Here is a 265,795-nt window from a genome sequence, read left to right on the forward strand (position 1 = left end):
GCAGCCGAAGTTTCACTATGCTGTGAACGTTGGGGAGCCTGTGTATCATGTTGAGGTGACGAGCAATCAAGGCTACCTTGCGATTGGAACGCAAACACGGCTGCTGGTCTACCGCACAGCACAACTGCCTCGTGTGCCCGACACGTCGCCGTCGCCGCCATTGCCGTCCTACTCCCCTTTCACCGTCACATCCGCCAGCACTCCGTCTCGCAATGGCGGCGGCGGCAGCTTCCGTGTCATGCATGAGCACGGTGACGGACCAACACCACTAGTCGTCGTGAGTGACGCGGCACAGCCGGTGCGCTGCTTTGCATGGATGCTTTGCGACTACGAGTCTCTGATGCCGTCGCTTCATGTCAGGTCTTCGGCAGAGAAGCAGATGCTCCTCTCGGACACCGACGACGACGACCCTGACGCCTTCTCCCGCGTCCCCCTCACTAGCGATGACGAGCTCGGCATAGCAGGCGTACCGTCGAAGTTTGGTGCCCTGGGCAGCGCTTGCCGTCGCCACACGCCAACTCCGAGCCTGGTATTTGCCATTGCGTGGCAGGAGCCAACGGAGCTGGCAGAGGGTCAGGCCCTACAACCGCCGGCGCAGCGGATCAAGACGGACATACGCGTGTTTCGTGTTGTGACGCACACGACTGTAACTTCTTGCACCCTTGGCTACCCTGTGCACGTGCTGGCGGTGCTCCCCGGCACCACGCAGATTGTTGTTGGCACCGGCGGTGCAGTTGAGCTGGCGCGCCCAGTCTCGCCCGGTGCAGCCTTGCCGGTCGGACATCCTCTCCCAGCTTCTCCACAAGTGCCGGTGGATGCCTTCACAGGGTTGGCCTTAAACAGCCCCTCAACACCACCGGCGCTGCACTCCACCTCCACGACGGCGGCGACCACGGGGCCTGTCTCTCCGGTCATCGGATCTCGGTCCCCTGCCATCGTAGCGCGCCGTCCTTCGCTGGCAGTTGTAGCCGCGGAGGCGCTGTGGCACGGGCCGCATACCGTTCGGTCCGCTACCCGCGGCGCCCATTCAATGGAGACGGGTGCCGCGCATCTGCAGCAGCAACATCGGTCACGTACGGGTGACGAGAGAAACGGCTACTTGTTTCTTCTCGAGCTGTGCCCCGCGGATGGCCTCGCAGGAGTGCGTGACACCGGCGAAGACTGCTGTGTGTGCCTGCGCGTGCGAGGTGAGGTGGGCGTCGGCGAAGGAGAGAGTGCTGTTTGCGGTGCCATGAGCCCGGTGCAGGATCATGTCGCTGTGCTCATACGTCCCACAGAGGCTGACTCGCTCACCGCCGCATCGCTGCCACGCGATGCGGCGCGAGCGAAGGTCAAGGTGTGGAAGATCTCTGCAGATGTGCAGCCAGGCTGCGTCGTGTCGACCCCAGGCGGGATGCTGTTTCACTCTGCATCCCAACCGCAAATGGAGTGCCTCCGTTGACGGGCGAACACGCAGCAAGACTGCGGTCGTTCCTTTCTTTTTTTCCACGGACAATTCTTGAGGGTCCGCGCCGCTGCCCTATCGATGGAAATGCAGCGGGAGGGGGTGGGGATGAGAGAGGGAGGGAAGAGTTCACGTCGACGAGCTCCTTATCTCATACTACCATCGCCATAGAAGTACTCTGCAGAGCTCACCCCTCCCTCCCTCCCGCTTTCTCTCCCAGAACGTTTTGGGCCTCCATAGAATGTGTGGCGCGCTATGGTCTCTGTCTCTCTTCTCTACCGTCTCCTCCTCCCTCTCTCTGCGCCACTGTTGGTTGGTTTACTGCTTTCGTTGACGCATATATACCTATATATATATATTTGTAAATATGTCGCGCTTGCGGCCGTCCTGTCTGCTGTTTGGACACTGGCTTCGTGCCCATGTCATTTTTTCTGTGTCCGTTCCGCTTTCCCTCCCCTCCCCCTTCTGTGTGCCCAATGGGCGTTCTTCTCGACATTTCTTACCACTGCTTCGGCGCTGAGCGCGTTTCTCTTCAAGAAAAAGAAGCGAAGCGAAGAGACGGGCCCAGAGAACGATTGTGTGTGTGCGTGTATATATATATATATGAGGAAGACGCCTTCACACATGGGGGCGTTCATGTTTTTTTTGTTTTGCTTGCTTGTTTTACGTTGGCATTCGTTGCCATGGTGATTTTCGTTGAGAAAAGGGTAGCAAAAAGGAGAAGTGAGGATGTGGAAGGTCGCACGCCATCAAGGCTGCTTTCCGCACCCATTCTTCGCAGTTCCTCTGCCCGCTTAGTCGTGCGTGCTCTCTTCGTTGCACTCCCCTCTCAAGCCGCTTCGTTTTTTTTCTTTTATATTTTGCTCTGCCTTCACATGCCTTTACGTTGAGCACTGCACTCGATGAAAATGAAAAAATCGCGCAGCACGTATATATATATATATGCATGTTTATATGTATTAGATCAGCTTCATATAGCCTCCCCCCTCCTGTCCCCCTCTTTGCTCTTGTGATGTCGGGGGGCCTCGCTTCCCCGCCTTGATTTCAACCTCTTCGCGCCGTCTCTCTGACTCTCTCCACCCTCCTCCCTCATTCGCTCCCTCTGTACTCTCTCTGTCCTCCTCTCCCTACTGCCCACGCCCCAAAGGTATACGACGTATGCCATGCTCCTGGATCTTTCACGTATTTATATATACGTGTCTGTGTGTGTGTGCGTGCATCTTCTGTGACTCCTGTCTTCCGGTATGCGCTCTCCTCTGCCAGCGCTGACATGTACTCAGATGTTCTCTCATCCCTCTGCCTTTCGTGTTTGTGTGCTGCTCGTTCGCGTTGGCTCTCTATCCCCTTTTCTTTTACGGTCTGAACTGCTGCTACGTGTGCGGCACAACTGCCTCTTCTTCTTTCTCTTCCTTCCCGTTTCGTTTCATCTAGCTGAAATCTGGCAGGGCATGTGCACGAACTTGTGCGTGTGTGTGTGTGTGTGTGTGTTTTCCTCTTCGTAATTATTCACTTGGGTGCGAGTGCTCCTGCATGTGCACGTGCGCCTTGCTTGTGTTTCTCCTTTCTTCACTGGTAGCCGATGAGTGCTCGAAAGGAGGAGGCTGTGGTGACTGATCGTCATCGCCAAAGTGGATCGATCTGTTCGCGCCAGCACTCGCGTTGCTCGCTACTTCACTCCGAGCCGCACACCTGGCCCGCACGCATGTACTCAATATCACTGGCGCCGCTGCGCATCATAGATCTCCTCCTGCGCTGGCGTGCGCAGCCCTTTCCGCTCTCCGAAGAATCTTAGCCATCGAACACAGTTTTCTCGAGGGGAAAGGCGCGATCGCTCCGACTAAGTGAGCTGCATCTCCTCTTTCAACTTGCCACGGCAGAAGTTCGTCTTCTGCGCGCGTGCACCCTACACCGCGCTTACCGTGGCGCCGTGCCTGTTCCTTCTTTTTTTGTCCTGCTGCTGCGTGGCATCGGAGCTCGACACCGCTTTCTATGGGGGTGCACAGACGCCTGAATATGAACTTGACGGCGCCTCATCTTTCGCTGTTCTGAGAGCAGCGTCTCCCCGCACCCCTCCAACCCCGCCAAAGCGGCGGAGGAAAAGGCGGCGCGCGCGGGAATGGACAGACAAAGACGAGAGAACGAAAGGCTCATTGCAGAATTTTTCACTGGTGAGGCGATCGCCGCGCGTGGACGCCATTTATTTCAATACGCCGTGCCGTTGACTCCGCTCTTCTGTGCCTGCTGATGCCTGAGTCGCCCGTTATGCCATCCCTTTTCTTTCCTTTTTATTGTGCCTTTCAAATATGCCGAGAGAAAGCGGAACGATACAACAGCAGTCTTCGATTCTGTTGTTTTCTGCTCTCTCCCGCTCTCTGACTCTGCCTCGATTCTGCTTCCTCTGGCCACAACGCGCGTGCTCCCCCCTCCTCATTTTTTCTCTCTTCTCAATAAGGTTCTCTCGTCTCTCCTATGCATGTAGCGGGCCATGTGTCGTGCGCCCCCCGAAAAAATGAACCTGCGACCCCCGTTCGTTGCACTGCGTTCTGAAGACATGCAGAGCAAAGGCCTCCTCAACCACGGTACCCGACACGCGCGCACACTTGCACACAGACTAAAAAGGGAGTGGGAGAAAATGGTGGCGAGCACGCTCAACCCGATTGCTTTTGTAGCATGACATGAAGTATTCGCTCCTACTGCGCGTCCTTTCAGCGTCCGTTTCTGGCCGTCGTTCGTTTAACGGTGTCTCCTCTCCCCTCAAGCGTCTATACCCGCGCGATTTATTCTTTGATCACTGTCCCCCCACCCTTTGTGTGTGTCTCTGTGTGTTGGTGTGTTGCTTCTTTCTTCCCTCCCCCGCGCGCCGTACCCTAACACTCGCGGCATGAGCATTTTAGGCCCCCATGCGACTGCTCGGAGGTGCGTTGCTTATGGTGACGGCGCTGCCTGCCAACGGATGAGACAGCTGGTCCATTCACCATTTCTATTGCCGTCCTACCCCACTCTCCGATCGTTCTTGGCGAAGACGTCAGAGCCGGGGCGCCCAGGGCGGGGCGAGGTGGGGAACGTGCTTCGACTCTATTTGGTGTCTCTGAGCTGGTGAAATCTCTGCACATCTCCGTGCTTCTGCGTGTCGTTGTGTTGGGCGTGGGTACCAGTTTGTGGATGATGCGGGCAGAAGAGGGGAGAGCGGTCTGCCAAGGGTGCTACAACGCGAAGCCTTAGAGGAGGGAGGTGGGTGGGTGGGGCCGGCTGTGGCGCCGGTCTCTGTCTCGCTGTCACCACGTGCGTGTGTGCTTCAGTCACACACAGCTTCATGCGGGTGGGCAACTCCCCTTCTCACCATTCTTTTTCTTTTTCAACCCTTCCTCTTCTTGCGCTGCCCTGTTCCTCTTCTCACCGTCACTGACTCTCTCTCTCTCACATCCCGCTGCGCTCTCTCCTGTGTTGTTTCCGTTCGGCTCTCTCCGTCGTCGTTCCTTCGCTTTTTTTTCTGTGCTGTTACTGCCGTGCATGCGCGCTTATCACCTCTGTTTCATGTTCATCGATCGGCTCTTGCTCTGCTCTATGCTCACCCGCTGAATATATACATCTCCGTCTCTCACCACCTCTCGATCGGTTGCGTCTTTTTTTGTTGTTATTGGCTTGTTTCGTGTCGGTCTAGCCGTTCCACTCACTGCTGTCCGCCTCTCTCCTCTTTTCCCCCAGCGTTTGTCTCTCTTCGTTCCGCTTTTACCGTCCTCATGTGCTCTGTCTCAGCGACAGCGCCTTTTTTTCCCGTTTCAGTGCCGCTCCACCTCCCACTCCCTCTTGGGGACCGCCGACTTCTCCTTTTTCCCGTTTCTCTCCACCCTGACAATTCCGGTGGCGCCTCAAAGCGTGGCATCATCGGAAGGGGGTAGGGGAGGGGGTATTCACTCTTTCGGTGAGGTAGGAGGCCACACACAGCCGTGCGAAGTGCCCTCCCCCTTGCGTCGGAGGCGGCTGCGGACAGGTCTGGACTCGCATTGTGCCGACCGAAGCGTCGAAACAAGGGGAAAAAGTGGCCTTGCATCTCGTGCGCACGCTTACAAACTCAGGCATGCCTGCACATCCCCTACAGTCTGTACAGATGCGTTTAGCTCTTCTCTGCTCCGCATGTATTAAAGAGCATTTTTATCTCCCTCACTCTCTCTATATATCTCAGTCTTTTTCTAGCTGTGTGCGTGTGTGTGTGTGTGCAGAGGGGAGGGGTAGGCGAGCACATCGCTTTTTATCAGATATCGATTGATGTTTTTTTTTACCCCCCACCCCCTTCTAAAGCTTTCAGGACCCCTCTCCCCTTCTCCCCTTCCGGCCGATCAGCGGGAAAAAAGCTGCTGTGCTTCTTCTCCTCCACCCACACCCATCCCTCCTTTCATCTCGCTGTGCTTGCCAAACTGCCCCGCCGTTGTGCCGTCCGTCACCGTTATTCTCTCTCTCTCCCCTTGTGAGGTGTACTCGAAGCGGAACTTTTTTTTTCACCCCCTTTTTACTCTGTCCGATCGACTACTGAGGACTTTTAGCGCGGCGTCGACCACCGCTATGACTCACCACACCGCTTTTTTTTTTCAAACGAAAACGCAACACATGCAATACAAGAAATAATAAATAAAAAATGCGAGGGACGCGAGGCAGAGCAGAAGACTACAGGGCCGATACCTCTGCCCGTTCCCCGCCACTCTTCCTAAACAGATATAGGCGCAGACGCACGGATACAGATGGGAGCATCGCTCCGCTAAGATATTGCTCTCACTCTTTCTCTCTGTTGGATACTCGTGCGCGCATCTGCGCACCTGCGCTTCTCTTCGCAGATGCCGCTATTATTCCTATTGTTATCACGATTACTGTCACTGTTACTGCCTTTTCGTAGAGACGTCTTTTTTCTTTTTTTTTCCGTCTTCGCCTTTCCGTTTGCTGCTCTCTTTCCTCTCTTCAGTTGCCGTCGCGTCGTTTTCTGGGCCCGCTGTCGAATGCGGACCTCAGAGGGCGAACAAGAGGTCGTCGTAAAGGCAACGCTCACCCCACACACCTGCTCTGGCCTCCCGCTCCCCCCGCTCTTGCGAATTGCTAAGCGTGTTGTGTTGCCTGGGCTCAAATGCGCCTGGCGGGAGGCGACGAGGCCTCTGCTCGCCCAACGCCTTCCCCCCTCCCTCTCTCCTGCCACATTTTATGCTGTTCTTCTCTTTCTCTTGATGTGTTTTTCTCATAGCGCCATTACCACTATTCTCTTCCCTCCCTCTCCCCTTTTATTGCATTCGAGCCGATGAACCAAAAGAGACGATAACGCCACAATCGCACGAAGGCGACGGCGAGGCGCTGAGGGGAGGGTGCGATTTCGCGCTGAGCTCCGCCCCAGGAGCGAGAGAGAGAGTAGACCCGCTCCCGCTTCCTGATGAGGCATCCCAAGGAGAGCAAGAAAGGGTGCCTTGTACCAGGCGAGGGCGAGGGAGGGGGTGCCGTCGCGAGGTGATCTGGGCTCTTGGCATCTACTGATGCGCATTTCGAGAGAGGTAGAACGCCCTCGCTTATATTGCCTTGTTGCCATCGCTTCCCCCTCACGTTGCTGTTGATCACCTCGTGGGAGATGAGGACAGTGGTGAGCCGCCAGGCACTTCTTGCTGCTCATGTCATGCCCACCGTTACACTGGAAGCATGACAGCTGCCCAGGACTACCTTGGCGGTAGCCATCGCCCCCCTCCCTCCCCCCAATGCACCTGCGCTGCTTCTATCTGACGCTCTATTCGCGCCCCCGTAAAAGTCTCTCTTATGCCGCCCTGTCGAACCTGCACGATGCGGGGCCCTTCTCCTGCATCCCCGACTTCGCGTGCTCTACGCTTCTTTACCTCCTCCCCTCCTGCCCCCCCTTTTTTGGTCGATGCGCTCTTTCCCCGCTCCCCTTCAGCCACTTGCCGACCTCGTCGCGTACGCATTCTGCGTGTTTCAAGTTTGGAATCCGCGGGTGAAGGAATTGCTTTCCTTCTCCCGCTGCACCTCATCCACCATTACACACGGACACTCGTGGGCGACACACAAGTCGACTCCGCCTCGTAATCTATCTTGAAGGCATGCACTCGTGGTGAAACATCTCAGCAGGTCATCATGGCCACTCTATCCGCTGCCGCCTTTGCTGGTGGTGGTGGTGCTACGACTGCTGCTGCTACCGCTTCGAGGCCTCACGGGCGCCTCGCTGGTGAAAAGAGCGATGGTCACAGGCACTTTCCACACGTGGTACCATACACATGCACCACTGCATTTCTTTTCGCACCGACAACAGTGGCTTCGCTCTCCTCGTTTTCGTCGCAACGGCTAGAAATGCGGGCTGATACGCTCTCATCTCGGCGGTCAGAGCCACCTGACGGCTTCATAAACTCTGTTCCAGCGGCTCCCCCCAAGTCGATGCCCCTGCGATCGCCATCTGGGGTCTCTTCAGCAGCACTTTATTGCTCTTCCCGCCTGGCCGAGCCGCTTTTAGTGCAGACTTCAGTGGAGACTAGCGATGGCTTAGTTGCCGCCATGGAGGGGAGGCAGACACCACCAGCCGACAGAGAGCACCTCCAGAGTGCCAGCCGCGGCGCAAACACACAACCGCACGCGCGCCACTGTTTATTCATCGCTTCTCCTCCTCGCGGCTGGCGACGAGAAGAGGCGCACTTATCCCACTCAAGCGGCTCAGCCTTGTCCGGGGTGCCTGGGCACGCACCGGATACTAAAGACGCTGGTGACGCATATGCGCCACGCACGCCACTGACCCTGCCGCTCTGCCGCTCAGTCGCTGGGACGCACTCGCGCTCATATCAGCACTGTAGCGTCTCGGCTGCTGTGGCAGCGGCGACGGAAAGGCTGCCAACGAAGCTCATGAATGCTTTGGCCAGAGACATGACCACCACATCGAACCCGAAGCCGGTGCGAGGCGGTCACGCGCATGGTCGTGGGAGTAAAGGTCGACCAGACAGTACCTCTAACGCACTGTCGCCTCTCGGGCCGTCCTCCTCTGCCGACTCGAGTGATGCGCAGTGCTGCTTTTGGCAAAGAGCCCGTTGCCCCTTGGGTCCTGCCCAAGAGCCGCCTCCACCACCGCTGCCGCCGCCGCCGCAGCAGCACCAGAGGCGGCTACCACTGCCGAGGCAGCGAGCAGGAGGGGCTCTGCTTCCTAGCAGCTCTCAAGGTGAGGCGGCGGGTATGCGCACCCGCTGCCTCTCGCCATCGCCGAGCTCGCAGCACGTCTGCGGTGAGGAAGCCTTTCAGACCGACTCAGTGGGAATGAGGGCACGCGCCTCAGTTCCTGTGAAGCGGAATGATACCGCATTTTCAGCGCCACCGGCCCAGTCGCACGTCGACGCTGCGCTTCTCGCCACACCTTTCCATGGTTGCCTCGCCGCGGCGCAGCAGACAACCTCGCCGATCACGCATGCCATAGCGACATCGTGGGAAGCTCCGCAGCGAACTTTGCCACGTGAAGTTTTACTCTCCGTGAAAACTGAGGCTGCCACGCCCCTTGCGCTGCCAGGCAAAGGGTTTCGGGCAGCAGATTCTGCGCACCGCCGCCTTGAGGCTTTGCCGCTGACCATAGACAGTACCCTTGCCTGTGTTCCAGCTGGTTCTCCACACACTGCTCATGCAGTCACGTGTGCTGGCGTTGCCGCGCCCGTAGCGCAGCGCCTCCAAGGCAGTGAAAGGGCGGATGGTGAGGGATCGCCGTCTGCCTCGGTGGCATCGCCTTCATCACATGACCTACCGCGGTCTAGTCCGCTGCCCCTCCCTGATTCTGCGCTATCGCGTCAGACGACCCCGTCGTTGGTGCGTGCGCGGCCAGCGCACGGTAGCGCGCAGGATGGCTGGTGCTTGGACCGCTGCTTTTCATCGCGGTCACGCACCGTGGAAGCCCGACACACGCAGCTGTTCCACGTTGTACAGCGCTGCCGCCTTATTCAGCAAGAAGAGGCTGCTGCTCGTGAGTGGCTGGCACTAGACGCTACTGTGCAGCTGCACAACATTGCCTGCGAGGAACGCGCTGCCTACACCCTCATCGAGTCGCAGCAGTGCCATCGCCGCTTACGAGAGGCCTTCCCGTGCAGCGGTGCGCTTGCAGGCGCGGCTGATGACGATCTCACGCGTGTGCACTCAGCTGAGCTTTGCACTTCTGCATTGCCTGCGGAGGCGCGCCACCTCTCCGCTGCACCATCATCCGCGCAACGGCTGCAGCGGACGTCCTCCACGGGCTCGCGTCCCCTCTTCTGTCGGCTCACTCTGTTGTCAGCGGGGGCTCACAGGGAGGACGGCACGGGGTGCCGGCTGAGAAGCTTCTCGCTGCCGACCTCGCTTTCTCGCCCCGGATGCTCACCGTCTCGCTTCTCTGAGGGCTGCGACGCACTCATCGGAGTTCAGGAGGCACGCTGGCACGACGGGGAGGAGAGCCTTAACTCAGAAATAGAGGAAGAAGCACTTCTCGACTTAGCGGAGGGAGAGAAAGGGCAGGTGGACGTCACTGACTGCCGCTCTTATGAAGCTGCACAAGAGGATCCAATGGCTTCCGCGCTGCCCTCGAACGCACATCAGCGGACAGCCTCGCCGCGACCGATTCCGTCACCTTCGCCGCGCCATGAAAGGCACGACGGCGGGCTGTTTGCCCGAATACGCCACCTCGAGTACGCGGAAGAGGATTTGCGTTTGCTGCTCACCGGTGACTGCCCTCCGCCACACGTGTTTCAACGATGGGCGCGCCGATACTTCGAAAGCCATTGTGCGCCTCTCTCAGCAAGGGCAGATGCTTCACAGACGTCGGTGCTGCATGCTTCACTTAGCCCAGAAGCAGTGGGGCGTTGTTGTTCGCGGTCTCTCTCGCCACCGATTCAGCCGCCCGCCCGCGGGGACGTTGCGTCTCTTGTTCGCCCACCGGGCGGTAGCGTTATTGCACGCGCGCCCCCGGCAGCTTCACAGTGCTCCTCTGGAAGCCCATTCCTGCCGTTGAGGGACAAGGAGCTCCTCTGGAGCGAGAGCCCTTCGGCCTCAAGACACCGAGTTTGCAGCGAGCACCGCCGCGCGTGGGCGCTGGAGAACATTCTCAGCGATGGTGATGACGCCTCCGCGGCGTATCAAGAGATGCAGAGCGCCGTGCCGACACCATCGCGTACTCTGTCCTCACTGGGGAGGAGCGAATGCCACGCTGGCGGTCGTCGCCACGCGCCCGATCCTCAAATTTTCACCGTAGGACAGAGCGCAGCCCCTCGTGGCGCTTTTACACTGTTGCCGCCCGCAGTATCATCGTTATCTTCGGCACCGAGGCCATCCGGCGCCGACGGTGCCGCGGCACCTGCGATGCGTGACTTCTCACGAGAGCCCTCAAAGTCCGTGACGCTAAGCTCTTCTTTGTTTCACAAGATGGCATGCCCGACGGAGAAGACGTATTCGGCCCCGTCGGGGAGTGAGAGGGACGCCTGGCAGGAGCTGATGGACGAGTTTATCGACGGCCTCTTGCAGATCATAGAGCGCGCATAGCGGTGCTCCTCCGTCTCTCCCTTGGCGTCGCTGTTCCTGGCAGGCGCGCATCATTCGGGACTGTCCGTTGCCGCCTGGAAGAGCGGGGCCCAGAGGCCAGCTGTCGTCTTCCGCTCTGATTCACTCATCGCGCATCACACACACACACACATCTTAGACGCACGACGCTTACAGAGCATTTTTTGTTTTGTTTTGTATTTGTGCGCTAAGTAAGTCTCTCAACCCCGCGCTCGCGTACTGTGGCTGGACGACGCCTCTGCGCGACTTCGCAAATACGCTGCAGCCCGTGTGGGTGCTTCTCAGTCGATGTCTTGCCGGCTCGTGCCCTTGATTCCTCTTTTTCCACGTACTGTTCACTCTATGAATCATGACGGCGCTCGCTCACCGAGAAGCCGAGACAGTAAGAATGTGCCCCCCTCCCTTCCCTACCTTACCTCTCTAGAGATCTGTGCATGCTTGCTGCAATGAGGAGGCAATACGCGAAGGGGGGAAGTATGAGCACACGCCGCTGCCATGATTGGCGTGAGCTTCCGTACCAGCTGTCCGCTGGGAGTTAGCTCGCATATGTCGAGGTGGTCTGGCCACGTTTTGCCAGCGCGTAGCGTCGGCACTTCTCCAGCGCCGGTGGGATGCCCAGCACCCGCAACGTCTCCTCGCATGGTCTTCTCACGCTGCTTCTTTGAAAAAAAAAGTTCCCCTGCCCTCTCCTGAACCCATTCAGATATGCGAGAATCTGAGCAGCTTCGAGGGCGAATATCGGCAAGAGCGCCGTACTCCCTACACGCGTATGGATACACGGTGAGCTTCGCACCGGTATCGTTGCACAGCGCACCTGCAATTTTCCTCCCCTTCCCCTGTCAATCGCACGGAGAATGTCCCCTTACGCAGGATTCGCAGTCTCACTGGCACGCACCGTTACTCCTGTCTCACTACTGAGGTGCCTGCACCCACCATTACCCAAGCAGGGCACGCTCTGGCCTGGAGTGCTTCCGCACGTCTGCACGCTCAAACGTACCGGGCAGCAACTGCACACCTCTGCAGGCGCTCTCACATTTACAGTGGTGTAAACCCTGGCTGTTCCTCCGATTCCTTCAAGTGTTCCTCCGCTTTCTCCGCTCGCAGCTACTCTTCCCAGACACGACCCCAGCGCACGAATCGCGGCTCTCACAGTGTGTCCGTGTCTGCCTGTTTGTGTCCTTTACACGCTGGTCACGCATTGCCCTCGGGCACTTTTGTTTCCACTGCTAGTAGGTGTAAAGGGGTGGAGTGAGGCCTCAGGCGCAGTCATGATCTTGTCGTGCGGTGCCATGGCGCTGAATGGCGTGAAGTCTGCGCGTCACCATTGGCCGAGAACTGCGTTGCATGGAGCGTCTTTCCGGCGGCAGGGTGTCTGTCTGCGTGAGAGTCTCGTGGTAATGACCGCAGCGGTGCGGAGCGGCGCTCGTTCTGGTGCGATGGCGCATCGTTGCATGCACATTTCATGCAAACGTCTTGACGAGGCCGCCGGCCAAGGCAGGGCGAAGGCGGTGACAGATACCTTGCTTTCCCAGTGGAGTCGACGCAGCGGAGCAGCGTTGGCGCGGATGCCTCCTGTGCTGGGAGCTGATCAAGGCAGCCCCGCTTTCTCTTTCACCAATGAGGTTGCTTCGAGCCTGCCGCCTGCCGCCAACATCATCGGCGGCGACGCTGCAGAGGCGGTAGGTGAGGAACGGGCCCCTGTATTGCAGCTCCGCACCAACATGTCGGCGGCGCCGCCTTCTATCGAGGAATTGCTTGCGGAGGTGGATGAAGATGACAAGGGCACCTCCTCTGCTCCTCTGGACTTTCACAAGAAGAAGTGTGAGGTGCTGAGGGGTGGCGAGCGACTTGACGCGTCTTTGCTCTCGGGGGCGAATCCCGCCACTTTCCCGTCTGCCACATCGTCAGAAAGAGTGGAGTCCCGCAGCACCGCTAGCGCTACTCTTGCATCTGGAACGCCTGCGAGTTCGATGGCCGACGCGGCTCTTCTGGAGGCTCTGCTTCAAGAGCCCTTCTCAGAGGACACCCAACGCGACATCGATCACAGCAGTGAGGACGACGTCGTCGAGTTGGAAGATGAGGCGCCGAGGGAAGCTGGCGCCGATTTGATCTCTGGCCCATCCTGCGCGCTCGCCGACGAGCAGCAAGACCCCCACGAGCCATGGCGGGCTGTACAGACGGTGGCAGTTGAGGACGACGCCGACGGTGTGGCGGACGCTGAGATGGAGCCCATCGACGAAGCTTTGGATGAAGAAGAGTCGATGGAGTCTGTGCTGGAGGAGGAGGCGGAGCGCTTGTTTCGGGCTGCCTTGGCAAGCACTGCCATGAGTCCGGACACCGCCGCTGACAGTGGGGCGTGGCGGGCTTTGTTCGGTGACTACAAGCTCTTCTCAAAGGAAGCGGCAGCCTCCGCAGTAGAGTCTCTGTCGGCTAGTGGCAACGCTACTCCTGCCGCTGCAGCTGGAGCGCTTCCGCTCTCTGAACGCAGAGTTGGTGCTACCTTATTGCCGACTGCAGAGTTCGACGAGGAGGCGGCGCGGGAGGCGGAGATGGAGTCGGTAGGCGATGTTATGGCGACCTCAGGCTCTGCAGCGGTTGCAGCGGGGGAGGTACGGAAGGGTGGTAACAAGTAGATGGGTAATACGGGCGGTGATGGCGTTGGGGCCGCATAGGAGGGGCGATGTGGAAGCGATAGCTATGCCTTTATCCATACATTGCGAGGCGAGGCAGGAACGCGCACCATCAGCCGGCTTTCGAGCTAGTAGATAGCCATCGTCTGCTCGGTGACGTCTTTCGTGCAACGCGGTTGCTAGCACTAGCGCCCCCGATAGAGGAATAGGGCGAGGAGACTGTCTCACGTCAGCGCCGCCGCTACTTCACAGATGCGCGTGGGGCTAGCGTCACCTTCAGCGGCGCAGCTTCTCTGCTCTTGATATATACATACACACGCACACATACATATAGCGTCTTATCCACCCTCATGATACGGGAAGCACCTCCATGCCGGGCGTGGGAATCCCCTTCGCATACTCGGTGAGGAGGCCACGCAGAGACTTGCAGGCTGCTCCCCCCCTCCCTCGTGGGGTGCGATTGCGGATTCCTCGGTGGCGGCGGGCAGGCTGAGTCTGCCGCTGTGCCACGGAGGCGCCTGGTCGTCATGATGACACCCGCACTCGCTCCAGTCGACTCGCGTCGACGACTCAGCGAGAGCATAACCATTCGCCCACTGTTTTCTCTCTGCACTTGTCGCATCGCCGCGACGCCAATCGCAGAACTGCGCCTTTCCTCTGCGCCATACGCAGCAAAGTGGGAATCGGCTGAGCGATGGCACGCGACGCCGCGGTGTCACGCTCCCTTTCTCGACACAGCCGTCGTGCGGCTAAGGTGGGGAGGCTGAGGCTGCACGCTTACACGCTTGTCGACTCGCCCGAGAGAGGAGAGCACGCGGAAGCAATAAAAAAAGGGTCAGAAGAGAATCGTCTCCACCGTAAGGTCTGCTCTCTCTGTGAACACCTTTGCCGCTGAGCAGCTGATGTTGTGTCTGTGATTATGCTGCCGCGTGAAGCGCTGCTGTTCTGTTCTCGTACATCTGCTTCTGCTGGAACGCTCCCCCTCTTTACGGAGCTGGGTGCGTGGGCAGCCGATCACGTTACATCATGAGACGGGGGAACGTACCGCTACTTTGTGTGTGTATGTGTGTGTGTGTATGTGGCATACATTGGAAAAGAGGGATGGGGATTCCGGGTGGGTGGAGGGAGTGCCACCGTACCTCGTCTCTTCCCCTCCCCTCTTCCCCCCGAGTGCCCTACTCCTTTGAGGCGTTCTTCGTTCTTGCGCCCTGTCAGCATATCTCATGGCTGTGTTTCACCCCGCCAACGCCACCACTGATCAGATCCATCTCTTCCTCTTTACACACCGCTTGTCTCTGCATGGCTGCTGCGCGTTCTTTATGCGCCCGACGACTGTCTGTGCACCGTCTCTCCGGAGCTCTTTTGTCCGTGCTTTTGGGGGGCCTCATCTCTTTCGCTTTTGGGTGTGCCGCGCAGACATGCACAGTCCCTTCCTTGCCACCCCAGTGCGCAATTTCAAAGGATTCTCTCACTCCCGCTGCAGCGAGGAGCCACACCTCCCTCTTGCTCTACACGATCGGCCCCCTCTTTTCTGGGCCGCTCTTTTCCTTTACTGTTGTCGTGTTCTACTTTTTGGCGGCTGAGGTGCTGCATCCGTGCCAGTGCCTTCAAGCCTCACCTGGCGGCAGCATATACGCTGACGCTGCCTGCTCGTGCCACTAAGCATGTTGGGCTCCGCTTCCTCTTTTCCTGGTTGCGTCCTTCTCTTTGGTGGGCCTTCTCTTGACGTCTTCTCCAAGGCGTTTGCAGCGGCCCTCGAGCGTTGCAAATCCTTTCGAAGATGTCAGGCGCACTGGGGGGTGGGAGGGAGGCCCTCGCGGTAGCTCGCTGCATTCCGCGATACTCCTTTCATGAAGGCGTCCTTTCCCGAGGTTACCAGGCACTGCCTAGCTGGAGCCCAAAACTCTAGTCAGCAAGCGCACGTCTCAGCCGGGAGAGCTGTGGCGGGCACCCGAGGTAGACGAGGTGGCGCGCTGCTGATGTTGCAGCGCTACATCGCCGCATGGAGCAACTGGGCCAACTTTGCCAGCGCTATGGTTATCAACGAAGCGGATCGAGTTTGCCTGCCTCCCTGTGGTGCTTGTCCTTTTCTGTGTCACGATGGAGGAGGAGGAGGAGGGGCGCTCTCCAAGTATTGCGATCGCCGAGTTGCTGGCCAGGTGCCTCGCTTGTGATGTGGCGATCCGCCGCATGTTGCGGCAGTGTAGTGATGGAGGAGAGAGGTCGATTCGTGTGCAGCTGGCACGAGTTGCCTCGCCGCTACGAAAGCCGCCTGCCCTTCTGCTGAAGTACGGGAGTCCTCACATACTCCGAGAGCGATTCAAATATATGAGACAAGCGCAGTGGCTCTCTGACAGATGGCTTGACTGCAGCATGACATCCTTTTCTGTCTGCGCAGGCTCCGTCCAGAACGGGAGGGCGACCCGCTCCATTGAGCAGGGAGACTGCTCCTCCCACTTTTAGCACCTGGCGCACAAGACGGTAAAGCACGGGGTTACTCGCTTGGCTACACTCCACGTCGTTTCTATCGCCTGGGCTGTGTGCGCGGGAGCACTCACTGCGGTCTTCACTCACGTCTGCAGAGCGCTGCCCAATTCCTCGGTGCACGTCGCTTTGAGCCTCTCCACTCCTCTCCTGGTGGTCGCTAAACTGCGCTGCAGCCTCGCTCTGCAGTTCCTTCTCACCTCGGTGGCTCGCCGCCCCGCTTTTTCTCTGCGCGTTTCTTGCCAACGAAGGCGCGGCTGCTCTGAGACGGTCCCCCCCTCCCATCGCCACACAGCCGCCCTCTCCTCGTGCCGCCCACTACGCGTGACGCAGAGAGCATCTATCCTCGACAAGCAAAAGAGGGCCGCTCTCTCCACCCCTCACTGAGGCGGCTAACAAATCGCTTTTCTGTTCGACTTTCTCTGGGATGATTCGCCTTGGCGGTGCGCACTTGCGCGGCAGATCGGCGGCAGTGTCAGCAGCCTCGGCAAGGTGCAGCGCAGCACCACCAGCGCTTCGCTGCGGCAGGTGGAGTGCCAGTGGCTGCCAAGGGAGCCTTGACGTTAGCAGCCACAACGGCAGCAGCAGTGACGGCCAAAGCGTTGCGGCGGCCTCTCTATTCCTTGTAAACGCGAAGCGCTTCGTCCAGTTCGAGCAGACGAGCGAAACGCTGCTTGGCATCAACAAGAAGAAGCGCGCGATGCACAACCGATGGGCGACCAAGAGCACAAAGGAGTACGTGAGCGAGGGTGACTCGAAGGCCTCCAAAGGGAACAGCCTCCTCTTTAGTGCCCGCGATCGCCGCCGCGAGGGCGTGGATAGGCGGAAGGAGCACATGCGTGATATCCTGGAAGAATCAAACCGCGCCGTTGAGCTGGAGCTGGACCGAATACGGGAAGACAGGGGCCGGCGATGGAAAAAGGGCCTGAACTTCTTTAAGCGGCAGGGGAAGGCGTTCACGCTACTCTACATGGTGGCTTACGTTGTACCCCTGGCGATGTTCTACGTCGGCTTCGCCATTGGAGTGCTCCCGAAAGAGGCCGTCTTCGAGTTCCTCTTCTTCTTCTTGCAGAGATTCACCGATCGAGAGGTGTTTTTTGAGAGGGTGGAGGCGTGGGACACGTACTCAAACTTTGGCTTTGCCTTTGTGGTGAACGAAACGCTCGAGTTCGTGCGCTTCCCGCTGGTGGTGTTCTTCTTCTACCAGGCGAGGCCTTTTCTGACCGGGGTGAACCAACGTGTGAAGGCGTCCATCTTCCGCTTCAACGCGGCGGAGTCGTAAAAAAAAACTTGCTCGATCCCTGCGCGCATGTGTGTGCAAGGCGTTTCGCATGCTCACGAATGGCGGCGAGCGGCGGGCCGTGTGTAAGTCTGCGCGCGTGTGCTCGCGTCTGCAGACTCAGCAGCGTAAGGCGTGGCGAAGATGTTGAGGTAAGCATGTGTGAAGGGTAGGGGCTAATGCGTGCGAGATGGCGGTGCCTTTTTCCCTCCCTCTGCAGGTGTGCGGCCTGTTTAACAGGTGTCTCGCCATTGAAGCTTCTCCCTCTCTGGTTCGAGGATTTTTCTTGCTCGTTTGTGTCTCTGTGGCCCGCTCCGCCGTGGCTGCGGCAGTCGCGCTCTCTTGTGCCTGGCGCTCCTGGTGGATGCGGTGTTTTTCGGTATTTCCTTCACATTCCCACCCTTCGCTTTCATGGTCGACTGTGTGCCGGGAAACCCCCGTCGCTGGTTTTCTTTTTTTTTTCGTCGCATTGGCTGGGCAGATGTGACTCACTGAGGCATCCGAGCTGGTCCAGTTTCGTGTAAGAGTACCCTTCCCCAACCTCTCTCCAGCACTCAGTGCTGTGGAAGAGACGGGAGCAAAAAAAATAACGGCATGAAGACGTGGCCGTTTTCGGTTCCACCAGGCGACGGACTAAAGGTGTATGTGTATGTGTGTGTGTGTGCCCGCCCCTCTCCCTTCCTCTGCCTCTCCTCGCCTTCGCACTTTCCACGCGTGAGGTTCCCGCCTGTTTCCGTCCTCGTTTCGGCATGATAGGGGAGGGGGGCGGGTGCGTGTGGAGGCCCCTCGCGAATGCGTTTGTGTCCAGTTGGCCGCTCTCTGTCCGCACTCGCTGCTGCCCTGCACACCACCGAGATCACTAGTACAACCGAGAGGCGTCTCAAAAAGGGCGCGCTCTCGCGGGGAGAGGGGAGTGCTTGAAAAACGACCCGGGCACCTCGGGCTTGGCTCGGCGTTCGTACAACCTTCTTGTGCCCCTACCTCACCGCGTCTCCGCCCCCCTCTTCGTTCCGCTTTCCCCTTCTCTCACTCGCGCATCCACGCCGGTTTCTCTGTTTGCTTGGAGGCTCGGCGGTGGCTTGAAGCAGGTGCAACGCGTGGGAAGCGGATGCTGGCCTTGCATGAAGGGGAGTCGATTCGGTGTAGCGTGATGCACGCACCATGACAGCAGCATTGGTGGGTAAGTCGATCGAGGGCATCTTGCCGCTCCATTCATACCTGTGGAGCGTCGCCAAAGGCGCACTTGCGGCGTCTTGGTCGCGCACGCGAGGCGGGGTATGTGGTGCTCTTTGCGCGGCAAGCGAAGAGGCGGTGCAGCTTGCCGAAATTGGCATGGCAGCGATGCCGGGGCGCAGCGTCGGTCTAAAGCACATAGCGGGCATGACACTGACAGGGCGACGCGAAGCCCCACCCCCTCCCCTTGTATTGCGTGGTGGGTTCGGGCCGTCGTCTCTCCTCTGCACTTCCGTGTCTTTCCTCGGGAGAGAGAGGGAGTGGAGGATAATCTTTGTGTAGAGCCACCGCCTTCTCACAAAGCCTGCAGGAGAAGGCGGACCGCCACGCCTGCATTGTAGGATAGAGAAGCGTAGGATGAAAGCAGCCCCCGAGTGCATGCATCGTGGACGCCGCATCCCCCGTTCCTCCACACAGGTATGCCCAGTGGGGCTGTTGCTATCGAATGTGTCCTCCTCATCGAGCGCACGTGTTTCCACTGGCGCATCTCCCTCCCCCGCATGCGTCTAGGAAGCAAGCGTAAAGTAGCCGGGCCCCCACACCGCTGCACGGAATGGATAGCGGGCAGTGCCTTTGCCTTCCAGATGATTCGACATTTCTTTCGCACAACGGCAGACGCTTCTGCAGATGGCGGCGGTAGGCCTGAGGCCAACGGTTAGCGTATCATCTCAGGAAGGCGGCGATCAGGAGAGGGGCGTCGCCATTCTGTTTCGTCCTACCAGTGTGTCGCTCATGATGCAGGTGTGTGTGTGTGTGGGGGCGGGAGGAGGCGGAGGCTGCCTCCGTGTAGACCCCCAGCTTCCGCCTGGTTCCCGCTTCGTGACGCGGGCATACGGTGGCTTGGGCGGCCAACGGTCTCGTACACAGTCGTCTGCCCGATAGGTGCATTGCACGAAATGGGCGTCGTTCGGTGCGTGGATGTGAGAGAGAGCGGTGATGGCGACAGCAGCCGAGAAGCGCGTGCGTTCCGTGAAGCGTCGGCGCGATTTTTCACGGACGCCTTCGTGCCCGCACTTCCGTCGTCGCACGCATAACGCTTTGCTTAGGTGCCTGAGTGTGTGTGTGTGTATGTGTGTGCGTGTGTGTGACGTTGAGACAAGACGGCGGTGACTCGAGGCAACAGCGCTTTTGTTTTCGAGTGGGCGATGGATCTGCCGCCTTCTAGTGCTCCTTGAGGTTCCCATAATCGCCCTGAAAGGGCACAACTGATCAGAGGACTCTTCCCATCTGGTCGTCGCCACTCTCCGTGCCTTCACAGCATTCCATCCAGCACCCTTCCTCCCTCCCTCGCTCCACCCCATCTAACTCCCTTAACATCTCCGCCAGGGTGGAGTGAGGGTGCTGGATGGAATGGGTGGCGCTGTGCTCTCACCTGCGCATCAACACAGCGCATATGTCCGTATGGATCAGTGCTCTTCTGCAGCGGAAGCATTTACTTTCTGCTGCTATGGCCTTGGCGCTGACTTCAAGATCTGCACCTTTCATCCGGAAGTGGAATCCGTCGAAGCGAACGTGCCAACTCGCTCATGGCTTCTGTGAAGCGCGGGCGCACACATACACACACTCCGCTGTTTCTCATGGTATCAAGTGAGCGACATTGCTCGGATGTGTGTGTGTGTGCATATTTGTGTGGTGCCGGCGTGCTTTCGGCTGCATTCCCTCACGCTCGCATTTTACACCTCGGCTGCACCCTCTCTCCCTATCCTCTGCTCCCTCTGTTGTTTTCTGACTTGTCTAAACGTGCTCGCACGCGCAGTGCGCCTACCTGAGAACGTGGCACACCAAGGACCTTTGCGCTGTTCAGAAGAGGGAGGGGGCGCTTGACGCTACGCTGCAGTTTTCCTGCTCCAGTAACTTTTAGCCTGCCGAGGAAGTAGTCTAGACTCTCAGACGGAGGAGAGAGACGGATGGTGGAACGCGTGCATGGCGGACCTGCCTCCACCTTCCCCCTGCTGTCTTCCCCTCAACTTGACTCTCTCCCCCCTCTCTCCACGACGCGTAGCTCCCTTTGTGCAGAGAACGGCCGAAGGGCCCCAAAACCCCCGGTTTCCATTTTTTTTTCGTTGAAGGCCTCTTTGGCTTTCGAAACAAGGCTGCGCGTACCAAAACGGAGAGTCCCGCGTAAGCTTCTGCGCGGGAATCCCAGGCACGTGCCCACGAGGACACCTGCACGAGGCGTGTCTGGGCTTCACCCTGTTTTGTTCCTCTTGCACACAGGAACAAGATGTACAGGCAGCAGCGGGCGGAAAACTTGCGGGGCGGCCGCGGGTACATAACGGAAGTGGCCGGGAGAGATCGGGTGAAATTCTTCCGTCGCCCCGTCGAGCCTGACAACACCTTGCTGGAGAACACTAACAATCATGCAGGCACAGCCAGCCACGCAGACAACTTGCAGGCGCAGTTTGCCGCCAGCTGTCCATCCTTTTCGCTGCCCTCCAACGCGGTCGCTTTCGAGTCATCGCACCACAGCGGCACGGCTGGGCGCTCTGGCCGACGGCCTGTCTCTACCCACGGCTGGATGGGCGGCAGCCGCCTTGTTCGTAGAGGTGCTGCTGGTGCCCAAAGAGCAAAGCCATATCACCTTCCCAGTCTCGAGAGGGGCGATGCTGCAGACAGCGTCGATGCCGCGCAGCAGGGCGGGCGCGCTGTGGCCTCGGTGCAGACCATGTACCGCGACAACGAATCACAGACAGATCCGTACTCGCCCGATTACGTCATCATGGAGGGCGCCGCCGCACAGGAGATTCTGGGACTTCAAAGTCTTACCTACCAGAACGGCGGGCTTCCTGCTGGAAAGGAAAGCGTGGAGCTCATCGAGCGACTGCGCCGCCGCCGCGGCGTCGAGGCGTCGCTACCGACCGGCACGGATGCCGCCTCTATCGAGGCTAAGTACACTCTTCTTCACGAGCTGGAGGAAAAGGAGTGGACGGAGCGTGAAGAATATGTTGTGCAGGTACAGCAGCGGCGGTTGGATCGATTGAGGCAGTCGCTGGTAGCGCGCGAGGCGGCCCGCGAGGATGCCAACCGGGCACGCTTGGAGGAAATCAAGTCGAAGTGCCTCGCAACCTTAGGCAAAAAGCTGACCTCGCTAGAGATGCGCCGTATAGCGTCAAGCAAGCGCGGCATCGACAAGATGGCACAACTAAAGGCGCTGGGCCTCGGCAGCGCTCCGGGCTCCACTTCAGAGGCAGGAGCCACCGTCGGTATCTCTCAAGCGACTGCTTCCATGAAGAGTGCAGCCTCCACCTCGAAGAGTGGCCAATCGAAGCCCTCCATTGCAAGCTACGCGCGCTACGGCACTGATGGTGCGCCTCCACAGATCGAACAGGACGGCTTCTCTGGCGGATCTAGTATAGAAGCTAGCCTACGTGCGGCCAGGCAAGCGTTCAACTACGATGTACGACCACAACTGCTGGCGGACCCGGCTGGAATAGAGGTCGTCGACGCGGAGCGCGGATCCCGAGCCTATCAGATCGCACCGCGGACGTTTGTCGTCCCGGAAAATGAGGCGGTGCAGCGCCTTCCAACGCTGTATCAGCGCCGCGAGGCGGAGCGAGTGCTGCGCTCGCTTGAGTACGCTTACAACAAGTTGCACCCGTCCGAGGACGCTGAGGGTGGTAAGCAGCCAGAGATGAATGCGCAGCGGGTGCTGGAGCTGTACCGAGCCACACCGAAGCTGCAGCGCCCAGAGACGCCTGTGCTGAAGCTGGACGGCGATGACCAAGAAGAGGAGGAGGACGCCTGCATCCTCCTCCAGCGCCTGCTGCGTGGCCGAGCGGTGCAGAACGACTTCTTTGACGGCCGCGAGCGCTGCCGTGGGCTCATCGAAGAGCTGCAGGCAGCCTCCTCAGCGCAGGCGGCGGAGCAGGAAGCGGCGGCACAGCGGAGAGAGGAGACCCTGGCAGCGAAGCGGGAAGCTGAGGCTCAGCACGTTGTGGGCACTGCGCTCGGCGCCATCGTGCACGACACACTCGGGTTCTTCTGCCAGGAGCTGGGCCGCCAGCAGGACATGGCGGCGCTGCGGCGACTGCAGGAGGAGGCCGAGGTGGTGCGTGCCACTCGCGAGGCGGCCGAGCGTGCCCGGCGTGCGGAGATGCGCCAGCAGCGCGACCGCAACGAGGTCGCCTACGCGGCATATATGCGCGCAACAGCCACGACGCTGCAATGCTTCCTCGATGATGTTACGCGCTCAGCGGTGGAGGAGACGGCGATGGCAGTGGCAGTGGAGGAGGAGCGGGCTCGCCAAGCTGCCCGCCCCTCACCTCGGCATCCTGAAACCGAGGAGGAGGCAGAGAACACTGTCTGCGACTTGCTGGATGGGTTTGTTATTCCAGCGATTGTGGATGCCATTGAACTGCAGGGTCGCGAGTTGGAGAAGAAGGCGGTCGCAGACGCTGCAGTGGACGCTGCTCACGCCTCGAGCAAAGCAAGCGGTAGCCCATAGAGGGGATGTGCTGTACGCCCGAAGCCGCACCAGCTCTCCAGGTGACGCACAGCTTTGCGCTCTGTTCATTCTATTTTCCAGCTTATGCCGTGCCCCTGACCCGGCGTCATCCACCGTCTCCTCCTCTCTGCCGAGTGGGCGTGAGTATGAGCGAGGACTTTCCCCTTTGCCGCTGACCTGCTCTTCCTCCCGCGTTGGCTTTGTGCACGCCGCGTTCTTTGCGTGCGTGCGTGCGGGCACGCCACTTGCGTGGGATTTGCGCCGGCACCGTCTCATGAATTCGAGCCTCTCTCTCTCTCCCCCTGGGCGCTTGACAGGTCTGTACAGGAGGGAGTCCTTCGCCTCTCTTTTGAGGTTTGGTTCTCTGCACGCTTGCGAACACATCTGCGGCGCTCTCTCCCTCATTCCTCATCGCTGGCGACAACTCTGTGCATGTATGTAAACGCATTCGCCGATATATATATAGAGAGAGCGAGCGAGTGAGGGAGCAGGTGCTCAGCTTCGAGGAATGATGAGACGGGGAAAAGAGCGCGCGCTTCTCTGGTGTGTGTGTGTGTGCATGTATGTCGGAGAGGGAGCAGTCGCTGTACGGGTCGGCTATTCGCCTCGTGCGCTGACGTATTTGTCTGGTAGTCGCTGCTTTAGAAGCGCTATCTATGCGTATGTGCACGCCTGCCAACTTCTCTGTCTCTCACTACCAGTGCGAGCTTCTTTCCCCCCTCCGCCCATATGGCACCGCTCTTTTCCTTTGCCGTACGGCGGCCTCGTCCTCTTCGCCTTCTCTCCATTTTTTTCGCTTCCGTCGATGTTCTCTTCCTCTGCCTCCACTGTCTTCTTTCCATGCGGCTCTCTCTGAGTATCTGTGCCGGTGCCCCCCCCACGCCGGCGTCTTTCCGTCCCGCCTTTACCCTTTCCCTCTACGGTACCAAAGAATATATATATATATATTCCTTTCCAAGGCGCATGTCGTCTCCAGCGCACCTCTCACGTGTGCCGCGATGGCTGCACCCACCTACACTGTGCGCCCACGATGCAGGGAAGGGGGGGCTGGGGAACCTCCTCCGCGGCTGAACTTCTCGCTTGGCTGGAGATGACCCCTTTCGAAAGCGGGTGCCGTTAAGTCTCACCGAGGGTGCATGGCTAGAGAGTAGCGACGGCGGCTGACCAGCGCAGACGGCTACTGCGCAGTCTCAGCCAAAGAATCGGATGCTAGCTTCCCCGCCCCTCCCCTCCCTCAGCTCTATCCTTTGCCCTCTTTTCACATCACGAGGCGTGGGCGCCTCATCATGGTTACCCCCTTTTCTCCTTTGAACTTCCGCCGTCTTCTCGCCAATACATCTTCCTCAATCCCCCTCCCGCGCCCTTGCACATCACCGCCAACATTCCACTGCCACACCGGCACGAACCGCGCCCCTCTGTTCTCGCTCTTGCAGGCTGACGAGTGGGTCCTAGATGGCCAAGGCCGCCCAAACCTTTGTGGATCGGCACGGTTACACCAACAGACACGCAAGCGCTTACCCCTCGCTACAAACGTGTGCCCCCATTGACTTCTCTTGGTCGCGCCTGCTCTCTCCAGAGGGGAAATGGTCGACTCCTTCGTGCCCCGGTTGCAGCTGAGCACGTCGCGCAACTCCGCCGGTCGTGACGACGGGTTAGCTTCGCGTCTAAACCGCACTGCCGCCCCGTACACGGCCTCTCCGTTCCCCAACACAAGCAGACGTGCCACTGAATATGATGATGACGGTTACCGATACTCGCTCTTCAGCACTCTAAATAGCAACAACAACACATCTTTGACTAACTGCACGTCTATCAGCGACTGGCTACGGCACAGCCACGCTCGCGGACGAGATGGTGCTACTGCTGAGACGCTTTCGCCGATCCCGCGCATCAGCGAGCCGGACATGGCCTGTGGTGGTGGGCGGGTTGGTGCACGTCAGCGCTACGCGGTTCACAAGCTCGGCGGCGGCGGTGGTAGCGTCGGTGAGCACCGGGACAGCTGCGGCAGTGGCAGCCGCGGTATTCCTGCCCCCTCAGCTTCGCGCCCACTGTTCACCACCTTCAGCGCCTCGCTGCCGCGAGACAAGAATCTGATCGTGGGTAATACCGGCCGCGTGGCGTGGGCGGGCAGCAAAGGCGTGAGCGGGAGCGAGGAGGCGGCAGAACGTTATTCGACCTGCTGGCCAGGGCCCTGCAGCTCCGGAAGCACCTTTGGCCCTGTGCGCTGGGGGCAGCGCCCAAGTGTCCCATCTACGCTATCATCCGTCTGCCCTGCCCTCAGCCGCACGTATGTGGGCATCGCACCTGATGCTCAGCCTACGAGCAGGCAGGAGGACGTCCGCCGCGGTGTTGGCTTGCCGGGTACAGGTTGGCAAGGGGCAAGAGGGACGGCCGAAAGTGGCTTTGACTGGGGCGGTGACACTAGAGGGGCCGGAATAGCCGGTCTGGTGAACAGTCGCTCTCGAGCGCGTGTCGACCGCTGGACGGACGAGGGGCCGCAAGCAAAGGAGGGGAACGAGGGAGTGCCGATCGGCGATCCCTCGGAGGCGATGTCATCCGACACATCCTCGACCTCGTTCGAGGAGCGGCGACCTCGATCACGAGAGCGGCGGCGCCACCGACACGGACTTCATCATCGGCATAGCGGCCTCAGCGTACGGAAAGGGAATGGCAGCCGCCGGGATAAGCCGTACCATGATGACGATGTCGACTCCGCCAGCAAGCGGAAGCGCGCTGAGGAATGCTCTCTCTCCTTTGCGGACGCTATTGTCAGCGCGATGGATGCGCAGCCGGTCGTCCCGCCGGAACTGCTCCGCGGTGCGCAGGAGCGACCATTTGTGTGGAACCAGCACCCCAGCCACGGCGTCGTCTTATGCCTCCTGCGACAGCGTGGCATCTGCCCCTCGCGCTATCGCGAGCTGGTAGAGTACCACATGGCGGAGCTATTCCTCCATTACGTGGATCTGTGCCGCGAAGGCGCATTTTTCGTCTACTATGCACGCGGCAAGTCGCCGAAAGAGCGCTTCTTCCGCATTAGCATGCTGCCCGCGAGTCGGCGGGGGGCGGTGACGAAGCAGATGCCGCATCTTGTCATTGCCCTCCACAAAAGCAGCTCTCGCATGCTCGACGCGATTCCGCTTGATGACCTCGTAGGCGTCACGGTCACTCCGCAGTCCGCTTGCTTCCGGCGGTTTCTCGAGTCACCGCAAACACTCATCGGTTGCCGCGAGGGCCGCGGTCACCGCGCCCGCTTACCTGTAGACGGCGCCTTCAGCCTTTGGTTTTACAACACTGCGCAGCACATGCCCCGCAGTGTGGACATATTGACGTGTGATGCAAAGGTGTTCGACATATGGACAAAGACCTTCCGAGGGCTGGTGAGCGTGAACAGCTCCTCTGTTGTACAGGTGGCATTGACACCGCACGGGGAGTCGATGAGGTTGGCAGAGCTGACGCGCGCCGCCCAACAGCAGGCAGAAGCCTAGAGCGAGAGGCCTCGTGTACGTCTGTGCGTATGCCTTTCGTTGCTCCAGCAGGTGTGCCTTCCCCCCTCTCCCCCCTCTCCCCCTCTCCCCTCTCCCCCACTTTGCTCTCGAGGGGATGGCAGCGCCGGAGGTGGGCGGAGAGGGGCAGTTAGCGCGTTAGAGTAGACTAACTTTTTCCACCCAAATGCCCCGAATGGCTTGGACACAGCGGGCCACACACGCACACGCACGCCAATGCGAAGGGAAATCGGAGGAGAGGGAGATGAGAGGACGTGAAGCGAAATAGGCGTGCGAAGGCGACGTGTCATTCTCGCGCTGTTTGGAGGTGGTTTCTCCATATGCTTTCCTCCCCTTCCCCAAATCCACCTCATCCCTTCCCCTCCAGATCTCGGCGGAAAGCCTCTGCAGACGCTCATGGGATGCACACAAGCAGGCAAGTCTACCCCGCCCGCGATCAGCCGCACGCGTGCGTGCCCTGCTGGCATCTCCTCCTCCCTTCCTCTTCTCTTCTTCTCTTTGGCGCCCATTACCCGACGCGCATCACAAGTCCCCCTGTGTCTCTGACTCACTCACTCGATTGCAGTGCACAAGAAGCACTGCCACTTGCATGCCGTCCTTCTGTTAGACGCCTCCCACTGGCCAGCCTGCATTTCCTCTGGCTCCTGCAGCACAGACGAAAAAAGGGAAGGGAACACGTAGCACTGCTTGCTTGTGCTTGCCTCGCGCCCACCATGAACACACGTCGTAAGATGATGCAGGTGGAGCCTAATGTCCCGTCGACAAAGTGGCACCTGATGAATGAGGCCTTCTATCCTCTCTTCGAGGATGACAAGCGGCCGCACGTGGAGTACTGGTACAACATGGTCGCGACGGGTGTCCAGCGCGACATCTTCCGCCGCATCTGCCACGCGATTTATGAGCAGGATGCCACCACACCCGACCCCACCTTCGACGCCCATTTCACTGAGACCGTGGAGCGGGAACAGGTGTACTTGCTGCTGAAGAACTACGGCGTCGTTCTGTCGGACGCGGTTGGCAAGCCCAAGGCGCGTGTGTGGCTGCTGCACTGCGGAAAATCGAACCGAGACCGCAACGAGTTCCGCTCCGTCTTCACTGGCTGCCAGAGCACCTACGAGCAACGCAGCGTCATGCACACGGACTACCTACCTCCTGACGCCGACAGCTACCCGGACGACCGCATCTATTTTAAGCGCTCCGTCGAATGGAATAGTCTCAAGAAGCAGAAGGAGAGGCAAAGTCTGGAGGCGCAGCGCCTCACGTGCCTCGGGGTCTCGGAAAGCCAAGCGGCCACGTGCTCCGCCACTGGCAGCATCGATGAGCAGCAACGCCGCACCAACAGCGATGAGAAACCAAGATCCCGTATCACGAAGCCAAAGAATCAGTTTGACGGAGTGAACTTCCTGTCGTCTCTGGGCTTCGACGGGGTGCCCACGGACGAGGCGATAGCGCAGCTGAAGGCGAAGCAGAGCGCGTACCGTGAGGCTGAGTGGTACTACGTCGACGAGGACGGGTGCACCGTCTACAAGGCACGGTGTGCCAAGGGCTCGACCGTGCCGGCGACTGACGGCACGCCTAAGAAGAATGATGGCGGTATTCTTTCCAGCGTCACCTCAGAACCGATGACGCGGTGGGTGAACAAGACTTGCTTTTAGAGGGAGAGAGATGTACAGCTGGTTGGCTCTGCAGCCGGTGCTCTACGCGCACTACCGTACGATGTAATGCAGAATGGGTCCTCGTCACTCTCTCTTATTGATGATGTGCTCTCTCAAGAATTTCTACGGGCTGTCCGAAGGGTCACGTTTTCTTTTGTGCGTATTGTCTGAAGAGGGCGTTCGCCCTGTTCACTCGCATCGTGTGGCTGCAGCTGTCCCAATACGATTATGTCTCTATATGTCTTTGCCATGGACACCCAAATACTAACTGCACAAGAAAAAAGAGGGGGGGACTGAAGAATCCACTGGAGCTCGCGCGACGGCCATCACTCTTCTCCTGCAGTATCAGGGGAGGCACCACGTGAGGCTGAGGGCGTGGCTGCTGAAAGGCCTTCGTGAAGGCTGGCAGCACCTTCATTACAGGGAGAGAGATAGGGGCATTCTTTTTTCCTTTGTTGTTCTTGCAGCTCCCCTCCTCGTCCCCATCCCCATCCCCTCTCCACAGACACAGTCACACGCACGCACCTTACCCGTTCTTTGCGCATGTTCGAAGTCGCTCGTGTGGGCTATCACTGCTCTCACTGTCGTCACTCCCTAGCCCGAGGGCTCGGACCTTTTTTTTTGGGGATAGCATCGACCCCCCTCTCCTTCCCACATGACTCTCCCCTTCCTCTCCTCCCATACACGTACAATGATACACCGTAAAGCCACTGCACCACTTTGCTGTGGTCACGTGCTCGGATCCTCTCTTGTCCGCACTGCGGTGACTCTGTGCCTCTCACGCTCTCCCTCTCTCGCGCGCTCTCATCCGAGCGCAAACGGGTGGCGCCTTTCTTTTTCTCTCGGCGAAGACAGAGGGTAGGCGCATCCCGCACTACTTGCGACCTTGCCGAATCGTCTTGGAGCGGGCGGGCGTATTCTCCCTCTCTCCTCCCTGTTGCAGGTCGAGGGGCGAGCGCACAGGAGCTAAAGCAGTTTCTTTCCCTGCTTTCGCCTCTCGCCTACCCAAGTGATGGAGGGCATCATTCAGTACAGGCTCCTGGGTAACCACCCAGCCGCCTCGGGGCGCTATCTCACCGTCGGCTTCCCCGGTGAGACTACCACCACGGACAAGATACTGGACCAGGTCATTCAAGAGCATCGCATCAACACCAGTCGCTACAAACTGGAGGTGTGCCGGCTAGCAGCGGGACGAGATGCCCCGGCACTCGCACCGGTTTCGGTGCCACATCCCCCTGAAAACAGCAGCGGCACCTTCTCAGGTTTGGGCACGACCGCGGGGGGACAGAATACGCTCGTGCCTGTCGTCATCTATGGGCCCGAGGTGCTCCACACGTATGACCGATTGACCATCACAGTATCCAAGCGCGATCTTGCAGACGATGAGGCGTCGCAAAGGGAGAAGGAACGGCTTGAGCGCCAGCGACAGTTGAAAGAAATGGAGGAGCAGCTGCTCTCCACCACTTCGGGTCTTGGAAGCTTCGCGGATGGGGGCTCTGGCGCCCACACCGCCGCCTCACCATCCCCTCAGCCCGCTCGTTCAGTCGCTGGGGCACGGCCATCTTCATCATCGGCCGCACCGGCGAAGGACAACCTGCACCTTCAGCGCGCAGTAGCCCTGGCGAGTCAGCTGTTCCCCATCATGAAAGGTCAGCGCAGCACGCTGACGGGGATTCACGATGCTGCCAACACTCACGAGTGTGTTCTCTGCCGTCTTCCGGCGTTTGAGGAGCTGCTGACGCCGTGCTGCTGGTTTTGTGTGTGCCGCAGCTGCTACGCTTCTGCCTCGGAGATGGTGATGAAGGAGGAGCAATGTCCTGTGTGCGGCATCATAGTGTCCCCCGCGTCGTCGGCTGTAAGTGCTTTCGAGCCGGCTCTCCATAGCGGGAGCCTCACGAAGGCCGGTAAAGATTCTAAGGCCTCTGCAAAGCGTGGGCGTGATACTGAGCCCGACGACCGAAGCGGACGGAAGCGCGAAGAGGGCGAGTACAAGGTGCCGCTGCAGCGGGTCGTAAGTGTGCGAGGGGCCGAGGCCTCGAAAAGCCGCAACAGTCACGGCGATGGCCGGACCGCGACCTATGCGTTGGCATCATCCATTGATGCAGCCGCAGCTGCTCGCTTATCCATGGCGTCTTTTGGATCTGGTTGCGCGACAGTGTCAAACGTGGCCGGATCGCGCACGGGCTGCGGCGGGGACGCCAGCAATGCGGCGGCTACCGTGACGTTCTCAAAGGAGGTTCTTCGGACAGAGGAACGCCTGCGCAGCGACCTGGATCAGGCGCTCTCCATGTTGGACGCTCCCGACCCGCTTTCCGCGGTAGCGAAGGCGAAGCGCATTATCGGCCCCGAGCTTGCAGCTCTATCCGAGTAAGAGAAGCTCTTCCTGCGCACATCTTGCAGGGAGTCGGTGAGGCGAAGGACAGCCTCCGCAGCTGAGCGTGCGCGTGTGCAAGTGGTGACGATGACCAGCAGTGTTGACGCTATCGCGGTCGTCGTCGGACTGAATGCACTGCGGATGACCCGCTTGACTTTGAGGCCGTGACGGAACCTGACCCGGTGCCGTCACTCGATGACAGGCGCCAAAAGGAATCGATGAGGAAAAGCGTCTCTCGCATGTGGTGGCGCGTTCGTGCGTGGGCGCGGAGACTGCTGGTATTGCTCTCCAGCCGCCAACCTGCGACAGGACGGAAAGCCAAAGAATGAGTCCCGTGCGGGTTACCGTGCTGCTTTGTCGGGTAACACACGCATGCCGCGTCGCTTGTTGAGGCCGCTCCCCATTGTAAACTGCGGAATGCGCTGTCGGGCACGTGAGAGGTGCTTCGTGGCAAACGCCTGCGCTTCGCTCTGCTCTCCTTTACATCCCCGCTGATGGAGTGCCGGTCGGCGGCGTACGCTTGTTTTCCCCTTTGTGCACGTTTGCTTTTCTGCATCGCGTGATGACCAGCTTCGTCGACGCTTCCCTCTCCACCGCCACTGCCTGCCACTCTCCACACTTCTTCTCTTCGCTTGCATCGGCGAAGCCACCTCTCCCCCCTCCCTCTCAAATTCCATCGATCGCCTCTACACGTCGCGCTGCATGCGCGGCCCTCTCCCCCCTCCCCATCACGACACTGCACTCGCGCAGACCCAGAAAAGAAGAAGGCGCAGCACTCACACTCTATTGTGCTCCTGTGGCGAAAACGTATTGTGCGTGAAAGTGTTCTCCACGACCACTTCCGCAAGGGGGCGCGCCGCGCACCAAAGTCTTTCTAAGCTTTCGTGCACGCTGCCGTTGGCGCCAGGTGGTGGCGAGCAGGTAGAGGAATCAGCAGCAGTCGGCAGCTACTCGAAAGTGCACCTCAGACCCACGCGCTTCCATTGGAGCTTTTGGGTTACTCCGTTTCTGCTCTCTTGACAGCCGCCACCGGTCCTTCTGCATACGTCTCGCTCTTGCGCTCTCTCGCGTCCCCGGCGGTTTCAGTGAAAGCGTGTGCGCCGCTGTGCCACTTTGAACGTGGCGTGCCTGCCAATGTCGTCGTCGGCGCTCAGCGCTGTGGCGCTGTACCGCTATGACCTGACGCACGGGATGGGGCGCAGCCTCGGAGCAATGCTGACTGGGCAGGTGATCGAGGGTATTTGGCACACGTCCATCGTTGTGTATGGGAAGGAGTTTTACTTTGACGGTGGTGTCGGCATCGTCGGCGACCCCCACCCCGGCCACACGCGCTTTGGTCGGCCGGATCGCACTGAGGTGCTCGGGCAGACAACGAAGCGCGAGGAGGAGTTCCTTGCGTGGACAGAGCAGCAGCGCCACGCCGGCTTTGGTCCCAACGATTACCGCATTTTGGATAACAACTGCAACAGCTTCTCTGATGCGGCGAGCATGTACCTCCTCGGGCGCCACATCTCGGAAGACGTGCTCAGCATGATTCCCACGCTGCTCTCTACTCCCTTTGGGCAAATCCTTCGACCAATGCTGGAGCGGGCCATATCTCGTGATGCAGGCGTCGGTGACACGGGTGTGGCCGCTCCTTTCAACTCTTCCCTTCCTGCGCCTCCGCCGCCAGCGTCCGCCGGCAATGGCGACGTGTGTGCTGGCTTGCTGAGCACCCGCAGCAGCGTAACAGAAGCAGAGGAGGAGGACTTGATGGTGGCGAAGGCAATGCTCGAGAGCAACGAGACCATCGCGGATGGGCACAGGAGCCCTGCCGAAGCGTTCGAACAGACGATCAGCGGCCTCACGCTGCTGCGCACCGCCATGATGGACATTTGCGAGCACCCCAGCAACGCCAAGTACCGGGCACTGTCTACGCAGAGCACCACTTACCAGACGAAGCTGAAGCCACTCGAGGCGTACGGGGTGACGGAGATACTACGTGTTGCAGGGTTTCGTCGCCGCCCGCACAGCAGTGGCACCGGCGGTGAGCAGTGGTTTTTGTCGGACAGCGACGGCAGCGAAGCGGTGCTGCGTCGCGTGGCGGAGATTCTCGAGTTGACGATTGCAAACATTCAGACCGCTGCCGACGTGGCGGACAAGAAGCGAAGGAAGGAGTTGGAAATCGACTCCTTGGAGCCTTCGCCTCGCCTTCCTCGGCCGCCTGCTCCCGCATGTGATGCGGCGTCGGCATCGAAGGACAGTGGTCACGCGCACAGGAGCAGCGCTATTCGATTTTGTTCCCCGCCGTTTCCGGAGGGCTGGTCCCCCCTCTCAGTGGGCAGGGAATCGGGGGCGCCTTTATTTTCAATCCGTTGCCCCTCTGCGAGTGGAGCGGACGCTCCGTGGTGCTTCGGCAAATGCCGGCTCACCGAAAATCAGAAGCACCTGCAGGCGTACTACTGCAGCGGTAGCGGGAAGGAAGTTGAGGTATATGGCGACTACGAGGTGCTCTGCGTACGGCGTGGGGAGGAAAAGACACTGACGTGGGTGCCAGCGCCATTGGCGTCCACTGCGCAAACGCAGCACAGCGCACAGTTCATCTTCTGGGGCTACGGCCGCTTTGGCGTTGCTCGGGCCGAGCAGGGAGGCGGCCTCCACCCTGGCGTCATGGAGCCGTCTGGCCGCTGCGTAGTGCCCTACGGCGGACGGGCGGTCGTCGTCACAAATGAGGCGGAGGTGCTGTGCGAGACAGCCACGCTGCCGCCGGCGGTGACGCAGGAGCTACAGAACCGTCAGCACGGCTCGTATTTGGCGGAGCTCTTACGCGCCGCCAGCGGCCAGCCAATCGATTCCTTCCACGAGCTTTTGAACACATGGAAGCGGCCAGTGCTGTACATGAAGCCGCGTACCCTGCGCCCGCGCACTGTTCTCGGGCAAGCACCCACGGAATGGGGCGGAGCCGGGGACGCCAACAGGTGGAGCGCGGACCACACCGCGGGCGGAGGATCTTCTTCGGCCGGCACTCAGTCAGCGCCGCCCAGCTCGTTGCCGCTGAAGTCGCGTCTCCTCGTCTGCCACGACATGGCCGGCGGCTACACACGCGCTGACCGTCGTCTCTTTCTGTGCGAAGGCGGACCTGTATCCGCCACTGCATCTGCGGGGGCCGTCGAAGGCAGTTGCAAGGCTGCTGCTCGCTCGCGCCTGCAGGCGGTAGAGGATGCGTACACGGTGAGCTACTGGAGTCGCGTCGACTACTTCGTGTACTTTTCGCATCGGCGAATTACGGTGCCACCGCGCGAGTGGATCGACAGCGGCCACAGCCACGGTGTACCTGTCCTCGGCACCGTCATCACCGAAGGAATCGGCCCTCTTTCAGAGTTGGCACTCCTCTTGACGGATCCAAAGCACATGGCGGCCATCATCGCTCGCCTCGTGGAGGTTTGCGACGTCTACGGCTTTGACGGCTACCTCATCAACATTGAAACCTCTCTCCCTGAGACCCTGGCGAAGCGCCTTGCCGTCTTCTGCACGCAGCTCCGCAAGCAGCTTAACCGCTCGTCTTCGGCGGCGCGCGGCGCCTCACCTGCTACTCTCGCCACCGAGCGCGCTGTCATTTGGTACGACGCGGTCACCATAGAGGGGCCTATGCGGTATCAGAACGCACTCACTCCTCAGAACAAACCGTTCTTTGACGCCAGCGATGGCATTTTCATCAATTACTTCTGGAAGCCAGAGAATCTGCCGCTGACCGCGAGGGAGGGCGGCGACCGAGGCGCCGATATTTACGTTGGTGTGGACGTGTTTGGCAGACGCATGTTTGGAGGAGGCGGCTACCACACGCATGTCGCTGTTGCCGAAGTCACTCACGCGCGCTTGTCCGTGGCGCTCTTTGCCCCTGCATGGACGATGGAGTGCGAGAGTGAGGGGAAGCGCGATGGCTTTCAGCAGGCGGAAAGCCGACTGTGGTTCCCTTTCCAGGAGGAGTTGTTCTACCATGCCCTCCTCATCTCATCCCCGGCGGCGGCCACCGAAGGTGCCGCGCAACAGCCCAAGACGAATGAGGTCGAAGTTGCACGCCACGAGCCGTCTCTCTGCGTGTGGACTTCATTTCAGTCTGGTGTGGGCTACGATTTTTACGTGAATGGCCGCCGTGTCACCGGAGACGGTGCCGCGGCTTCTGTGGCGGCCACTAGCGGTTGGTGCGAGCTTTCTGGCTCGCACAACCTCCCTCCGTTTCTTTTCCAAGCGCCTCCGCCGCCTCTTTGGAGTAAAGCGCTGCCGCCAGCCGCGCGAGGAGCGGCGCCGAGTCGCCAAAGCCCCTTCGCTCCCGTTCCGATTCGGTTGCCGGTAACAGCGTTCAAGGGCAGCATCTTCGGTGACTCCGCGCGTGCGGAGTGGCGCTACGACAAGGCGTGGTTTGGGGACTGCTATCTCATGTGTTTCGTGCCACCGATGGAGGCAGTTGAGCTGCTGCGCTGGTATGTGTGCGATGCGCTGCCGGCGACGCCCCTCACGGAACTTCATATTGAAGTGATCTTTGACGAGACGGACGCGACGGAGGAGCGGGCGGAGGTGCACCGCGGTCTGCGCCTGGGGCTTTATTCCCCTACGCGTGGCCCTTTGCAAGCAACCATATGGGAGAGGACTGCGGCGGCGGTGGAGGGCGTGAGTGACCTCGCCGTTCGTGTGCTGCGAGAGAGGGAGAGCGAGAATGTGGACGAGACTGGCGCGACAGGAGCTGCCTCGGGGTGGGAGCGGGTGACCTATCAGCTTCGGAACACTTCATCGGAACCGCTCCACTTGACATCTCTCTCTGTGGCAAACGGTGATCCTCGCCGAACGCTCGACTGCGGCGTGGGTGCTATCGCTATCGTTCACCGGCGTGCCGAGACGCCCACCGCGGCCACTGGCGCGGATGCACATTCGGCCTCAACAAAGCGACACGCTGTGCTGCGCCTTCACGGGCCTCATTCGTGGGAGTCCCACCACACTTTGCGCACCCAGAAGGCCTCCGAACAGGTGCTTTCTCTCGAAGGAGCAGACGACGTCTTTGCGCGCCTTCGCGCCCAGCACGGACACCACGCGTCCATTGTTGTGTTCGCCAGCGTCGTCAGCGCACCGGCGGGGCTCGCAGCGCATGGCTGCAGCAGCGCAGAGGAGGATAAGCAGGATGCGGTCGCGGTGCCATCATGCGCACGACGCTGCGAGGACTGCCACACGATGTATGTGGGCCGTTACCCTATCCATCCAAATGCGGGCGCGACGTACGAGGGCTGCGTGCTCATTGCTGTGTCACTGCCGCCAGGCGTTGCGATCGCACAAGTGCAGTACTACATTGCCCAGAACGGCTGCTGAAAGGGGCAGTTGCGCGCAGGGGCAACGCGGCTCGTTATACCGAGGCCGTGTGGGCTTCTATCGCCTACACCAGCGATCACGTGCGCGCCGAGTCGAATTCCTGAGCTTGTGCCGTCCCTCAGCAGAACACTCTTGCCCATCGCGGCATGCGCCATTGATGGTCCAGCGTGCTTCACCCTCGCTTTTTCGATGTGTGCATGTGCGCAGGCGCTTACCAGCACGCAAGCACACCTTCGGGGGACGCTCACTTATTTGCTGTCTTTATATGCTCTTACTTCAGCTGTGGTGCTTCCTCGCTCTCTCGTTTTTGGCCTCTGAGGTCTTTGCGTCTGCATTCCGGAGTCCCCACTCCCCTCTCTCTCCCATTGTCCTGACCCTCGCCAGGCTTGATCAGGCGAAAGCGCCCGGGCACGCAGGTGGCACAGCTGCTGAGAGCAGCTTCTTCCATGCTCGGTGTCAGGGCGGAGGTGAAACACCCTAATAAGGCGGTGTGGAGGGGGCGCGAGGGAAAAAGGAGATGGGGAAGGCGGTAGGCTCCTCTCCTATGGGTAGACGCCTCTCAGCTGCCTGCAGCTTTTTGTTGCTGTTGTCGTGGTCGTGGTGGGCATTCCGCCTGTCATAGCCGCTGCATCTGTGCGTTTCTTTTCTTTTTCGTTTCTTTGATGAATGATGTGCTACTTCCCCCCTCTCCCTCTCCCTCACCTCCTGCCATGCGCATGCCGTACTGCATGAGCCGCCAACGTGGACGCTTTCCATGGCCGCAAACGACCGTTCGGCCTTTTTACATTGTTGGATATTCTTTTCCTTTTATCTGGAATCTTCAACCCATCACCATATACTCAAAAGACATTCCTCGGGCGCACGCGTCGGTGGGCGAAGACGGCAGGCGCATACACACACGCTCGCTGATATGCCTGTGCGACACGCATCAGCACATCCTTATTTGTTGGACAAATCCCTTCATACGCGCCGCGGCACGCCGCCACACGAGCAGAGGTTTACCGTGCGACAGCACATATCGCAGAGAAATCGCAAAGAGGGCGAACACACACACACACATACACGAGAAAAAGGGACCGCATACGCTTATTCCCCTCGCCCCTCACCAGGAGTGGCAGAACGGCGTCAGAGCAGCCGCAAGGCCCACAGAGGGACACTGAAGAAAGCCCCCTGCCTTTTTTTGTTGCTCTGAAACCCAGGCAAACACACCCGCACACTCACCGACAGACATCGCTGCTCTCGTCCTCACCCTCCCCCCTGCTCTCCATAGTGCAGGGATAAAACATCGATAGCCGCTGTCTTCGTAGACTCTGTCCGGGGATGGCCCGTTCTCTTTGTGGCCTTTCGTCCCTCCCTTTCTCACGCCCTCTTCCCTTTTTTCCCTTTTAGACTGCAGATCGGCCGTTTACCGGTCCGCTTCTTCGCTTTGCGGGAGCGCGTCTCCCGGATCTCCCTCAGCCGGTGCGCACCCACGCACGTCCGCCCAGCTGACTTTCGAAGATCTTTTAGGGGTGCTCATTGCGATTGATTTTTTCTTTTTCTTTTTCTTTGGTGTGCTGTATACACTCCTAATCAACTCGTCAGCAGCTCTCGACCACGGACAGCCCCAAAAGGAAGAGATACAGGCACACTACAGGATAGAAGAGTGCGACAGCTCCACCACACGCCTCTTCGTCCGCTGCGCCTCATAGAGTCTCCTCTTACTATCCCCTTTCAACACCTCGGTTGCGCAACAAGGGGGTGGAGTAGCGCTTCCATCTTGCCCGAGGGAACCCCGCGGCTTCTGCAGCACACCTTTTGTTTTCTTTGCTTCCTGAGAGCCCGAGCAGTAGCCGTGCAGCCTTTCGCCAACAGAGACCACACCAATGAGTACCCTTCTCGGCTTCCGCGAAGGGTCGCCGACAGCAGACGCCCCAGTCCAAGATGACACTTCCTTCGACGATTCGGCCTCCCAAGCCTCCTACACGACCAGCAACTCCCGCAGCTCCAGCGGCAGCATCTACAGCAACTTCACCTCGGCCACAGAAAACGAGGCGTATCAAAACATCAAACTTGAGTTGGACGTCGCCCAGGAGAACCTCGCAGAACTTCACCAACGGTACGAAGACCTCCAGCGCACCTCAAACTACACGAAAGGGAAACTGGAGACCGAGCTCCATCTCCTCCGCATAGAGCTACAGCGATACTGTGACACAGATTTGACAAGCACACATCAGGAAAACACACACGCTCCGCAGAACGAGTCCCAGACAGAAAGCGCCGAGCAGGCGAGCAAGCAGGCTGACGAGCACGCCGCGCACGCCGCCGCGCTGGAGGCTGCAAAGGCCGCTGCGGAGGCGAAGGTGCAGGAGCTGGAGGCCGCTGCGGCGATGAGCGCCGAGCAGGCGAGCAAGCAGGCTGCCGAGCACGCCGCGCACGCCGCCGCGCTGGAGGCTGCAAAGGCCGCTGCGGAGGCGAAGGTGCAGGAGCTAGAGGAGGAGGTGAAGTCTGTGATGAAGGTGGTTACTAAGGACAAGTTCGAGTGGGATGTTGTGGAGTTTGATGAAAATAAGCTGCAGCGAATCAATGCGGATCGGTTTATGCTGGCAAAGAGAGTGGAGGACAGTGTGAGGGTGTTGTTAAAGGATCATAGGGCCTTGATTGATCGACTTTCGGATGAGGTGGTACAGCTGCATTCGCAAGTGGCAGCGGTGGAAGCAGAGAAGTCGGAGTTGCTGCGGAAGGGAAGAATTGAGGAGGAGGTGCGCCGGCGCGCTGTGGCGACCGAGCGGAGCGGGCTGCTTAGCGGAGAGGGCAGCGGCGGCGCGCGGAGAAGAGGGGAGGGGCGAAGTTGGTGGCAATGGTGTGCGGTGATGTGAAGGGGGGGTTGTTTTATGGTGGTTGGCCGTCTTTGGCTTTGCTTAGAGAACGGAGAAGGTGCCCCATCATTGCTGCTTTAGTTTTTTTTTGCTGTTGTGGTAGCGTGGGGCACCCTATTAGTGTTCGTGGCTCGAGCAACTGCCTGTTTTCACGAAGGGCCGCTCATGGCAATAATGTTTTCTTTTGCACCTTTTTTTTCTTCTTGTGCGGTGTGATCTCAGAATGGTGGCGCCATGACTTCGGCCTTCCGTGCTTCCTTGTGGTGCCTCTGTCTCGAGCCGTGGTGGCGTTGTGTGAGGTAGCTGTGAACGTTAGTACATGCTGCTTCATGGCTGTATTCGGGCGGTGCACTGCGCACTTTGGTGCGATGGTTGCGCGACACAGGCGCGGCATGGCTCTGCACGTCTATGCGAGACTGTGCTGTCCTACTTTGGCCTCGGAGTAATACACACCCATATGTATATATATATATGTGTTTGTGTGTGGATGGGCTCGCGTACCACCAAGCATGAGGCTCTCTCGGTGTGTGGGTGGGTGGCAATGGTAGAGAATACGAACGACCGTTTTTTTTCGTGAGCTGTTTTTCAAGTTTAAGCCCTCTGTCTATAGTGCCAGCAAGCGCGTGCGGGAGGAACCGTGCGCGTGCGTGTTCGTCGTTTCGATGGCTTCCCTTCTCGGGTGTGTGCTGCGCGCACGCTCCTCTCCCTCCTCTCCATTATTCCTCTCGTGCTCTCTTTTATGTGTGCTTCAGTGTGCCGATGTGGGCCCGCCATTACTTCACTTCTTTCTCGGCCTCTCGCCTGCTCAGGTGCGGATGAGCGTCGTACGCACACGCAATCACAGAGAGGCACAACGAAAGCTGCCTACGGTGGCTTACTAGAAAAAAGGGGGTGGGGTGGGAGACTACCAAAGAGCGTACGGGTGCACACACACACACGCACAAGAAGCAAAGCCAGCAGACAGCAGCAGTTAACGATGTCCTTACCTCACCTTTCCGCCCCTTCCTGTTTTCTTCTTCGAACACTGTGTGCTTTCAGGGCACCTGTATTAGTGATGGAACCTCCAATGGCATCAGGTGTTTTTCTGTAGTGTGGCACACAGATTCCATGGGGGTGAGATAAAGAACGTTAATCATGACCAATGACAACAGATTAGCAGCCCGCTTGCAGCTGCACACGTGCATGATACTTGCCATGCTTCATTTCCAACGACGTAGAGTGACTTGGCTCGGCTTTCCTGTGCTGCTGCAGCGCTTGTGCCTGATAAGCGTCAATTTTATGATGTCTTCTGTTGCGTCTTCCTCCTCTCTATCGTCCCCCTTCCCTTTGCGTATCGTTTGCCTTGAACTGCTTTCGTTGAATTAGCTACTTCGAGTCGGCGTGCGCACGCTCTCGCCTCTCACAGCACACTGCCAAGTGCGCCGGTGCCGTATTGGCCAGTCCGCAGGGGTGCGGTGGCCGCAAAGCTGAATGTGAAGAAAAAAACAAGCGCCGCCACCGTCTTCAGGGCCATTTCTGTGGGGCGGCCCATCATGTCGCTTCTGGAGACGTTTCTCCGCGGCGGTACTCCGTGCGCGACACTGTCAGAGCTGACGGAGGTTCTGAGCAGCGCACGGCCACCCTACGCCCACTGGAGGTGTGTCGCGTACTACCCACGCCGCTGGCACCACGATGCCGTTGATAACAGAATCACCGCCCCCGTCTTCTTTCTCTTGTTTGGACACCAGGAGGGGCGCGAGGGCAGCGACTCGGATCGTGCGAATACCCATAAGGGCGAGAATGCTGCCGTGCCCGAGGCGACGTGGCATCTTCTCTACCACACCGTCCTACCTGAGGGGGCGATTCCCCTGGAAACCTTCACCCACCACCGCAAGGCAGCGCTAGAGGCTGAGGGTCGCAGTGATGCTCAAGGCGCAGGCGGGGAAGGGGCTCTTGTCAGTAGCGGTGGAGGCGGTGTCGGCGCCTTGCGCGTTCTTTTGCGCGCCGTTCCCGCTTCCCTGATGCCTAGCGGGTCGCTCGAGTGGTACAGCGTAGCGGATGGCATTGCCTACGAGCGGATGGGCCTCTTGACATCTTCCCTATTCCTTACGAAACTTGCGCCTGCTGTTGGTGAGGTACTCAGCAAGCATTGGCGGCCAGTAACGTGCAGTCTCCCGGAGGCAGGCACGGGCGAGCCCCCTCGTGTAGTGCCTAGATCACCACAAAGTGTAGGACATTACGTGCTGGACGGTGCGGCAAGGGAGGTGGTAGACTTCATTTGTGGCGATGCCGGATCGTCGGCGGCGTTGGCCGCACGTAGGCGAGGCAGCGGCGAGGACGTGTCTGTTATCGGCCGTGTCTCCTCATCTTCGCTGCTTCCCTCTTCAGCCTCCAAGATGCACTTTATCACGGTCACCGTCCACGAGGCTGTTCAGTGGATGTGCGCGCAGAGAGGCCTGGCAGCACTGGTCGCTGATGCCTCCGCGCCATCTATCACAGAGGCTGGCTGGCGCAGCCTCTACCCTCTCATGACAGTGTTGCAGCCATGCATGTACACCTCTTTTTTCGAAGAGGCTGGCCATGTCGGCCAATCAAAAGATGCGCCTCTCGGTGCTGATGTGGAGTCGCTTACAGGCCTCGCACGGCTTCGCGCAGAGCGAGATGCCGGCATCGCGCAATGGAAGAAGCAGATAGGCGATTACACCAGTTTCACCGTGCCAGAAGAGTACAGCACCGTCACTGCTGACGTTGCATCTGCTGTTCCTTCCGCTGAGGGTGCTGGCACCGCGGCAAGCTTGGCACCTTCGGCCGTAACGCCTGTCACCGCCGCTACGGCGACGTCAGCGGAGAGATCGTATCAGCACGTGCTCCTGCTGCAGCGGCCTATTGTTACCAAAAAGTCAATTGATGTCAACAACCGCGATGCTGGGCCCCTCTCTCCACAGCCGGTGGGCGCCGAGCTGCACCTCATGCAAGATCGCGGTGACGTCGGCTACGCTCTGGAGCAGCTGGCCGACCGTGCCAACATGCAATTCGTCTATGAGGACACCATGCATGACGACGGAGAGGTGCTGGTGCAGCTAACGCCGGTGGAAGGCGTCCCATTCTGTGACCTCGAAGAGTACTTCAGCACCGCGCCTGCCACGTCAGCGGCACTCCACGCAGGGGCTGCGGCGCAGTACTCCGGCTCCTGCTGCCCTGCGGTATTGCCGCGCGTTGTGTACCGCCGGCCGACCGGCAAAGCGCAGAAGGCGAACCCTATTGCACACGCAGTGGCTGAGGTGGAGGTGGCTTCACCGACGCCGGCGATGGTGAAAGCCGCCGCCGCCGCCCTTGTGTATGTATCGTCTCAGCTAGTCGAGGTAGGGGGGCCGGCGACATCGTTGTCCGCTGCCTCTTGCACCGCGGGCAGCTCGCCAGAGCCGGGATACACACTTAACGTGCCCTCTGTTGACTTCAGCGCTGTTTCGAGGAAGAAGTGCGGCTGGTGCGGCCGCCGGCGCGAAGTTCTTCTGCGCTGTGGCGTGTGCAAGGCCGTTTCGTACTGCTGCAAGCGTCACCAGGCATTGGACTGGAAGGAGGGCACCCACAAGCTGGAGTGTAAGCTGTGGCGTCGCGCGCGCGAGCTGCAGGAGCGCACTGTCGCGCCGTGGATGATGCAGTCGCCAAAAACGTGGACGGTCATAGCGGCTGACGGGAAACTGAGCTCCTTCCCCAAGAATCAGGGCTGGTCTTGCGCTGCCACACTGGCGACGTTTTTGAGTGATATCGACGAGGCCGCCCGAGGTGCTCGGCTGAAGTCGCCATCGACAGACAACGCGGCCCAGTACATTCATGTTGTCGGGCTGGACACTGAGTGCGTGAGTGACTTCGTGCGATCTCTCGCAGAGGACTGCCATGTGCGGGAGGTATTGGCATCCCTCACCTCCGGTGCGGCCGGCGGTGTGCGGCAGTACCGCGTGCTGGCCTGCTCAGACACCTTCACGGATACCCAGAAGAATAGTGTGTGGGCTATCCGTCGTACCAACACGGGCTCGATGTGGCTGACGCCTGCTACAGGAGTCCTGGGCGACGCATGGCACTGCAAGGGTAGCAATGAAGCAGCGACGCAACCCACATCTGTCATGGTCCTGATTCGTCTGTCCGGCGTCAAGTACCACAACGTGGAGAGGCACCTCGACGTGAGCAGGGAGGGGTGCCCACGTGCTGTGCTGTCCTTCGGGCCCGCTAGCGGCGAGGGTTGCTCATACCTAACGGCCGCACTTGAGGTGTTTGCCGAGCACGACGTTGGTGTTGTGCCAGTGCGACTCGTGGACAGCTCGTACGTCGGCGCTACCCGTACGCGCAGCGCGATCGCCGCGCGTGTTGCCAGCAGCGATCGGTGCACGGCCGCTACCAAAAGCCGCGTCGCTGTGCTGGTGAACAAAGCAAAGGAGGCTGAAGCGGCCGGGGTGCTAGGCGGCACCGACGGCTCGCTGGATACTTCAAGCAGCCCCTTCTCGATCCGTTTCAATACGGAGGGTGCGGTGAGCCTGGGAGAATTGGAGGAGTCGGTCGCCGGTGCCGGATGCACGCCTGCAGGTCCGCCTTCAGCTCCTGCCATGACACCATGCCTAAACTGCTTCCTGTGGGATGTCTCACCCGCTGACTTCCGCTGCGCGCCAGTGATGGCGCACGCAATCGACTGACACCTGACGTAGATCTTTTTTTTTCTCAACCATTTTCTGTAGAGTGCCATGCGTTGTTACAGCGGCGGCGGCTGTGCTTGCGTGCTTTGGGAGACACGCGCATTTCGTGCTGTTGCGGCGACGGGTCCAGGCGGGTGAGAACCGCGAAATCGAGCCCCTCGGTGAAACCTCTTGACTCGAGCACAGCGTGCAGTCGCCCGCCAATCTCCCTTTGCCCATCGATCCTTCGGCGACTTCCATTCTGTCCCCCTCCCCCTCCCCCTCCCCCTCGCAACGGGGCCGCCCAGCCAACGCGCCTCCGTTGCTGCCTCAACGAAGAAGTCGAAGGAGCAGAAGAAGAGGCGCCTTCTTCGCCCTCGTACTATCCATTTTATGGACGCAGACAGACATATACATATATATATATGTGCTCGTGCCTGCGCGTATTCGCTCCTTCATGCCTATGCCCAGAGACACACATACCCATAGAGAGTCTCAGCCCCCTTTTTCTCTCTCTGCCCTTCGTGAAGGCCCGCACCGAATGGAAGAGGCGCCCGGTAGCGGAGGACAAGGGCATATACAACGATCTTTTCGTTTGATTGTAATACACCGCGCGAGAACACCCCATTCTGCAAGTAAAGTTTTTTTTTTTCGTGTTAGGCGCGGGGGCGGTCGACATGGCGGGGACCCCTTCTCTCGTCACGCAAAGTCCCACTTGGGCGAAGGGCTATCCGTTGTCCTCTCTTTTTTTCGTGCTTCGATGCGTTCAAATCAGCCCCCCTCCTCCCTTTTTGTTTCTCAACTTCGAAGCATATCTCAAGGAGCTGAAAGCTGAATGTATGTGTGTGTCTGCGTTCGGGCAAGTGGGGGCGATTTAGCATCCTGGCGCGTACCCAACAAGAGTATACCGAGAGTGTGTCTCTGCAAGGTTTCATTAGAAAGCCCTGAGTAAGCTGCACGACCGCGTAACGCTTTCTATGAGGTTCGTGGAGCATATATATATATATATTTATGTAGAAAAAAAATATATATATATGTCACGACTGAGAGGGCCTGCTCTCTCTCCCTCCCTCCTTCCTTTCTGTTTCCCCACTCGCGTTATTCCTCTCTTTTCCTGTGGAAGGAGCGGCCGCACTCACTGCACTCGAAGGGGTCTTTTTTTTTCTCTGCTCTCGCTCACTTCCCACACTTCAACGTGCGCGGCAACAGGGCGCCCTCTTCGATCCTTCCTCCAGTGCTCCGTATGTCCTGCGGGCTGGCGTGATTGGTGCCCATGAGAGGTCCATGTGGCATTTGGTCATGCGCCTCACAAGAAACGTACCCCAAAGAAGGAGGCACGCAGCCGCGCTCACAAGGGCGGTGGCGCATTCATGAGCGACACCATATCGGCGACAGTCGAGTCGGAGTGCTTCCTACCCTGCAGACGGAAACTGCGCAGCCTTAAGGTAACATCCCCATTGAGGTGTTTTCGCGAGTACTGTCCATGAAGAGTCACTGAGGTGCACGCAAAGGGAACAGGAAGCGCAGCTGACACCAACAAGAAACAAAAAAGACATTAAGAAGGGAAAAATAACGAAGAGGCAATGCAGGTGGTCTGCAGACACTCATCTCTAGTTTCTCTGCGGCTAGCCCACATGCTGGAACGATCGCGTGACCGCACATTGCGCTTCATCTCTTTTCTAGCTGTCTTCTACCTCTACTTATTCTCTTCCGCATCCCTCTTCTTTCTCCTTCACCAACTTCTCGCCCCTCCCCCTGCCGCATCGCTATCCCCATCACCACCGATGAATGCACAAACCTATTGCCGCCCTAGACGGTTCCAGCCGGTTACAGAGATCCGCCTTTTTTTTCGTGGGCTCGCCTCACACCTCTGCGCCTAAGGTGAAATTCCATTTTTTATATCTTTCTGTTCATCTATCTATTCGTTCGAGTCCTCTTTGTCGCTGTACCTCTGCTGCTGCATCCTACGCCCCATCGCTCCGGTTGCTCCCTCATACACGCATACACACACACACACACCCAGACATACATACATACGCACATACGCGGGCATCAGCACCGGAGCGGCGCCACTTTTTCTCCTCTCTTCCCTCAATTTACCCGTCTTAGACGTAAACCGCCACACAGGTACACCGCCTTTGTTGTATTCCCCCACCCTCCCCCCTTTTTCTCTCTCCGTTCCTTTTGTGGTTTAGTTTCTGCTGTGGGGCGCAGTGGAAAAGAGAGCGTCGCCACAAACTCCCTTTTCTTGTTTCCCCTCGCCTCCCCCTCTCTCTGTCTGTCTGTCTTCTGCTTGCCGCCTCTCTTTATGCCACGCTCTTTTTTTTTAATTCTTCGTTTCTTCGTTTTCGCGCTCCTCAGATATTCATCACGCCTCTAACGCCACCGCCGGTATCGTATCTCGTGTATTTCCCCTCGTATGCTTGGGTGCTGCTCATGTATAGCTCGTCGAAGGTCGTATGGACCCCTCCCTCTCCCCACCTTTATCTTTTGGCCTCCCTCTTCCTTCTACCCCCCTATCCCTCCCTCTTTCGGCCTACTGGCACGCGCTGGTTTCGTTTCAGCTTGCTGCGGTGAAACTGCTCTTCTTCTCGAGTCCCTGTTCCTTTGCCCGTTTCCTTCCCTCTCTCATGGGCTTTGATGCTCAGCGCCTTCGTTACCACTGTAATTGATACCCTTCCCCTCCCTCCTATACGTCTTGCGCTGCGGCATCGGCACTCGCACTGTTTCCGTTCCTCTCTTTTTCTTGGACGTGTTTCCTGGGCTCGCGCTTCTCGACCTGTCTCTCCGCTGTTTTTTTTTTATCAAGTCTCTCACTCCGCGCCTTCTCCTTTCGCTTCCTCTCTCCCCTCGCACCGACGCCCCCCCCCGACACACACACACACACACCAAAGTTTCCAGAGAGCATCGCCTCAACTTTCCGTCGGTCAGCGCTCTCTTGTTGTCTTGCTGTGCCTATCAGTCTTTTCCACCTCACATATCACATCCAGATTAGCTACGGGGGGGGGAGGGTTGACGGCAATCACTGTTCCAACAACAGGCTCACCTCTTTGTGCTGGCGGTTGAGACCGGTGCAACAGTAATGCGCGCGCAGCAGCTCCTTGCCGCGAGGCCTGATGCAGGTGACGCTGCCCCGTGTGGCAACACCGACTCCCTCGATATGGTGTTTTCTACGAGCGGCTCGCTGTCGGCCACGTTTACATTTCCTTCCATCGCAGGGGGAGCAGCGCAGCCTATCCAGGATAGGCGGCCATCGAAGGGCGCGACATCTCTTACCATGGAGGTGGTGGTCATGGACTATCCCGCCACGATGGAGGCAGCAGCCGTTTCCTCGGAAGTAACCAGCTGCCCAGGTGCCGCTGAAGAAATGCAGGACCTTAAGCCGCCTTGGGGCACCACCTCGACTGAAGCTGCCGCCATCAGTGCCAGCGGCGGCGGAGCCGCGGCGAGCATGCGATTTCCCGCGGAGAGAGTGAAGGAGCAGAACTTCGAAGGTGGCCGCTTGCGGCACAATCCATGCAAGTCGGAGAGCTCATTTGCAGGTGCAGACTCGACACCTCTGCGAGCCACAGCGACTTCATCTCTTGGCCCGCACGGCATGAGCCACAGCGTTTCGGGTGGCGGGTGCCAGTTGCGCATCCCCAGTGCTCGCTTCGGAAAGGCGAGCCGCGGGGAATCAGTGACCTCCTTCCCGGCTGTCGGCGGCAGCAACCTTCCTGCCGAGGCGATGGGAAGCGTTCCGACCAGTCAGATCGCTGCTGGTCATCGCTACCGCGAAAACAGAAGGGCGAGCGACAACAGCCCTTCCTACCGTGATGGGTCAGAGGCCACCACCCTCGGGGGCGGTGCACCTTTTTTGCCTCCCACTCAAAGAGCCTTCCACGGCGACAGCTCTTTGTCGCCAGGACCTGGCTGCAGCAAGGCGCAACCGCTGATCCGTCAGTCTTCAACGCTGGGCACTGCCCCCCACAGCCCGAAGCAGCCTTACCCCTCCGCTGGACCATCGCCCATTGAAATGCGGACGCCCTCGTCGGGCGGGCCTGCTGCAAGTGCGACCCGGCTGAAGTTGCGCCCTTTCCGAGTGCCGCTCTCTATAGCTGCCGTCCTGAGCACCTTTTTCACCGTTATCCTTGTCGCTGCTCTCACCACAGTGCCTCTCAGCGCTGTTTCGATTCAGTCCGCCAGTTACGTCATGTCAACGCTCAGCGTCTCGCTCGCCGCTTCCTACACGCGTTCCGTGGAGGCGAGTATGCTGTTCCTGCCGAACGCGATCAGAGCCTACGCGTTCGCTTACATGGGCTCTGCGGAGATGCAGGCCTGGAACTGGACTGCGGCCGACATGCCGCAAGCGATGCGGCAGATGTGTCACACAGTCGCTGGCACCAGTCGAAACCCGACCCCTTCTCTGCTCTACATGTCCTTGAGCAGCCCGTACACAGGGTACAGCGCATTCTGCTCACAGCAGTACAGCAAAGACAACCTCATCGGCAACTATATAACAGACAACTCGTCTCAGCCGCGATACTACGTGAATGGCACCACATACAGCTACATCGAGCCCCACGTCGTGTACCCAGCCGTGAAGACAATGACGCCGTGGGAGTACACAGTGGACTTTGGGGGGACGGAGAACATTTGGCATAGCGTTGTGGTGCCGTGGTACAAGCAGTACAAGGCTAACGAAATACCGGGGACGACTGGAGGCTCTGCCGCTGCGTCCAAAGGGGCGTCGAACTCTACCGCGACCGTCGGCGAGCTGCCCATGACCTCAATTTTCAATCCTCTGAAGTACATGAGCGGGTACTGGCACGTCGTTACCCACAATAACGTGAGCATCATCACGTACACGTTCCCTTTCCTCGACTACGCCAAGAACCTGGCCGTCATCTCTGGTGCCCTGCATGTGGACGGCTTCGAGGCCCTGCACCCCGATGGGCTTATCGCTGCCAGCAGAACCGCCCGTGCCATGGTTGTTGATGCAACAAGTGGCCTTGTCTTTATCACCTCCTGGGGCCAGGACACGACGGTGCGGATGGACAACTGGAACACCTCGTGCAACTGCTCCCCTGGCGGCAACGGTATGCGAAGCGTATACGTGGAGGACATCACAGACCCACTCATGATCGCTGCTGTGAAGAACGTGGGCGGTCGGAAAGGCATCGCTGACGCTCCGATTGAGGTGGATCGGTGGGCGGGCCACTTCACTGTGAACAAAACGGGAAATTTTATGGTTCTTAGCCCTGTCTCTATTACCTCCAACTACTCCAACTTGAAGCTCGTCGTCATCTATGCGATGCGCGAGTGTGAGTTCATCGATTTCGTCAATCATGTGCAGCAAACCGCCGTCATCGCAGTCGTGACGGTGATGACTATTATTGTGCTGGTCGAGGTTTCTCTCATCTACCTGCTCGTGCAGCCGTTGCGTGGGGTGGCAGCGGGACTGCGCGCAGCCGCGGAGCTGCGCGACGGCAGCGAGTGCGTCGACTACGTCCCATCCCTCATCAAGGAGGTTGCGGAGATGCAGAACGACTTCCGTATTATGAACGCAAAGCTCATGCAGATGAAGACGTTTCTCCCCCAGGGAATGCTCGGCGCTCACATCATCGACGCCGACCCGCACGGCGCCAGTGACGCGGACTTGTTTGTCCGCCACACTTCGGCGACCCACATATGGGAAAGAGGCGGCATGTGTAGGCGGGTGTGCGAGGATGGTGGGTGCGGTAAACCAAGCGACAAGCTTGGCGTCTACAACAACGGCGACACCGGTGCGGCCCGACGCTGTAGCGAAAGGGGCGATGGCGAGTCGGGTAACGTGCTCCTGGTGACGGGTGCTGGCGATCGACCGCGGCAGAGCTGTCACCAGTCCGTGGCGATGGTGGCGAACCTGGGCTTGAATGACCGCGTGCTTCTGGAGGAGGTGAACCACTTTCGTCGGTGCTACTGCAGTACGATCGTTTTCTGCATGCACTTGATGGAGTCGGAGATCAGTGTAAAGTTCTTGAACCACCACTGCGTCTACTTCACAGAGGGCGTGCTGCCGTGCGTGCTGCGCTACGGTGGCATAGTGGAGCTGCAGCGGCCGGACTACATCGTTGTCAGCTTTGGCGCGCACAACAAGGTCGCGATGCATCAGAACCGCGCTGCGAAGTGCGCGCTGGAGGTGATGTACGTGCTGAACGCTACCACCCCTATCGGACCACGTGTTGGGTGCCTGATCGACGCCAGTGAGTACTACGTTGGCACCTGCGGCGCGGCGGACCGTAACGCGCTCGTAGCCTTCAGTCACAGTCTGGCGCCGAAGGGCGACCTTATTCGCGTGCTCAAGTCTGTGCAGACGCAGATCCTCCTCACACAGCGGCTCGCATCCACCCTGGATAGCTCGATGCTCGTCATGCCGGTAGACTGCATGATTCTGAACCCGATCGGTAAGAAGGAGGTTATCCTATACGAGCTACGTGGGCACGTTGACATGCTGCCGTGGAATGTGCCTGTGGGGATGGTGCGCCAGGTCATCCGTGCCGTGCGCATGGGCTTTACTCATATGCTCAAGGGGAACTATGGCAAAGCACTTGAGGTACTGCAGCCGTACGAGACGACGGAGCTACAAGCGGCACGGCTTGCCTTCATGTGCCATATTTTTATAGCGCGCAATATTCACCGCCCGTTTGTGCGGTCCGTCACGCGCCTTACTTTTTCTGAGGTGCGCTTCGCCGGCTACACCGAGAGCGGGCCCATGGTGCAGGCTGAGTCGCAAGCGAGCGGCGCCTCCCTCAGCGCTCAAGGGCACCACAGTCTCAGCGATGGTTCGATGGAGGCCATAAATCCACTCGGCACCGGCTGTGGCATCGGCGGCGGCGCCTCATCCTTAGCGTTTTCGCCCTTCAGCAAAGACGTTGACCCAATGAAGCTTCTGACGCCGTCGCCGACGCTGCGGTTGGTTGTGGGGGCCCCGTTGAGCTCTTACTTGCCGAGCAAGGGAGGCTCGGAGGGGGCGCGTGAGGTGAGCATGACGGCCGGCGCCGTGCGGAGCTTCGCCCATGCCAGCAAAGGCCCTCTGACCCTGCAGAAGAGTGGCACCCCCGCCGAAGAGGCGCTTCGACAGGGAGAATCGAGAGGGGTAACTGCCTTCGCGGCCGCCATGGATGAAGGCGAGACGGCACTATTCGAGTTGTTTGTGGAAGATCAGCCCGACGACGACGATGCAGATGATGGGGAGATTGGTGCGGAAGGGATGGATAGCGAGTCGGGCAAGGTGGATCATTACGGCTGTCGCGGGAAGGCGAAGAGCGGCAGCGGCAGCGGCGGTGGAGAGCTGCGAATGGAGAGTGCGACCGCGGCAACGATGGCCACGAGTGGCGCGATGCGTCTTCCCCGAAAAGGCGAGCTACCCCTATTCTTCAACGACTATGAAGGCAACGCGTGGCGCCGCTCCTGCGACGTACTCGGCACTGGTGCTTTTTCTACCGTGTACCGCGGTTTGTCCATGTCCGGCAACCTGGTCGCCCTCAAATGTTTCCAGCTCGGCGCACGAAACATTGAAGTGCACGCGATTGTGGACGAGGTGCGGCTGTTTGCGAACCTGCACCACGAGAACGTGGTGCAGTACCTCAGCTTATACGTCTCGGAGTCGTACGTGATCGAGATCATGGAGTTGGTACCGGGCGGCTCCCTCGACACACTCCTCAAGAGCTTTGGCTCGCTCCGCCCAGAGTCGGTGCGACGCTACCTGCGAGACATTGTGCGTGGCTTGAACTATCTGCATACGGCGAACATCGTGCACTGCGACATCAAGCCGCACAACGTACTCCTCGCCATGGACGGGCAGTGCAAGCTGAGTGACTTCGGCTCTGCCATTGCCAGGGCGACATCATCCATCTGCAAGATCGACGACGTCCTGGAGATGCGGGGTACGCCAGGCTACATGGCACCTGAGGTGGCCCGCGGCGATGTGCCGACCATGAAGAGCGACGTGTACTCACTCGGAATTACCATTTTAGACCTGCTCACCGGTAAGTTGCCATGGGACTACGTCGATGCTGTCACCCCGAGACTGTCACGGAAGCTAAAGCGAACCAAGAGTGCTGCGGAGTACCACGCATCGCAGCAGCTGACGAGCCTCCCCTTTGCGCTGAGTGGTGCACCGGTCGCGGACGGCGTCGCCACACAGGCGGGTACCATGATGTCGGAAAGAGAGCTGAACTCGGGGCTTGCTGCCATTCAGATGACTTTGGGTGGGCGCGTCACGGATAGCCGTCTTTCGGTGAGCACGCTGCTGAACATGAGCAACACACAACCGTTAGCTTCCGTGGGCGTGGGGGTGTGTGGGCTTGGTGGTGGTCCGCTCTCCGCAGAAAAATACAGCGGTGAGGCGAAGCCCGACTTCAGATGTTCGACACTTGGCCACAGTGGCGGAGCTCTCGAAGAACGGAATTCCAACTCGCCTTTCAGGGCGCTAGCAGGCACGCGGGAGGAGGGAGCTTCGGCGGCTGCCGCCTGCCTGAGCGCCACCACCGCGCTGGACCTTGCACGTTTTCCTTCGAGCGCCACGGCTGCGGAGGATGTGGTAGCCGAAGGAAGCGACGCAGACGGCCTCGGTGCGCCGTTCGGTAGTCTCCAGCAGTGGCCCCTTTGCATGAATCCGAGCCGGTGGCAGCACCAAGGCAGCGCAGCTTCCCCATCGTCTGCCTCGCGGTCCCCCTCTGAGCTCATGACTCCCTCGCTTCTCCAGAACCGACGCTATGCCACGTCGCGTCACCGCGAGCCCATCGAACAGGTCCTCCGAAACGCCACGCAACTTGTTGTGCTCATTGGTCGTGGGCTGGTTGTGCCGCACATCCCTGATGCCCTGGAGGAGGACGTGAAAGATTTCCTGGAGATGTGTTTGAAGCCCGACCCGGCAGAGCGTGCTTCCATGTCAGAGCTGATGCTTCACCCATGGCTGATGTAGAAAAATGAACCGCGGAGAACACCGAGTGCGCTGAAGGGTATGAAGCTACGGCATGCTAGGAGGGCGAGGTGCAGGCTGCTGTGCGCGCGCCACTCGCTCATCTTCAATGACAGAGTCGCTTGTGTAACTTTCCCTATATAATGATGTAGGCCCCTTCCCGCCTCCTCCCGCCTCTCCACCTACTTACCGACGAGGCTCCCCCCCTCAAAAAGGAAAAAGAACCTTGCACGCAGGCGTATGTGCGCATGTTCATCGCTAGAGACTGCGTGGGAGCCGGTGCTCAGATGACCGCGTTGGCGGTGCCACAGCGCGTGCCTGGCGCTGCGTCACCCCCGCACTGCCACCACGCGTGCTGCGGTGCGTGGCAGTGCCGGGGGCGGTGTGATAGCTAAGGAGCTTTTAATGAAAGAAGCGACGTCTCGATGAAGAAAAAAAAGAGGATAATATCAGAACGTATCTCCGATCGCCAGTGGATGGCACTCCTTCCTCAGCGCCGAGGGCTCGCGTTTTCTTCCGGACAAACGCGCTGTCTCTTTTCCGTTTCTGTGCGGCCCTACCCCTCCCAATAGCGGACCATGTTGGGCAAGATGCATCGAGGGAAGACGTGCCCTCATCACATCATGCCTGTCGACCCCTTTTCGCTGCCCCCTCGCATCTCGCGTTTTCCGTCTCGTCGTGCCTCGCTCCCGCGCGCTTTCTCTGCATAGAGTGTGAGTGAGTGAGAGGCGCAAACATCGAGGCTAAAGCTGCGACAGAGAGAGAACGGGAACAAAAAAAATCACAGTGAACGACGACTGCCGCCCACTCAACAGCTAATGAGGGTACTCGTCTGCGGTGGTGTGGGGTACATTGGGACGCACTTTGTGCGTGAGCTGTTGCGTCACAGCGCCCACGATGTCATTATTGCCGACAGTCTCGAGGCTACTCAGGGCTCCGATGTCCACGTGGACACGGAGAAGAACTATGCTGCGCGCCACCCCGGCATAAACTTGGAGGAGGTGAAGAAGAGCGGCCACCGCTTTGCGAAGCTGGAGGTGGGCGATGTGCGGGACGCCGGCTTTCTCGATCGCGTCTTCACCACGCATGCCCCCATCGATGCCGTAGTGCATATGTGTGCGTACATTGTGGTGCCAGAGAGCGTGCACGACCCGCTGCGGTACTACGACAACAACGTCGTTGGCATGCTGCGCATCTTACAGGCCATGCGTAAGCACAAGTGCGACAAGCTCATTCTTTCCAGCACGGCCGCCCTCTTCGGCAACCCTTATGCTCATGTGAAGGGTGGCTCGACTGACGAGCCGGACCCTATGGAACCTATCCGCCCCGATGCTAAGCGCCTTCCAGAGAGCCCCTATGGAACGACGAAGATGGTGGACGAGCTCATGCTGCAGGACTGCGCTGCGGCTTACGGCATTAAGAGTGTGTGCCTGCGCTACTTCAACGCCTGCGGCGCTGACGCCGAGGGTGACATTGGTGAGACCCACGAGCCTGAGACGCATCTTATCCCCCTCATCCTACGCGTCCCGCTGGCGGACAAGATCAACGCGTACAACGCGGTGCACCATCCGGACCGCAAGAAAGTGAACGACTACATCTCTGTCTTTGGCACTGACTACCCGACGCCAGACGGCACGTGCATTCGTGACTACGTGCACGTGAAGGATTTGTCCTCGGCCCACGTGCGGGCGCTGGACTACCTCGCAAGGCTGACTCCAGCCGACAAGGACAAGTTCTTCTCGGCGTTCAACCTTGGAACGTCAAAGGGGTACTCAGTGCGCGAAGTCATCGAGGCGGCTCGACGGGTGACGGGGCACCCGATTCCGGAGAAGGAGGAGAAGCGCCGCGACGGCGATCCGCCGGTGCTCGTGGCGTCCGGCGAGGAGGCTGCGCAGGCTCTCGGGTGGACGCTGGAGTATGACTCAATCGACAAGATCATCGCGTCTGCGTGGAATTTCCACAGCCACCACCCTGTCGGCTACGAGTCTCCCTGAGAGGGGCCGATACACCTGCACCGGCGTAAGGAGCTGCGAAGGCACCTTGAGAGCAACAAGGAGCCCCTGCTACACGTACATGAAGGCTCTTATGTACCCACCGGCTCGTTTGCTCTCCTTGAGCAGCGTTGCCCTTTAGCATAAATACGGACTCTCTTGACGATGGACAATCCCGTGTGCTTGTCCGGGGCGGATGGGGTCTCGCCTTCTCTGTATGATTCGCGCACCATTGTCTCTCTGGGGTCACCCCTCTACCACGGCGTCCTCTTTTTTCTTATTCATCGATGGGGGTGCGCGCATTGCTGCATTGCATGTCGACATACGTCCGCGGACCTTCCAGGCTCAGAGTTAGAGGACATTCCTCGTCGCTTTCGCGTCTGCTCTTATGCCGGGCCTCTTTTGTCATCGAGTCCTCGCACTGCCTGCCACCCGCCTCCAACGCTGTCACGCGCCTCCGTGCGCGTGGTGGCAGTGCGGGGGCGACGCAGCGCCAGGCACGCGCTGTGGCACGGCCAACACAGTCATCTGAGCACCCACTCTCACGCAGTCTCTAGTGACGCATGTGCACACATACCGCCTCGCAGGCGGCCTCACAGCCCGCCCACCAGCCTCCCAGGGCGTCACGCCCTGCGTCCACCTCGGCGCGGCTCCGGCTGCACACCACCACGAGGCAGTGGGTGGGCCGAGTGGGATGCGCTCGAGTCCTGCTGACGCTCTGCCCACCATTCGGATGGCGCAGACGTGCCCACGGTCGCATGTGGCCCGGGGGGCAGCGCCATCCAGGCCTCGGCCGCCGACATGCGCAGCGGGGGCGTCGCTCTGATCTCCGCACGTCGCACATGGTCGGCCCTGCCACCACGAGAGGGGGCGGCTCGGCGCCCGCAGGGGTAGAGGGAAAGAGCGGCTGCCTGGCCTCCGTCCGCAGAGAGTGGGGCGCCGCACCACCGCAAGGGCACGGCGCGCTGAGGTGTCGCACTTCTGTGACTGTGAGGAGAGATGGCTAGACGGAAGGAAGCGGCATGGAATCGAATCTATTCCATGGCGCACATATATGCATAGGGAACTCAGCTCATCGAAAGAGAATGCGGCCATCCGTATCTCTGTTTGCCTCTGCGGGAGCGCGAAAGGCGCCGCACTTGTTTTTTTTTCAGCGCTCAATTTCACTTTTTTTACTCATTGACAATGACAGAGGAGGCGGTGTGAGGAGAGGCGAAGAGAGGTAGTAGTAGAGGGCGGTGGTGGGGTCAAGGTGCGAGTGGAATCTCGCGTGTGGGTCGCTGAGAGGCTTGTCACGCGAGGGCGGCTATAGGTGCATCGCCATCTCTTGCCGGTCGCTGCCTCTCCCTCTAGTCGAGCTCCCACGGGCTGCGCATTTTTCCTTCCCTTTCTCTTTCCCTCCCACGTCTCCTTTCGTCTGGAGGACGTTTTGCCGGTAGCGATCCGTTTGCTGTGGCAGTCCTCCGTTGTGTACCGATTTTGTGTCACGCATCGTCTGCGTATGTGTGCTCGCATGTGTCTTTGTGTGTACAAGCGCGAATCTGCCTAGGCGTTTGTTTCGGGCGGAAGCATGTGAGCTTCGCATGACCGTCGTTCGGGCTCTCCATTTCTTTTCTCGGTGGGCGGTGTAGGATGCCACTGGACCATTCGGTGTGCAGACGTGTCTTCAAGGCTCCTTCCTTCAACATCATCTCTTGACTCTCTCTTTTCTTCTGCGACAGTTTGTGAGGGACTTTGGAGACCGCCGCCGCTGCAGGAGGTGATGTGGTCTCCTCCCCTCTCTCCCCCTCTCCCTCAAGCCGTTCTTTGCTTCTCTTCGGCGCATGTACTTATATACGGATGCTGTGCTGCCGACTTCCAGGGGCACGTTCAGGCGAGCGAGAGTGCCATTTCGAGCACAGGGCGGCGTTGCGTGAACGAGGAGACGCAGAAGGCGCCGTTGTTGGAGGAGAAAACTTGTTGAACACAAAGGTCGCAAGCGAGCACGTATGGGGTGGGGTAGTGAGATGACGTGCAGCGCGCTTGTGGCGACGCTGACCACCGTACACATTACCTATAGCGTCGTTAGCTGCTGGCGTGGCATCCCCTCCACCTCCTCATCTCTCTATCGTTTGTGCCGCTGGATTTTGTATAGGAAACCGGCCTTATCGAGTGAAGCGCCGGCACCGCACCCCACTTATGTTCTCATACCGTCTTCTGTAAGGCTGTCTCCTTCTCAATTTTCGTAGCGTGCTCAGGCGCAGATGCACACCTGCCCACCCACAGGCGGCAGCACGAACACTCCATGTCGCCGATGGTCTCCGTTACAGGATGGCTGCCTTGATTCAGGTGACTTGGCATCTGCGCAGCCGTGCGTAATGCTGAGCAGGGAAAGCCGCGCATCACCAAGTGTGGAACCGGAGACGAGCGCACATGCACGAATGGGGCTCTCTTGAGCGGTGACCTTTTTTTCCCCTCTCCTTCTGATTGCCTCTCTCTTTCTCTCTCTTTTCCTCGCGGCTTCCACTTCGATCCCCTTGCCATACTGGAGGGGGAGCGGCCATCCCCTTCCACCTCCTCCCCTTCGACGCACACAATCGCATTCCCCTCCCCCCTAACACGCCCCTATTGGTGTTGGTGTGGCCAAGCAACATGCGGCTTGCAAAGATGCCCTTGCTGCCTCTCTTCTTCTCCCCGCAAGCGCCTCATGTTCTCTTGGCCATAAAATGCGCAAGGTCACGTTGCTGCGAGTGGCATCAGAGGCATGAGCGGAGGCAGCGCGTGCTTGCGGAAAGGATGGCATCAACGGACATTTCCAGCCCCATGATGAGGCGAGGAGCGACTTGCCGCTCTTTTTCGGGACGGCGCCATCGCGCGCTGTGTGTAAAACGCCGCTCTGAGGAGGAAAGCCCGCACTTGTGCGCGCTGCGATGCAGCCGCGCCTTCGTCAAGTCTCGCTCGCTGTCTCCAGATGACCCCTTCGGTGAGCGCAGCAGCTGGGAGGACCCGAGCGATGGCATCTATGCTGCGTGGAAAGACGTCGACCAGGAGGCTTTTGTAAATGCCGCGGGGAGCCAGGAAGTTCGCCAGGCGCATTTCGGGCCTGAGTGGGCTCGATTAAGCACGGTTGGCCGTATGTCTGTAAAGAAGATGCGAGAAGATCAAAAAGTGCGGCACGCGCCGCCGCCGGGAGTGGCTGATGAAGAGGCCGAAGGCGCTGAGGTAACTGTCGCGGCGTCCGCGTCTTTGACCCAGCGCTACCCCACAGCAGAGGAGCTGCACGAGTCAGATTTGAGGCAGCGCCGCCGGCTGCTGAAGCGTAGTTACAGCAGCTACGAGGCCTTTGTAGAGCACGAGCTCGGCGGCGGCGAAGGTTCTCTAGAAGCGGAGGATGGCCTTGCCTCTGCTGAAGAGATGGGACTTCACCGAGATTTCAAGGCAGAGCTGCACTCGGCCGCGTCTATGGAGGATGCGTTCTCGGCTGTGGTAGGCCTTGACGGACGCGACCGCATGGCTCAGCGCAGCGTCGAGCGCGCGGCGCTGGAGGCACTGGAGGCGGCCGAGGTAGCAGAAAGAGTGCCGCTGCCGCCTTTCATGCTTGCGCCGGACACCGGTAACACTGCTGTGGCACCGACACTCGCGTTAGCGAGTCTGACCCTCGCCCCCACCACATCAGGGCCCATGACACCAGAGATGAGCGCCTCGAAGGCGGCGATCTATACGCGCTTCGGGACTTCGTGCTCGACGACTGGCGATGCCTCGGAGTCAGCTTTGACTTATGCGTCTGCAACTGCCAGCGGCATCCCTGCCCAGGTTGTGCGGCAGGTTCTGGGCTCCCTCGGCGCTCCACATGGTGATCTTCGCCTCCCCCTCAGCGATCCCATGCGTTGGGGCACAGAGGACATCGTACTGTTTCTTACAATTATGGAGCGACCGCCCCTCTGTGCCAGGGTCGGCAACGTGCCGGAGTCATCAGCGTGTTCGACAATGGACGACACCATGTGCGACGCATTCCGCATGGCACGTGTAACGGGTGAGACGCTGCTAAATGTGGTGGTACCGCCTCGGCTGTTTCGGCTCATGCGCCAATGGCACCTCCGTCGACAGGATGTCGTGCTCAAAGCTTGGAAGCTGCGGGGAGACATGATGGGGGCGCCAGCGAGGGCGACGGACAGCCGTCTTCCAGATGATGTAGTGCAAAGGGCTGTGGCGGAGGGCTGCGAGGGGCTGGCAGAGGCGGTGGAGCAGCTGGACAGTACCCTCATTCAAGAGACCATTCTTCTCTGTTTTCGGTATGGCCACTGACAGTTCATGTGTGCCGCGCTCTGTGTGGCTCCCGACCTGCTGCGCCTGTGTACCAGGGCACGTGCGCTTCACGCCTACTCTACAGGCTTCTCTTTGCCCCTCCTTGCCCCGTCGTGTGAGTGAGGGGCTACGACGGTGGTGGTGGTGGCTGCTGGAACTTGGGCGCTACACATCCGTAGAGAGGGCATTGGCGTGCCTTCGCTGCGTGCTGCTTGGGTGTGTGTGTGTGTGTGCGTGTGTGTGTGTGTCTGGTACGCCCCTACGGGGGCAGGACGAACCGAAGGAGTGGAAAGGGTGACCAAAAACGCATCAGAAGAGGAGATCGTTCGGCACAGGTGCTGCCGCCCTGCGCGGGAGCAAAGAGGCAACGCCGCGCCTCACTATACTCGGGTGCGGTGGCGGTGCTCTCCGCCCCTTGCTGTGTATGCGAGGTATGAGGCCAGAAAACAGAGAGGAATCCTGCGATGGGGGGCCGGCAGCAAACGCGCCAATACTGCCCCCCTCCTCCCCTCTCTCTCCCCTCCCCCTCCCCCCATCGTCGTTTTGTGCCTTAGTCAGGACGATGCGCTGCCTCGTCCTCGCAGGAGAGGGGGACAGGGGGTAAGAAGGAGCCGACCCTCGCTTTTGTGCTCTATCGCGCATATCCGGTGCTTTCAGCGTTGCCCTGCACGGCTGCTCGGCCTCCGCCGCGTCTTCGAGGAGAGCGCATGGGCATGGCCCTTGTGCGATCAATGAACCCCCTCACTGGTAACAGCGCCGCCCGCGTTTGCTGGTGCGCAGTCGTAAAACCTGTTGCCGACTGCTCTCTGCGCTTTCTTCTTTATGCTCTCTGGCTGAGCGAGAGGTCGACAGACGCAAGCGCTTTCTGCAAGGTATGCGCGGTGATTCTTGTGCCATCACAGAAGCTGCATGCGTCGTACAGACCCACGCCCCTTGCCACTCACATACAGCCGGGCACGGTAGAGACCGATAGAGCCGGCAACGCCTGAGACACTACCCTTCCGTAGCCAGGTGTGACCCACCTCGTGCAGGGACGTCCGATCCGCACCTACCGTTAACACAGCTAGTCGGCTACACGCGCTTCTACTCCATTCGGCACCAGCATAGAAGAAAAAAATCAAAGATCAATCCTATGGCGGCTACTTCCGGGGTACCGGAGCCGTGGGCTCGCATCTCCAGCTACTACGCATCCACTCGCAAGAGCATCAATATCCTCGTCGCACCGACGGCAGACGCGGCTGCCGCTTCGCTCAGCCTGACGTACCTCATGAAGGTGTTCCTATTCCCCTTCAAGTTGCATCCGACAGGCTCCTACGATGAGTTGCGATGGTTCATAGAGCAGACGAACTTTGCACAGGACAGCGAACGTGACGATGACAGAAGCCCCCGCATCGGCGACCTCTATGTTCTTGTGGGTCTTGGTGCCCCCGTTCTGCTGGAGGACTACTTTGACTTCACGCGGCACATCGTCATTGTCTTGGACGCCTACCGCCCTTTTCACCTTGGCAATTTGCGCCGCGAAGACGGCGACCGCTGCATCATCTGGGGCAGCGACTGCATACAGGCGGAGGTGGATGCCTTCTTTCGCAAGCAGCGCGCTAAGGAGGCGCGGCGGCGGCGGCGGAACCGCCGCCGCCAGGACATGAAGCGCCATCGCCGTCACACGCGCTCCTCTCACGCACGAGTGCGGCACCACCGCACTGAGGACGGTGGCATGCAGGACGACATGCGAAAGAGCGGTGAGCACTCTCTCGATGGCGCACCCGACGACGATGATGTCTACAGCGATGGGAGCATCATTAGCACCAGTACTGTCAGCGACGAGGACGAGACTTCAGACTCCGATGGTGACGCCGATATCGACCTCTTCGATGGCGAGGACGACGACGCCACCCCGTCGCAGAGCCAGGATCGTGTGGACTGGCGCAGCGCCCATGGAGAGGTGCCGGAGTACTTGGAGGCCCTCTATTACGCCTGCTCCTGTGCCGGTCGAAGCAGCGCGTTGGAGGTGTACGATCTGTCGGTCCTTTTGCACCGCTTCAACGACGCGATCCTCTGGCACGCCGCTGTTGGCGTCTGTGATTTGTATCTGCGCCGTCTGGTCGACTACAGCGCGTACCTGGTGGAAATGGCACCGCTGCAAGAGGCTGTCTCTCTTCAGCAGAGCGTGCGGCGCGGTATTCTACGTGACCGTACGGAGGAGGCGGCCAACGGCTATGACCAGGCTTCCACAAATAGCATGCAGCTGAGCAACCGAGAGGAGGAACAGCTCCACCTGTTGCGTCACTCCACCCTTTGGGACGCCATCTGGTACGAACCGCAAGTGGCAAGCGCGCTCGACCTCCATCACATAGAGGACGGCCGCCCGCGGCTGAGTCAGCTCCTCGCAAGTCGCTGTGGTGTGTCTATCGCAATGGCGCAGCGACCTTGGCGCGAGGTGCCTGCCGACGTGGCCAGCGAAGCTTTGTGTCGCGTACTGGCCGAGTTGCAGAGCTGGGTTAATGCTCAGGGTAACGCCACTGCTTACAGGAGTCGTATACGGTGTATCTCTCGCAAGATAGGCTACAGCACTGCAGTCTCCACGTTCGACGTGTGCAAGCTCTTCACGGCTGAGATGGCAGCAATACCGCCGGCGTCGGTGCACGTCGTTGACGGGCCCACAGAGCTGGCGAGCCGGGCACCTGAGGAGGTGGCGGTGTTGGTGCAGCGAAAGCTGGCCGAGTTTCAACGACGCCAATTCTGGCGCGCAAGTGCGGTGCTGGACGTGGACCCGAACGAGAAGCTGTTCAACGAAGCTCTAGCGGGGTCGCTGTCGCTGCAGCAGGCCGTGGCTGACGCTACGAGCTCCATGATGCAGCCCGGCAACGTGCAGAGCAGCACTGGGATTCACTACGCGCTGCCGCTGGACCCGTCCAAGATCTCGCCGACGCTGGAAACCTTCTGCACCGTGCGGCGACTGTCTGTGTTGGCGGAGCGACTCTTCTTCACACTTTCGATCAGCCGACGGCGTGACCGGCGCGGCGTGACGGTGCTGCGGCCTCTCATCCTCTCCTGCGCGCTGCCGCAGGCACGCCTCACGACCCCGTCTACAGCGAGCAGCGGCAGCGGAAGCGGCTTACCGTCTGGACTCGGCATGGATGCCTTGGCACCTGCTGCAGCCTTGAGCGAAACACAGGGTCTTGTGACTTCAGCGTCAACGGTGGCAGTCGCCGGTGGTGCTTCCATAGGTGGCGGTGCGCAGGTTGAGGACACGGCTGAGTACGTCGTCGTGCTCACCCACGGCGGCAACACTGGTGCTGGCATGCTCCCACTCCTTCCCATGTATCGCTTTGCCCAGTGCATCGAAGACGAGCACTTCAGCACGCCACCGCGCCACCTCTTTGTGGAGCGGAATGCGGTGCAGCTGCGTGGTCGTGAGGGAACGACCTACCTTGTTGAGCGTATGCTGCTGTCGTCGGTGAAAACGACAATACCGCGGCACGAGTTTAGCAAGCGACGCGCGCTCGCAGCGGACGAGTACGATGCCGAGGGTACTGAGGGCGAAGTTGTGGAAGTGGTAGACTAGCGAGCCACGGGGAGAGGCGGCGGAGGATTCGGCTGTTTGCCGCGCCTCCCCACCCCATCCTCCCGCCGGCATCTACGAAGTTTTGCGCGCTCCATGTCGGCGCCATGAAGGGTGATGTTGTGTGCGTGCGCGCTCCTGCGGCCTTTTCATTGCTAGTTGGTGGCACTCTGATTTACCCTTTCGGCTTTGCCATAGATGCTGCCACTCCTTTCTCCCCTCTCTCGGTGTGCACGCTGCCGCCTCTTTGGCTTCACAGTCTCTATTCACGTACATAAACGTGCAGAGCCGGCTTCCCCCTTCTGCGTGTGCATGTGTGTGCTTGGGGGGGGCGGCGGGAGGGGGGTTATCAGCGGAGGGCTCTCTGCGTGCGCCTCTGTGTGCACGCATGCAGCCATGCGAAAGGCAGCGTAGCCCTAAGAAGTACATGGGCAACTTTACATGGAGGAACATGGAGGGACGGCGGCAACGGCAGCGCAGAAGATATTCTTAATGACATATATATATATATACATATATATATATGGAGCTGTGACCCCGAGAACGATTTCTTCCCGTTGAATATCGAACCACAGGCACCTATGTAACGTCGTACAAGATGGTCTTTGCTGCCTTACGGTTGCGTTGCGGATATATCGCTCTCACTTCTTGCGTCTGTCGCCTGCCATGGACGCGCTTCCGCTCACTGCGGAGCACTGGCCCATGCGGCAGCCTCCTCTGCCCACCTCCCGAAGAGGCTGCTCAGGCGCGCATACGTAGGCGAGCACAGATGCACTACACCCAGCCAGCTCGAGGAAGGCGATACCAAGCTGGAAAACAATCGGCGCTCCCGTTGCCATTAGAGGGAGCTCGGCCTCTCCTCTTACTGTCTCTTCGGCTCGACTGGGCGCCGAATGAGATGCCGTGCTAGGCTTCGCTAGTGCTTTGGAGCCAGGAACATGGGGCTTGAGCGGTGCTATCGAGGAGGAGGGGGGGTCTGGCCTCTTCCTGTGCTCTGATGCTGTCCTTTGTGCAGGGGCATCGATTGCACTGTGCGCCACAACGCCATTCCTATGCCGAGCCCATCTCAGAGTCGAACCGCTCTCCTCCTCTCCTCCCCTGCTTTACGCGCGGCTTGGTTTCAAGTGTACACACATAAACGTACCAGAAAAAGGTGACGCGAGCCCCCCCTCCCTCTCGCCATCGCGCGCGTGCATGTCTACGCCGCACATCCATAGCTGTTCCTGGCGACACCCACATCCTCACCTCATTTGTTGCTGTTCCGTCAGCTTGGCTCGCCTTCGAAGTCGACTCCTTTCGTGAAAGGAGCGGCGAGAAGATAAGCGCTGCGCGGGCGTTTGTGGATGGCTGCGGATGTGAGTTTTTCGTGTATGTGCGCCAGCGCGCTGTCCTCTCGCATGTGTTCGCTGAACAAGGGCTCGCCTCTGCGCTCTCTGCTTCGTGCGAATCAGCCTCACCTGCTGCTCGCCAGTGCACTGGGATAGACACACCAGGCAGACCGTTTGCCGTCACACATAGAAGATAGGTTTCTCCCTTCCCCCTCCCTCACACACACACACACACACATTAACACAGACGCTCCCTAGGAGAGGCGTATTGTGAGCTCACTCAGTCATAGAAGAAGAAATCACGTGCGCACGTGCGTCTCAGCTTCCGCCCTGTTGCTGGCGCGTTTGGCTCCGTGCTCGCTGTGTGCGGCATCCCCCGCTTCCGACACGTCGACGAACGTGCCTCGTTGTGTCCTTCGCGGCCGCTTCTTTTTCCCCCTTTTAGCTATTGCTGTTCTTCCTTTGCTGCTGCAGGCAGCGGTGTCGCGCGGGTCTGGCGCGCACTTTTGCCCCAGCTATCATAGTTCTCCTCGTTCTGGGGGCATTGCCGCGACGACATAGGCTTCTAGCCCAGGCCGCTGTGCCAGTGGAGGGCGACATGGAGGACGCGCCCTCGACACCGTTGTCACTGGCGCTTACGGCGACGGCCAGTGCTGTGGTCTCGTCAGTGAAGCGACCGTATCGGTTCACAGACGACACGCTGCCATCTCCGCCACAACCGCCCTTTTCTTCCTATCAATCTCGAGTGCTGTTCCGCTCCGCGCTCTCCGAGACACCGCTGTCTCCGCGGTGGATGTTGTCAGAGAGCACGGCCGAGGATGAAGTAGACGGGCATGATGGCGGACCGAAAAGGCGTGAGACGGAAGGTTCATCGATGCTTAACGTTGGGGATGCTGAAGGCCGCTGTGGACGTGGCCAAACGGCAATCCTTCTCTCGCCGGCGCCAGCGGACGCCCCTACTGATGCTACGCCATCCTCTACGATGGCAGCTGCCGAGATTAAGGATAACCCACAGGTGCGGTCAAGTGCCTACCAGCCCCAGCAGGATGGTGTGCCGCACATTTCTGCAGCCGCTCCCATCAAAAGCGGTGGCGAGGATTCCATATCGTCATTCCCGCCGCAGTCGCTCATCACGAATGCGGCGACCTTTCCGAAAGCCACCGTGCGCCCGCTTCCTGAATTTTCGCCGAGCTCCCCGGCCACGGCGCTCTCTCCCTCATCTCAGCCTGCGCGGAGCCTGACGCCAGGTAGTTCATCACCCACGGCGAGAGTTGGCAACGGCAGCGCTGATGGGGCCTCCTCCACGGCAACGCCGAATGCTACGAGCGACTTTCTCCCACTGCAGGTGCAGCAGGCTGAAAGGGCGATCGATGCGCAGCTTGTTTTCGACAAGGAAACTCGGAGAGAAAATGAGGAACTGCGGCGGCAGATGGAGGCGCTTTTGCGAATCCAAGAGGAGCTGGAGCGCCGATGTCAGCGGTGGGAGGCAGTGACGGCAGGGGCTGCTGAGGGTCCCGCACCGCAGCGGGCGCTTGCGCTAGAGAGGGAGCAGGCTCTAGCGCAGCTCCGCGAGGTGTACGAGGGGCAGCTGCAGAAGTCGCGGAAGGCTGAGATCGCAGCGCAGTCGGATGCGGACGCCTTGGCTAAAGAGGTTGTCATGCTGCGAAGCGAGTTGGCCGGGGTCCACGATGAGCTTCGCGCATCCATGGAGCAGCAATTGAAGTGCCAACGCCAGTCAGATGAGGCGAGAAATGTGCAGGTAAGAATGGCGGCCGAATGCGCGACGCTGCGATCAGCGGCAGACGACGTCACTTCACAGCTGAAGGAGTTACACAAAAAGCTGTGGGCTGCTGAGGAGCGTGCCGCTGCCGCCGAGCTGGCGCTCCAAGCGCTTTGCCATCAGCTAGCTGCTGCCACGGAGGCTGCAATGGCGACTGAAGGCCATCGTGAGGAGGTGGAGCATACGCCTCCCTTACACACGTCTGCAGACGCGAAGCCCATCAACGGCTCACCTACCTCGGAATTCCTCAGCAGTGGCTCTCATGCGCCAGCGACAGCGCTTCTTTTCGACGAGGCCGCTGTGTTGACGGCGGTGGTCTCAGCAATGGAGAGACACAGCATGAGCGGCCTGCTGTCCTCCCCATTAAATTCATCGCCTCCACGAGACGACGAAGGAGCCACAGCGCTGTCACCTTCCGACCCGAGCACCGTTGCGACAACGATGGCGCCGCCCCTTTCACAGTACCCGCGAAGCGAATCGGTGTTACGGTCATCTGCTGGCGTGTCTACCGCTCTCATGCAGAGTCACTTATCGAACGCCGGTCTGTTGCGCTGTCGGCAGCATCGGAGGTCGATGCAAATCGCCATGGCGCGCGTGTCGGATGGATACCAGCGAGTAGCACAGGAGGCTGCTGCTGCAGCCAGCTCTCGCGCCGCCAAGCTGGAGCAGACTCTTTCCGACGAAGTCGAGGAGCTGCGGGCGCGACTCCGGCAGCCTCAGCAGGTACTGCTGCCACACAAGAACAGTCGGCAGGAGAAGGAGTCACACACGTCTGAACGGGAGGAGGCAGAATGTCAGACAACGCTATCGAGCCTGCAGCACCGCCCTTGTGTCGGTGTAGTTACCGATGCCATGGCCGCGGCAAGCAGCGATGCCCCCAGAGTTGCCGCCACGGCCTCAGCCTGCGCTGTATCAGCCACGACGATCGCCTATGAAGAGTCCCTTGCTGAGATGCAGCGGCAACTGCGCCATGAGCGCAGCTACATCCGTCAGCTACAAAAGGAGGTGCAGTCCCTGCGCACCTCCAACGACGCTGTTTCAGCACTCAAGGGCCTCTCCCAGACAATCCAGGACATGCGCGTGGCTGTATGCCGGCTGCTACGAGACACCGTCGCCGACGTGCAGAGCATTGCCACGCAGGCGCGACAGCAGCCTCAGTTAGTCGCGACTGACAACGGTGACGAGAGCAGCGAGCTAGTATGGCAAGGGGACACGGGGCAGGTACTGCACGGAGAACGGCACACCGTGCGTGAGGATCCTAAGCATCCCATGAAAAGTACGTCGCCTCGCCGACGACCAGACAGCGTGCGCCGCGCGTCTGCGGCACTGCCTTCTTTACCCTCTCTACTGGATTTCGCCTTTGTGCGGGCTGTTCACAAATGCATCTTACGCGCGGAGGCCCACGTTCAGCAGGTCAGTGCGGCCCTCTTGAGCAGCTACCAGCAAGCTGCCGCCGTGGCACGCACCTCATCAGGCATCTACGAGGCTGACCATGATGTAGTCTACGCGACTGGCGCTCTCTACCACCCCTATCGAATGCCGGCTCCTGCGACAGACGTCGCAGATGACCCTCAGCGCGGAGCTAATGGGATTTATCAGGAGCCCCCCTCGCGGTGGCCACCAGACGATGGTCACCCTTCTGGTGGCGCCTTGCCAGCACCATCGCTATCGGCTCCCTCCACTGCAGACTCCAGTAAACGAACCGCACAGCAGGAGAAAGTGTACGCGGAGCTGCGTGGCCTTCTCCAGCGATTATCCACTGCAAAGGAGGGCATTACGGCGTGTACGCCTGTGCCCTTGTGCACCGTGCCTGAGGAATGTCGGCGGTGGTCGGGAACCCAACCACCGCGAACTCGGGCATTGGGCTCGAGTGACTCCCTTACTGCTCAGCCGTCTCCCTACGTCGCTGCCTGTCTGGCCGAGTCCGCAGGGCTCCGACGAGCAGCCTTATCCTCCCTGGCCCGTGACTCTGCTGGAGGGCCCGCGGCGATTACTGCTGATGGGCGATTAGGCTTCTCGCTTCTGACAGATGCAATTCAAGAGCTGCGCAACGTCGGGCGGCTGCTTGACACTATCCGAGACGCCGAGGAGACACGTGAGGCGCGGTGGCAGCAGTGCATGCAGGAGTGGCAAGACGCCATTGTGGCAGCTGTGGACCGCGTGTGGGAGCGAATAAACGATGCTTTGGCACTTGCGCGGCGCCCCGAGGTGGGAGAGGGAGGCCTCCCTTGCGACACCTGGGAGCCTGCGATGGGTGCGGGCGTCGCTCCCTCATTTGGGGCCACCTCTCTTGGTGATCGCGCTGGTCCTGTAGAATGCGAACGAGGGCAAGCATGGCAGAGGCAGAATACGCAGCAAGCTTGCGACCATGACATGCAGAACGCAGCCATGCCACCACACCAGCCATCACGCCTCGCCAAGGTGCTGTCCGGTATGATGCGATGAAAGACGGGCAGTGGCACCATTCTCCACACCTGAGCGTGTGGCTGCAGGGCACGTAACTTTACACACGCACACACACATATATATATATATGCAGCTCTATCCGTGCTGCGTGAATCTGGCACAAGCGCGTGCGGCTAGGGATGCACTGTTCTCGCGTAGTGGAGGGTGGAGGGGTGGGTGGGGCTGACTCTGCCTGACGCCAGCTCCCCTCTTCCCCCTTCCCTCCATTCACCTTTTACCTCGTCAAGAAAGCACGGCCAAAACCCTCTGGCGGCTCTGTGGTGCGTACTGTGATCGCCCAGCACAACATGAGTGCCTTTACTGCTCCGCATTTTTCCCACACCATTGTGAGACCCTTGCCAAAGACGCAAGTTGGCCTGGCCCCGTTTGCTCGGCACTCAGTCTTCACGTACGATGGCACCACTTGACGGACTTCCGTTTGCTTCGCTTTCATTTGTTCTCCTTCATGCAAAACGGGTTGACAACCGCAACAACTCACCTGCGCCTTCACCCTTTTCCTTTTTGCCGCTCCTTCCTACCGCCCAATGCGGATCTCTCTCTGTCTCTCTCTCTGTCTTTCCCTTTCTTCTATTATCCCTCGTCACCATCATTCCGATCATCGTTGGCGCGGCTCTCGCCATCTTCACCTGCTCGTTGTCTCTCCTCACGTGCCCTATTCGGGGGGAGGATGCGCCACATCGTTCAGCGGCTTCTTGCTTTCGCTTCGCGAACACCTAACCCAGCCTAACACCGCCTCTTTCTTTTTTTTGTGTGTGCGCGCTCTTTCTTTCCTTACGTACTGCGCCACAGTGGACACCCACAGACATACACACCCACACACATACACGCGCAGGCGTCTTCCTTCTTCAAAAGTTTTTCCACACCTCTTCCACCGTTTTCCTCTTCTGTTGTGAGTCTGCGCGCCCCTCCTAAGCTTGCTTGTATGTTAAACAAACAGAAATAGCGAAAGTAACCTGCCTGATCACCCATCTCGCCCCACGTCCATCATGCTTCGCCGTAGCTTCTTTCGCCTCGCTGGCCTCAACAAGGTTCAGTCCTTGGAGCAGGCGGTGGCGGACATGACGGACGGCGTCTCCGTCGCTGTCGGTGGATTTGGCTGCGCTGGAGTGCCAGACGCGGTGATCAGCGCCATGTGCAAGAGGGGTGTAAAGGACTTGACTCTATACACTGACTCGGCGGGTATCGACGGCTTCGGCCTCGCACGTCTCATCGAAGCGAAGCAAGTGCGCCGCATGTGCTGCTCTTTTGTCGGCATGAATAAAATCTTCAAAAAGCGGTATCTCGAGGGCGATATCGAGCTGGAATTTGTGCCGCAGGGCACGCTGGCGGAGCGCATGCGTGCCGGCGGCGCGGGCATTCCTGCCTTCTACACGGCGACAGCGTACGGCACGCAGCGCCAGACGGGAGGGCAGATCATCCGCTACGACAGGAACGGCGTTCCGTGCGTCCTCTCGGAGCCGAAGGAGACGAGGCAGTTTGGGAACCACTGGTACGTCCTCGAGCCGACAATTCGGCCGGAATACGCGATTGTGAAGGCGCTGAAGGCGGACAAGAGCGGCAACCTCGTGTTCCGCGGCACTGCGCGCAACTTCAACATTCCCGCTGCGCAGTGCGGGCAGCGTGTCATTGCGGAGGTGGAGGAGGTGGTGGAGAACGGCGATATTCACCCGGACGACGTGCACCTGCCTGGCGTGTACGTGCACCGCGTTGTGCAGGCTTCGTACGAGGTGCCGATCGAGAAGTGCACTGTCTTGGGCTGCGGGACTGAGGCGGGCATGGTAAACCCGAACGACGACCGCCAGAGGATTGCTCGGCGCGCGGCTCTGGAGTTCGCGGATGGCATGTACGTGAACCTCGGCATCGGCATCCCAACCGAGGCGGCAAACTACATCCCCGCCGGCGTGAAGGTGACGCTGCATTCCGAGAACGGACTGCTGGGCATGGGCCCGTTCCCGTCGGCGGACAAGGTGAGTGCCGACTGGATCAACGCTGGCAAGCAGACGATTTCGTACCTGCCAGGAGCATCGTGCTTCGACAGCGCCACGTCATTCGCTATGATTCGCGGTGGCCATATTAACCTTACGATGCTGGGAGCGCTTGAGGTCTCGTCACGCGGCGACCTCGCGAACTGGGGCATCCCCGGCAAACTCGTCAATGGCCCCGGCGGTGCGATGGACCTTGTCGCCAGCGGCTCTCGCGTCGTGGTGGCGATGCTGCACTGCAACAAGAGCGGTAACTCGAAGATTGTGGACCGGTGCAAGCTTCCAGTGACGGGCTTGCACTGCGTGAATCGCATCATCACAGAAAAAGCTGTGTTCGACGTGATTGGCAAGACACTGGTCCTGAAAGAGATCGCAGAGGGCCTAACACTGGACGACATTAAGAGATGCACGTCTGCCCACTTCGAAGTCGATGCCGTGAAGCCCATCGCCTATGCGGCCCCTCTGTCCAGCTAATCGATTGGCCGCGGTATATTTCTCGCTTAACGCACGCTCTCGTCGCACCAGACGGCACTGGAGACATAATACGCGCTCACATGTGTAGCCATGTGCGCCAGGGGCTGCGCTCGCCGCATTTATAAGCATAGTTAGGCGCAGGTGTTTTTCCGCGTCATGAGGCGAGTTTCGCAGCTTCTGTTCGTGAGCGCTGCAAAGGTCTGGTGAAGGTGCCGCTGCCTGGTGTCGACTGCGTGACGCATGTCTGACCCCTCACTTAAAGAGGACCTTAGGATGCAGCATCCTTCGTCTATTGCGATGGAGGCAAACGTTTTTTTTTTGTTTCTTCCCTCCTGTGTGTGGGCGGAGATGAGTAAGCGCATTCGCGTCTGCTCCACACTCGCTCTTTCCCCACGCCGCTTACTCACTGATGGACGCCGGCGCTCACCATAACACCAGTCCTGCCAACTACCTTTTTCTATTGCTGCACCCATCGTCATGACACCGGAGAGTTGAGGGTACCTCAGTGCGCCGTGCCGTTGCATTGGTGCGGCGCCCCACTCTCTGCGGACGGAGGCCAGGCAGCCGCTCTTTCCCTCTACCCCTGCGGGCGCCGAGCCGCCCCCTCTCGTGGTGGCAGGGCCGACCATGTGCGACGTGCGGAGATCAGAGCGACGCCCCCGCTGCGCATGTCGGCGGCCGAGGCCTGGATGGCGCTGCCCCCCGGGCCACATGCGACCGTGGGCACGTCTGCGCCATCCGAATGGTGGGCAGAGCGTCAGCAGGACTCGAGCGCATCCCACTCGGCCCACCCACTGCCTCGTGGTGGTGTGCAGCCGGAGCCGCGCCGAGGTGGACGCAGGGCGTGACGCCCTGGGAGGCTGGTGGGCGGGCTGTGAGGCAGCCTGCGAGGCGGTATGTGTGCACATGCGTCACTAGAGACTGCGTGAGAGTGGGTGCTCAGATGACTGTGTTGGCCGTGCCACAGCGCGTGCCTGGCGCTGCGTCGCCCCCGCACTGCCACCACGCGCACGGAGGCGCGTGACAGTGTTGGAGGCGGGTCGAAAGCAGGCTCGGCTTAGGTACCGCATGCATGAGGAATGGGTGCGATGGAGCGCTAAACCTATTGTTGGCGGGCTTTTAGTTCTCATATTTCGTTTTCTTCCCTCAGTCTTCGTTAGGTTTGCTGGTGTGCTCTCTCGCTGGATGTGGAGGGCAACGATCCGCATCAGCTGCCGTAAAGCAAGGCGCGCACGAGAAGCGGGGATGCCGATTGATGAAGGGGGGTATGCAAGTGCTTCGAATGGTCGCTGTTCAGTCGATGTGGCCGCGGAGCTGCCCGACTGGTGACTCTGTGGGCGTGGCTAGCGCTACTGCAGCAAGGGTGTGCATACGCCGGCGAGGCCCCTCTGAGGTTGCAGCGCAGAGGCGGCTAGGCGAATCCAACAGCCGCAGGAGGTCTGCTTGAGAAACTGCCCTTGGCTGGCCTCGTGCGCATTACCACTTCTCCTCCGCCCCCCACCGCCGCGCCCCTTCTCTCTGTCCTCTTGACTCCATCCTTTGTGTGGCGCCCCCCTTTTTCCCCAACCGCTCACTCCCTTCTCCGTGGAATACGCCTATGCGTGCACACGCCGCAGTACTGCCCGGAAATAGCGAACTCTTCCTTGGCGTTCCCTTCTCACAGCGACCATCTCCATAGCTTTTCTAGTCCGTTTCCCCAGTGCGGTTATCCCGGCGATGAGCAGCAGCGAGACCACAAAGGACGCGGCCGCGCACGCGCCAGAGGTGGAGGCCGCCCCAACCTTCGCGCCGCCTTCGCTAACGGCCGAGCTGGCGGAAGGCGTGGCGGTTGCTGAGGGTGCACCAGATGAGAAGATGGGGGATGCGGAATCGGCTGCGGCGACAGCGGCAGAGGCAACGTCTTCTCCCCAATCACCAGGAGAGTCCAAGATTCAGAGTGCGCTGGCGGCACTGGTGCAGCTGCTCGACAGTGACAGCGGCAATGCGGAGACGGCGAGGCGCCGTGGTGCCTCTTTACCTCATGTGCAGAGGATGTGCATGCGCGTTCCGCAGCTCTCCAATGTGCTTACTCGCTCGCAGCGGTTTCAGCTGTACTGTCTGCTTCTCCTCGACGACACTGACGGCGCGGAGATGCAGAGTGAGGTAGGCGAGCACGAGGACTGGGCGGTGTATACACAGCGGGCACTCGAGGAACATGTGCAATTAGCGGAGCAAGCGGTCGCACTCTTCCCCGCCACCCTCCACGTCACAGCCGACGAACTCGCTGGCCTGTTCTGTCGGCTGGACACAGTCACGGCCTTCAACTTCAATGCTGAGACGAGCGAGGTCGTCCTGTGCGTAACGTACGTGGTTGCCGGTAGCTGTTCCACTGAGAAGGACGTGCTTCTGCGTACCCTCTATCGACTTCTCTGCGTGCTGCAGAAAGACTTTCTCGTGCCAGCGGCCTCTCGCCTGTACGAGCCGGCGGCGGCGTCGCTGCTACGATTGATGCTCCAGTTTTTCGACCCACGGCTCGCCACCCACATGGACCAGCAGCAGGTGGACGCGGGGAGGTACATGTTGGAGTGGTCGCGGCGCCTGCTGGTCCTGCAGTCCGACTACGATGCAGCACTGAAGGTGCTGGATTGGGTGTTCATCCTGGGCGACCCCGCCATGATCCCCTACGTGGCACACGCCTACCTCATTACCCACCGTCGGTCGCTCATGGCCTTGAGCACGAAGCAGGAGCTGACACAGCACCTCGACAAGATGAGGTTCACCCTGCCTGCGTGCAAGGCAGACGCGATCGACCCCGGCTTGGTAGACGGCCGCGCCACCGCCCCGACGTGTGTGTGGAGCGGGAAGTCGCTGCTGCAGAATGCGGATCTACTCTACCGTATCACACCGCTCTCCGCGCAGCGCATGCTGGACTTCTGCCTATACCCGGATGTCGGCCTGCTGAACAAGACGCCGGAGGAGCTGCAGCAGTACTACGCTCAGACACCAAGCCTACCGCTGGAGCGGTTCGACATCGCCTCCGCCTTCGCGAAGCGCAGCGCGGCGGCAGACGGCGGGAAAGATCTGCTTCCCTCGCGCGAGTACATCATCGTTGACTGCCGCTCGCAGGAGAGCTTCGAATATGTGCGGCTGCCCACGGCCATCCTCGTGGGGGACGTCCTCGGCTACGAGCAGGAGGGCCTCGCGGAGGCGATGCGGCGACTCGAGTCCTGCCGTGGGCACCCGCTGGCACTCTTCGCCACCGGACGGCCGATCGTGGAGGAGGTGAACCTGCTGAAGGTCTTCGCCCTTTATCTCGTCAACCGTGAGGCGTTCCCGTTCGTGTGCATCGTACCGGGCGGCTTCAAGACGACGATTCCGCTGCTCCGCAATCACGTCATTGACGTCATCATGAGCCCCGCGGCTACGGCGGCCCTCCAGAGTGCAACGGGCAAGCGGGGCCTATCGAGCATCGACTGGGCCCAGCAGGCGTCCGACACGGCGCACGCGATCTCCGCCGCTTTCAGCGGCGTGTCGGACTATCTCGCGAAAATAGAGGGGATGGAGGTACGGCAGAAGGCCCTGGAGCTGCGCACAAAGGCGCAGACAGGCGTGGCGGCGGCCGGCTCGTGGGGCTGGGGAGTGATGCAGCGCTTCCGTGACAGCCTCGGCGAGACCCGAGCGCACGCATCGGCAGTGCTTTCAGCTGCCGGCGACAAGCTTGCGTCCACTCAGACGACCGCGAGCGCCAGCAGCAGTGCAGCGCCCTCCTTTACAGACGACACAGGGCCCTTCTCAGTTAGCGCTCCGTCAGCGACGTCGCAGCGCCTCACGAGGGTCAAAGCTGCTGCTCCAGCGGCACTAGCTCACGCCGCTGCCTCGCAGCCATCACAGCAGCCACAGCAGGCGTTCTCACTGGGCGAGTATAGTGAAGAAGAGGATCTGGACCTCATCACGTCGATCCCGACTAGGCCGCTGCGCGGCGTAGTGGTGACTGCGTCGGCACTGCCTGCAAGCGAGACGGCGCTTTCAGCGCCTGCAGCGGCGCCCTCATCGATCACCGTCTCGACTCCCGAACGCCAGTACCCGCCAGCACCCGCACCATCACTGGCGGCGACGACAATGGCAGGGTCTCGGGAGCAAGCGTCGCCTCCAGCGGCCTCTGCTCCCTCACCTGCAGCCAAAGCGGCGCGCACCGAGTCTGCGTCGCGCATCGCTGCGAGCATTGACGCCGAGTTCGACGAGCTCTTTAGTGACCTAGCTTTGAACCCTGAGACAGCTTCTCCGCCGTCGAAGCCGACCACCTCGGCTGACGCAGATGGCCTCTTCGGCCCTTGACGTGTGGTGGCGTGCGGGGGTGATGCGCGAGGGTGAATCGAAGCCTCCTTGCTCCCACATTCACTGCGCCGGCTCTCTCTGTCTCTGTTGCACGGCACCCGAGTCGAAACTCTGCCCGGCACTGTTGCGGGCCTCCACGCGCGTTCGTGGTGCAAGGCAGCGGTGGACGCGCGCGACAGCAACCCCGCCGACTCAGCCGCCCACCAGCCTCCCAGGGCGTCACGCCCTGCGTCCACCTCGGCGCGGCTCCGGCTGCACACCACCACGAGGCAGTGGGTGGGCCGAGTGGGATGCGCTCGAGTCCTGCTGACGCTCTGCCCACCATTCGGATGGCGCAGACGTGCCCACGGTCGCATGTGGCCCGGGGGGCAGCGCCATCCAGGCCTCGGCCGCCGACATGCGCAGCGGGGGCGTCGCTCTGATCTCCGCACGTCGCACATGGTCGGCCCTGCCACCACGAGAGGGGGCGGCTCGGCGCCCGCAGGGGTAGAGGGAAAGAGCGGCTGCCTGGCCTCCGTCCGCAGAGAGTGGGGCGCCGCACCAATGCAACGGCACGGCGCGCTGAGGTTTGTGCTGCATCAGCAGACGGTGTACCTGTTCCACAGCTAATTGGCCAACGGCGCTCAAACCTTTAGCGCCATGCGGCACCCACCATATTCCGTCGCCCTCCTCCTCCTACACAAGGAACTGTACTCGAATGGGGCGCACCTTATGTGGCTGTACAGCGTAAGACGCGAACAAGGCTGCGCTTCTGTTGAGCTGATCTCACAGGAAGCACCTGCCCATGGGTGCGAAATGCGCGATCATGCCTCTTGTGGCAGTGGGATTGCACAGGCCGCTAACATTATCGCAAGCGACCGGTCGCAGCTCATAGGCCTCTAGAACTGGTGAGAGGCCGACGACCCACGCGCGTGGCGTCTCTCATGGCGTATGATCGATTCAGCGTACTGCTGATAGGGGGTGGGGGCAGGTGTCGAAGGCGCGCATGCATCGCCTCCTTTCTCTCCAGAGAGACGGTAGCCGCCTTACATGTGCTATCTGCCGAACCAGGTGTGCCGGTAACGCCAGCTTTCGTACGAAGCAGCGGACGCCGACGTGACAGGTGCTTTGGCGGGTCTGGGAGACAGGTACCTTTGGTTTCCTCCACGAACGCACTATGCATCCACACGCTGGCAAGAGGTTTCCGAAATGCTCTTGTGTATCCCTTTTTTTTCGAAGCTCAGTAGGCTGATTCCAGGGAAGGTCTGACAGCCTGTGCCGGCTCATCCTCCGGCTGGTATCGAGGCTCATGCGAATTCACGGACGTCAGGCCGCTGTGCGAAGCACTTCACGAAACCTCGATTCGGGGAAGAGGGAACGTAAGGTGACGAGGGACAGCGCTGGAAGCACACGCACGCACACCTTGCGGGCGTGAACAAAGGACGGGGCAGGGCCAAGAGCGGAAATTAGTCGACTTCGTCTCACAGCGGATGATGGTGGTGCAGCTCCAGCAGTGGCAATGATTTGCGGAGGAGACGATTAGCCCATGAGGGGAAGACGGGAAGAGCCGTGTTGGCTCGAGGGTACGCCGGTGTCAGGTCTCCATCTCCGGCGATTCCCAACTCCTCGAGCCAACACTGTATATATTCTTCCTTGTTAGCTTTCGCTATTGCTTCTCTTCTGTGAGAGGCGCAGAGGTGTATATATATATGTGTGTGTGTCTGGGAAGTGTGCCACGTCGGCGACGCCTTCCCCCTTTATTTTTGTTCCCGATGTTACGCTGCTACGCCTTGCGCAGGGTTTGCGCGTGACACAAGGGTGCAGCGAGTCTGCCGCTGGCTCTTGGTTGTCGTGCAACGCGGTCGCCTCCTCTATCTCTAGCTGTGCACACCGCTCCCCGCATCGTTGATGTGGTGCGTGCACGCCTACCCCTTCCCTTCAAGGGAAGCCGCGGCCTCTCCTTCTTCCTCGCCTCTTTTGGCTCGCTACCCCTCCCCGTTTCCCCTCTCTTTTCTGCCTGTGCCCCCCGGGCGCTCATTATGTTCTCAGCCTTCCCGCGTGAAGGGGAAAAAGGGAAATCGAAGGTGCATTCTGAAAGCTCAAAGGCGGGTACGAATACGTCGAGCTCGCGCTGTGTTGTGCAGGCGCCTCCCTCTCACCCTCCCTCTCTCTCTCTGCCCGCACCGGAGATGTGAGCCGATCGTCTTTTCTTTTTCGGTTTCGTTGGCACGGCTTGGGAAAGGAAGCGCGTGCGTGGTGTGTGCTTTCGATTGCGGCACGACACGATCATCCACACATACCCCCCTTCACACACACACACACAGAAGCTCACATAGAGGTCTCCCTATAACTCATCTCATCTGTCAACCTCACAGCGACAGATACGCATGTGCCCACGCACAAGGTTGTGACTATGCCCCTTTTGGCTTCTCTTGTGAGGCCATTCCATTCCCCCCCGTCGTCTCTCTCTCTCTTCCTTTCTTTCAACCACACTGCAAGCGTAAGCCGACCGCCACAAGAGGCTCCTCCTCCTCCGTTTCTCCTTCCGCCCTTCTCCCTACCACACACACACATCTTGGAGCTTTTTGGACGGCGTGGCCCACACAGCTGAAGGGAGCGTCTCACTCGAAGAGTCTTGGACACATTTTCCTATCCGCTTTCTCACCTATCACGTACACGGGTTGCTCATTGCCCATTGCTCGGCGCCTCTCGCCTCTCCTCGCCCCCTCCTCTCCTCCTCCGATCGCCCTGCGTCCTCCACAGAGAGAGCGCTGTCGACTTGTACACGCGCACCTGCTCCGCTTCGTTTCTTTATTTTTTTTCATTCTAACACAGACACCTCGGCCGTTTCCACTTCACCGTTGCGCCCCCCTCCTCCTCTCTACCCCTTTTTTTTGCAGATTTTGCTACACGAAGGTGCGTATGCGTGTGCCTGCGCGCACACGCGTATCACCCACTTCGCTCCCTCTCTTTTCTCTCTTTCTCTGTCTGCTTTCTTTTCTATTTCAAGGCATCCGACACGGACTCGCACGCGGACATCGCGATCTCCCCCATACCCACCCAAGTAAATACGCGCAGATAGGCGCCCTTACGTGAGGGTGTACAGCGTACCACTCCGCGCGCGCGTGTGTGTGTATGCGTTTTTTTGCCTGCTCTCTTTCTCTCGTCAGCGTTTCTCGTTCACTGTTCGCCCGCTTCGCCATTGAGGGAGGGGTGTCTACCGGGTTCGCGACGAGAGCAGCCGTGCTCTGGTCGTGTGCTGGGGCATACCTGCACGAGGGCTGCACCACCAAAGAAGGAAGACGCTTTTGTTGTCTTCCGTTGGCGACAAGAGGGGAAAGGGAGAGGAGTACGTGAGTACTGGTGAAGGTTCAGCGTGCACCTCTTGAGAGGACACCATGAACACACACGGCGTCGACGTGCGCACCCCGATCTTCTACCGTCACAGCTTTGCGAATGCGCTGGAGTCGCAGTCCAGCAAGGCTTACGCTCGCCTAACCAACACTCCGCTTATCGCCGAGTGCCTGCCGCGCGGGGCGGCGAGCGGCGCGCTGATTGAACAGTACGCTGCCACCCACGTCCATTCTCTCGAGGATCTGGAGAAGTTGCTGCGCGCCGTGCTGGATGAAGCCTTCGGCGCTAATGCGAGCCTGCATCACGCTGCCGTGCCGATGTCCGAAGGCGGCGGCGGTGAGCCGAACACCACCGACCCCTCCCCGCCATGCGTCCCCCTGCCCAGAGGCGCCGTAGCATCCGAGGACGGTGTGGGTGAAGAAGTTGCTGCGGTAAGCTCCGCCCCAATCGGCGGAGACGCTGATGGGGGAGGAGCGCAACCGTCGCACCTGCGTGGTGGCGGCGAGGCTGCAGAGGAGAAGGAGGCTCGAAGGCTGCCGCGGTCTGTTTCATTCCTTGTCAGGGCGAATCGAGCGGTGGACTCGGCGGCGGCAGCGGGCCCCGTCAGGCAAGAGGGCTCCTTGGCGACCGCAGCCTCTCTTACGAGAGCGGCGTCGCCACTCGGCAAGTGGCTGCCTGGATGTATAGGACGCCTCTGGAAGAAAGGACCTCTTCCCCTTCTCACGAAGGGGGAGCCACTGCCGGCGGGCGCGCGGCCACGGTGTGAGGATTCCGACAGGGCCACTTCTTTGCCACGCTCGACTTCGAATGCCTCTTTTGTTACTACGGCGAGCTCGACGGTGGCCAGGGTCGGACGGGCGCGTGTGCCGCAGTGGGTGCGTGTTCCCTTCGCGCCTGTGCCGACACTCTCTCCAGCCCCTGTCTCGATAAATGCCAGTGCCGCGCAGTCGATGCGCTGGCCGCGTCTCCCGGTACCCGTGTCCTCCAGCCCTCTGTGTGAGGCGGCCGCTGCTTCACAGCGAAGCGAGATTCGCCAAAACATATCGACGGAACCGGCGGCTATTATTCACACATCTCAGCGGCTGAGCGTCGCAGACAGGTGTGACAATGATGATGCGCACTGTGACCGGGTTCGTCAAGAGGATGAGGACTATTCCGTCTCTTCGCACCTGACGCAGAGGCCGCGCCACCACTCTCACGGCTCCCTCCTGGCGGAAGGCGATGTGGCGGGTGTGCCAGTGGCGAAACAGTCGACGCCTGCGCGACTTTCATGCTTTACAGCACCCACAAATGTCTGTGAAACAGAGGGTGCAATGACGGCAAAGGAGCAGCAGGCACATCCGCCATTTCTACCCGACAAGGTGGCGCCTCTGCCTGCCGCGACAACGGGAGAGTCAGCTGGCGACGCCGCCCGCCTCGCTACGACTCCCTCACCGGTGGCTTCTCACCACATTCGCGATCACAAGAGCTGGAAAGAGTCGTCTCTTACCTGCGGGGAGCAGGATCAGGCAGCCTCACCGCTGCCGCTACCTCAAGGCGACGGTGGCAGCAGCAGCCGCACTAGCGGAGGAGCGAGGGGCGCTTTCGCAGACCTCAGCAAAGCAAGACTATCGTTCTCCTTTAGCCATGTGTGGAGCCCTAGAGACGCCCACGTGCCCTCCATATCGCCAACGGCTAAAGTTGCGCCGAAGATAATGGCATGTGCTGGGGGCGACTGCGACAAGCACGCCTGCGCAGCAGAGCTGGCGGGGTGGCTGCACTTGCTGGTGTGGGTGCGGTGGCAGGTGATTTACTTCCTCCGCGACCTCTCAGGGGTGCAGGGCTTTGTGGCGTGGAGTGCATGGTACTGGTCATGGGCTCAAGAACACGAACGCCAAGCCGCCTTTCACCAGGCGCTTTCCTCCGCGTCTTTTTGGCGGGGTGTGTGGTCGCACGGGCTGCACGTGCAGCTGAGCCAAGTGCAGTATGAAATGCGGAGACACATGCTCACGCTGAAGAGCGTCTTTCAGCTTATTGTCAGCTACATCGGGGCGGCATACACGGCGCTGGAGCAGCTGAACACGCTGTTGATGCAGGTGCAGCGCAATTGGGAGGTCATCATGTCGCCCGTGGCCGCCGCCGCTGCAGCCGCGGCGGCTGGCAGTAGTCCGACGGCGGTGCCGGTGTCGGCAAGCTACGCCTATGCGTGCCGTGGCGGAAGCAGTGGCGGCAATGACGTGAGCTCACGCCAAAACAGCATGTTTTGGAGTCCAATCGTGGCGGGCACCATGGGCGGAGACGCGTCCCCGCTTGCGCCGTGGCTTGGCGACCGCGCCGGCTCTCCGCACGAAGTATGCCAGAGCGCTTTTGCCAGTGGCACTGCACAGGCGGCGCCGAGTGAGCACTTTGGCGGGCACGACGAGGTCGAGCGCGTGAGCGTCAACAGCGGCGCAGGCGAAGATGTTGCGGCCGCTTTGTATTGGCACTCGATGGATGAGCTGAGCCGTGCTGTATGGTCGATGCTGCAGGAGCTGAAGGAGCTGTTTTGCACCGACGGACTGCCGCTGGATGAGCTAGAGGCAAGTGGCCTGCCGCACTTTCCTTGGAGTGGCAGCAGTGGCGACGGACTCACTGCTGCTGGAGTGGCCACCGCCTCCATAGCGAGACCGGACACCGAAGCCCGTCTGCACCAGCCAGGCGCAAACGCCCTCTTCGGCAAATCTGCTCTTGGCGAAGTGGCGCCAGCGGCCCAGCCAAGCGGTCCACGGGCCCGTTTCACTGAGGCCAGCGCCCTTGGAACCCGTGACGGTAGCAAAGCGAGCGAGGGTCAACATAAGAGCGCGCGGGAAGGAGCGCGGGTGCTGCTGCAGTGCGTGCACTGCTCCCAGCTGCTACTGCGGCGCCTGACGCTGCTAGTGCAGCGTTCTCATAGCCCCCCAACGGGGCGACACTGGCGACGGATCCTTGTGGCGGCTGTCGCGGTTGCGCCGCCGTTCATGTGGATGTACGCCAAGTCACCGGTGGAGCTGACTACGATTGCTCAACGGGCGGTGATGCTTGGGCGGCAGCTGCTTCGGTCTTACGTGATTAATCCCGTGACGCAGCTGCGCGAGTCTCTCTTCTATGTCCGGCCAGGTGTCGAGGACCGCCGCGGGGCCGTCGAGAGAGATGCTGCGTCGCTGGCAAATATTATTCGTGACTTCCATGAAGACATGTACCCGAATATGCCCACAGTGAGGCTGGAGGAGCTGCGCAAGCGCACGCTCGAGCGACTGCGAGCCGGCGTCGAGGACCCAGAAGGCCTGGGCTTAATTGACGAGCACTACCGCCAGTCTGTGCGGCACCCGATTCGCAGTATCCTATTTGGTCACCTGCCGCGAATCATGCTGATCCAGCTGTCGTATCAGGCTCTGGAGGTGAGCCGAGTGGCCAACGGCATTGATGAGGTGCTCGAGGGCAATGACCTCAACTTCAAGATCATGGCCATGATGCCCGTCTTTTTAGCTGGGGGTCTGCTGGCGACGTGGGCTCTCTTTCGCTACCGCTTCAAGCACAAGCCCGTGCGCCTCCGCATGAAGCTCCTCTGGCGATCCCTTTTTCGCGTCATCAGCTTTGCTGGCAGCGGCCAGGGGCTCGCCACGCCGTTTTTGCGAATCTCTGAGCCCCTGTACAGAACCTTTCGGCATACCGAGGCCGCCACACACGTCATGAACGTTCCCTGGTCGCATACAACAGTCGCTGGAGCGGGGGGTTGGCCGCGTGGAAAGAAAGGTCAGCGCCATCAGCATTCAGGTGCAGTGGCGGCAGATGCCATCTGGGGCTCTTCGCTGCCGCCGCGAAACATGGAGCAGGATGATAGTGGGGGCAGGGAGGATGCCGACACGGCCGCCTTCCGCGAGTCTTGGGGAGATGCGGCGAGCTCATCGGACGAGTCACACATCGCTGCTGGCGGCGCCGCAGCGGCCCGTCAGCTGAGCAACTACGAGCAAGGCATGGTGCTCCTCTTGTCGCATGTGATACGCTCTACGGCAGCTGAGTATCTCCGCTCGTACGCCTTCTTTCACGAGCTCATGGAGGACTTGAACGACTTGGAAAGCGTGCACAGCACACGACATCAGCGACTGGCGACTCTAACGCGCATGCGGGCCACCCACACGTACCTCTTCTGAGCGTTTCACCTGTGCCGGCGCATGTCGCATGCAATCGATGAGGTAGACGCGGATAGCGCTTCTCTTTTTTTTTAAGTTCTGCTCTGTCTCTCTCTTCGCCTGTTGCGCTTCTCTTGGGAGTGGGCGCTGCTAGCATGGCGCCTCTGTGTGTCTCGGATGGCCCCTCTCCGGAGTTGGTGTGCAAAGACGTTTGGCGGGGTGACCAAAAGGGAGGCGCTTCTACCCCCATCCTGTGCCCTCCCCTCCCTTTTTTGTCCTGCCGGCCACCCACGCACACGGCAGCACTCGCGATTCCCCCCCTTTGCTTCGGCCCCCCTCGATGCGGAGGCATGCTGCGGAAGGGGCCGCGCGACATTTTCCCCAGATCCTTCTCCACTCGTCTCTTCATCACTCGCCCGTCCTTCTGTGCTGCGATCGCGCCTCCTCGAAGAGGAAAGTTCCGTCACTGAAAGGGAGGCCTGCTGGCAGGAAGGCAACGCACGAAAGAGAAAAAAACAGCGAGAGGGAGCGTGCCGGTTGGTCCCTCCCCTTTTTTCCTTCGCCTTTTTGCCGTTCGCTTCATTATTATTATCATTTAGCGTTCCGAACGTCCCGCGAGCACTTCCTTCTCCTCGTCTTCGCCGCGCCTAAAGGATATCTCGCCCTAGCAGGCACTGAACACCACACCCCTTAGCGCACAGATCTTTCCAAATGGGACCGAAGAGGCCATCGGCGGCGAAAAAGTCCTCGACAGCGACCAGCGCTGCGGTGCGCCGGCAGGATGCGCAGCAGAAGCGGGCGCTGAAGGAGAAGGCAGACCAGGAGGCACTTGCGCAGTGGATTGACGCTCATGATTCGCTGCTCGACATCGCTGCTGAGAACCCTATTTGGATGGAGGAGCTCTTTTCGGAAAAGCTTGTGCACCGTACGTTTGTTCTACCTGGTACCGGGGAGCAGCCATACGATTGGAGCGAGTTCCGCAAGGTGCTTGAGAGCCGCACGGCTAGTAGCCCGCGCTGGTTCATGCAGCTGCGTGAAGAAGACCTGCTCGCCGGTGAGGACGGTATGGAGGGTGTCACGGTGGACTGTTACGTCATTGCAGAGGCCACTCGACCGACCCTGGCGCCAGGGCAGTACATCGTAAAGGTGCACTGGCCATACAGCGACGCTGAGGACAACGCCCCAGAACGAATTCTGCCGCTGGAGGGCCAGGGGATGTGCTGGCGGCGCGTCGTGAAGGCGGACGGCAGTGACATGAATGTGTTTCTTCTGCAGAAGCGCAGCACGACGATCGGCAAGGGGGGCGTTGTTGCTACCCTTGCCGCGACTGCTGCGCCGGCCGCCTCTGCCTTTGGCTTTCCTGAGCGCGGTATGGCAGCCTCCCCGCAAGAGGCTCCTTCAGCCACCAAAGTGGCCAACTTCGGCTTTGGAAACACCTCTTCTGCCACACCGACACCGGCATTCGGGTTTGGCTTTGGCGCTGTCCCTCAGCTGGCGGGTGTGACACCGACAAGCGGTTCCTCTGGCTCCTCCAACGGTTTCTCCTTCAGCTTCGGCTCTGCGCAGTCGGCGACGAAGCCGTCCTCGACAGGCGCCTTTGGCTTTGGATTTTCGGCGGCGCCGCCGGCTCCTGCCAGCGCGGCCGCCGCCCCTGCAGTGCCGGGCTTCTCTGTCGCAGCGCCGACGACGGAGGAGAGTGGCGAAGTGAAGGTGCATCCCCTGAAGACATCGGAGGTTCTTTTCGCGCTCTGGTCGCGCAAGCGGCTGAGAGACCTGGCGAAGGAGATCCGCTCTGGCAGCCGCATCGTGCGCGAGGACTTCCCGCTGGATGCCGCCACGAAGATCAAGCTGGTCATGCAGAATGATCGCAAGGACGGCGTCGAGGCGACAGTGCGCAGGCTGCTGCTGAATCGGGTCTTCGCTAAGCAAGACAACAGCGTCAAAGCGATGGACATATGGATCAGTGACTGCCCTGTTTTCGACGAGGCTCTAGCGTCGGCGCTGCAGGCGTTCCGTGAGCGACAGCTGAGCGAGCTAGCGAAGAGGTCCGAGCTCTTTCAAAGCCTCCGCGACCGGCACTACGCAAAGATAGAAGCAGAACTGCGTCGCATTGTCAAAGTACGCAGCGCGGCGGCGGAGCTGGAGCTGGAGCGCATCGACGCGATCATGGCGCAGATTACCGAGCGCAAGTTAGCGGAGAAGAGCAGTTTCCGCCTTCTCAAGTTCTATGCCAAGAACGACGTACTGAAGTTTCGTCCCTTTGGCAAAATCAGCGGCATCTCCGAAATGGGCGAATCCGTAGATGTGTGCGTCCCTCCTGCACACGTGAACGTGAATCCTTTCACTGGCAAGCCCATCTAACCACACCGGGGCTTTGTGGCAGTACGGACGCTATAAGAACAGTGACGGCAAGGGGGAGGGGGAGGTCCTCGAGCCAACACATAAGGAAATGAATTAACGCATCGTGCCCATGTAGGGGCGTTGGCGTTTTACTTCGCGTGCCGGTTACTAAGCACACTCTTTCAATGACTGCGAAAAAGGGGGGCTATTAATGGGGAGGGGGAGGGGGGTCGAGGACGGGGGCGCGCGTATTTGTTGCGGCGCTCTCAGCACCGTTCCCCTCGTCTGGGCACTTCCCGAGGTTTGCGTTGGAGGGGAAAGGAACGCGTGCGGCCTGACGGACGGCAAGAACGCGGCTCCAGTATCTTTCGGTTGCTCCTCTCTTCGCTTGACTTCCCTCATCTGGGTTGAGCCCCCCACCCCTCGGCATCCTGCGTGTCAGCCACATCGGCCTTTCTCCTTCATCTCTGTGTCTCTGATCCCTATGCCTCGCTTCTCTTGCTTATATTCCGCTCTCCATACCGCGCTGGCTGTTGCTCTCTTTCGCGTCTGCGAGCACCTTGCGCCACCGCTGAGCCAGCTTGAGCCCCGCTCGCGTCGGGCGCGTCTTCCATTTCTGCAGCCACGAGCGGCTTGCCCATGCGCGACTTTATTCCTCCTACACGACTTCCTGCTAGCGGCACGAACGAAGGCGCGGGCCGCGTATCATATGCGGCGCTCTCCTCCTGGTTTCGTCAGCGGCTGCTACCCACGCTGTTCCCTTCGCCTGCCAGCGCGGCTATGCCGTCACTCGAGCTAGTCTCTCTCTCCCCTGATGCTCAAAGGAGCGCTGAGGTGACAGCTGCCGCCATGGCTTCTCTGTCATCAGCACCCACTCGCGCAGCACTTTCGGGTACCGAAAAAGGGCGAGACCTAACCGAACCGACGCCTGTGTCGCCACTGCCGCTTCCGGTGCCGCTCGCCATGGTAGCAAGCTCTACGGAGAGCGCTGCTGACGCTGCTGTTATGCACGCACAGCAACTACCCTCTGTCCTACCCTTGCGTGGTGGCGGTGTCCTGCCTTCCACGACCGCTGCGGTTGCCACAGAGTCGGCTGTATTCGCTGATACTCCACCCACGCCAGGATCTGCGTCACTCTGCACAGCAACACCGCGGCTGCTCCCCTCTTCTTCACTCCTCGGCACGAGCGTAAAGCTGGCTGAGAGCTCAAACGCAGCATTGGACAAGTCAGCAACGGCACCGTCCAGCGGGAATGACCAACTGGGTTTACTATCCTCGACGCCTTCACCGTTTCTCCGTCCTGCCTCGCTATCTTCTTCGTTTGCCGATTCGCGTACCCCACCCACGTGCGTGGAGTTGCCAGGCCCACAGTCGCTCTTCATTCGCGGCTCCGACGCGCTCGGGTGCAGTGGCCGCTCGCCCCGGCTGCTGCCAGCCGACTCGCGTAGAGGGGAGGGCAGCGCGCCTCCAATGAAGCTGTAGGGGGACCGCTCTTCTCTTCTTTCTTCCTGTTTTCTCAATAGCATGTTCGCGTGGCTTCATGTACCTGTTTGTGTGCGTGTGCGTGACTGTCAACGATCGAGGTTCGTTTGATGCCAGCTAATAGCTTGCGTTGCATTGCACGATGATGCTGCGCGGCATGCGCCTCGATCTTCTTCTTGTGCGAGCGGGGCTTTGCGGCTGCTTATGGTTGCTTTCATCGGTGCATCCCCGGTGCTGCTCACTTTGACTCTCTTTTTTCCATTCTGTCCCTGTCGCCGCCACAGAAGCGTTCACAGGAGTCGCTCTGGATCCTTGAGCGCTGCCACCAGAGGACGACAGGCCCCACCCATATGATCATCGCATCCTCTCCCCTCCCCCCTCCGATGTGGCCATCGTCTGATGGCGGACGTACTCCCCTCGCCGTTTCGCTCCGTTTTTTTCTTTCGCCTTGGGTCGCTTCTGTTCGTCTTACCCCGAATCTGCCGTTTCACATACGCTGTCACGTCCGCAGCCCACCTGCGAGCCGGCGTGTTTCTCTTCTCGGACGCCCTTCCCCATCATCATCGCTCACTTTCGTACGGTGTTGCAGCAGTTGCTGCCTTCTTTTTGTTCGTTTTTTTTCTCGTGCCACATGAGATGCGGTTATGCACACATGTTGTACTGCGTCGGGCTTTCATTGCCGGTCGGCTTCTCGCTGGCTGTCTTCGACACACTCCCCATCGCCTCTGAAGAAGAGGCGCTGCTGCAGGGAGGGGGTGGGGTGAGGAAGGAGAGGAGGTGTCCTACAGCAGGTGAGGTGGAGCATTTATTCCGTGATCGCATGAACGCCTCCTTTATGTATTTATTTCGCTGTGAAAGATTTTCACTCACCTCTTTCACTTTGTTGTGCAACAATTGGACGCTTCTCTGTTCGGCCTTGCCTCCATACACACACACACATACACACACATATATATATGTGTGTGTGTTCGATTGCCTGCGCAAAGGACGACTGCTTCGCGTACTGCGGGGACGTCGTGCTGAAAGCACGCGGCAAGTCTCATCTGCATGAGAGCCGCCCCAAGAAAGAGCTGCAGTGTGAGCAAAGAAAAAACAAAAATAGTGAAAGAACAGGCCAATGCTACAAAGTAGCTTAAAACGTGCTCTCTTGTCAGTGCTGTGCGACGGCTCCGCTTCTCCCCCCCTCTCCTTCCCTTCCCTCTCACAATTCCTTTACGCGGCCGTCGTCTATTATTGTCGCCTCTTTTTTTGATTGTCGTGCAGGTGACTCGCATGTCAGTGACACACTCTTCAGCCACGTGCGCACTTACACCGACAGACAAAGAGGCGGAGGCGAGCGAGTCTCCGCCCTCCCCCTCCGCTGTATCGCGTGAGTGCGATGGTTTCAAGAGCAAAAAAAGGGTAAGGGCATAGGGAAGTGATGCCGACGAGGACAGCATAGGCGGCGCGGGCGGTGAGGTGCTCAGCTTTTTCGGTCCTCCTCTCTTCGATTTCATCATATGCACGTGGACGACTGCTGCTGCTCCCTCTCCCTCTCGCTTTCTTTTCTTTTCGTTGTCTATGTGCTGCCATGTTCTCCCCTCTTCTTCCGCCACCCACTCGCCCTCTCTCAGGCGCGAGAACGGGTCTGTTGCTCGGTGCAGTTTGCTTTTACGAGCGCCCCTCGCCGCTCTCTCGATTCGCTGCACGGGAGCAGCGTCGTGGGGAATGGCACCCCCGTTTCAACAGCTGCAGCAACGAAGAGGGAGAATTGAAGCGAGACGCATCGCGTGTCATGAAGAGTATAGCGTGGTGAACGAGATGGGGGCGACCTACACATGCACACACACACACACGCACGGCAGAGGCGCGTCCTCGACGCTACCTGCCGCTTCCTCACAGACAAGGTGAGGTCGCACTTATTGATGTGTAAGGCGATGCATTGCTCTGCTTCTGTTCGATGAAAGATGTAGCTCGTGAACGGCGACCTTTTTCTCCACGCTTAGCCGGTATCAAAGGCTTTACAGATGAATCTGCTCTTTACAGCGCCTCCCTGTCTCTCTCGTTGCGGCTGCTGTTTTTGACGAAGCTGTCCCTTTCCGGTGCTCCCCACTTTCTCCTGCCCCCCTCTCCTCTCTCTTCTCCCCATTGGCGTCATGCACATGGGCCACGTCGGCGGGCTGTCCCCCCCCGCTGCGTCGACGATCGGACGTATTCACATGCACGCCAACACGAGCACACTCTTGTGCGCTTTCCTACCGGAACCCGCGCACGAAAAACAGATCGCACGTACACAATTACACACACGCACACACTCCTCCATCGTCGACCGTTCGAACTTGAACGAGTGCCCACCGTCCAACCTCCTGAGGAATATCTTTCTCAAAGGAGGCGGCCTTTACAGAGTCAGCGCACAGCAAGAACTGCAGAGCCGTATCGGGACATCCAACGTGCACCAACACACCAATCTTCGGTGCGCATCACGAAGCCTGCCTCCGTGTCACCGCCACTAGCTGGGCTTGCGTCTTGCTCCTCTTCAACTCACATCTACATGAGAGGCTAGCTACCAACATAATAGGGCCCGACCGCATCACCTGTTTTGCGCGAACAAGGAGGCTCACCAGCCCACGAGGAGGCCGAAGCGGTGCACGTCTGCGGTGCCACAGATTTGCTCGTGCGGTCTATGTGGACGTGTGCGGCGGTGTGCCTTTGCTGCTACTGCGTCTTGGACTACCTCTGCTGAGTGGTTGTCCACGCTCGGGGCATTCGCCTCCTCTGATCCTTGTGTGCTTCGCCGTCCCGCTTTTTCCGCCGTGTTCGTTTGTTTTTGAACGTCTCTGTTGTCGCTGCAGCGCTGTCGACTCTGTGTGGCTGACGTGACTGTATTGTTCTCTATCCCCTCCCCTTCCCTATTGCAGGAGCTGAGGAGAAGCGAAAGGACGTCGAGGCCGCCGAGGTTCGCTGGGAGTGCTCGAAGGCGTATTGGCTTGGAAGGTTCGGACCGTCACGCGCCACTCCCATTTCCGCTGTAGAAGTGCAACCCCGCTTTGCTGCGTTCCCCTTCACCTAATTTTTATTTCCGCTTTTCTGCCGCGCCACGCGTACCGCTGCTGTTGCTGCGGCCAGAGCCGCCTCATCATCTCATTTTCGCCGGCCTGTGTTGGCTCCGTGCCTTGCGTCTCGCTTCTGCCGCCTTCTCCGCTCGCTCTTCTTTTGATCTTCACCCAGCTCCTCCTTTCCTCCTCACTATCGAGTGCTTCGCGTCAACGTTTCTTGTGGCGCTGTGCGCAGCTGGGTGCGTCTTGCCTGGCGGGCTCTGGCAACAGATCTCAGCGACGCTGCGGGTTGCCTTTCTATCCTCCTCGCGACTAGAGCAGCTCCATCGCTTCCTCGCACTTCTTTCCTTCCCTCCTCTCAAAGTTGACTAGCCTTTGTGCTTGTGTCGTGTATCGGTTACGCGCAGGCCGGTGGTCGTGCAGTCTTCCCTCTTCCCTCTGTTCCCCTTCACTCTTGCAATGGGTCAGGGTAATGGCCGGGAGGAAGGGGAGCAGTCTGTCCAGACTGCCACTGGCGGCGCAGATCGTGGTCTGTCAGCTAGCTTTCCCCCGGCAGCGGAGCACACGGCCTGTCTACCACTTGCTGGCATCGAGGGCTTCCAGATAGTGCGGCTGCTGCCGTGCAGCCCTGCCCACAAGGGCGGCCTCGTTCCCTTTTTTGACATCATCACGGCCGTTGACCATGTTCGTCTCAACTCCAAAGAGGTGCAGGCGCTGCAGTTCTTCAAGAGCTACGTGGCAAATCACTGCAACCAGCCTGTCTGCTTCACCACCTTCAACCTTTACACCCGCGCGTACCGCGACGTCTGCTGCGTTCCGTCGGGCGATTGGGGCGGTGGCGGCCTGCTAGGGTGCAGCATCGAGTGGACACGCGCGGATGCGTGCCCGGAGCGCTGTGTGCACGTTGTCGACGTGTTGGAGGGCAGCCCTGCCGCTTACTCGACCGCGCTTCAGGCGAATCGCGACTACATCATTGGCATGCAGACTGCTCAGGACCCTCTCATCACACTCATTAAGAGCCAGAAGGATTTTTACTGCCGACTGGAGGCGTGGCACGACGAGCAGCGCTGGGCGTTGGAGCGGAAGCAGCGTTTCCCGTATGAGGCGGTGGTGGTGCCTCATGCGCTGCTCTTGCTGGTGTACAATAGCGAGAACAACACGGTTGGGGAGGTGGAGGTGGAGATGGGCACGAACCCTGAGGCTGCTCTGGGGATTAGCGTCGCCACCGGTCTGTTGCACATCATTCCTTCCATCTCCAGCGCCGCCGACCCCGCCTCGAAGGCTTTGCCGCCGGTCATGCACACGTTCATCTCAGATGAGCCCGCCTTGGCAATGCCGGCAAGCGTGCAGCAGCACCAGCAGCAGGCGCTGCAAGACTTCGATTCCTCTCCACCTAATCGAGGCCTTGCGCCGTGCCCCCAAGAGCGGCCAGAGGAGCCTTGCGCCTCATCTGGGAAACCGCCGGCCTCGCTTTCCTCGGAAGGTGCGCTTGGGCGCGGCGTCGCCGCTGTCTCGTCGACCGCGCATGTGACGCGCCCGCCCGAGTCACTGGTAGATTCCTATCAACACCCGTACCCACAATGGCTGCCGCTGCCACACCCATCAATGGATGGGGTCCCCTACCCGATGCCACCGCCGCTCTCCCACAACATCGTCCCGCCTCCACGTGACTGCGAGGCTGGTGAAACTGCCGCCACCGCCGCTACGGAGCAGAAGCTGTTCAACCCTTTTTCAAGGGATGCCTTGCAGGAACGCAGCGGGCTGGAGGGGGCACCGCTGCCTTGCACGCCTGCAGCGGTGGCCGTACACAGCATCGGGCCAACTGCCGGCGTGGTGGAGCAGCCGCACTCATTGCTGCATCCTCCACAGTTGCCCCCGCCCCCAACCGGCTCAACGATAGCTCACGCTCACGCGAACGGCTTTCATAGCGAGGCTGCTACTCCAGCACTGAATCCGCTGCCGTCACCGCCTCAGCAACAGCGGCAGACAGCTATGCCTGTGTTCTCGAGAGAGCGAATGCCCCCTCCACTGAACTTCCCTGTGTTTCCTGGCGCGGCCGCAGCAAAAAGCAAGCCGACGTAGCTGCGGCGCTTCCGGTAAAGAATGCGGTAACCTTTGCGCTCGCGGTGTCAGGCGTGGGCCTGCGCACGCTAGCGCATCAGTCCTCCAGGCCTGCATCGCTGTTCGTGGCGGCTCCGCTGGCCGTTGTGGAGGGTCGACAGAGTGCAAACGAAGCCCTTCTGCGAGACGAGGAGAGGGGGGTGGAGGGGCGTGGGACGAGACGGCACGGCGAAGCAGCTAGCGCCAGAGCAGCCACGAGTGCGGCCGCGAGCGCAATCGGAGAGACAGATCGCACCCGACGTCAGAGAGGCGAAAGGAAAAGGGGAACGAGCGAGTGAGGGGTCACTCGCATCTTTTGCTCTCCGACTCCTGTGGACGGCGATACGTTAAAGAGTTGTTCTCGAGCGCCTTCGAGCACCTTTCGCAGGTCGCGCGCCAGCATGCTGGCGTGCCGCTCCCCCCTTCCGAAAACACTTTGCTCTCTCTCTCCCTCTTGCTGTCCGTCGCGTTCATGCTTGCTGCGTTTGCGTTGCTCTTTCACATTTCAACCCGGGACTGGTGGCAAAGGTGAGCCTCTTTTTTTTTAGCCGCTCGTTCTTCTGCCTTGTCCTCTCATCCTTGTTGCTTACGAACATGAGCACCGCTGCAGTGAGGCGAAGTTTTTGTGCTGGCGTGTAGGCAAGGTAGAAAAGCGGGAGAAGACGGAAAGGGGGGGGCATGGTGAGGGTGTGCTGGAGAGGTTGGGCTGCGAAGCCCTCTTCTTTTTCCTTTGTTGTGGTGCTGGTCCTATGCATCCTAATGCACACACACACGCACACGAAGGACACCACGCGAGCGACTGTGCGATATGCCGATGGGTGCTGACTTCCTCTGCCGCATGATTGGATGTGCATAATGTGCCGTATGTATGTGCTCTCTGCCGGGCCTTTTTTTCCTATGTGTGCGCGCTTGTGCGACGCTGCGCTCATATTTTTCGGTTTCGCTATCCTTCTTGAGAGTGCTTGTTGTTTGGTAGTCACTTCACCGGAAGTGAGAGGGAGTCTGTCGGCCGCGTTGACAGAGAGAGGAGAATGGCGATGAAGCGTTGCTGGCGCTAACGTGCCATCGCACGGCGCCGAGAGGCACCTGCGCACACCAAAAAAACACACAGGAAGAAATGGAGCGCTATGCAAGGCGCTCCCGTGCAGCGACTCTGGAGGGCGCCGCGGTGGATCGAGCGAAGGAATGGCGAGGCAGTGGGCAGCCTTTGGAGTGTGGAGTTGTTGGCAGAATGGAGGCCCTGAAGCGCTGCGAGGCTGCTGCGCACTCAGGGGTGCCCCTGCCTACACGCGGCAACCTGCCCACCTCTCCCACACGCGCCTGTGGTGAGCAGGACGCGATTTTCAAAAGGGCAGCAGTTCCGTGCAGCTGCCGAGAGCGTCCTGAAGGGAGGGCACCAAAGGATAGTTTCGGCCTCTGTCACTGGTGTGTCATGACTTGCACGCATCCGCCCTGGTGGCAGCAGCGGTGGAATGGACGTGATTTTATCGGCCTTTCTCCGAGATCATTTCCTTCGCTACTTTCTGTTTCGCATGGCGTGTCTCCTGTCGCCCTCTCTTTTTCTTGTCGTGTGTTGTTCGAGCCCTTTTAGAACGGGCGGGGCTAGTCTGCGTATGTGTGTGAGTGTGTCTTGGCCTGTCTTGAAAGCGATGCAGCACCCCTCTTAATGCGTGCACGTGCGTCAAGACGGCTGGCTGTGTCTCCTCCCTTCCTCTATTTGCTGCCCACCTCAAAGAAAGGAGAAGGCAAGAAACTTATGCACATGAGCGACTTTGGTGCAGAAAATCTGCGCGGCGTCAGCGTCAGCGACAGCTGTGAGCACTGCGTGGAACGGCGTCTTCGCCACTCTTCACCCTTTCTTCGTCCCCCTCTCCCTTCCCCCCAGCTCTCTCTCGTGTCTTCCTCCGTCTATCTGACAGCACTGCAATCGCCAGAAAACACGCCCAGCCAAAAAGGAAATCAGAAAAGACATTCTCTGTGATCGTCGTCTTCGACATTCTCTCCGACCAACCAAGAGCGCAGGCGAGAAGAGGTGACGTCTCTGTCCCTCTTTTTCTGTGCGTGAGTGGGCCATCCGTAATTTTACAGACTGCGCAGAGTCCATATAAAACTGAGAAGAAAAAAGAAACAGAGACACGTTGATCCCCATACACGCTGAACTAGTTCTTATTTTTTGTTCAGAGAGAATGCGTCGCGCGGTGCACAAGGCGACGGTGGCCTCCGCAATGGCTGCCGTGTCGGCGTCTGGCCTCGTGCGGTCCACGTCTTTGCGAGACGTCTCTCCGGCGTTGAAATGCGTCACCGGTGGTCGCGCTATGGCAGCGGCTGCCCCGCTCACGTGCGCCTATCGCTTCTCTTCTACCGAACAGCCTGCCTCCGCTTCTGCTACGAAGGCTGCGCAGGAGGAGCCGAAGACGGGGGCTGTGAAGGAGAAGCTGAAGGCTGAGACCGTGGAGGCGTTCGACGAGGACGTCATTGTGGAGCCTGCACCAGAAAGTACGAATGCTAAGGTATATGAGGCGGACAGCACGACCAGCGAGTCGGCAGCTGGCTCAGGCGCTACCATTGAGAAGCCTGTCGGTGAGTCGGAGGAGATGGGCTTCAAGACGGAAACCCGGCAGCTGCTGGACATCGTCGCGTGCAGCCTGTACAGCGACAAGGAGGTGTTCATTCGTGAGTTGGTTTCCAACGCCAGCGACGCGCTCGAGAAGCGCCACCTGCTGGAGCTCAGCAACCCCGAGTACGCCCGCGACCCGGACGATGAGGCCCCGTGCATTTCCCTTTCGTGCAACCAGAGCAAGAGCCGCTTCATCATCCGCGATACCGGCATTGGCATGACGCGGGAGGAGCTGACAACGAATCTGGGCACGATCGCTGGCTCCGGCTCGAAGGCGTTCGTGCGCGAGCTCCAGAGCAGTGGCCAGTCCGCCGCCGAAAAGATCATCGGCCAGTTCGGCGTCGGCTTCTACGCGTGCTTCATGGTCGCGAAGAATGTCAAGGTCTACAGCCGCAGCGCCAAGAAGGGCTCGAAGGGCTACCTGTGGGAGTCAGAGGGCACAGGCACCTTCAAGGTGACGGAGTGCGAAGGGGTTGAGAAGGGTACCAAGATTGTGCTGGACGTGAAGGACACGGAGCTATCTTTCTGCACACCGCAGGTCGTTGAGCGGGTGCTGAAGAAATACAGCAACTTCGTCTCCTACGAGATTACCCTCAACGGCGGCAAGGTAAACACGGTTGAGGCGCTTTGGATGAAGGACAAGAACGACGTGACAAACGAGGAGCACGTCGATTTCTACAAGTTCATTTCAGGCTCTTACGACAGTCCCATGTTCCGCCTCCACTACTCCATCGATGCTCCGATGAGCGTGCGTGCGCTGCTGTACGTGCCACAGTCGCACACAGAGAAGTACGGCGGGGGCCGTATGGAGGCGGGTGTGAACCTGTACTCTCGCCGCGTGCTGATCCAGTCAAAGGCGAAGGGTCTGCTGCCGGACTGGCTGCGCTTCGTCAAGGGAGCGGTGGACAGTGAGTCGATCCCGCTGAACGTGTCACGTGAGCATACGCAGGACGGCGGCATGATGCGCCGGCTGAGCACGATCCTGACGAAGCGAATTATTCGCTGGTTCGAGGAAGAGAGCAAGCGCGACCGCAGCAAGTACGAGCGTTTCATTCAGGAGTATGGCCCCTTCCTGAAGGAGGGCGTGTGCACAGACCAGATACATAAAATGGAGCTTGCGAAGCTGCTTCGCTTCGAGACGACCAAGTCTGACATCGACTACCCTTACGTCTCCCTGGATAACTACCGCGATCGTATGCAGCCGAACCAAACGCACATATACTACCTTAACTCGCCGAGCAAGGAGATGGCGCTGCAGTCGCCCTACTACGAGCAGTACAAGGAACACGATCTGGAAGTGCTCATCTGCACTGAGCCGATCGATGACTTTGTCATGCAGCACCTCGACACCTACGCTAAGCACAAGTTGCAGAACATTGAGATGTTCGACGCTAACCTTGACGGCTACGTGCAGCACAAGAAGAAGCTCGACGGGGACAAGAAGGATGACGTGGCAGTCAAGAAGCAGCTGAACGATGTCCAGACCAAGGCGCTCGCTGACTTCATCTCGAAGCGCCTCGTCGGCCGCGTCGGGGTCGTGAAGTCGACGGAACGCCTACGCGACAGCCCAGCCGTCCTGGCGGACCATGAGGCGGCACAGATGCGCAAGATCTACCGCCTGACGGGCCAGGCCGCTGGCCCACAGCCGAAGTACAACCTCCACTTTAACCCCCAGCACCCTCTCATCCGCAAGCTGTACACTTTGTCGCAATCCGAGTCAACCGAGGAGGTGGAGACGGCCGGCCTGTTGACAGAGCAGATCTTCGACAACGCCATCATCGCCGCCGGCCTTCTCGAAGACCCGCGCAGCATTGTGACGCGCCTCAACGCGATCATGTCACGCATGGTGGAGAAGGTACCGGAGCCCTCTGCGGACAAGTAACGGAATCAGCTGAGTAGAGGAATATGTATCGGGATGTTTCTGTGGAAGGGTGGAGAAGCTTCTCTGTACCAGTTTGTCCTCACCCCACCCCCACCCCCACCCCTTTCACCTCCCTTCCCCCGTTCTCGTTCCCCTACCCCTCCCCCTTCGACGTACACACACACACACACAGGCTGGCATTATTTCTACACTGATGGCATAGAGCATGCGCGTTCTTTACAACACAGTTTAAGTGTACCAAAAAAAAGTAAGAGAGTGACGTTGGGGGGAGAGGGAGGGAGGCGCGCCGCAGGGAAAGTGAAGGACTTGATGGAGCGGACGAAGAGACATGAAGAAAACAAAACGACTCACAGATATAGTGGGGACGGAGGTGGGTGGGTTGAGAGAGAGAGGGAGGGAGGGAGAGGGGGGTGGGGTGATGGATTCGAAAAAAGAGGGCAGAAGGAGGAGGAGAAGCGGAGGTGAGGGCAAGAGGACCGTCAATCGAGCGGGATTGGAAAGGGTACGTGGGACATTCAGGCACGAAGAGCGAGAGAGTGGAGGAGTAAATCGGACCGGGCTCTCTGGCGCAAGTGCCAGTTTTGAAGGACTGGGCTGGCTACTGAATCTTTTGCAGGGAAAGAGAGGAACGTGGTGGAGATGCGCGCAAACGCGCAGGCTTGACATGCACTGCACCAGTGACAACTTCCTTCATCACTTGTATGCTTGCACTTCCTCGCTTCTTCGATGCTCCCCCCTTCCCCCCCAGGCTCCTCGCCTTGACACAGACACACAAATGGAAAAATACCGCTTGATCCCTTCCTGCACATATTTGTATCGCTCCCCCTCACCTCCTCCTCTTCCCGGTGTTTTACTTTCTCTTCTCTCATTTGTTTCTCTTGCGCAGCCGCCGCGCGTTAACGTTTGTCTCCACCACTAACACAGATATGCTCACAGAAGGCGTCCGATTGGCTCTCCCTCATTTTATTTCCTCCTTCGTTTTGCCTTCTGTTTTGTCCCCTTCTGCGTCCTCTCGCTCAGGTGCTCCCATGTAGAGAGGGGTGAGGATGCCGCATCCACGACACCGCCGTCTCTTCCTCCCTCCCTCCCTCTCTTTCTCTACCACCACCGCCCACCCCTATGCATCTACCCATCCCCCGCCTGCGTGCGCGTGAATGGGGAGGGGGAGAGAGGGGGCATCTCGAGAGCGATGCCGTAACAAGACACGCGTTTCTCCTATTTATTTTGTTTGTCTTCACCGGAATAAGCGGAAAGGGCGCAAAAAAAAAGAGGAAACAGCGCGGACAACAGAGGCGAGACAACATCAAAAAATGCGCCGCCAAAAGGGGAGCGATGGATATGGGCGGAACGGAAAAAGAGCGTTCCGGCCGTGGCATGCGGCAGGGAACCCTGCAAGGCACGCATCCAAACGCGTGGCAGGCTCCTCTCCATCGCACACTCGAAAGCGCAGAGGGGGTAGGCTGAAGGCGAGCATTTGCGCCGGGAAACATGCAGCGTCCAACATCTCTGATGTGTGTGTGTGTGGGTGTGGGGTGTCCCATCTGGTGTGCGCCTCTCCCTCTGTCGGCTGATTCCGCACAGCGCGACCGCTATTGTTCTTCTGAACGCGACAGTGCTCACCCTTTCACTCCCCCTCGCCTTAACTGGCCGAGGTCGACATGTCTTCTCTGCTCTTCGGGCAGTTTCTCTGCGTCTCCCTTCCTCCCCACTCCTCACTCTCTTTCTCCCCTCACTCGGAGTCGGGCCCTGGTACGTATTTGGTGCCCTCTCACCACCGCGCGTGGGGTGCGTGCATCATTTTCTCTTTTTTTGTGGTTGGTCTTTCCGGCAGCGTCACTGGGTGCTTTGCCCGCCTACACAGCTCGTCTCTCTCACACACACACCCTTTCGCTTTCACCACCTGGCAACGTTAGGATGGGCGGCCACTCCAAAAAGAGCGGTAAGGGTGGGGGCGGCGCGCATGCGCAGAGGGCTCGTCAGCAGCAGCGACAGGGCCAGGGAAAAGCGCTCAAGAAGGACCTTGGCGTGCCTAACCTAAAGAGTGTGGCACAGCGCCTGAGGCAAACAGCGCAGCGGCGCACGCATAGCGTCTTGAGCATTCCTCACACTCCCAAGGCCGAGGACCTCAGCGCCTCTCGGCTAAGCAGTAGCGGGGGGAACTGTGCAGATTTTGGCTTAGCCGACCGCACGCGCGGGCGCGGCGCTCTCGGGGGAGGCAGCGTCGGCTCTCACATTCGTCGCAAAGCATTGCAGCAAGCGGCTCAGGGCGAAGATACCGCTGGCCATGCTGAGTCCACATTAGCGAACCGCCGTCGCGAGCTACTGACGCTGGCGCTGCGTACATCAGAGAAACTGCGCAACTACGAGGCTCCGATGCAGCTGCACCGCCAGGAAGGGGCCAGCAAGAGCGGCGCTGAGGAGGACGACGTGTGGCAGGAGGATACGACGCGCCGCGGCCAGGATCGCTCGCTGCGGCGTTTCTTCAAGGAGTTTCATCGCGTCGTCGAAAACTGCGATGTGCTGCTGCAGGTGCTAGACGCCCGAGACCCGCTCGGCTGCCGGCTCACTCAGCTCGAGAAGAACATCCGCTCCACGTATGGCGAGGAGCGGAAGAAGATAGTGATTGTGCTCAACAAGGCGGACATGCTGCCCTCAAAGGAGGTGCTCGATGCGTGGATCGACTACTTTGAGCAGCAGGAGCAACTCATGTGCATTCCGTTTGCAGCCACCGCCAAGGGCTCTTTGATGCAGACGTACGTTGCGAACCTGTTTCGACGCCTGCGCTCACTGGCTCGCAGCAGCGCGACAGGCGAGCGCAAGGCTATCGTTGTCGGTGTCATTGGCTACCCCAACGTAGGGAAGAGCTCTATCATTAATGCGCTGAAGCGTAAGCACGTCGTCGGCGTTGGTAACGTGCCCGGGTTCACGACAGGCAACACGGAAGTGGAGCTTCGCTCTGACATTCGCGTGATGGACTGCCCCGGCGTGGTCACCCCCGGTGAGGACAACGGCGACGTGGTCCTGCGCAATGCGATCCGGGTGAGCGAGCTGACGAACCCGTTTCTGCCAGTGCAGCGACTCCTGCAGCGATGCACGGCCGTGCAGCAGGCCGATGACCACGATAACGCCGATGTCGCCGCGCATCAGGCACTACGCAACCGTGGGCTGCACCCGCTGGCTTTGTTCTATGGCATCAGCCCGTTTTCTGAGAATGACGTGATGGACTTCATTCACCAGGTTGGCTTGCGCCGCGGCCGCCTTACGCGCGGTGGCGAGGTGGACGAGGAAGCTACAGCGCGCATGATCCTCACCGACTGGAACGATGGCCGCATTCCGTATTACACGTATCCGCCTGCTGTGGACGAGCTCTTCCTGCGGAGTAGCGACGCCTACCGCGCCGTGAACAGCAGCAGCCTCGGTGGTATCGCCGAGGAGGACGGCTTGGAGCCGGAGCTAGTAGCGGCAAAGGCGCGCGGTGTCACGCTTGATGGGCTGCCCACGTTTCACCTTCACATGGCTATGATCGATCAGCAGAATTCAAAGAAGCGGTGGAAGCAGAGCGACGTGCGGTGTGACGACCCTGAGGATGACGATGGGGACGAAGTGCTTTAGTGCGGTCTCGCTGGCGCAGGTATGGAAGGACGCCGGGAGGAAGGAAGGTGTGGCCGATGCCGATGCCTTATGCGTATGTGCATGTATGCACACGTGTGGGTGTGTCGCTTTATCTTTGCTAGTCTGAGCGGCAACGCACCCACTAAGAGAGGTGTGGGGCTGGCGAAGGAGCTCGAGCGGCGTGCGTGTTGGTCTTGGGAGAACGCAGAGGAGAGGTACAGAGGTAGAAGATGCATAAGCCCTAGTGTTTTCGTGTTGCCTCTTGTCCTGTACTCTTCACCCCCTCCCCCATCCAAATACACTCACACACACACACATACAGACTGGTCTGCTCTCTCTCTTTCCCGTTAGTCTTTTTCTGCATACCCAAGGCGAGGAAAGAAAGGTACTTCTGCCAACGCCTGCAGAGCGCATGCACACACGTAGGCGTGCCTTGCATGATCACGCCTGACTCAACGTTAAATTTATAATGCACGTACGCAACCAACAAGAGTACACTGGAACTGAGGCTGTCGTAGACGTTCGGCAGCATGTGCACGGATTACGGCAGATAGTGGGGATCTCATCTGTCTACGCGCGTGTGCGTGCCGAACGGGTACGCCTCTGTGGGGCAGGCGTGGCACACAGCATAAAGCCTGGCGATGTCTTCGATCCTTTTTGCTGCTCGTCATCTTCTTGGCTCTTTCGCCGTAGGCTAGCGGGCTATCGCGCTGCGGGCGGGCTGTGGTGCGTCATCTATTTCCACTCCGTCATCTAACCCACTGTCCACATGCGCGCCAAGGTGGAGGTGAGGTGGTTCGGATGCGGGGGTGAGGAGGGAGGGGTGGGGTGCACCACAGCGCGATTTTCCTGCCGTTTTGCTATCACCTTTTCTTTTCATTCGGGGGATGGGTGCCACTGCTGCTGCTGCTGTTGGTGGCGGCGGTGGTGGTGGTGACGGCGTGACATGGGATCTTCTGCCACAGGTGCGCGTATCCTGCGGCCCATCTCGCATGATATCTATTTCAAATTTACCAGGCTCTTCGCTTCTCACCGCAACCCGCACACACGCATATACACATCTACATACATTATATATATATATACATATACGCACACATCCGCGAAAAGCAGCTGTGCGACTCGCAGACGGGCCGGTGACGAGTGGTGCCGTGCGCTCTCGTCTCCTTACGATTCCTTCACATAAATATTTGCGCATCTCCTCCCCTCCGACGCACGCTGGCCAGGCGCGGCTCTCGCGCATCGACAACGCATACGGTATCCCCGCTTCGAAGCACCTTCATAGGTGACTCCCCCAGAGTCGAGCGGCATTGCACGGCCGACTTATCAGTGGCGGCGTCCTCTTCTATTTCTGGGGCGGAGGCCCCTGGAACCTGAGACGGAGTGGCTTCGCCGAGACGCCGTGCCACGTAAGCGTGTGTACGATGTTTCACGACGCGCCGGTTGAAGCGGTTGTGGGGGTTCATCGTCACCGTCAGCGATTCACCGGCGCAGCATTCGGAGACGTCGCTGAAGACAAGGCTGCTCAGCTCATCATCGATGGCTACCAGCTCCACCATGTCACAGACTTTGTACTGACCGGGACAACTGATAACAATGCGGAAGCCATGGTGCCTCAGCCAGCAGATCCCGTGACCGAGTCCTGTGGGGGGGCTACGCCATCGTGTGGCCGGTGCTGCGTTAACACCGCCGCTGTGCCCTCTGGACGAGGTTACCCTTACATGCGTGTCGCCTTGCAGTTTCCAGACGAGTTGCTGGGTGATGCAGTGGCTGTGGTGCATTGCCTCCATAGCCTCATCACCAGGGATGGGCGTTACGCTGACGCGATACGCCTCAAAGAGGCAGAGGGCGACGCCAAGGGCGAGCTGCACGGCCTCAACGCCGGCGCACTCTATCCTCTTCGGCCACAAGGACCTGCAGCGCCTGGCGCAGCCGCACAGCTTCGCCCTGCTACGATGGACAACCCCCACTGCTCCACGAGCGCGATACGCTTGTTTGTTCTGGCCGACAACACCTTCGGAAGCTGTTGCCCTGACGAGATCACCGCTCAGCACTATTCGGCCGACTGCATTGTGCACTTTGGTGACGCGTGCATGAGTCGCTCCACACGCCTGCCGGTCTTATATGTTCACCCAGTGTTTCATTTCCATGCACTGGCCACTAACGCTGTGAGCGGCGGCGACGGTGCACGGGCGCTGCTGGATGCTGAGGCGACCGTAGTGCTGGAGGTGGTGCAACGCGTTGCATCGGCCATTCACCATCGGCTTACTGACTGGTGGGCCACGAAGGCGGAAGCAACCAGAGCCTCTGCCGGAGCGCCTTCCCCATTATGTCCCCGAATCGCCATTGTGGGCGCCTACTCTGCGAAGGCCATCGTGCAGGCAGCTGAGCGTCGCTGGAGCGCCACGGGCGATCCAAGTCTTCTAGTCGAGTGGCCCGTCTTCGAAGAGCGCAGTCTCTTGGCCGCGGCTGAGCTGGAAAAGTCGCACAGCCCGAGGTCCACTGAGAAGGCTCATGCCGCCGGCGATTTCCAGGGCGAGGGCTTCTGGGTCGTGAGCGGTGTCCGCTTCCCGCGCCTGTCCGCATCGCCGTCGCCAACGCCATCCAACGAGGTGCAGTACCTGCTGTTTATTGGCGGGGCGGACTCTTCGGCGCTAGTGCACGTGCTGGCTGCCGAGCGCTACAACCAGTTCCATTACAGCGAACTATGCCGCGAGTACCTAGAGTGGGACGACGGTAATACGATGAACAACGTGCCTGTCGTCTGCGTATTGGATGATAACTTCGGCGACATGCCAGCGACGAAGGAGTACCTGCACAGCGCCGTCAGGTGCCTTGCGGAGGACGGCTCTGCTTCCTCTGTGTACCTCGAGCTGACAGATGCGGTGCAACAGTGGGTGTCTGCCACGTTCGCTGACGGCGTCGCTGCGGCTCTCGCCACCAAAGAGTGTGTGCGAGCTCAGCAAAAGTTGCAGCGCCGCAGTAGACAGCGTGCATTTAACATCGAGTCCGTGCGGGCCAGCTCCGCCATTGGCATCCTTGTTGCATCACTCGCAATCGAGGGCTACTATGAGGTGACGCAGCAGCTCCACCAACTGATTCGGGCTTACGGGAAGCGCAGCTACGTCATCTATGTTGGCCACCTGAACGAGTTCAAACTGGCGAACTTTGCCGACACACTCGACTGCTTTGTAGCAGTGGCCTGCCCGTACAGTCAGCAGAGCCATTTTCCTGAGAAGGAGGATGGCTTCATGAAGCCCATCGTGTCGCCGGCCGAGGTGCTTGTTGCGTTGACGAGTGCTGACGACGACGCAAGGGTAGAAGACCAGTACGGCATGGCGGCCGTCTACACAGCCTCCTTCCCAACTGTGCTGCAGGCTCTCAAAGACGCTGTGCAGGCGCGGCGAAGTAAACTGGAATCTCGTGCAAGTGGCACAGAAGCTTTCACGGCGCAAGGGCAGAATGGTGAGGATGAACGGTGGGCGTCCAGCGGTGCGCTGGTGCGCACCGGCACCGGACGCAGTGGCGGCGCCTTGGTTGAGCAGTCGTGCTCTCAGGGCGCGCTTGCCCGCCTGTATGACCGCGAGTACGTCGGCCTCGACCCTCGCGTGGGGCAGACGCCGGTTCAGCCGGAGGTGCTGGAGGGTAAGCACGGCATCGCGCGTGGCTATGCAAAAGAACGGCAAGGGCAGGAAGGTCAGCCACCAGGGTCGCTGTGATGTATGCCGCTCATCTTCGGTTCTTGGCATGGGACGCGTTGCACTGTGCAGTACTTGTGATTGCCGTTCTTTACACACAGACATATATATATGTATTTGTCTGCTAAGCTATAACAAACACAGAGTGAATGAGAAAGCTGAAGGGGGGCGCTGGCGACTACTGGGAACCTGCCAGCCAGGCAAGAAAGCGGTGTGCATCAAGGCGCGGTGAGTGATCAGACAAGTGAGCGCATGGTAAAGCTGAGGTGCTCGTTGATGCACACATGCGCGAGACCCCTGATGAGGACCCCAAGTCGGTGATTTACATACAAGGTGGAAGAAAAAAAAGGAATAGGCAAGAGAGAGAACCGCCTGAGGTTTTCCTCGCTTGACGCACTGCCATTGTGGCGGCGCCGCTAACGCACACAGCCTTTCTCTATCGTGCACGATGCGTTTCCTGATGTGAGGACTCTCGCATCAACCGCACGCAGACAGGTGGGCGCCGGTTTGTGCACCCGAGCCCTGTCCCTACCCACCATCGCTGGCTTCTGCTCGTTTCCTGTTCTTTTTTATTCTCTCTCCCCCTCCGATCACGACGCGCCTTTCGTTTCCCTAAGCGGCTGCCGAGGATCGTTCGTTTCCGCCTTGCCGATGGACTTTGGGGAATTGGAGGATCCGCCTCTGGACACCGCGGAGTCGCAGAGACTCGCGAGCGGCGGAGCATGGTGTATGTGACGATGCGGCGCCCCAGGCTCAGGCATCGATGAGCGGCCCACTGCAAGGCTCTCCGCGCGCACTGCTACACCTCCCCGCATCAGCGTCGAGAGGCAGCGCTGGAAAGGGTGTTTCTTCATGGAATCATCAGCAGCAGCCTCACCTCTCGTGAATCCAACAAGGGGGCTCTGCCTGTTTGTGCGCGCGACAACTAGGCAGCCGCTCGGTGCAGTCTGAACGGCCTAGTGAGACGGCCGTTCGCAGCGCTCGCAGCGAAATCCACGCAGTCTCGGCAAAACAGGAGGCAGGGCCGCGATTGCTATCGCAGTGCAGGCCGCGAGCCCGATCATGGAGCACGGCGAGAGCGAGCGCCGCTCGGTCACCTTATCCGAACAGCGCTCATGACAGCAGTGCTCGATGCTGCCCCTCGCACCGTGCTGCCACACCGAAAGCGACGCTGATGATGCCCGCTAGCGGAGCCGCTGCGCCAAGCCGGCACCGGCTCAGTGACCTTCTATTTGAGGCGAGGAAGAGGTGCTGGCGCTGCCTCTGCTCTCCCTAACCGTGGGCCTAGCGGCTTCCCTGTCGCCCGCGCAAGCGGTGGGGGTGTCGGCGACGCCCTCTTCCAACCCCCTGACAAAGCGGTAGGCAGCGCTAGTGGTGCAAACGAGAAGTGCTGCTCTCACTGCAGGGGGGCAGAAGAGGTGCTTTCTCGCTGTCCCTGCAGGCTTGCCCGATACTCCTGCACGCGCGCAATGGCCCTTTCACAAAACGATCTGCGGCCATGCCGTTCGCGCCATTCGGCCACCGATGCGGCGTTGTGACTGGTGCTTCCTCTCCGGTAGCGACGGGGGGAGGGCAGCGATTTATCCGCTTCCTCCTCTGGGGCATCGCTCGCAGTCTCAGCGGACGCCTCAGTGAGGCGGCACATGTCTTCTCATAACTGCCCCCGTGTCTGCGCCTGGCCAGAGAAGCCGCATGCAGGTGTGAGTAGCGACTCTGATGCTTCCACGACTCTCGACCAGAACCGCCAGGTTACATTGGCAAGCGTCGAGCTGCACCGCTCCAACGCCTCGCACAGCGACCTCTACCCCACGCCGTCGCTTCCGGTGCCGACATGAATGCCGCCAATTACGGCGTGGGGTCGGCGCGGCTGAGCGCGTGCGGCACCCGACACCACGATCGCGCTGCCAACTCACTCTACCGCAGCCTGTACACCTGCACCACGGCGACGCTGCAGCACGCGCCTAACCCCTTATTGGACGCCGCTAGTCTTAGGCGTTTGCGGCCGCTGCGACACAACCAGGCGGAAGGCCCCCATAGCGGAGTTGCTGACATTGTCTTTCGACGCCAGCATTACGGGCCCTCCTTGCACACCGTCCAGAATGTATATTTGAGTCGCGCAGGCGAATCGGAGCACGGCGTCCGCAGCACCTCTACTGTGGGTGGCGCAGCTGCCCGAGATCGGCGGGGGGTGGTTGCGTTTCTGCTTGCATCACGCCAGGCGGCCGAGCAAAGAAGAAGTGGAGGCTCGGGTGACGCACCTTGAGGCGTTTCGTCTGGGCTGCGATGAGCTTCGCATGCGCCTCCTTCACAAGAGTGAAGAGGAGGAGCGTATGTCCATCTTGGAGGAGGAGGTGCTTTGGTGCGTCCTGACAGGCAATCCTGTCTGGGAGAGGTGGACGCTTGAGCTGCAGAACTTTTGCGAAGCGAGAGAAGGAGCGTTGCGTGTTGTCTGAGGCAAACGCAGCCGGCGGCGGAGCGCTTCTTACCGTCTCTATGTAGGCTTCTTGGCCACTTAGTCTGGGGGTGCCTGTTGTAGGCGCTACGTGGTAAACCGCCAGCGGCTCGCGCTTCTGTTTGGCACAATCGCTGCGGCTGTGCTCTCCTCGCACCTGCCGCAGCCTCTCAAAAGCGAAACACATGGAAAAAGGGTCGTGACTTCATGACAGGTGAAAGGCACCTCTCCCCCTCTTGGCCACTTGCCCGTGGGCCCTCCCACGGCGCGCACGATATATTCCCATACTGGAGGGCATCCACAATTGTACACAGCGTCTGATCTGTGACGCCCCCTCCCTTCCTTCGCCCTTCCCACCCGCTACTTCTTCAGCGTTCTATGCGGGCAAGGCGCATGCCTCTTTTCTTCGACTGTCGGCAGCTCTGTCCCCGCCTCTCTTCCCACCTGACTTTCCTTGTCCGACGAACCCTCTCTCTTCCTGCCGTGGCCGCTCCCTTCTTTCCATGCCATCAGTCGTTGCGCAGCGTCCGTCCATGAAGGATCACACATACACACACATACACCGACAACCTCGCCCTCTCTCCCCACCGCCTTGAAGCGTCGCCGCATTCCCTGCAGGAAGCATCTATATCTATATATATATAGATGTAGCCCCGCTACAGTCTATACCCGCACCTTTCTTGGCTTCGTTTTCTGTCTCTCCCTTCCCTCTTCATTTTCTCCTCCTCCTCCTCTCATCTCAGTCGCTTCTTCTCATTATCTCTCTCCCTCGTTGTCGCGCTCACGTTCCCTGTGACTACTGTCATTGGCATCACTCTAGTCTGCAGTGCATTTTGCTCGTGTCGCTGCACCTTTTTTTTCTGCTTCCCCGCTCTTCTGCAGCGGGTGCAGTCGTTCCCTTCCGACCAACGCGCATGTCCATACCGCCGTTCAAGTCTCCGCTCTCCCCTCCTCTGCCTCTTACCCCCTCTCCGCTTGCGTCTCTCTACTCCGCAGAGGCGAGGGGCTGAGACAAAGATGAATGCGCTGGCAAACAAAAGCATTCTTACCGACTATTGGCTTCTCACGGATCTGGATGGGACGCTCATTGCAACCCCGCACAAGGCCAACGGTCGTTATCTGCCCATCACACACAGCCCCTGCTTTGCGCCTGTGAAGCAGTGGTTGAGCGACGGCGGCAACGTGTGCATCGTCACGACGGCGGACCTGCGGGTAATCGACCAGGTGTACCACCCACTGAGGTCGCTTCTCAAGACGTATCAGGAATATGTAGATGAGACTGCTGCTGCGGGAACGCCCCTCCAGGCAGATGAAGCCACAGCGGCGCAGCCGCCGCGCCGTGGCTGTCTGCTCTTGTCCATTTATACCGGTGCCGTTCTGTATTGGTGCACGTCCGACTGCATTATCATGCTCTCGGAGTATGTCAGAGCTGCCCATTGCGCCACGCGCGAGTCCGTCGAGCTGGCGAAATCTTACCAGGTGCGCATGCCGCATGCTACTTTGTTTGTGGACGGAAGTAATAAGCAGTTGCGTTCGCAGCCAGAGGTGTGTGTGCAGGGCACTTGCATCGACGCCGCGACCGCTTGTCGCCTGCAGGCCCGCATCGAGTCCATCTACCTAGATTACGTTCGGGATGTGCTCTCTGGCAAGGACCCGACCGTACGCGAGTCGATGAAGTGGCTATCCCAGCGCTACCAGCGCATGTGGGGCAGCCTGCTGCAGTACCTTGATCTCATCTACAACGCTGTGGTGCACAGGCACACCACATCGCCGTTGCTGCTCGGCGAGACAGCCACGCAGGCACTCATGGCACTGGCGCACCATTCTGCAGCGGACCCGGCAGCAGTGGAGTGGAAGGTGGGGTACTTGCGCTCCCGGCACAGCTTCTTGACGACCTTCGGCATTCTCCGCATCGAGCACGTCGATTCACATGTGTGCTACGCCGAAGCCGATACAGGCATGCCGCAGCCTATGCGACCCCGCGATATCAAGAGGCAGACAAAGGCGGCAGAACGTGAGCAGCTCGTCTCCTACGCGGCGCAGGTATTGCTGGCTGATGTGCCGCCTACCATTGCGTCAAAGCTGGCGGCTGCCACATCGAAGATGGCGGCGTTTTTGGTCGATCTCCTTGAGCCCAAAATGCAAAACGTTCCGTGGCAGATGCGCGAGGCAATACTATCTGTGACGGAGGTAAATGCTCCATTCCACTCTCACAGCGTGCCCGCGTGGCCGGATGACGTGGCCAATATTGCGCAGGTCATTCTGCTTGGCCTGCCTCTGCGTCTCTTCTCCAAGTACTTCCGCTCTCACGCAGCGGCGTTGGTGCGGTGTGGTGTGAACGCCATGCCGCAGCCAAATAGCGTCGTCTTCTCCAAGATCGGTGTGAGCAAGTCCACCGCACTGCGATATCTGCTCGGCAGAGATCGTGTCGCTTCTGTAGCGGAAGACTGGAAGCCATATTTTCCCAAAGTCACCGCAAGCCCCACCGCGGGTCCGGCGAGTCGAGCAGCCAACTTTGCGGGGTGTGTCCGTAGCTATCACGGCATCGCCATAGGTGACAACCCGCAATCCACCGACTACGAGCTGACGGTGTTTCGAGATCTCCCGTTTCTGTCGGTGGAGCGGGAGTCACAGCGGGTTGAGCGGCACCGGCGCATTCTGCGGCGCCTGCGGCGCACGCAGCTTATCGAGAGCCGCGGTGGTCAGCCGTTGATGCCGGATGGCAGCCAGGCACCGTCCTATGCGGAGCTCGTCTGCAGCCTGCGCCGCAGTGGGCCCATGATGGATGATCGCCTATTCCGAAACATCAACTACGTTGGTGGCGAGGAAGAGGGCACGGCGCTTTTTCTTACCGCTCTCCTGCACTACGCCACAGCAGGCTCGAAGGGCAAAGAAGTGCAGATGACCACGGCTGCGTTCTGTGATGCTATCCACAAGGCACAGGGGACAAGCCGTGATCAGGTGATGCTGCGTACCGTTCCTGCGAAGCTGTAAGCGAGTTCGGCGGCAGAGAACACGCGCTTGAGCACGCAGCTGTCGCGATCCTTCGCCAAACCCTTTCTCGGAGGTGGGGGGAAGGTTGCAGGCGAGGCAGAGGGTGCGACACCCTTGGTGCACGTCTCGCTGCTGGGCATGTCTGAGATGGGTGCTCCTCTTTTCCCTCCTGCCCCCTCTTCGACGTCTTTGACGGCCGCTCTCCGCTGTCTCGTTCACCGCATCGCTTTGGCGCGGGCGAGGCGGCGCTTTTGCTCTGCAAACTGTGATTGCTCTTTTTCCTTCGATGCGCGTGAGCGCCTCCATTGTAACGCTGCCTGTGCTTCTCGCGCTCTCTGTGTGTCTCTCGTGCTCATGCCCCTCCTCCCTTCCTCTCCGCTACACGCGTCCCTGCGGCCTTGGGCGTCGGTTCGGAGGCCTCGACAGGCAAAGGCGAGGTCTGGGCGGGCGGCATCGGGGAAGCGGCTAACGAAGAAGGGTAAAACGGCAGATCGCCAAAGTAGCCATGAGGCCGCACCCAGAAAAAAGTGAAGAGCGTTCAAGAGAGGCAGCGGCGCAGCGTGTCTGCTCACGATTCGTACTCAAATCTGGACGGAGGAGCGCTGCGGCGCCACTCCTGGGGCCGCACTTCGAGGTCATGGTGTGGGGTAGCGCGACGACGCGCCTCGTGAAGAGTGACGCACCACTTTCCCACCGCTGTGCCTGGTGCCTTCTCTCTCTCTCGCACGTGGAGCTCCCCCACGGGGATCGTCTCAACGTCGCCTGTCTTGCCCAGCATGTGCTACACACCGCTGCATTTCGCCCCATCTTTTATCCTCCCTCTCAAACGTTTTGGGGCGCACATCGTCCGCTGTCAAAAAACACCATGAGTCGCGCCGAGAGCATCACATACACTCGTACGCTTACCAACGCACTCCACGTGGTCCATACCTCTGCGCTACCCCCTCCCCTCCCTTCCCTTCCCGTTACCACTCCCTCTCTTTGTCACTGTTCAGTCATCTGCGCTTGCTCCCTCACTGAGTACCCCGTAGACTGTGCACTGGCCGCCTTCAAAGGCTTACAGCAGCTTTCTTCATCGATCTCGTTTGGTAGTCGCCCTCGTCCCCTGTCACGAGCGACCGTGCGGCTTCCATAGCTTTCCTCGACGTCGCAGAGCCGTCTTCACCATTTCACGGCGCGCCGCATCGAGCCGCTTCGTTCGCGCCCTGATGTTCACGGAAACCTCAGAAAAGTACTCGGCGGCGGACGGGACGATGAATCAGCCCCTCGAAAAGAACGAGAAGAATGTAGCGGATGAGTATACTGCCGTGGAGGAATTTGCGCCTTCCACGACGACGGTCGCCTCAGGTGCCGCTGGTGACGCTCGCGTTGGCGCTAGCTATGCCGAATACATGGAGGCGAAGGCGCAATTGGAGGAGGCACGTGCCTCACACGAGCGGCGCGTGCAGGAAATCGCCCAAGACTCGCTGGGGTGCGACATCAACTCCATCCCCTCTCTGGAGGAGCTGCGGCGCGAGCGTACGCGTCTGACAGAGGAAGTGCGCCATCACAAGGACGAGCAGGACTCCCTCGCCCTCGACATTGAGGGGCTGGAGGGCGCAGCGGATGTATATCAGCTGGCGGCCCGCGTGCAACGGCTGGAGCACTTTGTCAAGCGCGCAATGCAGTACGTTGAAGAGACGCTGCCGCTCGAAGTTGAGAAGACGGTCGAGGAGGACCGCTATCAGTCCAACCTGGAGCTGTGCGCCTATATCCAGGGGCTTCAGAAGAGGCGCACAAACACGCTCCAGAAGATCGCCGCCGTGCAGGAAATGATGAACAAGAGGAGTCGGCTCCAAAGCGCCTTCGACGAAGCTGTCGATAAGCCCGAGAATGAGGACCCGATGGAGGCCAAGGCGGCGAAGCATACACAGGAGAACAAAGACGAATGCGCCGTGCTGCATCAAAAGATCCGTAAGTTCCGCTCCATGGTGACGAAACTGCAGATCGATATCGCAAAGGAGAGCAAGGAAAGCAAGAAAATGGAGGACAGGATGTGCGCTTGCATCCGGAACGTTGAACTCGCCAACGCGCGTGATGCGCGGCTGTGCAAGGAGCTGAACAGCCGCAACTCTGCGGTGACGACGAACTCGCAGCTGCTGATGGATCAGCTCAACGTCGAACACTACGGCTTCGACAGTACGTTAAAAACAAGGCAGCTCTTGGAGGACATCAAGGACCGCCAGACCGCCGGGGATGGAACGCTAGGAGACCAGTCGCAACACATGCGTGACGCCTCCTTTGCCTCGCTCGGCACACCTCAGTCGCGCACCAACTCGATGACCGCATCCCAGCGAGCTGTCAAGCTGCCGATGGTTGCAATGAAGAGAACAGAGTCGCAGCGAGCTCGTGATAACGCCGTGCGTGAAGCGCGGGAGGAGTTATCACAGTCGCTGCGCCGTACGAACAGCACTGGCAACAACCAGCTTTCTCGCGCCGCGTCGTTCTCTAAGCCGCCGCTGGTGGCCATGAAGCCGACGGCGTCGCAGCGCAGCCGCGACAGTGCTCTTCGCGAGGAACGCGAGGGGGCCTTGGCTCTCCGCTCTCGACAGCGCAGCAACTCCCTCGGCTCTGAAGTCCGCACGCCATCCGTGTCGGCAAGGCTCGGCGCTTAGCCGCTTAGCGCTGAGGGAAAGGTGGACGGGAAGAGAGAGACCGATGGAGGGGAAGGCAAATGTGCTCGTAGCAGGTGTGACACAAGGCAGTGGCCTTCGCCCGTGTTCAACCAAGAGAAGAGAGATGCAGCGTATGTGGCGTAGCAGCGCTGAGGACGCTGGACGCATCACCGGTCGTCTAATTCCGTAGAAATGGTCACCTTCGTATCCTCTCCTCGTCCTCTCTTTTCGTTCCCCCCTCTCCCCCTCTCCTTCTTGCTCGTCCATCTATTGTTGCGCGTGCTTGAAGACCGGAGTCTTACGGCGCAGCTATTCTCTATGACGACCTCACGCCCCGCTTTGGCTTTGTTTCACTCTCCTCTGTTCGAATCTGTCTGTTCATCTTTTTTTTCATGTAGTTGATGTTGGCTTTCAACCCCTTACCCCCCTCCCCCAACTCAGATAGCCTGTACCGTGAATGGAATGCAGGTGGTGACCAAGAGAGGAACTTGGATGAGGGTGAGAGGGACGAAGGTGGGTGGAAGCGGAGGGCTTGCCCTCTGCGGATTCCTCTGTGCCGTTGTGTGGGAGTGCGTCTTTTCGCCCGTGGCAGTAGTGAGCGAGCTGGAGCGACAAAAGCAAACGATCCTTGACACCCTTCCCACCCCTTCTGCATGCGCGCGCGCGCGCTCTCGCTCTCGCTCTCTCTCCTCACTGTGCTCGCCCACCTCCTTCCATTCCTCTTTTTCTCCCCTCTTACTTGTTTTTCGATGTCTTTTTTGGCTGTTGTGTGTTTCGTTGATGCCTTTCCCTTTCCTGTTTTCTGTCCGTACACACCCCTGTGCTACACACACACAGACTGTCTCTCTCTCTCTTTCTGTGTGTGTTTGTCGGCCACGTCCACCGGAGCGATTCAGTCATAGTTTTTTTGTGTGTGTTGGTCTTCATCGGTTCCTTCTCTTTTCCACGTATTTCTTTTTTTTTGTTGTGAAGGACTTCTGTTTGGTGTTCGCCATAACACCTCTCTCCCCCCACACAATTTTTTTTCTTCCGTTGTCGCCTCTCCGTGGAAAACAAACAGCCAACAAACGAACAGCAAAAAAACACACAGGCGGGGGAGAGAGAGACAGTGTGTGTGTGTGTCTGTGTGTGTGTGTGCTTGAGAGAGTGAGAGGGAGAGCGGGAGGCTGACGCGGTGAGCAAAACGAGAATAGAAAAGAGAAAAAAGAAGCCAGCCGGCGCAAGCGGCGAGTGCCGTTGGAATGAGCAGCGAAGGAAAAAAGTCGCAGCGGCTACATGGCACTCACCTCCCCTGCGTGGATGGCCTGGATGCGCGCGCGTGTGTGTGTCTATCTGTCTGTGTGCGCGCATGGAGGTCTTGGGGGAAGAGGGTAGCGGGGCAAGTAATGCGATCACACCCTTGGGGAGTGGGACGGGAGCGATAGCGAATAGTTTGCCTGTAAGGAGAGCTTTATGTCCACTGCTTACGCCGCATCGCGGCCCTCTTCCTCCTACTCCTCCTTCTTCCTTCCCCTCCCCCCTGATGCTTGTGTTTGTGCGCGTTTGTGGATTTGTGTGTTGCCGCGCTCTATTGTAATTCATACCTCAACGAACCTTCGCAAAAAGGGGAAAAAGATCTCACGTTTGCTGGACTGAATCGTTCTAGCTGGGCTCCAGTGAGTCGTTACTGCGCCGACGGTGCATCGCCGTTTCTTTGTCTGCCATGCACACCCACAAAGAATCGCCCATGAGCTCTTCACTCCGCAATTCCGATAAAGTGTCGACCAGCCTACAACGCAAGTGTGGTTTCTCTGAACTGCTTGCTTTACAAGGAACGCGTGTGGGGTGGTGTGAAAAGTGGCGCTCTTTTTTTTTTGTGTGTGTGTGGGGAGGGGTGACTCATACCATGAGCGGAGCAACTCCCTCTTTCCTTACCTCCCTCGTGGAGTCTCTCTCTCGAGAAGCAGCCGCCTCCTCTGCTTCTGCAGAGACACTCACCTGCCCAGCCTTCGTCGTGATCGATGGCGGCACCGATCCCCATGGGGGCTCCTATGCTTTCGTTTGCCCCCCCTCTCTCTCTCGTCGCTTCTTTCCAATAGGTAAACGCGCACATCTATTACTCCACAGGCGGCACATTGAAAGACTGGCCACGCATCGTGGACGTACGTGTGTGCGCAGTGCCTTGACCTGACCACCGTCCGCAGCTCTCATTGCGTGCGCTGCGCGTCATCACACTGACATTGCCTTTTGGTTGACAGCTGCTTCTTCTCCGTCTTTATCTTCTTGGCCATCATGACTTCTCTGGACGTCGACACTCATGAGGCAGAGCCTCTCATGGAGGAATTGGCCCCCTCTGAGGCAGCAACGTGGTCGACGGAGACGTTTCTGCGCTTCTCGTCATTCAGAGATGCGTACAGGGCGTGGCACGAGACCGCCGGCTTCTTTCAATGGCTGGAATCAAGCGACTACGCTGTGACGCTGCTCGCCGCTTCGAATCTGCGTCCTCTCCGCTTTATCACAAGGGAGCGAGGCCCAATGCCGAGAGCGTCCTCGTCGCACGATGTCGGAACACGCGCTGTGCATCTGATGCTGTGTGCGCCGTGTTGCAACATTACAGTCGTCCTCTCCGAAGAGGAGCGGCGAGCACTGACGAAGTTAGCACGGGTCTTCCCATTCCACGTGCGCCTGAATGGTGTAGCTACACGAAAGGAGGGCTCCAATACTGCAGTGGTGCACACTACGGAGCTGGAGTGGCAGCATGGGATTATAGCTGGCTTGCTGGCGCGCGCTCACCGAGAGGACTGCGCTTGGCGCGACCGACATGCTGCGGACGCGAAGGGCAGCGAAACAGAGGATACCGCGGTGCCATGTGCGCGCCAAATCCTGCTAGGCAGTGCATCGTTGTGTGTCACGGAGTCGACCACAGTTCGTTGCTTCTGCGCCGCATTGAAACTTCGCTCGACAGGCGCTGAGACATCCACCAACGCCGCAGCTCGGGTGCGTTGCCTGCTTCCACGAGGCACCCCGCCGAGCGTGGTTCGGCAATGGATGGAGGAGACGCTAGCCGTCCTCGAACCCGCGCCGTCTGCGGTAGGCAGCGAGGCTACATCTGTCGCGCCACGGCTGCGTTACTCGGGGAGCAATGCGAATGAGCGCATTCTGCAGCTCTTTTTCACCCCAAAGAAGCGTCCTAGGCCAGAGACGATCAGCGGAGGCGCTGTCTCTGAAGCCGGCGTAACAGGGGAAGCGGTGCTGCAGTACATGGCGTTGCTGATGTCCCTCTACGGGTACATCGCGGTTTCAGCCAATGACACGCGGCCGGTGGAGGCAGGGACCTCAGATGCTGAGGATGCCGCATCAGGGCACGAGGCAGTTGCCGCTCGTGCGAGAAGTCGCCGGTCTCCCCCCCTGGACGGACCGCAGTGCGACTGCCCATCGACGATACGACGGCCGACGGACGAGGGGGGGGGGAGCCGGCGAACGCACCGGGAAACGGTGACACAGTCGGAGATTATGTCTGACGCCGACACGATGAGGCTTCTCGGATGGCGCCTCCGGTGTCAGTTCTGCGCCTGCGGCCCTCCCATCATGGCTGTGCGTGAGGGCGTCACGACCATCACGACTGCTGCCGTCACGGTGACAAGGACTATGGAGTCTGTGTGCACACCCACTGGCACTACTGCTCCCCCAAGTGCCCACGCGTTCTGCGAGGAAGCGCGGGTGGCTCTAGAGGAAGAGGCCCATGCGCTGCCGCTTGACAGAGGAATGGGAGGTGCAGTAAAATGCGGTAGGGGTGCTAGCAGTAGCGGGGGCAGCGAAGATGTTCTGGGGACCCTTGCAGAGGTGGAGGCGGCTCTGAGGAGCGCTGACCGCAGCCAGCGTAGCGACCAGCTTGAGTCGGAGGTTGAAGCACGAGAGGAAGGCGACGAAGATGCCGTTCCGAATACTACGCAGCTGCCACCGCCCGCTCGAAGCAGCGTAGACGAAGAAAACGACGACCACGAGGCCGAAAGCGTGTACACAGGCAGTGAGGTGGACAGGAGCGTCGGCAGAGAGGAAGGAGTACCCGCAAAGGCGGGATCAGGGGATGCCTTCGGCAGCGGTGCGGCACCCCTCGATGAGCAACGCACACAAATGAGCATGGATGTTGCTCTCTCACAGGCGGAAGCGACTGCGCCTCCTGTGGCCGCTGCTGCTGATTATACTGCTGTGACCTCTCCCCCCGCCCTCAACACGGCCACCACCAAGACGGTAATGAGGAGAGCAACGCGGTCGGTCACCACTATTACGATAACCTTCTCAAAACGGCCAACATTGCAGGAGGGCAGCCAGCAGCCACGCGTCGACGTTGCGACCGTCGGCCACCACGACAGCTGCCCATGGTCTCGACTGTTCCTCACCGACGCCATCGACGCAACAGCGCTTGCGGCACCGCAGCGCTTTATGGACTTCACATGGTCGGTGGGCACGGACAGTGATGCAGTGGGTGAAGAGAGCGTGACAAATGGCAGTAACGATGCGTCGTCATCCGTACCGACGCCTGGGGAGCAGGCCGCATGTGACGCACACGATGCAGCGGGCAGGGCGAGTGCCGATGGCGAAGGGCTACTCGTGGAACCTCGTGACCCCCCGCCACTCGCGGGAAAGCGCTCGCATCGGACGATTCTCATCTTGCGCTTTCTTCTGCCGGAGGTGGAGCGCCTCATCACGGCATGGAGACTCAGCGAGGAATGGGAGCGCACGCAACCGAGCGGGTATCTGCGACATCCTTTATGGCGCACATGGCTCACGTCCCAGACGCTGCACCCTGTGCACACGGAGAGCGCTGACGGCGTCATGGAGCAGTACTTGCGCACCCTTGAGCGACACCTGATGCCACCACCGTGCACCGCAGAGGAGGTGGAGATGTGCGAAGCACATCCTATTGCCGCGGCTAATGACCGAAGCCGTGACCGCAGCGTGCGCCGCCAGCCAGGAGCAGGGACGATGGTAAATGCGGAGCGGGAGGCGCTGGGCTCGTTGGGGAGGCTTTGCGTGACGATTGGCGCTCCTCTCTACAGCAGCAACTTCACCTCCTCCAGCCAGACTCTAGGGGCTGCCTGGGATGTGGCTACTCGCTCGCTGCACGAATGCTTCGCCAGCGGCAAAAGGGCGACGGGGTCGGGCACAGCAGCGCGATCTGGTGAAGCGCGTAGGTTACTGAGCGAGGGGCTGCGATCGCTGCTGCAGGTTTCAGGCGCCTCAGCAGCCCAAGGTGCCACTGTCGGCAGCGAAGCTGGGCTGAAAGGTGCCATTACTTCGGCAGCCAACGAAGAGTCGCGAGAAAGGGAGGAAGGCGCCGCGGTGTGCGCCTTCCTCAGGACTGTGGAGGCGCGCTACGCAGACAGCATCTCTCACGAGGGCGGCTCCAACGCTTCACGGTTTGGACTCGCGCTGCAGCGCGAAGCTGTTCCGCGCGCGTTGCACGAGCTGGCCTCCTTCCTCTACCCAACAATGGAAACTCGAGCTGCAGACGGCACCAGCCCTACTGAAGCTCCTGTTTATGTTGTGAAGGTCGCCCCTGGGAGCGCGAATGCGTCACCATCCCTCGGCCTTAGCGATGCAGATCGCTCATGTGTGATGCAGTACCTGCAAGGCATGCATCGCATTGCTCAGGAGGAGCACCTGCAGCTGCAACGGATGCGAGAGAAAAGGCAGGAAGTGCCGCGGCTCGCCGATGCAAAGGCGACCGCAGCGGTTCGCATCCCTGCCCCCTCTGCCGCCGCTGCCGCTGCCTCAACGCCTTCTGCACCAGCGGGGCGCGCACCACCCGCCCATTCAAATTCTGGAAAAGGACGCGGGGGTCAGCAGCAGCGCTCGAAGGGCAACAAGGCTCCCAATTCATCGCCACACCAGCCGCAACTGCCGAATGAGAAGCAGCGCCCACCAGTGCTCCAGCCGCCACCGAGCCATGGCAATTCCACGGTGCCATCGTCTTACCCGTCATGCCCATCCAGCGTTTCGTCCGTCTTTCCAGCGGAATTGCGCCACAGCAGGGGCCCTGCGCTGCCCTCTCTCGGCTACGACAACCTGCCCTGGGCATCTTCTCAACTCTTCCTCCAGGGTAGCACTGAGGTGTCACCACCGCCGCAGCTGTCGCCGGCGCTGCATCAGCCGCACAGCATGATGGTGAACAACGCTCTGCATCCTATGCGTGCCTCTCCGAAAGGTCAGGCGGGCGGCACTGGGCCATTCGACCCTCCAAGCAACATCAGCCTCTTCCCTGCACCGAATGTGACTCCGGGCACTGGTCAGGATCCCATTTTTCCCGGTAGCAGTCGTGGCGGGCGAGAGCTTGCTCGGGCTGGCTTTGCTGACGATGATGGGACCTTCTTCTCGGCTATGCACCCCTTCGGGTGGTCGCCTTTTCCACCAGGTCCATCGGAAGGGGATAGCGCCACCTCTATGACAGCAGCCCTATATGCTCGGCAGCCTGGCGCCGCCCCTCCATCCGTTCGTGTCGGCGGCCCTCCTCCTCGCGGCAGCGACTCCGTTTTGGGCAGTGTTAACGCGAGCAATCTCAGCAGCGACAGTGGCAGTGCTGCTGAGGATGTGCGTCTCTCCAATTGGAGCAACAGCTCGACGTCGCAGATACCAGCGCACGGTGGTGGTGGCAGTCGCGGGGTCAGTTGCCAAAGTGCATCCCCTGTGCTTCGTCGAGACGGCGCTGGAGGTGGGAATCGTAGAGCTGGCGGTGCCGCAGCGCCTAGTGTCCTTGGCGCTGCGGCGCCGTTGTCCGCCGCTTCGCAGAAGGCGTCGATGCCGGCTACCAGCCGCGCCCGAGGAAGCAAGCAGAATCTACAGCCACCGGCGCCCAACAGCCAGCCGTCACCGAAAGTAAGAGGTGGCTCTCCTGCACTCGGCGGTGGAGGCTCGAATGTGCATGCACCACCGGCTCGCATTGGTGGTGGCGGTCGCAGTGGGCAAGGCCGAGGTCGTGGTGGCGGCCAGCGGCGCGGAGGTGGAGGCCGCGGTGGTGTTGCCGGTGCCGGTAGCGGCTTTCGACGAGGCGGCTGAAGAGGGTGATGTCTTTCTTTGGGTTCTTGCCAAATGTGCGCGCCACCCGAGCAGTGTCTCGCTGTTACCTCTCGCACCTCCTTTCCCTGCAGACGCGTACTCGAATGAAGCCCATAAGCTTTCCCCTAAATTCGTGTAGGCTGAGGCACTGACGCACGCGTGGCAGTATGGGTGCAGCGGAGGGCGCTAACAAATTGGTGGACCCCCGTCTCTCCATAGACGGCGGCATGATCACCTACAAGTAGCCTAGGAATTCAAACGTCATTTACGGCGACCCTTGCCAGATCTACATACGCTCCCCGTACCTTCTTGGGGCCGTTGCATGTGCTCTCTTTTCTCCTCGCCGCAGACGCGCTCGCCTCTTCAGACCTTTCGCCTGACGCTGCTCCTCTTACAACTCATCTCTTAGTCGACACCGTGTAGGATTTCGTCGGCCTCTGCGTGGGCTTCCTGTAAGCGTCCACTGCTACTACTCATTCCTCCCCTCTACCCCGCCTTCCTCGTTCTGTGATTGCGCTTGCTGCCTCCAACTCCACGTGCACGCCTGTATGCCGGTGCACTTTGCCTCATCACTATAGAGTCAACGCCAACACACCTCTTTATCCACTGCCTCCCTCATTTCGCCCTATCTTGCCCCCTTACCGACGTAGGTTGGGTGGAACTGGAACACACGAAGGAAGCGAGCAGCCAAAGAGAATGGCTCTTGTTCCACATACACAGGAGGTGCAGCGGGAAGTAGAGTCGTTGCAGCAGCTCCGCCGTGCGCTGCATGAGGCCTACCTTGTGGAAGCCAAGGCAGGCCTGCGCGTCGGGAAAGATGCGAGCAAGCCGCCTTCCGTCACGGATGCACGCCGCACTGTGGACGCCCCTACGTTGAGCGTGCTGAAGTCGCCCAACTACCCCTTCACCCTTTGCGAGGAGGCTCCGCCGTCGTACGTGCCGCCGCCGGTGCCGTACGACGTTGAGGGCAAGATTGAGTCGCTCAAGAAGCGCGTGCTGCAGGTGCAGGAGGACTTCCAAAACTATCAGAAGCGCCACAGCCGTGACGGTGCGCCACTGCCGGCGTCTCAGGTGATTGACTTCTTTAGTAGCAACACGACCTACGCTGAGGTGGCGTGGGAGGTGTCGTCGCTGCAGTGGTTCTACCGCTGGGTCCTCTCGCACTCGATCAGCCACTTGTGGAACTGCAAGGAGCAGCTTGAGTACGTGCTCACCGACGACAGCAATGACCTGCCGCAGATGGTGGAGGAGATGGACGCGTGCCTGCGAGCATACCCCTTTTCGGCTGCCGTCTCCATTCTCGACAGTGATCGACAGGCAGTCGTGGCGCAAGAGCGTCGCCGTCTTCGATCTGTTAGCCGCATTTACCGTGAAAACGTGCCGGCGACTGCCGTCACAGCCGCGACGAGCTCTTACCTCAGTCCGGAGGAGAAGTGTATGTACCAAGAGTTCTTCAATCAGTCGGAGCACATGGTTCTCCTGCTTAACCACACCTTGATGCTGAACAAGGCCAATAGCGCATACACGGCCGGACTCAAGCCCGGCGTTGACACCATGGGTCAAGGGCTGCTCCTCAAGTCGCAGAGCTCAGTCCGTGGCTACTCGCAGGATAGTGGCACCCTGCTGCTGCCGAACGAATCAGCCATTGGCGTGATGGACGTTGACAATCTCGCCAAAGAGACCCTTAACGCCGTCTCCGCCGAGCAGGAGGTGATCGCAACTCTTATGAAGGTGATCAGCGAGCGCCAGGAGCGCGGTGAGTGCTTTGAGATGTCAGCTGCCGAGCAGGAACGTACTCGTGCCGCGCAAATTGCCGTATACAGTTGTGTGCTGAGCGACATGAGCCTCATGGCGTGCCAGATGAACCTCACTGTCGAGTTCATGGAGCACTACGAGGCGTGGCTAAAGCTTCGCGGGTACGACTCTCACGAGCAGCTGATGACGGAGCTATCAAAACACAGTGGTGGCACGCCGTGGCCAACGCTCACCGCGTACGAGCTAAACAGCACTGACGGCGGACATAGCCATTTTGTGCCACCACCAGAGGATATCATTCGTTTTTACCACCCCTCAGAGAAGATGCCGAGTGAGAGTGCGGATGTGAAGAGCATCACTTCGCTCCGAGAGGACTACAAGCGTCTTGGTCGCAACGTCACTTCGACAGCAGGTGCCTCCACCAACAGTGCCGCTTCCTTCCCATCGGCACCGCCATCGGCAGCGCCTCCGAAGGCGGCGGCGGCTGGTGATGATCACATGGTTGTTTCACCGGCATCTGTGAGAGCTGCCATGTTGCACGAGGCAGACAGCGATGTAGCGAACGCCTTTTACGCACTTCTCGTGCACACGGACAAGGCACTGCGCAGAAATGGTGCCGCCGCCGCCACGAAGGGCGACTCCGTCGAACGCACCTGGCTGATTGCAGGCGTGCGCTACGCTGTCATCAAGATGCTTCGACGAGATTGGAGAGCCGCTGAAATAGCGAGAGATATGCTTGCCGTGGAGGAGGCCCTTCTTGCCGTGCTGAATGGAAAGAGAAACTTCTCTCGCATGACGCCCGCAGCTGCGGCGCTCTGCGCTATGGTGCAGGAGTTGGTGCGGCTCACTGTTGCGCGCAGCACGCTGCGCTCCCTCATTACGGAGGTGTCGATCACGGTGCACATGCCCGAGGACGCGGACAACTACGCGAAGGCGGTAGCGGACGTGACGAACCCACTGGGGCACGAGCGATGGGGTTCTCTCGTGGACGCTCTGTGGTTTCAGGTAGACCCTTCGACTGCCTCGAGTGGCGGGCTCATATTCCAGCCCACAACAGCGGACGGCGCGGCGGTGGGACCGGTGCCGTGTAACAAGCAGGGCGCTCTTCATTTTCTCTACATGGAGACCATTGACATGCCACCTCATGCAATGACCAGTGGTGCAGTGACGATCGCGATGTGCTACCGACTGCCTCGCATGTCGCCCGGCGCGGAGGCGAGTCGGCGCGTGGCACCCACGCTGGCCGCCGTTGCTGAAGCGCAGCCGTCAGGGCGAGGTGGCCTCTCTCGCTACTACCTTGCGCATCGTACGCTGGCGGCACTCTCTGAAGTAGAGACGAATGGCCTTCTTCCCTGTTTTGCGTGCCGCGTTTCAGAGGTGGGCGCCGTACCCCTTGCCGAGATGATCCACGTCGCCTTTGACGACGGTAATACGAGCTCTCTTGTGGACACGAATCATGTGCCGCACCTGTGCATGCTGCCGCCTGCGGCAATGGCGCTGAAGAGGATGGAGGCGCGAGTGGGGGTGGCCCCGGTACCAACAAGCTCGACGGATGAAATGTACGTCGCGTACATGGAGCCCGTCAGCTTTCACTCGATCGGACTTCTTGTGGGCGGCCTACTGGAAGACATGGCGGCTCGCGCACCGATTCTGGGCGATCTTTACATGGCTGCTGCCACCGTTCGGGAGCAGGCGCTGTCTGATATGAAGAGTGGAGCCGTGCCAAAGGGGTTCGCCAACACGAGCGCGCATCCGACTTCGATGGAATGTGCACCCTCGAAAGCGCGCGTCATGAGTATCCAGCGTGAGTCGGTTGCCAACCGAAATTCCAAAGTGGCATCGCGCCTCATCTCGCCGCTGCTGCGCCACATCGAGGACAAGATCTCTTCTTTGCAGCTTGGCGAGGGCAGAGGCCACCCCGTCGGCGGATCGAACACGACTGGCACTACCACGCAGGCGTCGGTGTTGTTGCCCCGCGGGACGTCAGCACGAGAGCCGTCGTCTGTGACTAGTCGCCCGACCCAAATGGTCAACTGCGGCGACACCACGTCGCCGTCCCCCTCGGCGGTGCGACCGAACCGGCTCTAAGCACAGGCCATGTGCTTGCGAGCTCACCTACTTTCATGTGCGCTGCATGACACCCTCTCTCTGTTTTCGTACATGTTGTCTCTTGTCTTCGTCTCAGGGAGGCGGAGGTGGCGTGTACGGACATGTCTGTCCGTGTGTGTGTGTGCGTGTCGGCGAGGGGCGTGGGAAAGGCCTCCGTAGATGATGGAGTGCACTGCTGCAGGCACAGAGGGATCAGGCCAGAAGGTACTATGATGAGATTCAACTGGAAGGAGAGTCTGCCGGGGAGGGGCATGCTGTTGGAAGTGCCCGACGGTCAAGGGGGGTGCACGAGGCTGGGAGGAGGTGAGGTTTACAATGGCGGCGTTGCCTCTTGGCTTTCTCTCTCACCGGTATACGCCGTGTCATCTGACCCCTCCTCGTGTCTGCCACCTCTGATGTGCGGTGCCTTTTTTTTTCGCTGTGGCTGACGGTTTTCTTTGCTCTCATTCACTCATGCGCTCTGCTCCGTACATCCTCCCCACTGGCGGCCTCGTTCGGCGCTTCTGACCCACTGTCGCTGTGGGTTTGAAGGCGTCAGATCAGTGCTTTTCTTTGCTTTACATTGTTATGTCCAGTATCACTTTCCGGCACTTTTTTTGTGCCCCCCCTCTCCTCCTCTTCGGTTGGAGGCCGTGCCACGTGTATTCCTCGTCCATGTATGCACATGCATCTCCGTGTGTGTGTGTGCTTCCCGATGGGAAGGGGGTGAGACGGCGACTCCTTTCGAAATCGCTCGACCTTTTTCGTTTCCACCTCTGTTTCTCTTTGACTGTACGCTTTCGTCTCTCTCTGTGTGTATGTGTTGTGATTTGTTTTCGTCTCTCTCTACCGCGACGCATCGCATCTTCTCTCGTTGCGTACATTGTGTGTGCATGCGTGTGCATGTGTGTGCGTGTGTGGGTGAATGTACCGTAGTCGCTGCGTCTGTACGTGTATCGCTTGACTTACCTCCGTTTTTCTTTTGCCGCCATGACTCTCTCTCTCCCGCCATGCCATTATTTTCTTTTTTCTGCAACGAGCTGTCTCACCTGCCTCGTTGGCCGATCGCTCCTTGTAGCATTTCTGTCACACCTCCCTCTCATTGTGGCAGTTGAACGCAGCAGTCGAGAGTGAAGAGGGAGGAGCGCGCGCCCTTTCCTTCGTCTTTGCTGATACCGCAGAACGATGAAAGCACTGCCAGTAAGCAATAGCGCTTGTGTGCGCATGTGCCATCTTCCCAAGAATCAAGGGCAACCGAGCCATCGAAAGACGCGCCTCATAATCTCGCTAGGAAAAAAAAGCAGTCTCCGACACCGCGCCCGATTTTTCTATTGCGGCGTGAAGACGGCGCATGCATGGGTGGTGCAGGCTCCCTTTGTACACGCGTACTGTAGCCTTTTGTAGATTGTTCAGGGGACTGCACTCGACATGTGTACAGCGTGACATTGACCAAAGGTGGGCGCCGATTCGGCGAGGGCCAGAGAAGGGCCTTTGCTCTTCGCCGTCAGAGAAGTGCTTGCCGCCATCCTGTACAAAGGCTGCACGTGGGAGGAGAGAGGCGGGCAACATTCGACACGGAAAGGCCCACCAATTTCCTCTTCGCTGTGTAGGCTATGCGCGTCTCAGCCTTCCAGACACGCCGCGCGCTCGACTCTCTCCCGTTCCCTTTCTCTTGTCATGTCGTACACCCCTTCCCGCGACCAAATCTCGTGGCGAAGCATTTGGATCGCCGCTTCCATTTCATTCGTGGAGAAATTTTTTTTTTACACCTCTCGCTGGCTCTCGGTGAGGTTCGTTTTTTTTTTGTTCTTTTGTTTTCGCACAAGCCTTTCGGAAAAACCGCCACAGTGCCTCCACCATCTGTCTCTTCCTCGTGAGTGACTTTCCACATCATCAGAGGCAGCGCGCATGGGGTCGCTTTTCTATCGATTGCTCTGAGCATTGTTTCCCCTTCTTAATCTGCGGTTGGCTACTCGAAGGTGGCCGCTGTCCTCTTTGGAAGCGCAGTCATTCGAATCGACGCCAAGGGCTTGTGGCACGCAGCCTCTATACGCTGCCGCCTCGTCCCTGACATCTCTGCAGAAACGCGGCCCTTCGCGGGCCGCCGTCTAGTGGCCTCATACTCTAAGTCAGCAGCAACTGGGGAGCTGCACCGAAGTCTTCACATTGCATCTCCCTTTTTGCCGCTGAAGGCTATCGTCGACTCTTTCGCGGACGAAACCGCAACACCCTCCTCCTCCAGCCGCTATAATGGGAACGGGCAGAGAGGCAGTCTCCACCGCTGGAGACATCGCCGCGCCGGCGCCGGCGGTGGAGCGCAATATCCGGATGCTGCGCTTTGGCTCCCTTGCCATCTTGGGCGCCTACGCCCTAGCCACCTTTTACAAGGTGGGCCTCATTGGTCGAATCTTGCCGGCCTCCATCCGCCATCGCCTCGAGTCGGTTGTGGAGGCCGTCAAGAGCCGTACCCAGCCGATGGGTGATGCCAAGCGGTTCGCCGTGGCCCGGTCTCATTTGACGGCGACGTACACCCTCGCCGCGTCAGGGATGGCGGTGCTAGCGACTGGTGTCGCTGTCTTCCGCCACGCACCACGAGTTTCCATTGCGATTCCGGTCGCGACCACTGTCGTGCCGGCAGCGCTGCTGCTCGGGATCCCAAAGCGGCGGATACTGTCTGGTGGTCGTCTACTGTGCTTCTATACGTCGATGATCTCTGCCGGGTATGCCCTAGGGCCGATCGGGTGGGTGGCGCAGGACAGTCTCATTGTTTTGGTGCTGCTTACTGGATGCACCATGACCGGCATATGTGTTCCGCTTTACCTCACACGCGGCATGATCAGCTATGTAGTGAGCGCGCAGGTGCTCTCCTCCGCCCTGTCCGTTGCCCTCGTCACTGCTCCAAAGCAGTCCAAAGGCAACTCACCGCTGAAGGCGTTCAGGGAGCAGGCTGGAATGGAGATTGTCCTCAATGGCGACATCAACGTGCTGTTCACGATGCAGCTCATGTCCAATGTGGCAGTCTGCATGTGGCATACAGTTCCGAGCATCGTCCACTGCGTAGCGTGGCAGGGGAGGGAAGCGGAGCTCCGCGATTCGATGGACCCCGTGAGGGAGGCGTTCGGAATTTGTGCGGGCACGACGTACGTTGTCTACCGCTGCGTCCGGTGGGCTTGCCGACTCCTTATACGGCGCGTCATGACGGACAGCACCAGCGACCCGCAAGGCGGGCAGGGCCAGAACACCTGGCTGGCGCTATCAAGCCACTCTCTGGACGTCAACGGCGCGAGCGGTGTGGTGTCAAGTGTGGTCATGTGCCTCTGGTATGTGCGGGCCGTGTCGCTGCTGCAGAAGGGTGACATGGAAACAACCTTAAATCAGCTGCGCTCTGTCTGTGCGCGCGTCTCTCCGATGAGGCTGCTGCTCGGAAGCGCCGCCGTACACTAAGAGACCGCTGTCTCTCGCTCGGCTGTCCTGCACGACCTTGCCGTAGACGACCGCGCGGGTGGCAGGAAAGGGAGGATCTGTTCCCCCTCCAAAAAAGAATAAAGCGGGCGAGCTGCATGCATCTTGAGCTGTGTCGCGTAGACGTCGCAGGCGCCATCTCATAAATTCGCTCCGATGCACGTAGAAAAGGACAGTGGGTCACTTCAAGAGACGCAACCGAAGGCAGCAACTGAAACGAGAAGCAGACACGCTGCCCTGTGCTGTGGCTGACTGTCACCGGCGGGCCCCGTTCTCGTCCAAAAAGGAGCGGAGGGACATTCTGCCACGGCGCAGGCCTGTGCACTTTGGATTTCGCGAAGCGGCGACAGGTCGCTATCGCCACCGCTGCGACGGGCCCTCTCCTCTTTTACGTTTCTGTGCGCTCAAGGGGCGGTGCGCCGTGGAGCTCGCATGCTCGGGCTGATGGCTGCGAACACCCCTTTTCGAACCTTTACATCTCATTTGGCTTCGTTGCTCCTTCTCCTGCGTCCCGGTGCGGTGCTTGGCATCTCGCGCTCTCGGTAGTGGCGCCTCTCTTGTCGACCCGCTGAGGGCGGCTCTGCTGCGATGGAGGGGAAGGCGCGAACGCACACGCGCGGGGGTGACATGTTCGCCAGGAAGGTCAGCACCCATTCAACCAACGTTTTGCCGTCTGCACCACAGAACTTCCGTCTCGCACGCAAACCTCCCTTCACGTGCCGCGTGCGGGCGGTGAAACCTATCTGTTGCCACACGATGGGCTCCGCCTGTAAAGCCATCCGTTCATCTCACCCCTGCCGACGAGGGCCTGGGGTCATCGAATGCACCACGCCGCTCCGCGCTACAGCAGTGCTCCCCTTCGTCTCTCTTCATAGAAGCGGTGAGAGAGGCTGTTGGCCAGGCCGGGTTCCCTGGTGTAATGGCGGCCCCGGCCTCGCTTTGTGCCGCGCGCGTTGGAGGAGGTTGGGAGACAGAAGCGGCGCCGCTTTCATGACTGTGTGGTAGAGAACGAGATGTCGTCCCCGTAGGCGGATGCGCGTTGGTGCCTTCTCGGACGCTCTGCGTTGCCTCGACCATAGATGCCCTAGCCCACGAAAAGGTGATGAGGTCTTGTAACGCCGTGCAGACTTCAGTGGGCCATGCCGTGTTCGCGGCAGCCCGTGCGGCGAGCATGATACGCCGAGATTATCTGCAAGCGCATACCTGGCGCCGCAGTAGACCGGTATGCGCTTTACCATCAGGATACACGGAAAGCGAGCACTTTTCATCGGCCCAAGGACGCGTTTCAGATTGTTTTTTGTGGGAGGATTCGGGCGCGGCAAGCATCACCTCTTGCGTGCACGCTGCCGAGGAGCTTAGGGGCTTTGAGCATATTCAGGGATTGCGTGCCAGCCTCGCTACAAAGGCGGCGGCCAAGAAATGCCGCAGCGGAGTGGGGCCCTAGTGAGAGACGTCAAACGCCCCGCCGCTTCATGCGCTCGGTGCGCACCCCGTGAGGGCGGCTTACCAAAGGCGGAGTCGCCGCGTGCGTGCAGAGTTTTGTTTGTGCTTCACGGCGGCCAGGAAACGATATGATCGAGGGCCGCCATCGCTGCAGAAGGACTGCCGCGCAGCTTGGCTGTTGGAAAATTTGAGGTGCTTCTAGGTTTCTGGACCACTACCATACAACTGTCACGGGCATGAGAGGCTGCTGCGGGGGCCGGCGTTGTAGTGCGAGTGCGAGCAGACACAAAGTAGACGCACGGACGGGATGGTGACGGCTCTAGTACATCTCTGACACGACCACTGCAGATGCTGACAAGCGATGCGCAGAGGAACTAAAGGACTCCTCGATTCTGCGCTTCATGCCCCCCTCCCCACCATCGCACGGGGGCCGCTGTTCGAGAGTGGGAACATCCACACCCGTGGCAGCATTGGAGAGCCGTGCCGTCGCAGAACACACAGCCAGCCTGTGGGGCTTTCGACGTGGCCGCTGCGACGGGGCACTTGGCGCTGTGGATCCTTGGGATCTCCATGTAGCGGCTACCGCGGGCGCCTTCCCGGTCAAAGACAAAGCAGCCTCTCGCCTCGCTGTAGGATAGCCAGCGCCAACCTCCGACCGAGAGGGAATTGTCCGAGCCCCTGTGCCGCCTGCGTCGTCAAGCGCATCTGGGTGTGGCTCACTTCCTGAGAGGGCCGCCATGATGGCTGTAGGCGCATGCACCCTCGCCCTGTGTGTCAGCTGTTTTGCCTCACCGGTTATTCTATAACCGGGCTTTGTGCGTCGCCTTTTCCTCCTTCAACTCGACGCGGTACAGCGCCTTTGACAGTACGCCGACAGCGACGGAGGAGGAGAAGGCGCACAGGGCAAAATATTCAACGGCGACAGTGTGAGCGGAGTTCGCGTTGAGGGAAGGTGGTGAAAAGTTGCAGATTGAGCCCTCTGTGTGTGTGTGTGGGGGAGTGTTGTGTGTGACGGCATCAGCGCGGGACGAGACCGCTGCGGCGCTTTGACAGCTGGTGGAAGAGCAGATGAAGTCGCGTAGCTGCAACCGCGAGTGTCTCGGTATGTGCCTGCTTGACTGCACACTTCATTTCTGCGCATACCATGCGGCAGTTAGGGCAGCCTCGGACAAGCGCCTCCAGTGGGTCATGATCTGCTTCCTGTTCGACTAAGGCATCCATGCGTATTCATGACGTGTGCCACGGAGCCCTTCTGCACATGTGAGAGAAGGAAATGGTTTGTGCGTATTCGCTTCGTGGGGACACGAGCATGCCCCGCACAGAATGCTGCTGTCTGCGTGAGCGAGCGACGGCAAAGCTGTACGCGCTCCTCCTCTCCTTTGCCCTCTCTTTCCCGCAAAGAGCGGTGCGCACCACAGCACATGTTAGGCGTGCACTTTATCTCTGGTCAACACACTCGTGAGCGCCTCTGCACGCGATCACTGCATGCTTCCCTTTCTTCTGCTTGTCGCTGCGCTTCTCCTTCTGCTCTCTCTCTCTCTCTAGACGTTAGCGGATAAGCGCGAGGGTGGCGTAGTGGCAAGACAGCAAAGCGAAGGGCGCAGTATTTTCAATAGCCGCTCCGTGATCTGCCCCTTTTCTGATGTCTCTCGCGTTTTCTGCTGCCTTCTTGTCCAACGCTTGACATGCGCACTCAAAGATGCCGGCTGGCGAATGCCCATGTGGCACAAACAAATCCGTGATGGCTGGGGCGGCGGCCACTCTCAAGTGGTTATTCTTTTTGCTCGCTTTCTGTGTGTCAGCTAACGCTTATGTGGCCTCGATTCCTTTTTTTTTGGAGGCCGCTTACTTTGTGGTGGCACTTGTTGCTGCTCTGCTTATGTGGGTGTGTCTGTGTGTGTGTGGGGTCTTTCTCTTTTTCACGGACGATGTGAGTGTGCTGGCTGACGTTTCTTATTTTTTCCTCTCTCAGAGTAAGCATGGGTGCACTTCTTTACCTCTGCTTCATCATACATTGGCACGTCTCTTTACTAAGGGTGCCGTATGCGTTTCCGGCAAGCGTCAAGGATGATTCGTAAGGCGTGCGGCGGTATACATATATATATATATATTTATATATAATGCAGATGCTTCGAAATGATCCTCTCTCTTTTTCGCTGAGTGCGTCCGTGGCAGTTCTGTGGCGCACTCACTTGCAGGCTGCCGGCGTGCGGCGAATCGTGTTGATGCCTGCAAATGACTCGCTCGGCCTCCCAGCTACATACAAGCGACGTTCCCATTTTCAAGCCAAGCGCCTCTCCTCTCCCTGGCATCTCTCTCTGTATGTGCCCTTCACGCTGCTCTCGGCTGAATGCGAACACGTCTTTCTTCTCTTGACCTTTTTCACTTCTGTTTGTTCCCTCCCCCCTCCATTTTGTACCGGGCCTCGTCATCGTTGCGCCCTCTGACTGCTGCGCTCAGATGGGTCAGTCTTGGAGGTGGATGGAGCGCACGGCAGTCCTCTCCTCATCCTCCTGGCAGGAATGACTGAGGCAGAAAAATGCACGCAAGCGATGAAGCGAAGACAAAGTCTGGGGCACGCTTCGGTGCCCAGAATCAAGGTGGGGACATGCCGAGCTGGCTGCGCCGATCCTACACGCGAACCATATCCAGTGAGATTCGCACGACAGAGCAGCTTCAGTGCTCTTTCGAGGATGTTCGAAAGCAATGGTGGGGCCTGTGCCTGACATACACGCAGAGAAGGGAGGAATCGTCTTGTCACGGGAAGGTGGCCACGGAGGAAATCCTTCCACGCGGTACTCGTGATGCAGTCGATCGCCTGGTGAGCCAGCTGAAGTCGGTGAAACAGGAGTTGCTGGCGCATTTGTCGAGGCTATCTGGCGCACTTGCCGTTCCGACTATACCGCCACCGAGCGAAGCAGCGAGCTCCCCTCTGCCGGCATGGGTGAGCGACTTGATGGGCGACAGCATCCCGTGCAACGCGCGTGCGTCTCGCGTGGAGCAGAACTCGGAGGCAATACAAAGCTATCTGCAGGCGATTTGGCTGGCGCGGCGAGTGTGGGCGTGGTCTCTGTGCTTCGCCACTGTCACGATGGACTTGGAGCTGTTGTCGAGCAGTGTCAGTGTCGCAGCGGAGCTCTTTTTTGGCAACCTGTGTCGCGCCGCCACGGCGACTGAAGGAAGCAAGGGCGTCCGTGATTGGGGCGATGACGCTGCCCTCCACAGTGCCTACAATTTAAATGGTGTGCTTTCAGAAGCTCTCCTTCATGCGACTGTTGCCGCTGTAGCGGCTCGGGTGTCGTTGGAGCGACGAGCGGAGAACGGGGTGGCCTGCTGGCATGACGCCCACGTTCCTATGCAGATCTTGGCGAAGGTGGAGGAAGAAGGGCGTGAGATAGCTGCCTTCTTTGGCTGTAGCGTCGCGTCTGCGATGTACACTGCCGGTTCTGTAGGTGGGGCGTCCTCCATGCCTGTAGACCCGCACGCGGCGACGCCGGAGGGGGATGTTCCTGTCCCTATGCCGGAGACGAGTGCTGCACCGGCGATACGCGATATGTTTTGGGTGAACGCTGTCGCGCTGTGCTACGGCGTCGTGGTGCGCGACGACGCGAACGCTGCACGGCTTCTGTCTGTGTTCGAGGCGGCAAAGCGCTCTTTCTCGGCCGAGGCAACGGAGGGGGCGTTGGAAGAGGAATCGGCTTCATCCTCGCCATCGATAGGAGCACCCGAGCAGCCTCGCGCATCAGAGACACCTTCAGTGATACAGTCAGCGACGGTATTTGTCCTACTCGTGGCAAAGCTGCTTATCGATGAGGACTACGGCGCTCTTCCGGAGCTCCTGCGTCGCGCTGGATTCGTCGACGAGGGCGATGACTGTGCTGCGGATGGGGAGGTACTCTGTCCAAGCTTGTTGCTGGCCGCAGGGTGTCCAGAGGGTGCTGTTCTGCGCTTCCTCATTCGCCTTCTGGCAGAGCACGTCGTGCGTCGGCGATGGATAGAGCATGGGCTGGGGCAGGCCTTTCGACCGATAGAACCTCATCATGCCGGTGCAGACGCTGCCACGGTGGAGCCAGACAGGCTGGAGGATGCTGAGCGCCATCAAGGGGCATACGCGCTGGCGAATCGTATGCCCCTTGATGAAGCCGCACGGCGTGCTCGGCTTAACAGACAAGCGGCTGCATGGAAGCTCTTTCCAGGCACGCGAGACCTCTGCCATGCGTTGCAGATGGCCGCGCTGCGCAGCATACGCGGTGAGTGGCCGCTGCCGCCGGCGCTGCTTAGGAGCGCTTTTTCGTAGGGTGGCACTGAAGAGGTGAGCCGATCGTTTGTAGCGCACATGAGCTCCCTGTGCGCACCTTTACACTAGTCTTCCGGGGTGACTGAGAGTTGACTGTTCCGATCGAAGCAAGTTTTAGGTATGGGTCTGGGAGGAGGCTGCCCTTCAGATGGCCGAGACGTCACGGTGCGATATGTGGATAGGCGCATTGCGTCACTTGAGCGCTGGCCAACCCACGCTCAAGTGACGCAAACACTCCCCCCTCCCCCAACACACACACGCACTATCCGTCTCGAATGCATGGCTCTGCGTACTTTCATGATTTCCTGGTGAGAGTCACCTGTTCCCGTGCGCGATGTCGCTCATGTCGCCTGACCAGAAAAAAAACGCTCTTTCGGATGGGCAGGAAGGACTGCCGAACACCTTCTGCGACACTCCTCGGCTCGTGGACGAGGCATTCGGCGTTGCGGACGAAGGCGACAGCGTACCTGCCCCTCACCGAAGCCATAAGGGCGCATCATATGCACCCCTCTCTCTCGATGTGCCGACCTCTTCTTGCAGGGTGAGAAGGGAATGGGAGGGCCATCATGCCACCCCTTCATGCCACTCTCCATCGCGAGACTATTATTTTCAACACTTCAGCGCTACGGTGGTGCCACAGCGCCGAACACAGGGTCAACCAATAAACACGGGGAGAAAAAAAACGACCGGCATATCATCTGAGGCTGCGCGGACCAGCCAGCCGAGCTTCTCTCGATCGTCTGTCGCGATTCACAGAGCTCTTTCTTTGCCCCTCCCTCCCTCCCTCCCTGCCCACCCTTCCGCACCGATCTCCTCTTCAGCCAAAAGCACGCCCTCTGTGTCGCAGCGACTCTTCCGCGGAGCCCCTTCACTCGCCCCCATGGCCCTGATCGAGTGCTCTGAGTTGCTGTCCTCCTCCACGAAGGCGAAGCTGCAGGACGCTGGCATCCTGTACGTCTCGGATGCCGTCGCTCTGTTCTCCTCTAATGCATGCCGCACCGGTGGCAGCAGTGACAGTCAACTGTTATCGGCCGTACGGCATTTCTGCACGACATCGAGACATGACACGTTACAGAATGACGCACGACCACGGCGCCGTCAGAAGCCAGGTGCCGCTGGAGATGGTGTTGACTTCTCCGATGCCCCGAGCGGTTCGGCGAGTGCCGAGACGGCGATGCGATCGACCCTCTCAAACACGGCCAGTCTGTCAAGATTGCTGAAGCTCACAGAGGACGAGGTGCATGAGATTGCGGAGATGGCTGCACGCACCGCGATGGTGGCCCAGGGGGAGGTTGAGCGGCGAAACGGTAGAACTTTGGGCGCGCAGGGAAGCGAGCTCTTTGAGGGCGTTGCGCCATCTTCGCCGCTTGAGCCGCCGGCTTCTCCCCCTCGGCCTGCCGAGACTGCACAGAACACGTGCGAAGATGCTCATGCGTTTGACGGTCGCTCTTGTACGATTCCAGGTTGCCGAACGCTGCTTGAGTTGTACGCCGAAGCTCGGGCCCGACAAGCGCAGGGCTTTCCAACCCATGTAACGACCTTCTCTCGTGAGCTCGACCGCATACTGGGCGGTGGCGTACCCGTTGGTGGCGTCACCGAGATCAGTGGCCCTCCTGGGGTTGGCAAGACACAGCTGCTGATGCAGCTGGCTGTTAGCTGTACCATGCCAGTAGAGTTTGGAGGCATGGGAGGTGCGTGCCTCTTCGTAGATACAGAGGGCAGCTTTGTCGTCGAGCGCTTAGAGCAGATGGCGACAGCGGCGGTCTCGCTCGTGCGCGCCATACTTTTGCGCCAGCGCCAGCTGCCGCGAAGCGAGACGGCTGCCGCGCCGTCCCTCACTCTGAGGCAGCCAGCAGAGTCGAGTAAGAAGCGAAATCGATCCCCACCGCTGGATCTGCACACGGCTCTGCCTCAACGTGACGATTGCGAAGAGAGAGGCGGTGCGCCAGCCATCGAGGGCGACTTCTCTGTAGAGTCTGTGCTGCAGCGCGTGCACTATGTCCGGGTAACAGACCTGGCAGGGCTGCTGGCGCTCTTGCACAGTCTGACACCATGGCTTGAAGAGGATCGGAAGGGTGAAGCGAGCGCTGTGGTATCGACGGGATCAGGTGGCATGACGGCGGAATCTTCCAGGAATCTCAGCAAGTCAGCCGGCGGTGCGCGCACGCCGGTGCGAATGGTTCTCGTGGACTCGATTGCGTTGCCGTTCCGCTCCTTTGAGGGCTTTCACAGAGGAGGTCTCAGTGGGAGCAGTGGTGGTGACGGGGACGGTGCCATGAACCTACTCGGCTACGCAGAGGGGACTGCTGCGCATAAGGGCCTGTCTATGCAGTCTTCCAAGGGCCTTTGGTCGAGGCAGGGGCTTTGGCGGCGTTCTCGTCTCCTGTTCCAGTGTAGTACGTTACTGGAGCAACTAGCAGGCGCATATCAGCTGGCCATTGTGGTGACGAATCACATGACTACCAAGACGCTACGCAGCCCTGCCTCCCAAGACGCCACCTGCGTCAGCGCAGCACAGAGGACCGGCTGCTCTGCCGCTGACGGCGAGGCCAACGGTGGGCACCACCGGCTGAGCATTCTGGTTCCTGCTCTCGGTGATGCGTGGGGACAGGGGCTCTCTACGCGGCTTCTGCTTTCTTTCCACCACTACGACCTTCCTCCGTGCTGCTTTGTCGCTCAAACCACCGCACCGACGGCTGCTAACGAGTGCATGGAGGACGTGGTCTACTCCCTCACAGCAGCACCACACCAGCCGCCGACAGCTCTGCGCAGCGTGGCGCAGCACCGGGTGGTGCGGGTGCTCAAGTGCAGCGGCCAGCCGAGGCGGGAAGCCTGCTTCCTAATCACATCGAAGGGCATTCGCGACGCTCCCAAGGAACTGGCGTCGCGATTGGCTGAAACGAGTGCCGGTGCAGGGCAGGGACATCCATAGGACTAACGGAGCCCTTCCACACTGTTGAGCAAGAGGGGGAGTAGGCTTAGCGGCCCTTCAGCATGGCGCCCATCTCCCGCACATTCCTGCACGCTCTCCCCCTGTAGCACAGTTTTTACCTAGGGAGACGCCTGCACATCGTAGACGGATGCAGACAGAGAGCGCAGCACAGAAGAACATACGACCGCCGAGTGCGCCTCCGCTGTGGTGGGTGGCCTCGGAATAGTTTGGTCACGGCGTGCCTTTAAAGAAAGAGGCACTGGTGCACGTAGCCCCCCCCCCCACACACCATGGGTTCGGCGTGAGCGTGCGCCACTAAACTGCCATCACGCGTGTTGCCACATGACCGACAGTGCTGCACGCCGCATGCCGCCCTTTCTTCACAAAAGAGATGCCACGCGCGCTCTCTTTCGCCCTCTTCCGCTTCCTACATTACTTCGTGCACGCACTGCTACCGTATCCTATTCACAGCTGGGCTCTTTGCCACCCCTCTCCTGTCTCCCTTCATCTCACACCTCCGCCATCGCCCTCGGCCCTTGCCCCCCTCCCCCAGACACACACACAGAGCGAGAGAGAGTGGGGGGGGGCCGGAGCTGAGTTGTCGCGCAGGAGAGCGGTGCCGCTCTCCTGTCATCGGGGGCAGAGGGGCGCTTCTCCTGATGCTCCACGTGTCATGCTGCAACGGTACGCGGGCGAGGTGTGTGTGAAGGATCCGCAGGAAGCGCACATCGACGGCTCTGCGCGCGCACACACGCACTCTCACGCATGCGCAAACATGCACAGATATGTATCGTCACGTGTATGAATGCCTTATGCGCCCATGCATGGTAGAGGTGCCATATGCGCAGTCTGCTGATGGGAACGTAGGCCTGCTGTTTCACGGCTCGTTGCGATGGCGACACTTTTCTTCTCGCTTCTTCGTTGTGACATGCGCCTCCTCCTTGCTCCTGTCTCCTCTCCACTTGACGCAGCGATCACGCCGGGATCTGACTGTGCCAGTGCTCGCGCACGCTCTCTTGTCGGCGCGTGTGCTGATCGTGTGCCTTCTGCATGGCGCGCGATGCAAATAGGACCGCGCTTTGTGCAGAAACGGCGCTGCGCCCGCCGCCTCAAAGGGCACAGTTTTCTTTTCCGTTTTCTGTCTTGTCGTGCCTCTTGTCGCGCTGGCGCTCTTGCGCCCCCTATCGCGAACCGCAGCCATTGCAGAGAACTTTACTGCGCGAAGGTCTCTGCCCGCCTCTGTCTTCTTCGGTTCTGAACCGATTTGCCTGTGCGCGAAAAAGAAAAGCATTGGCTGCCGGATCGACAGGAAGACGAGAGGCGATCGCGGGTGAAGCAGAGACTGCAACGTACGCCATGCCACCAAAGAGAAGAGGGAGTGAGGCACACAGATGGAGCGGGGCGAACGAGCAAAGGAAATCGTGACACTATTCTCCAGGACATTCGGGTCTGGCGCCTTCCAACCTTGCTGTCTGCCCCTCCTCTTCCGTTGCATCAGTGGCTCTGTGGCTGTGTGTGTGTATATGTGAGTGTGTGTGCGGGGGTGGGGGGCGTCCTGCAAGCATCGCCGCGTGTTAAAGCCTTCATGTAAAGCTCCATTAGAGACTTCAGCAACGCCATCAGTTGAGGCAGGTGATCTGCTGTTGTCTCCTTGCGGTCCTTCGCCTCATCCACCGCTCCTCCATGCAGCTCTCCCTCTCGCCGCCTTTCGCGAAGTGACACCGCTTGCGTCAGTCCCCGAGAGGGGAAGGGGGTGGGTGGTAGGTGCGGCAAGTTCAGGTGGCGGCGCACCACAGCGTCTTTCATCGTCGCCTCGGTGTGTACTTCGCGTGACACACGAGCCGCTCTTCAGGAGGCCCTCGCCCCTCTCCTCTTCTCTCGTTGGACTCGTCGCCTCCTTCGCCATTGAGCCGTCTGCGCTGCTTTCACTCCCGCTTTTCTTCTCCTCCCTGTGCTAGCTACCCCGCCTCCTCTCCTCCGCTCGTATCACCCTGCCACCCGTGGCCTCTCGGTCCTGGTTGCGCCGCTCGCGACGCTCTCGCGCTTCTTGAACGAATCCGCAAAGAAGATTGTAGTTACGCGCGCTCACGTCCGGCACGCATAGACCCACAGCCACACGTACCTGTGATACGTGCGCAACACACAGAGAGCAGACAGGAAAGAAGAAACGGCGTCTCCACTCCCCGTCGGCTTTCCCTCTCTTTTTCTCTCGCGTCAGCCTCTCTCTTTTTTTACTGGCGCGCCGATGACGTCTCACCACCCTTTTGAGTATGCCTTCATGGCGGGCGCGTCCTTCTCACCCAAGGAGCGCGTCCAACTCTCCAGCTCCCTTCCTCTTCTTAGCGTGCAAACGAAGCGTAAGGAGCTGGTGCTCTGGGGCAAAATATTCGGATACAAGGCGGACTACATTATCGTGGAGGCCTTTGACGACGACGCAGTGGTGGAGCCTGAGCTGTACTACACCCTCGATGAGGGGCATACCTTCAGCCTTCTCGGTACCCCCTCCTCGGTCTTTGCCATGTGCCCAGGCTACAGCAACTGCAAGGGTCTGGAGCAGGCGGAGTGGAAGCAGATCATGCTACTCGGCATGCGTGGCCCCTTCATCGGTGACCCTGCGTACGAGTACCGTGTCAGCAACCATAGCGCAGCTCACGGTGCACCGGAGACGCAGAGTGTGAAGGAGTCGGTGCGCCTGGCCCTCTTTATTGAGGAGCTTGACCACGAGTGCCGGGTGGTACCTCGTGGGGCATACGTCATGGCCGAGCGTCAGTCGACGGCGACGATTGCGATGACCACTGGGGCTGACATTGACGCGGGCTCGCGGACTGAGGCTCGGCGCAACAGTGCGTTTACAGGACTTCCGCGCACGGTCGAAGGGGCCCTGACACTCCGCAATTATTACCACCTGCGTGCTGTGAACCCGTACCGCCGCCTTTTGGCGCGCAGCAAGAACTCCTTCTTCAGCAAGTCAGCGCTGGAACAGGTCAGCGAGCACCCCCTCCTCGACGCAACCTTCGAGTCCTTGTCGGGGGATGTGCCATCGGGAATGTGGCAGCTGCGCTACGACCCATTTCACAACGTCGTGATAGGCCGCAACATCCGCTTCCCTGGTTCCCTTTTCTACCACGTGCCAGAGACCTCCGTCTACGGCAGTGTGTACATGGGTGATGGCAACATGAACATCAATGTTGCCTTCGAGATGTAAAGCCGACGAGCACAACCGTGTCAACGCCCGCAAGCACGCGTTTTTTGTGTTTCTTTCTTATGTGAGTGTGCGTATGCGTGTGTCTCTGGCCGTGGCCGCTGAGTGATGGGTGGCGTAGCCCTCCGATCCCTCGGCCTCTTCTCCTCACGGCCACCCCAGGCACGGATGTAGTCGTAGTGAGCTCGTCATGCACATATGTGGCCGGGCTGGTGCCCGCGCATCGAACAGTCTGTCTGGCGCTTTTCCCCACACGTTATTTTTGGCTGCCACGAGAGACGTCGGTGGCCGCAGCGGCGACTCTTTCTCTCTCTCTCGCTACGCTGTGCGGGCTGCCTGCTCGGCCACCGTACGCGCCGTCATAGCAGGTCGTGGGGTTCTGGCGTACACAGCAGGCGCTTCTCCGTCTCTGCCGCCCCTTTTCCTTTGCGGTTCAGTTAGCGTAGATGTTCTTGGATGCAGAGAGGGCACCGCCTGGCGTTCTGATGTTTTGTAAGAGCCCTCCTTTCCTGGCGTGCATGCCATCCCTCTGACCTTCTCCCACCCCGCGCCTCCCCTGCGCGAGAGGGAGAGGCGCTGCCATCACAATAGGCCTGCTGTTCTCTCTCTAGACCGGCAGGTCGGGGTCTTGCGACTGCTGTGCAGTAGTTCTTGCATGCCACGTCTCGCTCGTGACGATGGCGTGCGCCATGGGACAGTCCTGTTGCTGTCCCATCCCTTTCGCAGTAACGATGGAGAATGACACATGCGGAAGTGGATGGGTTCGCCGCTCTTGATGCGCCGTTCGCGGCTCCCTCTGTCTATGCCACCGCTTCTCGCACTGGGCGCCACTCTTTCGCTGTGCTTGTTCGCTTCCCCCCCTCCTCCCTCCACCAAGACGCGCCCCTTCTTAGTGCTCAGAGGCACAGCCGCTCTCCCTCTGCAGCGTGGCATGTGATGAGCTCTGTGTAGTAAAACGGACGAGTGCAAGGAAGAAAGACTAGGTTGGGCAGATTCGTAGACGTAGGCGGCAATGCTGCGCCGACGCTTTGTGCCAGTGACAGCTGCTACTGTCGTGCTGAGTAGCAACACGACCGTGTCTGCGTTCACGCTAGCCTGCGCATCGCGCTCGGTAACGTCTCGCGGCCAGTTCAACCCTATTCACGCCTTCACGGAACAGAGTACCAGCCCAGCAAAGAGGGCCACAAACGAGAAGGAGTTTGAGTTGATGATCACCAATCCAGGTCCACTGCGCGTCGCCTACTCGCCGGACTACCTCGACTGGCTGTATCGTGCTTACCGGTCAAAGCTTAAGTACGCTGACGAGCGCAAGAAAGCAGAAGAGGTGTTTAACGGACTTCTGCTAACAAGCCAGAGGGATGAGCATGGGCCCCATGCCGCTCCGGCGCTGCCTGGCGCCCTACCCCCAGGACAGATACTGCGTCCGCGCCACTCTGTGCGGCGGCAGGTAGGAGAGGCTCAGCGAGCGGCTGCCCAGGAAAAGCTCGATGCGCTCGCGCAGCGGCAAGGCATGCTGGACCTTTTCGAGCGGCAGCCACAGTTCCCTGCGATCCACATCGACAAGGCCACTCGCTACCACGTTGCGGAGCTTTTCAAGGAAATGGTGCTCGACCGTGCCTGGACGTCGGAGGAGGTGTGGGACAAGGCACTCCTGTACCGCGCGATTCTAACCGAGCGGCAGGCGTCATATCCCGCTTCTTACCGTTACATCCTAGATACAGCGCAGGAGGTGAACCTAGCACCACGGCAGAGCAGCAGCAGCAGCGCCCCTCAACGCCCCTCCAGTGAATTCGTTAGTAGCACCGATGCCGATTATGCCGCGGTCATCCCGAGTGAGGACGACTACATGTACTTTGTGTACCTGGTCCGGAGATACTACATTGATAACGTGGTGGAGGGGCACGTCGTGCTGCGCTGCCACCGCCACCCGAACGCGTCGGAACTGCTCTTCTCCCATCCGCCACCGAAAGATGAGCAGGAGGTGCTGCGGGGCCTCTACGGAAGCCAGGACGCTGCCAGAGCAACGCAGGGCGGAGCCCCGTCGACCGCGGCGGAAGGTGATGCCGCCGCCGTGCCAAAGCAGAGGCTCTCTGCATCTGCCGCCATCGCCCGTCCACGTCCTCCGTGCTCCTACCCGCCCACTGAGGCGCTGTGGCGCTGCGAGGAAAACGAAGCGCTGCTGCGCGTGCTTGTGTTCGGCGAGCTGAACCTGCTGGTGTCAGAGAACCCTTTTGTTCGTTTCCCGAACGCACAGGCGTATCTGACGCGGCCATCAGCAAGTGCTCCCGCCGTTGGCGCCGCAGGAGCCTCCGTGGAGGGGGCTGATGGCTCTGGTGGGCCGCCGCCGCCGTATCGTCGCGGGGGTGGTCACCGCGGCGTCAGCAGCGACAGCGGTGTTACGTTGTCCAGCGTGATTGCGGAGAAGCGCGGCCATCTTCTTGCACCGCTTTCTCGCAACGTGGCAATGATGATTGACAACCGCGCCAACGATGTTCGCCGCCTTCAGCAGCGCTACGAGCGCGAAGACGCTGCGTTGTTCCAGACGATGCTGCGCGGCGGCACACATGCAGAGGAGAACCCCGGTCTCTACTCCTCCTACTCTGACTGGAGCTACTTCAATCCACGCGCCGTGCGAGCTGAAGAGCGCGATGCGTTATCGCGCCAAACTGTGGCTGCCCTCAAGAGGTATGACGAAGCCTCCAAGAACCTTTATCGTATAGGATTCGAGGAGGCGGAGGCTAAAGCCACTACCCGCGCTGTGGAGGGGGTGAACGACGCGCCGTCGTACCTGCCGACGCTGCCGCACTTCGTAGCGCTTGTGAAGAAAAACCCGCAGGTGTCCTTCCTGAGTCATGTGGCGCTGCCGGAGGCATATAGCTCTGCCTCTCCGTCTCCCACGAGGCTATCGGAGAAGCAGCAGCTGGAGAAGCTTATTGTGCAACTCGCTCGAGCCCTATATCGGACAGCGCTCGAGTTCCACAAGCAACCGTTGCGCCGTGTGAACCGGCAAAAAGCACAGGTGGCTGCTTCCCTGTTGGACCGCTTTGTGGCGGAGAGCTGGCGAGCACACTGTGTACTGCACCCATCGTCAGAGGGTGTGCGCGAGATGGCGCGGCGCTTCAGTCCGTACGTTCCCTTTGAGGGTCGTATTCTCGACGAAAGCGGCTTCCCGACGGACGCGCGTGTTGAGGACTACGAGCGGTGGATGGCAGCACCGACCGCGTAGGTCCTCACCTCACCTCCATCTTGGTGTCGGACGCGATGGGCTCGATGGTGCGGCATCTCTGTTGCCATGCGCAGCAGAAGGGCTGGAAAGCAGAAAGAGAGGGGGGGGTAAAGCCGATGGTGCCGGCGTCTGCAACCTCCTACGCTACCCTCCTATCTTATGTGTAGCGCTCGACGCCCTGGCTTTTATTTGCGTGAGCACGCAGAGAGCGGTGGCAGTGAATCGATGGTGTGGAGGGAGGGCCACATGTTAGGCAATGCGCCCGTGCCTGTCTGAGGGCGTCGGCGTTGTCGCTGGGAGCTGAAATGCGATCGCTTTCGTTACCGGGCGCTAGCGTTGCGGCTACAGAGCCGACCCCGCATTGTTGTCATCTCCGTCTCGACTTGTATGTCTCTCTCTTTCTGTCTGTGTGGAAATGTGCCTCATGACGCCATCACGAGTGTGTCGGGTAGAGAAGCGGAGCATAAAAGAAAGGCAAAAAAGCGCTTCCAATGCAGGGGTGCGGGATGGCCGAGGCAGCACAGAGTGGGCGAGAGTGGTTGGGTGGTCGGGCAAGAAGAGGGCGAAGGTAAGGAAGTGTGAGTACGTCGACTCAACTGCCCTCCTCTGCTGTCTCCTCTCCCCCCTCTCTCTCACCAGCGCCGCATCGTCGGCGGGTTCAGTCCCCCTCCGTCACATAAACGTCAGAGGCAAGCAAAGCAAACGGTAGCCGAGAGCACAGGCGTAAGGGTTGGCGTGCGTATCGAGGCGTACACGTCGTGCGCTGCATTCGCCACGGGGCGTCTTGCTCTCTGGACGCAGCGTCGCCGAAGGGGAAGGCCCTTGCGCGAGTACGCAGCGACCGCTGTCGGATGGCGGATGTTCTCGAGCGCGAGGAGGGACATGGAAGCGACTCTCACGAGACTGCTGCCCCTTTGAAGCCCCCCAGCACCAGGCGCTCATGCACATTATCTGTGGGGATGCGCCAGGGCTTCCCGCCTCACCCTTCCTCTCTGCTTCTCCTCTGTGACGAATCTCTCTTCATCCACACCCTTGCCATCGCTTCTTTTTTGTTTTTCTTTGCTTCCCAACCGCCCCTTGGTTCCGCCAACTCGCACGACACGCCGTACGGCATCCACGTCCCCGAGCGCTGCGCCACAGTCTTTTTCTTCACGCACATATCGACAAAGCCGCGTCTGCTACTCCACTCAGGCAATACATGCATTCCTGCCTACGCTCCCTCGCTCTTGGTGCACTCTCCATCAAGCCACACTCGGGCGCTCATCAGCGCAGGCCTCTCTCAAACAAGCGCGCATCATTTTCTCACTACCTCTTTTTCTCTGGCACCCGCTCCCGTTTTGCTTTTTTCTTTTTTTTTCGCAGGCGACAGCCATCCTTCATATAGTCGCCCGCTCCTCTCCACTCCCCTCCTCCCCCCTCGCGTTCTGCTCTGCTTCCTGTGGCACACGCGCCTGTAACTAATGGGAGCTCCTTCCTCTAAATTTTCTCGGAAGGTCGTTTTTTTTGCCAAGCCCTTCCCCATCACTGTCTTCCCTGCTCAGATCCGTTTTTTTTCTTAGGCATCCGTAAGGCTTTTTGTGGGCGCATTGTGTACGCTAACACGGAGACCGTACTCCAATCCACGTGGCAACGGATCACGAAAACTAGGAAGCGGTGTAGCAGATCGCTAACAACGTATGTGCTCTGGCGCCGGCTACTGTGTGTGTGTTGCTTATCACGGCTTGCAGCACAGCACCAAAGGAGTGGCTCGAAAATGACCTGCAAGGACGTACTACTATCTCTCTTGGAGGGAAGTGGGCAGGAGCATCTCGTGGATGCGTACGACACGCTGCCGCCATCGGAGCAGGAGACGCTGGCTGCTCAGATACAGTCGTACACTAATGCTCAGTGGCGGCACATGAGCGCCATTCTGCGAGACTGCCTTCACCGCCTCGAGCTGAGCAACGCATCCGCCGCCGCGCTAGGGGACGGCTCTGCAGCAGATGCCCCACGCATTGTGCCTCCGCCTGCAGACACCATTATCGACGTTGCGGCCCTCCTTGCTGAGAGGCCCAGTGAGCTGGAAGCGTTCCGGAGCGCTGGGATGCGCATCATTGCGAGTGGCGCAGGAGCAGTCCTGCTGATGGCGGGGGGAAGTGGCACCCGCCTTGGTGTGACCATCCCTAAAGGCATGTTCGAGTGCGATGCGCTCGTCAGCGGGCGCTCGCTCTTCGCGTACCACTGCGAGCGCATCCGCAAGATGGAGCAGATGGCTGCGATAGAGCTATCACCTCCCTCTGGCCCAGCACGTGCCGGTCGTGGGACGCTGCCATTGTTCGTTATGACTTCAGAGCAGAACGACGCCGCAACGCAACAGTTTTTTCGTGAGCATCATTTCTTTGGGCTGCAGCCCGATCAGGTATTCTTTTCTCGGCAAACCTCCCTCCCCTGCTACGATGAGACGACTGGGCGAGTGCTGATGGAGACGCGAGGAAAGATATGTCTCGCACCCGGCGGCAACGCGGGGGTCTACGAGTGTTTTGCCAGGGTCTCCTCCACGCTGTCCGGCGGCCAGAGTATCCTGGCGCAATTCGAAGCGAGGGGCGTGCGCTACGTTCAAATCGTGAGTGTGGACAACATACTCGCCCGGCTTGGCGATCCGTACTTTTTCGGCGTCGCCGTTGCGCGCCAAGCTGAGGTGGTCCTCAAGACAGTGCCCAAAATTTCAGCCACCGAGCGGGTTGGTGTGGTGGCGCAGGTCAACGGGGAGTGGAGTGTGGTCGAGTACACGGAGATCGGGGCTGAGCGGTCTGCCGCGATGGATAGGAGGACGGGGAAGCTTTTGCTAGATTGCGGCAACATCGCCTCTCATTGCTGTTCCATAGAGTTCATGGCGCTGATGGCGAAACACATGGAGACGAGCGCTTTCTATCACGCAGCCCGTAAGACCATTCCGACCATCAATGGTCCTGCACCAGCGATAAAGCTGGAGGCGTTCATCTTCGATGTGTTCCGCTACGCGAAGGATGTCCCAAGCCGAGGCGAGCGATCCAAGCGGTCCACGCTGCCGGATGCGTTGCAGATTATGCAGGTAGACCGCAGCTTGGAGTTTGCGCCGATTAAAAATGCCGACGGCGCTGCAGCGGACACGCCCACCACAGCCGCCCAAATGCTCTTGCAGCTGCACACCAAGTGGGTCACGCAGGCCATTTCAGCGTCTCCGGAGACGCCAGCGGAGGCTGCAATGCACGCCTCAGGGGTTTACACGGCGCAGGAGCGCGCGAGGGCGCTGCAGCGACTCCGCGACGGGGAGTGCCGCTGGGAAATCTCTCCGCTTGTCTCATACGAGGGTGAGGGGCTCGAGGCGTACATGGAGCAGTTAATTTGTCGATCCGCCACTGGCAGCGGTGTCTTGAGCCTGGATGAGGCAACTATGAGTATGGCGAACATGTGACAGCGAGACTGGGGGGGGGCGGGTAAGAACGAGGTGTACTGTATCTCTCTGAGCATCATCAGCTGCGCGCCCCTTCCCCCACCGTTCCCGCTTTGCCTCCTTCTCTGCAGAGATCCTCGTTTGCGTTTCGCTGACTTTTCTACAGTGCCTTTCACATTTACTGTTCCCGCTCTTCTTGTACTTCAGCGGCAGTCATTAGCCTTGTCGCGGAACACACGGTCGGTTGCATCTGTGTCGCTGGTTGGCGCTGCCTTGGCGGCCGTTTCTTGCCAACACCAGTGAAGGCGCTGAAGGCTGGGCTCGTTGGCGCAACGCCTCCCTTCTTGACGTTTTGTGTATGTCTCTCTCTCCTCGCTTTCTATTGCGCGGCTCTGTTCTCCGCCCCCACTTTTTTTGCTGTTTTCACTGTGGCCTCTGTGTGGTGCGCCATGTCTGATTGCCCGGGTGAGATTCCCTAAGCGAAGCACACTTTTGGTGCACGTTGCAGCTCTCAGCCCATGATTGTGTGTGTGTGTGCACATCTCACTTGCGCCCTCTGGGCCTCCACCTCGATCGGTAATTGTCGCTCTCCTGTGCGCAGGCACCTGCCTATCCAGAACCCTTCTCCTCCAGACACGCCCACCCCCCTATCCCCAGGCAGCCGCGCTGTCCGGCGGCAGGCCCCCAGTATCGGAGAGGGTGGGCTCTGCCGGCTACCGCCGGCGTGGTGTAACACATGCAGAAAAACGCATCCAGAGAGCAGAAGGGCGCCGAGTGGCGGAGGGGAAGGGTTGCGGGGAGAGATGCATGGCGGTCGGCCGCGCGGTGCGTGCGCGCAGGATGTGCGAGGGGCGCTGCCGAGCTCGTTGTTGGAGAGCCCGACTTCCGCCAAGGTGCGCCAGAGGCGGGTGACGTGTAGTAGTACCTATACGCAGGGAGCAGGTCGGGCAAAACCTGCGCCTAAACACAAATTGTGGTTGCGTGCGACTGTAAAGTGTTTGAAGTTCGTCACGAAATCAGCGGTGACAGTTACATGGCGCCCGCGCACACTGACAGCGTTGCTGTTACAAGAGGGAGAGCGCATTCTGTGACTCTTCCAAGGCCACTCGTGCCCGATGCATGACGCACCGCAGTGCGTCTGTGGCCTTTTCACCTTAACGCTGGCCAACGAAATCGCTCACTGAAGCCTCCCTCTCTTCCACCACCCGAATCGTCTCTTTTTTTTCCTCTCCAAAACGCGGCATCATCGCACCCGTTCGTGGTGGCCGGGAGGCAATCTGCTCGGCTTCGCTTTTTCTCCTGTCCTTCACGCATCAGACTCGTTCTTGTGCGTGCCCCTCTCAGTCTTGTCAGCTCCTCTCTCCCCTCCCTTTCACAAGCTACGTTTTGCTGAATATGGTTGACCGACTGAAGCCCTCAGCGGGTGCGCTCGCCAGTCGCGACCGCGGTGGTGTGCGCCGCACTAGGAAAGGGGCCAACCTCAGTCGTAAGCAGGTGCTGGAGGCGCGGCGGAAGATATGGACGCAGAGGGAGTGCGCCATGAAGGAGGAGGCGAGGGCCGAAAAGAAGAAGCGGATGGCACAAATTCAAAAGCGGAAGAACAAGAAGAGCCATCATGTCTTTTACAGGAGGACACTGCACGCTGTTCAAGAGGGCCTGACAAGTGCCATCGAGACCCTCGGACAGAAGGTCAGTCCGCTTTCCCTCTTTATCAGCGCCTCCACTGCCCTGTCCAAGACACCAGAGCAGCGCCATGTGCCGTATATGCTGTCTATCATGGCGGCCTGCGTCCCGCAGCTGAAGCAAGGTGTCCTGTTGCATCAGCTGCAAGCGTGCTTCAGTCTTTGCGACCAGTTGATGGCAGAATACGGCACGAATAACACCCTCATTGCAGCGAAAGCGTTGAAGCTCGCTGTCGCGCTGCTTCTGTCCATCGAATCCCCGACCGCGGAGCAGCTGCGCCTGCTGGAGAAGCTGGGGCCCAGTAAGCTGCAGACGGAGACCATGAAGCTGTACCTTTCCAGCTTCCGCAAAGTGCTGGAGGCGAGCGCCCTCTGCACGAGCGACGGCGGAGGACCAGTACCACGCAAGGACCCAGTCTCGGCCCTCTACAGCCTCAATACTCGGCAGCGCTTCTTCTGCGCTGGCCTACCCATTTTCGTGCGGGTGTGTCTGCGCAACCTTTCCGAGGCCTCCGCCGCCGTCATGTCTGCTGTCCTGGCGGAGTTGAATCTTCTCTTTGACCGTGCGCTCTCTCCTTACATTGTCGAGTCCCAAGAGGGCCAGCGGTGCCTCGACGGGCTCTTGTCAGAGGAGCTCCTCTCGCTTCTGAAGCCGCTGTATCAGCAGTGCTGGGGAATGGCCGTGGAGCTGCTCGCGACCGTCTTCAAACGCATGAGCTACTTGAAGCGGGTGCAACCACCACCAGAGGAAGTCGGCAAAGCACGGGCTGAGTACGCGGCGAGTGTCGGCAACAGCAGCAGCGCAACGCAGAATGCCCTCGATCGCACGCGGACGTATATTGCCTTCACCGATCGCCTTCCATCTGTCCGGTTCCTTGTGAGAGTACTGAATAAGCTTCGCGTCATGGACGACTCCTCTCTCAATGCCAAGGTGGAACGCGCGCTCGTGGCATTGGGGTGCTGCATGTACATGCGCGAGTTCATCGAGCTGCTCGACTTCGACCCGCGCGGCGCGTACGAAGCGGAGATGAGTGTGGACAAGGATGCGGCGGAGCAGGCAGCTGCTCTCTGGTCACCGAGCTACCTGCTAAACGTGTGGCGCCGCACCTCCTCCCACGACTCGCTGCCATTTTTCATTGAGCACTTCTTCCCGAAGATTCAGTTTTGCAGCAAAATGGCGGTGATGGCCGAGAAGGAGCAGCGTGTCGAGGAGTTTACCCGGTGGTCGGCGCTGCAGGTCCAGTACTGGCGCGTCGCCGCTGGCTTCTGCCATTACCCGGTGGAGGTCACGCTCGAGTCATTCCGGGACCTGGCCAAGCAGCTTGTCGGGCTGCTATCGAGTGCCACCTTTGTGAGCACGAGTGCGTCTGCGATTCACGTGCTGTGCAGCGGCTACGATGCTCTCAGGCGTACCGAGCAGGATGACGATGACGACGACCTCGACGGCACGGAAGTCCTCCCTGACGACCTGCGAGGCGAAGTTCCCACGAGCAATGCGATGCAACGACAGCAGCGCCGACTTCGCAAAAACGCACTCGACGAGGATTTCTACGTCCTTTCTGTCACAGATCCCGGGTGGAACCCGCACCGTTACCACAACATCACCCAAGCGTATGCCCAGCGTGTGTGCGACACGATTTTCGCCAAGTTCAGCGCGAACATTATGCCGAAGCTGTGCAATACATTCGAAGCACACGATTCCACGGCCGTCCTGCTGGCGATCCAGAGCTTTTCAACAGTGTGCAGCAAGTCCGTCATGACAACCATTCTCGAGGGCATTCTCAACGTCAGCTCGAACATTGCAGCGCAGGCATCGAGCAGTGGTAGCAGCAGCAAGGGCGGAAACGCCCCGCTCACCTCCAAGCGCCGTGTAATTCTAGATATCGCGTGCGCCGTGGTGCCGCAACTGTCGTCGGAGCACGTCATGACCCTCTTTCAAGACATCATCGAGCCCGTCCTGATGGACCCAGCCCCGGAATCCCGACTGCTGCAGAAGAAAGCGTACAAGCTTCTCTACGCCATTTTTGAGCATCGCATCAAAGATATTTTTCCAGTGCTGCAGCGCATTCTGGGGCTTCTCTCCCTCAGCCGTCAGCACGTCACCATCTCAGGCTTAAAGATGCGCATACGCTGCCTATCCTGGGCTCTTGATGCATGCAAGATGTACTGCCCCGACGAGATGCTGCCCACCATCCGCTCGCTCGTAGGTGAGGTTGTTCTCTTCTCGCGAGAGCGCTCGCGCGAGACGCGGGCCATGGCAATGGAGGTTCTCGAGAAGATGCAGCGCTACATGACCGCCGCTGGTGCGCCGGTAAACTCACTGCTGCTTATGGTAATCGCCGGGCTCTCAGGGAAGACGCCGATGATGGTGTCCAGCGCAGTGGTGTGCATGGCGAAGGTGGTGTATTTGACGCACAACGACTTGCCCGAGTCGGACCTGGAGGCCGCCATGGCGGTCGGGTTCCGACTTATGGAGTCAAAGGAGGTCGAGGTGCGTACGGCCGCAGCCATCTTTGCTCGCATGGCCCTCAAACTGGCAAAGCGAAGCGCCGCCGTGAAGGCGGCTGTGGCGAAGGCGCTGCCGAAGCTGCTGTACGCCATTGCCCTCGTCACGTCCCAGTCGAGTGTGTCGAGCAACACGCGTATGCAGCTTCGCGTGCTTTTGGAAAAGTGCTTGAAGCGCTTCCCCATTGAGCAGATCGACCCTATCTTCCCACTTGGCAGCAAAAACTTCCTTCGCTACACGCAGAAGATGATGAAGCGCGAGGAGAAAAAGAGTGAGAGGGAGCTGAAGAAGCGCAAGGAGAAGCAGCAGAGCGAGTTCGACAAGCTGTTCCTGGGCGCCGCAATGAATGCAGGGCGCGAACAGGCTGCGGAGGAGGACTTGCTGGAGACGGGTGCACTGAGCAGCTTCGTGGCGAAGCACGCGGCGCCCGTTTTCCAGGGCTTCGGCGGCGCAGCGATGGCTGTCGGCGGTGATATGGACGACGAGGATGATGAGTACGACCAGATGGTGCTCGATTTCCAAAGCGACGGAAAGCTGCGCATCATTAGCAAAGAAGAGAAGCGAGCGGAGGAGGCGCACAAGGCCCGCCAGGCGATGGCTGAGCAGCTGCTGCGGCGCAGCAGCTGCCTCGTTACTGCGTCTGCACTGAACAGTGAAGCGAACGCGCGCCCAGGAAAGCGCTCGCGTGCAGAGGACGAGGACTTCGAGAATGAGGAGCTGACGCTGCGTTATGGTAGCCGCGTCACCGATGATGCAACCGAAAAGGCCACGGAAGCCTACAAAAAGGGCCGTAGACTCGTGGGCCCGAGTGCGCTGCAGGTGGCGCGCCTGCGTGACCAAAAAGCGGCAAAGCGCGAGATGAAGCGGCAGCGTGTAGAGGAAGACATTCACAAAGGTGACGAATTCTGTGGCACAGGGGACGGCGATGTGAAGCGCGGAAGCCTCGATCCTTTCGCCTATGTGCCGCTTAACCGTCGTTACATGAACCGCCGCAACGCGCGCCACGCGGTCCACCGATTCGAGGCTGTGGCCAACAAGCACTTGAAGGGTAACAAGGCAAAAGCAGCGAGGGAAGCAAAGGACAGGTGAGGCGATGGCCTGCCGTTCTTGTCACGCCGGTGTGCGCAGCGCTATGCGGGAAGGGGCGCCCTTTAGGGCTCTTTCTCTTGTTCCTCACCGCCCCTGCAGCTTCCTGCCCCTTCATCGGCTGAGTCGCGCTGCCACTGGACAACATTCATGCCTAAGAGAACGTGGCGTGCTCCGGCTCGTTTGCTCCACTGTGTTTCTGTGCCCGTTTAACAACAAACTGACCTAAGTATATTTGTAGCCCTCGCCCCTCTCTCTTTCTCTGCGCATGTGTATGTGGGGAGGGCGGGAAGTGGGGGAGGAGGGCGAGGCTGATCGCTTGTTTTTGGATTCTGGCGTCCGTTATGGCAGAAGAGCTCACCCAACTTTGGCGAAGTAATTGAAGAAATAACAACGTGGCATCTTCAAACGCGGAGGGCGCAAGGGCCGCCGCTCTCTTTCTCTCTCTCCCTCGCACACAACTCGCCCCTTTTTTTGTGCTGTACAGGGCGGCAGCTTGGCCCGCGCAGTAGTGAAAGTAGGGTGGTGGTGGATGGCGGGTGGGATGACACGCGCCTTGCAGGATCTCGGTACTTGCGCGACTGCACTTGGCATCACCATACACATGCGCCTCACGATTCCTCCCAAGATTGAAAGAGGGGTTGAAGGAGGTGAGGGGGTGAGGAGTGTGTGTGTGTGCGGGTGTATGTGAGGAGGAAGGGGATGATAAGGAGGGAGGTGGGGGGCGACGGTGACGGGCGGAGAGGAGCATTTAGCGAGGGAAGCGGCTGCCATAGGGCGGAGGAGAGGGGGCTGTGGCGGCACATGGGGGAAATAGGCGCGGCCCCTCTTCTCTCTTCGTTTGCAGAATCGTCTCAATCTCAGCACAGGTCAGCGCCCTATGCTGCTTGAGAGAGAAAAAGGGGCAGGGCATACGGCCGTGAATGAAGCGAAGCATCGATCTCTGTGCGACTGGCCACCTCCGAGTCCTTCCCGGTTCCTCTCCTCTTGAGCTCTGTCTCCGCCCCCGGCCACCTCCTCCCCCCATTGTGCTCAAAACATATTGGACCCCGTTGACGTCACCCCTGCGCACTCACCTCACGCCCGCTCGCTGTCGTTCGACGCCTCATCAGCACCACCGCCCGCACATATGCAAGCCGATGAGGGCGAAGATCTTCTCCTCTTTGCGTCCCCCGAGGGGGAGGGGGACATGCGGCGGTTACGGAAGCTCTTTCTCCCCCTCCCTGCGTCGCAAATAAACGCGCGTGCTCCCTCCTCTTCTCTACCTCCAACTGTGCTTCTCGGCGAATCTGCCCTTTCATGGGCCTCTCACTTCCTCCCCTCTCCCTTCGCCCCTCCCTCTCCGTCATCACGCCTCCCCTGTCCAGAAACCCAACGCAAAGAAAACGTTCCTCAAGGCGACAGCGCGTCTGCTTGTGCCTCGATTACTTCTGAGCAGGCACCAGCACTCTTCCATTCCCAACATGGAGGCATACAAGAAGCTCGAGGGGGTCTTCACGAAGGTCTATCGCCTGGACCACTTCCTCAGTCTTGGTGACTGGGACCTGAACACAAACATGCCCCCCAAGGGTGGGGACGCTCGCGGTGAGGCTATGGCGGTGCTGTCGGAGATTCGCTTCGGCTTCATCAGGGCACCAGAGATGAAGGATCTGATTGAGAGTGCCGCCAAGGGCAGTGAAGAACTGAGTGCGGTGCAGCGCGCGAACTTGCACGAGATGACGCGAGCGTGGAAGAGCGCCACTGCCTTGCCGGAAGAGTTTGTGGGCCGCAAGATGCGCCTCACAACACGTGCGCACGGCGTGTGGCGCGACAGTCGCGCAGCCAACGACTTCAGCAAATTTTTGCCAGTGCTGAAGGAGCTGGTGGCGCTCGCCCGGGAGGAGGGCACCTACCTTGCCGCCGGTACTTCCCTTTCTCCTTACGAGGCGCTCATGAATCAGTACGAGCCGGGTATCACGACGCAGAAGCTGGATGAGGTATACGCGAATGTGAAGTCGTGGCTGCCACAGCTGCTGAAAGACATTCTGCAGAAGCAGTCCGGCGACTCGGTGATGGAGTACTCGCGAACGTTTCCACGCGACAAGCAGGAGGCGATGTGCAGAGAGTTCATGAAGCTGTGGCACTTCGACACCGACGCTGGCCGCCTCGATGTGAGCGCCCACCCTTTCACGGGAATGACGAAGGAGGATTGCCGACTTACCACCAACTACGCTGAAGAGACGTTTGTGCAAAGCCTTTACGGCGTCATTCATGAGGGCGGTCATGGCATGTACGAGCAGAACTGCGGACCGCGCGAGCTCATCACACAGCCCGTGTGCAACGCGCGCTCGCTTGGCGTGCATGAGAGCCAAAGCCTTTTTGCGGAGTTTCAGATAGGCCATGCGACGGCCTTCATTGACTACCTCGCGACTCGCCTGCCCGATTTCTTCGAGGCGCAGCCGGCCTTTTCGAAGGAGAACATGCGCAAGGCGCTGCAGCGGGTGCAGCCTGGCTACATTCGCGTCGATGCGGATGAGGTGTGCTACCCGCTGCATGTGATCCTGCGCTACGAGATTGAGCGAGACCTGATGGAGGGAAAGATCGAGGCGGAAGATGTGCCACGCATATGGAACGAAAAGATGCAAGCATACTTGGGTCTCTCGACGGAGGGCCGCGACAATGTTGGGTGCCTGCAGGACGTGCACTGGTCCATGGGTTCCCTCGGCTACTTCCCCACATACTCGCTCGGTGCCATGTATGCAGCGCAGCTCATGGCAAGCATTCGAAAGGAGATGGGCGACGACCAGGTGGATCAGTGCCTCCGCACAGGTGAGCTCCGCCCTATCCTGGAGAAGCAGAAGAAAAAGATATGGGGCCACGGGTGTCTGTACGAGACAGACGACCTCATGACGCGGGCGACGGGCGAGACACTGAATCCAGAACACCTGCGCCGCCACTTGGAGGCGCGCTACCTGAAAGCTTGAGCTGAGCATGACTGCGTGAATCGTCGGCAGCCCACGCCGCCTCGGCATGTCTTGCGTCCCTGCTGTGCAATATCAGGATGCCCTCTTTTATTTTTTCTTCCAATACCCACCTCCTCCTCTTTCTCTTCCCTTTTGGCATTACTGGGCGCTGCATCCAAGGTGGTCGTGCACACCCACCAGTTGCCGCCTTGCGGTTCCCCAGCTAATGATAGTCTGAATCAGTGAACTAGTGTACGCGGATGCGCTCGAGCCATTGCCCACGGGAAGGCTTTAGGGCTGAGGTTGGGACTTGGTCACATGAGGAACAGACTGGAGCATCTCAGTGCGGCGCAACTCCTTCCATGAGGTTTACGAAGATGGAGAAGACTTGAAGTCATGCGAGCAACGCAACCATCATTCTAACTCGCTTTTTTTAAATTTTTATTTCTTCATGCTTGCTTGTGTCGTCAGCAGTCGTGATGGAAATTGTACGCTGCCCATCTTTGTCATTCGTGACGACGGAAAACGTCGCCGTGCGCGGCAACTCAGCTCCGGCCCGTCTCCGCCACTCTCTCTCTCTCGCTCGCTCTGTGTGTGTGTCTGGGGGGGGCCGAGGGCCGACCGCCCCCGCGCCCTGTCAAGTCCCCAGTCACCGCTGGTGGGGGGAGGGGGATAGCACAGGCTCGACATGGTGCACCGGAGGGGGCGACCACAGCGCTGCATCGCTGCGGCTGTCGGCGATCAGGGCCGCGATGGCGTGACTCCGAGCTCGCTTTGCCCACTGGTGCGGGGAGCGTGAGCGGCCCGAGGGGGGCGCGAGTGGGCGGGCGGCGTGGTAAGGAGCGGCCGCGAGGCGGACTGCGTGTGCAGAGGCTGAGGCCGTGGCTGTGCTCCGGCGGCTGCGCCTGTGTGGTGGTGTAAGGTGTGTCTACGCGGCTGCTTGGCGCCGCGCGGCGGGGCCTGCGAGGAGCTGGGGGAGGAGGGGGAGGTGTGATGGGGTGAGGGGGGGCTGCACGGCGGAGTTCAGTATCTATGGAAAGAGAGAGACCGAATATGTGAAGAGCCCATGGCTTCCTTTACGCCGCTCGTCTATCCACTTTGCTCTTTTTGTGAACGTTTTTCATGCCGCATGCATACGTATACATATGGCGTACACGTGCGTCATGGGAATTCTGTTCACCGCAATCACCGAAGGTGGAAGCAATAGAGTTGCTCGTGTCTCCGTCGGCCATCCGCGTCACACACACACACACACACGCAGACGTACAGTCATACACTCTTCGCTCGTCTTTTTCCTTCATTTTTTTCTCGGTTCTCTTCGTCCACTTGTTTCTGAAAGAGTTACGAGACGCTTGGCGTTTTTTTTTTGTTGGAAGACTTCGGGCCGTCGCTCGCTCTCTCTCGCTTTACGCTCGTGGGAGTCGAGCGAGTGGGTCTTAGCCGTCCTCTGCTTGGCCGCGTATCCACGGCATTTTCCTGGCCGCACGAATAGCAGTCTTGCTGACACTGCAAACGAAAAGAAAAAGTGTGCCACAATGGGAGAGTCCATCACTTTCGAAAAGGGGATGCTCGTGACGCCAAGCCATCCGATTATTCCATACATTGAAGGAGACGGCATCGGCAAGGAGATCACGGAGGTGGCCCATCGTGTTTTCGACGCTGCGGTCACGAAGGAGTATGGCGCCTCGCGGCAGATCTCGTGGTTAGAGGTGCTCGCTGGGGAGAAGGCGTTCGAGCAGAAAGGCACCTGGCTGCCGGCGGAGACGATCGAGGCATTCGATAAATACCGCATCGGTATGAAGGGTCCCCTCGCTACTCCGGTCGGTGAGGGGATCCGCTCGCTTAACGTGGTGCTGCGCCGCCAGCTGGATCTGTTCGTGTGCCAGCGTCCTGTTCGGTGGTTCACTGGCGTAGGTTCGCCTATCCGTCACCCAGAGTGGGTGGACATGGTTGTGTTCCGCGAAAATACAGAGGACATTTATTCAGGCATCGAGTGGGCCCAGGGCACCCCTGAGGCGGCGAAGTTTGCCGACTTCCTTCAGAAGGAGATGGGAGTGACAACGGTGCGTTTTCCAGAGACGAGCGCGTACGGTGTGAAGCCGGTTTCGCTTGAGGGAAGCGAGCGACTCGTACGTGCGGCCGTGCAGTACGCTATTGACCATCACCTTCCGTCCGTCACACTGGTGCACAAAGGTAACATCATGAAGTACACGGAAGGCGGCTTCAAGAAGTGGGGCTACAGCTTGGCGGAGCGTGAGTTCCCCGGGGCCGTCTTTACAATGATGCAGTACGATGCCATTCGGGCGAAAAGCGGCAAGGAGGCTGCCGAGGCGGCGCTGCGCGAGGCCACAGAGAGCGGCAAAGTTGTGGTAAAGGACTGCATCTGCGACGCCTTTCTGCAAAACACGATTCTACGGCCATTAGACTACAGCGTGATTGCGACATTGAACCTGAACGGCGACTACGTGTCGGACCAGCTGGCGGCGCTGGTCGGTGGCATTGGCATCGCCCCAGGAGCGAACATCAACTATGCGACGGGTCACGCCATTTTTGAGGCGACGCACGGAACCGCGCCGGACATTGCCGGGCAATGCAAAGCAAACCCCTCCTCGCTCATCTTGTCGGGGGCCATGATGTTTGACTACATGGGCTGGTCCGAGGTGTCGGCGCGCATCATCAACTCCCTTGAAATGGTCTTCCAAGCCAACATGGCAACAGGCGACCTCGCGCGGCAGATGACGGGTGCGAAGACGCTCTCGACCGCAGAATTTGGAGAGGAGCTCATCAAGAAGATCAAGGGCGATGGGGCGTAGGCAGAAGCGGCGCTGCCGTGCTCGCCACTCGAGTGGCACGCGAAGGAGGAATACGCTACCTTTTGGTTCAAGCCCAACCCCCCCTCCTAGCGATCCACTTCCCTCCCCCCTTCCCTTCACGCTGCACACCCTCGTGTGTCGCTGTTTCGCCTCTTGTTCTCCCGTTTCTCGCTGGGCCCCAATCTTCCCCCTCTCCATTGTCGGCCTTATAGCACCTTTAAATGAATCATCGAAGCCGTCTCCCGCCTCCTGTGTTTCGACACCGTGTTCGATCACGGCTGGTGTGCGCTGTGGGTCTTTGCTGCTGGGCTCTGCAGCGGGAAGCGACCTCTTACGCACCTAGCGCTTGTCTCCTGCACAGATGCCCAGCGCGCTTTTCATACGGTAAGCGTGTGCACGTGGATATTGGATGGTGCGTCGCTCTTTCCCTCTGTTCCTCCGTTTTCCCCTTCCTTGGTCGACCGGCATCAAAAAGGAATGCAGCGAGGGAAGGGCCGCACACGCGTACTTCAGCGTGAGTACACTTGCTTGTTCACAGCTTTCCTCCACCTCTCTCCCCTAACGATTGTAGCCCCTTACGTGAAGCGGGGGGGCTAGAGGCGCACACTTCTCCGCGTGCGTGGCTTCTCAGGGGTCCCGCGATGTCAATCGGTGGGGGTGAGCCACGAAGCCCCCTCCCCATTCCTCCTCCCACATGCTGAACCACCTTTGGTGGTGTAGCACACAGGGTTGATTGCGTACCTCAGGGAGAGCTCACATCGATGCATGCCGGCGGATGCCGCCTGCGATGGTGAGAACCGTCGCACAATCAATAGGCAGCGCGAAGTGTCGGCTCGACTGAAGGATAACGCAGGTCGCTCTCGCTGTGCTTACTAGTGTGTGGCTTCTGCGCCGCCCGAGGGAGATGCACGAGGGGTAGCCACCGTTATCACACAAACGGCTACACGGCGACCTGTAGAGGGGTGGATTGGCTGTGCAGCCATAAAGGCAGTGGCCTAGCTCAGGTTGACCGAGTCTGTATCTCGATTGAACACACCGCCCAAACGACTGCTACGCACAAGGTGGTGCATTTTGGGACCTTTGTGTAGGGCGGTGCGGACCTTGGCTTGGTCGTGTGTGCAGATTGCGTCCGTATTTGTGCGTGGTTGGGTGTGTGTGAATAGAGAGAAGGTATGACAGGAGAGTGGTAGAGTGGCGGTGATGTTCGATGACCGAATAAATGCGTTGATGTTTTTTTACAGGAAAGAAAAAGGTGCGAACGGAAACGCAAAGCCGTTTTCTAACGCCCTTTTTGTTGTTGACTGCGTATGGACGGGGTCTGCTGTACTGGCGGCTCCTTACACGTTTCTTTTGTGCCGCTCAAGTACCCCTCATGTTCTCTTGGGCGGACTCGTGCACGGCGTACGTAAAAGGTGCGTCGTCTGTGTACCCTCGCTGTGTGCATGCCTCCTCTTTCCCTCTGCGACGGCCTGCATCAGCGCTCGATTTTTTTTCCTGTGAGCTCGCCCAGCTTCACAGGGCAGAGCACGCACGCACATGTGCATCTGCACGTATTTCTTCGCCTCTACAACGCCCCTCCTGTGGAATGCGTTGGATCAGCGCGCGAAACGGGGTTGTATGAAACGCGTGCCCCCCACCCCCACCTCCACCCACTTCTCCGCGGTGTTTGAAGGGGACTTCAGACCTCCTTTCCTTGTTTGCTCTATCGTGGGCGCTGGCATCTCCATCCTGCCGTCGTCAGTGAGGGCGGGCCCATGTGAAGCTGATACGTAGATGATGGACGGAGAAGCTGCAGGTAGATTCGCGGGTGTGTGGAGAACAAGAAAGAGGTAGCGAGCCCGCGTGCGCGTCTCTGCCGCTGTTGCCGCGCACATTTGTGTTTGCGTGTGTGTGTGTCCGTCTTGGAATTGTATTGGCGCCGCTCATGGGCTAAAAATGTAAAAAAAGACTCTCTCCCAATTTCTTCATTTCCCCTTCTCTCTTTCTGCCTCTCTCTCTGTAGGCCCCTCATCGAGAGGGAGAGAAAGGGACGAGGACTGCAAAGGTGCCGAGACAGAGGCCGGGAGGGGTAAGATGGGCTACGATGCGCATAAAAAGGTCGGTTTCTCTTTCACAAAGCGCGCAGGCTTCGATGACTCGAGAGAAAAAAGGGTGCGCCTGCTTGTGGCTTCACAGGTGCACCTGAATCGGCTGAGGTACAGTCGCGGGCGCAGGGAGGAGAGGGGAGGAGTCACACATCGAAGATTCTTTAAGCTGCACGCCACAACACAACAAAATTCTTCCCTTTGTTGTGACATTTGCGTACTGGTCATTTCCTCTCCCTTTCTATCGTAGCGTTAGCGAGCACAGGAACAGGCCGCCTCCCTCCCACCCTGGTAGACCCCACGACCTGTTATCTCGTTGACAGACGCTCCAACTCGCCATGGTACAAGCTCCCACACATTCCCGCCACCGCCCCTCTGCCCCTCCCTCACCGGCGCATGTTTGCAAATTTGCACCGCTGATAGCGTAGTAAGTTGCATCTTTTTCCTCGTTGCCCCCGTCTCCTCTTCTTTTCCGCATGCACGAGCCAAACCGTCCGCCTACACTGACCCGCATCCCCCTCTGCTCTCCCTCCATGACGGTGCCGCCGCCTTCCGCGCCACACTCTCCTCATTTGGTTTGCCTGGCGCCCTTCCAATCGCCACGACCACTTGTTGCCCTGTATTCAGGTTTGACGCACGCCTGCGCACCTACAGGAAGACACTCCCGCGCATGCACCTCCGCCACTTCTCTCTCATTGTCACCATCTGCGGCTGCTTGTCAGATGAACATGCAGAGATGTTTGAGGCGCGGGTGAGCGACCAGCGAGCATAATCATGTGGAACGCGCTCACATTGAGCCGCAGCTGAGCTTTCTCGTCTGCAGATCTTGCGCGTCCGCGTATTCTGCACCCCCTTTTCGCCACCGAGCCTTTCCATCGACCGTCGCTGGCAAGCAAAGGTGTACATGAGGACAGCACTGATGCGTTGCACCGCGCATGCTCGACTGAAGAGCGATCTTTTTATCACACCCAGCCTCTACGCTTCTTTCCTGCGCATGTTGTGTGCTTGGAAGGCCTTGTCTGCTTTAAACTGCTGACAATGTCAGTTTGCTTGCGAACATGTGGGTGTGGGGGTCACAGCTTTGCAACGACTCTCATGGGAGAGCGCGCTCACAGTATGTCGATGATATGAGCCGCCCCAGCTCCTTTGTGTTGGGTACTGTTGAGGCTTGTACGCTGTGCACGCTTTCTTGTGACCTATACCGACACGCGGTGCTGTTGCGCTGACGTTGTTTTCCAAGATGGCTGCGCGCTGCACATCCGCTTTCTCCACGTCAGTTGGATTTATGGCCCTTGAGCTGTGAAGGCAACGCAGATTCTTGGACTGGAGGCAATGCATTGCTTCTTTGAATACACGGATGGCGTCTGCGTACCTTTGCCGCTGCGCATCCCCTCATAGAGCGGTGTCTGCGGTACTCAGCTCTCTCGTCTCCGAGGACTCACCACCGAGCTCCTTCTCGGCGGCCGAGAGGGCGTTATGTGGCTCTTCCCTGCGCTTCTACGGTCATCTGTCGGTAGATACCGGTGAGAAACTGAAGCGCCGCTAATTTGTCGCGGACTATGTCGGCCCTGCCCACTGCATGTCTTCATGAGACCCCGCACAATGCGTATGCCTCTGCTTCCATTGCGTTTGCGTTGCAGGAAAGTGGCGGCGGCGGGGGGAGGCCCTCTTTCCACCCCCGCGCGGACAAGGATGGACATGACACGAGGAAGCAACAGGAGGGAGAGGGGCTGATGTGGTGTGCGAGCCACCTTTTAGCCAAAGAGTCTCAGTTACAGAAGAAAAAACAGCGAAATAACCGAAAGAGGAGAACGAAGAGAAAGGGGGTGGTGGTGATGATGGTGGTGGGGGTGAAGAGCAGTCCATTTCAGGCGCAGACGTCGAGGTGCTCTTTTTCTCGGAACAGGCGGACAGGGCAACGGAGTCTGCCCTTCCCCATCTCTCCCCCTGCCCCTGAACCGTATCCTTCTCTGCACAGCGGCCAAAGGCGAAAGAAGATGAATCGCAGTACAGAAGAGATGAGAAAGGCGCTGTCGTCGTCTTCTGGAAGGTCGATCTGCGCTCTCTGATGTTCTCGTCGCTCTTCTTCCATCGCGAATGCGGTGCCGCGGCCACGTTTTGTGACTGGTGTGCGTGAAATTGTCGGGGCGAGTAACCGATATGCTCACGGCGCAGTGCACGGCGGCTCTTGCTCGACCTGATGTGAGGTGATGCTGCGAGGCTGAGCTTCTGCTGCTCTTTCAAGCGCAACATATGTCCCCTCTCCACTTCGCATATTATCCTCGTGGGCGCCTCCCCCCAACGCTTTCATTGCCTCTCTCCTCCTCCTTCAATTCTTCCGCGCCGCGCGCACACCACTCGCGCCTCCTCCGCCCCTCCCCTCTCCCCTTCCTCCATGGGATTACATCTCCTGTGCCCTCGTAGCACGTCACCTCCCCTGCATATAGCCTGTAAGGCGGTAGAGAGCCATTCATCGCACGGCACATCTCGTTCGATGCGCTTTGCGTCACCTCGCTCGCCTTCCTCTTGTGCTGTTTCCATTTCCTCTCGCTCTCGGCTGCCTCGCGGCGGCGAGTCAACTGCTCGCGCCTGTGTTGCGCTTCCCCCCTTCTTTGCGCCCCCCTCCGTCCGCCTCCTTCCTCCTCTCTCTTCACCAGGGTACAATCGGCTGCTCCCATTTGTTGTAGAGTGTGGTACTCCCTAGGCGGTAGGTGGCTTCAGCGTACCTCTACTGCCTTCGTCTGGTGAGAAAAGGGTGTCTGAGCATCAAAGGGCCTCTTGCTGCTGCTTCTCGTGTCGGCGATCCGGCTTTGGTAAGCAGAGTTGGTGTGGCGCAAGCCGCTGAAGCTCCCTTTCCCTCACCGACCGTGTGTTGCCCCCCTCCCCCCTCATCCCCCACAAGACTTATCGGGGGGGTGCTCGGCTCTCTTTGTGTTCTTCTTCATGCGCCGGCAAACGCTCATCTCCTTTTGCTGTTTTCCACGAGTCGCGCTTCTCAGCTGTACGCAAAGGCCTCCGTGGCGCATCGGTGACGCGTAGCGGCGTGCACGGGAGGCTGCTTCGTCGTTGGTATTCCTTTCCCTTGTCTGTCGGCCGCTCACTGCTTGGCGCACCCGGCCTGAGAAACTTTTGTTTTTGTTTTACCTCCTCATTACACACCCACCCACACACTTCCCTCTCTTTTTCTCTCCCCCTTCCTCCCCACCCCCAAGGCGGTCACGAACTCGACACCGTCTCCACATCGTCTCTCTCCCCCGCCCTCTGCCACGTGAGGAGCCTCTGTCACACGCGCTCCTCCACTCAGTCGAACGCGACAGCCGCTTTTGACGTCGTCGTCTTCGCTGGTGCTCACGGGCCCCACCTTTCGCGTTCGTCATCCCCTCCTCCCCCTCGACTGCTCTCACGGTCGAAACAGACACGGCCAAGCCGATGAACGACAGCGCAGTGAGTGCCTCTCACAAGGCAGCGTCGAGCCGAGCCGAGTCCGAGGCACAGTCGAGAGAGAATAGCGCCGAGCGAAACACAAACTACGAGGAGGGGCGCATCACGGTGAGTGTACGCTTACGGCCACTCAACTCACGCGAGCTGAAGCTGAGCGCCGGGAGCTGCATCGCCGCACTCGAAGAGTACAACACTCTATACATCCTCCCGCCAGGGGAGTCGGAGCGGGACGTGCACGCGCTTCTTGCCAATGACCCGCATCTGCGTGGTATCCGTCACCACCGCTTCACCTTTGACAATGTCTACGACGCGAACTCCACCCAGGAACAGGTGTATGAGCGGATCGGGAGGCCGGTTCTACAGTCCAGCTTCTGTGGCTACCACACATGTATTTTTGCCTATGGCCAGACAGGCAGCGGAAAGAGTTACTGCATGATGGGCGCCGATGGCGGCTGCTCCATCGATGATGCACCGGGTATCGTACCGCGCTTGTGTCGCGAGCTCTTTCTGGAGATGGGGAAGAGAAAGCAAGCCGCCTTGGAGAAGGAAGAAGAGGTGGACTTCAGTGTCTACGTCAGCTACCTCGAAATCTATCGCGAGCGTGTCCGCTCCCTCTTGCACGAGGTGCACGATGCCAAGGTTGTGGCGGGCGGGAGTGAGGGGTGCGGGCCCGCCTCGCCACGTCTTGTGAGCGGGTCTGTGCGTCGCTCCAGCTTGCTTCATGCGGCGGACTCGGCCGACGCTGCGCTTCGGGTGCGCGAGCACCCGACTCTCGGCGTGTACGTTGAAGGCCTCGCTGAAATCGCTGTGACGAGTGAGGAGCAGGTGCTTCGACTCATGCTGCGAGGAAATCAGCGCCGGCACATGGCGTCGACGCGCATGAACGAAACGTCGAGCCGGTCACACGCCATCTTCACACTGCAGCTGCTGCAGAAGCGTACGCGCGCCGTCCCCTCTGGCAAAGGGAGTCCTGGTGCTGTGACCACAGGGGCATCCTCGTCGGCGGCAGCGACGATGACGACCCAGTTGGGTGCCAAGATCAACTTGGTAGACCTCGCGGGCAGCGAGCGCGCCAAGGCGACCGGGGCTGAGGGAGATACCCTCAAGGAAGGTGCGCAGATCAATAAGTCGCTCACGACACTCGGCATCGTCATCAATGCCCTCGCTGCTCAGTCCACACCGACCGCCAACAGCCCTTCAGGGGCGTCGATGGTGCGGTCCGCTGCTGCGCCGAAGAGGCACATTCCTTACCGCGACTCGACACTCACCTTTCTTCTGAAGGAGTCCCTCGGCGGCAACAGCAAAACCTTCATGATTGCCACTGTGAGCCCCAGCGGAGACAGCTACGACGAGTCATTGAGCACGCTGAGGTACGCAGATCGGGCCAAGGCAATCGTGACAAAGGCGTTCGTCAATGAAACGGCCGGTGACAAGAGAATACGAGAGCTGGAAGAGGAGGTGACGCGACTGCGGGAGCAAATTCGCTCGTTGCTCAGTGCAGAGGCGCAGCGCTCCTCTACTTCAACGACAATGGCAATGGGGCCTGGCGAACCCGCCGTCAGCGAGTCGCCTCCCTTACCGTCAGTCATGAAAGGTAGCCACCTCTACGCCACTCACGAGAACTGGGCGGACGAGGGCGAGTGTGAAAGCTGCGAGAGGAGCGGGGCGCACTCATCAGCAACGGATATGGACGCGACGCACATGCACGAAACCGACGAGGGGCTGCAAGCGCAGAGCGCGGGCTTAGAAAACTCTCTGGAGGGGAGTGAGGGGACGCCAGCGCCAAATTCACCGATAGTGAAGAGTCCTGTGGAGTCCCGCGCCGAATTCGTTGCAACGTTGGAGTCTGAGCTGCGCCGTGCGGAGGAGATGATTCGACAGATGTCGGAGTCGGAGGCAGAGCGCAAGGAGCATGTAGCGCAGCTTGTGAAGCGACACGAGGAGGAACAAGCGGCGATGCTGGCGACGGCGGCGGCAGCAACCAAGGGCACCTATAATAGTACCGCTGGGGTGAGGGGTGCGACGATACGTCTGTGCCGCGAGGAGCCGTATTTGTTGAACATGGACGGGGCGGGTGACTGGGTCGTTGCCCATCTTGTGCCTGGAGAGACACGTGTTGGGGTCTTTTTGTCACACCTCAGCGCCGCGTCGGACGCAAAGGCGGCGGCATCCCCGACGGAGCGTGAAAGTGACGGTGAGGTCAGCAGTCAGGCAACGTCGTTCGACTCATCCCTCGTGCTCTCCTCGCACCTTGTGGGCTCCGACGGCGATGCTAATGCGGTGGTACATGATGACGACGCCGGCGCACGATACTTACGACTGCCGAAAGAGTTCAGCGATGGCGTAGGCGGGCCGCATTGCATCCTTGAACGCCTGGAGGCGGCGGGGACTGCCGTAACGGCTACCTCGACGACGGTTCTAAGGGCATGCACGGGGTACGAGACGTTTGTCATGCGCCCCATGTGCCGAAGACCGTTCGTCGTCAGGGGCAGCGATTCACTCGTCCTGCAGAGCGGAGACGTGCTGGACATTGGCGACGATCACATTCACCTCAAGTACATGGACCCTGCGGCGCCCCCAGTGACGTCGCGCGGACTACAAACAGCTCGCATGGAAACCGAAATGTACGGCGGCGATGGCGACCAGAGTGCCGATGGGGCTAAGAGCGATCGCGGCACGGGCTCAGCGACTGGTTCGGGCGCGTCGTCTGCAAACACGCAGGAGCAGGCGCTGAAGTCGCTGCAACGGTTGACGCCCACCTTTGACAGGCGCTCGGATGGGGTGGGTGTGGACGCGAAAGCGCGGGCGCGAGGCGGTACGCCCGGCGACGGCGATGAGCGTGAAGACAGTCGCGCGGATGCGGCGTCGTCGTTCGAAGTCGACTCCTCTCAGTGGACCTACAATCAGGGCGATGAGCCCGTGAGCTTCTCCGCAGAGCAGGGGTACCCTGAAGAGGGCACTCATGAGCGACGAGGAGCTGGTGGTGTTGGTACGGGCGCTGCCTTGGCGGCACCGCAGTCGCTATCCAGACCGCTCATTCCCACTCTTGCCCTGGGCAAGGCGCTTCCAGGAAGCCGACTGTCAACGCCTCCCCTACAGCAGTACCATTCAGTGCTCGGAGACCCGCTCGATACGGTAAGCGCCGACGCTGCCGAAACGGAATCCTCTACGACCTTCTCGGACTCGGCTGGCCTCTCCGCTGCGAGCCCTCTACTGAAAGAGATTGCTAACGCACCTAGCCTTTCGCTTCCCATTGAACGCCTGCAGTCAGCGGCAGGTACGCCGATTGCACAGACGAGAGCATCGAGCAAGCGCGCTCCGCAAACGACGCACCTGAACCCCGATACGGCGTTGCCCCTCTCCTATTTGCAGTCGATGCGCACGTACCCGTCGAAAAGCACCTACCGAAGCGAAACCGCGCCACGCTTTGTGGGCCGCTACAATTTTGTCTTTGTGGGGCCGTCTGGCAGCGGGAAGACGAGTCTTGTGCGGAACTTGCAGACGCGCGACACACCCTGGCTGCACTCTGCCTTTTCGGCGTTCATGAGCAACAGTCGCGTCCCCACTGGCGTCGATGCCGGCAGTAATTCATGGCCGTCAGGGGCGGTGCATCCGACGATTGGTATCCAAACCACCACACTAATCGCCGCCGGCGCGACGCCGATGCGCCTCCATGTGCACGAGCTTGGCGGGATGCCTTACTTCAGCCCGCTGCTAGACCAACTTCCTGCTCATCGAGTAACGTATCTGTTGTGCTTTCCGCTGCACGGCGGACCGTCGTTCATGTCCCTGCGGGGGATTGTGGAGGATATTTTGTGCCGCACAGACAGTCATACGGTGTCGCTGGTGCTGGTTGCCACACACGCCCACCACCGCAGCGCCGCGGATGGCAAAGACGGAAGCGGCGGCCTCTTCTCTCGCCGCCTTACAGCCGCGCAGCAGGCGATGCTGCAAGCTCAAATGGAAGAGTTAGAGCTGCAGGTGGTCAGCCTCATTCAGATGCTGCAGCCCTACCCACAGCTGCGACCTACAGTGGTGGGCCGCTTCGCTGTCGACAACGTGCATCGGCAGGTGTACTCCACCGGATATCGGGCGGTGGAGGGGTTTCCCGAGTGGCTGGAATGGCTCGGAGACCTGGCGCGTGATCGGTGCCGGGCCGATACGGATTTTGCCAGTGGACTTGTGCCTGTGCGGTGCCTGGAGCTTGGCCGCCAGGTGGGTCTACTGCGGGAAAGAGGAAAGTGGTGCCTGTCTCTGCGCGATTTCAAGGCGCTGGCAACGGCAGTCAGCGCGCAGTACGACGCAGCCGAAGCCGCAGACCCCTCTCTTGCCAGGGACACCCTCCGCCATCACGTACAGCTGCTCGCAGACTGGGGTGTGCTGGCGCATCGCTTTCGGAGCACACCGCTACGGCAACATGTCATTCTCGATGTGCGGTGGCTCTGCCGTGCGCTGACAACGCTGGCGTGCTGCGCGCTGGTCGCCGAAGCGGAGTCTGATGGGCTAGACAGCGAGAATGATGCCCAGGCGGAGGCCACAGCCGGGAAGCAAAGGCCGGAAATCACGACTCGAAAAGAGCTAGTACTACGCATCTTGCTCACACCGGAGGCCGAGGGAGTCATCGACGTGGTGAAGGTTGCGGCGATGGACACGGCCCACCTGCTTCGCTACGGAGTCTTGACGCTGCCTGTTCTCGCGACTATGCTGGAGCCTCATTTTAGAGCATTCGACAGTGCAGGTGTCACCGGAAGCGGCAGCAGCGACACTGGCGTCGACGTCGGTAGAGGCAAGGCTGGCGTGCGGAAGGCAGACAGCATCGGCGTTGCTGGCTTTGACTCGCCTGCAACCAATGCGCGCTACACTGTGCCACTGGCTGGCATCATTGAACTCTTTGTGCTTTGCGACCTCCTCATAGTGGGGCACAAGCTCTTCTTTAGTCCATCCCCGGACGCGTCACCAACTGCTGCGGCGCCCGCACAAGGCGTGGAGGTGGAGGCAGGCGCTCTTCCCGTTTCTGCTGCACCGCAGCGGCAAAGAGGCCGTGTGCATGAAGGTGATGGGCACAACCCGGACGACATTGAACCGGAGGAGGAAAGCTTTGTTTTGTACCCGCTGAGCTGCCGCACCCCCGCATCTGCCGGTGTCACGTGGCTTTTCCCGTGTTTCCTCTCCGGCCCCTTTTACATCTTCAAGCTCGACATGGTACCACGCAACTTTTTTCCGAAGCTCATGTGCCGCCTGGCCACGGTTTCGAGCAAGGTCTACCTCGGGCCAGTGCAACCACAGAGGTGGGGTAGACCGACGCAGCAGTGGGCAGCGGAGGCGACGCGTGGACGAGTCACTGCTGCAGGGTGCTCGTCGGCAGCGGCGGCGCGGGGCCCGTTCGACTCTTACTTTGCGGATTGCGTTGGAAAGTCGTTTGTGCTGCCTCGATTCTCTACGTACTTGACTCGCACCTCTGCCGAAGGCTCACCGCGCCGGTGGGATGGGCTGTGGTTCGACACAGCGTGGCTACTCTACAAGGACCGGGAGGAGAGCGATGACTGCGAAGACGATAACTGCCGCGTGCTTGTGCGGCTAGTTCACCACAGCGTCTTCCTGTCCTTCCACTGCGACCAGGCGGCCTCGTCATCGGGCATGAGCGGTAGCGGTGCTAGTCCTGGCGTGCAGGATTTTTACGAAGCTGTTCTCGAGGCTGTCCGGCACGTTGTAGAGGAGTTCCCCGGCAGCAAGTGCAGCGAGTCGATGCAGTGCTCTGTTGACCCTGTGACGCTACTTGAGATGGAGCTGAAGCACCCCGCCATTCAGTCCGACCAGGAGGCGTCCGCATTGAACCGCTACGTGCGGTACATGAGAATCAACGACAACCTGAACAGTCTCGAGCGTGTCCTCGCCAAGAATGGGACGGCGCTGCGAACCGCCCGGACCGCCCGGAGGTCTCACGCACCAGGCTCGCAAGATGTTGGGGATGAAAGTGCCTACGTGCCGCTGCTGCGGAATTTCAGTGCTACGCGCCCACTGGACATCGCCGAGTGCCTCCGGATTTGGAAGACGAAGCACCGCTTCTTCATCTCTGCTGAGACGGAGGCACAGCTGATGGATGCACTGCAAGAGCTTGATGCATGCTACCGTGTGTCACCCCCGCTCACTGCCAAAAGCTGTTTCGCGCTGGATCGACTCCTGGACGTGCTGGCGCGCATTGACACTGCTTGAGGTGCTGGTGGAAGTAGCGGAGAGGTACGCGCGCGTGTCTGCTCGCTGTGGCGGGCTTTCTTTTCCCTTGCCTCTTCTGTCTTCCCTCTGCCGCCTCCTTCTCCGCATACTTCTGTGTGCAGGCAGAGACGTCTGCGCCGGTAAGGTTCTTCGCGTCTCTCGACATCTTTCGATGCCTCTCGGCCTCGCTTTCGAAATTGACCGGGGAAGAGGGGGGCGAAGGGGAAAGACAGCATGCGCAAGCGGAGTGCACACAAGCTGATGTGTCACAGCGACTCTCTGAGACGCTACCGTGGTTCTTCGCTTCTATCGCTACCCCCTCTCCCCTCCCTCCTTACTCACACAAACGTCATTGACAGAGGTGTCCCGTCTTGGCACCGCTGCGCTCGCCTCGGGAAAGAAGTATGTTTGCTTATCTAGCCCATGCAAAACTGCTAACTGTGCTGATGGCATTCATGAGAAGCTTACCCATGTTTCGGCAAAGACTGTGCGAATAAGAGGAACCTCTCTCAGCGCGCGTCTGTCTGAGTCTGCTCTCTTCATCTATGTGGCCGAGGCCCGCGATGGTGCTTGACGTGTTCGGGCTCGCACCCTGCATGACTTGGAGCTGAAAGCGCCCTTGATCTTCTCTACCTTTTTACTGGTAGCGATCAAACTGCTCTGCTGCTCTTGCTCTCGTGCCTCCTTCCTCACATTTCGGATGGGCGTACATGCCCCATGCTGGATGCTGCCGTGCGCGTCATGCCACCATCACCCACCGCCCCACCCCCACACCGCCACCCACCCACCGACCCTTCACTACAGAAAGCCCACAGCCATAACAACTATACGCGAGGCTCTGCGCGCGTTGTCGCATCACCTTATGATACGCGCCTGACTTCTCGTTATCGTCGGACTACCCCTCTCGCGCCAGTGCAACACCGCGTCGCACACGCTTCCACCGTATCGGATTTCCTTTTTTGGCGTCGTTTTTTTTTTGTACCGGCCTCCTTTGACGCCTTCTCGTGAAAGTACCAGCGCTTTTCGCTGATTTATCGGGCTCAGGTGAATGGTGGCTGGAGCGATGAACAGCACCAAGCGCGTCCGCTCCCAGTCAGCGTACGAAGAGGCGAATGTGTCCGCCTTCGTGGACAGCTGCGTGGATTTTACCAGCAATGTGACCTTCCACACGGTGGAGGAGGGCCGAGCGCTCGCAGCGAAGACGGGAAGGTTACAGACAGTGCTCGTCCTGGGCACGGAGGCGCAATTGCAGGAGACTGCTGCGAAAGCACTATGCCCGCACTACGACGCGGCGATGTGCGCTGTCGCCGCTACGGCACCGGAGTCGCGCGCTCACGTGGCGAGGGTGACACCGACGCTGCGACTACTGATTGGCAAGGTGCCGTCTGTTGCGTCGCGTCACAACTGTCCGTCAAGGCCGGATAAGATGAGTGAGATCGTGAAGCAGGCGATGGCGGAATGTCCCGCGGCAGACGCCGAGGCTGGGCTGGACATCTACTTCCTGGGCCGCGGTTATGAGGCGAGCGTGGCGGTCGCGATAGCGCGGTCATGCAACCAGTCATTTACTGCGAAGCGCGGACGCGCGGAGCAGAACTACATGAACCCGGGACGCCCGGTTCGGGTGGTGCTGCCAGCTGGCAAGAAAGCTTCACTCGCTGTGGTGGCGCAGTGCGTGCAGCTATGCCAGCGACTGGTGAATGCGCCGACGAACTTGCTGGATACGGTGACGTTCACAGAGATTGCGGTACGATGGGCGGCGAAGCTGAAGGCCGATGGCATCGCCGCGTCTGCCACGGTGATTGCGGGAGAGGATCTCCGCGAACTTGGGTATGGCGGTCTGTATGGTACAGGGAAGGCCGCTGAGTACCCGCCGCACCTCGTTACACTGTCGTACAAGCCGAAGGCGGGCATATCCCCCAAAGATCGAATCGCCTTTGTGGGCAAGGGCATTGTGTACGACACAGGCGGTCTTGCGATCAAATCCCGTGACGGTATGTGCTCCATGAAACATGACATGGGCGGCGCAGCCGCGGTGTTCTGCGGTCTGCTGTGCCTGGCAATGCTGCATGCGCCGATCGAGGTTTCAAGCATCCTGTGCCTCGCTGATAACGCTGTGGGCCCTCGCTCGCAGCGCAATGATGACATATTGCGCATGAAATCAGGCGTCACTGTAGAGATTAACAACACAGATGCCGAGGGCCGACTTGTGCTCGCGGATGGCGTCTACCACGCCTGCAAGGAGCTGAGCTACACGCCCAGCATCATTGTGGACATGGCGACGCTGACGGGCGCGCAAATGATTGCGACTGGGCAGCACCACGCTGCTATTTACACCAACACAGACGCAGCTGAGAGCCGCTTTGTCGCCTCCGGCAAGGCGTGCGGCGACTTGTGCTTTCCGGTTGTTTACTGCCCTGAATTCTTCAACTCCGAGTTCTCCAGTGCCGTGGCTGATTACAAGAACAGCGTGAAGAATCGAAGCAACGCGCAGGTGAGCTGTGCCGGGCAGTTTATTGGCAACCACCTGGCGAGGGACTATGAGGGCGAGTGGGTACACGTTGATTTGGCCGGGCCGGCGGCCCGCGATGAGGCCACGGGCTTTGGTGTTGCTTTGCTTGCACAGACGTTTGCCGGGGAACTGCTGTAGAGAGGAAGCCGCGGTCACGGTGCGCACCTACCAAACGGCATGTGCTCGCGAGTGAGATGGAGGCGCACATGGGACCTCTTCTTCCTGGCCCCGTGTGATTCTCTTTGATCCGTTACCGTCATTGGTTTTGCGTGTTCCAAGTCATTGCGAGAGTCTAGCCCTTGCTCACTCTTCCCATCAACTGCCCTCTGGCGCGACCATGCGGTGACACACTGCAGTCGTGGTGGTGGACTGACGGTGTCCGGCGGCGACGGCTGCAGCTCTCTCCTATCGCAGGGAAGAGGAGAGGGTGGTGGTGGTAGTAGTGGTGGTATTGGTACCTTTTTATTGTCGTTTTTTTGTAAGGTGTATCGCGAGCATCTCTCCTCGTGCCTGCCGGTATGCGTCTCGGTGCGCCTGCACGCGTGCACTTGCGAAGAGTCCTCGGCTCCGCTGTCCGTCCTCACGTTTTCTCTGTCTCCCTCTTTTATTTCATGTTTGTGTGTCCCCTTTTGCTTCCCTTTCGCAACGGTCGACGACGTCTCAGTGGAGTGTTTTGTTTCCATACAAACAGACACACACACACAGACAGACAGACGCAGACGCAGACGCGATCACTCGCCTTTTTTTTAAGTGATACATATATATACATATATATATATATATCGGGCGCTTATGTGTTTATGGATTGTTGCTTCATGGAGAAGCTGTGTGTGTAAGTGTGTGTGTGTGTGTGGATGAGAGAGGGGGAGGGTGAATGGCTCAGGCGAAGAGCATCGAGAGGAAAGCCGCGAACATCGAGTAGGCGTACTCTGCGCAGGGAACTTCTTTGCTTGTGTCCTTTGTTTCTCTGCGTGAAATTCCTCTTTGGGAGTGTGCCGCCGCTTCATCCTTTCCCTTCTTCCCCCCTCTCCGCTCTCTCTTTCTCTCTCTGTGTTGGTGTGTGATGTGCTCCGGGCTTTTTCTCTTCGTTTGTGTGCCGGTTTCTTCTTTTTGTTGCTGCATATCTGCCCAAGCTGCCGTTTGCATCCACGGGCCACACCGCACGCAGCCACTGCGAGGGACTTCGCTGGAAGCAAAAAAGGCACCCGTTCGCTCCTCCAGCAGCATGGGTGGACGGATGAGTACATGGGCTCACCTACTGGTGATATTTCCTGTTGGTGTCAGCGGCTCCAAGTGAAGCATCGACGCGTGCACGCAAGCGGCAATAAAAAAAGATCTAAGGCAGGTGTAGAACATTTCTTCACCTGCGAGTGATCTTTTTCTGACGAGCTGGAGCGCTCTACGAGCTTCAGTGGAAAGGCGTTGAGAACTTCCCTCTGCGTCCTGCCCCGCCCCCAACACACACACACATACACACACATACACATGCACACCGAAACGGGGGGCGGATCGAAATCCTTCTGCCTGTGAATCCGATGTCCCTGTGGGACACGCAGCAGATGTGCCGCCTGTTCACCTGTTGGCCCAGGCGACTGCGAGGTTTGCCGCAGCACGCTTGGTAGATATGGGTAAGCGGAGGGGGAGAGGGAACTTCCCCACCTCCCTCTTATTCCCCTTACCAGCATGACTCTTTGGCCCTTGCTTGTGTGGTCGAGAGGCGCACCTCTGCGCGGAATGTGCTGAAGAGTCATCATCTGCTCCTGCGCGTCTGATCCTTTCTGATTTGCATGTTGGTGCCGCCCTTTAGACTCGCGCGGCGTGACGGACCAGTACGTAAAGCGGTCAGGTTCATGACTTGGCATGTGAGCAGGTAGCCGCGTCACCAGAGAGGAGACCATTTCATTCTCAGTGTATCGCGTTCTAGTGGACCGATCCTGCCATTTTTCGACCCTGACCCAAGTGCCGCAGAGCATACACAATCACAGAACCCACTTCTCACGCAGGAGGACACTGTGGCTCGCTTATTGGCCTCTTCTCGCGCCTGTCGCGCACTTCCTGTTTCTCCGAGCAGATTCAGGCTGCTAGCTCTTTCCTGCCCTCTCCAAAGACATATAAATATATGCATATATTCATTGCGTCTTGTCGTTGTATAATCCTCCTGCATATCTGCATCAAGCGCCTGCAGCTTCTATTGGTCTTCATCCTTCGACGCCCCCCTTCCTGATACGTAACTCATGGGGCTCCCGGGTTGGATGCGGCGGTGCGAGATCTACGCAATCTGCATGGTATGGCCGATCGCGACCGTCGTGGGGCTGGTGGGCACCTATCGCATCTTTATGTGGAGTTACGGCGGCCGCGAGTGCTTCCGATACGTCGCTATTCAGGAACCGTTCAAGGAGGAGTGGTACCAGGCCAACCCCAAGTCGGCGCTGGGCATGGACACGCCACTCTCGCACGTGCCAAAGTACCTGGAGACGCCCGGCTACACCGTCGACGGGGCCGTGGACGAGCACCCCCACCACCGCAACTTTTAAACAGCCCTCAAAGGAGGGGTCTGGGGCTCCCCCTTGATGCGCTGGACTTTTGTTTTCGCCGCGCACGTGTTTACTGCAGTCTTCCGGCAACTGCCCTTTCCTCAGACGTCCCATGAATTTTCACTTTCCTGAGAGTGCGGCGGGCCTGTTCTCATGCTACAGCGAGCTGCGCTACGGAGGAAGCTTTCCATGGCATTTTCTGGAGTACTGTTATGTGACGTTCTGTGTAGAAAGAAGCGGTGCTGCTGGAAGGATCTCTTGTGTTGCGGAAAGTACTGTCTGGGATGGCGCTTTCTGCGTGCCCCCCTCCCGCTCCCCCACAGTGGTGCTGTAAGGCTTTCATGAAAATAGTCTGCACGAACGCACACGCACGCACAAAAGAGGATCGTCAATCGTCGACGCACGCGCATTCATCGTGAGGAAACGCGTTGCTGGTGGAAGCATGCATTAGCGTCGCCAAAGCGCGCCTGAAGTGCTGCGCAGAAGTGCCTGGGTAAGTGCAGGGCTTTGCACTGTGAGTGGCATGCTTTTGTGAGGATTTGGAGGAGGGTTGTCTGCCTTGACGATTTCTGTCGGACTCGGTAAGACTCTCCGCCGTTCTGTGCTTCGCGGCATCCGTTGTTTATGCTATGCTCTTCAGTGTCGGGCCGTAGTGGAAGCGTCTGCCATAGCGCCTTTTTGCTGCTCCTTGCGTCATCCTTTGCCGGCGGTTTCGCTGGCATGCCGAAGTGGGCGTGACGGCGGATGCAGAAGAGACGATGCAGAGCGCCGATACAAGCGTTGGAGCTAATCAAGAGGTAAAGGCAGCGAGAGGCAAAGAGGAGCTCATTCATTCCTTGCTTCTTCCTGTGTGTGTGTGGTGGTGGTGGTGGGGCGCTGGTAGCTGAGGGGGGAGGGGAGAAAAGGTGCAGGATGGCCAGGCGAGCAGTGGTGGTGGGTGAAAAGGACGGAGGTGGCTTTGCTTTTAGTGTTGTCATCGTGTGTGTGTGTGGGGGGAGGCGCCCCATGTACACGAGGGAGTACCTGCGAAGTCACCCTACGTACGCATGCGCGTACACACACACACACAGGAAGAAAAAGCGGAAATAGTGAACGAAACGGTCAAAGCGATGCGCCTTCATTCTGATGCTCACTCTATCGACTCGTCGTGAGAAGCATCTCGCTCGCCATCACTCGACCCCGCATCCCGTCCTCTCCTCTCTCTGTTCCCTTCCCTCTTTGCTCTTGTCGTTGCATGCGCCTCGCCGCTGCTGCCGCCTTTCTGGTAAGCCGTAGTTCCTCTTTTGGTGATGCGGCGGTGCACATGCGCGGCAAGGGGGACTGCGCAGTCGAGCAAAGGCTCACGTCAGTGAGCCCCCCTCTCAGCTCTAGCTTGCCGAGTAGAGAGGGCGACTTCCTCTCTTGGCTTGATGAGATACGCTGCGTCGCTGCAGCGACGAATGGCGGGCGCCATCTCCTCGCTGCTGCATGCGAGCTCGATCGCCGTGGATCGGTCCTGTACCTCTGTCGCACACGCAGCCAAGCATCACTTTCATTACGGACTCCACCTTCCTCCATCGTCCCTTCTCCCTCTATCTGTCGCTTTCCCCTTTTAAGCAGCGCGGCACATTTTTCGTGCCGCCGGGCGGTTAAAGGCGCTCCCCACTGCCGCCGTCGCTTCCACATGAGGTGCTCCGCAGCTTTTCTTTTTTCCGGGACTCCTCCCGGCGCTGCTGGCAACGCCACCGCTCCGCCCCAGCGCTCATCGGTTCTTCCTTTGGCGGTGGCCCGCCAAGAACATGAACTCCACAAGGGCAGTGGGAACCGAGGAATGCGTTGGGTGACAGATTGTTCAAACATCGTCGGCAGCAGCGGCCTCAGTCGTGCCCCTCGCCCTGTCACAGCTCGCCAGCTCTGCCGCGCTATTCTTGGCATGAATCAGCTTAGCGGCGGCGCCTCACTGATCGAAGAGCGCTGCGGCTGCCACGCCACGCAGGGGACGTCCACCTCTACATTCTCGTCAGCGCCGCCTTCCATGGCGGCTTCGTGTGGAGTAGGCTGCGAAGTGTGTGGTGATGGATATAACTTGCGCGATGCTGTCAGCGCTGCCCGCGTTGGCGAGAGCACGATCCGTGTGGATGCGGTTGCCTGTCACCGTTTCGTCGTGTGTGGCCGTATTGTGCGCTGCATCGATGCCTTCTCTAACGGGAGCGTTGCCGCTGCAGCAGGGGCAGCCGTATCTTCCGCTCCATTGACTATGGTGCCGTATGACCTTTTCTGGCTTTCAGACACCACCGGTGTGGTGTGCGTGCTGCGCCTTCGTCCTGGTCTAGCGCACATCTCCACTTCGCTGTCAGCCTCTAGTTGTCGTTGTGATGGATGGCCTATCGTGCCGGTGTGCGACTGGCGCACCTCACACACCGCTTCTGCAATGGCGGTATCGCACGCCTTTGCCGCTGCTGACGCCGGAGGGCCTGCGCCTCCTTCCCCGCGCGCCCCAAGGTGCGCGTTCCTGGCGAATCGAAGCTCATGCTCGCCTACGCCTGAGGGACGACTGTGCTGCACTGGTGTGTGTAATCGAGATGAGGCGCACAAAGGCATTGAATACGGCGCGAGCGTGGCAGAAGCCATGACAAACATCGGTCTTGCGTGTGAGGACGACTATGCCCTCTGTGTGAACGACTACGCAGTGTGCATAGGTACCCTTGCTTTCGCTGACGTCGATGCCCACGTGCGGCATGCTCTACAGCCATACGCCAGTGACATACGCCAAGCTACTTGGGCCGCAGCTACGTCGTCGTGGTCGTCTGCTCATCTCCTCTCAGCTGGTGCAGGTTCTTGCAGCGGCGTTGATGCGGAGTCAGGCGGCGTGGGCTGTGGTGCATGCGGGGCTAGTAGAGACACTCCCGTCATCGATGAGGGAGGTGCGGGGGCCAGCGAGCAGCCTAGGTCGGCGCCAGTGCCGCCATCGAGGGAGCAGTTTGTGTTACTTCCTGGCAGTGAGGTGCCTCTCACGTTAGACGCGGCACGCGGGAAGCTGGGCGTGGTAGGGTCGCTGCCATCGAGCACTCGCTACCTCACTGCTGCTGAAGTGACGGAATGGGGAGGCACACCTGCCTGTGCAGCCTCCACTGCAACGCTGTTGAGGTCTTCGGCATCGACACGCCACGGCCACGGCGGCGAAGCGAACTCCGCCGCCGTCATAGATCGCCGATCCTCGACACACGCTTGCGCCGCGACTGACATGAATGAGATACCGCTCGTAAGCATCAAGGGAGGTCTACGCCTTGTCTCAGACACGAACGAGTGCATGTTTTGGTGGCTTTCGGCGGTCGAGGCGCACGTGCGATGGAGCAGGCGCGTGCCTGCTCCATGACACAGTGCTTGAGCCCCTCCCTTCCCCCTTCACACACACGCACACACCCTCTCTCCGACACTCCCCCTCCTCCTCTTCGTGCCTTGGCGTGTGACGGACTCCTTGCTGAGGAAGTTGGTGGTTATCTTGCCGTAAACTTCTTTCTTCCATCAGTTTCAAAGCTCCTTTGGATTTTGCTCTGCTACTGCTCTGCCTTTTTTTTTTCAAAGTGTAACGTGTCCAACGGTGATGGCGGCGCCCCTTTCCCCTTACACCGGCAGCGATTGAGTCAAGCTGAGGCCAAGTCATCAGAGCCAGCACGCACAGCGACGGACGTTTGCGGTCTTGATGGGTGCACGCGGCCTGGTCGTCATGGCCTAACACGCCCACCCACAGAGGCGGACGTACGCGTGTGTCTTTTGGTTTGGTGTAGCTCGGGTGCCTCCACATGCTTGTCTCGTGTGTCTCTGTGACACCGTACATATGCCCTGCGCTTGGCCCCTCGCCCTCCTCCTTCGTATGCCGCTCCCCCTCTCTGTCCCTCCTCTCTTTTGGGCATCGCACCAGGTGTATTGGGCCTCTCGCTGTTTTCTTTGTCCTGCACTCCAGACCCATCGGCCACCGTGCGCTCCCCAGAGGCAAGCACACCCGCACTCACACGTACTCGCAGACGAGCCGTTTCCCTCTCAGAGGGCAGAAGATCGCATTTGTGCGCATCTGCGGGCAACGCGCCGGCGCATGTGTTTTTCTGTTTCCTCTACAATAATAGAGTAAAAAGGTCCTTTACTCTCCTCTTTTTTCATGGGGGGGCGTGGGGTACGCGATTGTGGCTACAAACGTGTCAGCAGAACGGAACGGAACAGACCCGTTACGTTCAGCGCTGCTGCGTCGCACACTAACCGACCTCGCGCACCACTCCTCCGGGCCTGCCATCCCTGCCCAACGCTGTCCACCTCTACGCATAGTTGCGCGAACCCTTAGTCGAACGAAATGCAGCCAGGGGGACGCAAGCGTGGCCGTAGCGGCTCCTCTTCTCCACCGCTTGCACCACTTTCTGCCGCGTGCGGCGGTGGTGCGCCCGGTGCTGTCGCCTGCGCGCTGAATAACGGCGGCTCTCTTTTCGCATCTTGTGGGCTTCTTCGAAATCGACAGAGCCACATCGGTGAGAGAAGTGCGGCCGGTCTTGGTGGTGGTGTGGCAGCCGTGACTGACACCACTGTCGCTCGGCAAAACCTGCTGCACTTGCCGGCACTGCAGGAGGTGCTGCGGCGCACCTCACTGGCTGAGATGCGCGACCGCGAAGTGGTGGAGTTTCTACACGGGGCGGAGCAGTGGCTGCGCGAGCTCAGCCGCCCGCTCCAGTCGTTAGGCGCAAGCGGCAGCTCACGTGGCGGCTTATCGTCCTCCGCGTTCAGGGGCTCTCTGCCGAGCATGGAAGTAGACGCGCTACTCAGTGCGTACCGAAGCGCCCTATCGGAGCTACGCCTACTCGTGCTTGGCGTCTTGCACACAATGCCGTGGTGGCGTGTTGTAGAAACGGTGGCGTGCAACCCGGTCACGGCGCAGGTGCGCAGGGCTCGCGTAGCTGGTACCTGTGGTAGAGGGGATCACAGCAACACCGGTGGCGGCGGTCGCATTGGTAGTGGATCCGGTCCATCGAGGGTGGCAGCGAGCTACCGTGGCAGCTCAGATCGCTCAGTGGCGGCAGTGCACGCCATTACGCGCTGGCATGTGCGTCTGCAAATCGCGTTTGAGCGTGTGTGCTTGACATTGATCGATCAGTCGCAACAGACGGTGCGTGGGGTCCTCGAGGTGTTACTGAAACCCTGTCAGCTTCGTCCGCCTGTGCGCGATGGAGCGCGGCGCTCCATCCCAAGTGACAGCTTCATTCGTGTCCTAAATGCTGTGGCGACCAAGTACGGCGCCAGCTACGTTGTGGAGCTGCTGGAGGGCTGCATTGCCGACTTCATGCCGCGGCGTAGGTGGGTGGAACGGCGCCATCACGTGGCCTGTACAGCTGTCTTGCTGTACCTTGCACTAGAGGGGCACACTCCAGCGTACCATTCGCGCCTTGGCAACAGCCAAAGCCTGCAGCGCGCGGTGGAGCTTCTCAAGTCCCTGCGCTCGCCTCACGCGGATGGCAGAGGTGGCGCCGGCGACTTCTCATGTCTGCTTCCATCCGCCATGCGCTCCTATTCTGTGCCCCTACCTGGAGGTACATCAGAGGAGAGCGGCACCGACATGGGCGGATGGTCGTCTCCCGCCTCGGTGCATCAGCAGGGTGACCGCGCCTCGCTATCGTCGATGCTGCCAACGACCGGCGTTCTGCCGGCAGGCTACGTGAGCGCAACGCTTTTGGAGGGGGCACGGGCTGGCGAGGCGGCGCTGCGGCAACAAACTCTGCCCCGCCCATCCCTGTTTGGAGGAAGCTCGTCCTTGGTGGAGGCGACCACGACCGCGAGCGAAACGGAAATCAGCGACAGTGACGCGCACGGCAGGGGCTCTGCGAGACCGGTGGTAAAAGGCGGCCACGCTGGCGGCCTGGCTGGATGCAAGGTCACAGCCGCATTTTCTGCCGGTGGCAGTGATAGCTCTGGTGCGGCAATAACCCGCAGGAAGGCCAGGTTTGCTGGGGAGGTAGCTGACCAGCTCAGCAGCGAGGGTGCTAGCGGCGCAGCGGCAGTTCCCGGTTCAGCAGTAGCGGCTAGCGCGCCAAGCTTCCTTGATGTGACGGCCGAGCACAACAATAAGCTCTTGTCGCACCGCAACGAAATCGTGCGCGTGCTGCTCAACCGGCTGCTGGATGTGGAGTTGACCCTAGAGCCCAAAGATGCAGAGGAGCACGAGAGTGGGTGGTCACCCTTCGGTGGCGTTCACGGGCTCAGCGACGGCACCTCATCCTTTGCGATGGCGCTGAGCACGCGTCGAGCAACTATTCATTGCAGCCCGTTCGGCTCTCCAGCGGCGTCTGGTCTGGGGAACCCCGCGGCCCTCCTTTCAGGGCCGCGATCGGCGCTTACAGGTGTTGGTGGTCACTCTGTCAGTGTATTCCCCAGCGCCCCGCTTACCGCGGGACGAGCCAGCTCGTTTCGACCTCCCACGGCTGCGTCCTCCGGCCTAGATAGTCCCTCTTCCCTGTCGACAGCCGCGCTTCTACTTTCACAATCCGGCTCGCTTGCTCTCGGTGATGCCGGGAGCCTGTCTGACTGGAACTCTGCCGCGGTGGCCGGTGGGTCGCTCGCTTCTTCGCAGCCCCTCGAGCATCTCTTCAACACACTCTCGCAGCCTTATCTCCGCATTCTGCGCGACTGTGCGACGCTCGTATACGGTCGACTAGCCGATGACCTCCGCCGTCAGCAGGGCGCCGGCTCATGCGGCAATGCAGATTGGTGGATGGACATCGTGTTCTTCTATCTGACCGTCGTAGCGCGCGTCGATCGGCCAGTGTACTTGTTGTACCTCGCTCCGAGTCTGTCGATGCGTGGGACGGAGGATGAGTCCGTGGGGCTGCTGCATAAGCTCATTACTCTTGTGATCAAGGGCAGCATACCGGTGGAGCAGCCGCGGAGCAGCAGCAGCAGCAGCGCCTTTGGACGCTCCTCAGCGACATGGGCGTCGTCCGCGGCGTCTTCTATTGTCAGCGCCTCTTCTCTGTCTCTCTCTGCCGCTCCCGTTCAACCTGTGCGTCTGCGCATGGCGCCGCCGGCCGGCACTAGTCGTCGTGTCGTTACAATGGAAGAGCGCCTGCGTGCGGCTCGGCATATCTTTCCACTATTCCGCTTTCTTCAATGTCGCATCGACGAGACCAGTGGGGAGGGAGTGCGGCGTCGTCTGCTAAAGTGGACGGCGCAGGAATTGCGCCGGCTTGGTGGTAGTGGTGGTTGCGGTGCCTCTGCCTTGGGGAGCACCGGCGGGCCGGGCGGCTGCGCATACACGCGCAGCCGCCCACCGCCCTCGCGAGAAGCACGATTAGCCCTTATCACCTTTGCGCAGTGCGCGGCGATATCCGAGTTGATGGGGGTGGATGTGGTGCCACAGGTGAGCAGCACTAGCAAATCGGCGCTTGACTCCACTCGGTTCACGGCGAGTACCGCATACGGGGATACCTCGGACGGCATTGCGGCAGCCTTGGAGCCGTTGCTCAAGCGCTACACGTTGCAGAACGAGGTGCCAGCGGACGACGCGGTGGATGCTGGGGAGAATGACAGCAGCAATCACTCCGCCGCCTCGTTGTCTGTGCCGCCTTCAGAGGCGTCGTCATCATCACCGTCCGCATTAGCCTCTTCCTTGGCGCGTGACGGGGATCGGGTCGCCCAAAAGGCATCCAGGAGGACAGCAGCCAGTGCCGCCTCAGTGGTGCCCTCGTCGACTTCGCGTGACACGGCGCAGAGGCAACCCCGTCGCCGTATCGACCTTCGACAAATGGAGTTTGAGGGGCTACTGCAGCCGCAGCTGATGGCATACTGCCCATGGCAGGCGTGGCTGCGATGATTTGCCTCCTCGTCAGCCTGCGTGTTTTTTGATTCATCTCGTGCGGAGCGTGAGGGGCTCTCTCTCTTGCTCAGCCATGTAGAAGGCACTTCGTGAGGGGGGAGGGGCGTGCAGATGGAAGGATGGACGAAAACTGCAGCAGTAACCACCACAGACAACACGAAAGCGGAGAATGAACACAGCGTTTTCCCTTCCTGGTTCGGCCGACTCGTCTTGGTCTCATCATCCGTTCACCCACCCACGCTGGCCCTCTCTCTGCATGGTAACAGGGTCCCTTTCCCTTCTGCCGCCCTCGTCCCGCGACAGCAAGGGCTGCTGGCGAGGCTGAGTCGTCTCGGTGGGGAATAAGTGCTGGCCGAGTAAACTCTGTACACGCGCAGCCTTGCGGAGCTGCAGCGGTACTTGATTTCGGGCTTCCATGCCTCAGAGAAAATGACACAGGGGCCCGCTGCGAGGAGATCGGGCTCGAGAGGAGCTTGAAGGGGGCATCTGGGAAAAGAGGCTGCGAGGAAAGAGTGAGGCGCGCTACCGCGTCCCCCTTCTGCCCACCTGGTGATATGGGTGCTTTAATGTGTCTGTCTCGGTATTTGAGTGCGTGGAGTGCGTGGGAAGGCAGCCAACTTTGACGGCTCTCTTTCTGATTTGTCTTTGAGCACGTTCGCATCACCTGTTGTCTCGATGATGAGGGCGCCTTCCGATGCGCTGCATCCTTGCCTCTTCTTGGTGGGCGGGCGCAGCTTCATCCATCACTTCCCCCCATCTTCTTCGCTTTGTCTGCGGCGCTTCCTCTCCACAGCTGAACGTGCACCAGCCCTCTCTCCACCTGCTCTATTCCTCCTTGCATCTTCTCTGTATTCAGCTGTAACACAGTTGTAAGCAGGCGTATCACCGAAGCCACTACTCTCCCCCACACTTTGCTCCTCGCTCCCACCCCTCTGCCATTGGCCGTGGCTCGTCATCCCTCGCCTTGGGTTTGTGCCGACACGCTGGAGCGTCACCTCTGTTCTGTCCCACGGCCCATACACCATTTCAGAATGAGGCGCGTAGAGAAACTATCAAATCACTTGCAGGACAACGACTTTGTCCGCGTCGAGCGACGCGGTGTGGTTGGGTTGATTCGCATGCTCAGCTCGGCGCCGCCGCATTCGCAGGTTGGCGGCTGCGTCCTATGTGCGCCAATGCGCGCGCAGATTCTGCGTGCCCTTAGGACACTAGAAGCTGACGTCGGCTGCCTCCTCATTGTGCTCACCTCGACTAGCCACCGGTTCTTCTCTAGCGGCATCGATATCACCAACTTCAGGGAGTGCTTCGTCTCTGACCCCACCGCGCAGCCGCCGATGCCTTCGTTGTCGGAACTCACGAGCGCTGTGGCACTGTGTCCAAAGGTCTGTGTAGCGGCCATTCAGGGACTGTGCTCCTCCTGGGGACTGGAACTCGCTTTGGCAGCGGACTACCGCATCTGCGAGGTCAACGCGCAGTTCCGCTTTCCGGAGGTGCGGCTGGGCATCACCCCCTGCGGTGGTGGTGCCCACCGCCTCGTCTGCCAGGTCGGCGTGCCGCAGGCGCTGAAGATGCTGTGCCGCGGCTGCCCCGTGTACGCGAAGGAAGCGTATCAGATCGGCCTTATCGACGTCCCCGCGTACAACGCCCCGCACTTGTGGACTGCGCTGGTGGGGTTCATTGAAAGCCACGTCACCGCAACCGGCCCAGACACGCCGGGCGGCAATGAAACGAAGGTAACCACCTTGCGCACGTTGAAGGATGCGCAGGCGGCTAAAGCGCTCGCCCTGTACCGCCGTCGCAGATGCCCTGCGCTCGCGAAATGCCCCTTCTTTCTGCGCGGGTGGTCTGCGTGGATGGAGCATCAGCTGCGTGGGTCCGTGCCGCGCGGGGTGCAGGCCCCGTATCAGGCGATAAAGGCAGTGAAGCTGGCTGCGATGCACAGCTGCTATCGCAGCGGATGTGGAGGCGTCCCGAGTGCTAAGGGTGCGGATGGCAGTAGCCCCACTTCCGCGTACGCAGCGGCAGAGCGGGCGCTGTTTGAGTCGTGTCTGCTTCTGCCCGAGGCGCAGGCGACTCAGCATTTGCTGCGGGCGTCCCAGCGGACGTCGACGTCGTGGGAGAAGAAATGGATCTCGCAACAGCGTCCGGTGCCAGGGCTCTCTACCCCAAGTGATCGAAGCTCTGCCGACAACGCTGCCGTCAAGCACCTTGTCTCAGCGGCCTCTGCCATCGACCCCGTCACTGTCGACGTCACAGAGCGGCAGGGACTGAAGAAGGTGGCTGTCATTGGCGCTGGCACCATGGGTACATCGATTGCGCTCATGCTGCTGTGGCAGCCGGAGATTGAAGTCTTTCTGGTGGGAGGGGATGCGCAGCGGCGCGAGGTTGCTCGCCAGACCATCGAGGACTACCTCCGCTCCCGCGTTCAGGCACACCGGCTGTCAGCGCACCGCTGCGACGACATGATGCGCCGGTTGCGTGTGACAGGCAGTTGCCTAGAGCAGCTTCCTTCGGTAATCGCGGACGTGGACCTTGTATTTGAGTGTGCACCGGAGGTCGCGTCCATCAAGCAGAGCATCTTCGCCCGCCTCGACTCCGTCTGCAAGCGCTCCGCGATTCTCGCAACGAGCTCGTCGGCGCAGGATGTGAATGAGCTGGCGAGCGTCACGCAGCGGCCCGGGCAGGTACTCGGCATTCACTTCTTCCCCCCTGCAAATGAGTCCCCGCTTGTGGAGGTAATCCGTGGCGCGGCGACAGCACAATGGGTTGTGGAGTGCATCATGCACCTGCTATGTCGGCTGGACAAGTACCCGATCCTATCCGCCAGCCGTCCCGGCTACGTTGGGACTCGGCTGCTGCTCGCAGCGCTCTACCAAGCATATGCAATGCTGGAAGACGGCTGCTTTCCACTACAGATCGACACGGCCCTGTGTAAGCAGTTCCACTTTACCCGTGGTCTCTTCGAGCTGGAGGACATCATGGGCCTTGATGTGATGGCCATGGCGCGCGCGTCCATGTACGCGGCGGCAGCGCGCGTCAACGGCCGGACGGCGCCTCCTCCCAAGAGGGTCGGCATCGAGCCAAGCGTCCCAAGCGCCATTGAGCTCAGCAACGCATGGTGCCTGCCAAGCCGCCATGTCTTCGACATCCCGGACGCTCTCATAGCCGCCGGCGCCCTTGGCCGCAAGACACGTGAGGGGTGGTACAGCTACGTGACACCGCAGGAGGCGACGCTGAAGTATCGCCTGCGGCATCCCATCGCATCTTGGCTGTGGACTGGATCTGCACGATACAACCAGGGCGCCGGCCAAGCCGTTGAGCCTGGGTCTGCTGCAGCTACTACCGAAACCGCGGAGCGCGCTCCGGCGGCATTGGATTCTTCTGTGCCATCAGCGGTGTCACCTTCGATCGCTGTGCCGCGCCACCGCTACCCGCTGGTCAGCCTGAAATCCCTCATACGGCAGCACAGCTACTCCACCGAGTACCGCACGATCGACTGCAGCAAGCGCCGCCGGGTGACACGCCGACCGTTCTGCGAGGAAGAGATCTTCGAGCGCATTGTGTTTGCAATGGTAAACGAGGCGGCCAAGATTATGGCAGACGGCATCATCACCGACGCGGCCGACATTGACTGCACCTCCGTCTACGGCCTAGGCTTCCCAGCGTGGAAGGGAGGATTGTGCTACTACGCAGATCGCGTGTCGGGAATCGACACGATTGTGCGTAAGATGGAGGTGTATCATCGGGCGCTCGGGTCGGAGGAGTTTCCGGCACCATGCTTGGCGTTGAGGGAGATGCAGGCGAAGGGCATGACGTTTGGGGCAATGTTTAAGTGAGTGGCAGCCGTAAGCGCACGAGCTGCACGCGACCGAATCGCCCCTGAGGAAATAGTTGAGCCAATGCTGTGGTGCCCCTGATTGTGTCTGCTGTGCAGTTCGGCGTGCAGACGGTTCTTTTTTCCCTTCTCTTTTGCAGTGGGTAGAGCAGTGTGGGAAGACGGCGGATGCCAAGCAATACGTTGCGTAGGATACGTATACCTCCGCGCACAATTGTGGCGCCCCACCGGCCGAGCTGCAAAGCAAGGCGCTCGCCAGTTTCCCCGCGGCTTTCAGCGCGGCATCGGCGCTTTTATACAGAGACGTGTGAGGGCGACGATTTTTCTCCCCTCTTAAATGTTTTTTTCTTGGGTTCGTTCGCGTACAAAAGAAGCGAAAAGAAATGAATGGGAGCGGCAAATGGGGATGTAAGCTTGAGGGACAGAAAAAAGGCTTCACACGCGCCCACGATGCATCTGCGGCTTTGTGAGGTATCGGGGTTGGGGGAACAAAGGGTGGAGGGACAGCCGTAAAACCCGTCCGCTTCGGCCAAGGAATCGCGCTGGCGAGGCAGAGGTAGACGAGGAGAGAGCGCTGCCCTAAAGAGCCCGCCTCTCCCCTCCCCTCCGATCCACACCTGCTCCCTCATCGTGCAGACGGCTTCCAGGTGTGCGTTCTGCACTGAGCGCATGTGAAAGCTGTTCAAGAGCTCGCCTGGCGCTGCTCATCGGAGGCTTGCCCTCGTATCTGGGTAAAGGCGAGGGGGGGCGAGGGCGGCGCTGGCCAGACACAGAAAGACTGCAGCCCTTTCATGCTAGTGCGTTCGCGGTTGTCTCTCTTTCTGTACTGCTCAGCTTCCCCCTTTTTTCCTGGATTATTTTGCGTCATGAGTTCGCTGTGATCCAGCCGCAAGTGCCATCCCTGCTCTTACCCACACCTGCAGCAGCTGCGCTTTACTCGTGAGGCACCCTTCTGGGTATTGAATGGCCCGCACCCTTTGTGGCCTTCCCCACTCCGCGCGCTGAGACTTTCTCCCTCTTTCGGGCTCCGCCTCCTCCACTCCCCTTCCGCCCGCCCTCACCCACACCTCTGGTTGTACCCCACACCAGCGCATATTCGCACCTGAACAGAGTGAGAAAACGGCACCAACAGCAAACCATCATCACTGGCACCCTTCGGACTCGGCCGCCATGCTCACCGCAAGTCGTCTTCTCCGTGGCGTCGCCGAGACCATCACGCGCGAAAACTTCAGTATATCCCGCCTCACGAATGGCCTTCGAATCATTACATGCGAAGATGGCAACGGCATCACCGGCATGGGACTTTTCTCTTTGAATGGCCCCAAGTTCGAGGAGGAGGGGAGCTTTGGCGCTGCGGCGGTAACGGAGTCCCTTCCGCTGCGCAGTAATATGCGTATGACGACCGAGGCAATCAGCCAGTCGTTGGGCGTCTTTGGCAACGCGTACAGGGTAACCAACAATCGTGAGGCGATGTCTGTCATGCTCATGATGCCGCGCTACCACCAGAGGGAAGGACTCGATGTCCTCAACGGGATGTGGCTGCACCCGACCGAGAGCGCCGACGAATTTGCCGTGGCGAAGGCACAGACTCTGCACCGCAGCTCTCTCGCCAGCCGAGACGCAACGAGCATGCTGTTTGAGCTCGTCCACAAGGCTGGCTGGAGCGGTCGTGGACTTGGCAATCCGCTCTCTCCGACGGAGGAGCAGCTGGAGCGACTGACACTGGAGAAGTTCCACGCCTTCCACCGCCGCTACACGACACCAGAGAGGACAGTGCTGGCGGCGACGGGGGTGTCGGACCACCAAGCGTTCGTGGAGGAGTCGGAGATGCGGCTGCAATTTCCTGAACCGTCGGCGCCGACGTCCCTCTCGTCTAGCACAGAGACTGCAAGCATGACCGCTGCGGCCACGGCTCAGACTCACCCGTACACGGGCGGCTGCGAGTACGTTCAGAACACCGCGGCGCCGGAGTCCATGAATAAGTTTCAAGAGAAGAACCTTAGTCACATGGCGCTCTTCTTCAAGGCCATTCCAATGGCCCATCCCGACTACTTCACCTTCTCAGTCATTCAGACACTGCTGGGTGGTGGCACCTCCTTCAGCTCTGGTGGCCCTGGCAAGGGCATGCAGACAAAGCTGTTTCGCGAGGTTCTGAACCGGGAGCCGAACCTTCACGGCATGGAGTGCATTACAGCGTGGTACAGCGACGGCGGCTTAATCGGCCTCTACGGCTCTGCGCCGCACGAGCACGTCGAGAACCTGCTGCGGATCATGATACATCAGGCGGCATCGATCAGCCAACGCATCACCCCGGCGCACCTGGAGATGGCAAAGAACCAGCTCAGCTCTCAGCTTATCCTCCTGGGTGAGGGACGCGAGCAGCTTCTGAACGACATGGGCTTCAACCTTCTCGTGCATGACTACACGATTACCCCCCAGGAGACCATTCAAGGCAGCGCCCAGGTGACCATGTCGCGCCTCCATCACGTTTGCGCGCAACTTCTGGAGCACCCTGTTACGTTTGCTGTGTATGGGGAGACGAAGGGGATGCCCGATTACCATCAGCTGGTCGCTGCTTTGAAGAAGTCTTATGCGTCCCTCAACAAGAGCACACTGGCTTGACGTAAACGTGAAAACGTGTAAACGGAAAAAAAAATCGGCAAAGGGGCGTGAGAAGAATCGGACGTCGTTGGGGACTCACTGTTCGGAGGAGGAGGAGGAGCAGGGTGGGTGGGTGGGGTGGGGGGCCAGTGGAACAGCTTGGCACACCAACCCAATGGCTGCCCCCTGCCGCTGCTTCTCCTTGCCTCTTGCGCCATCTACCGTGGAGGAGGTGTACGGGGATCGCACATCTGTTTCACATTCCCCTCCCTCCCCATTTTAAACACGCAGACGAAAAGCATTCTATTCGTTCACTTTTGGCTCTCCGTTTTCGGCTTCGACTTTTTTTTGCCCTTCTGTTCACAGATTGTGTGCATGTGTGGTTGAAAGGGGGTCAGTCTGTGGTGCTCTCCGCCCCCTCCCTCTCTTCCCTTTCGTGGCTCAGTGGCGAGCAGGTACGCGATTTCCGCGTGTGTCTGCCGGGGGATTTGTGCGCGCGTTTGTGGCTGTCGCCGTAGAGCCTCAAACTGGTGGGCCGCAAAGCAGGAACGCAATAGAGGTGGGTTGAGGATCTGCAACCGGAGTATATCCGAGGTAGGATCGCTTGAGAGAGTCGAGGGTGCCGGGAGCTGGCTGGCGTGACTTCTGCCTCTGCAGCCTTCACGGATCAAACGGAAGCCATCTGCTACCCAAACTGTGGGTATGCATCTCGGTACTCATGAGCCGCTCTCACTGATCTGCCCGTCCATGCTCATCTCGCCAGCCCTCTCCCCCTCTACCCTCTCTACTGGAGTGCGTTCTTCCACGTGCCTTCGTGGGTGTACACCACTGCTAACGAAGAACTTATACATCCGCTGTCGTTTACGCACACACACGCACCGGCCTAGCAGAAGAAGGGAAGCGCCAAGGACAAGGGAGGCGGTGAGCGAATCGATCTGTTACTCCTCTGGTGAGCACGATGAGTGTTTTAGATGCAGTTGTGGTGAACCAGACGATAATAGAGGCCGTGCGCGTGGCTCTCGAGCAGTACACCGCCGGGGGTCATCAAATCACCGCCAAAGCGAATGCGGCCGGCATGCCCACTGAGCAAGAGAATGTCATCCGTGGCGCGCTTCTTGCTGGGCTCAAGAGTTACTGGGCAGCGGCGCAGCAGCACGCCACCGGCGTGGCATCGCAGGGAAGCGCCAAGGAGATGGAGGGCAGTGCCCACTCCCATCCGGTGGGCGCCATGACCGCGATCGCCACGCGGACACTGAGTGCCGCTCTCGAGCAGCTTCAAAGAAATGCGACAGCGACGCAGGAGGTGGTGCAGCAGGCTCTGCTCAGCATTGGGGCTCACTTGCGCAGCGTTGCAAGCCACAGAGGAGATGATGATGAATCGATCGCCGCAGCTGCCGTCTACGCGGCCACCCCGGAAGTGACTCGGGCACTGGAGGCAGCCCTTTCAGCGCAGAGCGTTTTTGCGGCAGATGGTGTCAAGTCAGCGAGCGTTGCATCGCCGGTGGAGGCCAGAGGTGGTGTTGCGCAGCTAAGCGGCCTTTCTGCTGTGCAGTGGGTGTGGCTGCTCGCGACCCTTGTGCTTGGCTACGTGTTGGTCTCGTTTGTCTTCGGTCGTCTCCTTGGCTTTGGCGGCGCGCTGAATCGTCGGCGACCGCGGTCGAACACCGTGCTGATTGGCCTGCCCGACAGTGGCAAGACGGCACTGTTCATGCAGCTTGTGCACCATCAGCAGCTGCTCGAGTCCCGGACAAGTATGCACGCGAACATCGGGTACATGTGCGCAGCGGCGCAGTACGGTCTCTCGAAGGGAGCGAAGGGAGTGAGGGTCGTCGACTTTCCTGGTCACCCGCGACTGCGCGAGGGAATGCTACGCGCCATAAGTGAGGCTGTGAACGTCGTCGTTGTCATCGACGCTATCACTGTCCAAGACAGCCAACAAGAGGGGGTTTCTGCGGTTGCAGAGCTTCTCTTCAGTGTTTTACAGGCTCCTGAGTTCTACGGTGTTCAGCGGTTACTCTTCGCATGCACAAAGCGTGATGAGATCACCAGCTATACCTCCAAATCGGTGCGGAAGCTGTTAGAGGCGGCCATGGTTACCTCGATCGCGTCGCGGCAGAATGTGATAGGGCGCGTGGAAAGCGTTCGGGACAGCAGCAACACGGTCATTACCGGAGAGGGCAAGTCTGGCAGTGGCCGCCACGGCGGTCGCCGGTACCTGCTGTCGTTGGATGCCACGGACAACCATGACCTCGGCAGTGAGGCAGCTGCTGCACAGGGGCACTTGCGTGGAGCCTCTGGGGTGAGCGCAAAGAGCTTCAGCTTTGAGCAGCTGGGCATTCCAATAGCATTTGTGGACGTGAGCAGCCGGCCAAACGTGGCTGAGCACAAGTATTCGGTTACCGCCGTGGAGGACTTCCTGCTGAGGACTGGATGAGGAGGCGTAGTGCTCAGCGTTGAAGATACCGAAAGAGAAAAACGCTGCGCTTCGATTGTGTAGTTAGGTGGTGGTTGTGGGCGGCTGAAGGTCGGAAGAGGCTGTGATAGAGCGCACTGTTTTGGCAGAGGATGTGACTCGGTGCTTTTTTTGTGGTGCGCTAGACGAGCTCCTGTGCGTGTTTTTTACGCTTTTCTTCTCTCTTCGGTGGGCCGTTTCGCTGTCGTGTGCGCCGTTGTCTTTGCCGCTTGTCTGGCCCTTCTCCTGTGTGCGTGCGCGCGCGCTTGTCTGCTCCTTGACCCGAAGGCATCTCTCCTGCATTCCTCGTTCCCTTTCCCGCAACGCCCTTGGCTGTCACCTCTCGCTCTTTCTCTTTTAGTTTCCCGATCCGTGTGTGGTGTTGTGGCTGTATACTTGCCTAGCTGCGTACCTACGTACGCGTATCTGTCCGTTTACACGCATCCCTGCATAAGGCATTCATACACGTGACGATTCATATCTGTGCATGTTTGCGCATGCGTGAGAGTGCGTGTGTGCGCGCGCAGAGCCGTCGATGTGCGCTTCCTGCGGATCCTTCACACACACCTCGCCCGCGTACCGTTGCAGCATGACACGTGGAGCATCAGGAGAAGCGCCCCTCTGCCCCCGATGACAGGAGAGCGGCACCGCTCTCCATGTGCGGCAACTCAGCTCCGGCCCGTCTCCGCCACTCTCTCTCTCGCTCGCTCTGTGTGTGTGTCTGGGGGGGGCCGAGGGCCGACCGCCCCCGCGCCCTGTCAAGTCCCCAGTCACCGCTGGTGGGGGGAGGGGGATAGCACAGGCTCGACATGGTGCACCGGAGGGGGCGACCACAGCGCTGCATCGCTGCGGCTGTCGGCGATCAGGGCCGCGATGGCGTGACTCCGAGCTCGCTTTGCCCACTGGTGCGGGGAGCGTGAGCGGCCCGAGGGGGGCGCGAGTGGGCGGGCGGCGTGGTAAGGAGCGGCCGCGAGGCGGACTGCGTGTGCAGAGGCTGAGGCCGTGGCTGTGCTCCGGCGGCTGCGCCTGTGTGGTGGTGTAAGGTGTGTCTACGCGGCTGCTTGGCGCCGCGCGGCGGGGCCTGCGAGGAGCTGGGGGAGGAGGGGGAGGGGGGCCTAGAGGCTTTGATTAGGGCTGTAATGGTAGAGAACGGAGCCGTTAATTACGACGAAAAAGTGCTCTTTCACATGCGTTTCTCAGCCTGCGGCGCATACTCGCACACCCGCTGGCACGCGTGTCTCTACCTTGGGTCACCTTCAACTGTTTCTCATTTTTGTTCATGTCACCTCTTTGTCAGAGCGTGGTCGTTGCCGTACCGCATCAGCAGTACACAACGACGTGTACGTCGATGGAGAGGGCGAAGGGACTTCTTCTCAGGAACGGTGGAGCCCCTGCGTGCCCGTGAAAAGCACTGATGTACACTCGAGGTACATTGGCAGCGGGGCCGCTCGACTGTCGTGGCAGACACCCGTGTGGGACGCACCTAGAGAAAAAAAAGTGAGGGATGGTCTCTGTAGAGGTTGTGTGCGGTGCAGACATGAAGATAAGGGTGTCTGTTGAGGCGTAGGGGGTCAAGCCAATCGGCATAGCAGAGTCACACTCACAGAACAACAGCAGCAGCAATTACGACAAGGGTAAAGAGCCCCAACTTTGGGGTGTATGCGCGTATGTGCGCGCGCATGCCTGCAGTCAAGACGCTGTTCACGGCGGCAGCATCTCTCCGTGCGGAAAGGCACGCGCATACCGGCTCGGATAGACGTATTGCGCTGGGTAGTACGACTCTTCTCCCCCTTTCCCTGTTGCGAGCTCACGGGTGTTGCACAGGATTGAAAGCCAGTGCTTCGCGCAGTTGGCTTTGCGTCTTGTCCGCCGGCTGGACTCAGAAAACTGCGCAACGCAGCAGCAGCTGTGGCAGTGCCTGAGTTTTTTTTCTCTTGCCTCTGTCTGCATGGATGCCCGAGAAAAGCCCTACGCGTAAATGCCGGAACGGGCTGACACCGGTCTTTTCGGACTGTTCCTCCACCCACGCCAATGTGGGGATACTCCCCGTCTGTGTACTTCTCATCTCATTCTGACTTTTGTGCTTCTGCTATGCCGCTCCTGTTGCGGCTGCGCCTTCACCACCCTCCTTGTGGGACCGTCTTACTACCTCCAGTCCTGTGCGTCGGTGCACTCGCTCCTCGGCGCTCCATCGATCGCACACAAGCAGTAGTCTTCTCCCTCCCTTCCCCTCTACTCCCCCCCTCACTCACACACACACACACACACACAGACACTGAAGATCACCGCCGCGCTTTCTGCGTTTCTCCTTTGCTGCGCCAACTCCACCGCGGCTGTCCCCTTTTTTTCCACTCTGTTGGCTGTACACGGTGCTCGTGGCGTGACGGGGGTGCCCGCCAGCTCTCTCTGCAGGTAGTAGGGCCGACATCGATTTATATATCGGTGGCTGCTATTTTTGTGTGTAAGTGTGTTTAGGGGGGCGTCTGCTACGCGTTCCTCTTTTCCGCTGACCTTCTCTCCCACCCCAATCACACACACACACGCCGTCCCACCATAGCCGCGTCACTGAAGGAGGATGGAGCACTCCTCTGGGAGCAACGCAGCCGATGGCAGCGCCGACACGAATAGCTTCACTAGGTCCTCACAGAACCGTAGCCAGCATCCTCGCAGCCATGGAAGCAGTGCAGCTGCTGTGGGCATTGCAGCGGCCGCGTCGGCGAGCCGTGACAGCAGCCCTGCCGCGCGCCTCCACTCGTCGTCGCGAGTGTCGCTACAGCACGGCAAGGGCATCAAAGGAGCACCGTCAACCTTGCGCTCCGGCCTCACAAGCGCGACTTCTCGCGAAGAGGTGCGGAAGCGCATGCATGATGTGCGCGCCGAGCTGGAGGGCGCCATTCACGTGCTCGATGGCGGCATCAACCGGACGCCACTGCCACTGCAGTCGCGACAGAGCCTCGTCGGCGGAGTTCCGCATGAACTGCAGCTCCTCAGCAGCGGTGGCACGACTGGCAGTCGTACGGATGCGACGTCTGACATCGGCATTACGATGAACATTGCGAACGGCGAGCTCGGCAGCTCCTTTATGCGCTCATCCTTCATGTTTAACATGGGCAGGCGGATGAGCAGCAAGCGTGACTCGACGGTGGCGAGCATCCATGCGCAAAGCAAAGGTGCTCAAGAGGCGGGTGACCACAGCAGTGGCGGGCTCCAACGTAGCGTTTGTGGAGACACACACAGCTTGGAGTCGAGCCTTCAGTCGCTCTCCTTCGCTGGTGAGCGCCGCATGTCGGAGAGGTCCATGTCCGTGTACGAATCTTCACCAATGCGCCAGAACCGTGCTTCCGCCGCTGGTAACACGGCTGGAGCGACGCTGCCAAAACTTATGCAGCAGAATGCGCTACTCCAGGAGGCCGCCTATACTCGTCCGCCGTCGTTGACAGCGAGTGAGAAAATGGCATGGCGCAAGGCGACCACCACCATTGTCCTCTCTGAAACCCCAACCATCTTTCTCTATTCGCACCAGGACGAGGCGGTGTCGAACGAGCACGCAGATGAAGTAATCGCCGTTGTGGCGCGCAACGGCGACTGCGCAGCAGCAGAAGAGACGTACCGCACAGATGAGGGGACGCAATTCCACAGCACTGGCACCATCACGATGCGGGCCCCCATGAAGTCGGTCCAGGCAGAGGTTCACCCACCGGCAAAGAAGGACAGCGGACCCCTGCAGGTGACGCCGTGGATGCTGAAGGACGCGTACGCGGCGGCGCTAGAGGCGGCAGAAAGCGCCGATGAGGATGTCCTGGAGGAGCGGCAGCAGCGGGAGGACGACGCGGCAGGTGAGGAAGGCGGCGGCGATGACAGCGCTGTTTTGGAAGGCGCCGGCAGCATGGATGACGATTGTGAAAGCAGCGAGAACGGGCAATCTACCCTGGGTTCCTCTGAAACAGCGACGCGGACGATGAGCAGCGACGGCGGTATGCTGAACGTGTCCGGTGCTGCCGGTGCGACTGCTAGTGTGGATGCGAGTAAGCAGTGGATGCTAGCCGAGACGCTGCTGTCCACGCTGCGCATCATGGAGCGTGCAGTTGTGCAGAACAACATGGAGGCGGCGCAGCTTGCCTATCGAGGTATCACCGTTGACGCCTTCGATCGAGGCGCAGGAAATGCTGTGGACAGGAAAGCGGTAAAGCCCACTTCTTCAGCCAGGGCCACTACTGAAACTTCTGCGCTGCCGCCAACGGCGGTACCCCAGTCGCTACCAGCGGCTCTCAACTTGAACATGACACCTCTACCAGCCGTCCCAGTGGAGGGCACCGGAGAGGTCGCAAGGGGCGGAGAGGAAGCGAGAGTGGCGGCCGACGGAAGGGCGGCGGCATTGGGGAGCGGCTCGGGGGACTCGCCACTGGATGCCCGCGCGGCACGCACCTCAGAAGCCGCCGCATCTTCCAATTTGGGCTCACCGACGTCCGCTCTGCCGCTGCGACTGAGTGGGGGCGTTCGCCTTCTGTGGCGTTTCGGCTCACCGCTGCTGACACGTGGTCGTGGTGTGGCGTGCATGACGTGGAACCAGCGAGAGACCGACATACTGGCGGTGGGGTACACCGCATGTCGATCATCCCTTCTGCAAGGTGACGCTGGCATCAGGAATGACGATGGCGCGCCGTCGGTGCAGTGTAAGCGTGCTCAGGATCAAGAGGCGCACGGTATGGTGTGCTGCTGGTCGCTCAAGAATCCGTTGGCCCCCGAGCTCATCCTGTACCTGCGCAGCAACGCTGACGTCACCGCTCTCGCCTTCTCCTTTGAGCACCCCAGTCTGCTTGCCGTCGGCAGCAGCACCGGCGAGATCGTCGTGTACGATATCCAACACGACGTCGTTTTCCCTTCGATTGCTCCTGCTTTTGCCGGCGCAACCAGCGGCCAGCATACCGGCTCCATCTGTGAGCTGCAGTGGGTGCCGAAGGGGAAGGAGCAGGGCGAGTTCCTCACATCCATCTCCGCAGACGGCCGCGTGGTGCAATGGGCTGTGGGCAAGTCGATTGAGCGCGTACCACCAGATCTCATGCACTTGCAGCGCCAGCCAGGCATGCAAGTGGAGAAGGCCTTTGTCGCCGGTGTTGCAGAGGCGGAGGCGGAGGCGGCGGCGGCGCTGGCCGAGTCTGGAGCTGGTGGCAAAGGCGGTACGAAGATGTCGTCCCGACAAGTATTTCAGAGGGCCGCTGGCAGGGCTAAAAGCGGCAGGAACGGCGGCGGTGGCTCTGGGGCAGAGGAAGCGATCCTTTCCCGTAAATGTGGCGGCATGTGCTTCGATATTTGTCCTGCGGACACGGCAGTGTACATCGTCGGCACGGAGGACGGCTCCGTCCTGCAGTGCAGCAAGAGTCAGACGGAAAACTATGACTTTGAGTATGAGCCGCACTCGGAGCTGGTGTACCGCGTTCGGTGGTCGCCCTATAGCGCGGCGTACTTCCTCACCTGTTCGGCGGACTGGACCTCGCGTCTGTACAAGGTGGGCACCCGAAAGGCGCAGCTGCGCTTTCACAGTGTCCGACAAGACGCAGTGCAGGATGTGGCGTGGTCGCACACTAACTCCCTCATCTTTGCCACGGCGACAGCGCAGGGCAACGCTGAGGTCTGGACGGTGATGGATGCCATGTACCCCCGCGCCACCATCGAGTACCGCGACCACCGCCGCCTCAGCGCAGTTTTGTTCGCAGAGCAGGAGACACCGGTGCTTGTCGTTGGGGACGAGGAGGGCGACGTGACGGCATTCCGGCTGGATGGGTCGTCGTATACCCGGTGCGACCTTACCGATGACGAGCAGGAGTCATGGCTGGAAGAGGCGGTCCGGAAGCAACTGACTTAGCCCACGTTCTGCCAGCTCATGCGGACTAGAAGCGAATGTGGTAGACTGAATGCGGGGAGCAGGACGTGAGTCGCATGCTATGCAGCTGCCGCCCTTCCATATCGGGCGAGCGTGCGTGCGACTTGTTGTGGCGCCCCGCAGGAAAAGAAAGCGGTGGGGAGCGCACGAACAGGGCCTTTTTTATCGGAAAGAGGAGAAGCAAAGGCGTAAGAGGTCGCGGCGCTTGGGCTTTCGATGGCATCAGATACACGTGCCCTGGTGTAGGTTTGCACACACTGAGTGTGTGTGTGTACCTTCAGCTCCCCCCATTTTTTTCCTTTCTCTTCGTGATTTCGGTATTGCTTTAGATGGTATTCCCGGTGAAGATTGTATCCTCTGCACGTCTTTACATTGATAGATCTACGAGAGCGTGTACTTGCCCCGATGCCTCCATCACCGCGAGAGAGCCCTCAAGAGCAGGTGCTGTGATTGCGGCTACTCGGCTTCCAATAGGAGGGGCTGGGGGCGGGTAGAAGAGGGCGTACTCGTGTCTCGTGAGATCCTTTTTTTCCGATGTGTGTGTGTCTCTGTGTGTTATATGTGTGTTATGTGTGAATTGTTGGCGTGTACGTTTGGATGTATGCATAGCGCTGTCAGCCTCTCTTCTTCAGTCGTTTTCCCTGTCACTTTTGCCATATACATTTTTTTGTTGTTGATCTTCTCTTCCTTTCGGCTGCACCATGGCCGTTTTCCACGTCCGTACTTCCCCCTCCCCACACGCGTGTCCAAGGACGAGTGTATGGTCGTGCTGGGACGTGCGTGTGTGTGCATGGGGCGGCGCACCGGCTCGTTCCCTCATCTCCATTTTTTTGTTCAGCCGTTCGAGCTGAGCTTCTCAAAGCTTCCTTCAGACTCATGAGTGGGAACATACGAGCACGCCAAAGGCGGAAGACGAACGTGCAGAGGCTGAACGGGGCTCCGTCATGTCGAAGCCGTCCAACTGTCTCCTCCCCTCATGTTCTCCTCACGCCTCCGCATTCCTGTACTGACTACCCCGGCCCGTCGAGCTCTAGAGGCTGTCAGGGGTGCGTGAGTATCTGCACGTGTGCCTTGCGAGAGGGCTCTCTTTGATTCTTTACTGAAACCGTTTCGGCCTCTCTCTGCTCGAACACGAGCACGTGCGCGTGAGCGCAAGGTGCATTCGTGAACGTCTTGGCGCACGCGCAGGTGTACTGGGCAGCGGCCACAGATGCGGAGGCTGCCTTCTCCTCTTCCGTTTTTTTAGCTGTTTACCCTTCTGTGTTTTCAGCGCTGACTTCGCCTTGCTGTCCCGCATCCCCATCCTCTCCCCGCCCTTCTCTGACTATCCTCATTCTCACCCTCACCTTTTCACCACCACCCATGCCTTAACGTTAGTGTGTATATATATATTATCAGCGCAACCCTTCCTCTTCCTGAGCCAACAGTCACAGACGAGACGTATTTGGGTATCCCTCTCCATCTCTCTCTCTGTGTATTGTCTCTCACACGGCGCCTCGTCGAGCCTCTTCTCTTCACCACCGTCTCTCGGAGCTTCTCTTTCTCCTTCCGACGTCAGACGACATAGCAGACAAGGTGCATAAACGCACGCGAAGTCCCTCCCCCCCCACCATCAAGCACACACATATATATATGTGTGTGTGCATGCACTCGCACCTGCCGACGTGTAGCGATTCAGGTATTGAGCCTCGAGGTGAGGCAGAGGCACCACAGCCAGCAGAGCTTGTGAGAAACGCACTGTTGATGGAGACCAACTCGGCTGACAACACGAGCGACTCATCGCTCGGAGGCGCTATTTTTCCTCCCGCTGGGAACGAAATCGACTCCGTACCGCAGGAGGTCGATGCGCCCACGGGAACCACAGGGGACGGGCAGGAACACCGCACCGATGTCCTCATCGCCGCACAAGACGATGCCAATGGGAGTGCAGCGGAACAGAAAGCGGAGGGTGATGGCGTCAGCGACGCCACAACTGCTGTAGCCTCTACAGGTTTGCCGGCAAAGTTGCCGCTTTCCAAGAAGGGGAGCAAGAAGGCCGAGGGCGAGGTGAACTCACCAGTGGCAGTGCCCGTCTCAGACGAAGTCGGGTACAGTTCGGCTATCACCCTTGGTGCCAGCTCCACCAGTGAGCCGAAAAAGCTGTACCCGTCACCGTCGCCGCGCTCCTTGTACACTGGTCGGCAGGTGATCGCTGATGCATACAAGCTAACCGATCCGGTTTCGCCGGGCCCTGGCGGAAATTACAGCGCCGTGTACACTGCAGGCGGCCTCTCTGTTAACGGGCAGTACAAGACAATCGCTGAGGAGCATGCGGAGTTCCGCCAGCGCAACAAGGTAGGCGTCAACTACCACGGACCGGTGTACGTGGTCGAGGATGTGTGCGTGCCGTGCAACGCGTGTGGCGGCCCTGTCGACCCTGTGCGCCGCGTACCCGTCGGCTCCCTTTTCTTTCACGAGGGCTGCCTTCACTGCTTCCTGTGCGAGCGTCGCACCGGTGCCGCTGGTCTTTATTTGCAGGCTGATCGTCGAGCTGTCTGCAGCGATTGCGCTGGTCGAGGCTACGAGCACTGGGTGCCGCGCAAAGAAGCTCAGTCGCGCGGCATGGTATACGGCGCCATTCGCGGCGAAGTGCATGCCGCTTTAGATGCACACGACCGTGACGCGGAGCAGCGGCGGCTGCGGCGGCGCCGGAACAGTGAGCAGAAGCGGCTTATCGCCGGCCTGCCCAGTAAAGCGGGCGGTGCCTTCTCGACTCTGAACAAGGCCACCATACCAGGTGCTCTACCGCCGTCTCTCGCCATTTCCAACGTTCACAACTGCCGCAACACCAGTGTTCGCTCCTTCGCGCTGATGGAGCGGCAGCAGTACTACACCCAGAGCGACAACAACGTGATCATGGCGTTGCCCACCTCGGCGGCGCGGTCTCCTTGCGTGAGCGGCAGCCAGCAGGGCAGAGCTGCGAAGGCGCAGCGAAGCATCACACACGTGCGAGGTGCGTGATGCTGATCTACGTATAGCCGTCGAGATTTCAAGCATGTATGATACTCTGTCTCTGCCGCCGCTCTCTGGCGTTCGCGGGCAGTACAGCGAAAGGGTTGATGCACTCCTCGTCATGAGGGCGACCTGCAACGAATCAAACATACAAACACACACAGAGGAAGCTCCTTTCTTCCCCCCACGCCCCCCTCTCTCCCTCTCTATATATCTATTCCTTTGGCGGTGGCAACCGCCTTTTTCTTGCTGAGTCGGACTGGGCGCGGGAGCCTGTGTGTATTGGTGCAATGTATAAACTTTTATGTGTGTATTGGTGTATGCGTGTGTGCGTCCGCGCGTACCCAATGGAGTTCCCATCGCCACACCGCTTGCGCACGCCACTAATCATTGTGCGCCTGACGGGGCATCTGATCCTGCGTCTCAATTTTTTTCCGTCTCCGTTTCTCTCCCTTCGCCCTCCTCCTCCTCCTTTTTCCCATCGATTTTGCGAGTCTATTGGTGCATGACCGCTTTGTGAGGCAGGAGGAGAAGGGCAGATGCCGTATGGGAAGGCGCCGGCGCGTAGGTAGCATCGATTCTATTTCGCTTGCCTTGTGCGTCCTGTTACCTTCCTGCGCCAGTTACTGATCATCTGGAAGCCATTGACACCGTCGAATGCAACCGTCGTGTGCGCTTATCCGCCCCCTACCCCCACCCGTCCGTACCCGCTCCCTCCCTCCCTCTCTCTAAGGTCACTCTCGTTGCTTATCGCTGGGCAGTCGTGTGCTTCTTGGCCGTACAAAGTGAAGCACTTTACGCCTCGCACTCTGTTTGTGGGTACTGTCGACGCCATTCTTTTGACGTCCGCGTCTAACTTTGCCTGGCTTGCATTCGAGGGCTTCTCTGCGAAGGACGCTGGACGGATAAAAGAGAACATAGCGGGACCGTTGCCAGCAGTCCATCGGCCTTCCTCTTTTTCTTTAGATGCACAGGGCCTCGATACACGTCCATACACGCGCACACACATCAGGAGAGAGAGCGAGTGAGGGACAAGCTGCTCCGACTCTCGTCGTACGTGCCACTACGTCATCTCGCTCTCTGTGCAAATCCCTCCATCTATCCGTCGTGTCCCCATACCTGTGGAGGCGCGCACACAGACGTGTATCGCTCGCCTCTTCACACCGTTCCTCTGCATCTCCGCTCGGCTTCCTCCCTGTTTTCGCAATTTTTGCTGCTGCTTCGCCGCGGTGCACGACGGCCACTCCACGACGGGAGCTTTGGCAAGGAAAGTGAAGGCGGCATTACCAAGAGGCTGTAAACAGCGCAGCTTACAGAAGTTGCAGTGCCGTGGAGGCTGATGTGAAGCACATGCGTCTTGCGTATGACTCGCGTGTGAGGCTATTCAGCACCTCTCAGCCCTAGCGCTTGCGCTTCTCCCCCTCTACTTCTTTGCGTGCGTTCGTTGCAGAACGCCCTGCTGCAGGGGGCCTCATTCTTATTTCGGTGCCCTGAAGCTCTCCGCTCGCCGGAGGAGTACAACGGGGACCAGAGGCGAGCGCTTTGTGCGTGGTCCTCTCCCACAATGCCGACATTGGACGCGCAGCCTCTGCATGACACGAAACGCATGATCGGCAGCGATGTGAAGCTGGCAAAGTTCGATCGCCAGCTGCGTCTCTGGGGTGCTGACGGGCAGGCGGCCCTCGAAGCAGCGCATGTCGTCGCTCTCGGTGCCACGCCGGCTATCGCTGAGGCGCTCAAGTCGCTCGTGCTCACCGGTGTACAAGCCATCACCCTCGTAGACGAGAGGGTTGTGTCTGGCGAGGATGTGGCCACCAACTACTTCGTGACACCGACGGCGGTCGGCTGTCCTTTGGCGGCGACGGTCCTGCAGCACACCATCACTTTGGGGGAGCAGTGCCGTGCTATACCGGTGCAGGAATATCCTTCAGAATGGGTCGCCAATTACATAACCGCGGTGGAGGAGGACTGGACATCTGGCTACGCATACTGTGCCCTAGATGGCACCGCTGCCTCACCGAGGGAGGCGCAGGCTGGGCCGACGATGCCGATGTCGGCTGTACAGCGGCTCGTCGCGCGTTACGCACTACTAGCAGCTTCGAGCGGTCCTGCGTCGGCGGGGAATGCGGTGGCGGGTGACTCAACACACCAGCTGTTGACTGCCGACGCACCACCCGCTCCACCAAGTCTCATCCTTGTCAGTGAGCGCTACGGCGACCTGTCATCAACGTCCTCGCTGCTGCGGACTTGCGAGACGCGCGTGCATCCTGATGTACCCGTGGTGCTCGTCCGAAGCAGCGGTTTTCTCGGACTGCTTCAAACGTACGGCCGCGATCGCGTCGTCACGCGCCCGCAAAACCCGTCGCAGGTGCAGATGGAGGACCTGCGCGTGTTTGAGCCGTTTCCGGAGCTTCAGGCGTGGTTCGACGCGCACGACCCAGACGATATCGCGCAGTTTCCGGCGGACAACGTTGAGGCCATGACCCTGCACAGCTACCTCCCATACCCTTGTATTGTGCACCATGCCTTCCGCCGGTGGTGGGCTGCCCTGCCTGAGGAAGAGAAGAACGCTCGGCAGCACTCGCCGTCTTGCTCCATCTTCCCACTAGCTGCAGAGGACTACCGCGCCATCTCCTCCATCGTTGGTGGAATGATGCGACGGCAGAGCCCTCCCGAGGAGGCCTTCGTGGAGGCTATGGAGAAGTGCACCGCGAAGCTGAACCGGCCAGTTATTCAGCAGTTACCGGAGGGGCTCGCGGAGCTGCTGGGCGATGCTCGGTGCGCGGACCCGATGCGTGCTGTGAGGGCGGCACAATCGCGCGTCTCACCAGTAGCATTCATGTCGTCGTCTCGCGCGGCGCGCGAGGCGGCAACACTGCTTGTTTGGACCTCTCCAGATGTGCTCGTGTGGTTCATCCTACAAGCTGTGCAGCTATTCGTGACTGGAAAAGTCGGTAGCGAGCTGGAAGCGGGCAGCAGAGCATTCACCAAATCGTTCGCCGTGCGCGCAAGTGAGACTGGAGGGGAGGAAGAGGAGGACGGGCGCGCGGCCAGCTACACAACGGCGATGCCTTTCCAGCCCGTGTGCGCTGCCTATTGCATGCCTTACTCGGGCTACGTCCCTGACTTCACGACCACCACGACCTGGTACCGCGAGCTGCAGGACCTGTATCATGCAAAGCACGCCAGGGATGTGGCGTGCATTGCAGCAAAAGCGCTGGACCTCGTAAAGGAGGCTGTCCTGCAGGAAGAAGAGCTAGCTCATGGCAACGAGGGTGAGGAGCAACAGCGAGGGCGCGCCCCGTCGACGGCGGCGCTGATGGCGGCGAAGGTGAAGCCGCTGGTGCAAAAGTACTCGGCGTCGGTGGTAGAGAACATCTGGGACATCCGGGGTGTCATCTTCTCTGCCGCCTACCGCGCCGCTACTGAGGCCGAGTGGCGGCAGCGACTGGGACAACGGCTGGTGTGGCTGACGCGTCACATTTCCTTCGACGTGGAATGGAACGCCAGCGCTCAGCGGGCAGCGTGCTTATCGGTAGCCTATTTCTGCAAGGAGGAGCTTCAGCGTCGCACCGTGAGGGCTGCAGAGAGCGGCCTGAGCGGGAGCGCCATCGCGCAGGAGGCTGCCGTGCTCATGTCGCATGCTTCGCAGTCAGAGGCCCTACTCGACAGTGAAGATGGCGACGGGTTGGCTCTTCGGCCCTCAAACGCGCCGTTAGCGCCGTGGTGGTACGGGGAGGGCTCGCGAGAGCTTCTTGATCAGGCGTGCGAGGAGGTTGCGCGTTGGGGCATGGCCAAATTGTGCAAAGGCGGTTGTGTGCAGCTTCCCTCTGTAGCCGCGTCGACGGGCGCCTTGGCGGCGCAGGAGGCAGTGAAGCTGCTCATGCGCATTCGCGTGCCGTGCGCACACCCGATGCTCTATGACGGCTACACGAACAAGGTGTTCATGCTGTGAGACTACCTTATATGGTGCGAATAGGTGTGTGTACGCTTCCTCGCCTCGCCCCTCTCCACACGCTCATGGCTGCATTTCTTCTTTACCGCAGGACAGTGAAGAAGAAAAAAGGGGAGCGGAGGGGCTGACGCAAAAGCAAACATAGAGGCTGAGAAACAGGCGAAAGCACAACCGCTTGACTGACTTATCAGGGCCCCTCGGCGGAGCAGCTGGCAGTACCCACTGGCGCTAGCACCATTGCCACTTCAGCCCTCTTTCTCTCTTCTTCAGCCTCTTCCCTCTGCAGACTCCCGCTGAGCGACAGAAAGAGGGAGGTGGGGCACCGATGCCCCATCCCATCATCCGGTATACGCATCTGAGGGAGGGGGGGAGGTTGCGGACAACGTGCCCAGAAGGCACCAAACACCACATTCGATTTGGCCAGTTCAGGTACTGAGCTGCTCTGTCCGACACCCCTCCCCTTCTCCTCGTGCCAATGCACCCGCGTCTGTGCGCTCGAAGACGTCCTCGCCTCGCTCTTGATTGTCTCCCTGTTTCCTCCACCGTTGCTACCAGAAACCCCGGCATGACCTCCCGTATACCACTTCCACTGCGACTCGTGCAGTGTGACTGGTGGCTGGCCACAGAAAGCGGCAGAAGCAGCAGCGGGAGCGTTAGCGCCCGCTCCCGTGTCCTGACTGCGTATAAGCCGAGCGGCCTCCCATGCTACGCCGCGTCACAGGTGAGCGCTGTGGCCGCCAGTGGTGGTGACGGGCGGCGCCTGTGCGCCATTCACACACGACACACACATCCCGCATCATATTCGACGCCCATTGTAGCGGCGGGGCCGCAGCCGCATCCTGACGACCCGAGCGACTCCCTCCTTACGCGTGTCGTGGACTCTGCCCTGCCGGGTTGTGCGCCATACGTGGCACTGCCTGTTGTGTCATCCCTTCTGCGCCGCGGAGGTCACGACACCGCAGCGGCCGCGCAGCTGAACCAATGGACCAGTCGCCACAAGGGTGTCGTCGTGTTGACGCAGACGCCCAGCGACGCTCTGTTCTTGCGCAATGCTGCACAGCTTGACCTCGTACAGCAGACGTACCGAGTAGTGTGTCGCCTTCCAGCTGGTGTAGCTTCAGCGGTGCGTCGGTATTTGCGCACGCACCTCAGCGGCACCCAGCTGGGTAAGGCTACCAATGGCGCGTCCACGGCACCGGGGATGCTAAACCCATACTTGCAGGCCCACCGAGAACGGCGACGTGAGCAGCAGGCGCTTGTAGACCTCAACGTCGGCATTCCACTAAGCGCTGAGTCTCTCTCTGCGACAACAAAGGCCAGAGCCGTGTCGGTGTCCACTTTAGCCAGCGATGCGCGCCTACCGCCGAGCGTGCGCCCGCACCCGCTCGTCACAGGTGGCTTCTTCGACGTTGCACGCGGGCAGCTTCGCGTACGGAGTAACCTGAAGTGCTATATACGGGCGCAGGCGCCGCTGACGGAACCCTCGGCAGCGCGCGTGCACCAGTGGTCTCGACTGCAAAGTCTTTTTCGCGCACCTGCTGCTGCCACGCTTGGCCACGGCTGTGGCGCTAGCGATCCCATCGAGGACACGAGCGAACTCCGACACCCCTGGATGCGATCTTCATGGCGCCTCGGCGTCTCCGTTGATGCTCCCTACATGCAGTGCGCCGTCGCAGGAGTGGGGGAGGGCGACGGTGATGACCGCCGTTCTAGCGTTCCTGCGCCGCGCGGCAAGTTGCTGTCAATGGAGGTCCAACTGGTATCCCTGTCCCCGCGCGACGACAGCGACATGGCCTTGTACGAGGTGCACACCCACGGTGACACCACCGCTGACGAGGTGGCCGCTGTGTTCCAGGCAGAGGGCCTGCGCGTTATTAACGACTACGTGCAAGATGTGTCACTCGCAATGGCTGTAGAGGAGGTGGCGACGCGCATGCGGGTGGCACCACCTGGCCTGTTGCAAGAGCTCCCGATGGGTCTGCAGCACCGCCTTCGCTCGGCCACAGCAGAAGAGCTGGTGGCGCTACCTCTGACGCGTATGCCGTTGGAGGATGCCGATCGCCTTGCTACTCAGCATACCCTCCAGCAACTGTCCTCGTTGCCGTCCTTGCTGCCGTTTTCAGATGATGTGGACCAGCTTCGGCAGGTGGTCGCCGCCGCAGCGTCGCCTGCCGTCAGTAACACGCGCCATCCTCTTCAGCGTCTCCTTCTGCATGCCCTCTCGTCGTTTGACCTGACAAAGGAGACGGACCGCCGCGTTTACGAGCAGGTAATGGCGTTGACTCTCGGCAATGGTGTTGAGTGTACCGGCGTTGTCTTCCCAGACCCATCGGACGCAGGCAACGTGCATGTTTTGCAGCAGCTCTGGCTCACTTACGAGCAGCAGCGGCAGCGGTACCCATCTCTGGCTGATGCGGTGCGCGCGGCGCGACAGCATCCGCTTGCATCTTCACTGCGGTACACTACTCGCACCGTGTTGAATGATTCGGCTGGGCTGGCCCGTGTCCCGCTACTGGCAGATGTGATGGCAGGCGCAGCTCTAGGGATGGCTGCGGAGGTGTGCTCCCCCGCTCGAATCGGTGACGTGTGTGGCGCCCGCGGCGAGTGCAGCTTCACTCAGGCTGTTGAATTGTGCAGCACGTTCTCGTGCTCGCCGACGCTCAAGGCTAGGTACAGATTAGGTGATGACGACGCCGGCGGTCAGATGGCTTCTGCGCTGACAAGCTTCAATCACCCGGTAGCTCGATGGCTGCAAACAGAGGTTCCACCGCCTTATGAGACCGCCTTCCAAGAGTGGTGCGCCGCCTCTGCTGCTCCGTCGTGCTGCGCCGATGCGGCTGCTGCAGGTGTGGAAATCGTCTCTCTCTGGCCTTCACCGCAGAGTCTGCTGGGGCGCTGCCACGTCCCACGAACATGGGACGATGACAGGTCTGAACCTGTCGCAAAACGCCCTCGCGCAAGCGACGACAGCAGCCACGCAGCCGCGACACTGCAGGAGACGCTTGCGGAGCACATCCGACTACCAGTGCGTGTGTTCCTCCGTGTAGAAGAGTTGGCAGAGCTGCAGTGCGCGCACTGTGGGGGAGTAGGGCACACGTGGCAACACTGCGTTGTGCGCGTCTCGGAGGCTATGGCGGCGGTGGAGGGGGATGGTGCGGCAGCCAAGCACTCACTACTCCCCGAGCGCATTGCGAGAACCGCGGATGCGCTACCGGTCTCAGAAGTGATGCCGGCTATTTTGGAGAGCTCCGTGATGGAGAGCGAGGGACTGACCTCCACGGACGACGCGGTCGCTGCCCTCGCGGAGGAGCGGGGTGCCCTTGCGCAGCATCGTCGGCAGCAGCAGCTTGTGTGCATCGGTGGCGACGGTGGCGCTTCTGCGTCGCGGTCATCACCTCTGTCGCCGTTAGCAGTCGACACTCCACCCATCGCCGTGCCAAATATCGCCGCAACGCAACGTTTCAAGGCTGAGCATGCCCTGCGCAACGAGTCTGGCAAACCTGTCATGCACCGTCGTGCCATGCGATGCGTGTACTGCGGTGGCCGTCATCACGTGGCGGCGTGCCCGACGCTGCGGGCGCAGGATAGCGAGTCCGATGCGCGCAGTGCCGACGCTGCAGGTGACGCTGCGCCAGGGCCCACGGCCTCGCTGCCTGGTTCGCGTGAGAGTGAGCCACTGCCTTTCTGCATCAAGTGTGGGCGAACCGGCCATCTTTACACACGCTGCCGCGACGTTCCGGTACATCTGCATCACGCGACGCACTGCCCCATCTGCCTCCAGGCGCGCACCAAAGCCTCGCACGATCCGGTGCACTGCCCGCAGCGAGTCCCTGCACCCGAAGGCTACCGGCTTGACGGGATACCAGCGTTGACAAAGGAGGACAGCAAGCACAGCAAAACATCACCGTGGCGGTCATCCAGCCGGCCACAGGCGCTCTTCGATGAAGGTCGTCGTGAGGCGGTGACTGATAGACACCAGCGGATCCGCGGGAAGCGCGCCGGCGGCACGCCTTCTCAGCGGCGGCGACGGGGCTCCGTTCTAATCGCGGACAGCTTCATTGACGGGAAGTGAGACGCCGTGCACATGTGCTTTGTTGCTAATGAACCTCTGCCAGGTGCGTCCAGTTCAGGCCTGTGTAATGACAGTTGGATGGTAAAGCAGGTACTGCGTGCGGGCTCGGTTGGCAAAGCTGCTCGACATGTACTGTCGAGATGGGAGGAGAGCAGAAGAGGGTCATACAGAGGGAGGTATCTCGGGTACTGTGTATCAATTCTGACGTGCCTTCATTCCTGCCGTTGCCACGGTTCTGCCACGGGCGCTATTACCACTGCTCGTGGTGCAGCTGGCCACCACTCCCCCCTCGGCCATCGTCTGGTGTGTTGCGGCGCACCATGTATTCTTCATGAGCACTTTGTTGGCTACGGGTGAGGACGACAAAGATGGCGGTGCCACGCCGCTTCCTCCGCCTCTCAGTCCCACTCCCCTGAGAAGCGTAGGCGCCTCTGCCTCCTCCCCCCGCTGGGTCGCACTTGGCAATTCTGCACTTCCCCCTCCCCCTCCCCTTTCCATGAGCGTTGGCCTGCCGAACGAAGCGGGTATGGTCAGTGGCAGAAGCCTTAACTGAGCGCATACATATATATATATATCGACACCTAGTGAGCCTCCGTATCTGCCGCAATCACCACCACCAGCTTCCTTGCCCCCGCCCCGCGGCTACTTCATCATTCCCCCCCACACACACACATACATATATATATATGTGAAGGCTTGGAGGCAGTGTGCCACACCGACAGAGAGCGACGCCATGTGGAGGGAGTGGACAAGCAAGATCAAGAACTTCGCTGAGGACATTGCCTCACCCGATTACGACGAGGACAGGCACTCTAGCGGCGATGAGCACGACCGAGAGGAGGTGGAGAGCGATGGCGAAATAGGCGGCCACCCCCTGCCACGTGATCAGTGCGCCGATGCGCACCACAGAGGCGACGTTGGAATGGCACATGCGAGAGCATATGACCAAAACAACCCTGGCGCTGCCTATGGTCGCGGGGGTAGTGCATCTGTGACGGAAACCACGGCGCGGCGGTTGGTCTTGCAGTACAACGAGCCTACAGAGGACTACCATGCCAGCGCCGACGCTGCCTTGTGCGCAGAGGCTTCTCAGATCTCCGCAGTGGCCGCGCCCTTTTCTCCCTCGCAACAGACGAGCCCATCTCCCACTGCGGGAGCTTCCACGCTGAAAAATGGTGTGATCCAGGCATCAGTGGGAGCTTGTGGTGATGACGCTATCCGCGGGCCCTTTTACCCTTTGGGCGCCGCCCAGGACGCATCCATACCTCCAAGCGAACGCCGCGGTCCGCCGCGGGCAATGATGACTCCGAGTCCTCAGTTGGCCGCATCGCAGCGCTCACCACTGCAGCTCGCCGCGTCGCTTTCATCCGCCTCTGCGGCGCCAATGCCGTCGCTTCCACTGGAGGCATCTGCCAAGGAGGTCACCTCGTCACGAGCGACCACTGCTGCGTTGTCGGCTTCGCTAGCACAGCCGCAACATGTACCAGGGCCCGCGCAGTCGCAGCTTCAGCGTATTGCTGCTCTCGAGGCAGAAAGGGAGCAGATGCTGAGCAGCATGCAAAAATATCAAGATGACGTACGGTGCGCGCGCGAGCGCACGGTGCAGTACTACGAAGCGAAGCTCAAGGAGGTGACAGCGAGCGCTCCACAAGCGAACGTGGCAGAGGAGATGATTGCCCTTCGAACGGCACTCCAGGCAGCCGTAGACGAGTTGGAGGGGGAGAAGGCGGTCAAGACGACACTCGAAGAGCGTGTTGAGAAGCTGCAGCAGCACGCTGACGAACTCCGCGCGCGTCTCGCCGCAGCTCAGGAGGAAGTAACGACGATGGAGGCGATTGCGGCTGCTGCCGCCACTGCAGCGCCTGCGGCATCTGTGAAATTTGGTTCGACTTCGGCTCCTGCAGAGGCGGACTGGCGTAGGCATCATCATGAGGAGCTCGAACGGCTCGAAACGTTAGTAGACGAGCAAACGGTGCACTTAGCGGCACAAGCCGCGCAGCTGGAGTGCGCTGAGGCGAATCGCCGTGCCCTGGAGGCTAGGCTGCAAGAGGCGGAGGCGGAGGCGATGGCGCGCCTCACAGGGATCCACGACAGGAGTGGCGATGCCCTGCTCGAGGAGAGGCAGCATGCCCTACAGGACGAGGTCGACTCCCTCAAACGCGAACTAGCGGAAGAGCGCCACCGCTCCAGCGAGAGACAAGTGCTACTGGAGGATGCGCAGCGCGAGAAGGAGGCCCTCGCTGCGCAGCTGAGTACTAAGCAAGCGATAGCGGAGAGCGATGCAGTCGCTTTGGAGGAGACGCCGCTGCCGCCTGTGGCCGCGGCTGCCACTGCCGCCGCACCGGCAGCGCACGAAAAAGAGTGGAAGCAACTCGTCGACAAGCTGGCTCTCGAAGAGGCGCAGCGCGGAGTGCTAGAGCGAGAGGTGCAGCAGCTCAAGGAGGCGGCGGATCAGCTTCAGCGCACGCTCGACAGACGAGAGCACGAGCATGCAGCAGCGCTTGCTAAAGCACAGACGGCTTTGGTGGAGAAGGCCAACAGTGTCGGAGGCCAAACGATGGAAGTCTCACAGACAGATGAGGAAGAGCTTCGTGACCTACGGACAAATCTGGAGGAGGAGCATCGTCGTGGGAACATGCTGGAGGCTGATAAGCAGGCTGCGCTGGAGACTTGTGTTGCGGCAGAGGCGCAAGCGGCTGCAGCGGAGTATCGCTGTTGTGCTCTTCAAGCTAAACTCGACGCCTTCCAGCAGCAAGCGTCGCGGTGCGAAGAGGAGGAGCGGCTGCGCGTGGCTGCTTCGGAATCAGCGGTAAGTAGCGCAGACCTTTCCGTCACGGTTCTGACGCAGGTGAAGAACGAGTTGGCTGCTAAAGTGCAGACGCTGGAGGGAACAATGGATCAGTTGCGGCGCATGACGGTGGGCACGCTGGTGCGGCTGGGCGTTGACTTGGAGCACATCCTTCATGAACGCCACCCGCAGAGCGGCACTGATGAAGAGAGGTGCGCGAGGCACGATGACGCTGAAGATGATGGTAGCAAGAATAAAGACCGGGGCCGGGCTGGGGCGGTTGCTGAACTGCCACTCCTGCAACTGTTCTCGTTGTTAACGGCAGAGTGCCTGGAACAGCACAGCCTTGTGCTGCGCGCGGAGCGAGTGCAGCAGGAATGGGAACAGACGTATGCACAGGCCCGGCACGTCAACGACTCGCTTAACCAGCAGATGGCCGATGCGTGGAGCATCATTGGGAAGCTGCGGGAAGAGCTTTCCGTGAAGGAGGAGGCAACGCGTCAGATGCAAGCGCGCGTGGAAAGTGGTGATGCTCACCTCGTTGAGACACAAGAGCAGGTAGCTGTTGCTATGCACGAGCTGCAGACGCTGCGCGAGGAGCGCGAGGGGTGGGCGGCGCGCTTGCGACAGTCTGAGAGTGGCGTAGAGAGCCAGGCAAAGACGGTTTCTTCTCTGCAGGAGGAGCTCCATGCGCTGCAGGAGATGCTGCAAGGGAAGGAGGAGGAACTGCAGGCGTCTCTGCAAAGTATGGAAAACTTGCAGGTTGTCCTCGATCGGTTTCAGGAGAACAGGCGTCAAGAGGTGGAGGCCTTGACGTTGGAGTCGCAAGTTGAGGTGGAGGAACTGAAGAAGCAACTGAGTGCCTCCCTGCAAATCAACGATCAGCACGCGAGCGAGGTGGCAGGTTTGCACGAGAGCTTTGAGCAGCAGATGGCTGCAAAAGATGCGGAAGTTACGACGATGCACCGCAAGCTGGCCGAGGTGCGCAAGGCGCTCGAGAAGACAACGTCGCGGCACATGGACAGCTCGGAGACAAGCATCGACAAGCGCGTGGTGTCGCAGCTGCTAGCCAAGTGCATGCACGCCTTTCTTGAGCAGCGGAGAGAGGCGGAGGACATGCTCAAGGTCTTGAGCGGCCTACTTGACTGGGATGAGGCAACGCAGGAGCTCGTGGGGCTGCTGCCTGGTCCGAACAACCCGCTGCCGCTGGGCTCCAGGTCCTCCCAGGGAGGGAGTGGTCGTCGAAGCCTGTTTAGGTGGCTTCGTAGCGGGACGAATAGCTCTGTGCCGCAGTCGGCGGTGACGAGCACCGACGGGACGGCGGGGACGAGCAAAGCGGGGCTGGCGGCCATGTGGGTCGAATTTCTGCTGAAGGAGAGTGAGGGCAAAAGGGGCGCTGCCACTCTATCACCTCCTGCCTCCTCCGCTTTAGGCTCGCAACCTAACCCCTCATTCAGCTCCCCACCACCGTCTGCGGCTACGGCGACGGTGACGGCGGAAGCTGCCGAGAGCAGCCCATCGACGTGATGGCATGCACGAAGCTCCCCCACCCCCCGCATATGAAAAACACAAGCTCATCCCTGAAGCCGTGGTTGGCGGCTCGGACGGCGTGGGCCTGAAGGTTTACGAGCTCTTTTCGACAACAGTCGCAGTACTTTCTCCTTGTTGGTTGCATCGCTTGGGTGTGGATCCCTCTCATTCTCTCTCTCTTCGATTGCTATCTTTGCTCACTGCTTCGCGCTTTCGACGGGAAGATACGCGCGCGCGCCTCTGCATTTAGTATGTCGGTCTTTTTATTTGTGTTTGTGTGCTTGTGCGCGTGCGTGAGTGTGTCGTCAGCAGTCGTGATGGAAATTGTACGCTGCCCATCTTTGTCATTCGTGACGACGGAAAACGTCGCCGTGAGCGGCAACTCAGCTCCGGCCCGTCTCCGCCACTCTCTCTCTCTCGCTCGCTCTGTGTGTGTGTCTGGGGGGGGCCGAGGGCCGACCGCCCCCGCGCCCTGTCAAGTCCCCAGTCACCGCTGGTGGGGGGAGGGGGATAGCACAGGCTCGACATGGTGCACCGGAGGGGGCGACCACAGCGCTGCATCGCTGCGGCTGTCGGCGATCAGGGCCGCGATGGCGTGACTCCGAGCTCGCTTTGCCCACTGGTGCGGGGAGCGTGAGCGGCCCGAGGGGGGCGCGAGTGGGCGGGCGGCGTGGTAAGGAGCGGCCGCGAGGCGGACTGCGTGTGCAGAGGCTGAGGCCGTGGCTGTGCTCCGGCGGCTGCGCCTGTGTGGTGGTGTAAGGTGTGTCTACGCGGCTGCTTGGCGCCGCGCGGCGGGGCCTGCGAGGAGCTGGGGGAGGAGGGGGAGGGGGGCCTAGAGGCTTTGATTAGGGCTGTAATGGTAGAGGAAGCGATGACATTGAGGAAAGGCACACGAAGAGATTTTCTTCTAGTGCATTGGTGTTATCAACGCATCAGATCTGTTCTACGTTTCGCTTCTTGCAGGCTTTGTGCCGCTTCGGTTGTATTGTGTGCGCATATCTGTCTATGCCTTTGCCTCGATCTCTCTCCTCTTCGGAGTGTGCATGTTTACCTGCCACAACCTCTTTTTTTTGCTTCGAAAGGGGGCCTGACACACGCGCATCGAATGAAGTCCGAAAATCACGAGCAAAAAATAAAAAATAGAAACGAAGACGGCGGATGATCCGTCGCGGCAACAATGGCGCCGAGCCCTCCTCACGCTTTCTTTCATAATTCTAGCCGCCCTCCTTTCCACGCACACCAAGAGAGATTCGTGAACTGAGCTCACGTGTCAGGCACAGTTGGCGTGGCTGTGCCGTACGCCCTTCCCTCCTCTTTTGCTGCCTCCCTTCCCTCTCGCTCTCCTCTTCTGCCGGCCAGTCGTCGAGGATGTCGGCTAGACAGGAAGTCGCTGTATCGTCACCGATGCATGACGCCCCGCAGCTCTTTCTTCACGGCTTTTCTCGTGACGTTGCCTCTAGACCCTTTTGCCACGCCGATGCGACCAACCACCGGCATCCTCATACCCCTCTCTTCTTCCCCCCTTTTCAATACACGCACGCGCATGTATGCATGGCATCGCTAATGTGCGTCTTTATGGGTACGCGCGGTTATGCTGCTCACCTCTCTTTTTCGATGGCGAAGGAGAGGCGCGACCACTCCTCACTCAGGCACACAAGAGGTGAGCCCATACAACTGTACACACACATATATATATATATATATATACATATATATATATATCTACAGCAAAAAGAAGGAAGCGGAAGACCGCTGCTCTAGACGTAGCTGCTGGCGTGAACTTCAGCTCACTACAGCGCCAACGAAAGACATTGCGTGTGAGGGGGACTTCCGCTTTGCGTGCATGTTCGTGTATCTGTATCCTCGTTTCTGTGTGTTTGTGTTTCTACTGCGCCTTTGCGTGACATGTGTGCTAATCTGTGTGGCAGGTCTTTCTGAAGGTGCTCGATAACGGTACGCTTCCCTTCAAAGTGTCGTCCATCTTTATTTCGGGGCACTTTTGGCTTGCTCAGAGAAGAAGGGGATTTGGGCGAACTTTTCCATCATCCTCTCCCACCAACGCTCCCCGTTGTACCCCTTCCCCCAACACACGCACGCATACACGCATCGCTTTTTCGGCTTTTTTTTCACCCTTTCCATCCACCTTAGCATTAATGTCCGCTTACGAGTGGGTGATCGAGCAAGAGAGCCCCGACGGGGTGACCACACGTATAGTGTTCGACTTCGCTGATGACGAGGCCGGAAGTCACGGAAATGGTGGCCGCGTCAGCGTGTCGTCTTCGACCCACCACTCACACCTCCGCCGCGATGGACGCGGGCGGGGCTTGAGCAGTGGTGCACCAGGTGGTGGTGGTGGTGGTGGTGGTATCTTCGCTTTCAAGGAAGCAGCGCGCTCAGAGGGTGGCAGTAGTCGGCGCAGCAGTAAGCGCAGTAACGGCAGTCGGTCGCGCTGCCCGCGTCATCAGCACCTCAGCTCCTCCAGTAGAGGTGGGGCCTTCCTCGGTGGTGCCAGAGCCAGTGAAAGCGGTAGCAGTACGATGGCAGGGCCCATCGGCTCCGCGTATACGTCAGCGGCTCTGTGGCAGCGTTATCAGCGCGTGCTATTCGGCGGCGGACGCGGCGGAATGGCAGCGGCTGTTGCTGGCGTCGCAAGGGCGCTAGCGACCACGCACGAGGCCTCTTCCCCCATATCCGCCTCAGCACTTGCGTCGTCTACCCGGGCAGATCCGAGCGCCGGTCTGCATGGCGGTACACACTATTTCAGTCTCAGCTCGCCCCCAGAGGCTATCAAGGGTGGCCAGCCGCCCAGCACTGTGCTCATGTCCGCCGACGGAGTGGAAGCAGGTGATGAGGAGAGGCAAGAAAGCCGCGGCTGCCAAGCACGGCGGACCCGCTGTGGTAGAGGAATAGGCCGCAGCAGCGGCAGCTGTGAGAGCCGCGACGTGACGTACTCGGAAGGGGCTAGCGCTGCGGTTGGGACGGGTGCCGCAACCCAAGCGCACACGACTGGCGGCAGTGCTCGGCATTTGCCTGCTCAGATGGCTTCTTCGACGACAGCGGCCCTCGCACCGCCATCCAGCGGTAACGATCGCTCTGGCGAGGGGCGCGAGGGCATCGAAGATTATGAGGATCTCGACGATGCCGACATGGCCAGCGTAAATGGCTCGTACTACGTGCTGCGCGACGTGTGGGCAACCCGGGCCGCGTGTCCTCGCACTATCTCGGCGACTTCCACAGCGGACTTTCCCGCGTTTCCGCCACTGCACCCTATTAGCGTGGAGGAAGAAGCGGGATCGGCGGAGACGGTGATTGACAGCCGTGGCGGCCCATCTGGCACCGCCGGCGTGTGTAACGGGCTCGCCAGTACTGCAGGGGTCCACGCCGAAGACCCGGCGTCGCTTGCCCCTGCGAAGAGCCTGGAGGGTGACGATCCGCGGGCTCCAGCGGAGAGCCCGCGGCGGTACAACAAAATGCTGCTCAAGAAGGAGCGTCAGTGGCGGCGCAGGCGTGGGGGGCAGCCAACGGCCTCGAGCGGTGGCAGCACGCTCCTTTCTTGTAAACGGCTCGGCGTCTGTGCTGGTGAGAGCAGCCGAGGCCTTTGTGGTAGTACTTCTGCCTGTGTCAGTCGGCGCGGTCGTCAAGAGAGCACCGTGAGCACAGTAGACCAGTTTGATGACCGCAGGCAGAGAAGCAGCGGCGCATTATATAACAGTGAGGATGACGTGGACGACGATAGCTGCGACACTTCTCTCTCATCCCTAGAGTGCCTCAGCACATCCTCGAGTGACGATTTCCACGCGCGCCAGCTGCGGGCGGATTCGGTCTTTACAGCCACCGTGCAGTCTCTGGCGATCCGAGCCGAGCGCGAGCGCAAGAAGATGGAGGCGCGGGAAGAGCAGATGCTCCGGGGAGAGGCCGTGCAAAACAAGGAATGGCTGAGGACACAGCGGCCACCTCTGTCCTCGCAGGCGGCCTGTGGAAGCCAACTGCCATCGGCGAGCACTGCTGCAGGTGGCACGATGAGACATAGCGAAGTGTGCTCCAACACTGGTGGCAGTGGCGCTATCTCGTCTTTCTTCATTTCGCCAATCCACCAGTTCGTGGCGGCGGAGTCTGCGGATTGGGCTGCAGGTACGGAGTTTCAGTTTTTGGGGCAAGGCGGTCTCGGCCGCGGTGATATCACGACATCGTTTCCGTTTGCATCCTTGCGGCCGTCGCAGGTGGTGCCTCGGCGCGGCACCTGCGCACCTGTACGGGCCGCCGCGGGTCGACGTCGCGGCCGGTCTGATGACAACGAAGGTGAAACGGGGGCGATGAGTAGTACGGGCGGGGAGGCTACTTTGACCTCCGAGACACACGGGAACACTACCGATGCCCAGACTGGCTTCCGCCGCGCACGCAAGAAGCGTAAGCGGGGCGATTGTGCTCGCCAGGCAGTTGTGGGGGAATGTGGGGGCAGCCGGGCGCTGCGTCCCGTCGCAGCCCCGTCTAACGGCCCTCCGCTGGAGATCTTGCCGTGCAGCAAGAAGGATATGCGTGAGGACCTCCTCGAGTCGTTTCTGATGGAGGTGGTGCTAGACGAAGACGACTTTCAGTTCAGCTAAGGCAAGGGTGGAAGGAGGCGGGTGGCAGAAGGTGGCGGGGACGTCTCCTTTGAGACTTTTTGTCTTTCGGACCACGTCTGTCACCACTTGCGTGTGTAAGTGTGTGTGTGTCCCTTGCTCAATTTTGCCTCCCCTCTCATCTTGTGTACTGTTTTTGCCATCTGTTCGCGGGTGAACTTTTAGAGTGTTTCAAATAATACTGAAGTGGCCATCGACGCACAGCCTATCTGTGCGGAGTGCGGGGAGCGAGTCTCGGGTGAGGGTGCGAACGCCATGTTCGGTGTGCACACGCGTGGGTGATAGAGAAGGGGTGGTCGCATGGGCCAACGCTTCGGCAGGCGCCGACTCTCTATCGCGCTTTTCCTCTTCTCACACCCTTCTTCTCCACGCTCTGCGTGGAGAAGCCTAAGCGGAGCAGGCAGCAGTAGCATGCCCCGCGTCTCTGCCCCACACTCGGGCTCGTTTTGCCTCTCCCAGGATTTCCTTTGATGTCGATCACGAGTGCACCACCTCTCTCCCCGGCTTTTTTTTTGCCCCTCTGCAAACCTGCGCGCATATGCACCCATTCCCATGCAGCACACCCACTGTGGCTTGGCTGTCACCTCTGCAGGGAGCCGCTTTGTGGATCTCGCGCATGCGCACATCTGATGGACTGAAAGGAACGCAAGAGAACATCATGCGTTGCCTCGCCGCCGCCGTAGAAGGGGAGACGTCGCCAAAGCAGCGGCAGCAGCACAGCGCGGCCGGAACGCAGTCGCCGCACATTACGAAGGAGAACATAGACGCGTTCAACTTCTTCCAGATATTTGGTCTGCCCACTCCAACCGCTTCCTCGCCGGCGGCCTCCGCGGGCAGCCGGCGTGGGGGCAGTGGCGATGTAATTCCAGTCATCGACGTGGCCGCGGTGCGCCGTGTTTACCGTCGTCTGAGCCTGCGCTTCCACCCGGACAAGGACAACTCTGACGAGGCGCGGCACGCCTTCGAGGTGGTGCGGACGGCACTGGAGACGGTCATCGACTCGACAAAGCTTGCCGCCTACATCAAAACGCTCGTGGAGGTGAGTAGTGATACTCCCACGAGTGCCGTCGCCGATGAGGAGGCGCGCCAGCGCCAGCGAGCGCAACAGGCACAGGACGAGGCCCAGTGGGCAGCGGACATACTTGTGCAACGGGCACAGGAGCGCCTGGCAAAGGAAGCGGCGGAGCGGCAGGCTGCCCAGGAGCGTGAGGAGGCGGCCCAACGACTTCTATCAGAGCTGACGAGCTCGCTGAACACACCGTTTCAGTTGATGGAGGCGGAACTGGTACGTGAGTGGGACGTGGATGAGGAGATGCTGGCCATGAAGACGGAGGAGGTGAGGAAGCTGCTGCGTCAATTGGCATCGACGGACAGCATGTGGACGTCTCATGTAATGCACGATGGTGCGTCGCGGAAGCGGGACCGCGAGGGAACGACACTGTGAGGCTCGTCATGCAACGCTGCGCTGCCGCTTCATATTCATTTGACGTTTATTTGCGCAGATCACTTGGACGTTTCGCCGACACGCCTGCACGCAGGGAGGGGCGCGGTGTACTTTCGCTTAGCAGGAGACACCCATTCCCTCCCCTTCTGAGATCTCATTGGCCAGTAGTACTGTGCATCTGCTTACACTTGGTGGTCTCTTCCTCTGTTATGCACGCTCATTTCGGCTTCCATCCTCATCCTTAACTTGGCAAGCGACTCGTGTGGCCAAGTCTCCGACTGACCTGTGAGGGCGCGCCGGCGTGGCATCAAGGGATGCTCCATTGCATACCGCTCAACGTCTTTCTCCTCGTCTTTTTTGTCGGCGCGCGTTTTCTTCTCCTCTTCCTACACAGACTTTCATCCCGAACGCGCCGCCATCACAACTCTCTCTACCCCACTCCACCCACCCCACCCCACCCTACCACACCACACACACACACACATGCACTGCTCCGTCCCGTCTTCCCGCTTTCCTATCGTATGACAGTGGCCCAGGGCGGACTTGGACACACGCGCAATCGCAGGAGACCGCTGCCGATGGAATAGGAGCACATCAGTTAGAGAACAGCGCACAGTCTCATACATAGACGGCAATCTGTAGACCCTTTTCGGCCCGATTTTTCGGCGCCCTTTGGACATCCGAAGCACCTTCCCAATTACTGCTGCAGCGCTGGTTCCCCATGCTTAGCAACCGCACTCTCACAGAGGAGCAGACGATTATTCGGCGGCACTTCACTGACTTCTTCGAGAGCGAGCGCTTTGAAGAGAAGTACAATGCACGAATTCAGGCCATGATGGTGGCTGGTAAGGCGCGCCTGCTGCTGGACATCGGCGACCTACTCGACTACTTCCCTGTCAGCGCAGGCGGAGATGCTCTTGACGGCGTTGGCAGTGGCGGGGCTAGCAACGAGCTGGGGCTCTCGCTGGGGGCCAGCATCATTCGCCAACCAGGCAAGTACATCCCTCTTTTAGAGCTGGCGCTTCACGACGTCGTGCTTCGGCAGCAGCCGGAGTACCTCAAGGTCGACTATCGCTCTCGCATTGTGCATGCCGGCTTCGAGGGCCCGGTTGGTCGCGTTCTGTCACCTCGAGAGCTCTACGCGCGTCACCTTAACACCATGGTTGCTTTAGAGGGCATTGTCACGCGGCAGTCGACGAACCGGCCGCGCGTGCTTGAGACGGTGCACTACTGCATCGAGACGAACAAGTTCACCAAGAAAGAGTTCCGTGATCAGCTCACGCCCATGATCGACAGCGCACATCTGCCCACGGTGAACGTGATGCCCAAAACGGACATTGAGGGCCACGCCCTACGCACAGAGCTGGGCTTGTGCACATTCATGGACTCGCAATGCGCGGTCCTGCAGGAGGCGCCGGAACGCGCACCGACTGGTCAGCTGCCCCGCAACGTCGAGGCGCGCTTCGATGACGACCTCGTCGATGCCGTGAAGCCGGGCGATCGTGTACTGCTTGTGGGCGTGTACATGCCATACACCACATCAGATAGCAAGAGCTTTCAGTCCATTGTGCTGGTAAATCACGTCGTCTCGGCACAGGCCTTCACCTTCCTATCACGTCCCATTCCCTCTGTCGAAGATCGACTGACTCGCTTTGCGCAGAAGTGCCTCGAACAGTTAGGCCCCAGCGGCGTGATGGAGACGCTGTCCAAGGCGGTTGCCCCTACGATTTACGGTATGGCGACTGCAAAGCAAGCGATCTTGCTGATGATGGTCGGTGGTGTAGAGCGCCAGTCCCACAACTCCCACGTTCGCGGTGACATCAATATCCTTCTTGTTGGGGAACCGTCGACGGCAAAATCGCAGCTGCTACGCTTCGTCCTCGGCATTGCACCGCTCGCCCTCAGCACGACGGGCAAGGGCTCCTCCGGTGTCGGGCTGACGGCGGCTGTGGCGACCGATAGCTACACGGGCGAGCGGTCGCTGAGCGCTGGGGCGATGGTGCTGGCAGACCGTGGCATCCTCTGCATTGACGAGTTCGACAAGATGGGCGCCCAGGACCGGGTAGCAATGCATGAGGCAATGGAGCAGCAGACAGTCACCATTGCCAAAGCAGGCATCCACGCGTCGCTGAACGCTCGGTGCAGCGTGCTTGCGGCAGCAAATCCCATTTACGGTTTTTACAGTGTGCACCACCGCTTGTCATTCAACGTCGGGCTGCCCGAGTCGCTGCTCTCCCGTTTCGACTTGACCTTCATCATCCTAGACCAGCACTCCTCAGACTATAACCGTCGCATTGGCTACCACATTCTGCGCAACCACATGACCTCAGAGGCGGTCCGGTACGACGAGGTCGAGTCACGCACGGTGGTCGACAGTGTCGAGACAGGCGGGGGCAGTGGAAGCGGCAGCACTGAGCGGGATGGCGGTGATGGACGTCGGAGTGGTCGGGCCGGAGACGGCGAGGGTGGGAGCAGCGGTCCGAGTCGTCTGGACCTGCGCATGACGACAAACAGTACCGGTGAGCCCATTGTCAGCATCGACTTTTTGCGAACGTTTCTGCAAATGGCGAAACGCGGGTCGCCGCTGCTCACGGAGGCGTCGCGCGATCTCGTGTGCCAGCATTATGTGCAGCTACGCGCGGAGCAGCAGGATGGCGGGCGCGACGGCTTTTTCATAACCCCGCGTACGCTTGACGCCATTGTGCGCTTGTCAACGGCACACGCCAAGCTGCGCCTCTCGCCGACGGTGGAGGAGCCGGACGTCACAGCCGCAATGACTCTCTTGCGGGCCTCTGTGAACGCCGCGGCGACGGCGACGCAGCTGCGCCGAGACGATAATCAGCATTCGCTCTCAGAGGCGGCGGGCGGGGCTGCTGGAGCGGCACCTGCACCTGGTCAGAAGCGTCCAGCCGCCGCGATGGAGGTAGTGGCAGGGCAGCGTGGCGCGAGCAAGGTGGGCACCCTCCTCGGCCATGGTAGCGAGGCATACGCCGATGGCGATGCGCCGGGTAGTGGCTCTGGTCCGCGGCCGCGTGCCGAGCGGGCTTCCGGCGACGACATTCGCCGAGGTAGTGGTGAAGCGGCCGCTGCGGTCACGGAAGCCGCGGCTGCAGTCACAAACGGCATCCTCAGAGGGACTCCAAATGCAGGAATCGACGTCAATCTCAACCGGCGCGTGATTGAAGCCCTCAAGCAGCTGCAGCGCGAGCAGCGAGATGTTGTGTCGCTGGACGAGCTACAAGGGCGCCTCGGTGATGATACGATTTCTATGGCGTCGCTGAAGCTGTCCGTGACGCAGCTGCAAGGAGATGCCTTTATCTTTGAGAGTACCGAGGACGGCGGCGACAACACCATCCAGTTCATTTAACTCGTGCGGATGTGGTTGATCGACGACATTGCCGATCCTTCCCTTTCCCTTTCCGTGCATCTACTCCTTCCCTGGGGTTTTGATCACGTGCTGCGTCAGCGCTTTCCCCCCGCCCCTCTCTCTCGCAGGCTGATCATATGATGGCGAAGGCGGGTGGCAACAGATTCCAAGCGGCTGGTGCGGTTCGTCTCTTTTTTTGGGTATGTGTGTGTGTCTGTGAGGGGGGGTGTTTGGCACCATAGATCGACTCCTCTCACATCGCGTTGGGGTTGAATAATGATTTTTGATCTCATTCAGCGCCCATGGCTTTTGCTGAGCACATATTCCGCAGCGATGTGTAGATGCCTCTAGTCAACAAACGGGGGGTGGGAGGGGTGAAGGATAAAAGAGAGAGGGGGAAGGGGGCTGCGGCATGTGAGGCGTGTGCCATGGCGGCAGCCCTTTGTCGTTTCCCCTTCCACAGACGATAGCGGCTAGGAAAAGACCTGCGTAACTGTCGCTATGGAGTCACCCCTGCCCCGGCTCACACCCTCCCCTGCCCTCCCAAGTGTCGCAGTTGTCATAGCGAGAGAAGGAAGGTTTCGCTGTCGCGGTGTGTGTGTCTGTTGGTGCCGGCGGCCGTGTGAAGAATTTCTGTTTTCTTTTCGCCTCCCTTCCCTTTTCTTTTGTACAGCGTACGAACGGGTGTCACCAATAGATACAAATCGGTCTGAAACAGAGAAACGAGTGGAGAGGGGCACACAGAGTGACCGAGCCCATCGGCTAGAACGTGTGCGAAGGGAGGCCTATGCTTTATGCAGATGCCCTCCGCCTCTCGCGCGCACGTATGCGTATGCGTGGGCAATCGTTCGTGTGCGCACGCAGGCGCACGGAGGCGGAGACGAGGGAAAGTGAGAGAGAGTAAGAGGGGGGGTGAAGGCAACACTCCCCTCTCTGCCCCTTTTCTGTATCGCGACCGCGTGCGCTGGTGACTTTGTGGGCATCGCGGCCTCAGCGATGCGTGTGTGCTTTCTCATGCGCTCACAGAAGGTAAACGAACGGCCATGTACGCGACTGCACCGCCTCGCCCGTCATTGCCCTTGCTCTTCTCCCAGCGGGAGCCGGGTGAGTGCGCCTCACACATACTAGATGGGCTGCATCTCTTCTCTGTTCGACATCCCTCTCTCTCTACCTCTTTCCCCCCACCTGCACATGTCTTCATGTGGCTCTAACTCCCTCTTCGGCTGTCACGATCTGCCTGGGTGCGTGATGGTGTGCCGGTGTGCATGCGTATCTGTGCGGATACAAAGCAACATCAACGAGAGGCCATGCCTCGTGGTGGCCTGCATCCGTCGCGATGGCTGCTGGCGCGCGGCAACGCTGGGTCGCAAGTCGTCGGTGCTGAGGTGCCGTCTTTCCGCACTTTTCCGTACCGTGCCCAGGACACACTGTACCTGTACCGGCACTTTCTCCAGCTCATCTACCATCACTACGGCCCAGAAGAACGCAAGGACCTCCTCTTTCGGCTGCGTAACGAGTTCTCCAGCAAGCGGCATCTGCGCGGCCCTCGTGCTATTTCGGCGGCGCTGAAACGCGGGGAAGGGATGCTTGCACTGCAACGCGAACTTCTGCAATCGCGCGAGGTGCGCCGAGGCACGTCGCGTGAAGGTGGGGCACAGAGTGTCGATGCGCTGTGGGATCAGTTTCAGATCGTCTCCGGGCATGTGCTGCCTGGCCTCCGCAACTATGAAAACTCGTTGCCCGTGTCACACGGGAGCTATGTCACACAGGCAAGCACAAAGAATGTGTACTCGCGGCGCCAGTGATGATAGCGGAGTGGCCTATGAGCATAGGGTTGAAGCGGAAAGAAAAAACATGAAGCGAAGACGCGCTCACACGCCCTGACGAATGTCGCACTTCTGCCGAACTGGTGGGAGAGGAAAACGGGGGCCACGTGTAGACCCCCCACGTTGCTTCGCACGCACGGTGGAAGCTGATACGCTGCAAGGGAGGAATGCTGCATGGGGAAAGAAGAAAATAATAATGCAGGAGACGGCGGCCACGAGCGTAACCCTTTCCGCTCGGCTCCCCTTTTCTCGGTGCATTTTATTTCTTCCTTTCCCGGGGCTGCAGTCTCGTGTGTGCACGCTGCGCCACTTATGTCCCCCTTTCTTCCTTTGTTGTTGGTAGTGCGTGCTTACGGACATCTAGAGTCAATGCAGCAGCAGTCGCTGCTGATCAATTCTCCGACCCTCACTCCAGCCACTGCTCATCTCCTGCCCTCCCTTCGTCCTCTCTTCCGTCGCATCCCTCGGCTCCTGTCAAGGGCAACAAGCACCAAGCGGGTGGCATGCGACTGACCACGGTGATGAATCGAAAGGCTGATAACGATGATGGAAAAAAATGAAGGCGGGGGCACGACTTTCATAGCCTTCTGTGCGCGAGCTTCTGCCTCTTTGCGCTTCTTGTGTGTGTGTGTGTGTCTGCGCGTGTGCATCCCTCTTTCTTATGTGCGCTTCGAGTGCTGCCCAGCACTGCCTCCCCCTCTTCTCTTTTGGCACGGACACAAACGCTAATTCTCTGCTGAGTGCGTGACGCGTGTGTCCTCTCACCTGGTGTGTAACGTTTCTGCCGCCTTGTTGGAACTGCCAATTCAGAAGCGTCGGCGGAGCACACGCAGCTGCGCCAGACACCACCACCTACTCAGCTCTGTCGCTGAGGCCCTGCGCTGCTGCCGGTGCCCTTCCGCTCCTCCTCCGCTGCGCCCATGAACGCGCCCCCCTCCCCTTCTTTGGGTCTCCTTCCCCTTCCCTCTCCTCGCTGGAGTTTGAGAGAACCAGCGACGGACGCCTTTTCACACACATACACAGACGAGAACCGTCATTCTATCCGCCTCCTCCCCTCTCCCCGTCTGAGGAGGCTGCTCAACGACATACGCACACCGGCCACACATGGGCTTTGGAGCTCTTCCGATCCGCACCCCACGCCGTGTCGTGGTAACGGGTATCGGCATGGTGACGCCTCTCGGCATTAGCGCTGCGAGCACATGGGCGGCGGTGTGCCACGGTCAGTCCGGCATTCGGCCACTGCTTGAGGCACCGTATTTTTTGCCCGGCTTTATCCAAAACGACAAGACCTTGTCACCACAGCAGAAGGCTGCAGCCCTAAAGAAGCTTGTTGCTGCCTTGCCGTGCAAGGTGGCTGCTTCTGTTCAGCCGCCAGCTGCGGCGAAATCGGCGGCGAGGACGCCGGACGAGCTGACACACACGGCGGATCCGTTCGCTCCGACGGCGCACGAGCCGCGTGCGCTGCGCTTCTGCGCGCATGCGGTCGAAGAGGCGCTTTCAGATGCGGCTCTGCAACTCTCTGAGGCCGTTCGAGATCGCTGTGGCGTCAACATTGGCATGGGCATCCCCTCGCTTGCCGACGTGACGGACGTGTCGGCCTACCTTACCGGAGGCGCCATCGCCACCGATGCAGGTCAGGTGCACTACGCTAAGGTGCATCCATTGTTTTTACCAAAGATTTTAGGCAATATGGCAGCTGGCCAAGCGGCTATCTGCCACAAACTGCGCGGCCCTATCGGCAGCAGCGTCGCTGCCTGTGCGACTGGGGCGCACTGCATTGGTGAGGCAGCCTCGTGGATCCGTGAAGGCCGCGCGGATGTCATGGTGTGCGGCGCAACGGAAGCCTGCATCACGCCGGTGTCGGTCGCTGGCTTTTCACGGATGCGAGCACTGTGCACGCAGTACAACGACACCCCGTCGTCCGCCTCACGCCCGTTTGACCAAAGTCGCTCTGGCTTCGTCATGGGCGAAGGCTCCGGTGTTTTGATTCTCGAAGCACTTGAGCACGCAATGGCTCGCGCGGCACCGCGCATGTACGCCGAGCTGCGCGGCTTTGGAGTCTCATGCGATGCTCATCACATGGCCGTGCCGCACCCTGATGGAATCGGTGCCCGTCGCTGCGTGGAAGAAGCCTTGGCTGATGGTGGAGACGTCCCTGCTGCTGCCGTCGGCTATGTCAACGCGCACGCGACGGGCACCATTGGTGATGAACTGGAACTTACAGCGATCCAGCGCGCATTGCGACCATCGCAGTCACAATCCGCTTCTGCGCTGCTTGTGAGCAGCGCCAAAGGAGGGCTAGGCCACCTCCTCGGAGCTGCGGGTAGCGTCGAGGCGACGCTGACGGCCTTGGCGCTGCACGAGCAGCGCGCGCCGCCGACGGCGAACTTGACGACTCCGTGTCTCACGCCAGAGCAGGAGGAGTGCGGGCTGGTGTGTATCCAAGGTAGCGCCGCGCAGCAGCTGCAGAGTTGCGAGGCGGCAATATCAACAAGCTTTGGCTTTGGTGGGATGAACACGGCGTTGCTCTTCACGCGTGTGTAGGACGGAGACAGTTACGCGGAAACGCGGCGGGTGCGGGGGAGACGCTGGAGGCGCTCATCGTCTCGACACGCACAGACTGTTTGTGTAGTGCGATAGTGCCGGGGCACCCGCAGCTGTGGCCGTCTCTCGTACCTCACCGACCCCTTCGTGAGACAGGCTGTACCCCTGCGTGGCTTCTCTTCCAGTTTTCTTTGGTCGTATCTCCTCCGAAGAGACCAGCCAAGGGCAAGGGCAGAATGGAGGTGCGATTCTTGCATCGCAACAGGCCTTTGCGTCTTCCACCTCTCTCCCTCTAGTGTCCCCCTCCCCAACACTGGTATCAGCCCAGGTCGTGGTACAGGTGCTTGGTCTTGCGGAAAGCGAGTGCGTGCGCGCCCTCTCGACAGGTGCCTCTTCAGCGATGCGGCTCATGACGAAGGGCCCACGTGGGGGACGGTGTGTGCAGAGGCCTACAAGCGGACGAATGCGCTTTCAGATGCGCTTTGCTGTGCACGTCGGTCCCATCGATGGAACGCGAGGGAAGGCGAGGAGGAACAGAGACTGCACCTCTGCGCCGTTTCTCTCTACAACAACGCCTTCCCCCCCTTTCCCCAACACACGTTACCCTTCCTACGGTGGCACTTTGGACTTCACAGCTTGGTATGGCTTGGTATAGGGAGGGGGGGGCATCCGTCATGGGCGAAAAGGTCGTGAGGGGCGATGCACGCCAGTCAGCCACATGGTGCGTGCGCGCAACAGTTGCAGTGGCTCCTGCGCCTGGCCGGGTGTGCTGGCGAGGCACCGGTGCCGACCGCACGGCGGGTGCAGCCGGGCTCTTCGCTGGCTAGCCCAGCTTCTGGCGCGGTGGGGTAGACGCTGGCGCACTGGTGGTGGCGTGAGTTTTTCTGCTGACTTTTTGGCGGCGAAACTGATATTTCACCCAAAGCATATCGCCTCTACTCCTCATCAAGGTTCTCAATGTTTTCACATCCCCCCTGTGGAACTGAAAGAGGTGCGTACGCGTGCAGGACAGGTTCGGGGACGCATGAGCGGGTGTAAGGCGTCCTCAGGGCTCCTTTTTTGTGCCTGCTTCGGCACGAACTCTCCCTTTATGACTCTCTCTTGCTCCCGCTCCTTTTGCTCCGCGGTTCGCCGCGTGATCAGCTTGCCTACAGCCTCGCCTTGTATACCTCTCACTTGCTCTCCTTCGCTGGCTGCTCCTGCCTCTCTCTCTCTGCATGTTTGTGGGTAAACATATATATATATATATGCGATTTCATCTCGCTGGAATCGGCACGTGTGCTGTGTGTGTGTGTGTGATTCTGTCATGCGCTGACTCCCTTACATGGCATGCGCGCATGTGTATTCTTGTGCGTTCCGTACACGGGCTTTCATCGACGCACACTTGCATGTGCATGCACGCATACATATTTGGCCATTAAACAAAAACTAACCACTACGCATATACGCACTCAACCATTCCCGCTCTTTCCCGAATTTCGCACTCCAAAACATCAGTTAAGCGCACCATAACATTAAAATCTCAGGAGACGCAAAGCTTTTCACTGCCCCCCTTCCTCTTACCCAACGCCGGCCTTTGTCTCACTTCTCTACCGCCACTTTGGCTCTCTTCTGCACTCTCTCTCCACTTGACGCGGACTCCCTCGCTCCCCTTCAGTGGGCCGCCTATCATCGGCTTCTCACCTGTGTAGGTCTCTCCCTTCCATCTCCCTCTCCGACCTCATTAATCCGTGCACACTGGCTCTGGTCACCGGCCCCCCCTCCACTCTCCCTCTTTCTGTTCTTGTCGTCGTTACCGTTGTTCTCGTCCTCCACCCGCCCACCGCATCCTTAGCGTCGGTGCCGCAACCGGGTATTGCACCGCTTCTGCCGGCGCCGCGGCCCACGCATCGAACTCGTCTCCCTCCCTCCCCCTCTGGGGCCTCCTTAAACCTCTTTCACCACTCTAAACTCTTCGTCCCATTCCCACGCTATTGCTTTCCCTTTTCGCCTTCCGTTTCTCTTCGGATCCCCCCGCTCCCCTTTTCCTGTTCTCCCCGTGCTGCACTTTTCCACAATTTCTTTTTTCCCTTTCTTTTCGCCTACCCTTTCTCCCCTCTTCCATCAGTGGTGGACATTCTCTTTCGTGTCTGATCTATTTCTTTATTTTTTTCCCCTTCTCCTCCCGACCTGTCTGCCTGCCTCTCTGCCTGTGCGTGGACGATACTCGTCTCTCTGCCGTCGCCACTCCGCCCTCTTGCCCCACCGTCCCTCTCTGGATCAGGGGAGCCGCCTCTCGACGAGGAGGGAAGGGGCAACAGCTGCACCAGCATCTCTAGCGACGTATCATACGTACGTCGCCTCGTTTTCAAAGCCCCGTTTCTTTCAATCTCGCTCGTTTCCTCTTTTGTACCGCCCTCTCCCCAAACCATCATCAAACACCCTTCCGCTCCACTCTCCAGCCCTCTCCCCACCCACACTCACTTCGCCATACACCCCCCTCCCTCCATCACCCATAGGCGCCGCCAGCACTGCCGTAGCCCTTCCCTGTTTTTGATCGTTCTGCCTGCGAGAAAGAAAGTAGAGAGTCGGTAGCCGCTACCCGCACACGCACACAGCCCCGGTGCCGTCGCTCTGCCTGTCCGTCTCGACCGCCTGTCCGCCCTTCCTACGAACGTCTCTCTCTCGTTCGGTTGGCTCTTGTCACAGACGCTCGATTCTGACCTGTCTCCTTCTTTCCCCTCTATCGCGTGCCGTTGTCCTCCGATTGGACGCTACCGAACTTTTATCGTCTTGCTGCACATCCCATAAGGGGGATTGAGCAGAGACGGCTATTACACGCACGTGGAGTGTGCAATCGTTTTATTTAACTATTTTTTTTCGGTTTGTGGAGGGCACCGTCGCTTCAAATATATTCGTCTCTCCGCTTCTCTTACATCGCTGTCTTTCATAGCACGAGCACCAGCAGCCCACTGCACTACTGGCACCGTCACAACAGTGCAGCCGCCCGCGGTGATCATCATTGTCCCCGGTGCGAAGAAGAGAGAGAGAGGAGTGTTTCGAAACGAAAAAAGGAGAAAGGAGAGAAGGGAAGGTCAATCATATCGGTGTCGTGTGTGTGTGTGCCAGTGAGAGGGGAGGGTCGGTGGACTAAGCGGTGCGGACTGTTGGCAAACATCTTTTGCTATCTCTTCCTTCCCTCTTCACGCATTGGCTGCATCTCCTCTATCTCTTTCTCTCTCTCTCTCTGACATTTGGATCTATCATCGTTAGCCGGGCGTGCGTGCTTCTGTTGCTCGTGTTTCTGTATGTAAATATATATTTCGCTTGTGCCTTTCCTGTTGAATCCCTCCGTTGTATTGTTGCGTGCGGGTACGTGGGTCTGTCATCCACTCAACGATCCTCGTCTTCGACTCGTTGCTCTCTTTGTTCTCGCTGCCCTCCTTGCCAGTGGCCCTTGCCCCCACTGACGTGTTGCTGCTCATCCGCAAAGGTGGTGCACAGCATTCCTACGGAAAAAAGAAAACGAACGATCGTTTATTTTGGGCTCGTTGGAAGGTGGGGCAGGAGTAAAGAACACCCCTCCCCCTTCTTTTGTTCGCACATCGCCCACCTAGAAAAGGGCTTGCGAGGGCAAGGAAACTTTAAGAGCGTTGGTCCACCAGGCGAGGCAGGCTCTCCCCGTGTTGGAGACGTGAGCACAGCAAGACACCTCACTCACACTTAAACCCGAAGAGAGCGAAATATTGAAGCTTTCGGAAAGGAGGGGTCAACAGGCTTGTTATTCTTTTTCGTTTCTTTTGCTTTCGGCAAGCATATCCTCTCACTACCCTCAACCATTATCACCACCTATCCGCACGCTCCACGTCTTCCCCGCGCACGCGGACTGACACCAGCCACACGAGCACCTTCCTCTAGGTTTGCTCGCTCTCTCTGCGTATTCTCTTTCTGTTGTTTCACCTGCGCAACAAGGAAGACGTCGATCTACCCTTTTTTTTTCTCTTCCCCCCCATACACACACACTCTTCCGTTCTCTATCCCTGTCGACACATCTCTGCTGTTTGGAAGAGTCTACTTTTTTTTTTATTCTTCTCTTTGCACTTCCAAATCGTTTCCTGCTAATTCCGTATCCTGAGTGTCCAGTGCCTTTGTCGGCGTGTCTGTGGTAAGACGGAACAGCGAAAACGAGAGCATCGCTGATCTCGGGCAGCGGCTGGAGATCGAGGGCGGGCAGCTTCCACATACGTAGCGCTTCAGGTTGCACGGTCTGTGAGCTGGTGCACGTGTGTGCTTCACAAATCCCTCTTGTTCCGTGATTTTTTCTTGCGCCACGTCTGCATTACTGGTGTTTTTTGGAGGTGTTGCTCAACACTCTCTTTCGTCGTCGTGTGTAGCTCTTTCTCCCTTCCCCTTCTATCTCCTGAACTCTCCTCTTACTCTCGTACCACCGTTCCCCCTTGTCTTCCTTTGAGTCTATTAGTGTGGCACAGCACCTGCCGTTCGCCCTCCTCCCTGTCCCGAATCGGTGCCGTCTTCTCTCTCTCTCCCTCTTCTTTGCTTGCCTCTCACCCACGCTCTGTGCCGAAGCTTCTGCTCCTCTGTGGTGTACCACCCCGTGTGCTTGCGCTTCTCGTGTGGTGGAGCATCATACATCAGCGTCATTGGTGCACTGTTTTTTTTTTGCACGCACCTATTTTTCTTTTTCCTTTTAGCCATCTCCCTCCCTCCTTCCCTCTCTCTTCTTTGAGCGCCTGATCGTCTCCCTTCTGATTTCTTTCGTGGCGTCCACTTCTTTCTTTTGTCATTTAGCCTTGGACACTCTCTCCCAAGTCACTGTCTCTCCTATTCCTTCACCTCTCCGTCTCTCGATTGGCCCCGCCTTTTCTTTCATTTCTCTGCATCCGCTTCTTGGAGCGCTTTCTCTCTCTTCTTTTTCGTTGCATCTCCCCTCCTTCCCTCCCTCCTCGTCGCTCACGCCCTCGTTTGTCGCTTGCCTATCCGCTTCTTTTCCTGTTCTCCACCCTATCCTTCGTCTCCTCCCCCACTCTCCTCTTACGTTGTTGTTTATCCCCTTCTTTGTTTCTCCTCTCTGCTTCATACTGTTCTTTTCTTTTTTTCGTCGCTGTTAGCACCCCTTTTGTCTCTCTTCAGCTTTCCTAGCGTTTGTGTTTCTGTTGTACGTCTTCTCGCCTGTGCGTATACTTGCTAGTTCAGTGGGTGCTCGTGCGTGTCGTTTGTAGTCATCTTTTCACCGTCTCTTCACCTTCTGAACAGTCTACGCTTCCTCTCCACTTGTTGTTTCGTGAACTCGCTTCTGCTTTGCCTCTTCGTTACGCCCTCGCTCTTTTCCCTCTGTTGGTATAGGACCTCCCTTTCTTTTCCCATTTCGCATTCTGTTCGTTTTTTCTTTTCGTCGCCCGCACGTGTCTTCAGAGCCTCCTTGCCCAGCATCTGGCCTCTGATTGCACCGCATCGTATCCCTTCTTTTCCTGTCGCGTAACGTGGTGCTCTTGCATGGTGCCCCTCTGTTGTTTTCAGCTGCTGTCCCTCCCCCTGGTTGTATTTTTCGCTTCCTATCCTGTTGTCTTCTCGTGCTTTACGTTCCCTTCTATTTTGTTTTTCGCTTTGACGCCCTTTACCGCCACCACCACCACCGTCTCTCTACCGCACGCCTTACCCTTTTTTTTAAATATATATACATATATCTCAAACAGTAAGGCGTCTGCTCTTCTCTAGTCGTGCGCTCCTCGTCAATTCGTAGCGAGAACGCATAGCAGAGTAGAAAAGCGAACAAATCACACGTGCAGAGTGCCTCTTCTTTCTGTTTTGTTTGACAAATCAGCTCCGGTGCACAGCATCGTCATTCTGGCCAACGCCATCACCTCACAGTCCTTTGCCCATCACTGCCGCAGCAGAGGAGGAGCAAGAATCGCAACAAAGGGCTAACGTCAAGAAGAGGTCTGAGCCTAGTAAGTGCGCTTCTGTTTACCAGCGCATTCGCAGCCAACCTTGTTTTGCGTTGCTCTTGCCCTCCTCTCTTGTACGGGCACTCGGAAAGGAAACAGAGCGAAGGCGTCGCTTCTGCAAGCAAGGTAGGGCGTTCAGATAGCAGCGCAAACACGCGAGCGTTGAGTCAACGCAAACGAACGCCGCAATAATAATAAAAGCAGGTATCCGTGGGATCGTGCTGTGCAGTGCCTTCTCACTCCCTCTCTACAGGGGCACACACACATTAACACACACAGACGTACATTTGTACACGCACAAGGCGGCAATCGTGGGCAAGTACAAAAGGATACGCTCTCCCGAAACGTGCGTTCATTTCACAAGTGGCCTGAGAAAACGCATATCTGAGTGCGTGCTTTTGCTTGCGTGTGTGCGTGTGTGCACGCTGCTTCCTCTACATTGGCCACGCCGCTTTTATTCATCATCCCTATCTGCTCTGTCACGTGATAGCCTCGTGTGCCCACCCTTGACTAATTTTTCTTTTTGGTGTGCGTACGTGAAGCGTGTATCATCTCGACTGTTGCTTCCGTGCTTGGTGCGTGTGCGGGTGGGTGCCAGCTAAGGTCTCTGCCTGGACTACCCTCTCCCGTTCTCCCGTTCTCCCGCTCTCCCTCTCCCCACTTCAGCAGCGCTTATAGTTTTCTTTCCCTGCTCTGCCGTGCTTTGGTGTACTCTCTTCGGATTGCCTTCTATCCTTGTGTGAAGTTTTACTTGTCTTTTGTTTTTTTCTTTCGAATCAGAGGTAGTTGCTCGTTACCTCTCTATTCCCGCACTTCTCCGTTCTCCCTTTTCTTTTCCTATTTCTCCTTGACTTCTTTCGTTACCCTCACTCTCTCCTCTCCCTCTTCGTTACCCATCCCCTTCTCTTCAGGTGCCCTATTGCGTTTGGTACTGACGTTACCCTCCCCACTTAATCCCTTCATCACAGCGGGTCTGTCTGTGTCCGCGCGTGCTTGCGCGGCTTAGTGCGTGCGTTCTTTCTTATTTTCCTTTTCTGCAGCTTCCGGCTACATTTTATCGTACTGCCACCGTCGCTGCCGCCAAACTCTGCGTTTCACGCACTATTTTTTCGGCCTTTTCGATCTCCCCCTTCTATCCGCCTCACTTTGTCTTCTTCGCCTCTCTCCACTGCTCTCTTCCTCACACCTTCCTATACGGCTTCTGCCCTTGGCCTCATAGTTTTTTTTTGTGGCCTCGCGCGTGACTGTGTGTGTGTGTGTCCTCGTGCACGCGTATCTTTTGCAGTCCGCTTCGTATTGGCTTATTTCTCTGTGGATAGTTTTGTCTTTGTGTGTGTGTATTTGTCTCTTGTTGTCTTTGCGTTAGTGTTATCGTTTCATTATCTCGGTGTGCTCACCATTGGCTTTTTTTACACGAACAATAAAACGGCGTTGCGTCCATTTTTTCTCTGCTGTGTGCGTGCGTGTGTGTGCCCGCGACTTCGCCCACTCCCCTCTCTTCTCCACAAGGGGTTACACTCTGTTTTGCCGTCTCTCTCTCCTCTTGCTGTGTGTGTGTGCGTGTGCGTGTGCGCACAGGGCTCTTTATTCTTCATTCTCTTCCCCTCAGCGTCTGTTAATTGCCTGTGAGTACTGCGTGGACTCCACATCGAGGCAAGGAGTCTCTGGTTCACCCCCCACCCACCCCACCACACACACACACACACTTGTCCCCTCGCCGCTTTCTCCTCTCAGCACCTCTTTCTCTCTGAGAGGTTCACCTGGCGCGCGCGACGAAGGAAGGCATCGTAAAGACACAGAAGTGTGCTGCGAAAGAGGAATAGAAGGCACAGCTGGGGCTGGTTTGCCGGTGTGTGCGTGTGTGTGTGTGTGCCGACGCTGTTGCCTTTGCCACTCGCTTTACCCTTTTCTTTCTCCCTTTTGCCCTTTTCGTGAAGTTTCTATTTTTTCTCTTTTTTTCAGTCTTGTCCGTTTGCCGACGCAGAAAATTGGATCTGCCGGCCTCGCTCTCCCCCTGTCTCTCTTCCTCATTCCTTTTACCGCCTCTGCGCGTCTCCTTCCCTCGTAGCGGAGAGCAAGCAGAAAACGGAACAACAACCAAACGGTGGGCGTTCCCAGCAGAGGTGAGGTGGGGCAGTGTAAACGCTGGCCGCCGCCGCCGCCGCCGCAGCAGCAGCAGCCATACAAAATCAGAACACGCCGAAACAACGAAGACGGCACTGCTTTTTTTTTTTGCTTCTTTTGTTGTTTTCTGGCGATCTCGTCGACTGTTCTTTTGGTAAAGCGGGTGACGATCACGAGGCCATTGGAATCGCATCAGTGTGACAGACGCCAGCGCCTCTGCCCGCATATATATATATATTTTATATATTTAGTTCGGTGGATTGAGTGATCTCGGCCGTCGGTCTTTTGCGCTCCCTTCATTGTTGCATCACCACACACATACGCACGCACGGCGCCCGGTAACGATGTCTTCACCACATGGGCACCAAAATGTGCGGACGGGAGCCGCCGCCCCACCCCAGCCGCCTACAGTTATGCTGACTGCCGTGTCTGTAACGCCGCAGGGCAGCACCACGCCCCTCACCTGGCCATCGGGGTGGAGTCGCTGCAGTAGCAGCAGGGCACCAACGGTCACTTCTGTGGCCCTTTCTTCATCAGTGCAGGACCTAGGTGGAGCAGTACGACTGACGAGCTCATCATCGGCGTGCTATGCGGAACCCGCCTCCATACTCGGTGCCGGTAGCGCGGGCACAGCACCGTTTGAGATGCTTGCCTCGCCACAAGAGCAACAGAAGCAAGCAGAACTGCACGGGAACCGTGATGAGCATCTCATGGTCTCCCCGCCGCTGGTGGACTCTGCTAGGGAGAGCTGCAATGGCGACGAGAAGACTTTTATTTTTCAGCTGCGCGGCCTACCGTTCGCTGCAACCAGAGAAGACGTTGAGGCCTTCCTGCGTACTGTTGACTACCAGCGATTGGACATTGGAGCACTGGCCACTGGGGAGTCCAGTGGCAATGCTTTTGTGGAGCTGAGGGGCCCATATGCTGCCGAGCAACTTGGACGGCTGCACAACACAATAATCACTGTGGCTGCCGATGCTCGAATGCCAGCACGAGAGCGCCCTCGCCCGCGTTATGTTGAAGTTCTCAATGCCGACTCTACACGGAGAGAGCAGGTGTTGCGTGTCGATGCGCGCACAGCGAGGAGTGCTTTACCGCTGCAACGCCGCGCTCGAGTCGCGGCAGCAGCAGCGGCAGCCACAAGCATCCTCTCATCCGCCGGCGTCTTGACGGAGGCACAGCAACAGCAGCCCGTGTCACAGTTTCAGCCAATGATTCTCAGTCAGCCGCCGCCGCAGCAGCCCTTAGCAATATCTGCCGAGGGTAATGTTCGGTACTTTATCACGCCTGCAGTGATGGTGTCGCCTTCGGCGCAGTGCTACATGGAATTGCCAAACCACGGCAGCCCCTCCAACACCTCGTGGGGTCCCTATGCGCTGCTATCGCCACAGCAGTCACCGCTGCAGAGCTCACCTTTGCTGGCATCGCCGGTGCCAGTGCCAGGTCTTCTTGGGCCGCGGGCTGAGACGGTGGCCACCTCTGGCATACCAGCTATGCTGAATGCTCAGAATATGGAAGGGAGTGGCCTGGTGCCTGGCTCGACACTGGCGCCTTTTCCTGGCTACCAGTTGGTCGCACCCATCGCACCACAGATGCAAGTGCCGCCGCAGCGGCGCGTGCTTAACAGGCCAAATGTGTCTTACTTTCTTGTCGCTGCAGTACCTGCACGCTCTTCGACACAGGCGGCGGCGCAGAACACCTACTATGTGGAAGCGCCGCCGTCTGCACCTGCAGCCGCCTCGAACAGTTATTTTCACTCGAACGGTGGCAGTGCATGACGCCCTCCCACTTCTCCCCATCCTCCCTGAACAGCCACATCAAGGTCTACATGGGTCGCGGCAGTCAGGCGTGATCCGCATTGGTTGCGTGGTTGATGGTATTGTTGCGCTTCTTCTTTTTCGTTCTTCTCCCCTTTGCGTCGGATTGAGTGGGCGTTTTTTTGTTGCCTCCGCTTTTTTCCCCTTCAGTTCGCTTTATCGCGTTCCCTTTTGTCCTTCACTCCTTATCCCATGTGTTCACCCTCTTGTTTCTCCCTAATGCCGTGCGCGACTACACGTCCTCCGTTTTCTGAGTCTCACATGCTGCGTTCAATGCGTGCGTGTATGTGTGTGTGCGTGTGTATTTTTCCCCCTTCTTCGCTTCCAGGGGACGACCCCCCACCACCTCCTCCTACTCCCCTCCACACACACACGCGAAAAAAAAGTGCGTTGCTACGAGCATACGCATGCCCATTCACCCCCAGGCCCCTCCCCCACGCCCTCGCAGCATTGCATTCAGTCTTTCTCGGCCACGAATCGACACCCTTTCCCTACGCATTTCATCTTGGCGATACTCTTTTTCGTTTTCTTAACTTGCTCTTTGTTTTACTCGATATCCGCGCGGCTCGCCTTGGTGTCTCTCTTTTGGCTCTTGCCTTCATCCTGTAATGGTGTGCGTTATTATGTCGCACGTGGAGCTTCCGTTTTTGTTTTACCCCTTCCCCCCTCTCTCTCTTCCTCCTCCGCCTCTTTTTTCTTCTGTTCGAGTCTATGATCTTTTCTTTACTAACGTTTCGTCCTGCTCTCTTTACACAAGGCGAGCACAGACGTACCGCACGCCAACGCCTCCGTCACCGTACGCATCGCCACCTCATCGAATCCCCTCGCCCGTCTTCCTTCCTTCACTCCTTTCTTCTTTGCGCCTCACGTAAGGGCATACGGAAAAAAAAACGGGGGCAATAGGGCTATCCTGGTGCGCTGATACGCATATTGCCACCGTTTTTACCTCACCTCTGGGACCCCCTTTCTGATCTCCGCCTCACAAATGAATCGTTTTCCCCCTTTTTTTCTTGGCATACTCGAGAAAGCGAAGTAGTCGCTCGTTGCGCGTTTGAGAAGACGAGGATGTGCTACTTCTTACGTTGCCTTCACTTAACGTTTCTTCTGCTCCCTTTGGGCTGCCACGGATTGCATTGTGTGCGCGTATGCATGTGTTGCACCCTTCTTCAATGCCGATCGACAGGACACTGGCACACACGGCGGGCTTCTGTGTGCTGGTTCCTTTTTCCCCTTTTCTTTCCCTTTTCCTTGTACCTTCGCCACTCTTTTCCCCTTTCCTTTTTCATCTATCTTGTACCTTCCACTCAGCTTAGGTCGATTTGCTTCCTCCTGAGTACCTTACGCACTTGTGATGGCGCACGGCTGTCGTGTTTCTTCTCAAGCCCACGGCATCTTCCGGCTACTGTTGGCCTGTCTCGCCATCGGGCAGAAGGTGCGTGTTCACTGGTGTACGTGAGTGCATGTGGAGAGGAGGCAGGAGGTGCATCGACGGCCTAACGTGTGCATTCGCACCTCGTTTACTCTTGTTCTCTTCCCCCCTTTGCATCTCCCCTGTCTTCCTTATGTCCCTCTTTTCTATCTCGCTGCCACGCTGGCCTGCAGATCCTCAGGTATAATCGGCTCTCAGACGCACAGCTTTTCTCGTGATCTCTTTTCTTTTGTTCATCCTTTCTGGGTGCTGATGCGCTCACGCATATGGTGTGCCTCTTTCCTTCGTTTTTTTTTTGTGTGTGCATGTGTGTTCTTCTCAGTGTTATGCCGCCCCTTTTTTGTTTGTGTCTGTGCGCGTGTCTTTTCGTTTCTTTTTTCGTTTGAAAAACATTTCAGACTGTGCCCTTTTTGCTTCTTTCCTCCCTCTTTTTCAGTCGCTTAGCTCTTTCCGTTGTGCGGGTGCGCTTCTTTCTATGTTGCGTGCGCCGTTGCGCGTGTCACCCTTCTCTCTCTCACCCAAACCACCACAGCGCCCCCCCTTTTCTTTTTTCGGAGTCTTCTCTTCAGCTTTCGTTTCACCCCTTCCTCCCCCCTCTCCCTCCCTCTCTCTCTATCTTCCTCGGTGCATGCTCTCTCTTTTCCCTCCCATGTTCATCTCTATTTCCTTTTTGAGACCGCGCGTACTGAGTCCTTGCTTAGAGGTGACGTTCTAAGGCCTGACCCTGTTCACTAGCTCCAGCCTCTTCGGCTTTCTGTCTACCGCTACGGGCTATACACAACCGCGTAAAAAGCGAAGCACTCATGGAGGTGACCGCACATTTTGCCGCTGCATACCGCAATCCCTTTCGTCACTTCCTCTTCAGCCCTCCTCTTCCTCCTCCTCTCCCCTCCCCTTCGAGCCACAGAGCAGTTGTTTTGCATCACCGAAAGAAAAAGGAATACAGTACGCGAACATGGCACCACCGCAGAACGTGCAGCCAACAAGGCTCTACACGCAGCCCCCTTTTTTCCCCGCTTACGGCGCAAACTATAAGGTAGACAGCAAAGAAGTCAAAGAGCCAACGCCGCACCGGCCTTCTGCTTCTCGTGCATGGCTGTTCTTTTTTTTTTCCAGTTCGTTTCGTGAGCGAATGATCTTATCCAGACTCAAATTCAACTGGGCGAGGAATTTTTTCGTTTACTCGTGGTCAGGTAGCCGCAGCAAAAGCAGCACATCAAATCGGAGATTGGGACGGGGGTAGAACTACGCTGCTCTCTCAGGCATTCTTCCTCCGTTTTTTTTCTTGCATGTGCGCTCGTTTGTGTATTCCTGGAAATAGAAAACGACTGTATAGCATTTTTTTCGCCTCTCCCTCTCTCTTTCTTTTGAGTGGTATGATCCCTACTGAGAGGATGTGCGCTGTACGCACTCACATGGAAAAGAAAAACAAAATAGCAAAAAAAATTAGCTTCCCCATCCATTCCCTCGTTGTTGTCCTCTCGCTCTCCCTCTCTTTTTTTCTCGTTTCTTGGCGTGCTTGCTCTGCACCCTCGCCCTTGCGCCCCCTCCCTGTCCCCCCTCAAACACTTTGCGAGTCGTCTCGCTTCCACGTTTGTGTTGTCCTTTCTTCTCCTTCCTTTTTTTTCACTTTGGCGACCCTTCTCCTTACGACTTCTCGCGCCGTTGGCTATCTGCATGCGCATAGGTTCCCTGACTTCTCTTTCCTGCAACAGCGTCTCCTCCCCTTGTGCAGTGGCTCTTTCGTTTTTTTTTTGGTTTTCTTCCTCCGTCTCTTTGAATGCGTCATTCGGTCTCTGAGTTCTTCCAAGAATGTGGGCCTCATACATTCGCTTGATGCTCACCCTATTCCCTCTTCCCCCCTCCTCCTCCTCCTCTCCCACCCTTCTTTGTGTCGCCTTTTCATGCGTCGTTGATCATGCCTTTCCCATTTTAATATTGTTTTTCTTTGAAGCGTACTCTCCCATTGCTCTCTGTGGTTGTGTTCACCCTCTGAAGGCTAGTTCGTCGAAGACTGATGCCGGTCTCGCACGGTCATAACCCTTCATACCCGCTCCCTCCCTCCCGTTCCCTCTCTCCTCCCCGTAAGATGTCACTCTCGCATTGCCCTTCTCTCTCTTTCTCTCTGTCTTCAGGGCGCTGATGACACGTGACGTTTTCTGCCTTACCCCCCCTCTCATCACTCCTTCAGCTCGTCTCTTCTGCTCAATAACATTAGCCTCACTGCAGGTGTTCCTCCTCGAAACCTCTACTGGGATAACCGATTGGCATGGCTGTCTCCCGTCTCCTGTTTTCTTACCCTTGCGGCCATCGACATGGTACGTACCGCCTCATCCCGGTGCCGGCCTGCCGTTCTGTGTCTGTGCGGAGGCCATGAGCATGCAGCCTGCCTATTCAGAGCGCGCCTCCGCTAGACACGCTCACCCCAGACAGTACCCCAGGAAGCCGTGCCGTCTGGCGACTGGCCACGGAAGCGAATAATGCCAGCGCGGTGCGCACGTGCTGCCGACCTTCGCCGGCGTGGTGTATCTCTTCCAGAGAGCAGAAGAGCGCCAGTGGTGGAGGGAAGGGCTGCGGGCAAGGATGCATGCTGGTCAGCCATGCGGTGGGTGGCCGCAGCATCTGCGACGGAGGCAGCCCAGCTCGTCGTTGGAGGACCCGCCGTCTGCCGGGGAGCTGGGAGAAAGGAATGAAGTGATGGCAGCGTGCATTTTTTCTGCGGACCTATCGGAGGAGCCGCACAGAGCCTTCAGAGGCATGATATTCCTCGTACCCTTCCACCCACCTCCCTCTCCCCTTTCTTTACATCTTTTTCTGCCTCGTTTCAGTGCGGTTCTCGTTCCCTCCGCTCCCTGCCCTCCCGCGTTAGCCTGAGTGTTGCGTTGCCTTTCCGCTTTGCTATTTGCTCTTCTCCCCCACCCTTGTGTGCACGTGTAACTATGCATATTCGTACCCAACGAAACAGCCAAAAAGCACCCTTTAGTAGCTTGTTGAAGTCGTGTACCGAAATATTCCGACGCGCACCGTTTTGTTGGTTCCGTCTATACTTCTTTTTTCCGCTGACCGCGGCCCCGCAGGGAGGGGAATATACGCTCATATCCGACGATCCAAGTATATGCAAGAATGGTATCCGCTGAAGACTGTCGCATCACCTCTGTCCTCCCTCTCCTTGGTCGGCCTCACAGCCCACCAGTGAGATTAGCGCCGTCACACTGACGCGGAAGTGCGACGAAACCGAAGGTCAGCATACACGCACACACACGAAGAGGCTGCTTCGCCGGTGTCGTGCTCGGAGATTTGGTTTGTTATACTTCAGCCATTCGGTGTATGGGGGGTTAACGCACACGTCTCCTTTCCATTTTTTTGCTCTCCCTCTCTCTGAGTTTCTCCTCCTCGTCCACACGTCAATCCGGAAGCCCGCTGTTTTTTTATTCGCTTCTCTTTCCCTCTCTTCTCTTCTCGGCTCTCTCTCGCGGTCACTTCAGAAGCGTGTCGCTGTCTTGCCGGGGCCTCCGCTATTGCGGCGGGGCAGCTCCTCCAGCCGCGGCGCACTGACGTATGTGCGTGGTGCGGTAGCTGGCGTATGTATCTCTCACGCTTGGCGGGTGCCGACGGGTTTTACGGCCTTGCCTGTGAGCTGCCGTCAGCCGGACCCGACCAGCTTCCCCCCTCATGTCAGCCGCTATGTGGGACGTGGCGGGCGAGCGAGGGTGGAGCCCTGCAGTTTCGTAAAAGTCATGAACACCGCAAACGGCCATCGCGTGCGGGCGGAGTGCGGAGCCCCGCTTCCCCTATCTTGCGGTGGCCAACACGTTTGCGACATCGCCCCGGATAGGGTGGGAGATGGGGTGAATGCTCAACTCACGCATAGCCGCCTCCTCTCCCGCCCTCTCTCACTCTCTTTCGCCTGCCCTTTCTCATCTCACAGTGGTGTGGACTGGAAGTATTCGTCTTTTTATATATTTTTTAACAGTCATTTTTGGCCGTGTGTCAGTGTGTGCGTGTATGCCTCTTCCTTCTCTCGCTGTATTTTCATTTCTGATTACCCGCATCGAAGTCGCTCAACGCGTGTCCTTTTTTGTTTCGGTCTTTTACTGCCTGTTGGCAGCTGCCCACGCGTTTGTTGTGCTTTCCGTCTCTCCTCTTTTATGCGTTTCTGAGCGTTTTCTTTTCAATGAATCCTCCACGCTTTGGCGTTAATCCGTCGTCCTTCTCCCCCGCTCTCGCAAGGAGGCTTCGCGCAGCTGTCTCTCCTCCCCCTCCCTTGTCTTTTTCTTCCTCCTTTCCTCTTCAATGGCAGAGAACACGAAGACGATCGGTTGCGCCAGACGTGTTTTTTTTTCTGGTCTGCGTACGTCCTTGAAGCTGAGGTCCACTTCTCCCTCTCCTCTCCCTTTTCGTGTGTTGCATGGCGCACCCTCTCTCACCCCCTCATCTGCGCTCTTTCCCTTTGTTCGATGGCATGTTTACGTTACCCCTCTTTTGCTTTTTTTTATCATCATAGAAGCGTTTTTCTTTCGCTTGCTTCAGCGCACGTGTGCGTGTCTGTATGCTTCTTCGTTGGCGTTTTAGCCCTCTTTCTCCGCTGCTCGCCGCGCTCTTGCAAGCATAGGCGGTGGGGCTGCGTTCGAAAGTCTGTCTATCCGCTGAATGACGATGTAGACGCCTACTCACCAGCCTTTTTTTAAACCTCTCTTTTTCTGGCTGAGTGCTGCGCTTAGCCCCTCCCCTCCCCTCCCAGCCTCCCTCTTCTCCTCAACTCTGCCTCCTCTCTCTGCCGCACCCTTAGGGCTCCGAGCCCTTGCTTTGCACCGTGCATGCGACCTCTTGGTTGTCGGCCTGGGAACTTTTAGGAGAGAGTTGCGTCAGCGCATAGGGCATAAGAAAGGGAAAAATGATCAGGGGCGGAGGAGCACGGCAGGCCAGCGTGGCTGTCAGATCGTGACGTCGATTGTGTATGCTGCATCTCGTGCATGGGTGTCAAAAGGGAAATCGCACGCTGCGCTGCACGTTGTTTATATATGTATATACATATATTTGGATACATATATACTGACTATTTTTTTTTTGAAGTTATGCACTGCTGCGGGCGAGCCAGCAAGTTTCGTGTAAACCGTGCGAGCACGCGCACACTCACATACGTACACCCAATGGCTTGGGGAGGAGGAGAGGATTGAGCGAGAATACGCTCTCCAGCAGCTTTGGTGGGTTTTGCAGTGCCATCGCTTCAGTTCTTTGCTTCTCCGCCCGCCTCTGCTCCTTTCCCGTCGATTAATTTACTCGGCCTACCGTCCTGCTTTGGTGTTCCGGCTACCTTTCATCAGCTGCTGTGCAGTGGTTTACTTCGCTCCATGAATGCTCGAGTTAGAGCCCCTCTCTCTTTCCCGCAGTCTTTCTTACCCATGCAACGGAGTCGCTGCCCTTCTCCTTCTGCGTAAGCGATTGTTGTGCCTTCCTGTGCGACGCGCCCGAGCAGGTCACCGCGAAAGGAACACGCATACAGCGTGCCCACCGGCCCGGTCATCTGGGCATAAGAAGGAAGAAAAGTGGCCTGTGGACGACTATGCGGCGAAGGAGAGACGCTCTAGAGCGTTTTTTTTTGCTCATGCAGAGGCACGTGACGATGGCTTTGGCGGTCCGTGACGGCTCCTCGCGGGGGGCCGCACGGCGGCCGCATACAGTGAAAATCCGTAAGAAATCGCCAAGACGGTACTATCCGACTTTTTGCTGTTACTTTATGCTTTCAGTTCCGATCCTCTCTCTGCCTCTCCCCATGTGTGTCTTTGTGTGTGTGTGAGCTGCTCCTCCTTCTTACCACCCCTGCACGCCTTCTTTTCCTCTCTCACGTTCCGCTTACACACGCTCTTGCTTGCGTTCGTTCAGTCCTTTTCTTCGTCGCCCCTCCTTCTCCCCCCTCTCCCCTCTCCCCTCCTCCTCAGCGTCGACTTCTCGTCCATCTCGCAGCCTCTTTTCTCGTTCTCGCTCGCTCGCTCTCTGCTTTTCCCTTACATGTACACGTACACCTCCTCCCTTCGCTAGCTCGCGACCCCCCCCGCTGCATGACGGCAGGGGGGCCGGCGCAGGGGTATGCGCGTGTGAACAGGAAGGAGGTAGATCAGTGAGAGCGACAACTGAGACATGAGGAAGGAGTGATGCGACGCAGCTAATGCCCTTCCTTCCCGCCCTCACCTGCTCGAGTTCACGGTCAAAGGCGGCAGCTAGACGAAGAAAACGAAGCAGGAGCCCCCACAAATGAAGGGAGGCTCGTATCGCGGTGGACGATGCAGATGATTGCGTTGATGATGTCTGTCTGTATGTATGTGTGTAGGTAAGTGTGTGTGTGTGTGTACATCAATGACGCAGCAAGCGCGCTGCTGTTGGTCGGCTTCTTCTCTCTTTCCATCAGGGTATTCGTCCCCCCCTCCGCATTGGTCAGCATTTCTTTCCGTGCGGCAATAACGGCCGTATTTCCTTCCTTTCTTTTCGACTGGCACTCCTGTGAACCGCTCTCCGCTTCTCCTGCCTTTCAGCAGTGACTCCCTCGGGCGCAGCACCCACATGGTGGTGAAAAAGCAGAAGGAGAAAGAGGTTTGATGCCAAATGAGATGGGGACTAACTCACGCGCCTTCGCTCTCGAGCATGAACATGCGCGACAACGCGGCTGCGCGCCAAAAGATGGACAAGAAGTTCGTCGAATTTTTTTCCAGCACCCTCTTTTCCACGCCTCTTATCGCTCTCCCTTGCACGCGCCACTATACTGGGGGGGGGTGATGGAGGGGGCGCAGCGTCCTTTCTGAGCTGTTTCGCGCATGCCACGACAGAGAGGGGAATGGAGCAAAAAAAAGGATGCAAACTCAAGCATAGACCTCATCACTCTTTCTATAATCAGAGCACGTGCGTGCACGCGTGTTTGTGTGTCATCGGCCTCTTCAACTCTTCTTCCGCTGTGTCTTTGTTGCATCTTTAGAGTACTCCTCCCCCACCCCCACCCTGTACTCGGTGCAGTCACTCTTCTTCCCTTTTTGCGATCTCCCCATGTTTCGCCCCCCTTCCCCCACCACACACACACACGCAAGCACACAAACTTCCTATTTTTGGAAAGTTTGCACACCTTTGAATGCACGCGCGTGCTTCCGTCCGCCCGTTTACGTGCCGTTCATCATGATAGATGCTCCACATACCACCCCTTGTCTCTCTTTCTTCCCCCTTTTCCGTCCTCCTGCGGCCTTTTTTGCTGATGTTGACTCTGGTGCGCTTGGTGTTGATAGGTGTGTCTGTGTGTGTGCAGCGTTTCTTTTTTTTTTTCGACGTCTCCCACTTCCTCCAAGTGTCTTCGTAGAAGTGGTGTCTCTTTCCCTTCTTCGCCTCTTCGCCGTTTCCCCTCCGATTCGCTGTCTGCGTTTGCAATCGTGGTCACTTCTTCCTTTTTATTGCTGTTGCTTTCACAACCCTTCTCCTCTTTCATCGTTTCTATTCTTTTTGTGGTGTTGTATACGGTGTACCAATGGTATCTCTGGCGGCTCGATGCACGAGCGTTTGGAAGAAGAGTCCAGGAAGATGGAGCTCATGCCTCTCAGTTTTTTTTCTGCCTTACCTTCCTCCTTTCCGACATCTATTTTCGCCCATCATCTGCTTGCAGCTTCTTCTCTTTTTTTTCCCGTTCATGGCCTCTTCCGCTTGCATACCTTTACTTTTTTTTGCACTGGCTCATTTCGTTCCTCCCGTACGTTGTGTGTAAATTTGTGCTCTGCATATGTGTATGTAGTACCGCTGTGCTGAAGCAACCAGGAAAAATAGCATAGCGATGCGTGTATATCTGTGTCTCTGTGTGTGTGTGTATGTGCTGCGTTTGTGTGGATATGGAGTCCTGCGCATCTCTCCTCTCCGCGCTCTCTTGTTGCGCCTAATGGTTTTGTGCCTATGTGCTCATCCGGTTAAATCGATGCTTCTCTGCGAGCATCAGTCTCCTCTCCCTCCTCATGCTCATATCTCTGCCCCTGTCCAAAGTGGTTTTCAAGTCGGCGACCCATTGTTTTTCCCCCTTTTTCTGTCCTCCTCCGGTGTGTGAACTCGTGCAAGCGCGTGCGTTTGTTTGTGTGCGCGTAGATATGCAGAATATCGGCTATGTAGCCATTCATCCGAGCATTCACGCGCATATGTGGGTGTGCATGTATACCCCATCTCTCGCCTATACACTTTCTCCCTTTTGTGTCCGTTGTACCCCCCCTCTTTTTTTCGTCTAGTCGCCAGAGCTCTCACCAGAGTGTGGTGGCTGTGGTGCGTACGTGCGTAAGTATGAGCGTGTCTTGTGTGCTTGTGCGAATGGGGCGTCGTTGTATCGTTGTGTGTACGTAAGTGTGCGTGCACGGGTGGCCATGTGGCCATATTCAGCTCCTCTCTCTCTATCCGTATCTGTCCCCTGGGTAATAGTTGGTGGTTGAGGTGGTGTTAGCTCTAGCGATGTGGTGGCGACGTGCACATGCCTGCCTCTCAGAAACACCAACAAGCGCATTTTTTTTGAAAAAGATCTAATTTCAATTGCTTCATTATTGCACGCGTGAGCATCAGAGTAGGGCAGTGAGCATGCGTGGCGGCGTGCTGGATAGCACTAGAGGATATGCGTCGCTTCGACTTCGTCGTTGAGCCTCCTCTAATGGACCACAGAGCGCTGAGTAACGGGTGCGAGACATCAGATGAGATAGGCCTGCCTCTGTCTGTGGCTGTGGCTGCAGATGTGTGTATTTCATGTGCCTCATCAAAGAAATGATAAATGTGAAACGCATACGCACACACGGGCGCGTGTGCGTATGCGTATACAAAGAAACAATGCGAAAAAAAGGCACGCCGCCGTGGGAAGCAGTTGTCGACTCAGCTCTCTCTTTTTCTTGTTTTATTGGATGACGATGACAGCGCTGTCGTGACTTCTTTCTAAGTAATCCGATGGCTGAGAAGCGATACGCACTCGTTAGCCGAAGGAACCTCTTGGAGGTTACATTCAGCAGTGAATCGTATGCTTTCTGTGGCTCGCAGAGTAGGTGAATGTGCACTGTGTCCCGCGTGAATGAGCACTTCCCGTTACCTGCGTCGTTGATACCCTTTCCCCTCCCTCTTCCTTTTAATGTCGCCGCAGTCCCTCAAGGAGTGCAGGCGCGTCTGCCAGAGGAGACGGTCCGAGAAGAGCAGCATCGACAGCTCCTTTCCTTTCTCTCCGCGTTCACATCAACCTGCTCAAACGGAAGTGAGTACGTGTGCGTGCGTGTGCAACTGCTTGCGTGCTGACTCCAGTGCCTTCATCTTGGTCATCTTCTCGTACGTGAGACGAGTTGGTGAGTGCACCCATAGAAACAGATGCACAGACACAAAGATATAGGCATTCTCAAATAAGGGACTGATAGCTGTCGCATCACCTCTGTCCTCCCTCTCCTTGGTCGGCCTCACAGCCCACCAGTGAGATTAGCGCCGTCACACTGACGCGGAAGTGCGACGAAACCGAAGGTCAGCATACACGCACACACACGAAGAGGCTGCTTCGCCGGTGTCGTGCTCGGAGATTTGGTTTGTTATACTTCAGCCATTCGGTGTATGGGGGGTTAACGCACACGTCTCCTTTCCATTTTTTTGCTCTCCCTCTCTCTGAGTTTCTCCTCCTCGTCCACACGTCAATCCGGAAGCCCGCTGTTTTTTTATTCGCTTCTCTTTCCCTCTCTTCTCTTCTCGGCTCTCTCTCGCGGTCACTTCAGAAGCGTGTCGCTGTCTTGCCGGGGCCTCCGCTATTGCGGCGGGGCAGCTCCTCCAGCCGCGGCGCACTGACGTATGTGCGTGGTGCGGTAGCTGGCGTATGTATCTCTCACGCTTGGCGGGTGCCGACGGGTTTTACGGCCTTGCCTGTGAGCTGCCGTCAGCCGGACCCGACCAGCTTCCCCCCTCATGTCAGCCGCTATGTGGGACGTGGCGGGCGAGCGAGGGTGGAGCCCTGCAGTTTCGTAAAAGTCATGAACACCGCAAACGGCCATCGCGTGCGGGCGGAGTGCGGAGCCCCGCTTCCCCTATCTTGCGGTGGCCAACACGTTTGCGACATCGCCCCGGATAGGGTGGGAGATGGGGTGAATGCTCAACTCACGCATAGCCGCCTCCTCTCCCGCCCTCTCTCACTCTCTTTCGCCTGCCCTTTCTCATCTCACAGTGGCGTTGACCGTATAGATGTACAAAAAAGCAGATATAGCCAACATATTTCACGGCGAAGGCGTGCGCTCTGGCATGCGGACACCGGTGTAGAGGGCAGTGTTTTTGCAGCTATGCTCTTTCACAACAGTGTCGTAGCCTGACACACTCCGTAAAAGGCAGAGGCACCAGTGAAGTGCCGTTCTCTCTGGTTGCGAGCGAAGAGCGGGAAGCCGAGCCACTTGCGGGCTCCGTACAGTTGCCACTCAAGCGAAAATGAATGCCGTGCGAGCCACACATATGTGTGTATTACTGTTGTAGGGCACCAGGCGGGTCTCTGGCGAGGCGCCGAAAATGGGTACGCTTGGGTGAATCTGCAGCGAGAGGGAGGAGACACCAAAAGTGCGAATGTGGCGCGAGCCCGAGGAGCGGGGTGAAACAGGAGGACTCGGAGAGATGAAGGGTGGGCCCGAAAGCGCCATCTATACGGAAGAGGGCGATGCTGAGAGAGGTGAGGAGGGTGGCCTCTGGCTCACTCCGCGACCAGTGGCAGATGCTCATGGTAGCGGCAGAAGACGAGATGACGGCTCAGTATACCATCGCGTGCTCGAAAGCGAAGATCCATTTACACTCTCTTCTTGGAGATGGTGGTGGTGGGCGGGGGGGAAGGGGAAGGGGCCAAGAATATCTGTTAACGGTTGCAGGGGTCACAGCCGGATTATGTGTTTTTTTTTTTGGTGGGGGACGTGGTTCGCCATACTGTCGACTACGGACACTATTGCCAAAGTGGCTGAGACAGCAGCAGGGCAGAGAGGGATAGTTTAAGGTAAGGTGATGCGGAACGACGCAGAGGGCAGCTAAGCACTTGAAGGCGCAACGCTATCGTTGTAGATGATCTAGTGGCTTTGTTTCAGGCGCCCCACCTCCCACCCTTACTTTTTGACGTCAAGAAGGGCCCTCCCAATCCTTAGACGACGACGCGTAATGTGGCGGCCGCCTGTGATGCTCTTCTACTCGCTTGCTAGTAGCCTTGCTTGCCATGCGAATCGCCTCTTCATTCTGCTCGCTCTACAGATTTTGACGATTCTTCCCTTTTTTCTTGATTCTGTTTCATTTTTTTTTCACGCTGCCTGCTTCGCCCTCCCCTCCCTCCCTCCCGTTTTCTGCAACGGGCCTATGCGCTCGCTTTCTCTGCATCTTGGCGCTGACGATATCAGGCATTCTTCCGCGCCTGACCGCACAAACGGACGCAGAGAGAGAGGGAGGTTCTGAGCTTGTCCGGACGCAGGCAAGCGCACACGGACCTGACCAGCGAACACCATGGACGTGTCTTTAACGATGCGTGTGCGCCGACAGCCTGCCTTTGTTATCTTTACGCAAACGTTGCATGCGTTGGCCACTTCTTAGCACCCTCTGCCTCCTCTTCTGCGTCACTTGTGCTCCGGGCGGGCATATACGGGTGCCGCCTCTGCCTTCTGGTGCTCTGTTATCAGGCGGCCTGCGTTGTGTGCGTCTTCGCCGAATGAGCACGTGTGTAGAAAAGCCACTGTAGCACACACGAGAACACGGGCTGAACATTTCTTGCTACCCTAGATGTTGCCAGGGGCCTCCTGAGCTGTACGTTGGTGAACGTGCAACGCCCGGCGTCTCACTCAGAGGAAGAGTTCCTCTTTTGCCCGCAAAAAGGCTGCTGGCTCATGTCCGAGATCTGCACTTGTGTGTGTGATTGTGCAGATAGTGGGGACAGATGGAGGGAGGGTGCAGCAGCGTACGAGACTGAATCACGACTTCTCTGTCTGTATCTGTCTCTGGCAGGCAGGCACTCGTTTCGTTCACATTTTTGGTCCGTTTCCGCTGATTTTGCTCTCGGAGTGGCCGCTCCCCCCCACCTTTCTCTCCCACTAAGACACTCCTGCCGCCGCTGCTGTTGTCGTTGCTCACCTCCTTCCACGCCATGCGTCTGCTGCTGGCAAACGCGCATTTACGTGCACATCTGTGCGTCTGTCTGAAAAGGCGCCCCGAGCCGCGTGCAAGCGAACAAAACGACACAGCACCGATAAAGGGTGGCAATTCATCAGATAGGAGCGCCTGAAAACTGTCAACGCGTTGTACGAAGATGTGGCACGAAGGAACGGAAAGAAAAAAAAGTATCTTCTTTCAAAGTCGCTCTCGAGTGAAGGAAACCTTTCTAGGGCACTGCTGCACGACGGCGCCGGTATCCCTGCACCAACCGCCAATGCCGCACACGTTGCGCAGCGCAACTTTGAAAAGAGAGCGATAGAAGAGAAAAGAGCGAACAAAATAACAACAAGAGCAAAAAAAACTGCTCCGCCGCTGATCTTTGGCGCGTAATGCGCTCTCACACGCAGCGGCTGAAGAGTTCTGCGAGCGTCTGAGGGCGAACTTTGTGCTTGCCATCCTCTTCCCTTCCGTCGCTCACTTACTGCCTCTTTTCTATGGGAATTTTGTGTTCTCCTCACGGAAACTGCACACACGCACCCCGTCGCACTTCTCCCCCTCCCCCATCCCTTTGCTGCCATCCCCCCACAACGCTGTGCCTCTTTTCCCTTGTAGTTACATATTCATCGAGTCCGTCCATCGATCCATCCATCTCTCGCTCTCTCTCCCCTCGCCGCCGCCGGAGCCCTACTTGCACCCGCACAGATCGGGAAACGTTTTCCCTTCGTCTGTCTTTCTGACGTGGTGTGTGTGTGTGTTTAGGTAGGTCGGGCGATACGGGGTCACGAACGCACGCAGGGACAGCAGTGACTGCTCAAAGAGATTACAAGCACTGAGCTCGCACATACACGCACACACACCGAAAGCTCTTTGACTGAACCTTTTCTCGTCAACGCCAGCGAGGAGGAGGAGAAGAGGAGTCAACGCTTCCTGCCGCTGCTTATCAGCAGATGTTGCGCGTTAAGGGGGCGTCTGGGGCCATGGGCGCCTCTCCGCATATTGGTGCGTTTTTAGCCTCCTCAATGCCAAGGGCCGCCAGCGTCTCCATCCGCAGGCATTCCAGCTGGCATCACCGCTTCTCCAATGTGCGCTCTTTTCTTGCCTCCTCGGCAAACGCGGCCGCGGCGCTGACGCAGGGCCGCCGCTGGCAGTCGTCGTCTACGCCACAAAAGGACTTCAATCATATCACTCATGACCTTGTGTGGGGCCTGTGGAACGAGGGCAACCTCTTCTCACTCTCTGCGGCAGAGCTCATGTATTACTTACAGCAGCAACAGCGCTCCAGCGGCAGTAGCGCGTTCGTGATTGACCCTCAGGCAAAGAAGAGTACTCTAGTGCGTCAAGTGGAGGAGGTGCTTTCTGCGGAGCAGGCGAATATCACGGTGCCGCAGGATGACAGTGCCGCGGTAACCATGACCGGCTCCGATCGTGTCGAGGAAACTCTCGACGAGGCAGACGAGTATGGCGACTGGGGTGCCGAGCCCGGCTTCGAGGAGCGGCGTCACATCGACTACATGGAGTTTAGTCCACAGCGCATGGGCGAACGGTACGACGTGCTCTCGCCGCGCGCCTACCAGCTGCTGCACAGCGAACTCTCCGCCGATGTTGGCCTGACGGCGGTGGACCCGTCCAAGTTTCCAGGGCACAGCAAAGCGAAGCTTGCCTATCTTGTCTCAAAGGTCAACGTGGACAAGGCGAATGAGCAGCATTTCCGCCGCGGGCTTGAGTGGTGCCTCGCGAACCTGTGGAATACGAACATGAGCGGCGAGCTCAACATTGGCGCCGGCCGCATAATCTTCTATCGGACTATCGCGAAGCAGAACCGCAACACACTCCCTTTGTGGACGCTGCAGCGGCACCTTTACGCGTACCACCCGTACGTGTGGTTCGCTATCGCCTCCGCCTCCAACGCGGAGGCGATGGAAAAGCTGGCCGAGCGACTCGGGATGAAGCTTGTGCAGGATTCGACGACCAGCTACAAGATTTGCATTCGTCGTTCAGGTGAAGTGCTCGATGGAGAGCTGAACGCGCAGCTGCAGTGCACGAAGCTGAACCGGCCATGGGACAGATTTTTCGTCGCGCATTACGTTCGCTCTCAAATGCCGGACCTCCGCTACCTAGTGAGGGCGCGCCATCCGATCAAGAAGCGCATCGTAGACGCCTACCTAGAAGCCGACATTCTCCGTAGCACTCGCGATTCCGTGCAGTCAGTGCTTTCGCCGGAGCTCGGTGAGGTCTACTACTGCTGCGAGCGCGTCACTCGAAAGTGGGCGATGCGGACGAAGACTGGCGTGACGCTGCAGTTAGTAGAGACGCGGCGTACTCCGCTTATTATTACAAAGGCAGGTGACGAGGGCGAGCGGCTAGAGTACGAGTGGATTGTGGTGCTCCCTCAGAAGGCGGAGCGCATTGATGTCGCGGCACTGTCGGCGGAGCTGTGGGACTACGGCAACCTGCTGGCGCGTGAGCTTGAGCCGGGCATGGAGGAGTTCCTGTCTCATACGATGACGGCGGCAGCTTCTTACTAGCGTGCGCGCGGCTCTTGATTTCTTTTCCTTGAGCCGGCAAGGGCAGAAGTTTGTTGGATGGATGGGATGGCAAAACAGGCGCAGGAAGTGACAGGAGAGGTATTGCCGGGGTAGTGAGCAGGGACTTGGGGGTGGTACGCTGAGTTCCGTTGCTTCGCCTGCGATAGGGTTCCTCCTACACTGGCGGCGCGGGACGCTGTTGTGGGTCTTTTTTGTGTGACTATAGCTCTCTTTCCGAATCCACTTCTCTCTCTCTCCATGGCGCCGTCAATGAGGGGATCACTGGCTTTCATCTGCAAAGGCATGCTGCCCCTGTGTATACGTGTGTGTGTGACGAGACGCACTTGCTCGCCCTTTGGCCATTATCCCCCGCGTTCGCTCCCGCTTCCTCCTCCTCTTCCATCGACTCGTTCGCTCTCTTCGTTCCCCTTCCCGATACGGCGACACCTTCTGAGGTGTTTGCAGTGCTTTGCTTATCTTCTCGTACATCTCCATCCCTGACGATCGTGGTGATGGCGAAGCACCTGCCTCCGTCTTGGGAGAAGAGCAAGGGCGGCGCGCGCGGGAGGGGGGCATGAGGCAAACATAAGGCAATGCAGGTAGGAAAGAAGTGATCGAGGCGGTCGTCGAGGTGGGGAAAGAAGGGCAAGCACATCGGAGTTGCGGCTGGACCCTTCTGAGCGAAGACAGTAGAGGTAAGGGCAACTGCGGCCATCTTCCCTCTGGAGCGTCCATGACACAAACTTACACGCAAGCACACACTTGCGGAATCGCCCCATATGCGTGAGGGTTAAGCGTACACGCGTCTGCCGCTTTTTTTTTCTTTCTCCCTTCTTTCGTGTGTGCGTGTGTATGTGTTTGTGTTCATGTGTGACCTGCAAGCTTGTCACACATGCTGATATGTTCCCCCTTTTAAGGTGCTTAGGGAGGCTGTGAGAGAAAACGCTGAGTGAGGTGTGTGCACGTGTCAGTTTGTGTGGGGAGGATGGCAAAAGGAGATGTTCATGCGCATCGAGGTACTTGTGGGGGCAGAGTGGGCGGGGAGCTGCAGTTGAACTCGATCTTGAGCCCCCTCCTCCTCTCCATCCGTGCGCGTGCGTGTGCATTCGTACGCGTTGATGAAGATTCTGTTCCGCGGCCGACTCCGACGCATACGCACGCTCATGAACCGAAGGAAAACGGCAAAGCGTCGCCGCGTTTCAGGTATGCCCTTAACATTTCCAGCAGAAGGGCACTGCGTAGCACCGTTTCTCTGCTTTTCATTTCTTCACTCTCTCTCCACTCCTTCATCGGCGCGTCACTGTCCTCTCTAAAATCTACACTCACACGCCTCCCACTCTCTCCAATCGATGCAGCAGTCGCACTCTCCGCAAAAAAGAAAAGGCCGAGCTGCCTACCCTCAACCACAGTGTTTACCCGCTTTGCTTACCATTTCTCTCTCTCTCTGAGTGTGTCCATCTTTCTTTTTCTTTTCGTTTGGTTTAGTTCTTGTGCGTCCACGATCTCGCTAACATGGTGCTCACCTCCCGACGGTCTGCACTGAACGCATAGCACTCCTCACCTCCGCTCTCTCTCTCCTTCTCTCCCTTCTCAGCTTCCATTTGGCGCGTTGACGCCCACGATCACGCGCAGGCGCCGATACACGTAAGGAAAAAAGAAAATAAGGCCCAACGTCGCCACCACGTCTGCATGTGCATTCGTCGAGGTAGCGAGATAAGTCGCGGTCCCCTTCTGACGAAGCGCCACTCGTAGATGAACATCAGAAGCACCGCATAAAAGCAAAAAACAAAGCGAACGATAAGCGAGACAGGCGATCATTGCGAACCTACGAGCCCCCCTGCCCTTTTTACCCCACCGTTTTCCCCACTCCCCCATCAGCATTGCTTGCTCAGCGTGAGCCCTAAGGCTCTCCCATCCCCAAACACCGACGTTCGACCGCACGCCTGCATCCTGCAGCTCGAGCCATGCCACCGAAAGCGCCCAAAGGAGCCCCCAAGGCGGCGGCCAAGAAGGGGCCGCCGAACGCCATGCTGGCAAAGCTCAAGATGAAGATGGAGCTTCAGAAGGCGGAAGAGGAGCGTCTGCGGCTCGAGGCCGAGGAAGAGGAGCGCCGCATCCGCGAGGAAGAGCGGCTCGCCGAGGAGCAGCGCAAGTTTGAGGAAGCGGAGCGCCAGAAGGAGCGCGAGCGTCAGAAGGAGGAGGAGCGCTTGGCTCGCAAGGAGCGCAAGGCGGCCGTCAAGAGCGACGCACTCGACCGCATGCGCGTGGCTGGTATGATATTGCCTGATGTGGATCGCATTCGCCAGGACGAGGAGGTGCGCAAGGATGAGGTGAACGTGGCGCCGAAGCCGAAGCCGAGGCCGAAGCCGAAGCCGGTGGCTACCGCGGCGCCGCCGCCTGAAGAGGAAGAGGTGGAAGAGGGGGAGCCGACGGAGCTGACGGAGTCGGAGGAGGAGATCGACGAGGATGACTGGGAAGCTGTCATGGAGCGCGATGAGCGTCGGGCGAATCGGCACACCAACAACGAGCGCATCCGTGCCGAGCGTGCCGAGCGCAAGGAGACGCGTGCGGCGGAGAAGCGGAAGGCGGAAGAAGAGAAGCGGTTGAAGAACCATGTTCTGGAGAAAGTGAGCAACCTGCGCTCCCCGATTTGCTGTGTGCTCGGCCACGTCGATACGGGTAAGACAAGCCTTCTTGACCGCATTCGCTCCACAAATGTTCAGGGCGGCGAGGCTGGCGGCATCACCCAGCAGATTGGCGCTACCTTCTTTCCTCGAGAGTCCCTCGTGTCTGCCACAGAGGAGCTCATCAAAAAGCACAAGTGCGTGCTGAACGTGCCAGGCCTGCTCGTGATTGATACTCCCGGTCACGAGTCCTTCACGAACCTGCGCAGCCGCGGCAGCAGCCTGTGCGACATTGCCATTCTGGTGGTGGATATCATGCACGGCCTTGAGCAGCAGACGCGCGAGTCCATCCGCCTTCTGCGCGAGAAGCGATGCCCCTTCATTGTGGCACTGAACAAGGTGGATCGCCTATTCGACTGGCAGCCGCACGAGAACATGGACATCCAGCAGTCACTAGAGCTCCAGAAGGCGCACGTCCGAAGCGAGTTCCACACGCGCTGGAGCCAAGTGAAGAACGAGCTGTCCGCCGAGGGGCTCAACTCGGAGCTGTACTACAACAACAAGGAGGTGCGCAACGTTGTGTCGGTGGTGCCGACGTCAGCCCGCACCGGCGAAGGCGTGTGCGACTTGCTTTTGCTGGAAATTCAGCTCGTGCAGCAGTTCATGGAGGGGAAAGTTACCTACAAGGATGATCTGCAGTGCACGGTGCTTGAGGTGAAGCCGATCACCGGGTACGGGTTCACGATTGACGTCATCCTCATCAATGGCGAGCTGCACGAGGGAGACGAGATATGCCTGTGCGGACAGAACGGCCCCATCTTTACGCAAATCCGGTCGCTGCTGACGCCGCAGCCGCTGCGTGAGATGCGTGTGCGTGGCGAGTACATTCACCACAAATCGATAAAGGCGGCAATGGGTGTGAAGATATCTGGAAACGACCTCGAGTACGTCATCCCCGGCACCCAGCTCCTCGTTGTGCACCCGAACGACAACAAGGAGAAGATCTCCGAGCTGGTCATGAAGGACGCGACGAACATCAACGAGTACCTAGACCCCGACGGCCTTGGTGTCAGCGTACAGAGCAGCACCCTTGGCGCCCTCGAGGCCCTTCTGTCCTTTCTCAAGAGTATGAAGATTCCAGTGGCGAGCATCGCTATCGGCCCAATCCACAAGCGCCACATGCACCAGGTTCTGTCGATGAAGCGGCGCGAGCCGCGCTACGCCGTCGTTCTCGCCTTCGACGTGCCGGTTTCGGAGGAGGCGCGCGAGATTGCGAAAAAGAACGACATTGACGTCTTTGAGGCGAACATCATCTATCACCTCTTTGACAGATTCACTCGGTACATGCAGGAGTACGAGCAGCGCGAGAAGGACCGCCTCCGCTCCATTGCGATCTTTCCGGTGCAGCTGAAGATGATTGGCGAGTCGATTCACGCGACCGACCCGATCATCATCCCAGTCTCCGTGGAGCGCGGCCAGCTACGCCCCGGGACGCCGCTCAGTGCGATTCGAAAGAAGGACGACAGCGTCGTCGTGATTGGTCGCGTGATGTCGATGGAGCGGGACAACCGGCCTGTGGAGATCGGTACCCCTGGCATGGACCTGGCTGTCAAGATCAACTCTGGCGAGTCGGGCGTTACCGTTGGCCGTCAGTTTGACAGTGGCGACATCATTGTGTCTCACATCACGCGCCAGTCCGTTGATGCCGTGAAGAAGTTTAAGGACGAGCTGAAGCCAGATGATGTGCTGCTGTTGGCTTCGCTCATCAAGGTGCTGAAGGTGCCGAACAAGTAAGCACAGGAGTTGAGAGGCAGTGTGGAACAGAGAAAGAGAAACGAAGGCGGTGGAAAGAAAGAAAGACGGAGGAGAAGGGGGGAGGGCCACAGCAGGGATGGAACAGAGAGAGAGAAAGCGAGTATACCCGTGCATGTGCTCGTATGGGTACGTGAGTGGGTGGGCGGGTGTGGGGGACGGGGAGCAGGTGTCGTTGGGGAGGCTGGCGTGCGCGCGTTGGAGCCGGATGAGGGGGACTCCTCGGCTACTTTTTTCTTCCTGGGCCCCTTTCGTCTTCTTCTGTAGGGGTGTTGGTAAAGCACCATGGCCAGCTCATACATGTGTCGTTGTCCGCTTCTTTCTTTCTCTCTCCGAGTCTTGCACACACGCTGACCATTTCACTCCTTTGTCCTCTTCCCCTAGGCTTGCCAGAGAGCTCCGCGCTTTGTTTCGGAGCAGTCTGCGCACCCGATCCCGCTACTTGTGTCGTCTTCGATCTGCGTATGCAATTACACGGCGGCCTCCGCCCGCCGCTTCCTTGTGTGTGGCTCTTCTCTTTTGGTTGCGATCATGCCGTGCATGCGCACATCACCCTCCCCTCCCCCGCACCATGCCGTATCCTTTACCGTTTTCTTCCCCTTTCCTCTTTCGCCTCTCCTGTCTCCTCTCCTCCCGCCATTTCCACCCTTCTCGCATCCCCCTCTCCCTCTCCCTCCCTCCCTCTCTCTCCGTACGTGTCCCCGACGTATGCTGTGGGTCTGCGATGGAAGTGATTCGCTTGCCCCCCTTCCCCTCTTTCACTCTTCTGTTTTTCTTTTCCTCCTTTTGTTTTCTTCGTTCGCCATGTCCTTTTCGGGAGAAGCGCTTTCCATTTTTGTCCTGTCCGTTGATTTCCTCTGTCCTGTCCATTTTTTTGTCTTGTGTGTGTGTTTGTGTTTTCTTCCTTTATGGTTTTTCTTTGCATGTGACTAAACTGTCCCGTAACTAACGCACCTCCCCCTCTGTGCGTCACCCCTTGTTTGTTTTCTTCTTCCGCGTACGTGTGAGTGAAGGAGGCGGGGGGGGAGTGGCATGCTCTTGTTGTCTGTTGTCGATGTCTGAGCGTCACGTCAGCGGCTTTGATTGGGGGTGTGGACGGGTGGTGGTGGTGGTGGGGGGCGTGTTCGTGTGGAGGAGATGGGCACGTGCGCTTGTGCGACACGCTTCCCGCACGCGCGTCTCGCTCGACGCCCTCGCCACCATTACCCTAAGTAACGTTTTTGTGTAGCTATTGGCATTTTATCGTTTGTCTCTCTCTTTCCTTCTTCCGCCTTTTCTGGTATGGACGGGATGCGCATGGTTTTCTGCTTGATCCTCGTCCCTCCATGCACGCACGAAAGCACACGGGATGGAGTTGTAGAGAAGAGCACGCACATGCACGTACACGTGAGAGGCATCGAGCACCTGAGACGGTGACCACAACGCCTCCCTCCTTTCCGGAGGCGTACGCGTAGGCGTATAGGTATCACTGTTACTGCTCAACCTCAAATCGGTCTCTCGTTCGTCACGCTATACAGGCAAACAAAAAACCTTCCCTCGGCTTTGGCACGCCAAGAGGGGTGAGAGAAACAGTGGGGCACATCGGCAGCGAGACATCAAAAATTCAAGAAGCGCACACAACAGAAGCCGCAGAATCTGCTGCGGCTACTGCGCGTGGCAGCGTGCATCTTTCTCCACGAGCAACGAAAACCCACTGAATAGAAAATGAGTACTCGGGATGGATCGAAGCGGAGAGCGCAGCAGCAAGGCAGGAGAAGGTGGAGGGAAAGGGGGGTGGGCAGTAAACTGGCCGCTGATGGCGAGCGCGGAAGTCGTGCAAGTGAGTTTTGTTATTCGTGGCTCACATCTTGCTGACCTCCTCCTTGTCTCCACCGCCGCCGGTGGCCTGTGCTTCCTGCATGTATGAGCGTGCGCATCAGAGAGGCTAAGTGTAACGCAAAGCGTTGAGGCGAACGACATCTACAAGCGGGTAACCCTTCCATCGTCATGATTCAAGTCGAGCTCGCAAGCTCCCCGCACACACGCACTTGGAAGCACATGACTCTAGTAATTTTTCTTCGCGAGGTGTGTGTGCGTGCTACGCAGCAGTATCGAGGTGAAGTTGACGCAGAACTTGTGTGTCACCGATTTTGTTTTTCACTTCGCCATTACACGCATTGCCTCCAGCTTGCTTCGGGCCTTTTGTTCTATTATTCTCTCTCCTTCTCTTTACTCTCAGGTGCGCTATCTCTCTTCTTCTGCCTTGAGCGCTCTACGGCGCACTGAACTCGGCCTACCCAACGAGAGGTACAGAGCCTGGTCGCGCTCGGAGCGTTTGTTGAACGGGCGAGGCCCGTAATCGTCAAGAACTGTAACGCAAAGGTGTTCATGATGCTCATGCACATTGCTGCTAGCACAGCTTCACCGAGATTAGCCGCCTTGCTCTCAAGCTCCTTCTCTTTTGTTAGCCGCTATACCCTCTATCATGCTGACATCATCGCCACTTGCAGACGCTGTCATCCGCGCGGTCGCGTGGGATGACGGCGGGGCCGAGTTCATCTTTGCCGACGGCACCATCATGTCCTTTGTGGACAACATGAACACGTTCGTGGCGGTACGCAGCAACCCAATCTCTCGTCATTCACAACGCACAGCGACTCAAGCCGCCCACCAGCGACAGCGGCAGGAGAGACGGCAGGTGCCGCCGCCAACAGCGCATGCCGCCGTAGGTGAAAATATCGACTCGGTCGGCGACATCGAAGACGATAAGGACGACATGAACCGCGAGCTTTGCTTCTCAGCGTGGACGCTCAGCAGGGACGTGAATAAGGTGCGCGCAGCTCTCCATATCTTCAACAGCCTCACCGAACAGCCACGGCTCCTGACGCCGCTGCTGCCTTCAGAAGGTTCTCTCTTTCCCCTCTCGTCCATCTCATCGACAATTGGTGCGTCTGCGGTCATGACCGCTAATGGAATGGCGCAATCGTGCAGTGTGTGGCAAGATCCGGGGCCCCCGATCAACACCCTCTTGCTGGAACGGCGCTCTGACCTGTTCCAGCGACACACCGTGCTCGGCACTGTTCGCGATTGGATCCCAGCTTCGAGCCTAGTCCAGCAAGGGCAGCCAGTGTGTCCAAGGGCATCGCCGAGATCGTGTCATATCGATGTCTTCACCGTACCTTCACCTATCGGTGAGAGTGCACCAGAGGACAACGTAGCAAGTAGTGCACCTGAGCCTAGTGGGTGTACCGGTGACCCGACTATTTCATCAGGAAAGGCGGTGCCTCTAGGCACAGTGCTGGAGCTGTGGTGTGCGCTGCGCCGTGTGCGTATGACAGTGGCGGTGCACCGTGAAACATTCACGGTACGATGGCCTGCGCCAGTGACCCGTCCTGACGGCTCGCGGCTACCAGCGTCCTTTCATGCGCGGGATCTTGCGGCATGGAACTTGTTGCCATCCTCACCCAGCTGGTCTTCCTGCATCTCTCGCCCGTGCGCTGCATCCGCACCGGTGCTCTTCACATATGTTGAGCAGACGTTCCCGGTGCGCGACCCACCAGCCACGTGGCGTACGATGCTGCAGTTAGCTCTGGAGCTGGACGCCGAGCTTTCTGCAACGGAGCAAGAACTGAGCGCACCGTATGCAGCGCCAGCGCCACCGTCCCACAGCGCTGTCGGTCAATCAGCCATGTTTCTCGCTGGTAATAACGGTGGCTGTGCTACCTGGGAAGGTTCTCTGCCTGAACCTCATCGTTGGAGTGGCGCTCTTAACCAGCACCGTGATTCCAACCCTTGCCGCTTCTCGCCGCTGACTGCGTCGCAGGCGGAGCACCTCGCTGCACCACGGACGGCGCGTGCCGTTGATGCGATGCGTGCACTGCACCCGCGAGGCGCGCGACTTCGTTGGATGTACGAAGGAAACCACTGCGGTGTTGGGAGGGATAACCCGCCCGCCGTCTACTGGTGTCTGCAGGGCGGTGTCGTTGGGGATCCCACTGGGAACGACAGCTGCAGCACTGCTGTCGGGGCCGACGCTTCGACGGCGCAACCCTGGGGCAAGGAAGTTGTGACGTGGGTGGCCGAAGATGCCAGTGTTGTGCGCACCACGCTCGACGGGCACGGTTACACCATCAAGCACCATCGACTGCACTCATCCTTGCCTTGTGCGACTGCCTCGGCGCCGGCTGTGTACCGACTACAGGCGCGCGACACTGCAGTGGCGTTGGCGACGGCGGACAAGCGCTTGCGATCGACAATAGCACCTCTGCGCTGTCTCATTCGTGCACCTACCGAGTCCGCATCAGCGCGCGAGCTGCGCAATGGCCAAGAGGTGTCGCGCTCTTGCGCCGTGCCATTCCAAGCGGCGCCGCAACGGCGCGGCGACCCCAACTCAATGTGCATGCGTTTCGGCAAAAAAGAAGAGGATCTTGGTGCCGCAGCACCTGCATGCGCGCCCGGGGCGAGGCCTGTGGTCGCCATCATTGATCCTCAAAGCCTATGTTGCTCTCCAGCACCTTCAACAGGCCGCTCACAAGGAGACTGCACTGCAGCCCTTGTAACACCTGCGTGCGCGTGCTCTGCCTTGGCGGCTCTCACTGCAGCAGTGGGGCCTAGCGAGCAACTGATTCATAGATGCACCGGATCGAACACGGCAGTCGAAGCGCCTTCGCTCATGTCCCTTGGTGGTGGCGCAGCGTCTTGCAAATCCGCGTCTTGGGATGCCTACGACGAGACTCGTCGCCTTCGCTTCGGCCGCTACCTTGCCTCCGTGGTTGACGTCGCTATTCAACTGTCTCAGGTGAACTGCGCCGCCCAGCGTGCGGCAGACCCTCTGAGGCCGGCGGCGGATCCTTCAAGACTTGCCGCGTACTGCTCCACCGCGCCATCATCGACCTTGCCGCCCGGTGCTCAGGGCTGGCCGGGCAGCAGGAGCGCCCGCTCAGCTGCGACGGTCAGCGCCCCTGGTAGCCCTTCTGCTCTCTCTCTTATCCACCTTACAAGTCGGCTGGACGGTATCGGCACCTTCACGGCTCTCACCAACGGCACCATTCGCGTCCACTTCGACGACCGCACCCTTCTCACTCTCACCCCTGGTGCCAATGAGCTGGATGAAGCGCAGCTGCTGGCGACGTGTGTGCTGCGCAACGCCACCCGCTGCACGATGTGCGCGGTGCAGTGTCATCCTGGACACGCGATGCACCGCTACTTGGCCTACGCACTGCCGTTTCGTCGATACGTTTACTGGCGAGCTGTGAGCGCAGGTGCATCTGAGGTCGTCGGAGGCCTGTGGGCTGAGGGACTGGCGAACGAAAGCGAGACGACTGCGCCACAGGAGATAGCGCATAAGTGTCCACGGCAGGGTCAAAGAGCGGGTGCGTGTGGCAGTGGCGAGTGGGCCACTGCTCACGACGAGGCTTCTGGATCGATGGCGAGCATATCCGTCATGGAGCAACCGCTGCTGGATGAATCTACAGGTCTTCTGCCAAGTTTAAGATCCTGCTCCCTGGCCACATCGTTCGGCGCCCTAGACGACGACGAGCGCGTGGCCACTGTGGCGAGTAAGGCCGTTTGGCCTGCAGATGCGAAGATTGGGTCGCCACACCATCAGCTGTCGGGTGAGCCGCCACCCTTTCCTCAATTTTGTCTCTCCGCCTCCAATACCGCGATGTCTCGAGAGACTCGGCGCGGCGCTTGCCCAGAGTGGGGGCTTGTCGACATACAGCAAACGTTGCAAGCATACTACCACGGCGAAGTAGCCGACGCCGCAGCTCAGGTGGCCCGACGTCAAGCGCTGCTTGAGCGAAACGAGGCTCTGTCGCAAGCTACCCGGGCTCTGCTCCGCGAATAGATAGAATGTCGATGTGTTGGGGGGGGTTGGGGGCGGAAGAATTTCAGTCCAGAAGCCGCGGCCATGGCGCGTGCCCGTTTCTGCGCTGCGCTGATGCGCTCCGTTGTGATCGTTTTCTTTTTCTTTCTCCAACCAGACGATACCGAACCGCATCGCTCGAGGAGGAGGCGTAAGGGCCGACACCCCTCTGAACATTTCTGTCCCATTCTGTCTGTGGCCCATTGATGAGCTCCTGCCCTTCTTTATGTGCTTGTGAACTCTGCATCTTACTGCAGAGACGGTGTCACTGACGGAAAGGGCGTGTGTTTGTGTGGGTGTGTGTGCCTTCATAAGTGCGACAACAACTCGAGCGCGGCGTCTATGTGCCTGAGCCACAGACGCTTTCTCCGTTGGGCGTCCCATGCGCGCCGCCATGCGAACGGTGAGCGTGAAATGAGGTGACCGCAGACCTCACGTGCGAGCCGTGCGCGCAGAGAAGGTCTGCGGAAACGAAGGAAGACGTTACCCTTCAGCACATCCGCGCACATAGTCAGGGAGTGAAAGTTGACGGTTGAGAGAGACGCACCCGTGCCGTGCTTCTGGGAGGGGGAGGGCGGGTTTAGAAGAGCTGTTGATTTTCGCAACAGAAATAGCTGGTATCCTCGCTGTATTAGATTGTAAGAGTGGATGGGTGTGCGTGTTGTAACTGATGGACACGCATCTTCCTCTTTCTACTCTCTCCTCTATTCCCGTATCTCACTCGCAGAACGCGTGACTCGTGCTGCGACCCTTCCATGGGTCGCTTTGTCGTCCGATCACCTCTGCGTTTCTCTCGTCGACTCGGGGAAGGGATGTGAGCTGCATCCACCCACTTTTGTGGCACCATTCGCATCTCCCCTCTGCCTCTTTCTTTGTTTCTTTGGTGGGCTCACTGTCCGACGGCGTGGGCGATGGAGAAGAAATGGGCGCCCTATACGCTTCTTCGCCCAACTGAGGAAAACACACACACACACACACACAACAGCAACAACAACCACAGCATTCGCCTCCCAACGCTGAGCTGAGATTTCGTGCCATCCCCACTCCCCACCACCGCACAGAGCTGTGGCGCTTCTTTCTGCTAAGACGGCGCTCTTCTGATTGTTGTTCAGCGCACCACTGTCAGCCATGATAACGGCAAAGGTTACGAGAGCCGGTAGATGCAGTGATGACACGCCGCCTCCGGGGGCTGACGCTCTTGTCTCTGCGTGTGAGGGTTCCGGGCGCGATGGCCAGAGCGATTGCGCGCCTGAAAGTGTGCGGCCTCTTAGCCCTGCAACGCCGTCAAGGGGGCCGCCAGGGGTGGCCCTGTCCCCCGTGGAGAGTACCCGAGCGAGTAACCAGCCTAGTCCGCGCGACCCGCGTCTCGCTCAAGCCTTTCACTCTACCTGTGTGGCTCCTCTAGAGCAGCGCAAGGAGTTGCCGCTCAAACTTTTGCGCAGTGCGACTGCTGAAGAGGCGTGCGTCGGCGCTGTCCGTAGATATGGATCAGGCGGCGAGCGAGGTGTGACAGCGTTGCCACCATTATCGGTCTCGCCGCGCACCCTGATGATGCAAGCACAGTTCCCGCCAGCGCAGCCGCAGCCAAGCTCCACATCGGATGATACTTGTGTGAGTAGGGAGTGTGTGCGCCATGCGTCTCTCTCGCTGCGTGTCGCCAGCGGCGTGGGCGACACAAGTGCGGCGAGTCGATGCCGCATCAGTAGATGCGAGCACACGCAGAAGAGCAGCTCGCCATCACGGGAGTCAATGTCGCGCCAGCCTGCGCACACGTCGTACGCTGTACACCGCGTGTTACCTTGCATGGTGCACCCGCACTTCACCAACGCTGCACAACACCTGTTTCCAAAACAGCGCATATCCAGATCTGACTACTCGGCCCACCCGCAGTGCCCCTCCGAGGGTCTGATGTCGTGTGGCCCTTCTTTTGTCCCCTTGCGACCGTTCTCATCGATCTTTAGCGCTACGGGTGTGCGCGAGGCCCTCTCCTACGCACCGCACAGGGCTCCTGAAGCTAGGGGCACGCCTCCCACCGTGGAAAGCGTCTGTAATGATGACACTGCGCGACCCCTGCCTGGAAGGAGGGATTTTCGAGACGCGCTGCCGTCTTTGGCGCAACCGAGCAAAGCATGCCCGGCGCCGCTGCGCTCACAGCACCCTCATAGGCTACTCCCTCACCAGGCCCCTACGCCAGCTCCGCGACAAGCAGAATTCTCAGGGGAAAAGTCCCTCAGACCTCCTCCTGAGGCTCACTGCAAGGCGCATGCCGCGCTGTTGAACTGCTTTGCCGACAGCGCTATGGTGCCGTCTTCATCAGTCTCATCTCCACAACCGCCGGAAACGGGCACCGGCCCGCACACGGGTGCAACGATGCAGCAGCTGAAGCCGCCAAAACAGTCGGTGTCTACGTCCCCTCCTGCAGATTTGCTCAGAAGAGACGGCAGAAGGGAGGAGAGTGGGGCCACCACGCTGCATATTGTGCCAATGCTTCCGCTGCAGCCTCAAGAGCCCGCTAACCCTCCCGACCATAGGCCTTCGTCAGGTACGGCTTGGAGGGCAGTGACAAGTGACGGTTACAGTTGGCGAGACGTACAGCGCGGCACATGGGTATCGAAGCTCGCCCGAAAGGAGTGTGTGGCGCGCGAGCTACTGGAGGCTGAGGAAACGAGGGAGGCGCTGCGTGAACTGCCCGCGTCATGCGCGGTGTGGCGCTCCTACTACCGGCATACCTCGGCCCGCGCGGAGTGTGGTGCCTTTCACCTGGCGAGTAGTACAGACATGGACCTGTGTCTGCCTGTACACGCTTCTGCCGCATCAGCAGCGACGTCGGTCATCTTCTCCGAACTGTCTTGGGCCTCAGGCGACGCGGACGCTTCCGATGCGCTCGTCGATGGTGCGTGGGTCCCATCTGGTGGCAGTGGGACTGTGGTGGGCAGGGAGGATAGAAACGCCAGGAAACCGCCCAGCCCTCCCCAAACGCATCCGGCGTTTGCAACAGCTGTGCACCGGTTGGAGGTCCTCGAAGGCATCCTTCGTTGCGAACTCGTAGCAGAAGAAGATGCCTTCCGTCTCTGCGTAGCGAAGCCGTTCGAGTACGAACATCGACTGCTCACTGTTGGTACATTGCCGCTTGAGCGGTTCCTGCGCAGTTGGGTCGCCATTACCCGTGCGCAAAAGATCCTCCACGCCCGCAAAGTGATGAGGGTGGAGGCCCTGGAGCAAGAGGCCCGTGCCGCGCTGCACTCGACAAGCCATACGCTGCAGCAGCGCTTCCAGCTGTTGATGACGGCCCTTATCGAGCAAGAGCATCACCACCGTTGTGCTTTGGAGCTTCTCCATGTCCAGACGGCCGCGTGGACAGGGGTGGTGCTGGTGCGCCTACAGGAGCAAGTCGAGCGCTTTCAAGTTGCGTACGGTGTCTACATGAGTCGCGCACGTGTGTGCGGAAGAGTGGCAGGACTCAATCTATTTACCTGCCTTGTGCAGTCTGAGCAGGTCATTCGAGACGCGATCGGTGATGAGGAAGCTCGACAGCGCGTCGCCTTCCCGACCGAGCTTGAATTGCGCATGATGAGCCTTATATCCGAACCGCAAGCACGCCAGGAACTGTTCGATCGCGAAGAAAGCGAGCGCGCTGTTGTATATCAAGTGGTAAGCGCGCTGCAAAGTCACTACAGTCGCCGAGAGGTGGAGATCGAGGAAAGCATTGATCGCGAAGCCTGTGCGAGAAAGCGAATGCATGACGGCGCTGTTCACGTCCTCGCGAGTGCGACGCCGTAGTAGCTGCTTCGTGCTGCGGCCCCAACCGAGCTAGTGCTGCGGGGACCATTCGAAAGGGTAACAACATGGGAGACGGCCCTCGCGCATCTGCTTCTTTTCCCCTCCCCCTCCCTTCGCCGTGGGCGCGGACTCGGCGGTACAAAAAAAAAGAGGCGCATCAACCCATGAACAAACACCGTTTCGCTTTCACGGAAATTTGCTTCCCATGTACAGTTTGGCATCTCCCTGATTCACATCTGTTGGCTCTCTTACACACACTTACATACACACACACACACACGTACACACAGGTCATGGGCGTATGTGTGCGTATGTATGTGTGTGTGTAAGAAAGAGAATGTCTGTTGGCGCCTCAGCGAACATCCAAAACACCGAAAAAGAAAGGAACCCATGCGTGCATGAATGTGCGGCTGTTTCCGTGTCGTGGGTGGGCGGGTGGCTGCAGGGACGATGGGGAGAGACACCGCGAGTGCTTCTCCCTTTCAGACACGCGGTGAGTGGCGAAGAGAATGGGATATGAGAGTGCTCGAGGAGGTTTTGTGTAACCTTGCACCAGCCTACTGACCCCATTCGGCGTCCACAGGCTCCCGTTTGTCTACGCACATCTCGTCAAGGGAGGCGCGCTAATGGAATACGCCTCGTGGTGACAAGAAGCGGTCTCCTGGGGCTTCTCTCAGACGTCTCAGCCCCTTTCCCCTCGAGCCATTCCCCTTTGCCGTGTGCGGGTGTGCTCGGCTCAGCCTCCCATGCGTCTCTCTAGCCCTTCGCACGCCTCCTGTCTCTCTTTCGCTGCGGCTGCTTGACGGCATCACACACACACGTGCACACATACTAAAGACCTACAATAGAAACTCGCGGGCTTTCTTCAAAAGCTCTGACAGCGCCTCTGTCTCACCCTGGCCACCCATTCTGGTTTTCTTTGCCCCCTCACAGCCTCTGTCCTCCTCGGCTTGTTGCTGGCGACCACCCTACATACCACTCAGACGCACACACTCCACGATCAGGAGCGGCTAATGCCTCTGACGGCGGCTGGCATGCGGACGCTGATGCGTCAGATGCAGGAGGTGCAAGAGCACCCTGTGGATGGTGTGCAGGTGCGCCCTTCAGATTCGATGAACGAGTACCACGTCGACATCGACGGCCCTGAGGGAACGCCGTTCGCGGCCGGCCGCTTCCACGTTGTACTCGTGTTCGATGAGCAATACCCAGAGGTGCCGCCAAAGGGTTTCTTCCGCACCAAGATCTTCCACCCTAACATATCGGAGCGTGGAGACATCTGCGTGAACGCGCTCAAACGCGACTGGAACCCTACACTCGGGCTGCGCCACATCCTTGCCGTCATCTGCTGCCTTCTGATCGAGCCGAACCCGGAGAGCGCGTTGAACGAGGAGGCTGGCCGGCTAATTCTCGAGGAGTACGCGGCATACGAGCGGAAAGCTGCCATGTACACCGCCATCAACGCCGCGCGTCCGACGGGGGTTCCGCGGATCTCTCTCCCAGAGACCGTGGCGGCGAAACCGTCCAGCTCGACGACAGTGGACGCCACGACGTCTGTAGATGCGGACAGTGGCGCCACCACCGTGACTACTGCTGCCTCAGCATCGCCCGCGACGAGTGACAGCGCGCTGTCGGCTGCCACGCGCAAGCTGACCCCCTCGGAGACAAACTGTCACCGAGGGTCGGCTGCTGCGGCTGAGAAGGCGGATAAGTCCAAGAAGAAGGCGCTGCGGCGCATCTGAGTCGAAGGCAGCACGGTCGAATCCCGGGGTACGTGCCAGTGTGAAGGCTGGTGATGATGTGGAGTAGCGATGCACGTGCAAAGGCTTTTAACTGTGGATGCTGAACTATATCATGGCGCGAGCAATGGAAGAGCGAACGGGGACACCTCTCGATGAACCTTGCGTCGTGCTTGTGTCTGTGCGGGAGTGCCTGCGTTTCTCTTTTTTTGATCTTGTGTAGTGGAGAGCTTTACTCCTCCCTCCATTCCGCCTCTCTGCGTGCGCATCGGTGTGGCGGGAGGGGGGTGGGGCTGTGGTCGACGTCGGCCTCTTCCTCTTTGTTTTGCCTGTGCCTGTCGGCGCTTGCGTATGTTCTTGTGTGTGTGAAGGAACTGGAGAGGAAGAGAGGGCGCGCGGCAAGCACTAGCTTGCACGCATGAAAGAAGCGTTTCCAGAGAGGAAGCAGAAGGCCTTGACCTCTGGCTGACAACGCTTCGTTTTTTGTTTTCAGACTCCCTCATGCACTTCTGTCAGGGATGAGTACAATGTGATGGCAGGCCTCCCTTTAGTGCGGGTTGTGTGTGTGGAGAAAGAGTCTTGCAAGCGAGGCCCGTCTCGCTTCTGTTGAAACGTTAGAGCTCTTTGTTTTCTTATCCCTCTTTTTTTCTTCTATATTTCTCTCCCTCATTCTTTCTGTTTTTTTTTTGTGTGTGTCTGTGTTTGCTTCTCTGTCAATGCTCATTGACACTTCTTTCGCCTCCCCCTTTTTCTCCCGATATTGCCGAG

The 265,795-nt window shown here is 59.2% G+C and overlaps 60 protein-coding genes across 60 annotated transcripts in view; all 60 read left to right on the forward strand.

The window, feature by feature from the left end:
- The window catches only part of LSCM1_02725 (uncharacterized protein), a gene marked incomplete at both ends in the record, with an annotated part of 4,227 nt that extends 2,786 nt beyond the window's left edge, over positions 1–1,441 (forward strand). The window contains one exon of the mRNA XM_067320301.1: positions 1–1,441. This exon is cut by the window's left edge and continues 2,786 nt beyond it. Coding sequence (XP_067175676.1) covers positions 1–1,441 — 1,441 coding nt within the window.
- Positions 1,442–12,243: 10,802 nt separating this feature from the next.
- LSCM1_02727 (uncharacterized protein) lies at positions 12,244–13,608 on the forward strand (the record flags this gene model as incomplete). Its single annotated transcript, XM_067320302.1, has 1 exon — positions 12,244–13,608. One exon carries the CDS (start codon positions 12,244–12,246, stop codon positions 13,606–13,608), a length of 1,365 nt encoding a protein of 454 aa, XP_067175677.1.
- A 2,908-nt stretch (positions 13,609–16,516) lies between these two features.
- On the forward strand, positions 16,517–17,371 carry LSCM1_02728 (uncharacterized protein; the record flags this gene model as incomplete). The annotated part of the gene is made up of 1 exon (XM_067320303.1): positions 16,517–17,371. The coding sequence occupies one exon, from the start codon at positions 16,517–16,519 to the stop codon at positions 17,369–17,371; it is 855 nt and encodes a 284-aa protein (XP_067175678.1).
- A 3,454-nt stretch (positions 17,372–20,825) lies between these two features.
- LSCM1_02729 (uncharacterized protein) lies at positions 20,826–23,045 on the forward strand (the record flags this gene model as incomplete). The annotated part of the gene is made up of 1 exon (XM_067320304.1): positions 20,826–23,045. The coding sequence occupies one exon, from the start codon at positions 20,826–20,828 to the stop codon at positions 23,043–23,045; it is 2,220 nt and encodes a 739-aa protein (XP_067175679.1).
- Positions 23,046–24,628: 1,583 nt separating this feature from the next.
- Positions 24,629–26,530, forward strand: LSCM1_02730 (uncharacterized protein; the record flags this gene model as incomplete). Its single annotated transcript, XM_067320305.1, has 1 exon — positions 24,629–26,530. The coding sequence occupies one exon, from the start codon at positions 24,629–24,631 to the stop codon at positions 26,528–26,530; it is 1,902 nt and encodes a 633-aa protein (XP_067175680.1).
- Positions 26,531–27,261: 731 nt separating this feature from the next.
- LSCM1_02731 (uncharacterized protein) lies at positions 27,262–28,203 on the forward strand (the record flags this gene model as incomplete). The annotated part of the gene is made up of 1 exon (XM_067320306.1): positions 27,262–28,203. The coding sequence occupies one exon, from the start codon at positions 27,262–27,264 to the stop codon at positions 28,201–28,203; it is 942 nt and encodes a 313-aa protein (XP_067175681.1).
- Positions 28,204–29,215: 1,012 nt separating this feature from the next.
- Positions 29,216–30,574, forward strand: LSCM1_02732 (uncharacterized protein; the record flags this gene model as incomplete). Its single annotated transcript, XM_067320307.1, has 1 exon — positions 29,216–30,574. The coding sequence occupies one exon, from the start codon at positions 29,216–29,218 to the stop codon at positions 30,572–30,574; it is 1,359 nt and encodes a 452-aa protein (XP_067175682.1).
- Positions 30,575–31,711: 1,137 nt separating this feature from the next.
- On the forward strand, positions 31,712–35,914 carry LSCM1_02733 (uncharacterized protein; the record flags this gene model as incomplete). The annotated part of the gene is made up of 1 exon (XM_067320308.1): positions 31,712–35,914. One exon carries the CDS (start codon positions 31,712–31,714, stop codon positions 35,912–35,914), a length of 4,203 nt encoding a protein of 1,400 aa, XP_067175683.1.
- A 1,865-nt stretch (positions 35,915–37,779) lies between these two features.
- On the forward strand, positions 37,780–38,772 carry LSCM1_02734 (uncharacterized protein; the record flags this gene model as incomplete). Its single annotated transcript, XM_067320309.1, has 1 exon — positions 37,780–38,772. The coding sequence occupies one exon, from the start codon at positions 37,780–37,782 to the stop codon at positions 38,770–38,772; it is 993 nt and encodes a 330-aa protein (XP_067175684.1).
- Positions 38,773–40,304: 1,532 nt separating this feature from the next.
- On the forward strand, positions 40,305–43,439 carry LSCM1_02735 (uncharacterized protein; the record flags this gene model as incomplete). The annotated part of the gene is made up of 1 exon (XM_067320310.1): positions 40,305–43,439. The coding sequence occupies one exon, from the start codon at positions 40,305–40,307 to the stop codon at positions 43,437–43,439; it is 3,135 nt and encodes a 1,044-aa protein (XP_067175685.1).
- A 3,061-nt stretch (positions 43,440–46,500) lies between these two features.
- LSCM1_02736 (uncharacterized protein) lies at positions 46,501–52,365 on the forward strand (the record flags this gene model as incomplete). Its single annotated transcript, XM_067320311.1, has 1 exon — positions 46,501–52,365. One exon carries the CDS (start codon positions 46,501–46,503, stop codon positions 52,363–52,365), a length of 5,865 nt encoding a protein of 1,954 aa, XP_067175686.1.
- Positions 52,366–53,180: 815 nt separating this feature from the next.
- LSCM1_02737 (uncharacterized protein) lies at positions 53,181–54,356 on the forward strand (the record flags this gene model as incomplete). Its single annotated transcript, XM_067320312.1, has 1 exon — positions 53,181–54,356. One exon carries the CDS (start codon positions 53,181–53,183, stop codon positions 54,354–54,356), a length of 1,176 nt encoding a protein of 391 aa, XP_067175687.1.
- Positions 54,357–57,128: 2,772 nt separating this feature from the next.
- On the forward strand, positions 57,129–58,637 carry LSCM1_02738 (uncharacterized protein; the record flags this gene model as incomplete). The annotated part of the gene is made up of 1 exon (XM_067320313.1): positions 57,129–58,637. The coding sequence occupies one exon, from the start codon at positions 57,129–57,131 to the stop codon at positions 58,635–58,637; it is 1,509 nt and encodes a 502-aa protein (XP_067175688.1).
- A 1,132-nt stretch (positions 58,638–59,769) lies between these two features.
- Positions 59,770–62,202, forward strand: LSCM1_02739 (uncharacterized protein; the record flags this gene model as incomplete). Its single annotated transcript, XM_067320314.1, has 1 exon — positions 59,770–62,202. One exon carries the CDS (start codon positions 59,770–59,772, stop codon positions 62,200–62,202), a length of 2,433 nt encoding a protein of 810 aa, XP_067175689.1.
- A 1,923-nt stretch (positions 62,203–64,125) lies between these two features.
- On the forward strand, positions 64,126–67,752 carry LSCM1_02740 (uncharacterized protein; the record flags this gene model as incomplete). The annotated part of the gene is made up of 1 exon (XM_067320315.1): positions 64,126–67,752. The coding sequence occupies one exon, from the start codon at positions 64,126–64,128 to the stop codon at positions 67,750–67,752; it is 3,627 nt and encodes a 1,208-aa protein (XP_067175690.1).
- A 1,007-nt stretch (positions 67,753–68,759) lies between these two features.
- On the forward strand, positions 68,760–70,229 carry LSCM1_02741 (uncharacterized protein; the record flags this gene model as incomplete). Its single annotated transcript, XM_067320316.1, has 1 exon — positions 68,760–70,229. The coding sequence occupies one exon, from the start codon at positions 68,760–68,762 to the stop codon at positions 70,227–70,229; it is 1,470 nt and encodes a 489-aa protein (XP_067175691.1).
- Positions 70,230–71,945: 1,716 nt separating this feature from the next.
- LSCM1_02742 (uncharacterized protein) lies at positions 71,946–74,543 on the forward strand (the record flags this gene model as incomplete). Its single annotated transcript, XM_067320317.1, has 1 exon — positions 71,946–74,543. The coding sequence occupies one exon, from the start codon at positions 71,946–71,948 to the stop codon at positions 74,541–74,543; it is 2,598 nt and encodes an 865-aa protein (XP_067175692.1).
- A 3,377-nt stretch (positions 74,544–77,920) lies between these two features.
- LSCM1_02743 (uncharacterized protein) lies at positions 77,921–82,024 on the forward strand (the record flags this gene model as incomplete). The annotated part of the gene is made up of 1 exon (XM_067320318.1): positions 77,921–82,024. The coding sequence occupies one exon, from the start codon at positions 77,921–77,923 to the stop codon at positions 82,022–82,024; it is 4,104 nt and encodes a 1,367-aa protein (XP_067175693.1).
- A 690-nt stretch (positions 82,025–82,714) lies between these two features.
- Positions 82,715–84,364, forward strand: LSCM1_02744 (uncharacterized protein; the record flags this gene model as incomplete). Its single annotated transcript, XM_067320319.1, has 1 exon — positions 82,715–84,364. The coding sequence occupies one exon, from the start codon at positions 82,715–82,717 to the stop codon at positions 84,362–84,364; it is 1,650 nt and encodes a 549-aa protein (XP_067175694.1).
- A 618-nt stretch (positions 84,365–84,982) lies between these two features.
- Positions 84,983–85,825, forward strand: LSCM1_02745 (uncharacterized protein; the record flags this gene model as incomplete). Its single annotated transcript, XM_067320320.1, has 1 exon — positions 84,983–85,825. The coding sequence occupies one exon, from the start codon at positions 84,983–84,985 to the stop codon at positions 85,823–85,825; it is 843 nt and encodes a 280-aa protein (XP_067175695.1).
- A 3,494-nt stretch (positions 85,826–89,319) lies between these two features.
- LSCM1_02746 (uncharacterized protein) lies at positions 89,320–90,942 on the forward strand (the record flags this gene model as incomplete). Its single annotated transcript, XM_067320321.1, has 1 exon — positions 89,320–90,942. The coding sequence occupies one exon, from the start codon at positions 89,320–89,322 to the stop codon at positions 90,940–90,942; it is 1,623 nt and encodes a 540-aa protein (XP_067175696.1).
- A 2,204-nt stretch (positions 90,943–93,146) lies between these two features.
- LSCM1_02747 (uncharacterized protein) lies at positions 93,147–95,459 on the forward strand (the record flags this gene model as incomplete). Its single annotated transcript, XM_067320322.1, has 1 exon — positions 93,147–95,459. The coding sequence occupies one exon, from the start codon at positions 93,147–93,149 to the stop codon at positions 95,457–95,459; it is 2,313 nt and encodes a 770-aa protein (XP_067175697.1).
- A 1,914-nt stretch (positions 95,460–97,373) lies between these two features.
- LSCM1_02748 (uncharacterized protein) lies at positions 97,374–99,071 on the forward strand (the record flags this gene model as incomplete). Its single annotated transcript, XM_067320323.1, has 1 exon — positions 97,374–99,071. One exon carries the CDS (start codon positions 97,374–97,376, stop codon positions 99,069–99,071), a length of 1,698 nt encoding a protein of 565 aa, XP_067175698.1.
- Positions 99,072–100,495: 1,424 nt separating this feature from the next.
- Positions 100,496–102,790, forward strand: LSCM1_02749 (uncharacterized protein; the record flags this gene model as incomplete). Its single annotated transcript, XM_067320324.1, has 1 exon — positions 100,496–102,790. The coding sequence occupies one exon, from the start codon at positions 100,496–100,498 to the stop codon at positions 102,788–102,790; it is 2,295 nt and encodes a 764-aa protein (XP_067175699.1).
- A 3,448-nt stretch (positions 102,791–106,238) lies between these two features.
- On the forward strand, positions 106,239–108,215 carry LSCM1_02750 (uncharacterized protein; the record flags this gene model as incomplete). Its single annotated transcript, XM_067320325.1, has 1 exon — positions 106,239–108,215. The coding sequence occupies one exon, from the start codon at positions 106,239–106,241 to the stop codon at positions 108,213–108,215; it is 1,977 nt and encodes a 658-aa protein (XP_067175700.1).
- Positions 108,216–109,423: 1,208 nt separating this feature from the next.
- On the forward strand, positions 109,424–110,869 carry LSCM1_02751 (uncharacterized protein; the record flags this gene model as incomplete). The annotated part of the gene is made up of 1 exon (XM_067320326.1): positions 109,424–110,869. One exon carries the CDS (start codon positions 109,424–109,426, stop codon positions 110,867–110,869), a length of 1,446 nt encoding a protein of 481 aa, XP_067175701.1.
- Positions 110,870–113,140: 2,271 nt separating this feature from the next.
- LSCM1_02752 (uncharacterized protein) lies at positions 113,141–117,904 on the forward strand (the record flags this gene model as incomplete). Its single annotated transcript, XM_067320327.1, has 1 exon — positions 113,141–117,904. One exon carries the CDS (start codon positions 113,141–113,143, stop codon positions 117,902–117,904), a length of 4,764 nt encoding a protein of 1,587 aa, XP_067175702.1.
- Positions 117,905–118,600: 696 nt separating this feature from the next.
- On the forward strand, positions 118,601–121,747 carry LSCM1_02753 (uncharacterized protein; the record flags this gene model as incomplete). Its single annotated transcript, XM_067320328.1, has 1 exon — positions 118,601–121,747. One exon carries the CDS (start codon positions 118,601–118,603, stop codon positions 121,745–121,747), a length of 3,147 nt encoding a protein of 1,048 aa, XP_067175703.1.
- Positions 121,748–123,997: 2,250 nt separating this feature from the next.
- Positions 123,998–125,191, forward strand: LSCM1_02754 (uncharacterized protein; the record flags this gene model as incomplete). Its single annotated transcript, XM_067320329.1, has 1 exon — positions 123,998–125,191. The coding sequence occupies one exon, from the start codon at positions 123,998–124,000 to the stop codon at positions 125,189–125,191; it is 1,194 nt and encodes a 397-aa protein (XP_067175704.1).
- A 4,000-nt stretch (positions 125,192–129,191) lies between these two features.
- LSCM1_02755 (uncharacterized protein) lies at positions 129,192–130,949 on the forward strand (the record flags this gene model as incomplete). The annotated part of the gene is made up of 1 exon (XM_067320330.1): positions 129,192–130,949. The coding sequence occupies one exon, from the start codon at positions 129,192–129,194 to the stop codon at positions 130,947–130,949; it is 1,758 nt and encodes a 585-aa protein (XP_067175705.1).
- An 880-nt stretch (positions 130,950–131,829) lies between these two features.
- On the forward strand, positions 131,830–133,881 carry LSCM1_02756 (uncharacterized protein; the record flags this gene model as incomplete). Its single annotated transcript, XM_067320331.1, has 1 exon — positions 131,830–133,881. The coding sequence occupies one exon, from the start codon at positions 131,830–131,832 to the stop codon at positions 133,879–133,881; it is 2,052 nt and encodes a 683-aa protein (XP_067175706.1).
- Positions 133,882–136,126: 2,245 nt separating this feature from the next.
- LSCM1_02757 (uncharacterized protein) lies at positions 136,127–137,086 on the forward strand (the record flags this gene model as incomplete). The annotated part of the gene is made up of 1 exon (XM_067320332.1): positions 136,127–137,086. The coding sequence occupies one exon, from the start codon at positions 136,127–136,129 to the stop codon at positions 137,084–137,086; it is 960 nt and encodes a 319-aa protein (XP_067175707.1).
- A 1,009-nt stretch (positions 137,087–138,095) lies between these two features.
- Positions 138,096–140,309, forward strand: LSCM1_02758 (uncharacterized protein; the record flags this gene model as incomplete). Its single annotated transcript, XM_067320333.1, has 1 exon — positions 138,096–140,309. The coding sequence occupies one exon, from the start codon at positions 138,096–138,098 to the stop codon at positions 140,307–140,309; it is 2,214 nt and encodes a 737-aa protein (XP_067175708.1).
- Positions 140,310–142,062: 1,753 nt separating this feature from the next.
- LSCM1_02759 (uncharacterized protein) lies at positions 142,063–143,742 on the forward strand (the record flags this gene model as incomplete). The annotated part of the gene is made up of 1 exon (XM_067320334.1): positions 142,063–143,742. One exon carries the CDS (start codon positions 142,063–142,065, stop codon positions 143,740–143,742), a length of 1,680 nt encoding a protein of 559 aa, XP_067175709.1.
- Positions 143,743–145,116: 1,374 nt separating this feature from the next.
- On the forward strand, positions 145,117–148,998 carry LSCM1_02760 (uncharacterized protein; the record flags this gene model as incomplete). Its single annotated transcript, XM_067320335.1, has 1 exon — positions 145,117–148,998. The coding sequence occupies one exon, from the start codon at positions 145,117–145,119 to the stop codon at positions 148,996–148,998; it is 3,882 nt and encodes a 1,293-aa protein (XP_067175710.1).
- A 1,460-nt stretch (positions 148,999–150,458) lies between these two features.
- On the forward strand, positions 150,459–151,958 carry LSCM1_02761 (uncharacterized protein; the record flags this gene model as incomplete). Its single annotated transcript, XM_067320336.1, has 1 exon — positions 150,459–151,958. One exon carries the CDS (start codon positions 150,459–150,461, stop codon positions 151,956–151,958), a length of 1,500 nt encoding a protein of 499 aa, XP_067175711.1.
- A 1,514-nt stretch (positions 151,959–153,472) lies between these two features.
- Positions 153,473–154,750, forward strand: LSCM1_02762 (uncharacterized protein; the record flags this gene model as incomplete). Its single annotated transcript, XM_067320337.1, has 1 exon — positions 153,473–154,750. One exon carries the CDS (start codon positions 153,473–153,475, stop codon positions 154,748–154,750), a length of 1,278 nt encoding a protein of 425 aa, XP_067175712.1.
- A 5,513-nt stretch (positions 154,751–160,263) lies between these two features.
- On the forward strand, positions 160,264–166,488 carry LSCM1_02763 (uncharacterized protein; the record flags this gene model as incomplete). The annotated part of the gene is made up of 1 exon (XM_067320338.1): positions 160,264–166,488. One exon carries the CDS (start codon positions 160,264–160,266, stop codon positions 166,486–166,488), a length of 6,225 nt encoding a protein of 2,074 aa, XP_067175713.1.
- A 1,063-nt stretch (positions 166,489–167,551) lies between these two features.
- Positions 167,552–169,135, forward strand: LSCM1_02764 (uncharacterized protein; the record flags this gene model as incomplete). Its single annotated transcript, XM_067320339.1, has 1 exon — positions 167,552–169,135. One exon carries the CDS (start codon positions 167,552–167,554, stop codon positions 169,133–169,135), a length of 1,584 nt encoding a protein of 527 aa, XP_067175714.1.
- A 2,096-nt stretch (positions 169,136–171,231) lies between these two features.
- Positions 171,232–171,531, forward strand: LSCM1_02765 (uncharacterized protein; the record flags this gene model as incomplete). Its single annotated transcript, XM_067320340.1, has 1 exon — positions 171,232–171,531. The coding sequence occupies one exon, from the start codon at positions 171,232–171,234 to the stop codon at positions 171,529–171,531; it is 300 nt and encodes a 99-aa protein (XP_067175715.1).
- A 1,663-nt stretch (positions 171,532–173,194) lies between these two features.
- On the forward strand, positions 173,195–174,886 carry LSCM1_02766 (uncharacterized protein; the record flags this gene model as incomplete). The annotated part of the gene is made up of 1 exon (XM_067320341.1): positions 173,195–174,886. One exon carries the CDS (start codon positions 173,195–173,197, stop codon positions 174,884–174,886), a length of 1,692 nt encoding a protein of 563 aa, XP_067175716.1.
- A 969-nt stretch (positions 174,887–175,855) lies between these two features.
- Positions 175,856–179,356, forward strand: LSCM1_02767 (uncharacterized protein; the record flags this gene model as incomplete). The annotated part of the gene is made up of 1 exon (XM_067320342.1): positions 175,856–179,356. One exon carries the CDS (start codon positions 175,856–175,858, stop codon positions 179,354–179,356), a length of 3,501 nt encoding a protein of 1,166 aa, XP_067175717.1.
- Positions 179,357–180,390: 1,034 nt separating this feature from the next.
- Positions 180,391–183,195, forward strand: LSCM1_02768 (uncharacterized protein; the record flags this gene model as incomplete). The annotated part of the gene is made up of 1 exon (XM_067320343.1): positions 180,391–183,195. One exon carries the CDS (start codon positions 180,391–180,393, stop codon positions 183,193–183,195), a length of 2,805 nt encoding a protein of 934 aa, XP_067175718.1.
- A 1,169-nt stretch (positions 183,196–184,364) lies between these two features.
- On the forward strand, positions 184,365–185,816 carry LSCM1_02769 (uncharacterized protein; the record flags this gene model as incomplete). The annotated part of the gene is made up of 1 exon (XM_067320344.1): positions 184,365–185,816. One exon carries the CDS (start codon positions 184,365–184,367, stop codon positions 185,814–185,816), a length of 1,452 nt encoding a protein of 483 aa, XP_067175719.1.
- A 937-nt stretch (positions 185,817–186,753) lies between these two features.
- On the forward strand, positions 186,754–188,229 carry LSCM1_02770 (uncharacterized protein; the record flags this gene model as incomplete). Its single annotated transcript, XM_067320345.1, has 1 exon — positions 186,754–188,229. One exon carries the CDS (start codon positions 186,754–186,756, stop codon positions 188,227–188,229), a length of 1,476 nt encoding a protein of 491 aa, XP_067175720.1.
- A 2,593-nt stretch (positions 188,230–190,822) lies between these two features.
- LSCM1_02771 (uncharacterized protein) lies at positions 190,823–194,110 on the forward strand (the record flags this gene model as incomplete). Its single annotated transcript, XM_067320346.1, has 1 exon — positions 190,823–194,110. The coding sequence occupies one exon, from the start codon at positions 190,823–190,825 to the stop codon at positions 194,108–194,110; it is 3,288 nt and encodes a 1,095-aa protein (XP_067175721.1).
- A 1,761-nt stretch (positions 194,111–195,871) lies between these two features.
- Positions 195,872–197,128, forward strand: LSCM1_02772 (uncharacterized protein; the record flags this gene model as incomplete). Its single annotated transcript, XM_067320347.1, has 1 exon — positions 195,872–197,128. One exon carries the CDS (start codon positions 195,872–195,874, stop codon positions 197,126–197,128), a length of 1,257 nt encoding a protein of 418 aa, XP_067175722.1.
- A 1,555-nt stretch (positions 197,129–198,683) lies between these two features.
- On the forward strand, positions 198,684–201,074 carry LSCM1_02773 (uncharacterized protein; the record flags this gene model as incomplete). The annotated part of the gene is made up of 1 exon (XM_067320348.1): positions 198,684–201,074. One exon carries the CDS (start codon positions 198,684–198,686, stop codon positions 201,072–201,074), a length of 2,391 nt encoding a protein of 796 aa, XP_067175723.1.
- A 565-nt stretch (positions 201,075–201,639) lies between these two features.
- Positions 201,640–205,146, forward strand: LSCM1_02774 (uncharacterized protein; the record flags this gene model as incomplete). Its single annotated transcript, XM_067320349.1, has 1 exon — positions 201,640–205,146. One exon carries the CDS (start codon positions 201,640–201,642, stop codon positions 205,144–205,146), a length of 3,507 nt encoding a protein of 1,168 aa, XP_067175724.1.
- Positions 205,147–206,068: 922 nt separating this feature from the next.
- LSCM1_02775 (uncharacterized protein) lies at positions 206,069–209,461 on the forward strand (the record flags this gene model as incomplete). The annotated part of the gene is made up of 1 exon (XM_067320350.1): positions 206,069–209,461. The coding sequence occupies one exon, from the start codon at positions 206,069–206,071 to the stop codon at positions 209,459–209,461; it is 3,393 nt and encodes a 1,130-aa protein (XP_067175725.1).
- A 2,156-nt stretch (positions 209,462–211,617) lies between these two features.
- LSCM1_02776 (uncharacterized protein) lies at positions 211,618–214,068 on the forward strand (the record flags this gene model as incomplete). Its single annotated transcript, XM_067320351.1, has 1 exon — positions 211,618–214,068. One exon carries the CDS (start codon positions 211,618–211,620, stop codon positions 214,066–214,068), a length of 2,451 nt encoding a protein of 816 aa, XP_067175726.1.
- A 676-nt stretch (positions 214,069–214,744) lies between these two features.
- On the forward strand, positions 214,745–215,530 carry LSCM1_02777 (uncharacterized protein; the record flags this gene model as incomplete). The annotated part of the gene is made up of 1 exon (XM_067320352.1): positions 214,745–215,530. The coding sequence occupies one exon, from the start codon at positions 214,745–214,747 to the stop codon at positions 215,528–215,530; it is 786 nt and encodes a 261-aa protein (XP_067175727.1).
- Positions 215,531–216,251: 721 nt separating this feature from the next.
- Positions 216,252–218,897, forward strand: LSCM1_02778 (uncharacterized protein; the record flags this gene model as incomplete). Its single annotated transcript, XM_067320353.1, has 1 exon — positions 216,252–218,897. One exon carries the CDS (start codon positions 216,252–216,254, stop codon positions 218,895–218,897), a length of 2,646 nt encoding a protein of 881 aa, XP_067175728.1.
- Positions 218,898–220,204: 1,307 nt separating this feature from the next.
- On the forward strand, positions 220,205–220,702 carry LSCM1_02779 (uncharacterized protein; the record flags this gene model as incomplete). Its single annotated transcript, XM_067320354.1, has 1 exon — positions 220,205–220,702. The coding sequence occupies one exon, from the start codon at positions 220,205–220,207 to the stop codon at positions 220,700–220,702; it is 498 nt and encodes a 165-aa protein (XP_067175729.1).
- A 1,125-nt stretch (positions 220,703–221,827) lies between these two features.
- On the forward strand, positions 221,828–223,267 carry LSCM1_02780 (uncharacterized protein; the record flags this gene model as incomplete). The annotated part of the gene is made up of 1 exon (XM_067320355.1): positions 221,828–223,267. The coding sequence occupies one exon, from the start codon at positions 221,828–221,830 to the stop codon at positions 223,265–223,267; it is 1,440 nt and encodes a 479-aa protein (XP_067175730.1).
- An 8,413-nt stretch (positions 223,268–231,680) lies between these two features.
- Positions 231,681–233,114, forward strand: LSCM1_02781 (uncharacterized protein; the record flags this gene model as incomplete). The annotated part of the gene is made up of 1 exon (XM_067320356.1): positions 231,681–233,114. The coding sequence occupies one exon, from the start codon at positions 231,681–231,683 to the stop codon at positions 233,112–233,114; it is 1,434 nt and encodes a 477-aa protein (XP_067175731.1).
- A 14,538-nt stretch (positions 233,115–247,652) lies between these two features.
- LSCM1_02782 (uncharacterized protein) lies at positions 247,653–249,230 on the forward strand (the record flags this gene model as incomplete). Its single annotated transcript, XM_067320357.1, has 1 exon — positions 247,653–249,230. One exon carries the CDS (start codon positions 247,653–247,655, stop codon positions 249,228–249,230), a length of 1,578 nt encoding a protein of 525 aa, XP_067175732.1.
- Positions 249,231–251,194: 1,964 nt separating this feature from the next.
- On the forward strand, positions 251,195–253,648 carry LSCM1_02783 (uncharacterized protein; the record flags this gene model as incomplete). Its single annotated transcript, XM_067320358.1, has 1 exon — positions 251,195–253,648. The coding sequence occupies one exon, from the start codon at positions 251,195–251,197 to the stop codon at positions 253,646–253,648; it is 2,454 nt and encodes an 817-aa protein (XP_067175733.1).
- Positions 253,649–256,130: 2,482 nt separating this feature from the next.
- On the forward strand, positions 256,131–259,493 carry LSCM1_02784 (uncharacterized protein; the record flags this gene model as incomplete). The annotated part of the gene is made up of 1 exon (XM_067320359.1): positions 256,131–259,493. The coding sequence occupies one exon, from the start codon at positions 256,131–256,133 to the stop codon at positions 259,491–259,493; it is 3,363 nt and encodes a 1,120-aa protein (XP_067175734.1).
- A 4,811-nt stretch (positions 259,494–264,304) lies between these two features.
- Positions 264,305–265,030, forward strand: LSCM1_02786 (uncharacterized protein; the record flags this gene model as incomplete). The annotated part of the gene is made up of 1 exon (XM_067320360.1): positions 264,305–265,030. One exon carries the CDS (start codon positions 264,305–264,307, stop codon positions 265,028–265,030), a length of 726 nt encoding a protein of 241 aa, XP_067175735.1.
- Between the last annotated feature and the right edge of the window lie 765 nt (positions 265,031–265,795).

The sequence above is a fragment of the Leishmania martiniquensis genome, chromosome 33 (assembly GCF_017916325.1).
Source record: "Leishmania martiniquensis isolate LSCM1 chromosome 33, whole genome shotgun sequence".
NCBI lineage: Eukaryota > Euglenozoa > Kinetoplastea > Trypanosomatida > Trypanosomatidae > Leishmania > Leishmania martiniquensis.